This window comes from Schistocerca piceifrons, chromosome 6 (assembly GCF_021461385.2).
Source record: "Schistocerca piceifrons isolate TAMUIC-IGC-003096 chromosome 6, iqSchPice1.1, whole genome shotgun sequence".
In the NCBI taxonomy this organism is placed as follows: domain Eukaryota; kingdom Metazoa; phylum Arthropoda; class Insecta; order Orthoptera; family Acrididae; genus Schistocerca; species Schistocerca piceifrons.
The window spans coordinates 322604836-322893193 of NC_060143.1; the positions used below are offsets into that span (position 1 = coordinate 322604836).

The window sequence follows — 288358 nt, forward strand, 5'->3', positions numbered from 1 at the left end:
AGGATGGGGTATGTCGCCCTTCTTCCCATTTATCCACTCTCAGACCTGCTACTTGCAGTAATATATACATTTTTATTAGTTATTCTTTACTTTGATCCTTGTGACTTCTCGATAGCGTTGACTCCATCAGATTTCATCTTGTTTCCCCCTTTTGCATCCATTTCATCCTTTTCATGAATTTTCACACATATTTGTGTGTGTTTTTGCGAAATTTTTTGGGCGTAATTCTACATTATCTATATAATTTTTCACTTTTTTCCACCACCATCGATCCTTGCTCCTTCCATCTACGTCAATACAGGAAAGTTTCCTTAGCCCTGGCCAGATCCCAGACCCATATAGTGCTCCTGCATTGTTGCTTGGCTCATTAAATCCCCCCTAATGGCCTTACCATCAAATTACCCATCTCTAGCTACCACCCCTCCTTCCAAAATGACCTCCACCTGTTCATATTCTGCCAGTCCTTAACCCTCACCAACACAGTCCTGCAAAACCATATCACCAAACCCAAACCTCCTTGCAGTACCTTCTCTCCATCCGCAAAATTCTCCTGCTATGCAATCCCAAATTCCCAGAACTCATGACACATTGGAACTCTTGCCCTGCAGGAACTTGAGCAACACGCACAATGCCACCTCAAAAAGCTCTCCATTCTGCTCACTTACTACTCCCGCCTTGGAGTATCACTGTCCACCACCTCTACAACAACCTCCAAACCTCCCCCACATCCCCCCATAGCTGACAAACCCTGTCCTGCAGACCTACCACACTTACTCCACCCTCCAAAACTTCCTCGCATCACCACACAGAATCCAGACCCTAAACAGACCCGCAACACAGTCATAAACCTTTCCTCCAGAAGTTAGCCCCACAGAAATATCAGTCCTTTCCAAAGGCCTCACCTTTTGCCCAAATTCCAAATTCAATCATGCAGAACTTGTTAAAGATCTTCTCTCCTCCTCCCGGTCCCTACAGTGGAAACACTTTTTTGCCGCCAACCCTACCAATCAGACTCAACCAAGGCCAATATTGAACCTTGCCTACCTCAGCTCACACCTTCATCCAACCATGATTCACCTCCACTGCTCCCAAATGAGCCCCTGTTTAATTTTCCAGAATTTCTTAACCTCAATCCCTTCCTCACCATCATTCCCCATGCAAACTAACCTTACATCCGCAGTAAGAGCCATAGTCCATCATCTAAAAACGGATCCTGACCTTACAATCCTATCTGCACACAAAGGCTCCACCACTTGTTTTGAACACCAAGGATTACCTGGTGGAAGGACTCCACCAGCTGTCAAATACTTCCAGCTACAAACCTTGCCACAGTGATCTCATTCCAGTAATCCAGCAGTGTCTCCAGTCACTATTTAAATCCTTACGCCCATCACAGAACCTCTCCCTGGAGTCCATGTCTCTACTCACACCTACCAGTTCCTGCACTCCTACCTTCTACGTGCTTCCTTAAGTCCACAAACCTAACCACCCAGGACGCCCCACTGTGGGCAGTTATGGGGCCCCCACTGAGAGAATCTCTGCTCATGTAGACCAACACCTTCAACCTATTACCCAGAACCTACCCTCCTATATAAAAGATACCAACCATTTCCTCCTCCGACTGTCCACAGTTCCTATCCCTTTACCACACAGTGCCCTGCTTGTCACTACTGATGTGACCTCCCTGTACACTAACATTCCTAACACCCCTGGCCTTACAGCTGTTGAACACTACCTTTTTGAATGCCCGATGGGCTCCAAAGCAACAACCTCCTTCCTAGTGGTCCACAGCTCGTGGTCCAGTGGCTAGCGTTGCTGCCTCTGGATCATGGGGTCCCGGATTCAATTCCCGGCCAGATTGGGGATTTTCTCTGCCCAGGGACTGGGTGTTTGTGTTGTCCTCATCATTTCATCATAATCATCATCATCATCATCATCATCATTTGTGAGTGGTCAGATTGGACTGTGTAAAAACTGGACTGCGTAAAAATTGGGACTTTGTATGGGCACTGATGACCACGCAGTTGAGCGCCCCACAAACCAAACATCATCATCCTTCCTAGTTGCCATGACCAACTATATCTTCACCCACAATTACTTGTCCTTTGTAGGGATTACCTACAAACAAATCTGGGGTACAGCTATGGGCACCCGCATTGCACCATTCTATGCCAACCTATTCATGGGCCATCTAGAGGAACCCTTCCCAAAAAACCAGAGTCCTAAACCCCTCACCTGATTCAGATTCATCTTTGCTATCTGCATCGAAGGTGAGGACACCCTATCCACATTCCTACAGAACCTCAACAACTTCTCCCCCTTTTGCTTCACCTGGTCCTACTCAACCCAACAAGTCACCTTCCTAGATGTTGACCTCCACCTCAAAGATGGCTACATCAGTACCTCCGTCCATATCAAACCTACTAACCACCAGCAATACCTCCACTTCGACAACTGGCACCCGTTCCATACCATGAAGTCCCTTCTGTACAGCCTAGCCACCCATGGTCGTCGCATCTGCAGTGAAAAGCAGTCCCTCTTTAACATACCGAGGGTCTCGCTAAGCAGTCCCTCTTGTAATATACCGAAGGTCTCACTAAGGCCTTCACTGGCCATAATTATCCTCCCAACTTTGTACAGAAACATATCTCTCATGCCATATCTTTCCAGTCTCCCACACCTCCCAAAGTCCCACCATCTGACCACAAAGGAGCACTCTCCTCGTAACTCATTACCACCCAGGAATGGAGCAACTGAATTAAATTCTCTGCTAGGGTTTCGATTATCTCTCATCATGCCCTGGAATGAGAAATGTCCTGCCCACTATCCTTCTCAACCTTCCCACAGTGGTATTCCACCATCCATAAAAACTACACAATATACTCGTCCATCCTTACACAATCCCCACTCCCAATCCCTTACCTAATGGCTCATACCCCCGTAATAGACCTAGATGCAAGACCTGTCCCATACATCCTCTAACCACCACCTACTATACAGTCTGGTAACTATCATCACCTATTCCATCAAAGGCAGGGCTACCTGTGAAACAAGTCATGTGGTCTACAAGCTAAGCTGCAGCCACTGTGCCACATTCTATGTAGGCATGACAACCAACAAACTGTCTGCATGAATGGCCAATGACAAACAGTAGCCAAGAAACAAGTGGACCATCCTGTTGCTGAACATGCTGCCGAACATGACATCCTTCATTTCAATGACTGCTTCACAGCCTGCACCATATGGATCCTCCTCACCAACACTGGCTTTTCTGACTTGCACAGGTGAGAACTTTCTCTGCAATACATCCTATGTTCCCATAACCCAGCTGGCCTCAACCTTCGTTAGTCACTGTCCTCACTCCTCACCCATCCCGCCCTTCCCTGTTCCCATTCCAACACTACAAAGCCACCATTCCACCACCACACCCAGTCATTTTATTTCTCTCCTTTTCCGCTACTTCCCCTTCCTCCTCCCCACCTCTCGTCTGCTCTCCATCTGACCTGCAGCATTTCACTGTCCACCACCCCCACGATACTATCCCACCCCCTCCCTGCTCCATCCTCCTCCTTACCCCCACCCAGTCGCCACTCCCATTACACACTGGCACTGCTGCTCGCACTGTGGTTTTAAGTTGCCTGAGACTGCAGTCATGTGTCTGAGTTGTGTTTGTGTGTGTGTGTGTGTGTGTGTGTGTGTGTGTGTGTGTGTGTGTGTGTGTGTGTGTGTTGTGTCAAGTGTTGATGAAGGCCTTACTGTCTGCCAGCCCCATGATACTGTCACTCCCCCACTCTGCCCCATCCTTCTCCTTATCCCCACCCAGTCGACACTCCCATCATGCACTGGTGCTGCTGCTCGCACTGTGGTTTAAGTTGCCTGAGACTGCAGTTGTGTGTGTGAGTTGCGTTTCTGAGTGTGTGTGTGTCTGAGTGTGTGTGTGTGTGTGTGTGTGTGTGTATCTAGTGTTGACAAAGGTCTTAATGGCCAATAGCTTTAATTGTTAGAGACTTTTTGTTGTGCCTATCTGCGACTCAGCATCTCCGCTATATAGTGAGTAGCAACTTTCCTTCTCATAATTGTTACATTTCATCCTGGATTTTCCATTGTTTGATTCATTACTTAAGTTTAGGTCATAAGCTGTTTCAGTGTGATCTGAGATTTGTGACACAATTTCAGCACTGCAAGTTAGAAAAGAATGACCATGAGCATCACATAACTGACTTATACAGGTCTCCTTAAAACTGCAGTAGTACCTGTAATGATGTTTCCACTGTTCGGATGGCGCTCCCTAGCTTCACGCAAGCATTCTGCTTTTTCTTCAGTCTGCTCAAGAAAATGATGTGCTTTAGCCTTCAACAGCCAGGCTCGTAAATTATCTCTGTTTACTCTTAGTGCCCATTCGCAATCATCAACTGCACGTGAATACAGACCGAGCTTAAGTAAAGTTGTTGCACGATTTGTATAGAGGATCCCACTATCTTTTACCTGATCAATTGCCTGCAAAACATACAAATTATGGTCAATTTAATCAATATCAAAATTTTGCAGGCGTACAGGATGTAGTCAAATGGTTTTTCCTGCTTATAGTAAACCCAATGCTTCATCCCCGTCTGTGAAAAACATCTTTGAAGGGAATTGTGGCATATACTGAGTACAATGAATCACAGCTATGACAATGAACGACAGCAATGGTGTTTTTACGTATTGTTAAGAGTAGCTGAAAGATGGCCCTAATGGAAATATTTTAAATCAATAAACATATGACACAGAATACCGGCTTAGTCTTAAACCAGTAACCCCTCCACTCCTGGTTCTTTGAAGAATCAAACTTCCATGGATAAAGCACCTCTACTTTAAGAAAAACTAGTTTTTCACACATCTCAGTGTTTCTGACATAGTATCTCCTGAACTGTACCGTAAAATGATATAACACATGTGGATACTGCGTGTTGTGAATAGAATTAGTAGTAAAGAAATAATAAATTAAAATGTCATACCTGGCACTGAAGTTTTACAGCATGAATAGTGAAAATGTAGTATGTGATAAACTTTTTTCCTTTCATTATTTTGTGCGGGTTGTCAGCATGACAAAGTTTCAGCCTAATTATATCCTTTTATGTGTGTGTTCCGCCACTGCTTGGCGAGCAGATTTTTTTATCTATTAATTAAATAATAAAGTTCAGTAAGGTTTGAAAAGATGTGTAAAATTTTGTTGAAGCTAAATAAGTGCTCATATTCTCAAATATTGGTTGAATATAGCCTGGGTAATTTGCACACTATGAGTTACACTGCTTGTATTAGGCAACAATCTGGAACATGAGCTTGAAAAAGAACTTTTGGATTGTCAAAATTTTAATGAAATGGACATAAACCATTTTGCAGTGCAGAATTGGTGACTATCTGATTTCATCCATAAGCACATGAATTAAGATAAGCAAAACACGCATTAATAGGTGACAAGTATGTAAATGTTTTGTTATCACTCTAAATAGCAATCTTACATTAACTGAATTGATAACAACCAATAATTAAGTATTACAGAGAAAACATAAATCACATTCATCTTAATTTACAATATTCTGGAAGCAAAGGCATACAAGAGCATACAGACTTTTACAAATAGTGATATAAAGTTTATCATTTATATCAACCTGTTATTCCAACATACAAATGGGCTGAAAATTGAGGTTATTTTGAATGGTTTGATATGTTATATGCCAAAGATAATAGCTGATGATTTGTAAGGGTTTATTGTTAGTTGAATTTGATGGAGGTTTGTATCTGAGGCAGTACCCAGAATTGCAATCCATAAAGTCAGGTAAAACTATTGTTTTCTTGAGCATCAACTTGATATGTATTGATAATGCACATCCTTTAAACATTGACTTGTGCTGAAGTATGTGATCTGTTGCTATTGGAAATTGTGGTATTTGTCAATGGAAGTGGGTTGTTATCCAATTTGATTTGCCTTACTGTTGATGTCACTGGCACATGACTCGATGTCCCATGTTTTCGTGGGATTAATTTTTATTTTCCAGAGGTTGTATCAATGTGTGATCTTTTCTAGGTGACGAATCAGGTTTGATTGATATAGTTGAAGTTTTTATGTGAGTTGAATACTGTGGTACCATCTGCAAATAATACTATTTTGTTGTTTGGTTTGGTTGAAATATTGTTAATGTAAGTAGAGTACAGGATAGGGTCTAGCACAAAGCCTTGTGGGACCCCAGCTTCTATTGTCTTTAGGGTAGTCTGAGATTTGTTTACTTGAACATAGAATAGAATTTACAGTTTGATAGATATGATGAAGGATGTGGATTACGTGCAGTGGACATCCATGGACGTAAAGTTTATACGGCAGTACTACTGAAGGGTTCTTCTATGTCTGATACTACTAGACAAGCACTTTGTCTATTTGTCTACTTGCTTTTGATCTAAGTATCTCATCGACTATTCAGACCACTTGCTGCATTGTTCTATGTGATTTTTGGAAACCAGTTGTTCAGGACTCATTATGTAACTGCCATAGAAGAACATGTGGTGAGAGGATAGAATAATTTTTTCAAATATTTTGCTGAGGAAACTTTAAAGGCATATTGGTCTATGGTCCTGAGGAAATACGGGATTTTTGTTAGGTATGGATAACCTTTGCCATTTTCCATTGGAAGGGAACATAGTTTAGTTTAAGAAAACAATTGTGAATGGTGGCAAGATAAGTTATTGCTATGGGCAGAAGTTTCTTTAACTGGCGTGATCGAATGCCATCCTGGCCTGAAGATTTTGTGCTGCCAATTGTTTTAACAATGGAGACGACAGCTTCTTTGTTTGTAAGTGATAATTATGCAACAGGTCTTCTTCTTAATAAGTGATGTAGTGTTCCAACCTTCTGCTTCATCATCTTCTGTATTGTTGTTTCAAAATTGTAGTTCTAAGGAGTTGGCTATGGTTTCAGCTATGTGTTGTGGTAAGTAGACTAATGCACTGGGTCCATGAATCAGTCTGTGCTGTTTTTTAATTAGTTTCCATAGTTTGTCTGAGTTATTTTGCAGCTTCTGCGATTTCCCTTTCCAGTTGTCATTCCTGGTCAGTTGGAGACTGTTTTGGAGTTCTTTAGATAGGTCTTCCACAATTCTTTTCATCTAACTTTGGCTCAGAAGGGGGTAAACTATACTGCCAGAAAAGTCTTTGGTTACTTACCTAATAGCATCAAAAGTCTGACAGATAGCCATATAGCATTTAAAAGGAAATTAAAAGAATTTCTAAATGGCAACTCCTTCTACTCATTAGATGAATTTTTAGATATAGTAAGTGGGTAATTTCCCAACCCCACACACAAACGAAATAAGTTTCATGTAATATTTTGTGTAATGTAATATCTTGTATAGACACTTTTTATTAACCTGATACATTCCACATCATTACGAAGTGTCATATTCATGATCTATGGAACAAGTACAAATCTAAACTAATCAATGGAATCATGGTACAGTCACCATCTTTTACAAAATCTGTGTTTTGATTGTATGAGAAATTGTACCTCTGGAGGGAGATCTCATCATCTATTTGTTAATATGGTTTTGCATCTTGAGGTACTGTAGCATACATTGACAGTTTTCATGAACTTGTCTATGACAGTGTTGATTTCTGTATTCCTTGTTAAGTTTTGGATTTCTTGTTTGTGGTGCTAGACTAATTATTGCTTGTGTTTTGGCCAATCAGTGGTGCAGATGAATGGAGATCTTTGTGCATCAGCATAAGCCATGTTGGTTGGATCCAGACAACAGTTGTCTCATACCCCAGCTAAGTAATTTGATACGGTTACAGTATATTGCCCATCGATGTTTTTGAGTAGCAATATATTCAAAATATCTGGACAACAAATTCCTCTAAAGTGGTAGCGTGTTCGTTCATTTGGAGCAACAAATGTAATATTGTCATTATTTTCTATGTATTCCAGTAGAATCCTTCTGTTTCTGTGCGAAGTTTGGCAGCCCCAGGTTTTATGTTTGCTGTTTGGGTCACCACCAATGATAAATTGATTTGATGTCATAAACAAAGTTTCCAGGTCTGGTGAGAGGAGAGGATTGGTTGGCTGGTGGTAAGCTGCTGAGAGGATAGTGAGAATATGGCCTAAGTGTGTTTCTATTGCAGCAGCTTCATTATTGTTTGGAACGGGAGTGAAAATTCAATGGTAGGAGATGTTGTTTTTGATGAGGACTAGAATTCCTCTACAGGGGCGAGTAGTTTCTAATAGTAAAATCTATTGCAGGCTTGAGGTGAGTTTCTGATATCAGTGCAATTATTTTTGTGTGATTATTTTGTATCATTCACTGAAGTAATTTATACCTGTTGATACTATTATAATAATGCATCTGCAACACTATTGAGTTGTACTGCCATACAAACTATTTCAAATAGTGATGGTATATTGAATTGGTGCAAAACACTTGCTAAGTCTAATAGGTGCTTGGAGAGTTCCAGATTGGTTGGTAAGAATGACAGTGTACGATTGGGTTGAGCTGGCAGGATTTGTTGTGATAGTTTCTGATGAGGGTAAGGATATCACTGTGTTGTGGCTGGAATGGGTTGCTGTTGGGCAGCAGCAAGTGTTTCCTGCTGGGCAGTGTGGAATACATGTTCGTGGGATGTTGGAGTCTGTTGGGTAGTGACAGATTCTCCCTACCAAGCAGAAGAGGACAGAAAAAGATCTGTTGAACAATTATTTTCTGCAACAGGTTGATGTAGGGGGGTTTTCAGGAGCTGCTTTTTGTTTAATATCAGAAAGTTTGCTAAATTGGCTCATGGGAGTGGCTGAGGACCATTTGCTGTTTGTTTCTTCTTCTTATTGTTGAGGCTTCCTGCAGTTTTAGTCTTGCAGGGCATCGTTTGTAGTTTGCATCATTGTCTCCAATGCAATTACAGCATATAGCTACAGTTTTTGCTGGTTTGGAGCAGAGTTTTGTTAAGTAGTTTCCAGCACACTTGACACCTTTTAGTTTCCTACACATCACTTCTGGGGCCATGACAGAATTTTTGACACTGGTAACACTGGGTTATCTCTGATACTTTGCAGTAGGATTCTATTATACAAGACATGTGGAGAACATATCTCTTTTCGTAGATTTCCTTTGCGTTTGGGGTATTCAAAATTTATGCTATGTATAATTGTCATTTGGAATGAATTACTTTGCTGCTTTGACATCATTATTGGACATTCGGATGACTGACTGCACTTGAAAACTTTTTATAGTAGTGCCTTCATGCAAGTCATCTAATGGAACATCATAAAGAAGTTCCCTGAGTGTGACTATGAAGAACTGTTTTGATTGTAAATCATAAGTGTGGTATGGTATTTGCTTGGTCCAAAAATATTTCAGGATGTTATTGGTAAACTGTTGGGTTGTCAAATTGATATCTTATGTTTCCCTCTTTGTGGAAGCATGTGAAACTGTCTTTTAAAAGAGATTTGAACTCTTTTATTATGTCAATGTAGCCTGCAGTTTGGTAAGTTATAAAAGGAGGCACTTGGTTCTCCATTTATTGTTCTGTATGTGGCATAGTGGATTCATGGTCCTCAACATATACTAGGTTGTTATGGAATCCATTCTGAGTATGAATGAATAAAACATAGCACTGGTCCATTTCACTTTCTTCTTCAGTTTCTAGCAGTTGCCTCAGAGGGAGAACAGTCTGCAAAGCTTCTTTCAATGCTGTGTTTAATAACTGTTTCTTTTTAGAAGAGCAGCAGGATTAGTGATTTTGGAGTCTGTATGTGGTATTTAGTGAATGTGCTTTGTTGCATGACCCTTTTTATGTGGGGCCCTGTGAGGAGATTGATTTGATGCTCTGGCTTTAGTTGATTTGCCTTGATGCTGGAATGGTGTGGGAGGAGGCATTACCATCAAGCTGGACTGAAGGGGTGCTGGGCCCATGTCATTGGCACCCTTAGGTTAACCACAGTTCACCAGCCATGAACTACACAGCTGCACGTCACTGAGAAGTGCCAAGGGTCCCGGATTGAATAAGTCCCTGTTCTCGGACGAGTGGGGTTGGGAGTACTCTGCTCAGCTACACCTTGTTGGCAGTGAACAGTTCAGATGTCCAAAGAAATTTGTTGGTTTTATGAAGGAGAACGTGATGATTTGTGGTATGATGTGACAGAAGGGGAAGAATGAGATGGATATGGGAAGTCCACACTTGACAAACTTGCTGGTGTGAAGCCTCAACATGACTAGCACCTTGATGGATTTCTTCTGATTCCATAATCTCTAGTCTCACAACACATGCATCTGTGCCAAACAGGTGCATTTCTTCTTTGCTCAACTCCATATATGAAGAAAACGAGTAACCTGGCTGAAGTATTAAGAAGCTAGACAAGTTTCAACAGAGAAAAGGGATGATGCTGAGTTCCCTTCCTGCTGAGATGTCAAGATGGAAATGTTGTACCAGTTTTTGCTGGGATTAAGCACATTAACTTTAAAGTGGTGAGCAAGATAAAATGTCAGGCACGCATGGCACTTTTGATAGAGAGGATTCAAGATATGCATCACAGGCTAGATGGGATAACCAGGAAGCTCTTACTCCTCCGCTTGTGTGTGGCAGGCTCCTTAGCAGGTGAGATTTGGGCTGGATAAACAGTGCCTCTTGGTCACTAGTGGGGTACACCATGAAGAATGTCTCACAATGCCAGTTTATGATGTTTGACCACATGAGTAAGAAAGCACAGCAGATGGAGGACACTCATACTGTAATTAACCTAAGTGGTAAGAAATTTTATGACACAGCTCTGAAGGCACTCAGCAGGGTGCCCCCTAGAAATGTGCCCATTTCAGATTCCATTAGTGCAGTGGCACAAGTATCCAACACACGTCCACCAAATTTGGCAGTCCTTGCACTCAAGAAGCTCTGGGAAGAATGTGGAACCATGGTGTGGCCGGCAGACAAAGGAAACTCCACAGTCATTTTGCAGCAGGCTGATCATGATAAGAAAGTGAGAGAATTTCTGGAGGACCCCACACACAGACTTTTGGAATGTGACCCTACAGATAAAGTGGACGAGAAGACCAGGGCTCTCTTGAAGGAAATGGGTATGTCTGACAAGATTATCAAACAGTTACAATCGAGAGCACCAGTTCCACCTACAGTATATGGGCCACCAAAGATACACAAAGATGGCGTGCCACTCCACCCAATTATCATCAAAACTGGTGCATCAACATACCCAACAGCCAAGAACTTGAATAAACTGCTGTTCCCATATGTGGAAAGGTACTCACCATGTCCACAAACTGGAGGAGTTCTTTCAACATCTCAAGCAACTACATGTCACAAGATCTAATATAATGGACAGTTCTGATGTGGTATCCCTGTTCAGTAAGGTACCACTGAGAGACTAATTGGAACTGATTGCAGAGAAATTTAATGATGTTTCCTTGGACCTCTTCCAGCACACACTGACCTCAACTTGTTTTCTTCATGGGAGAAATATTGTGAGCAGACAGAAGGTGTAGCCAAGGGCACAGTGGTTGCCAGTTTGGTCATGGAGAATTTGAAGAGGAGGCATTAGAGATGGCTAGATACAAACCCATGTACTGCTGCAGGTATGTTGTCAATACCTTTCTTATCTGGCATCTTAGCAGGGACAGGCTCAATGAGTTTCTGGAACATCTTAGCTCATGCCACCCAAAAAATATTAAGTTCACCACTGAACTGGAAAATGATGGCCAGTTACCAGTTCTGGATGTACTTGTAAAAATGATAGCAGATGGATTGTTTGGTCACAGTGTATATTGCAAACCTCCAAACAATGATTTATATCTGCAAGCCAGCAGCTGTCAGTCCCTAGGCCAGAAGATGTTGGTTTGCAGGACACACACTTTGTCAGACTCAGGTAAGTGGCAGCAGAAATAGAGTATCTACAATCAGTGTCCAGAAAAAATGGATATGCAGCCAAACAGATGCAGAAGGTCCTTCAACCAGCCCCTTTGCCACACAATCCAGAAGAAGAGCGAGATGAAGCAAAGACTGTGGTGTGCCTCCCCCATGTGGGATCTGTTTCTGACAAAATCAGCAGAATTATCAGGAAGAATACGATCAAGTGTATGGTCTTCTACCTACCAAGACAAGAGGAGTACAGGAAAATGTGAAAGATGGCCTGACTACAAAAAACCAGCAATTTATAATATGCCTTGCCAATTTGGCATGTCATAAATTGGCCAACCAATTAGTTATGTGGACAGCATACACAAAGAACATCAAAGGTAAAGTCAGCTAAGACAGGCAACTAAATCAGTCATCGACGCAATCATTCCATGAACGATGATGAAATACATGTTGTGGCACAGACCTCCATATACCACTGCAAGAGACTGTATAGACATATAGGTAATGGAAAACCTCATGAATCTTGATGTTGGGTACCGACTCAATAGAGCCTGGGATCCTGCGCTGGAACCACTGAAAATGCAGTTGGGGGCAGCAGCAGAATTCTACAAAAAGAACAACTGAGAATGTGAACAATGGGAATGAACCCCAGAACGAGCACCAGCTGCATCAGTCAGCAGGGGAATCACCTACAACCATACCAGACCCAAATGGAACACGAACACATGGATGTGTGCACCGGACCAAAGACGAAACACCAGTGCTCGGCCTAGCACACCGACTGATAGAGAGAATCCCTAAGAACGTTTCTAGTGGGAGAAAACCACAGAGGAAAACACCTAGTACTGCGCCACACCAAAAATGGAATGCCAGCACCTGGGCAGGTGTACAAGACTGAAGACAGAACACCAGAGCTTGGTCAGGTGCACGGAAGTGAATAGGAAACACCTAGGAACAACTCTAATGAAAGTGGACTGCAGAAGGAACACCTGTAACCACATGGGACTAAAAATACAATGCTACCACACATTTGGGTGTTCAGTGGACCAAAGATAAAACACCAGCACTCAGCCTGGCACACTGGCCCAATGAGGGAATGCTTAGACTGCTTCTAGTGGGAGCAGACCACAGATGGAACACCTAGCACCGCACCAGACTGAAAAGGGAATGCCACCACATGGACAGGTGCACCAGATTGAAGATGGAATGCCAGTGCTTCATCTGGTGAATCAGACTGAGGAGGGAATGCTTGAGCATGCTTCTAGTGGGAGCATACCACAGGCAGAACACCATACCGAAAACAGAATGTCTGTGCGTGGGCAGCTGCACCAGACTGAAGAGAGAATGCCAGCACTCAGTCTGATGCAACAGACTGAAGAGGGAATGCCTGAGAATGCTTCTAGTGGGAGCAGACCACAGACAGAACATCTAGTACTGCACCGGACCAAAAATAGGATGCCAGTGCATGGAACTGAAGACAGATTGCCGGCACTTGGCCTGGTGCACTGGAATGAAGAGGGAATGCCTAAAGACACTTCTAGCAAGAACAGACTGCAGAGGGAATACCTGCAACTATATCAGACCAAAAATGGAATGCCTGACAGGGACAGGTGCACTGGATCAAAGACAGAATGCCAAAACTTGGCCTGGTGCAACAGACCACAGAGTGAGCACCTAAGGACACTTCTAGCAGGAGTGAACTGCAGGCAGAATGCCTGGAACTGACCATGGAGGCCTTAAGTATAAATATCCATTCCACTCAACAAGCAATCTCAAGTAGCACCAGGTGAAGATAACGAGTAATGTTGTCAAAATATTGTGCACAAACAACACTGATATCTGGCAGATACCTAACACCTCAATATGCTAAAACTGTAATACTTTCCTTTACAAACACCCTGTATCTCATCATTTTTTCTATCTTCTGTATTAGTGACACCTGTGTACGTCACATGTCATTTCATCTGTGGTTGTGTCATCCAGTTGTGACCTGATGATGCCCTAAGAAGCCAAAAGCAAGTTCGTGATTAAATAGATAACATTTTGCAGAACATCAGAAAAGTGTTTCCTATGTAATATTATTGGTGAAGCAGTGACAGAAAATTCAGTTAATTAACAGAATACTGTTTCTTACTATTCACTGTAACACAGCGGTGATTCATCATGCACTAGCATCACTAATCACTATTCAGAAAAAGCAGAAAAAGTTTGTTCTATTCAGTTAGCTTTATTGAGATATTTATTTTGCTAGCAAGTGGAATTGAGATGACAACCAAAATGACACTATGATCAGTAATAAGATAAAAATACAATAAACAGTGGATACAACCCCTAACATAACACCAGTGTTACTGAGTTTGGCAGGTTAAAGTGTTCAAAGATGTACATTAACTAGAATATTATGGCACTTCATTGCTATTTGAATAAAAATGTACCTTGTTGTATAAATCTAAAGCCTTTGCATAATCCTTTTCACCAAATGCAGCATTAGCTTGTTTCTTAAAGTTGTCGGCTATTTCCCTGCGCTGTCTTCTATCTTCAGCACGTTTTTTGGCATCTTTTTCTGTAATTGCCATGAATGCTTCTGTCAAAACAAAGCCAACGTGTTAGTTTCATTTATTTTGTGGTAACTCATTTACTTTTTTTAGACTCCCTCCCTCCCTCCCTCTCTCCCTCCCTCCCTCCCTCCCTCCCTCCCTCTCTCTCTCTCTCTCTCTCTCTCTCTCTCTCTCTCTCTCTCTCACACACACACACACACACACACACACACACACACACGCACACACACACACAAATAATCAACTGCTTTTTTATTTTTCTTTAGTTTGTTTAGTTGCCTTACGGCAGCACAAGACTTCTCTACTCAATTTGCTTTTAATGCTGAGCAAAATTTGACAAAGCAGGCAGAGAAATCATTGTTAGGTAGAGTCACAGAGTAATATTATAGCACATGAGGTCTCCATATGGAATGGGAAAATGCAGTACATTTTCAGGACAGTTACTGGCACAGACACTGGTCATAATTAACTGGAAAATCACTGTTTGTGGAGAGTTTAAAACTGATTTTTGGTTAGATAGTTCTGAGCACCTCGACTTGTTGGTGTCCAGTTCTGGATTATTTCCCACATCAAAATTCCCTATGGTGATTGGAGGACACAATGTAGACCCAAGATACCGCACTGATTTATCTATGAAATTAATGGCCAATGGTTTATCTTAACATGATGGACAAATGTTAACAATAAAATTTATTGACCAGTTAGATACATATCATAGGAGAAAAGTATTGTGTCACAGAATCATAAGCAATGACTCAATAACAGCATTTAGAGAGAAATTATGGAAAGAGTGCTGGGGAGAAATTTATAAAGCAAGCACTGGGTGGAAAATTTTTATCTTTTTTTCAACAAATTCCAACATCAGTTCAAGTCTATTTTCCTGTAAAACAAATAGGGACAAAACTGAGCAGAAGCAATGATAAGGGGCTGATTAAAGTATCTTGTGCTAGGAAGAGAGAACTCTATGTAATTCAGCGAAAAAGCAGTAATCAAATTTTCAAACTCTATTACACCAGCATTGTAAATCTTAACACTGTGTCCCCAGTAACTAAGTTAAAAAATAAAACTTCAAGAATAAGACAATAACAATTGCAGCACACACAGGAGTATTCAAACTGTAGAAAATGAATAATATATGAAACCCATCTAAGTAACTCGAATATTGCTTTATTCATAAAACTCTGAACAATAACAGAAATAAAACTCCCATGACTCCACATGTAACAAGACAAAAGAATCACACAGAACATGCAACATAAGTGACACGCAGAACAACTGGCGTGAGCAGTAAAAACTAAAAGAATATAGTGAGAGTGAGTCAGTGCTGCCCCACGTGTATGTGGCCATGAGTTGCCGATAGTTGGCACAGCAGAGATCATGTGGTTTGCATAATTCCTACAGGTGGCCTCTAACGGCTAGCCCATGCTGATACAGTTGGCAGTTAATTTAAGTACACATACATAGTGACACTACTCTTGGCACACACACACACTCACACGCATTAGTAGCAGGATACAGCACACCTCTCCCTTGTGCAAAGAGGGTGCCTGGGTCATAGAGGAGACACTGGCAGCCTGACGAGAGACGTATCCATTGGATATGGAGTGGTGGCAGCAGTTGCCAACGGCGGGGGCAGGATGATGTGCCGGCAGGCGTCGGAGTGTAGGACCAAAATGTGCAGAGATGCGCGCATGCCTGAGGACAATGGGCCCACGTGGCACCCGATGACTGCACCAGGAAGGAGGGTTCCGTCACCCTCTCTGCATCATCATCAGTGGGCAGGTCCCAGTGTAGAGGAGATAGCACTGAATCTACTGGCAATGATGGCGAGGGCACTGGTGGAGGTGGTCTGACTGGAAAAGTGGGCTGCGGCAATGGACACAAGGCTGGAGACGGACCAGCGGCCAGCACTGGGATGCTGGAACCCCAGGGTGACAACACACAGTGCACACCACAGAAGGTGTAGGAGCCTGCGTGGCTAGCATCTCAGCTGGGCTCTTCTCCCCCATGGGCGTGAAGCAATGGGTGCTCATAAAACAGAGAAGGGTGTCATCCGGCAAAGAATACTCAACGAACTTTTTCGTTCCGAATTTGCACGTATGCACTAGTTGTCCCGCCTCACCATCTGATTGAGGATGGAATGATGAAGCTGACATGATAAATGCCATAACAGGAACAAAACATTGAAAGGTGGAAGCAAACTGGGGCCCATTATTAGAAACTAAGGTACAAGGCAACCCCTCAATAGAAAAAACTTCGAAAGTGTAAGAATTGTGACCTCAGTCAACATCAATGCACACCGGAGAATGTAAGAAAATCAGGAAAACAACCAAGAGCCAATAGGAATTCAAGAAGGGACTGCCAAGTCTACGCGAATGTGTTCCCATGGCTGGTGTGGAGTAGGCCAAGGAGACAGAGATGCTCTGGGAACTTAAGACATGACAAAATGGACAATTTTGACATTAATCCCTGGCAAAAAACGTGTCTTCTAGCTAACACTTTAGTGCACAATGGCGATAGTGGACCAGGCATTAGAACCTCATGCCATAACACTGTGGGATTGTCTACTCTGGGAGAAAGGTCTTCCATGGACAACAGCAAAACGTGTCAAAAACAGAGGGGCAATACCATCGGGAAAAATAGTTGTACAGGGGGCCCAAAACCTGACCCAGAAGTTTATCTGGCCAGCCCTGTTGAACAAACCAAACTACCTGGTGGAGAACCAGGTCAGCGGCAATGGTAGCTGTTATGCACGAGCTCGTAATTGGAAAACCCTCAACCATGGCCTGTGTTTCACTATCAAGATGGAAGCAAAGCAAATTCTTCATGATCAAAGTTGGGATCAGGACCCAAAGGAAGGTGGGAAAAGCTGTTCACATTGGCATGGTTTTTGTAATTGTAGCGCGACAAGAACAGCACCCAGCATTATAGTCAGTGCGCTGCCTTGTCAGGCAAGGAAGTCTGAGGGTTAAACAAGGAACCAGGGGTTTATGAACAGTAGTGAAGTGAAACTTAGAGCCATACAAAAAAACATGAAATTTCTGGAGAGCATATACTATAGCAAAAGCCTCTTTTTCCACCTGAGAGTAATGCTGCTGGGCCGGAGTGAGAGATTTAGAGGCAAAAGCAACGTGTCGTTCAGAGCCATCAGCATATCAATGCAATAGGACGACGCTGAGCATACTCTGAAGCTTCAGTCACCAGAACTATATGCTGGTCCAGAGAGAATGAAGGTATACAAGGAGCTGAGAGTAGTTTGGATTTCAACATTTGAAAAGCACATTTGCAAATCAGGCTCCAGTAAAAAGGCATATTCTTGTGTAGCGAGACATGCAACATGTGGGTCAGCATGGCTGTCCCGGTGGGAATTTACAGTAGTTGGCTATCTTCCCTAGGAAGGCCTGAAGCTCCTTCACGGACGAGTGGTGAGGCATAGACATAACAGTGGAGGTGTGGTCTGCTAGAGGACAATCATCATGCCGCTAGACCTCAAACCCAAAATAAACAACAGAAGGTTGAAAAAAACTGAGATTTTGTGAGGTGACACCATAAGCCTGCGGACTGTAAGATAGAAAACAAAGTAGGCAAATTTTCAAGTTATCAGTGGGGAAGGAGCCCACGACAATGATATCATCCAGTTAATTAATGCAATCCGGCACAGGCATAGTCAATTGCTCTACAAATCATTGGAAAATATCAGGGGTACTAGCCACACTAAAAGGAAGATGCAAATATTGACAGAGACCAAAAGGAGTATTCAAAATGAGAACTTGCTGAGACTGTTCGTCCACAGGAACCTGCAGATAAGCCTCAGACAAGTCAATTTTAGATAAGTACTGGCCACCTGATATTTTGCCAACAGCTCCTCCTGGTGTGGGAGAGGATATCTATCCATGATCAATTGCACATTGTCAGTAGTACTGAAGTTGCCACAGAGGTGAAGTTTCCCTGATGGTTTCCATAGTACAATTCGTGGAGATGACCATTCACTAGCCATAACAGATTGTGTGGTGTCACAAGGCTTAGGCCTGTCCCACCCCTCATTAAATTGACCAAGACTTATACGAATAATTGTAAGAACAGTTATTATTATTATGTTCTTTAAGTTTGTTTTTGGGTTTTCAGAAATACTGTGGGAAGAAAGTTTATTTATGTTGCAGATAACATGGAAGACATTGCCCAACGATCACCACGAAAGTACGATGTAGCGGCAAGTGGGCAAGGAATAAAACGAATGCTGCAAACTACTGTGAGCCATGGAAGAGCCTGGGCCATGAGGGCATCGAGCTTCCTAGGTCGTTGTTGGGCAACATCAAAGGAAGAGATATTCTGTTTTCTATTTGTAAACTGATCGATCGAGTCTTGAAAGGTTCATGTAAAACGTATAGGTGGGTGAAACATTAGGTGGGACCTGATGCCTGTAATACTTCCACAGTTATTAAAAAGTTGTTAAACGGCAAAACCAATAGTTCATCATTTATATAGATAAAAAGTAGTAAAGATATAGGAAAGGAAGAATTGCAGCGTCAGAACGAAAAGTGATACATCGCTCAGCAACGAAGAAGGATGTAAACAGTGGACGTTACGTGGTGAAAACAAATCAACTGATAAAATAGTAAGTCTGTAATTAAGCATAAGCTGTGTAACACTGCAATTGTACCAACCCTAGAGATTGCAGTCTGCCTAATTCTGCTTTCACTTGATCTTTCAGGGTGACATAAATAGGATGTGAACAATAAACATGGGGGCAAGCCATAGATTTCAAAGAAACATGAGCAGAAAAATTCAGCACACACCCGCAGCACCTGTGACAACCTGTAGTCAGAGCACTTTGTGAAAAACACTCAACTTGATAAAAAATTTGGGAGACGTCACACGCACTGGAGACACAGTTTACATCCTTGTCTGTATCCTGAGCAACCTTCAGTGAATGACACACTGAAGTGATGTGGCTTTTCTTCTGGCAATCATTACAAGTATCCCAGCATTTAGGCCATGCTGGATGTTGGACAAAACAGGATAAGATAGAAACAGAGAACACTGATGCTGGTACTTCAGCCTAGATCTGCTCAGTGCTGAGCCTGCATGTTTATCACTGCCTCCACATGTTAACAAGACAAAAGAATCATACAGGAGATGTGACATAAGTGACACACAGAGCAACTGATGTGAGCAGTACAAACTAAAAGAACATAGTGAGAGTGAGTCAGTGCTGCTCTGCATGTTTAAAGATGTGAGTCGTCAGTAGGTGGTGCAGAGGAGACTATGTCAAGTGCACGCTTCCTACACGTGGACTCTAGTGTCTAGCCCACGCTGATACAGTTGGCAGTTGATTTAAATACATACACTTGGTGATACTACACTCAGTGCACTCAAATTCACACACACTAGCAGCAGAATACAGCACAAACAATCATTCTTCCCATGCTCCACATACGAATGGAACAGGAAGAAGCCCTAATAACTGATACAATGGGACGTACCCTCTGCCATGCACTTCATGGTGGTTTGCAGAGTATAGACATAGATGTAGATGTTGATTTAGATTCAGAATCTATCTGTAACATTATTAAACAAGAAACAAATAAAAATAGTGACCTAAACAGAACTGAACCCCAGAAAATAGTTCTGGGAGAAATGGTGACACTTTCAAACCAATATCTACAAAATTCATTGATTAACCCCCCACCCCCAGTGGCTACAAACACTAAACCCAGCAATAAACAACCAAATACAGATGCATTACATTTGCTTGGACAGACACTGCATGCATCACCAACAGCCATTAATTTCAAAAAATATCACCCATGCACATTACAAAATTCATCAGGTCACTAAAAACTACTAAACTTGTAATCAGTCAGTGACTCAGAGGATAATTCTTTGCAAACTTAAATGTTGCGTCATATCTACCATCTTCAGAACTGGGAAAAAGTAAACCACCTCTGAATACCGACCTATGTAACTTCTTCCAATATTTTTCAAAAATGTTTGAGAAAGTAGCCTACAATAGAGTACTGACTCATTTAACTGAGTAAAGCTTGTTAACTGCCTCATAGTTCAGCATTTTTGAAGGATTATCCACAAATAGAGCCATACAGGACTTCACAAATGAAGCCCTTGAAGAGCTATTCAAAAATTATTATCCTGTTGGTGCAGTTTGTTGCCTAGATGAAGCCTCACTGACAGCCCATCACAGGCATGAAACTAACATCTGAAGGGGGACTGTAACAAGTGAGCTCTCACGAGGATTAGTATTTGGTCCAGCCTTGTTCTTAAACCACATAAATGAACTTACAATTACTTTAAAGGATGGTTCTAAAGCTTCACTGTTTGATGATGATACAAGTATACTAATCAAGGGTCCAAACTCAACCTTATGAGACACAGCTCAGGTGGAAGCTGAACATGCCTACAAGCAGTTCACAACAAACAGCTGAAGTCTTAAGCCGAACTAAGATTTAAATAGTTACAGCAAAAAACACAAAAATAATTTCCCTGCAAACTTTGCCTCCTTGTCTAGTTCTGAGAATCTAGATATGTACTCTGGTGGGAAGACAGTCAACAAGCTCCTCTCTCCCATAAAGCAATAAATTGGAAACCCAATTTATAAAACCTCATTAGCTATTTGCCTTACGAATTATCTGAATACCTAGAGTCAAGGACTGCAAAGTTCTGTTAGCAGCAGTTTGTTATAAAGCTGTATGAGAAGCAGTAAGAACTCAGTCAGTACTTACAATGTAAATAGTACCATTATAATCACATAAATATTATGTTAGCAATAGCAGATAAACAGCAGCTCTATAGTACAATTGAGCAGGCAGCAGCTTTTTTCGGCATAGGAAATTTCTTTCTAATTTAATAGAATAAATTTAGATGGAGTATGCATTACTAGTGTCAAGCAGTATAATAAAGTTCCTTGTTAATACAGTATACAGATAAAGTTTCTATGACTTCCTAGCTGTTTGGTACGTTATGCTTTGGCTATTTTCACATTCCTGAAGGTTCTCCTTCTTTATGGAATCTGCAGAAGACAATGAAGCAATAAATTAACAAATGAACAAATTTCAGAGTACAATGCTGGCATACACTAACGCTGAAGTGGGCTATGGTGAGTGGTTTATGTGGTATGCTGTTAGAAACCTTACGACAGTTAGTTCACAGCTCAAGATCAAAATGTTCCATTTGACCAAAAAGATATGTAATGATAATCAAATTCATTATTGTAATAAAACATGTATTAACAATCAACCCAGGGGAAAAGGTACACATACTTTCTGTTTCATAGAAAAATGGGATAGTAGGAATACCATTTATTGTGCACCAAGAGAAGGCAACTTTCATGTTGTGTTAAGATGATTTGTGGAGATTGTCAGCCTTAAAGAGTTGGTTAAAAATATTGAAGTTATATTTTTAAAGAGCAAAAAGACTGTTACATACTGAGCTCTCAGCCAGAGCCTTCTGAAGGAAAACCCCCACATGTTTACTCAAGCCGGCACATATCATGCACACATTACCACTATCTCTGGCCACTCTTACCAAACTAGCAATCAGCAATCTGGAGTGGGGTAGGGAAGGGGGAGGGATGGTAGGGCATGGGTGGTGAAGTGAACAGCACTGTCTGACAAGAGCGTGCTGGGACTACAATGCAGCAGGACAAGGCTGCCAGATGCTGCTTGAGACTGTGGGAGACGGGAGCTGGGATTGGGGGAGGGGCAGGAGCAAGAAGAAAAGGAGAAGAGCAGAGAGAGAAAAAGACTGGAGGGTGCACTGGCAGAGAGCAGCAAACAGTGAGGGTGAGGGGACGTATTGGGAGTAGGTCATAGGACAGAGAGGGCGAAACTGTTGGGTGGAAGGTGTGCGTACAGTAGGTTATTGCAGGTTGAGGCTGGGATAATTTCAGAGTGGAGAATGTATTTTAAGGATAACTCCCATCTGCACAGTTCAGAAAATATGGTGGTGGAGAAGAGGATTCAGATGGCCCGGGTTGTGAAGCAGCCACTGAAATCAAGCATGTTAGATTCAGCTGCATATTGTGTAACAAGGTGGTCCACTTTGCCCTTGGCCACAGTTTGGGGTTGCCAATTAATTCCAGTGGACAGTTAGTTGCTAGTCATACCAACATAAAAACCTGTGCAATGACTGCAGGAGAACTGGTATATGACATGCACAGCTTTTTGTATTGGTACAACTACCAACCAGCTGACCACCAGGATGAATGGCCACCATTAAATTGTGGCCAAGAGCAAAGTGAACAATCCTGTGGCATAACATGCAGCTGAACATAAAATATTTGACTTAAACAACTGCTTCACAACTTGGGCCATCTGAATCCTCTCCTCCACCACCAGCTTTTCTGAACTCAACAGATGGGAGTTATCCTCATAACAGAGCCTCCTCTCCAGAAATTACTCCAGCCTCAACCTGCAATAACCTACTGTCCCCACACACTCCACCCAACAGTTTCCACCCCCACTGTCCTATCATCTTCTCCCAATTAATGCCTCCCCACCCTCATTGTTTGCCGCGGTCCATCAACCCATCCTCTCCATTTCCATTCCCCGTTCCCCCCTCTTCCCCCACAGCTTCGCGATGCTGCATCTGGCAGCCTTATCCACCTGCTGCCTTCTAATCCCTGCGTGCTCTGTCACACAGTACTCTTCTCCTCCTCCCCCCCTCCACCCCCTCCCATATCCTGATATCCATCCCCCTTCCCTGCCGCACTTCAGATTGCTGCCCGTACTGAGCTGCAGACAGGCATATTGGCATTAGCAAGATAGCAGTCCTGAGATTCCAAAACTTTTGAGAATGTTTATATTTTAAGCATTATGTCTAAATATTTTTGTAATTTCACATTTGCTATTGTGATTTTTCATTTATTTTATGTATCTGGAATTATATTAATATGCTATGCTAATTAGCAACACCAATATTTAAACTTTTTTAAAATCATTATCGAATAATGTTTGAGTTAGTTGAATCAAAGTTTAATAATAATGCGCATAATTTTTTGCGATCCTATGCACTCAGGCATCATTTACGTTTTTGAATTATGATAATCAGAGTAATGTAACTATGATAGAAACTGATTCATAGATTCTAAAACTGCTACTTCCCATCAAATCACAGGGAATTTTGAAATTTATTCCAGGGGGCTTAAATTTCCCATCAAAACTAGAAGTAGATATTTCACTAATAAATATCCTCCCCCCGCCCCCCCCCCCCCCACACACACACACACACACAAAGAAAAAATCCCTGTAACATTAACTACAGCATTGGTATCTATAAGGCAAGGATGATTAGATATTTAAAAGACTGAAGTGTCTTTCGTGTTATCTTCACTCGTAACCAGCAGAGAGTATTTATACTCTATGGACCAACTGCACCAAAATCGGTTACAAAGTAAGATAACCAAGAGTACCGTGGTCAAGCTTAAAGCTTAACTGTGATTAAGTTGTCACTACACTGCAGCAACATTAAATGCCTTTTCAGACTGTTTTCATAATATGGAGACTGCACTATGGAGAGCAAGAAAAGGACACACAATTTCTCTAAAATTGAACCTGAAATCCTTTAAGAACTGGTTGGCAGTAATGAAACAATATGAGAGTGCAAAAAAATATGGTAGTACTGTTGTTTTTTGTGGATTACACCTTATTCCCACAGATAAAATGGGGAATCTCCTTTCCCAAAAACCACACTCTCTCTCTCTACACTGTTCATTGTTCGAATGTGAGACCTGTTGTATTAGTGTTATGCTTCCCTCTGTGGATTTGAAAGTGGTGTCAATATGTATAGTCCACATGCGAAGCCATTATTCCCTTGTAAGTGGCTTACTGGTATTTTCCCATTTTCAAACTGGGCTCTGCAAGTGTAGTTATGAAATACTGTACTGTCGTGCACAGAGCCAAGCCACTGAGCCACATTATTAAATAGTGATCACTGACAGTTTGGCAGTAAATATTATTTTCTATTGTGGAAAAGTTCCGTATTATGTTTGCCAGGAGGCAGAATCTTCATGTGAGGGCAATCTAGTGTAGCACTGACTCCAAGAAATCCAGCCAGTATGCTGAAATCATCCATCGTGGGTTGTAATACTGCTTATTTAATGCACCAGTTGCATATTCCCTTAATGTCAATAGAATCTGTTCATGGGTGAGACATCTTTATTTCATCATCATCATCATCATCATCATCATCATCATCATTTAAGACTGATTATGCCTTTCAGCGTTCAGTCTGGAGCATAGCCCCCTTATAAAATTCCTCCATGATCCCCTATTCAGTGCTAACATTGGTGCCTCTTCTGATGTTAAACCTATTACTTCAAAATCATTCTTAACCGAATCCAGGTACCTTCTCCTTGGTCTGCCCCGACTCCTCCTACCCTCTACTGCTGAACCCATGGGTCTCTTGGGTAACCTTGCTTCTCCCATGTGTGTAACATGACCCCACCATCTAAGCCTGTTCGCCCTGACTGCTACATCTATAGAGTTCATTCCCAGTTTTTCTTTGATTTCCTCAATGTGGACACCCTCCTGCCATTGTTCCAATCTACCAGTACCTGCAATCATCCTAGCTACTTTCATATCCGTAACCTCAACCTTGTTGATAAGGTAATCTGAATCCACCCAGCTTTTGCTCCCATACAACAAAGTTGGTCGAAAGATTGAACAGTGCACAGATAACTTAGTCTTGGTACTGACTTCCTTCTTGCAGAAGAGAGTAGATGGTAGCTGAGTGCTCACTGCATTAGCTTTGCTACACCTCGCTTCCAGTTCTTTCACTATGTTGCCATCCTGTGAGAATATGCATCCTAAGTACTTGAAACTGTCCACCTGTTCTAACTTTGTTCCTTCTATTTGGCACTCAACCGGTTTATATTTCTTTCCCACTGACATTACTTTCGTTTTGGAGATGCTAATCTTCATACCATAGTCCTTACATTTCTGATCTAGCTCTGAAATATTACTTTGCAAACTTTCAATCGAATTTATTTTGATAAATAAAAAAGTCCAACCTATCATAGATTTGACCTGATACCCACCACGCTATTTCTTTTGAAAAATGGTTTCTTCATAATCTTTGAAAGGATTTCTGCTTTCCACAAGTGCACCAACACAGTTGTGATGATTATCTACATGGTCAACATGTAACGTTTCTTCATCCTCTATGCCATCTAAAACATCAAAATGCACCCCCATGTTATGTGTTTACTTTATTTTAATTGCAATCAATTCAAGATAGTCGACCCTCCAACCCCACTAAACTTTGACCATGACAACACCCCCAATTAACTTTAATTGAGGTTGGTGCCACTGAATTTTGCGTTGACCAGGGTTTAGTGCCAACTTGACTGCAGTTAATTTTTAATCAATGTTGGTGCAGTTGGCCCTATGAGAATAAGGTGAGATTGAGGTCAAATGAGAGTTTACTAGTTGTAGATTCTGAGGGTTATCTGCCGCAACAGGTTTTTAATTGTGATGAGATGGGTCTATTCTGGAAAAAGATGTCGAAGCGTACCTCTTATAACAGCAGTGGAGAATGAATTGCCTGGTCACAAGCCAATGAAAGACCATCTCAAACAGCTATTTTGTGCCAATGCAAGTGGTGATTTGAAAACTAAACAGCTGTTCATTTATCATTCAGGAACTCCATGAGCCTTAAAGAAGTCCAGATGAGCAGTTAAATGTGATGTGGAGCTCCAACAACAAGGCTTGGGTGACACATTATCATTTTTGTGATAGGATCAATGAAATGTTTGGTCCTTCAGTGAAAAAATATTTGCTGAGATGAATCTGCCACTCCATGTTTTGCACGTTATGCACAACATTCGTGCCGATTCTGCAGGCCTACAAGACCACCTCCTCGAAGAATTTCAGTTCATCAAAATCCAATTTCTGCCTCCCAACACCACTCTGTTATTCCAGTCTATGGACCAAAAGATTATTTCTAACTTTAAGAAGCTATACACTAAGGTACTCTTTGACCATTGCTTTGAGTTGACATGAACTACCAATCTCACTCTCAGAGAGTTTTGGAAATACCACTTGTACATTGTTGCCTCCATCAAGATGACCAGAAAGGCATTGGAAGGCATTACCAAGAGAACTCTCACTTCTGCCTGGAAGAAGCTTTGGTCTGAGTGTGTTATGGAATGTGACTCTGAAGCATTTGAGTCAGTGCCAGTGGAGCCTATAGTCAACGGGATTGTATATTTGAACAAGAGCATGGGACCAGAAGTGGACAACAATGATATCAATGAGCCTGTAAAAGATCAAAGCCAAGAAATGACCACCGAAGAGCTTATGGAGTTGCAGTTTGCTTCATAGCAGGAAGTTGTGGGGAGGAGTTCTCCAGAGGTGGAGGTGGAGGAGGTAACTGCAAAGTAGCAACCTTCTGGCACAATAAGAGAAATGCTGAAAGTATGGGAGTCAGTTGCACCATACACTGAAAATCATCACCCTAATACAGCAGTGGCTATGCACACTACAAATTTATTTGTTGACTATCCTGTGTTGCATTTTCATCAAGTGTTGAAGCATCAGCTGAAACAAATGCCTATAGATAGCTTCCTAGTAAAAAAGAATTAGTTACGTATTGTGAATAATACAGTACATAATATTGTATGTATACCTTTCTTTGAATGAATGGCATGAATAAGATAAAACTTTTAGTACTTTTTCTGCATCGAATGCATTATCGTATTTTACATATTTTATATGGGATAAATTGTTGCGCTTAACAAGAGTTTCGCATTATGAGTAAGATTCTGGAACGAATTATGCTCATTACGCGAGGTTCCGCTATATATAGATAGACCATCTCTAGGTTTTAATGAGTGAGTTTGTGAGCATCAAAATATGTAAGACAAATGACCATTACTTTTCACTGCATTGACTTAGAAACTTAATTTTTTTGCCCCACCAAGGGACTGCAGACTGTAGTATTTGATAAAATTTAAACTTTATGCCTCAAGCTGTTCCTGAGAACAAGTAGTCTTAACAGACAGACAGGCAGAGAGATGGACAGCAATAGATACTATATGGATTCCGTTTTTACCGATTCAGGTATGGAACCCTAAAAACAGCTTTTTTACACAACTGATTCCTATAAAATTAATTAAATTATGAAATATGAGGAAATATTGTTGGTTCTGCTGCTTTTATATCAATTGCAAGTTTTTGATGTGTTGTTGTAGTCTTCAGTCCTGAGACTGGTATGATGCAGCTCTCCATGCTACTCTATCCTGTGCAAGCTTCTTCATCTCCCAGTACCTACTGCAGCCTACATCCTTCTGAATCTGCTTAGTGTATTCATCTCTTGGTCTCCCTCTATGATTTTTACCCTCCACGCTGCCCTCCAGTACCAAATTGGTAATCCCTTGATGCCTCAGAACATGTCCTACCAACCGATCCATTCTTCTAGTCAAGTTGTGCCACAAACTCCTCTTCTCCCCAATTCTATTCAATACCTCCTCATTAGTTATGTGATCTACCCATCTAATCTTCAGCATTCTTCTGTAGCACCACATTTCGAAAGCTTCTATTCTCTTCTTGTCCAAACTATTTATTGTCCATGTTTCGCTTCCATATATGGCTACACTCCTTACAAATACTTTCAGAAACGACTTCCTGACACTTCAATCAATATTCGATGTTAACAAATTTCTCTTCTTCAGTAACGCTTACCTTGCCATTGCCAGACTACATTTTATATCCTCTCTACTTCGACTATCATCAGTTATTTTGCTCCCCAAATAGCAAAACTCCTTTATTATTTTAAGTGTCTCATTTCCTAATCTAATTCCCTCAGCATCACCCGATTTCATTCGACTACATTCCATTCTCCTCGTTTTGCTTTTGTTGATGTTCATCTTATACCTTCCTTTCAAGACACTGTCCATTCCATTCAACTGCTCTTCCAAGTCCTTTGCTGTCTCTGACAGAATTACAATGTCATCAGCAAACCTCAAAGTTTTTATTTCTTCTCCATGGATTTTAATACCTTCTCTGAACTTTTCTTTTGTTTCCTTTACTGCTTGCTCAATACACAGATTGAATAGAATCAGGGAGAGGCTACAACCCTGTCTCACTCCCTTCCCAACCACTGCTTCCCTTTCATGCCCTTGACTCTTATAACTGCCATCTGGTTCCTGTGCAAATTGTAAAGAGTCTTTCACTCCCTGTATTTTACCCCTGCCACCTTCAGAATTTGAAAGAGAGTATTCCAGTCAACATTGTCAAAAGCTTTCTCTAGAAACGTTGGTTTGCCTTTCCTTAATCTTTCTTCTAAGATAAGTCGTAGGGTCAGTATTGCCTCACGTGTTCCAACATTTCTACGGAATCCAAACTGATCTTCCCCGAGGTCGGCTTCTACCAGTTTTTTCATTTGTCTGTAAAGAATTAGCGTTAGTATTTTGCAGCTGTGACTTATTAAACTGATAGTTCGGTAATTTTCACATCTGTCAACACCTGCTTTCTTTGGGATTGGAATTACTATATTCTTCTTGAAGTCTGAGGGAATTTCACCAGTCTCATACATCTTGCTCACCAAGTTTTGTCAGGACTGGCTCTCCCAAGGCTGTCCGTGGTTCTAATGGAATGTTGTCTACTCCCGGGGCCTTGTTTAGACTTAGGTCTTTCAGTGCTCTGTCAAACTCTTCACGCAGTATCATGTCTCCCATTTCCTCTTCATCTATCTCCTCTTCCAATCCCATAATATTGTCCTCAAGAACATCGCCCCTGTATAGACCCTCTATATATTCCTTCCACCTTTCTGCTTTCCCTTCTTCGCTTAGAACTGGGTTTCCATCTGAACTCTTGATATTCATGCAAGTGGTTCTCTTTTCTCCAAAGGTCTCTTTAAGTTTCCTGTAGGCAGTATCTATCTTACCGCTCGCGAGATAAGCCTCTACATCCTTTACATTTGTCCTCTAGCCATCCCTGCTTAGCCATTTTGCACTTCCTGTCGAGATATAATTTTCAAAATAAATTATTAATTATTTTCATATATTTAAGTAAAAATTTGTAAGTTGCACCATCTGTAAGTTAAGCACCCAAAAGGGGAGGAGAAAATGAAATGGGTTGAGAGGGTATATGATGTTATTTCAGTGATTACAAAATTAAGCCAAATTTACAAAGAACTTATCAGTATGATCCCATTTACCAGTATGACACTGCAACCCCTCTGGCCCAGGTGAATGCACTGTTTCAGTTGGGAAGGGTGTTTTACAGCAGTTGCATCCCATCCTATTCGTATCCCAAGGTAAGCTGGCCCACCACTGTTAACAGGTCCTTGATGTTCTGGACACTATCAATTGGACAGAAGTTAAATCCGACATGGTCCCCCACATCTTTTATTAGGGACAAATCTGGGAATCTCACCAGTCACAGGAATACCTCAACATCATGCAGACAATTCATAGAAACATGATGCCATGTATCAACAAGCATTGTCCTGTTGAAAAATGGCACCACAATGCTGTCATGTGAGAGGTAACGCATGATGATGCAGCATGTCCATGATGTACCATTGTGCAATTAGAGCTTCTTCAGTCACTACCAGCTGTGACCTCAAGTGAAACCTAAAGGGCTCCGGACATCATGATGCAATGAGTAACACTGCTGTGCATTTCCAAAACATATCACACTAGCCAACAATGATCATCTGGGATAGTGCGGAATCACAATTCAATGCTGAACACAATGTCATTCATTAGCAGTCCATGCTTCCTAATCACACCACTCCAAAGAGAATTGTTTGTGTTGTGATGTTAATAGCGGCCTACGCATGGGACAGTAATTCCCTGGTCCTGCTGCTGCTAGTCTATGACCAATGGTACAGGATGACACAAAGAGATTCAGGTAGTCACTTTTTATGCCATGTAATGTATTTGTAAACATTCATCCATATGCAACATACATTCAATGTCAAAACTGTAGCAGAATGAAAAATCATTTGTTATCATATAAATGTAATATTATGTACAATTTCAAAAATACGAGTAATTATTTATAAATATCTCAGTTGGTGCTGTCAGTACAAAAAATTACTAAGCCAGTAACCTTGTCAAGGTACATATGAGTATGAGTCAGTAAACAGCACAATCAGTCAGTAAAATGTGTGTATGCACAGTCATCAATACCATTCATTAAAATCAATAAATAAAGATATTAATATAATAGAGGGAAACATTCCCCGTGGGAAAAATATATCTAAAAACAAAGATGATGTGACTTACCAAACGAAAGCGCTGGCAGGTCGATAGACACACAAACAAACACAAACATACACACAAAATTCAAGCTTTCACAACAAACTGTTGCCTCATCAGGAAAGAGGGAAGGAGAGGGAAAGACGAAAGGATGTGGGTTTTAAGGGAGAGGGTAAGGAGTCATTCCAATTCCGGGAGCAGAAAGACTTACCTAAGGTAAGTGAAACATGGGCATGTCCAAACCTAAGGAGCTCACTTGCAATGGCATCTGAGAGCAACTTTTATCCTGTAGTGTGCCACCCAAAAAACTGAGTTTTATGGAGACATGTTTGTCATCCTCAACAAGAAAAGTATTAGCTGTGGCAACAGTACTTGGCAGGAAAAGGGTCCGAAAATCTTGTCTGTAAACCTATTAACAGTCAAAGAACCATTTCATACAACATGGAGGTATGTATGTCTGCTGTGCTGATTTCTGACCATACCATCAGATTATCATCATGATTTTGGAATGTTTTGCACAAACATTTGGGGTCATTTTATGTTCAATACTATGTCAAATATCAACAAGGCAGTTATTATTATTATTATTATTATTATTACTATTACTATTACTATTACAGTCATGAACGGCCTGAGACTTAATGTCCTATTACTAACATAATCAAGATTTGCCTCAGAAGAAAACGGTCTGTAAACAAAATTTGGTTGACCAATATTTTATTTGCCTTCCTTACCATATTCACATAAAACACAGATGATAATACCTACAGCAATCTCTAAAACTAATTTCCCTAGAAACATAATGAAGTGTCACTTCTATAAAATACATGCCATTGAATAATTCCATTACAATATAGTTTGTAATTACAGTTTATGGAGCAACCAGATTATATTGTGAACACATTTACTCCCTCTATTACAAATAAAACCTGTGAAAGCCATTATATTATGCCACTAGAAAATAAGTTTCTGTGGAAACTAGTTCTTGAGAATATGATGTAAAGACAGAGTATTCCACCTGAAATGTCACAAATGCCTTGGATATTGACATGTCACCTTCATCTCCCTATAGTGCAAATTCTTGTCCCCAATCCATATTATTTTCCAAACTGTTGTTGAAGGCTAAAATGTACAGTAAATATCAATTTATATTATCCTCCAAAGCTGCTTATTATATAAATCTTATCTGTATGTCTTGTGGAATCATGAAAAATATACTGTGCCTGACAGGTTGACATTTCAGTATTGAGTGGGGATTTCTCTGAACAGTAACTGTTTATTCTGAAGGTAATGGCAATGCTTCAAAAGTTCAAACCAACTAACCTACATATTTCTTTACATTTATACTCCATTTTCAATTGTAGGTACTGTATTATTATCACTATTATCCCTTCTATTCCCTAGCAGATAGAGTGGCAGAAAAACAATTCTGTGGCCACTTCTGTATGAGCCTAAATTACACTTATTTTACCCTCACAGTCACAATTAAGGCATCAGAGTACCAATACTTCAGGATTTCGTATGGCATTACAACATGCCTTTTCTCCATATGTACTGGTGCTAACAGTTTCCCAAAACCTTATCATTTGGCTAAGGAGATGGCTCTTTATGAATAATCCATCATCTCAATGAAGTAGTGGTCCTGTCTGAAAACCTCAACTACCACTGTCAATAATGTGCACTAAATCTTAACCTATGCTACTATTTTGAAAACCTTATTGTGGGCATAACTCTAACGTATGAAATGCAGCTAATTAAGTAAGAAGTAAGTGTAAGAATGTAGGTTTCTGGCACATTAAAATTGAGTACTGGACTGGAACTTGAACTCAGAACTTAGCAGCTAAGATGTTTTCACTCTGCTCCAGAGTAAGAGATGCATCCTGGAAGCTTAACAATGTTTTCTTCTGTTGTGTAAACAATTCACACATAAAAATCTTCAAAGCTAGTAATGACCTATATATTGGTTATGTAGTCATGAGTTTTCTTACCTGCACTCATGGTTTCACCATCACTGCCATTTATATGACTCTTGTTCACAACTGTCTTATCCAGTTTTGTGAAAATGCCATCTTCGTCAAATTCTTTTTCATCAGACCGGAGATAAAGATCTGCTTTCCGTATAGCTCTTTCATGATCTTGAGAATTTTTTGAGGCTAATCCTTTCACAATGTCCCCTAAAACAATAAAGAATGGTGACAGGTACAATGGAACACTAGTAATCTGGATGGTAAACCACAAATATCTTAGGGACACACTAATAATCCAAAGCCATAGCAGAAAATAACCATGAAAAAACAGCACACAACTTATAGCAGTATGAGACCTAGGTTTTACCCTGGAACATATAAAATAGAATGGTATCTCAAAAACTTTATGATAACACAACTGCTTAGAAGTAGAAAGTAAAACAGAATGAGAACATAGCCGTGAGAAAGAAATGAAGGGATGCTGCTGACAGAATTTTGTAAAGAGTGCAATTTAATCACTGTAACCACTTCATTTAAGAAACATGAAGGAAGACTGTATAAAATCTTCTGGGGATTCAAGCTTCTTCAACTCATTATAGGTCAACAAGCTTTTAACTGAGTGCACCTAGGCCATTGTCAAGTGGTAACTGACTGCTGCATGGTTGCTGACCTTGTATAGTTGTGACTCTGGCTGTGACTCTACTAAGAGTTCAGTCCACTGCCATATCTACATCTGCATCCATATTCTGTAAACCACTGTGAAGAGATAGCTGAGGGTACCTTCCATTGTAGCAGTTATTAGGGTTTCTTCCTATTCCAGTTACATTTTCAACACAGGAAGAATAACTACTTAAATGCCTCTGTATATGCTGTAAATAGTCTAATTTGGTCTTTGCAATCCCTGAAGGAGCAATACATAGGGGGTGTAGTACATTGCTAGATTCATCATTTAAAGCTGTTTCTTGGAATTTGAAATGGCTGCCAGTACAGTTTATCAGCATCTTTGTGACAGTCTCCCATGAGTCAAACACACCTGTGACCATTCACACTATTTTTTTCTGTATATGCTCATTATCCCCTACTAGTGCTATTTGGTATTGGTCCCACACATTTGAGCAACATGAAAGACAGGACACTTAGTGATTTGTAAACTGTCTCCTTTGTAGACTAACTGCATTTTCCCAATATTCTGCCAATGAAGTGAAGTCTGCCACCTGCCTCTCCTATGACTGAGCCTATGTGAACAGTCCATTTCATATCCCTACAAAGTGTTAAACCCAGGTATTTGTATGAATTAACCACTTCCAACTGTGATTCGCTGATATTATAATCATAGGGTACTACATTTTTTTGTTTCGTGAAGTGCACAATTTTACGTGTCTGAACATTTAAAGCAAGTTGCACACCTTCATACCACTTTGAAATCTTAACAAGGTCTGACTGAATACTTATGCAGATTCTTGAAACAGTGCTTCATTTCAGATAACAGCTTCATCTGTAAAGTCTGAGGATTCTACTAATATAGTCTATGAGGTCATTAATGAACAGCAAAGGTCCCAACACTTTCCGTAGGACACACCTGAAGTTAATTCTACAGCTGTCATGACTCTCCATTCAAGATAACATGTTGCACCCCTTTACCACGAAATCTTCAATTCAGCCACAGATTTCACTTGATATCCTACATGATTGTACTTTAGATAATAAGCATACATGAGGTGTTGAGTCAAATGCTTGTCAGAAATCAAGAAATCCTGCATCCACCTGAGTGCCTTGCTCTTTAGTTTCCAGGATGTCATATGAGAAAAACACAAGCTGGATATCACAACTAATATTTTCAGAATCCGTGCTAGTTAGCATGGAGGATGTCATTCTGTTTGAGATATTTAATTATGTTTGAGCTCAGAATGTTCTAAGATTCTACAGCACATAGATGTCAAGTATATTACATGGTAGTTTTGTGGATCGTTCTTGTTACCCTTATCACAGATGAGCGTGGTCTGTATTTTCTTCCAAATACTTGGCACTATTGTAATGTTTCACAAACACAACATCAGAATTCCCACCAACCAACTTTATTCCACTTCCATATGAAGGAAAGACTAAGACACTGAATGACATAGTAATCAGTACAAACACATGCAACCAAGAGTACATTAAAGCACAGTCTAACAGTGAAGTATACATGCGCTCATTGTATAGGGTTACAACACTCCTTCCTCCTTAGGAAAAATTGTTCACCACGTATATGTCATGTCCATATCTGGGCAGGCACTCAGTGACAGAGGCAGCAGAGAACGCATTGGTGGCGGTGGTGGTGGTGGCTGTAGCGGTGACAGCTGCTGCAGAGACGGAGGCAGCCCGGTGCTAACCACTCTGCCCAGTGGTGCCAGCAACCAGAACAAAGCAAGTGCAGGAGCCATAAGGTGTGTAGGTGTGTGGACTGTGCCGTGGGGCATGGGGGGGGGGGGGGGGGGGGTGGCAGCACAGACGGTGTAGGCAGGCATTGGGGTGGCGGAGTTACCGGCATACGGTAGGTCATGTGTGGACAGAAGAGATCATACTGTCGTGACACAAAGCCATCAAAGGTGTGCACAATGCATAGGTGGTGGTCCCAGCAGTGATGTATAACTGCTGGTATCCACTTAGGGCGCTTGCCAAATCAACAGTACCAGATGGCGAAGTCCGGAGAGAACTGCTGCTAGGCAGACACCAGCAGGTGGCTGGGTGTTGGCCAGAGTAGATGAAGCAGTGAATGGGGACAGCAGCCTTGAAGCAGCTCTGTCTGGCTATTGTTGCCAGCTGGAGTGAATTTATATGAGCTCAAGAACCTATTGACGGCTTTCTTGGGAGAAGATTGAGACATATTTTTTCATCTAAATTTTGAACGGACAGACCAGCCACACCGCCTTACCGATGGACTGAGGATGAAATGGAGGGGCCGTAACATTCTGGATGCCACTCTTTATATAAAAATTTTGAAAATCCTGAGACAAAATTGTGGGCCATTGTCTGTCACAAATGTATGCAGCAATCCTTCAATTGAAAAAGTCTTTGCAAGGGCTGTGACAATAGCTGTCATGGATGTGGACAGACAGTGAAACACATAAGGAAATTTTGAGAAAGTGTCAACTATTATAGGCCAAAAGGAGTTAAGAAAGCAGCCCATAAAATCAGCATGAATATACCCTCAGTGGCATTGGGAGCGAGGGGGGGGGGGGGGGGGGGGGGCGACAGACCAGTAGTGCTGCTCGATGGGAGGCACACTGTGGGCAGGCTGGCACAATACACATGGTCATTGTCAATACCCAGCTAAAATATGTGGTGGCAGGCCAGCAATTTTATACAAGAAACACCCCAATCGTCCTGGAGGAGATAGCACATGACATCCCGCCACAGTGCGGATGGACTCACAACCCTGGTCACCGATTCTTCGGTAGCCAACAGTAACTCACTATCAAGAACAGGTAAGCAGAGGTGGAGAGCATAATAATTAGAATAATTATGGGAGGGAACTGACACTCGGCCTGGTGGTTTATTCAACTAGCCCTAGTGGACATAATGAACAATCTGATGTAAGACAGGATCGGCCGTGACAGCCATCAAAATCCAAAACTGGTAATGGGAAAATGATCCAAGGTTCAACATCTAAATGGAAACACGACATTTTATGCTGATCAGATGCTGGATCAGGGCTAATCAGCAACCAAGAAAGAGCTCCACATTAGCTTGCTGTCCTGTGGAGTGGAAATGAATCTCATAGAATGACAAAACAGAGCCCAGCCTTGCAGGCAATGGGCCACTTTGTCTGGCAAAAATGCCAAAGGATGGAAAACAGAAACCGGAGGTTTATGATCAGTAATCAAATGAAATTTAGAACTGTATAGGTAAACATGAAATTGCTTTATACACTATGAGAGCACAAAACTATCTCAATAATAAAATAATTTTTCTGACAGTGTGGCCTTCTGCACATATGTAAAAATCCATACTAGGTCACCTAGGTTGTATGCTACAGGTTAGTGATGTTATGTTCACAGTCCTTGTCCTGGGAGTTTGAGATGTCCATAGATGGTTTCCTCACTATGTTTTTCTGATTTTGATTTTGACAGCTGAGCGAGCAGCTACAACCACTGTACAGTAGTGGAGAATGAGTGCAGCACATTGAAGAGTGACCACGACCAGGATACAGCAATGCGCTTTGTCCTGCAGGTTAGATGTAGTCATTTGCAGTTGACTGGTGCACACAGAACTGCCCTCTTACTTCACATCTTTCCGTATGTAGTTGTTGAACATTTCTCTTCTTTCTTTGCATTATCACACAATATATGCAGTGTGTCCACAGTGTAAACATCCCTATTGCCTTGTTCTACATTCTCCAAATGTTTTTCTGTGTGACAATCAAATAAGTGAGGGATCTGGTCGAGTCAGTGTTGTTGAAAACCTAGGATGCCATCTGACAGTTTGGAAGTGCTGAGGTCTTCCTTCCCTCTGGGTTAATCTCTTCTCATTCATTTATTCATCATGTTTATCCCACCAAGAAAGAAACTTGCATGGACATTTAGTAAGTCAAGGTACACATTAACAAACTACAAGCAACTCACTGGAATGTAATGTGTACACTGTCTTAATAATAAACTATCACTATAACAATAATGGAAATTCCTGGATGGAACAATACATAAAATACAGGAAAGGCAACCACTCAACTATAGCAAATCCATGTGTGCCATGTGTGAAGCACAGACTCACATAACACAAAACAACGTTCACACTAGTTTTCGAGCACTAACTCTTTTTTCAGCAACAAAACACACGGCCACACACACAACCACACAGACACCCAAATGTCCACTCCTGTGGCCATTGCAAGACTCTAATGCTAATTTTAATGGTAAGCCCATTAGGTGGGATACCATGAGCCACACGCGATTTTAGAAAGAGGGACTTTTGCAAGGGCAAAGGAGAATTTTCAGAATTGGTGAAGATAGAATGAGCAGGGATTCATGGTCTGATGGTTGCGGAACAAGACGAGTTATTGAAAATTTGTTAAAAAAAAGGTGGAATGTACAAACGTGAAATTTTTTTATGTTTGAAGTGTTATAACGGAAATGAATGTTATGTCCTATTGGGATAGTTCAGAAGGAAGTTCAGGAAATGGTTTAAACAAGCAGGAAGTAGTGGGGGCACATAAATAAATAAGTCTGATTGCAAATTGATACACACCACAGTAAGAAACTTGTACAGTGAGAGCATAAATAAAGTAAACATGTGCAATCTGCTAACAGTCAAGTTGGGCAGCATCAGTCAATAGAGAAGAATATGTTAAAAACTGTTCGAAAAAAGGGTGTTGTCATGAAAGCAGGTAGTTGTAGCAAGGTACTATTTAATGTGGTGGGTCGTTGCAACATGGATCATTCAGATTTTGCAACAGAGGGTGGCCAGTATGTTTTTTGTAACCATTTACTGTAGAGAAGATTGAAGTATAGAAATATTAAGGAATAAAGAATGAGCAATGAGTTGTACATAAGTAAAGAGAGACAGTAACAAAGGTAAAAGGGTATGGAAAGGAAGTGAGTCCAATCAGCAGTTTAACAATAATGAAAATTCCTGGATGAAGCAATACATAAAACACAGGAAAGGCAACCACTAGCCTATAGCCGATCAGTACCTGGAGCACAGAAAAAACATAACATGAAATAGTATTCAAACTAGCTTTTGAGCACTACTCTTTTTCCAGCAATAGTGCACGCATTCATGTACACACAAGTATACAGATATCCAAATGCACACTCCTTTGGCCATGGAAAGACTCTTACTTACGTATTATTGGGCTCCATGCATTGATCAATTACAGGTAAATGATCACTATAATGCTTAATGATATGCTTGTCCAAGTTACATTTCATGTAGTAAACTGGAAGGAAGTAACCACCTTGAAAAAGGAAAAAAAAGAAGCTGCTACTTTGAAAAAATGCAGCCCTCTCAGTTATGTCCAAGAGCTGAGTTTATCTCTTATTGATGTCCGCCCCTGGTAGCTGAGTGGTCAGCGTGACAGACTGTCAATCCTAAGGGCCCAGATTCAATTCCTGGCTGGGTCAGAGATTTTCTCCGCTCAGGGACTGGGTGCTGTGTTGTCTTAATCATCATCATTTCACCCCATCAACTCGCAAGTCGCCGAAGTGGCGTCAAATCGAAAGACTTGCACCAGGCAAGCGGTCTACCCGACGGGAGGCCCTTGTCACATGCCATCATCATCATCTCTTATTGGTAACTTAATATTTACTTGATTACATCAATGTTGTTTAAATAAAATAGTTTTACTTCTGTATCCATACTTTGCAAACCAGTGTGGAGTATACCCCATACCATTGTAACAGTTATTATGGTTCCTTCCCATTCCATTCACATATGGAGCATGGGAAGAATGACTGTCTGAATGCTTCTGTGTGTGTGTGATAATTATTCTAATCTTGTCCTCACAATCTCTATGTGAGGGATGCATAGGGGGTTGTAGTATATTTGTAGAATCATCATTTAAAGCCAGTTCTTGAAACACTGTTAGTAGACTTTCTCTGGACGATTTACATTTATCTTCAAGAGCCTGCCAATTCAGTTTCTTCAGCATCTCTGTAACGCTTTTACAAGGGTCGAACAAACCTGCGACCATTTGTGCTGCCCTTCTCTGTATACAGTCAATATTCCCCATTAGTCCTATTTGTTACAGGTCCCACACAATTGAACAATATTCTAGACTGGCTCAGGGTTACACAGGTGATTTGTAAGCAATCTCCTTTGTAAACTGACTGCACTTCCCCAGTATTCTACCAATAAAGCAAAGTCTACCACCTGCTTTACACACAACTGAGCCTATGTGATCATGCCATTTCATATTCCTAAAAAGTGTTACACTGGTATTTGTACAAGTTGGTCGATTTCAAATGTGACTCATTGACATGATAGTCATAGGATACTACATTTTTTTCATTTTGTGAAATGCACAGTTTTATATTTCTGAACATTTAAAGTAAGTTGCCAATCTTTGAATTATTTTGAAATCTTATTAGAAAGCTATACAATAAACAATGCTGCTTATCATGTGGCTACAATAACTTTTCAATACTTGAGTCTAGATATTCAGGAAATGTGTAAAAAAAATGTTACTAACAAGGTATATAAATAACAAAGCTGTTTCTTTTTTAACTGGTTGGGTTTTCCAATCTCTTGGTTTGTGTTAGATGGGAGCTTCATGAATACCTTTGCACCAGATAGAGCTATTGTTAAGTTGGATATTTTTATTTCAAACACCTACAAATATTTTGCTCATTGCTGTAGCTCAGCAGGAAAAGTATTCTTACAAAAGAACTGTCTGTCTTTTGAATTTACTTTCTATGCACATATTCCACAGATAAAGCTAATACTGGAGGCTACTATGACACATACTTTTTTTAAAATCAGCATAAAATATTCCTTTCAATTTTCCCCCAACACCAATTTTCTTTTATTCTCCACCCTCCTGATAACAGAGAAAATTATTTAGAGTAAACAGTGCAATTCACAAAAGTTTGTGGGAATGAGCATGATCTGTTCTGTTCTGCTCTTGTACAACTATGCAAAAATTAAATTTTTCTGTAATATGGTGTCAATGGATATGTTTCTGGAGTTCAAAAATGCTTTTTGAATTTGGGGTAAAGGATCACAACAACTGGAGGGTGAAAATGGCTCCCTTTAATTCAATGAATATGAGCTACTTAAAATTTAATATAATTAAAGCTAATCTGGTCAGTCTGCCACTCTTGTTTTAGTTTATTGTAATACATAAGACAACAAAATTTCAGAGAAGGCATCAACTTGACAAAGCCTAGCAAACTGCAGAATTGGCTCCGAAATCTGTAGATGAGATAAACAAACTTAGCCCATCATTCAGTAAGGAACTTGTTTTCAGCTCAAACCAATCAGGATTTGAACTGAAAATGCATATGAAAGCAACCCTGTAAATGAAAGGTACCAAGAGAGCTGTATCAATATCAACTAACATCAATGCCTTAATGCAGTTGTACACATCTATTAATGTGGATGGTAAATTTGCTGGAAAGTTATTAATCGAGCTGTGAGAAGTGGAGGTGTTCTGCCTCCTACAAGTCTTTCTTGTGTGTGTGATCTTGCAAGAGCAGCAGTGAATATTTACATCACAGCAAGCAAGAGTGTGAAAAAGGGCATAAGAGAACTACAACTATGGTATGAGTACTGCTTTTGGCCAATGGCTGGTCAAAATAACATGCTTTTACTTGATTTCCAGTCTGTGTGTAAAAATCATACTCCTTTAGGGCAAACTATCCATCCTGAAAAATGTGTGACGTAATTTGTACTGCCTGGAACCACTGGACACATTCAGCTTCTAGATGTTTGTCTTTTCCATGCCTATAAAACATATTATCACATGATCTGCAGCTTTGCCTTAAAGGATAACCAGTTTCATGATAAGTTCCATGACAGGATATTTTGCATTTGGTTGCAACCCATCACATTCCATCAGTTCTCATCACACCATTATACCAATATGATTCTATATGCATTCTTTAAGAGAGGATACCTAGCTGAATGTCCCACATGGTTTGTAACTCACAAAGAGTTTGCCTCAGATCTTTATGGTGCAAACCTTTGTGATAACTGTAGTATGTAGTTTTTCATTCGGTGTTCACGGCGCAAGTTAATGGTTTGTTTTAAATATTTCTTGAATGTTGACGATGCCTATTTTGTAAAGTGTAATAGAGACATCCCATAGAAAATTTATTTCTGCACCTCCCAGACACTCCCTTTTTGTCACCCTCCTTATGCACATGGTGAGTCATTAGTAGCTAATATTTTTCCTGTCATAATTGTTAACACAACGCTTTCAAATGAGCGTCACTAAAGATTGAACTTGTGACCTTGCACTTACAGGGGTTCATTGCCAAATGTTCAGAAACCATTTGAGCTTTTTTACAGCAGTTGAAAGAGACATTCTCAGGTGCTTCCTATTGTTTTATTATGACAAAAGCATTCTGATATAATGGTTAAATCCTTTAAATCTCAGTTCAGAAGAGCTTTTCTCCCATAACGTCGATTACAGATATTGTGACCAAACTCTTTAATTGCTTTGAGCTGCAATTTTACCATACATCTACATCTGTACTCTACAAGTCACTGCATGAAGTGAAGTGAAAAGTAAACAGTGCCCCCGCCCTTCCCATTTTCCTGTTCTCCATGCAGATAGTACTCAGGGAGAATGATTGGTGATATCCTCCACCAATCTGATTTAAAATCCTAGGAAGTTTTGGTCTTCCATAAAGTCAACAATTAGATCAAAATCATCGTCAGTCATTCAGTGACCAGAAAGGCACCAAAGGAAAGGATGACAGAGAAAAGGTGAAATACTGAATTTGGTTTTCTAAAATTCTTCCACTGGATAAGATCATAATTTGACTCCTTCTTTCAATCATTGTACAAACACTAAAATAGCAAGTATTGACTTAAATGATCACAGAATAGAAAATTAACTTAAACTGCTCAATAGTGGAAAGGTATCTGGACCATATAAGATACTTGTGAGAGTTTACAGAGATCATGTGAAAGAACTTGCTTGCCTTCTAGAAACTGCTTATCAACAGTCACTGAAGTAATAAAGGATACCAGCAATTGGAAAATGTGCTACAGTCACTCATTACAGCATTTAACAAAGATCATGCGAAACACAGCTCACTCTGTTTACCCATGAAATTCAGAGTGCTGTAGACAAGAGCACTCAAGTTGATGCTGTATTACTTATACAGTTTCACACTGAATAAAATATGAGCTTACAGAAATCAGACCAGATTTGTGACTGGACTGACTACTTTCTAGCACAAAGGATTCAACATGTTGTTCACAACAGGACATAATTGACACAGATAACTTCGCCTGTACCCAAAGGAGTGTGGCAGGTCTGTTACTGTTTACAATGTACATAAATGATTTTGTGTATGATGTCAGGAACTTCATGAGGCTGTTCACAAATAATGCTGTTGCCTTTAGGAGATTTGCAACAGCAGAAGAATATAGTGAAATGGGGGAAAGCCTACAGAGGATTTATGGTTTGTGTAACAACGGGCAGTTGACCCTGAGTGTAAATAAATGTTACGTATTGTGCACAAATATGTATAGTTTGATCACATTATTAGTGAAAAATCACTGGAAACAATAAAATACCTGGGAGTAACCATCCAGAGTGACCTAACATAGAATGACCATGTAAAAGCAATTGTAAGGAAAGTTGCTAGTACACTAAGATTCAGTAAAAGAAACTTAAGGAAATGTAAGCCATCCACAAAATAAGTGGTTTACAAAACACTTTTAAGAGAGAGTTTTGACTATTGCTAATTATTCTAACATGGTAAAGAGGATCCAATAAAGGGTGGATGGGATCATGATATTTTCCATACAATTTTATTTCTCACTATAAATGTACAGCCATAGTATTTGAAATTATTATTCCATTTATTCCATGCTTAGCTTTGCTTTTTGATCAGTGTAATGCCTATGTAAATGCCACATGGTCAAACAGAGAAAAAAAAGAATGCAAACCAGCACAAACAGAAGAGACAAATTTAAAGATACTGCCATTTTATTACATACAGCACAGTTTTCTATTTTAGGTAAATGTATTTCCAATTAGTTTACATTCACATTATTACATTTCTATTTGCAAAGGCAATGTAATATATTCTACTTTGTACATAATCACAAAATCATTTGGGAATTGTGTACGAGGCTGAAAGTAGTTGTGAACTAATAAAGTTGTTACAGCAAAAGTGGAAAATGCCACTTTCCTTAAATAAACTCCAGTGGTAGACATTACATGATAGGTATTGTGTATCACAGAGAGGGTTACTGTTGCGAGATCGAATGTATGTTCAAAGATGAGTCAAGCATGTTCAAAGAAGAGTCAGGCAACATATTACCCCCTCTCACATACATCTTGCAAAATGCCCATTTTTACAAATTCAGAGAAATTAGTGTTCAAACAGAAGTTTATAGACAGATGTTCTTTGTAAATTGAAGACGGAAGTGGCAAACGATAGTGTTTCCAGATGAACTTTCCGCAACACGTCGTAATGGGGCTTGCACAGGATAGATGTAAATGCTGATGTAAATGTAGGTGTTCTTGTATAAGCTAGGCATATTTTAAAAGAAATAATATTATTTATTACTCACATTGGAATATGGGCTCTAATAATTTTGAGACAAAGACACTTTGAAACGCACAATGGCTTTCTTGTAGCATCTCTCATAGAAGCTTTGTTTTACCATTTCTTTGATACTCTCACATTGACTGTACAGACCAGTGATGAACCATACAGTTCTTCCTTCAATATTTTTCTCCCCTCTATTAAAATAACTTGGCAAAAGCCCCAAACTGGTGAGGAGTTCCCAGTAACTGGGTGAATGATTGATAGTTGTGATCGACTCCAGTACTGAACACCAACTGTGTGGTCAAATGATACGGAGTTTTTACATCTGTTGAAGCATGTTCCATTACATTTGTTTATTTATTTTGAGGCTCAGCTGTCTGTCTTTGCACCAGGTGCTGATCATTCACAAGTCTCATAACAATTTTTTAATGAAGTAACCTTCCAGTTCAAAACTGTACCATCTGAGAACAGTTTCAGAGGTCTACAAGCGTCACCTGCTAGGTCATTTCTACAAAATATGAACATAACAACCCTACCACACTTTCTTGACCTGATTTTGGATGCTAGTTTCACTTCTGACACTGTGTCCTCATTCAGACTGGTACAATGAGTTATTTTTGCTAGTAAATATGTAATCCAGTTGTACAACTAATCCACATTCTGTAAGTATGTATTGTAGTCATCAGGAAACAGTATGGAATTGTTCTCAAGGCTCTGCATAAGTCAACAAACATGCTTTGGGGAAGGGGATTTATGTATGCCTCGACCCTGGCATTCAGTAAGTCTCCTCAGCCTCCTGGATTGTGAAAAATGTAAATGGTGAGGGCCTTTGGCAACCTCGTCTTCATTGGCTGAATATGACTTGATAAATGCAACAAATATCCTGAGCTGGGGATTGGTGAGTGCAGTCATCGTTTTATAACCTTAGGATCTTTGCATGTTCCAATGAGTACTGTGCAGCACAATGTTGGGAGTTTATGTACCACAGGGACCAGGGATCTTGGCTTACCTGTCAGGATCACAAGGATTGTACAACCTCCACATTAAAAAAAAAAAAAAAAAAAAAAAAAAAAAAAAAAAAAAAAAAAAAAAAAAAAAAAAAAAATTAACCTCTTGGTGACCCATGTACTGATGGCCGTTGAGGCAAAATAGTCATCAGCAACCAAACTCTGTGACATCTGCTGCATCCCAATTGCACATGCCTTACCCAAGCATGTGGGCTCTGTTTGTGTGAATTTGTTTTTCCTCAGCATCTCATAGAACCAGAATGCCTCATTATTCTCCCAACTGAACAATATCCAATAAATCATGTGAACCACTGCTTAATATTAACATCCAACCAACTAAGAGTAATTGGTAGGGTAGTTATCCAGAGTAATCAATATCACAAAATAAACATTTTCAAAGTAACAAAGCAAACTTTACCAAAAGGCATTTCTTGTCATAAAAAATTAGGAAGGAACATTCAAAAAGTTGTATCACCCTTCTACACACAAAAAGTATTACAAGCAATTACCACAAACTATAAGTCTGTGGATCACCTCCAGAACAGAACGCTTTTTATAGAAATATCTGCTGCTAAACAATCAGAAAAACTGCTGAAGTGGCTTAAGTTAAGAAAGTACCCAACTGTAATTGAATAACATTATCACTTAACATTTGTGAGGAAGCTGTTACAGGGAACTTTCTGACAGATTAAAACTGTGTGCCTGACTGAGACTTGGACATGCCTTTTCGCAGGCAGATACTCTACCAACTGAGCTGTCCAAGTACAACTCCCAACTGACCCTCACAGATTTACTCACACCAGTATCTCTTTTCTTACCTCCCAGATTTCACAGAAGTTTTCATGTACCACTTGCAGGACTTGCAGAGTAATGACTCGGCCACATCCTAGTTTCCAGAATGGATTTTCACTCTGCTGCAGAGTGTGCATTAATTTGAAAGTTCCTGGAAGATTAAACCTATGTGCCAGACTTGGACTCAGGCCTACAATCTTCATTTTTCACAGACGAGTGCTCTACCATCTGGTCTGTGTTATATACATGGCTCCTCCAGTCTGCATGATTTGATGCAGATGTCACACTGCCTGGAATGTGTTAGTTCTCTATTCCTCAAAGAAAAGACAGATCAAAATCAACAGGAGGGTACTTCATAGTGAAGCGAAGAAACTTATAAATTTATTAATGCTGTATACTTTCACTTCATTATTCTCATAATAAAAGTTGATACAGCAACACAAACACAGACTAGTAGCACCAGTGCAAATACATGTTCTTGCCAGTGCACTCATAAGGCCATTGCTTCCTCTCCAGTAGCCACCAGGTCAGCTGTATCGAGCTCTGGCAGCACCAAAAACCTGACCTCAATAGCCTAACAAAAAAACTGTGAAACTTTTGACATTCGGTGTATCAAGACGTTCAGTGTCATCACAGAAAAAATTTAAAAATGGGGTCTCAAGCCCTGTGACCATGCTTCACTTGTGCTGTTGGAGAAATATGAGGGGGGCTCAACTGCAGAAACAATGAAATATACAGTCTGCCAGAGGGAACCAACAAGTCTCTCCTCAAATTCCCAATGAGGTTGTACACTTAAAGCCTCAGCAGCAAGATAAGAGTACAGCAGTAGAAATATCTCACCAATGAATGCCTTGCATGCTCCGATAGAACATCAATAGATTCAAAATTCATTTGGAGGATTTATAACTCTTGGCACATGTTAGACACATGATTTTATGTCTCCAGGAGACTCATCTTAAAGATATCAATGTCCCTGCACTCACGGGTTAAAGCCTTCTAGGGGAAAGAGCCAAAGGTTGTGGAGTGATATTCACTATTGATTACTACCAGTCTTCACAAGTAGTAGTCACAATGGTGCACATATCATATAGGATGTTCCCTATACTTACCTCTTAATGAAGCTCTAGAGGCTGATCCTCTCAATAACCTCATCAAACAACATCCTTGTCAATTTCTACTATCTGGAGACTGCAACACACACAATATGCTATAGAGCTCCGCCATCACACACACCTTGTGTGAAGCTGTTGGAAGCCTCTTGCTTTCAGAAGATTTATGCTTTCTGAACATGGGACAAGACACACATTTCAGTAATGCCACAGAGCTATTGCCTGTCATCAATCTATCCTTCTGCTCTCCAGCCCACACTCAGTGGTCAGTGGGAAGAGGACAACAACTTGCACTCCACTGATCAATTTCCAATCTGGATGCATCTGCCTTAGAGAGCAGTACCCAAAAGAACACAGACTAGGTCAGTGGTTCCCAACCTTTCTTAGACCATTACCTCTGATTACAATCCGACATTAGCTAGTACCCCCACCCTGCCATGCCACCCCCCACCCCCACCCTTGCAGTCTGTTGCCCCTCCCCCCCCCCCCCCCTTCCCCACATTATCATCAACTTTAGCTCCCAACTGTAAAATGAGAGAGTTTTCTTGGAATACTTTCATTATTTTTAAAATGATGAATGATATGAAAGATGAATGACAATTAGAGTGTGTGTGTGTGTGTGTGTGTGTGTGTGTGTGTGTGTGTGTGTGTGTGTGTGTTTTAAGAAAGGTAACTATCCACAGGGAGGGTAGACAGTTGCTACAAAACATACTTCACCTGCATTACTCCTCTCCATTGTGGCACTTGCTTGACCTGCACACTGCAACCTCATTTAAAATCCTAACACATGCAGATGTGTGCAGTATACTTACTGCTTGTGAATCACTTGCTTGCTGGGCTCCTTGCCTCTGAACTAGTCAAACTGCATGACTTCAGGCTGTTAATGCTTTGTGCCTAACCAGTCTAATAATAATAATAATAATACTGTGAAAGCCTTATGTAATTAATGCTGTGTTGTGCTGTCAATCAATTCATTTACTGTTTTGCCATTTGATGAGAACATTGCACCTGTTTGGGTATTACTGAAATGTGGCATTACTGAAATGTGTCTCTTGTCCCATGTTCAGAAAGCATATATCGTCTGAAAGCAAGAGACTCCCAACAGCTTGACACAAGGTGTGTGTGATGGTGGAGCTCTATAGCATATTTTGTGTGTTGCATATAGTTATGGAAAGCAAAATGAGATCATGACAATAGTTCTTGAATTCCATAAACTGTTCCCTATAACTAACTTAACTATGGGAAACCATTACGATATCTTCTGTGAGCTCACAGTACAAATGCTTAATTTGTAAACAAAGCCAAGTTTTTCAAGAGCAGTACAGTGAATGAAAGCCAATAATGAGAACAAGAAAGTTGAAGTACAGAGCAAGGTCAAAATCCAATAAGCAAAATAGTGCGGATGATAGTACCAGACTAAATGAAGATGTAGAATCACAGATGCCTGTCTGACCCCATTGCTTCAAGATGCTTGGCCCACTTTACACGCAGTATACACTCCTGGAGGTGATTGAAAACAAAGATCTGTAGTGCCTCTAAGTCACAATCAATGTCAGCCATTGGCAGAGATATTAAAATGATGATATGAAGGAGAGGTGAGAGGTGCCCCATTAATGATGTGATGAAGAATGGGAGTCTCCTGAATTGCAAAAGAGAAGTTGCACAAACTGTGGTGGAATACTTCGCTCAAAGCAAAACTACTACCAGACGAGATCCAGTTTTCTGTTACTACCGTGTCCTTGCTGAGGGAGACTAGGCAGTTGAGACTTCAGTTCCACTATTAATGAAGTTTATAACTGTCTCTTCTCTATATTGTAGTTGGATTCAAGAAGGGAATATTGAAGAATGGGATACAACCCATCAGCTCTGAAAAATGACGTTACCACAGATGATACATAGCAAAGACATAGACAAATGTTGAGAAACAAAGGGGTGGAGTACAGAGAAAACAGATTGTAGACATTTACCGTGTGTATCCATACTGTGGAAGTAATTTTACACATATCATTTTTTTACAGTAGAAAGTCCTAGTACTCCATTCTTCAGGTTAGCTATACAGGTCAGCAGGAGGACAGGATACTAGTGCTAGTAAAAGAGAAAAAAAGACATAAGTAACACTGATATGAAATACATCAGTTGACAAACATAGCTTATATCCCGTACTTCAGTTGATCAACTACCAACTACCAACAATTTTTACGTGTATTGGTTTTTTCACCTTCTCAAGTACTAGTATCAACTCAAGAATAGGATAGTACTATCAGCAAAAGTCAAAAAAATGACAATGTAAAATCAGATGTAAAATTTGTATCCTGTACTTCAGCTGACCTACATAAGTCAATGGAAGAACAGGATACAAGCTTCATAGTTCAACTGGGATAAAAGATGCCAGCGTGACACATGTCACATTTTTTAATTTCACTGCTACTAGTATCTTGTTCTTCAGTTGACCTACATAGTACAGGATATGAATCAACTGCAGAGGAAACAGCAACTGGAACAACTCGTTATCAGATGAAGGTATATTTCAAAATGTGTACACAAATGATTTAAAATTACCACAAGCGAGAAAAACCAAAGACAATATGTATCTCTCAATAACACATTCATTTATTTATTATTATGACCCTTTGCCATAGAGGACAACCAATTTATTATCTACGGCTTGAAAATAAACAACTAATATCTATGACTAAAATGTGACATCATTGCTCAAAGCCGATGAGTTGTATCCCATTCTTCACTTGACCTCTCAACAATGTGACCTGGTACTGCGTTGCATGCTGCAGTCAAAGTCCACTACAGAGAGGTTTTCACTAACAGGATGTTCTTGCCTAATGCTAGGAAGTTATTTTAACTTCCTTTCTTATTTATTTATTTGGTTTTAGGTGATATCCACCTATTAACCAGATATATTTATTTACATCAGATTTACTGTTTACATATTCTGATATAGTTATCGATAACAAAACTAAAATATATATACATATACAGGGTTATTACAAATGATTGAAGCGATTTCACAGCTCTACAATAACTTTATTATTTGAGATATTTTCACAATGCTTTGCACACACATACAAAAACTCAGAAAGTTTTTTTAGGCATTCACAAATGTTCGATATGTGCCCCTTTGGTGATTTGGCAGACATCAAGCCGATAATCGAGTTCCTCCCACACTCGGCGTAGCATGTCCCCATCAATGAGTTCGAAAGCATCGTTGATGCGAGCTCACAGTTCTGGCATGTTTCTTGGTAGAGGAGGTTTAAACACTTCACCATTAAGAAAAAATGTTGCTTCATCACTGAAAACAAGTTTCGCACTGAACGCATCCTCTTCCACGAGCTGTTGCAACCGCACCGAAAATTCAAAGCGTTTGACTTTGTCATCGGGTGTCAGGGCTTGTAGCAATTGTAAATGGTAAGGCTTCTGCTTTAGCCTTTTCCGTAAGATTTTCCAAACCGTCGGCTGTGGTACGTTTAGCTCCCTGCTTGCTTTATTCGTTGACTTCCGCGGGCTATGCGTGAAACTTGCCCGCACACGTTCAACCGTTTCTTCGCTCACTGCAGGCCGACCCGTTGATTTCCCCTTACAGAGGCATCCAGAAGCTTTAAACTGCGCATACCATTGCCGAATGGAGTTAGCAGTTGGTGGATCTTTGTTGAACTTTGTCCTGAAGTGTCGTTGCACTGTTATGACTGACTGATGTGAGTGCATTTCAAGCACGGCATACACTTTCTCGGCTCCTGTCGCCATTTTGTCTCACTGCGCTCTCGAGCGCTCTGGCGGCAGAAACCTGAAGTGCGGCTTCAGCCGAACAAAACTTTCTGAGTTTTTCTACGTATCTGTAGTGTGTCGTGACCACATGTCAATGAATGGAGTTACAGTGTATAACTAAATACTGGAGTCTGCATCTTTGAGACATGCTCCAATAAAGTAATAAACCCTTATATCATTCATACATAAAAGCACATTAATGGGTGTTAGCAAAGGAATCTTCAGCCAGTTCAACTTTTGATATAACTTTCATTGCTGTAGCCAGCATTTGGTCCATGCTAAAATTACATAATTTAAGTCAACATCTTCTACACTGAATTGGCTTCATATTAGTGAATCAACAACTTTAATGTTATAAGTGTGACCGGTCTAACAGCCATGCCCTAATCATGTTCTTATTACACAGCTCTGGTTCTATTTGCTCATTGTCTCCATTAAACCACGATTCCACAGATTTCGCAGCAGTTCAGGTTGAAAACAAGGAAGGAATCTTACTATATTCCTTTGAGTAATTGTCTACACCCTGTTCCATTGTTCCTGTGATTGTTGGTGTATTTTCCTTATAAAATCTCTAGAATGTAATTTAATTCCTTGGAATATTCTTGAGATGTACTTTCTTTAGGATAGCTATCAGTTATTTCATTTCCTAAAATGCTGGTATGTCCTTTGATCCATAAGCTGTTTACGATCAAGAAGTACTATGTGCCTCAGTAGCTACCATAGCATTAAACAAAACTGTTGAGGCTTTCATGACCACTGGTTGACATACTGTCTATTGGTTTTCATCTCAAAATCTTCAGCTGACCTCTATTTAATGATTTTTCTGACGTTTCACCAGCATGAGTGGCTGGTATTGTCAAAGATCATCTTCTGGTTGGTGGCAGACTGGAGTAAAGCCCATGCCTTGAGATTATTTGTACCTATCATTCCAATGTTTCAGGGCCTTTATCTAATTATAAGCACTGTCTCTCCTCGTTACCTGCAAAGTTTATTCACTGCAGCATGGGAATCTAGTATCCATTTAACTTAAGGCTTTCTTCTTTCTTGCAAAGATTTTCATGTTTGTGAATTTCAATGGCTTCCCTGAACAAATGGGCAAGACTGCTCTTCTCCACTGTGAGAACTTGCATGTCAGAGAATTTTATTATATGGTCAGTTCACATAACACATGCTCTGCCATGATGGCCTGCTCCACATGCAATACCATTATGTTCAATGATCCTGGTATTGATGAATCATCTGATCACTCCAACATAGACTTTTCAACATGTGCACAGTATACAATATACTACTGACATTGCAAGTGGGTCCCTTTTGTCCTTTTCCAATCTGAGATACTCTCTGATCTTCATGGTCAATTTGTAAAGTCTGTACACCATGTTTGTGTAATATACACACCACTCTGCCCATCATCATAGCGATGTCTGGCAGAAAGGCCATACCCAACATTTCCTCTTCCAATTTGTCACTTTTCCAGGTGTCGAATTACGTGACGCTTCTTAAGCAACAAGTGGAGTACCTGTTGTTCCTAAAAATGGATTCCACATGCTGCAACTCACATATATGTCATGTATACATTACAAGAGTATTGATCATACACTTTTGTGGTCTAGGTGATGCTTTGAATGGCTGCAAAGGTACCAGACAGTGTCTGTCTGTTTTCAGTAAATATTGTGGTCCCACATTCTCATCGTTCCTCTAACCACTTCAAGAAACAGTAGCTATGTATCCTTTTCCATCTACACAGTATGTTTAATGTTAGCATGGAAACTGTTCTGACATCTTAGAAAGTCACTAAGCTGCTCCTCCGAATGGTTCTATATGGTGAAGGTTTTGTCAATGTATCTGTACGACATACTAGGTTTACAAGGTGCCATGTCCAACATCTGTCTTTTGAAATGCTCCATGAACAAATTGGTAGCTATTGGACTAAGTGTACTACCTATGGTGAAGCCTTCCTGCCGTTCATAGAAATTGCCATTCCATATAAAGTTATTTTTTTATTATTGTTTTGAGCTTTTCCTCATTACAGAGGCTTATCTCCAACATAATAATTTACTCGGAAATTACAATACAAAGAATAAACGTTCTTAAACTATATTTTCAAAATATTCCTCCAGGTGTTTCGATCTTGTGTGTCCTCTTCCTCTGCGCCCATTCTCCTCATTGCGTGCTGTATATTTTGGAGCCAGGTGGTCATAGGTCATCCTCTTCTTCTTCTCCCCTCCGGTTCCCACTCCAGTATCAATTTTGCTCTTCTGGTTTCCTCCATTCATCCTACATGTCCGTACCACTGTAATTTCTCCATATCCATTACATCATATATTCTTTCTTTTATTTCCATTCTCCTTATTATTTCAGTGTTCCTTATCATTTCTTTCCTGGAGATTCTTGCCGATCTTCTCCAGAAGTCCATCTCTAGAGCTTGTAATTTTTTAATGTGCTTCGGGTTAATTGTCCAGGTCTCCATTCCATACAGAACCACATTCTCTAATATGGATTTGTAAATTAATTTTTTAGTTCTACTCATTACATTCCTGCTCCATAAGACTGAGTTAAGCGTCCCAGTGACCTTCCATCCGCTACTAATTCTTTTATTGATTTCTGACTCTGATTTTCCCTCGATTTCTAAAATGGATCACAAACAACAGGAAGTGTTTATCTTTTCGATTTTCTTTCCTTCAATGTATAGCTCATCTGAATCATTAGTCAAGTATTCTGTTTTTTGGTAATTAGTCTTCAAATCCCAAGTTTTGCATGCTACTGGTAGTTGATGCACATATAGTTAGTATCCTCCCCATCTTGTGCTACGACTACTTGATCATCAGAAAACAATAAATGATGTAGGTAAACTCCATCTCTTATTTCTAATCCCATACTATTACATACAAGACCATGTTCTAAGGCTAATATCTATATAGGTTTTAAATAATGATGGTGACATGGGACAACCCTGTAAAAGGCCTTTGCTTGATCTAAATTTCTGAGAAAGTTTATTACCAACTTTCACTTGGCAAATGTTATCTTTATATATCTCTGTAATATTTTAATCAAGGAAGAGTTTATGTTTGCCATATCTAGTGCTCTCCAAAGTAATTTTCTTGAAACGGTATCATACGCTTTTTTTAGATCTATGAAAATTAATCCTATATTTTCTGATTTTTCCCTATGTTTCTCTAAAATCTGTCATAATGTGAAAATATGATCTACACATGATCTCCCAGCCGTGAGTCCACATTGTTCTTCTTGGGTTCTAAATTTTTTTCCAGTTTGTTTTTAATTACTTTCACAAAAATTCTCATTAATGTGTTTGTAACACAAATTCCTCGATAGTTGGAACAAATTTTGCAATTCCCTTTCTTAAATATGGTATTAATGTAACCTAGCGTCATCTCGTTGGGTATTGAATCTCCATGTATCATTTTGTTGAAGAGCTGTGTTATCAGTTTCACAATTTTGTCACCACCATATTTCAGGCACTCCAGATTGATATAGCCTGGTCCCGGTGATTTACCATTCTTTACTGTTCTCAACGCCTGAAGTACTTCACTTTCTAAAATCTGAATCTCATCATCTTCATGTCATTTTTCTTCCACTGTTCCTTCTTCTACATATTCTTCTCTGTCCTCATTTAATAATTTTTGGAAATACTCTTCCTATTTCTTTTGCGTTGTGAGTTGGAGATTTAGCTTTTTGTATCCTGTCAAAGCCCTTTTAATACCGACCATGCCTCTTTTGCTCTCGCAAATCCTAATTTTCTATTCACCTTGGCACATGTTCTTTCCCATGCTTCATTTTTTGCCATCTTTATTTTTTTCATCACTTCATTCTCCTTTCCTTGTATATTGATCTTGTTTCTTCTGATTTATCATTCAACCACTGAAGGAAAGCATTTCGTTTTTCTCTAACGAGGACCTCTATTTCCTCTAACCACCACTCTGCTGCACGGTTGTGGTTGCTATCTTTTTTACCCAACACCTCTGTTGCTATGATTTCCACATTAGTTTTTATATAGTCATATATTTCCTCTGTACTTCCATCAAATGATTCAACCAGTTTCCTTTCCGTCCTGGCTGCAGAGAGTGTTCTGATACTTTCGTCTTGTAGGCTGTCGATATTAAAAGGTAAATTTTCATCTTTCTCAGTCTGGTTCATTATACTTATGTTATATGTATCATTCCTTGCATTCTTCCATGGGCAGAAAGACTTCATTTTTACTGGATAGTGGTCTGATCCAGACTGGGCTCCTCTATAAGATCTTACATCTACTGCCTTGAAACTACTTGTTTGCCTAATGATAATATAATCTATTATAGAATGAAGTTCTTTAGTTTTATGTTGCCAAGTATATTTATGAATGTCCTTATGTTTGAAAAATGTGTTGGTAGTTTTTAGATAAAATTGTTCACAAATTGCAATCAATCATTCCCCATTGTCATTATATTCGTCCTCTCCATGTTTTCCTTATTCTACAGGATTCTGTAGTTCCTACCTTTCCATTCATATCTCCCATGATAATCAGTTCCTTTCTTCTTGGGATTTTTTCAATAGTCTCCTCGAGGGTGGCCCAGAATGTATCTTTCTCCTTACCTTTTGTGTCATTCGTGGGTGCATATATGCCAATAATCACAACTTCCCTAGCAAATAGTGGCATTTCAACAGTTATAGTACGTTGATTGATGAATGTCCAATTTGTGATTCTTTTTTTCCATAATTTCTTTATCATAATGGCTCTTACTGCTTCTGATACCCCACTCCAGATATGTACATAATTATCCAGTTCTTCTCCTTGGCCTTTCTTCTTTGTTTCAGAGAGTACAACAACATCCATGTTGAACATGTCACGTTCTGCAGGTAGTAAATTTATTTTAGTGGAAATATCTTGCACATTCCAGCATCCAAACATCATTTTTCGTTTCTCATCGCCAGTTCGTCATCCAAAGTTCCAATTTTTCCGGGGCATATTATTAGATTTTTTTGCATTTTTATGTTTTTATGTGAATGAGGAGCTGGCCCACTGCACAACCCCCAACCTGGAGGACCAGTTAATTTTTAATCAAGGTTTTCTTTCTTTGATAAGCCAATATCATACTAAATGTGGTAATACATGACTGAAAAAGCTTGGTGATATCCTATCATAAAATGGAACCCATATGCTCTAGTGAGTCACCAAACTTCTCAATGAAACATTCCTTGTCCTTTAGCTGTGTGTCAGTCTTTCTCAAGTGTAGTTGAAGCAGAGAGGTCATGTGAGTCATCAGTTTGCACGTTGGTGAGCCAGGAACGCATCTTCGTTGTAGATACAGTCACTTCAGACATGCTCCACAAAAGTAAGTTGGTACCTTTGCTGTTCATGTCGTACATAAATTACTTGGCAGGCAATAGGCCAATTAATGGTAACCTCAGACTTTTTGTAAACGATGCAGCCATCTATAATGAAGTCCTATCATAAAAAAGCTGCACATACATTCAAAGTTGCTATGATATCAAAGTGGTTAAAAGACTGGTAATTTGCTTTTAATGTTCAGAAATGTAAGATTGTAAAGTTCCCAAAGCAGAGATACATAGTAACTTATGACTACAATATCAATGTATCACGACTGAAAACAATCAATCCATACCAATACTTGGGAGTAACAATTTGTGAGGATATGAAATGGAACAATGAAATCGGCTCAGTCTTTGGTGAAGCAGCTAGCCCACTTTGATTCGTCGGTTATATACCGCGGAAATGTAATCAGTCTACAAAGGAGATTGCTCACAGAATACTCGTGTGACCAATCCTACAATAGCACTCAAGCGTATGGGACTAACCGGAGACACTGAATGAATACAAAGTAACTCAGCACGGAGTGTCACACATTTGTTTCAACCATACAAGAGCTACCCAGAAACACTGAAAAATCTGAACTAGCAGATTCTTGAAGATAAATGTCATCTATCCCACGAAGGCCTACTTACAAAGTTCCAGTAACCAGTATTAAGTGAGGAACCTAGGAACATACTTCAGCCTCCTACATATGGCTACCACAGGACAATGAGGACAAGATCAGAGTAATTACAGCACAGATAGAGACATTTAAACAGTCATTCTTCCTGCTCTCAATTTTTGTATGGAACTGGAAGAAATCTTAATTGTACAATGCAAAACACCCTTTATCATGTTCTTCACAGTCGTTTGTAGAGTATGGATGTATGTGTAGATGCACAGGTTGACTATATTTGAAGATGAAAACCACCCAAGCCTCTTATACCTCCCCAAGAACCTCAAGTACACAGTAACAGAACAGTGCTTGGTAAGAGCTTATAAGGTGTTTTAAGATGAATGATCCAGTTCTAAAGTCTTTTAATCCAATAATGATTTGCTAAAATAGATTGAGCACTATACTGTAATGATGATGATGATGCAAGACTTGCTTCACATACAATTGTCAAAAACCTGTCCATCAAGTTCATTTTTAAATGTGTGAATTTCATACAAGTGTAGTGAATTATGTGGACAGTATAGTTTTGAGCCCCCTATTGGTCAGGATAAATAGCTCAAAGAGAAATCAATGGCCCTTCCTCATGTTTCATGCAAAGACGTCTTAACAGGTTGATTCAAATGACACCTTTTCCAACAGGCTGAAGCTCAAGCAAATTGAGAACAGAATGTTCCAAGACACCTGAAAAACACAATTTGTTAGTGACTGATACATCATAAGAGGCCAAATGATGTGAAAATGTACATGGTCTAGCTGACCTCATTAAGTGGGATGTTTCTTAAATATAATATTTGTGGGTCTCCACTTCCAACTAGCTGCTAAATCAGATCATAGCAGTAAAGGTATCAGAGTCCAGACATGCTCATTTCTGTATGGGACAAACTGTCCAACTATATTGATGTATGCCAAGCAATTAAATGGATCCACACTTAGCACCAATTTGTATTTTAAATGATGTTATATAAATCTTATGTTCAGTGGAGTGTTTGAGAACTGAGCCTGAGTTCCCAGCTATATAATTCAATGTCTACGGCCTTTCAAAACTTCCCATACTATGCTATTTCTACAGTAAAATCAGCTAAGAGCTGCTGTTGCTATGAGATCTGTCACCATGCTATAGGAGTGCACTGTTACTTCAGAAGGGATCAAAGAATCAGTGGAAATCATCGGATCAAGAAGAAGGGGAGAAAAGCAAGAAGTGCATTGCAGGAGCACACTTATTACTTCCAAAGGAATCAAAGAAAATCATCAGATCAATTAGAGATGATGCAAGTAAGAAAGAACTCTGCAACTCTATATTTGTTTGTATGTTAATAACAGTCACATTCATTGAATCTGAACTTCCAGTGAGAATCATGAAATCCAATGGTTGTCTCAAAAGTACTCAGTACACTGACTAAGGTCATTCAGAAGCTATTGGTAAACTCAATGGAGATTGTTGTTCTACAATACACAATAATATAACGACTTCATAATTAAGAAATGAAGATGACTTAAACATAGAAAACAATATAATAACAAAAACGTTTGCTGACCCGTACCAAACTATCATGCAATGCTTGTCCCATAACATTAAGCTACATTATTGTTACCGCTGTATTCTTCAACAGCGAACTAATGTGAATGTTAATAACTGACAGTTTCTACTGATTGATCACAACACTGTCACACCACACCACACCAACGACGGTGGGGGGTGGTGGGGTGCGGCGTCCTCACAATAAAATCATAATCGCAAAGGGGCCAACGAAACTCACTGATTAGTAAGTTGTTGAGTGGCCTCGTAGCTTTGGATAACAGCTTAATACTGTCGCAACAAATTACTGTAGCCTGTCTCACGATTTATCATATGGTAGATGTGAAACATTTTTCTTTCACAACATACCGACTTCGTTCACTTTCTGCAGGAAGTTTTGAAATTCCTCCTCCATTTCTGCCTCAAAGTTAAGCAATTAAAAACATCAGAGAACTTCGCAATGAATCGTCTGGTTGTTGCTATGGCAACAGAAAACTTAAGCGGCCCCTCGATGGTCAATCAAATTGAGCAATATTTCCTGATGCGCAAAAATATTCAAGGTGTATGTGTCAGATTGTGCAATAATATGAAGAACACAGATATTTTTGAAATATTTTGCGCTGTCCGCAAATATTGTGCCGTCTGTTGTCAGTGGTCAGTGGTCAGTGTTGCGCAATATCGTTGCCAGCCTTCCGCATGCTATCCTTTGCATTCTCAGTTTAATGTTATTGTCAATGTCACTGAGCGTGGGAAATTTGAAACGAACGCGAAGCAACACGAGCGAGCATTTTTATTAGATTGCATAACGCGATATCCGCACTGAGAAACGTAAAATCCAGAGTGTTATAAGAACAGATAATGAATAAATAGTATTCCTAAGGGATGAAATACAACTCCTCAGCTTTGATCAATGACGCCAAATTTTAATCATAGATATTAGTTGTTTATTTACGAGCCGTAGATAACAAATCTACTGTGGCAAAGCGTCATAATCGTAAATAAAAATAAATGAATGTGTTATTAAGAGAGAGATATTCACCTCGTTTACATGGGGCTCCCGAAACCGAATTTCGTAAACCCATTTCCCAATTCCACTTCTGGCTGGTCATTCAAACCCTTCAAAATCGATTCTGGAAATCAGCTTTTATAGTTGCCGGTTTTCCAATTCCGCTATCGAGTTTCGATCCCTAGTAAACGCAACCGGTTTTGAAACGTGTTTGGGCTGTCAGATTAAGTCTTGTTTTTAAAAATTTTTCGGCTAATATGGACAGAGTAGCTTTTTCTACAGTGAAGGATAAGTACAAATATTAAACTGAATCTGTTTACAGTCCGTCTAATTGAAGAGAAATAGTGATTGTGCTGGCTAACTCAGAAGCTGTAACAGTTGTTTCCCAAGCCCCATATTTAACTGGGCTAGGAAATCCGCTCCAGACCTTAACATGTAAACACAACAGCGAAAAACGGTTTTCGTAATACGGCTTTCGTCTTTCGGAAGATGTGTCGCATGTAAACGTAGTGATTGCGCATGCTCTCTGTCCCTTGTGATAATTTTAAATCATTTGTTGCATATTTTGAATTACATATTTGTCTCAAAGTGAGACGTTTCAATTACTGTTTCCTCTGCAGTTGCTTCGTATCTTGTACTATGTAGGCCAACTGAAGAATAGGAATCTACTTCTACCGAAAGCAAAAAAGGCGGTATACATAACACGGCCTTCTTATATCCCGGTTGAACTACGAAGGTTGTATCCTACTCTTCAGTTTGCATATATAGACCAAGTGAGGTACACGATACAAATTTTACGTTTGTCGCTTTTTTTCCCCTTCGCTAGTACTAGCATCCTATTCTTCAGCTGACCTATATAGATTAACTGAAGAACAGGACATAAATTTTACGTTTGTCGCTTTTTTCGCCTTCGCTAGTACTAGTACCCTATCCTTCAGCTGACGTATATCGATCAATTGAAGAATGGTAAACTAGGACTTTCCACTGAGAAAAAAATTACGTTCGAAATATGGATATGCAGGATATTCGTCTACGATCTGTTTTCCATTCCTTTGTTTTTTTCAACATGTCTATGTGTTTTGCAGTACATCATCTGCGGTAACTTGTGGCGTCATTTTTCAAGGCCGACGGGTTTTAACCCATTCTGTATGATTCACGTGTGAAAAGAAGTTTCTGCTTGATCAAAAAGTAGTCAGCACTATGAGGTCCAAGAATCTGTCAATTTGATAAGTATTATTTTCAATTGATTTAATATATTCATTGGAAGGGGGGTTTGGGTTGTTGGGGAGAAAAGACCAAACTGCGAGATCATCGGTCTCATCGGATTAGAGAAGGACGGGGAAGGAAGTCGGCCGTGCCCTTTCAAAGGAACCATCCCGGCATTTGCCTGGAGCGATTTAGGGAAATCACGGAAAACCTAAATCAGGATGACCGGACGCGGGTTTGAACCGTCGTCCTCCTGAATGGTTGTCACTATTTGTGTCAGGTTATTAAATACATGTGTCAGGTTTCGAAAGCCATACAAATAAGGTTTTCACTACCAATATACGTTACACTTTTTAGTAAAGTAACATACATATGTTGTTGTTGTGGTCTTCAGTCCTGAGACTGGTTTTATGCAGCTCTCCATCCTACTCTATCCTGTGCAAGCTTCTTCATCTCCCAGTATCTACTGCAACCTACATCCTTCTGAATCTGCTTAGTGTATTCATCTCTTGGTCTCCCTCTTCGATTTTTACCCTCCACGCTGCCCTCCAACGCTAAATTTGTGATCCCTTGATGCCTCAAAACATGTCCTACCAACCGATCCCTTCTTCTGGTCAAGTTGTGCCACAAACTTCTCTTCTCCCCAATCCTATTCAATACTTCCTCATTAGTTATGTGATCTACCCATCTAATCTTCAGCATTCTTCTGTAGCACCACATTTCGAAAGCTTCTATTCTCTTCTTGTCCACACTAGTTATCGTCCATGTTTCACTTCCATACATGGCTACACTCCATACAAATACTTTTAGAAACGACTTCCTGTCACTTAAATCTATACTCGACGTTAACAAATTTCTCTTCTTCAGAAAAGATTTCCTACCCATTACCAGTCTACATTTTATATCCTCTCTACTTCGACCATCATCAGTTATTTTACTCCCTAAATAGCAAAACTCCTTTACTACTTTAAGTGTCTCATTTCCTAATCTAATTCCCTCAGCATCACCCGATTTAATTTGACTGCATTCCATTATCCTCGTTTTGCTTTTGTTGATGTTCATCTTATATCCTCCTTTCAAGACACTGTCCATTCCATTCAACTGCTCTTCCAAGTCCTTTGCTGTCTGACAGAATTACAATGTCATCGGCAAACCTCAAAGTTTTTACTTCTTCTCCATGAATTTTAATGCCTACTCCGAATTTTTCTTTTGTTTCCTTTACTGCTTGCTCAATATACAGATTGAATAACATCGGGGAGAGGCTACAATCCTGTCTCACTCCTTTCCCAACCACTGCTTTCATTACATGCCCCTCGACTCTTATAACTGCCATCTGGTTTCTGTACAAATTGTAAATAGCCTTTCGCTCCCTCTATTTTACCCCTGCCACCTTCAGAATTTGAGAGAGAGTATTCCAGTTAACATTGTCAAAAGCTTTCTCTAAGTCTGCAAATGCTAGAAACGTAGGTTTGCCTTTTCTTAATCTTTCTTCTAAGATAAGTCGTAAGGTTAGTATTGCCTCACGTGTTCCAACATTTCTACGGAATCCAAACTGATCTTCCCCGAGGTCCGCTTCTACCAGTTTTTCCATTCGTCTGTAAAGAATTCGCGTTAGTATTTTGCAGCTGTGACTTATTAAACTCATAGTTCGGTAATTTTCACATCTGTCAACACCTGCTTTCTTTGGGATTGGAATTATTATATTCTTTTTGAAGTCTGAGGGTATTTCGCCTGTCTCATACATCTTGCTCACCAGATGGTAAGAGAGATAATGTTTAGGACTTCCATTTGACGTTATTCGGACTAATGATAAATTTTGTTGGATCAACTGAAGAATGGGATGCAACCCGTCGGCTTTAACCAGTGACGTCATAGCTAACTCAAAGATACTGTCTTTATTTTCGAGCGATCATTGTCAATTGAAATAAGTGAATGTGTTTTTAAAAGACAGGCTAGACATTGTGTATGATTTTTGTCGCTTGTATAAATTTAAATGATTTGTTCGTTTCAATTCATTCGGTACATATTTTCATTCTTTGTGTGTTTCAGATATTTTGGAAGAATTGTTTTTCATACTGGACAAATTTTACCTTTTGATTTTCGTTTGTAGCTATGGATTTATCTATTCCTATGAATGTTGAAGAATTGAAACAGGGTTCGCCAACTGCAGTACAGAATAAAAATTTTACAGTAGTCTCTCTTTGATTGACATACGAAAAAATGACATATAGGTCAGTTGAAGAATAGGACACTAGGGATATCGTAGGCGAAAAGATTGACATACGGAAAATGACTTATATATGTCAGATGAAGAAGGCGAAAAATCGACATACGTTAAATTTGTGGCCTGTACTGCAATTAACGTATATGGATCAACTGAAGTTCTAGATACAACTCATATATGTCACAACTGAGGTATTGCGTGCTAACGTTACTTCTGTCCCCTTTTTTTTCTTCTTCTTTGCACTAGTATCCCATTCTTCAGTTCAGCTATACAGGTCAACTGAAGAATAGGATACAAGGACTGAAAGAAGTGATATACGTAACATTATGTTCTAAATATAAATGTTCATGATGTGTGTCTACCATCTGTTTTCTCTGTCCTCCATTCCTTTCTTTCTCAAGATTCAACTTTGCTGTTAGATCTGTGCAATACATCATCTCTGGTAATTTCTGACGTCATAGGTCAAAGCCAAGGGGTTGTATCCCATTCTTCAGTAGTCCCATTTTGTTGTAGGTCAATGAAACAGAGACTGCAGCTCCTGCATTGCCTACAGAGCAAAAGAAGAAAAAGGTGATGAGATATGACGAGCTCTGTAACTTGAGCCCATCAGGGGCTGCTGAGGACAGAAAAAAAACCAATGGAAGCTTTGCCTGTGGAGCTGGAGAAAATGACACCTGAATATCAAATACATGCAAAGAAGGCTATCAACGATATTTTGTGTGAAGGTCAACTTCGCTGTTTGTATAGGAACTGTGTGGAGATACAGCCACAGAGCACCTGCTACAGCAGTATCGAGGCCACAAGACAGAAATTATCTACAAATGGCTCTGAGCACTATGGGACTTAACTTCTAAGGTCATCAGTCCCCTAGAACTACTTAAACCTAACTAACCTAAGGACATAACACACATCCATGCCCGAGGCAGGATTCGAACCTGCGACCGTAGGGGTCACACAGTTCCAGACTGTAGCGCCTTTAACCGCTTGGCCACACCGGCCGGCAAATTACCTACACAGCGCAGTATTTCTTTTGCTTTACATAGTTCATCATGTTATTTTAGTCGAAATTTCTAATACTGCATCGAAACCTGCACCACTTTTTCTGGAAACTTTCATTCTTTCCACGTATTTCTGAAAATTTTGCCCCAAAAAATTAATTTTTTTACCTCTTCCTTTGTGGCTGAATGATACCACAGTCTACAGGTAATACAGTTCTCTGTTCTTTGTTCAGTACTTGCAGTTCCTGACTTGGCTCGATACTGTTATTCTGTGTTGATCATGGTGCTGATCAGGATCAAACAGTACATTACAGTCACAGTAGCAAGTAGTTGGACACAAAAAAATTATTTACATATCTAACTGTTATCGACTGTTTTTCTTCACATTTACTGAAAATTGAGATTACAACAGCCATCGAGGATGACCTCAGGAAGTTCCATGATGACTGTCGTTAAACTTCTAGTGAATCTAACTAAATCTTAGTTGTACATCGCATGATTAGATATAGGAGTGTCCAGGCAGTGCCTCTTTCCTCATGCGCACCCAGAGACTTAGTAGCACAACTGAGGAGCCTGACATATTATCAAAAGAAATGATGGGGTACATGTAGCTCTTCAACAAACTACTAGAAATAAAAATGAGGGTCATTTATGATGCAAAAAATACAAAACTGGAAAGCACCACCTGTGTTATAGTGGATTCTAGCATCGATGAAATTCCCAAATTTGTCGAGATTCTATACCGAATTTGTAGCCGACTTAACGTCTGTTTCAACTGTAATCTGTTGTAAATTCTATAACTAAAAACCCTGCCTATTAGCCAGAAGAAAGCACAGGTGGCACCCATTTATAAAAGGGTAGTAGAAATCATCCACAAAACTACTATTCAATATCCATACATTAATTTGTTGTAAAGTCTTAGAACATATTCTGGGCTCAAATATGATGAGTTATCTCGAACAAAATGCCCTCTTCTATGTCAACCAGCACAGGACAATAGTTGACCACACAGTGGACAGATATGTACCCTGCAGAACAGAGGAAACCTCTACAGCGCACAGTCACTGCAGAGAAAGTTCTAAGAAAACAGAGACTACTACATAATAGGTGTAAACAAAGCACAGGGCTATAGATAGAGGATGAATGGAATGTGGGAAGAACTATTTGTTGCCAATAGATCTAATATACTACAATAACAAGCCGAACTTTCTGTTCTAAGTAGTTTTCAGAGAAGGCATTTAGGAATATTTCTCGATTGATTGTTGGATGATTAGTGTCCACAACAGATTACATTATCATGGGGAACTTAGGTTTTCTTTTAAATTTTCTGTTGGATCAAGAGGCAAGTCTGGGACTGAGTCTTGTCCAATCAGTCTTGCATGCAGCTTCACTTTCCATCTCAGTGGATCAGTTTTCTTGTCTACTGTGACAAACACACCACCTGCATTTTCCATTAGCCTGTACTTTTGATATACACTTCAATTTCACTAAAAATCTCACTTCTGCCAACTTCAGCTTTTTGTGCCTGGTATTATGTGAGCTTCACTACTTTTCAGGAGTGCTTCAAACTCTGACACTTTGTTGTGAATGGTTTGACAGTTAACTACTGGGATTTTAATACTTTCGCCTGTGGGGTGTATTCCTTCGGATCTTTCACAAATACTTCTGGGTCTCCTGCAACTGTCATTATCTGGATGAAGAGTTGCCTAATCCAAGAAAGCCTTGTGGGCACTGCACACTTATCTGGGTTGAGATGGTTCCATGATTAAGTATGATGGTGTCATCAGCAGTATTACAGTTTTCGAAAAGTGTTTTACATTCGCAGAAAGTTCATTTATGTAAGTTAGGAATGACAAGAGACCCATCACCAAACTACCTGGAAACACAAGAACTTCGGTGGTGAGACTCTGTAAAGAGTCTTTTACAAAAAATGATGAGGGGGAGTTAGAAGCCATGCTGTGAAAATGATTCATCAGTCTATGGTGCATTACTTTGTCAAAGCATTTTTAAGAAGACTGATACATAATTAAGAGTTGATTTTACTTATCTCCACATTCAAAGATGGCTGCTGCCTGTGAAAAAATTCTAGGTTTTTGGGACATTCAACATCATTACATGAAGCACTAGCTCAGTTGGAGGATGAGTAAGATGACAACTGGGACCTATTCCACGACAATGTTCACAAGGAACTATGGAAAACTTACGTGAAGATGAGTGAACAGACACTTTCGAACCAGTAGTGCAAATACACAATGGCTTAACCTTCAGACAGTCTTGTCTGGTTATCAGAATGGAATATCTGGAGAAGACATTAAGTCACATTTCTTTGTAAGAAATGAAAATATTAACTATCAAGACACCAAAAATTAAATCTAAAACTAGAGTAGTTTAAAATGACTTATTACACAACACATTGCACAAAATCAGCAAAAAGAAAAAATGACAACCATATTATTTATTATTTAATATTATTATTATTATGGTAGCCTTTACTCCAATGATAGCTCAACACATTAATCTAGATCATCCCCACCTCAACGTAACTATTGCAACATACATCCACTTGAGCACACTAACTACAGTCATACTTTGGTGTTCCTCTACAATTTATGCCCCTATACTTCCCTCAATGTATCCATCTAATCTTCAGCATTCTTCTTTAACATGTTTCAAAAGCTGTTTTCTTCTTGCATGTTTTACTTTCATATAAGGCTACAGTGCAAATACATTTAAATTTTTCTTTCTCAGAAACATTTTTGTTACTATTGCATGTCTATGTTTTACATCCTCTTTACTCGTGCGTTTGACATTAATTTTGCTACAAAAACAGTAAAAATTATTGACTACTTTTAATAACTCCTTTCTTAATTAAATTCCTCAACATTGCCTGCTTTAATGTGATTACACAACTACTTTACAACCCTGTCTCTCTCCCTTCCCAACTTCTAACTCATTTCATATCCTTCGATTTTCATAAAGTTATGACCACACAAGCATGATTTCCCAGAACTGGCTGTCCCTGTTTCAAGCAATATGTGTGGCTTTGTCAATGCTGGCACACAAGTGCTTTTCTCATGAAGCCCAAGGAAACCAGATCTCAAGAGTGTCGGTCAAGCTGCGGCAACATGTACTCTACACAGCATCAACTACGAGCAAAAGTTCATTAAATAAGAATGCGGTCCTTGTATTACAAGCTGTGATAGTTGTCCACAAGTACTGGCAGCGACGGCATGAGAAAGAAATCTACAACTACATCTAGATACATACTCCGCAATCCACCATACGGTGCTTGGCGGAGGGTACCTCGTACCACAACTAGCATCTTCTCTCCCTGTTCCACTCCCAAACAGAACGAGAGAAAAATGACTGCCTTTCTGCCTCTGTACGAGCCCTAATCTCTCTTATCTTTTTTGTAGTCTTTCCGCGAAATGTAAGCTGGTGGCAGTAAAACTGTACTGCAGTCAGTCTCAAATGCTGGTTCTCTAAATTTCCTCAGTAGTGATTCACGAAAAGAATGCCTCCTTTCCTCCAGAGACTCCCACCCGAGTTCCTGAAGCATTTCCGTAACACTCGTGTGATGATCAAACCTACCAGTAACAAATCTAACAGCCTGCCTCTGAATTGTTTCTATGTCCTCCCTCAATCCGACCTGATAGGGATCCCAAACGCTCGAGCAGTACTCAAGAATAGGTCGTATTAGTGTTTTATAAGCAGTCTCCTTTACAGATGAACTGCATCTTCCCAAAATTCTACCAATGAACCGAAGATGACAATGTGCCTTCCCCACAACTGCCATTACATGCTTGTCCCACTTCATATCGCTCTGCAATGTTACGTCCAAATATTTAATCAACGTGACTGTGCCAAGCGCTACACTACTAATGGAGTATTCAAACATTACAGGATTCTTTTTCCTAATCATCTGCATTAATTTACATTTATCTACATTTAGAGTTAGCTGCCATTCTTTACACCAATCACAAATCCTGTCCAAGTCATCTTGTATCCTCCTACAGTCACTCAACGACGACACCTTCCCGTACACCACAGTATCATCAGCAAACAGCTGCACATTGCTATCCACCCTATCCAAAAGATCATTTATGTAGATAGAAAACAACAGCGGGCCTACCACACTTCCCTGGGGCACTCCAGATGATACCCTCACCTCCGATGAACACTCACCATGGAGGACAATGTACTGGGTTCTATTACTTAAGAAGTCTTCGAGCCACTCACATACTTGGTAACAAATCCCATATGCTCGTACCTTAGTTAGGAGTCTCCAATGGGGCACCGAGTCAAACGCTTTCCAGAAGCCAAGGAATATGGCATCCGTCTGATACCCTTCATCCATGGTTCGCAAGATATCATGTGAAAAAAAAAGGGCGAGTTGTGTTTCACAGGCGCGAAGCTTTCTAAAGCTGTGCTGATGCATGGACAGCAACTTCTCTGCCTCAAGGAAATTCATTATATTCGAACTGAGAATATGTTCGAGAATCCTGCAACAAACCGATGTTAAGGATATTGGTCTGTAATTTTGAGGATCCGTCCTTCTACCTTTCTTATATACAGGCGTCACCTGCGCTTTTTTCCAATCGCTCGGGACTTTACCTTGGGCAAGGGATTCGCGATAAATGCAAGCTAAGTAAGAAACCTTCACAACCCCAGGGATGTCTATCACTATGTCCTCCATACGGGAATCTGTACGAGACTCAAACAGCGGTATGTTTGTACAATCCTCCTGCGTGAAAGATTTCTCAAATGCTAAATTTAAAATTCCAGCTTTCGTTTTGCTGTCTTCTGTTGCCAGGCCAGACTGATCAGTGAGTGACTGGGTGGAAGCTTTCGACCCGCTTACCGATTTTACGTAAGACCAGAATTTCCTTGGGTTGTCAGCAAGATCTTTTGCTAAGGAATGGCGGTGGTAGTGGTTAAATGCTTCATGCAACGCTCTTTTTACAGCAGCACGAATCTCTACTAACTTTTGCCTGTCCTCATTCTCCCGATCTTTGTTGTACTGCAAGTGCAACTGCCTTTGCTTCTTGAGCATTCTCCGAATTGCGCTGTTAAACCACGGTGGGTCTTTTCCGTCTGTAACCCACTTTTTCAGCACATACTTGTCCAATGAGTGATTTACAATGTGTTTAAAATTTGCCCGTAATTCTTCCACGTCCATCGTACCGGAAGTAAATGAAGTCGATTCATTTACTAAGTGGGACGCTAACAACTGCTTATCTGCTCTTTCTAGTAAGAGTACTCTCCTAGCCTTCTTGACCGACTTTTTAACTTTTGTAACCATAGTCGTAATGACAACATCATGATCACTAATCCCTGTCTCAACACTGACGCCATCGATGAGGTCTGGTCTGTTCGTGGCTACCAGATCTAAAATATTTCCATTACGCGTTGGCTGTCGATTTAGCTGCTCAAGACAGTTTTCGGATAGCGTGTTCAAAAGTAATTCGCACCCCAGTCTATACTAGGTAGGTTGAAGTCCTCTTTCAGAACTGAGTATATCTTTCTCCCCTCATAAATGCTAAAACATTAAACTGCAACTCCCTCTTATTATAAAAGGCAGAAAGAAATGCTGGAGTCATCCGATATTAAGTGAGAGATCAACAAAGGGTAAGTTTTTGCTTCTACTTGACAAACTGAAGGCAAATCCATACAAGTTTTTCAAATACTACAGTATATCTGTTAACTCATTTGAAAAGCTTTTGAGCATGGTCAGAGACAGACTTTCTAAAAGAAGCACAATTATAAGTGAATTTATCATTGCAGCAGGAGTCAAGCGCACTGTAAGTTTAAACAGGACATGAAAATGTATTATATTGTTTAAAAATTACCTCCTACAAGATGTGAGGCATAACATATTTCTATGGGTCTAGCGATAAGACTGTCACAGTTTGATTTATATCACACACATGATCCTCCACACAACAGCACTGTAAATTAAATGTGCATTCAAACTTCATCTTTTAGACAAAATCGCAGTGATAAATTATTAGAGATAAATAAAAATATTTTCTAACACTGCTTTACCTAATGTTATGCAATGTTGACATGCAAGTGATCCCTGGTGTTATCGGTCCGGAGTAAATATTCTCACAGTAACTATGCTGCTAGACAGGAAGCAGATTCCAGCTTCCTGGAAAAACCACTTTCCCCAGTACTGCACGCTCAATCTCATTTCTGTGTAAGTAGTAGGTGATCTTCCGCTCCTTAAATTTTATCTACAATTTCACATAGTGTTATCAGTGATATGAACCAGATTAAACAATTATTTCTAGGAATTTCAGAACTGAGTATATCTTCCTCCCCTCATAAATGCTAAAACATTAAACCACAACTCCCCTCTTATTTTAAAAGGCATCCAATTAATAAACAGACCTCTGACACTTATCTCAAACACTGTTTTCAGCTTACTAACTACTCTAGAGCAAATAGCAATTTAGTTCTGAATATTTACTGCTGCCCTGCACCAAACATTTAAAATAGTACCATGTTACCATACTGCAAGAACAGTTTATAATGCAAAGCATCATTGTAGGTGGAAACTATTGGGTTTGCAACTACAAGGAGACAAAACTAACTGTTACAATGGATTATAGTCGGACTAAAACTACTTGATAGTTCGACACTTCAAGTATTGTAGCTGGTTTCCTCTCATCAGAGCACTGAACATCCTACTCGTTGACAAACTGCTATAACAATTAGTTCACTTCTGACTTCTTGCCCTGGTTTCTTTCTTGGTGTGTTTGGATTCCAAATCTTGGGTCTGGCCATCTTATCTCACTCACTCACTCACTCTCACTCACACTCGCGCGCGCCCACACACACACACACACACACACACACACACACACACACACACACACACACACACACACACACACACACACAGCACTAACTAACCATTACTAGATTCTTCGGTATCATTTACAAAGCTATTATAATCACAGAGATTGGCTTAGATTACATAAGCTTTGCATGACACTGCATGAAGCTGAATTTTTTAAGGCTGTCAAGTAACGGTTGCGACTGGTGCACAAGTCATAGATACCACAGTCTTTTACAGTGAATGGTGTTGTGTAGTGGTTAGCATGTAAATCTGATGTGAAGAAGACCGAAAGCACAAATGTCACCAAATGCAGTGAAATATTTTTTGTTCTAAATCTAATGAAAAGACTTTGATCATCATTTTTATTCATTTAATCAGTTTGCATATACTTTTTTATTTCCAATAAATTTGCAGCATCATTTTCATAATACTGACTTTTTTATTTGCTCTTATTTTTCTTTCCACCACTTTTTCATATGGAATCTGCTTCTGTCACCAGTAATCTGCAACCACCTGCCAACCAGGACAGCTCATTGGTTGTTATAATGTGGCATCGCATGTACCAAGTGTGAGGATAGTCTCTGGTAGCCAATAACAACGAGAAATTATGTTTGCTTTTACCACTAGAACTGTTTATTTTTATGCGAACGATGGCTACGCAAACATATTGAGTTTGCTCATAGACATTAGCCTTAAATGTCACAAACATAGCAATCGTGATTTTAGTTATGCCGCATATTGTTGATCGCTATTTTCTCAGCTACACTGCACATCATGAGGTTGTTGTTTGGTTAGGACACGAGTTTAAATTCAGGGCTACAAAATCCATCGTCTTCTGCATTACACTCATCGGTCACATAAAATCAGCGATCAACAGAGCATCTCCCATTTCCATCCTATCTTGGGGCAGCTGCTTCCATTATTGCTCAGTGTTAAACATTAACAGCATTTGGGAAGTGACCTGCTGTGTGTGTGCCACCTAAAACTGAGTAGTAGCTGCCAGAGAATGTGTCAACACTGTAGCCGCAATCGACAGATATCAACTATCAAGTGATTTTAATCCGAGTATAGTGAAGGATCTCCATACCCCAAAAATGCACAATAGCCTTCATCAAAAGGCAAAGTTAGGCTCATAGTATTTTTTCTTCTTCAAAATTTCTCAACATTTTCAGTCTTGTTATGCCCCTTTCAATTACATGACACAAGTGATCTGTCACCTTTACTACTTACTTGCCCACACTCTTACACAAGTTCAGGAGATGGAACTCATGACTATCCTCCCCCTGTCACCTCCCACATGTGAATTTCCCGTTGTCAAAATTTAAATCAGTGCTGAAAGAGTACACCAAAGGTAATTTGCTTGGACACAAAAGAGCATTCCAAATTATGATTTACGGGACTGCATGGTGAACTGAAATACTGATAAAGAGTGTGAATAGAGTAGTGCAGTGTTTTAAAAAAGACAGGAACTTAGCATCTGTAAGGGAGACCTCACATTCAATTAAATAATGGAATGTGTTAATACACACACACCCCATTTGGTGGTTCATGTGGTGATAGCTTGGTTCTTCTTCTGTCACACACACACCACACACACACACACACACACACACACACACACACACCACACACACACTTTCTCTGTCATTTAGATTAGGTAAAAATTATTCCAAACAAAAAAAAAAAATTTTTTGGAAGTTAACTGCAATACATTGTGAAAACACTGTGAATTTTCTCCCTTTGAATGTATGCACTGCACATGTTGACCGAAAAAGTTGCTGAGAAGGCAATGCCAAGCATCACAACACAAAGAAGAGTGAGATTAAAAGGTATTGCACCATACCTGATGGCTGGGAAGGAATCTGTCAGGGCTTTATCAATGGAACAACATTAGAATTAGTCTTGTGTGACTTAGGAAAGCTAAGAAAATTTGGTCCTACACCTGCCCGAGGTCTAAGGGTTAAGCACTGCACAGCATCGCTATGTAATTTTAAGAAAGTATGACCGCATAATCAAGTTGTGAATTGGAAAGTGAACTATTATTTACAGAGAATGTTCTTAACAGATCAGATTTCAATTCTCTGAGCACAAAGTTTTGTGTCCATGTGTACTAAACTAACTCAATATTGATTAAAAAAAGAGTGAATAAAACCATTATCTCTACTGTGTTAGTGTTAATTCATGTGGGTAACAGCTTGCTGCAACACTTTCTGGTCGATTCAGTTTTAGTTGACTATTTCTCTTATGATTAAGTGTAACTACTTAGATTTTCCTACTCCTGAAAGTAGCTTTTCAGAAGTACTTTGCAAGTTGCCTCCAGAAGCTAAGGACTGGCCAGCCATTAGGCCTCTGTAATTTAACTGTTTCATTTGTTAAGTTCGTCTGTAACTGTAGGAGAAACAGAATAGTTCTACACTACTTCTGTTGTACATAGCTTTCAAGTCACATGATACAAGTTTTGAAGGGTGACATCAAACACCACCCAATACAAGCCAGCTGATCCATATACTCACATCATCCTTTACAGACAAGTGAAGGGGCATAATTTCACGGATTTGACTCGAGACAATTTTCCACGTTAGTTATAATCTCTCAGTTTCATTTGTGGGAGGAGGACAGGGTGATATAGATATATCACTCAGCTTTCAAACAATTCCGAGTTTCACTAGAAGCACTGTGAACACAACAACTTTTTTCATTCATTACCAACGAAGGGACATTGGACATACTTTCCGTTAATATTATACACTACTGCTTCCTAGGTACCAATTATTGTGTGGATCTATTTTTGTATGCTTTTATTTCAAACAGTTGCCACCTGCAATGAAAATCAAATGGCGAACATTTCTTTATCTTCTATAAGAATAGGGTGGTTGACTGTTTTCTGGAAATCTTTTAAGTTAAGCGTGTGACATGCTTTTTCCTTCTTGAATTTCAGTATTGTTTGCTAAAAATGGAAATGAAAGTAAAATAATTTGAAAAACCACTAAAATGCTCCATTCGAGTTGTGATGCCTGTGACTTAAGTGGTTAGCTCATTGCTCCTCTGCCATAAAGCTAATGTACAGTGATGTCCTGTTTATGTTTCGGAAAACAGATTACAAATGGTGTGAAGTACCACACTGTAACAAAGACACCCATAAAAATCTTGAGAAATTGTGAGTGTTTTTCAGAGAATGAGTAGGTGCATTAAAATTGATTGCACCATAGCGGCAAAATGTCACCACGTTGCTGGGAGCAGGGAAACAAATCTCCGTCTTTGCACATATCACCGCTCTCAATGAATGGAGCATAAACACAACAGTTTTCTTTAAGGTTTCCACTATCAGCATTCACAAAATATGTTTCTATTGTTACTTAAAAGTTGCAAATGTGTTTCCCCATCACTAAATATCTATTTGGAGAAAAAGTATGGGAAAACCTAGCAACTTCGGCAAACACTTCCTAACACATTCAAGTTAAGTTACAGACAGGCCCAATTAAGTGTCTTAATTGTACCTCCTGGAACTTCATGTCTCCTTTACGGTAAGTAGCAATCTGTCTTTTCCTGTGTGAATTATGAAACTAGGAAGATAATTCAAACGAAAACAAGTCATTAAGAATAAAATATCCATCATTCAGAAAGAAGTAGAATTATACACTTTGGGACAGTAATGCAGTACTACCATACCTATTTACATGATCAGATGCAAAGTCTAACCCAATGTCCATGTTGTTTGGTACAGTAAACACATGGCATGCCATTATTTGCCCATTTGTAATAACCCCCAGTCAGTAGAGGAATGCAGTAGGTACCGTGCAGAAAAATGGTAAGTGTATGTGAATGATACTGTACTGCAGTGGTAGTTTTGGTAGCAGACAGTAAGTGGATTATTAGAGACTGCTAAATGGAACTGAAAGGAAGGGAATTTCTCAAGAAGATATGAATTATTTAATTACAGTAAGATTTACTATGAATTTCTAACTACAAAAATCAGAAAAGAATTTTTTAACAAGTGAGAGTGACAGCTATGAGTTGTTACTTATCTGATTCAACAATGTAAGTTGCTTTTGGTGACAAAGCCTGGTAACACTACAGCCTGGCTTTTTTAAGGATGTAAATACTCTACCAATCAGGGTGTCATTTTGGGTGAGAATAAGCATCATATGAGTTCATGTACAATTGGTGACTTTATTACAAAAACGAACAGAATGGTCAGAAATTGTTTTATGCTCTCTGAAAATAGACAACGGCATTTACTGTCACAGGTGTGAGAGTAGTTGGGATGACTGAATTAGTGGTGTGTTAGAGCATATAAATGTTCAGTTTGGAAAAGAGAAAGTTCAAATGGCTCTGAGCACTATGGGATTCAAATGCTGAGGTCATTAGTCCCATAGAACTTAGAACTAGTTAAACCTAACTAACCTAAGGACATCACAAACATCCATGCCCGAGGCAGGATTCGAACCTGCGACCGTAGCGGTCCTGCGGTTCCAGATTGCAGCGCCTTTAACCGCACGGCCACTTCGGCCAGCAAAAGAGAAAGTTAAAGATGAAACAATGAAATGAAGTTACTTTCACAATGACAACACTTTAACTTTGCAATAGGCTATTTTCCTATGTTAAAAATATGGTTGGATTTTGTTATTCAGAAGGATAACATTCAGATCAGTTTTACAGTCAATATTCTCTCAAAATCTCTCTTATTTCTATGTAATTAAAGCTTAAAAATCATAAAATATAAAGATCTGGTCACCTGTTTGTGTGTATGTGCTGTGTGTGTCTCAACTGTGCCCGTTTGCAACTTGATATGTCTTCTTTATGGTAAGTTGCAATCTGTCTTTTCCTAAATTGTTGATTTTTATCCAGGTTCATAATTAGACATAAATAATTACTTTAATCATGGAGCATATCCAAAACTAAACATTACTGCTTCAGAATTATTTCGCATTCTTTAAAATCACTTTTGTACGTTAATATCATAAAAGTATACGAACATAATACCCCAAACCCCTATGCATTGCTTACATAGGGATATTGACGAGTTTTAGATTAATTACAGCATACACAGAGGCATTTAAGCACTCATTCCTCTCATGCTCCATACATTACTGTTAACAGGAAGAAACCCTAATAACTGGTACAATGGGATGTGGCCTCCACCATGCACTTCACAGAGATTTGCTGAGTATAGATGTAGATATAGAAACCTCTAAAGATACTAAAACAGGTATAGCAAATACTACTGAACAAATAAAAATAAGAAACAAAAATTTGAACAAAAGCCTTTATACAACACACTGCATGGACTCAAGAACCTACAGTAACAACTTCCCCTTAGCGAATTACACCAGTTTTGTCATACGGATAAAGAGTTAAATATTAATTACAGAAGAGGATTAGATGAAATAATGTTTCTATGATGAGTTTTTACGTAAAAAGTTTATTCGAGACAGCAAAGTTCACATTAAAACTAATACGTAAACAAGTGTCATTTTACTAAAATGATTTCACGATACTGTTAGATATTGCAAAAAAATTAAATATTGCATTTAGCTTATCTGACTAGTTTATATTACCACATCAGTAACTATATCGCGCATTCGATGGGAAACAGATCAACCCAAAAAATATTCTGACACTTATGGTGAAGTGAGAATGAATGATTTTCACTTGCAGAAAGTCCAGGCAGCTGATGGAAGGTACTCATTACATCAATCACAGTCACAGTTACATCAGCTGCATAAAAGGATTGCAGTTCCACCTTCTGTACCCCCAAAAGATGGCTGCTTTATGGACTCACAAACAACAAATGGTGCCATGGAAAAAATGCATCAGACCAGACAGGAACAACATGTAACATGACAATCCAGTATTACAAAGATGCCTTGCCAACCAAGCCAGTCAGCTTACAATTAAAAAATTATACAGAAGAACCCACAATGGGCCACATTGGTGAGATCAGATAATGCATCCAGTCAAAGACTTTCAAGTATCACCACCAACTTCACACGCTGTTGACATCTCCTCCACTCTCTCATCTCCATCCTCCACTTCATCCTCCGTTTCCACTTTTAATTCACTCTTAGAGTCAATCTTAGGAATTACAGGACTTGCAGACACATCACCACGGTTGCCTGATGTCCGATTTGGAGAAACTGGTTCTCGCTTAATACGCTTGTTCACAGTTTCAGATTCCATCTTTTCACGAGCATGCACCAATACTGACACAGAGTCTTTCACAGCATGATAAATAATGTTCTTTATCTGTAATTTATCCTCATGGTTGGAGTGTGTATCAGAAAGATCGCGAAACTCTTCAGTCAGATGAAAGCAATGTGTCACATTCTCCGGTGAAACAAAGTCCTCTGCAACCTTAATGCAGTTGTGCAAGTTACGCACCTGAAAAAATAAAGTAAACAAATCTTTATTTACACAGTAACTCCATTCACAAACTACAAATTAATAAGGTATTCTAAGCTGGATCTAAAATCTGATATGTAACTTTACTAAATACTCAATGGTACCACTTATTTACGTATAGTTGATTATTCACCCTTTCCGAATGCAGGAAATTACTCCAATAATCCGTTTGCAGAGGGAAAGTTACGTAAAATTATCTGAATGTCAAAAGTGGTCTTTTAAATAATAGACCTTGGTATGGTAATTTATCTTGGTATGTGCTCATCTTTTATATACCAAAGTAAACTTGTTTTTGTTAAATATAACATGCTGCCACTATTATTTATTGATCTTTTTACAAGATGATGATTTTGCACCTGGCATTTCATCGGGAATGAATATCTTTCTTAATTTATGGCCAATTTTGAGCTTTAAGTCCTGCAATATATGTTAATGACAAAGTCAATCACTTGGAAATGGCATTAAAGGCCAAAACCTGGGTTGTAATTAAATAGACAACAACACAGTCTAATGGTGGCATGTTCATTGGAAAATTACTATACAAGTGTTGCTGAGCAACACCAAAAACTGAGAAGAAACCTATCTGCTAAAACTGTCAAAATTATTGCATAAAGTGCCTGGGTCCCAAAGAAACAGCTCGATTTCTCCCCTTTTCAGATAAAATTAGTATAGTGAACTGTATCTTACATTGAAGAAGAAAACTTAATATTAATCCACAGCCGATACTGCCTCTCTCTTCAAACACTGAAGAGATCAAAAAGGAATTGAAAATCACCAAATGAAATAATTACAAGAGAACCATTGAAATTTTTCACATTTTAATTTTTGAGTAATGGTAGCTTTCCTCATTAGTTGCATATCAAAGATACTCTAAGGCAATGATGAATTTATTGCCGTTCAATTCCCTGAGCAGAAGAAGATTAAGAACATCCCTACTTCATTGCATTTCTCCATTCCTGTATTGTATGATGGTCTCATTTTTATGAAGCCATACTCATGTAGGCTGTAATTCTGTAACTTTCATTGCTTTAGTGTTACCTTCTGCCTCATGCCTGTTTCCATTCACTAACAAGTTATTGCAACACTCATAACTTAACCTCTTGCTTAAACTATCCCACACACAAAGCTGCAATGCAAATGCACGTAATCTGGTGGTGTTCACTGTACTGTATAAAATACACAGCTATACAACATGTCAGATGTGCACAAGGAACAATTTTTTACTACACATCTTACACAGAAGAATAATATTCCTGCAATGTAAGGCAATAAAATTTTCTAAAATTTGTAGCTGTTACAGAGCACATTTTGATACCGATACACTGTCATAGCAATACAATCTGTCAAGGATGTTACATTGCTTATAGAACACATGCTCACATCAGACGGTTAAAAAGCTCAAAGTATCACAGAAATCATTTGTTAGTTGTCATCATATGCAAGCATTGTAATTAAATCACCTAAAACGTGCTGTCATGGGGAAAAAAAAAAAAAAAAAAAAAAAAAAATATCACACACATCATCCTACTGAATTCAAACAAGATGCTGCAAATTACACAACAAACAGGTTTAGAAACTGGAGCAAGAGCTGGATGCCATGCAGTTGAAAACTGATTAATTCACACAACACAATTCCAAATTGTATTAGTCAGTAATTGTTTAACAGGTCTTACCTGGTGTGGTGCACCAGCAGGAATGAAAACACAGTCCCCTAAACACTGAACAATGGCAAATCCCTCAACACCATATTCACGGTAAAGTCTGTTACGCAGCTCAGTATCTAAGTACCAGCTCTGATCATGAATAGGGTCATGATGGGGTTCAAGTCGCACTCCCTTTTCCACTGCAACTTTATTGAGCAAGTCTCTTATTTTGGCAGCATCACAGGCACTATAAATGTGCCACAATGCACCTGGTAGCTCTCCTTTCTCACGAACTCTGCGCCGCATAATAATGTCACATCCAGCCTCATCAATAGCTCTGAACGCTTCTGCAAGAGAAAGTATCATTCTTACCACTATTGATAATACACAGACAGGAGGGTGAACAAAGAAATAGGTAATCTTATGCATAGCTTCTCACATCTGAATGAACAAAGTAAACCATTTCTTGCTAGCAATGAGGATTCTAAGATGTACCTTTAATATGCTCTTCACTATCTCCATCTTTTGGAATTCCAACATATACCATAACATTCACAGCGTCCGATATATCAAGATGTAAATTAGTAGTCCCATGCTTTGGATGGAGGGCTGACCCATAGGCATTGTACATCTTGGGACCAAGATCAGGGCGCACAAAACATTCAGGAAGACGTGATGCCAGATTAAGACGGCCAGTGCGCTGGGTGTATTCAGAGAGAGGTAGCACTCTCATCAAGTCGGCAAAGCGTGATGGTAACATCTCTGCAAAATCATCTCCTGGTGGCCAATCCTGGATGGAGAAGAAAAAAACCTTAGTATCCGGTACAAATTTCATTACTAACAATGCAATACACAACTTCACAACCAATTTTTCTTCAAAACTAGGCTCTCCAGCATAAAATGTTAACACTGCTTACGAACTGAGCGGAGTGGAGTTCTATTTTAATTTAGTGAGTCCGACATTAACTCCTTTCCAGTATTAGTAATCTACGAGATTGAAGTAATTGACGTAAAGTCTTCAAAGAATCTCAGATGATTTGTTCCAATACTGGTTGCACAAAACTGTGCTTGAGGTGTTAAACTACAAGAACCATATTTGACAAAACAAGTGCAAATTCTGCAGCAGCATTTAAGACTGGCAATAATTATTTGTTACCTATGAAATATCATATCAAAGTATCAGCTACTTATTTCATGCCAGATACAAAACATTTTTGTGACTGTTTCTGAAATGAAGTACGTTCTTAATGGTGGTGATGTTTAGGTGTATTTTATTATATTTAATATGTAAAGAAAGATTTCAAGACATTATCTGATCTACAAAATAATATGTCACATTTTGCTCTTACCCGCTGAAAATTATCTGAAACAGTAAAAATTTTTGCATTTGAGGTCAACTGGATCCACATCAGTAAAAATTTTATTCACTGTCACACATTTCCATATCATATCAAAGATTTTATACAGAACTCGAATTAAAAAAGAATTTCCAGTTTATTCACTTAGTAGGTTACACACACTTTCAGTATTATCTTATAATCTATACTTACACAGTAACTGTATGAGTTCTCTGAAGTCTAATTTACTTTTGCCCATTATTATGAAAAAGAAAGTTGCCACTCCTACATAGCAGATATGCTGAGTCGCAGATAGGTACACAAAAAGACTGTCACAAATAAGATGATTTCAGCCAGTAAGGCCTTCATCAAAAATAGACCCCCCCCCAAACACACACACACACACACACACACACACACACACACACACACACACACACAAGCGCACGCGCACGCACCTGCAGGCTCTGGCAACTGAAGCCACACTGCCAGCTTCTTCTTTGTGAAAGTCTTTTTGTTGTGCCTATCTGCAACTCAGCATCTCTGCTATATGGTGAGTGGCAACTTTCCTTTTCAAATATTGTTACTTTCCATTCTGGATTGTCCAATATTTTGATTTACTTTTTCCCCAGTAATACTCAACAAAACACCAATAATTACATACACACTTTATGACTAGGCCAATCACACTTGGCTGACATTGTCCAATAATGCACAGAATTTGCACCACACACAGGGAATCATGCACCTAACATACATTAGAAAGACACACCTTTGAATAGAATAAACATTGTGTCGACACCTTAAAATCGATTCAGCTATCTCAGAACAAGTCTACAACATAAAATGGCAACCAACTGTGCATAAGGATGCATTACACCTGGTTACCTCAACAGAGCCCACCTTATAAATGCGTGGTTTACTTTTAATCGAGCTGGGATTGCCAACAGCCTTGTATGACAAAATAGTTTGCCCATACTTTCATCCAGATCATGCTATCACAGCCTTGAGATATCTTGCTCTCAGGCCACTCACAGGTGGCACCAGTATAAATTTTCATCTTTCAACTTAAAAACCAGGGAGCCTCAATATATTGTTAAAATGCAAGAACATTGCACTTCTTTGAGCAGATAGGAATATTAAAGTAATGAAAGTAACGGCTAGGGAACAGAAAAACTTTCATTTTGTAATTAAAGTAAAGTAAGATGTGAATTCTGTCTTAAAATGCGAGATTACTTAGTAGACTGTTTCAAAGCTAATTGTATCCAGATAAGCTACGTATCCACAGTTTGAAATAGCTATATTTTGAGCACAGATGGCAGAGTCAGAGAAGCAACAATCTCTGCATTAAATTTTGCATGAAACTCAAGAAAACCTTTAGAGACACACACCAAGCAATGCAGGAAGCCTACAGTGATGAGTGCTAAAGCCGTACTCGGTGTTACAAATGATTCACACAGTTTAAAAGTGGCCAGACAACAGTTAAAGATGAGCCTCATTCAGGACGCCCTTCAACGTCTGCCAATTACACTCGTGTCAGGAATGTCAAATAAACTGTGCATGACAATCTAAGATGGACTATCTGCAGAATAATGTAACATTTCAGTTGTGTCATGTAAACAAGATCAAGAAGGTGGGTGTTTGTATTCTTTAGCCACACAATACAGTATCCTTTAGCCACACAATACAAAATGGTTATGAAATACAAAGCTGCAACACAAAAAGATGGTCTCTCATGGCATTGCCATTTTCATGATTAGTACCAATTAATAGGTCAAAGGAAAGATTTCCATTATTCATACAGTGTGAGCTAAACTTTAATTCCTTTTATAAACATTTATATACATTGAAAACAACTATTGTACTTCCACATGTGGCTGCAAAGAGATCTCAAGCCTTTAACAACAGTGATGGCAGTTTGTAATCAAAATCAAATAATTATACCGAAAATTACCTTCAGTTTTAGAAGCATTGGTTTTCCTTCTTCATCAACCAATCTACGTGAGAAGTGCTCAAAGCCCTCCCAAAATCGCCTCATCGGCTGATTTGGCACAATATTTCCCGTCATGCAGTTGACCAGATCATTCTTCTCATCTCCAAAATCACGTGCAAATGAATCTGGATGCCAAAGAGTCATGTCCAAATGCTTTGATACATCTGATACCAGCACAGGTAATCCTTTTTTCCATTGTTCCTGTAACGAAAATGGAAATCATTTCTGAATTTAGTTATACTGTCACTAATCAGTATTAGTACACTATAGGAAGAAAAAATCAATTATTAAAGTCAAATATATTTCCCTTCAAAAAATAATGAATCATTTAACCCTGAAATATACACAAATAGTCTTTCTTACACATCAATCTGAGTAATGGAGTTAGTTTATGTTATTTAACTTTTTTTCCTTCATAGTACATACTTCTGACAACCCCTTCACCTAATTCCCGGCAATTTTTTTGTCACAGCCATTTTTATTTCCTGTCTAGACATTTCCTCAAACTTCCAGTTTCGGAATCACCACGTCCAAGTACTATATTATTTTCTTAAACCTTTTATTTAACTAATGCATCTATCAAAATCCTATAAACTGACAGGTCTGAAGTTTGCCAATCTTAAGGACATTAGCTTGAATGACTATTTATAAGAATCAATTACTAACCTCACTAAGTCCATCATGTATCAACAATGTTAGCAAGTTAGTAACAGGGCAATAAACACATTAACTTTAATGAAGAGCAAGGCATCATATGCACATACATTATATAGTAGGCCTATTCTTGATGACTAATATGAGGAACACAGGCAAGTTAGCTGAATTATCTTACAACATACTAACCCAAAGAAGAGATGGGAACAGAGAACAACAGTTGGTCAGAGTCAGTATTACTATGTACAAGGAGTATTCCTTCATAATTCAAAGTGAAAGGCAAACACACAGTCATTTCTTATTCAGATAAAATAATTTAAATACCTGAAACATTTTTTGGTTTCCTTTATGCGAAGGATCGTTCAGCCTCAGCAGACGACCATCACACAACCACGTGTGTGGTGGAGAAGAATCTGGAGAACCAGTCTCCAATTTGCAGTTTGACGAGCGTCCCTTATGCTGACGTGGCATATATTTTGAGCGTGCTGGTGCAGCGGGACGATTTTCTTCAGTAGGTGGTACTGGTCCAGGAGATGACGGGGCAGGAGATGGTGCACGACTCCCATTACCTCCACCTGTAGGGCGTATGAGCAGCTCTCTTAGTGTCGAATGTCCTCGACCACTGGATGAAGTCCCATCTTCAACACCTTGTTCTCTCTTTCCCACATCTCCACTGACTTCTTGCTTACTGCTATTAGCATCTGTTGAACCTGGCTCCCTCTTCATTTCAGTAGAAGGTTCTTGCTGTGGAGAAAAAGAATTGGGAAAGTCAAATGCAGTACACTATATTGGTAAATGTTACATTACTAATGCTACCTCAGTGAGGCTTACATAAGCATCTAGCTCTTCCTTCATGTAAGCTAACTCAGCTAGCCAAGCTAGAGTACACCTCTCGTTGATCCGCTGTTCAATCAAATTCTTTGTTGAGTGACGTGTATCGGTCTCACTGTGATGGAGGTCACCATTGGGGGCTTCCGTTTTTACTGAAGTGTTCGGTTCCATTTTTACTGCTACCTTTGGTTCCGTTTCTACTCGTAACTGCGCATCCTAAAAGAATACACAATTGAAATGGGTGTTTGCTGTTCGTTGCTAATGGATTCGAGGTTGATTGAGCGATTTAAGAGGAGAAAGGGATGAGACTTTGCAACTAGTTAATACCATGAACAATACGTATGACACCCAAATCGTACTTCAATGCAAATTAGAAACACCCATTTACTTTGGAAATACTATTTTTTGCATAAAAATGTTGCTGTCAAAGAAGAAAATTACACCCTACAATATGTAAATATAGTGCAGCAAGTAATGAGTATGCACCGCGTGCCCTCAAAAGAAAGGGAACAAGACAGACAAAATTTATATTTTCAAGTGTAACTTCTGAACTATGCTCGGTGCAACACGTGCAGACAACTAATTTTAAGTTGCCCTAGCCCCTGGTTTTACTTATTTTGGCACTTCTGCTAACACTACAGGAGGAAAAAACCATTCCAGAGCGACTACAATTTCTTGACCAAGTGAAGGAAACAACTGTTAGTATATTTAAGTTAAGGTAGTTAAAGGAAGTGCCACTAACATATAAAAATAAGTAAGAAAAGGAGGAGGAGGAAGAAGAAGAAGAAGAAGAAGAAGAAGAAGAAGACTTACAGACTATCATATACAAGCAGTAATAACCAAATAAAAACTTTTGTGCCCTATAGATTGCCACACATGCATATCCAGTAATGAAGTAACTGCATAATTATCAACATATGTCTATCTCACTACCCTGTATTTCTGACTGTCCACACACTGAATGTACTTTTTAAATAAGTATTCTTCCAATTGCAGTTACATTTACTTCTTTAAAAATGAATTTACCAATCAAAAAAGAATGTGCACACAGGACGTAAAATGAACACTAGCACAACACTGCTGGCTTTCATTGTACACTTTTCAAGCTCAATAAAGTCTGTTTCTAATGAAATAATTGAGTTTTGTTCCATCAATTCACCTACAAAGATTCCAAAGGATCACCACCACATTCCTATTAAAGTTTTAATTAAAACTCATTTCCGCAATGCTATATGTACAGAATGTAAAATGAGGATATGTCAATGAGTTCAGACAAATGATGAACTAGAAGAGCTCTGGATAAGTGACAATTCCTTGGTTCATATACAAGTAAACTCACTTGGTACAGGTAGACCACAAGTTTAGCTTTTTTTCACTAAAATACTAAATGTTGTTTTCATTGCAGTATTTACAATCTGAAATTCCTTTAACCGATCCAAGACTAGCATAAAACTTCATCAATTGTCCTGTAATAGGAAGTAAACTACAGATAATACTATTTGTGGTGCTTTATCACACCCTTCAATAATTTACAAACTTATGTTCCTGGACAGCTTGTTCATAGCACATTTTTTGCACAAGGTAAAGGAGCCTATTGCAGTTTTATTTTTAGAACATTAACCGCAATTATTTATCCTCTTGAAAAAGTTTTCAAACAGTGATGAACAACTATAACTATAATTTTGACCCATATTTCTGTATGTACTGATGATCTGTCTTTTTAAGCCCAATTTTTCTATTTTAGTTGTATAATGGAAGCAGCAGCTATTTGTATTACGAAGAGGAAAATACCACAAAATGTTTGATTCTTTTCTACATAATTTGTCTCCTGGATGTGATAAACAAACTAGACAGACCTGCAGATTAAGCAAAATGTCTGGAACTACATGAAACCTTCCCCACACAGCTCAACAGAAAACTTTGAGCACTGTCAAATGTGGAGCATGTTATGCTTAAAACCTAGTAGTCTCCTCAGAAAACCATCCATGACTTCGTATCAATCTCTTCTTCATAAAATGGCCACCAAATGTAGACAGCTACAAGACATTCAAAAGTATTTTCCACTATTTTTTCTCCTGTGAATTACTTCACAATTATTTCCTCGATTAACAAAATACTCAGTAGTTAAGCCTTCAAACTTACACTTCCCCTATTGCACTGATAAAATAGATCAAAGTGATGTTGCCCACAACTTTTAGTGTATCTTGAGCATTAGGCATATTTCTAATGAAGTATATACTCTTCACACGCCACATAAGACTTTCATTGTACTCTGTCATATCACTTTCATAAAGAGATTACTACCCACACTACTAACAACATAATACTGAATCTGCTATTTGGTGAGTATTAATACCTGAATACATACTGATGGTTCTAGTACATCTATGCTCATGCTCACCTTGGGTAGTCCATTGGCAATTTCTGCCGAGGCAGAACCATTAGCTGGAGAATTTCTACCACGGGGCTGGCTACCAGAACAGGAACAACGTGTCAGGCCCCAGCGTTCCCTCTCACGATGCATATCTTGCCCAAGACGTGTGAGGCAGTCACTTGCAATGATCTGTGTTAGCATTAATTTATCCTGCTCATGGCCCTGGCGATTTGTGCACAACAGCCAAGAGAAATCATCTCTGTCCTTTCCCAGTTCTGCCCACAGACGGATCTTGCCCGCCTTGCGTCCCTGTAACATAAGAGGAAAAGTTAAGAATCTACCACCAGAAGAAGTTAAGAATCTACCAAAAATGCTTTCGCGATCATGATTCACAAAGAAATAATAACAATAACAATAATAATAATAATAAGAAGAAGAAGAAGAAGAAGAAGAAGAAGAACAACAACAACAACAACAACAACAACAACAACATTTGGAGGAACCACAGCTGTATGTTCAGCATTAATAAGTAATACGAAATGAATGGTACCAATCTTTAATAAAATATTGCATGTCAACAACTTTATTTTCAACCACAGCAATGAAGATATAGATGTTATACAAACATCCTGATAAATTTTCAGTGTTTCTTACGTTACTGCAGACTAAAGAATTTACTCTAAGGTTATGTGAAAATCAATGACGACATAGGTATGGGATGTTATTTTGATATTTGTTTTCACTTTCGATTTGTTAGAATCTTTCCAACAATGACAACACAGACAACATTTATCACAATACATACGTAGAATATTTTCAAGAAGTACTTTTAACATTACTTTCGAACCAACAAAAATGTCCGTAGTGAAGGGCTTCCTTGTTAACTGAGCACAACTGCAACAACCAGTTTCCATAATTTAGGAGTAGCAATTTTTCATAAAAGCATCTTTTGAGGACATTTCTTGTGGATAAAAACAGTTGTCTGTGTAAAATACTTTAAAAATGGATGAAACAAAGTCTGGCCTGAAATAAAATAGTAATTTGTAATTGTTACACTTTTTGGTCAAAATGTGATCATCTTCAGACCATTTCTACAATGACGGTGGTGGTGGTGGTGGTAGTGGTGTGGCTCCATAAACATCAACCCACCACCACCACCACCACCACCACCACCACCACCTACCATCATGGTATAAATGGTCTGAAGACGGTCCTATTCTGATAGACACCAGTAACCATTACAAATAAATATTTCATTTCAGTCAAGAACGTTTATGATAGATTTCTAAAGCTTCATAAAAACTTTATTTAAGTAAGAAAATATGGTCTCCTACCTTATAACAATCTATGCAGACAGCAAAGCCACACTTTGCACAAGCCCAATGGTAGTTGAACAGTGTTGTCTCACAAACGTCACACATTTCACGTACACCTCTCACTACTCTCTTCCATGCAACAGGTGTGGGTCCTGAAGAATGAGCAGCTGCAGAATCAGATTCTTGTCTCAGTAATTTGCAGAACTCATCTCCAACTTCTTCCAGCAAAATCTTTGCCATATCCAAATCTAAATCTGTCGGAGGATCGGACGGGTCTGGCAGCCACAAACGCAGATCGTCTGGTGCAGGGTCAACTCGTGGATCTGAGAATCCAGCTGCAGCTAACTGTCCGTTTTTGGTATATCGCAATCGTCGGAAAGCATAAAAGCGACAGAAAATGTTCGGAACATCTCGAGACCGTTGGCTGGGAGTCCAACGACATTCGCGGCACTTCGCAAGCTTTGGCGCAACCTCATGGCAAGGTCCATCTTGTAGGAAACTTTCACCTGTCCTCTTGAGTTGTGCTACGGGCGGTTTCTTTAGCGGATCCCTCCTAGGAGCAGGGGGACCATCACGTGGTTTTCTACCACCTCCCTGTGCCCTCGATCCTCTACCCTGACCTGATCCACCAGTTCCTGACCCAGAGTTACCTGAGTTCTCATCCTTCTTACCACCACTCGCACCTCCTGAGGGGGACTCCGAAGCTGCAGGACGGGGTCGTCTACCTCTCTTTCTCGGTTCGTCACTATTTACAACTGTCGGGATAGCTGAACCACCACTTCCGTTCCCCCTCACTCTCTCCCTCTCCTTCTCTGATGTGTCTGCACTTTCCCCTTCACCAGCACTGCCAACATCCCCATCGGCCAATTGAGAATCTACTTTCTTCCCTGCACCTGGCTTCTTCCTTTTGGAATCTTGTGGTCTACGCTGCCTACTAGCAGGAGGGGTGGGAGGTGATGTGCGACCACGGCTGTCCACATCTGAGCCACTGGACGAATCAGCTCCAGGCCCACAAGTCACCGAACTGACACTCCCAGGTCCACTATTACCTTCGGAGCTGGCATGTCCATTAACAAGTGGTGTTACAGATGATGTGGCTTCTCCTTTTTCCCCAGAATGTCTTTGTAACCATGCTTTTTTGAGTTTATGTACAGGGTAAGTCCTTGTAGGGGGTCCTGGACTACTGGATTTTTCAGAGTCTGCTGCACTCGGTGGCCGCTGCCGTGAAGGAGTACCAGGGGCAGGACTGACTGCAGGACTTGGTGCAGCTGGAGATGGCACTGTTGTAACACCTTGGTTTTCCTGTACCGTAGTAGCTGCTGATGCTATGGGAGGACTGGGTTCCTGGACTCCTCCTGGAATCTGTAAAAAATCAGAACACTAATCAAACTTCACCACCCTCCATCCTCCCCCACTCCCTTCTCATACACACATCTGAAAACTCAGCTATAATGTTCAAAAATAAGCTATCATTATTTCAAACTAAACTCTTAATGTTAGTCATTAAATGTTGAAAAGTAACACCACTTTTTCTGTCACATTTAGCCTGCCAGACAGATTGTGTATGGTACAAAAGATTCTACTTACAAACCACTGAAATAGGAACAGAAAATATAGTTTAATGCCCACCTCTAAGAATCATAACTATTCCTCAAAGCGAATACAGGGGAGAAAGAAAGATTTAATATACACAGGAAGTGGAAGGAAAAGACACTACAAACCCTTCGTCAACTGACCATTTAAGTAGGTGAAGGAATTCAGAAGCTTCAGTTTTCAGTCTCCTGTACACTAAAAATTTTCTATTAACTATAATATATTTATAATATAATTTCATGGTTTTGAATGTGTATTGTATTTCTCAGCCCTCTAGCAAAAAAATTTACTCTCACATTAGCACAAAAGTATATTCTTTTATCAAAGGTAGACTGAATGCCATATTTTATACCAGCTGAAGATCAATAAACCTTTTAAATGGACCAAGAAGAGTTACTCGTTTTGAGAGGTTGAGGGAATTTGTTGGCTATTTACCATAGAGAAGAGTGACAGGTCATGAGTACCTTACCCATTTTATCTCACAAGGGAACCTCCTCATCACACCCCACTCAGATTTAGTGGTAAGATGGCCCAGTACCAAGCCCGTCAAAAACTGAACACTGATCATGAAAACAGGAAGGTGTACTGGACTGTGAAAAAAGAAGCAAAACATAAATAGTGAATGGTCCAAGCCCAAGATGTGCAGCATTGAATATGACTGTGTATCAATGGCATAGGGGTTGCATTGTCACAGTGTTGGACTGTGAAGTGGGTGAGCCAGATTCTAAATGCCCTCACGCCATTTTGTATCTTTTTCACAACTTTATGAACTTTCTGTCTGGTCATTGAAATGTTTGTTCTCTTTCTGTAATCTTGGCAGTTGTCATACCATACACTGGTTATAGACTGTAAAGGTTCGTATGAGCAGTTACCAGCAGGCTCGTGCGCATGCGCAGAGCTGAATTCGCGTATGAGCAGTGCCTTCCTCCCGCTCCTGGCTACTTGAAGCGTGGCTGTTTGCTGTATGAGCAGTAGCAGCAAGTAGCCAGATGCTACGTGGGAAAAATTTTCTGGTGCGCCCAAGCTGCCAGATTCGCACATGCGCAGAGCCAGCTGAGTTATACTGGGGGGGGAGTCCTTCCCCACGTGACCCATGCATGTATTTCATGTCTTCGTAATATTGCTGGTCTCTTCGTTCACAGCTCCCACATCAAATGAAATCAAAATAGATTTCTGTGGCTGGGAGCCATCAAGTGAATTAATATATATTCTCATAACCATGAAAGATCAAAATAAGTTAGTAGTTTCAATTTTCTGATTATATATTATTTCCACGTTATTAGCAATCAACCATTAATGTCTTAATGAAGACATTTCTGTCTGTTTTGTAGAGAAATTTGCTTCTATTAATTTTTTTTTTTTTTTTCTGCTGGGGCAGTTAGTTTATTTGAAACGAAGTGTTTCATTTTGTTTTATTGGCTACTTTCAACTTCGTTCAATTTCAAGTGCAAATTTTCATTTTCTGGGACAAATGACATTATACCATAATAAAGAAGCAAACATGAGAATACGGTACTGGACCTGCGAGAAAATTGGTATCACGAAAACCACATGGAAAGCTAAATATCAGGTACTTCAGAGTGCATCTGTACATAGAAATGTGCAATTAGAGCAGAATGAAGCATTTTACTGTTTATGAAATTCCGATGCTAGATGGAATAGTCTCTGATGTCCTGTTCCTTTTATGACACTGTAAGATGTCTTTATGCTATATACGTACGAACATACGTAAACATTTACTTGAAGCTGACTAAGTACACAAATTTGGTCAGTAGTTTTGAACTAAAAATTTGTTTCAAATATAATGACAGCTGTAGCAGAATTTTACAAATCTGCCTTCTGTGAAAGTGTTTTTCGATCACAAGGCACTTGTCTAGTACTTCTATTAGGCCTGAAGTTATTTCTTAATTTGTGTTTACGTCTTAAATTTATAGAATGCCATTCTATGGTAAATTGTAGACTGGCAGCATACCCTGTTTTATCGTTCTAACTCTGCACATGGCTTCATATTTAATCCTAGAGTAGAACATAAACTGTCAGTTGTACAGTTTCTTTGCCTCACAGACAACCTTGTTAATTTTTTTGCACATTTTGAAATAGTCATGAAATTTATTGTCTCTCTCCCCCCCCCCTCCCCCAGAAATTTGTATTCCATCCTACTAGCTTTTTGCAGTGCTGTGTAGATGTAAACCTGTTGGAAATGCTACATAACAATACTGCAGAGTATGAATTAAAAAAAAAAAATTAAATTAAATCTGTCAAATTCACCCCATAGCAAAATGTTATGGTACTTCGAGCTGTGGAGTCTAAGTTTGAAACGATATTTTGCCAATAACTACTTCCTTATTTGCATCCTTTATCTGGGTACGATAGCTGCTAACATAGTAACAGTTCAGTATCAAGTTTCATTGTAGATCCCTTCCTTACACCTCACCGCTGCAAACAGATGTTACACCATGCCACACGTACAAATGTGAGTACAGTGAACAGCGAAAATAAATACATTTAAATAAATCACAAGGGAACTTTGAACATGGCTCACACACTTTTCTTCGATCGGTGTTTCACTTGTTAAGCTTGGACCATTCACTGTTTCTAACCCCGCCCCCTCCCAAACACAAACACACAGGTCCTCTTACCACTAAATCTGGGGGGGAGGGGGAGAGTTTGCCCGGTCACATAATTTAAGATCTTAAAATTGCTTCAAGATGACTATGAAACAACTTAATAACTGGGATAGATCCACCTACATACTGATGAAGTTTACAGTCACTACAAGTTAAAACTTTCGTTGTCAACAATAAGAACTGCATATTAACCCTGGATTTTCTTTGCTGTCAATATTTTCTGTAGTACCTAAGTTCTAAAACAGTTTAGTGTAGAAACTTTTCTTACATCTCCTCGCAGGGCATACTGGTTTTCTGCTGTTTTTCATAGTGACCAACGATACGGCACACATCTACTGGCACTAAATACATTATGCTGGAGTTCAAAGAGCACAAAAACTGTATCAGGAAGCATAGCTAAGAATATTATCTTATCAATTTGTAAGAAAGGGATTTTTGCCTTTTATCAATATAAATACTGGCAAGATACTGTTCCTGGGAACTTCAAGACTGTATCAAAATCTCAACAGTAGTTCCTGATACTAGTCCAGACAAACAAAAAAGAAGTCAACCAGGGACTTCAGTTTACATATAGAGAGAGATTTAACAAAACATTTTTTTATTTACTTACTAAAACATAACTAAGTTTGCACGCAGTAATGTTTGTCTATTGTTCTTTTGACAGATTATGAATGCAATGTACGTTCACAAATGGCAGAAGGTATTTTGTTTGTGATACAACTACAATTAAATACGTTTCAGATTTTTTACTTTACTTGTACAGTGAAACCTTGCTTCTCGCCAAATATCATTATTCTCCATGAATGAGAAGCACCGTACATGTTTTGGGAAGCAAGTTTGCCAGTATCAAAATACGTGGCATAAATGGCTACATTTTCTGGTTGCAGTGACTTAGAAGATGACAATTTTTACACTGCCAAGAGACCAGAGACCTTAGTACGTGACAATTTTGAGATCGATATGCCAAACTGGTTTTAAGAGGCTGACAAACAGACAACAAAGCGATCCTGGAATGGCTCTATTTCTACACAATGAGGCACAGAACCACAAAAATGAGGACACATGAGCAAATAGCCCAAAGACGGAGAGAAACATTAAACCAATAAACTGCAACTATGTTTATAGAACAACTGATAGGGCCCCACAATAGTGACAAGGAATTTAATTTTTCATTTGTCCCAAGATACCTGTTTTCAAAACTTCAAACTTCTCAAACACGCAGAAGAATTCAAATTATCACTTCGACACGTACTGCCCCCCCCCCCCGCCGCACATTCTTACACACAAAACCGCAAAAGTACCTCGAGGACACGCCTCGCGCAACTGTCTTAACGCGTGAAAGGACGAGTTGACGACAAAATAAACAAACGCCAAAAAATCTACGAGACGAAAACAAGCGAGATCCAAATTGTGGCCGAGTGTCGGTCGATGTCGGCTAGACTGCCGAAACGTCCCAGTGCACTATTCTGAACAGTAGAACCTTATTCGGCACAAGAGCACTGCCATTAACAAATGAAGTCTTTGAAAAAAGAAGAAGCTTTTACATAAAAACTATGGAAAAATTATCACAAAACAGTAAGTTCTGTTACACTAGTGAGTAATACGGACCAGTCAAAGCTAGCAGCACAATAGCTGCCCTACCAATTGCAGCAGACGAACAGAATTTCCTCCGCACCCCCACTTCCGTCCGGGGAAACCTCTACGGAGCAAATCCAACTGTACAGAGAAAGGCAATCGCGCAGACGTACCTCGGCTCTGCGCCTCTTGCCGTCCGGTGGAGGAGGACTGGGGGCGGGCCTGCGCCGGCCGCCCGGTGGCGACGCCGACGGGGAGGGCGGCAGCGACGACGACGAAGACGACGACGCGGCAGGCGGCGGGGCCGGGCTGGCCCTCTGGGGGCGCTCCACCCCGAGGTCGAGCGGCGCCGTCTGCAGAGGCGGCGAGGGCGCCGTGGCGGGCGCCGCGGCCAGCGGGCGCGCCAGCCCCGGCTTGAAGTAGAGCGCCTGCGGGGGCGGCGCCGCGGTCACGGCGGCGGGCGCCACGAGAGCGGGCGGCGGCGCCAGCAGCGGCACGGCCCCCGGGCCCGGCCCCGGCGCGCGCAGGTCCGGCCGCGCCGCGTGCGCCGGCGGCGGCTGGGGCGCCGGGCCTCCGGCCGGCGCGCCCACGCCCGCCCCCGCACCCACCGCCGGCTGGTACGGCGACGGCGCGCGAGGCAGCGTCAGCACCGGGCACGCGTCCCGCGTCGGCTTGCCGTACACGTGTGACGGCGCGGGACTCGACACCTGACAGACAAAATCGCCCATCTTAAAAACAACAAATTGCTGTGCATCCTTTAGCACGTAACGGCGCCCCACTGTTACCGTGTCTAATCGTTAACTACAATAGCAAAATTGCTACCTCGCATTGGGAGGGAGGGCCTCACGGTGCGCATCAGTCTCTTTTTGGCAGACGGTGTATATACGTAATAATTTTTCACTTTGAAGGCCCACGCACCCGATCAAAGTTGTCAACTGCCTTCTCTTCAATCCGCGTTGCAAGCACGTAGGAGTACCGACAAAGTTTGTCAATTTCACCTCACCTTAGAAGGAGACGCTGTTTCCATCCAAGTATTTTGACAACAACGCGAATGCCTATCAATGCAGACAATGCACCTCTTGCATTGGTTTTAGCACTGTGCATAAAGTAGAAAAAGAAAAAAGCGCTGGTTCAGAGAATGGTTAAAACAGAGAGAGAGAAATACACCTATTAAGATTTACACCCACATTTTTACGATTATATTAACGTTCTCAGAGTGGTCAAGCTTTTAGTAGCTGAGTTACATAGCCTTCACATTAGAAAAGGCAAGAACGCGAAAATTTATTCTCTATAGTTGGTCTTCTAATGACCATTAGAAGATCACAACATGGAAACACACACATCGTGAAGGAACCCGAGAGTATCGCTAATTTTTTTCACTCCCGCTTGAATGTTGCGCATAGAATATTTTTTTAACTTGTTCCTGTGTAATATATGACAGAGACGCAACATCTCTTATCATTTTCATAATTGCCACTGCTATTTGGTTTTCATTCTTGATCGTGGTTTCCACAGTTGTGGAAACTCGCGATGCAGTGATAAATTGTAATAAAACACTTTTCGCTAAACATGCGCGGCGAAACATTAGAACAAACAGCGTTCGCCATCTTGTCAAATCTATCGTCAATCAAAATGTCTCTGAAACGAGTCAACCACGTCCTATGTTCGAAAAAGCACGTCAACATCGGCACCCACGCATTAGGGGTAAACATTTGACAAACCTAATAATGTCTGACATGGTTTGATCGTGCACAGCGACCTTATGACGACTCGCGGCACTCTGACTGACGAGATTAAATGTTTCGACAGAAATCACAAGACATTTTACGGCCTCCGGTCTAAATCACTTATTTCCGGTCGTTACAAACCTTCACCTCTAATACTAGGTGCAACAGTTTAAAACAATCGTCATCTTTAAATTCGCTTGTTACACCTGCTCTCGTTTCAAGCATGTAGATGCGAGCCCTATACAATCAGAATTACTATAAAATAATATTGTGCAATATTATCAACGTTCTTCTTTAACTGCTCAATAAAAATGGCCACCATATATAATCAGGTTCGAATTTCTGGACGATCAAGACGCTAGTGCTGTGATAACTGTTCCACTTATGAGCAGAATAAAATTTTGTATCATAACTATCAAAAATTCACTCTGAAAATTTTCTGAGAAAACTGATGTTCAACGACATGAATGACGTTCATAATTTCTTACGGGTTGATGGACCGACATTTAATACAGTACTGGAAATTGTTGCCTACATTGGTTCTAGCGCTCTGTACTTTGTGAGCAACACCTGACAAGAATAATTCTTAACTTGCGATTTGTAATTCATCTGTCCTAACATCCTATAACGTCAGTAATAATTTATAAAGTTCGCTGCGCAAATTTATTTTTATCGAAGTACATCACAGGTTTGTTCCAGCTCCAATACCGTTGTCATTCGGGTGCGAGGAAGTTTATTTTGAAAACAACTTAGCAGAAACTGGTATTTGACTTCTCGGTTGGAAATTAAAAATTACGCGTTTCAGTGTTAAGTATTTCGTTACATTCGATGAAAACTGGTATTTTACTTCTGAAGTATGTTTTAGGGGACGAAAGTTTTTATGGAAATCACAACAAGAACTCAGAAGCCTACCAGATCGCTTTTTGGTCAGAAGCACATTTGGAAAAGACGTGCTTTTATGGCGTTAACTTGCGTGGAAAGTTTAGATGGCGGCAAAACTTTTGAATAACATAAAAATTCGTTTAAAGAAAAAATAAGAATCTGGGCAGACCACACAGTTTACGTACGCGAAGCAGCGGGAGCTAAGCTAGTTAAGAATATCCTGCTCAGAATATGTGTTACAATGAATACAGCGAAATAATAAACTTCAGTAGTAAACACTCAACCAACATCTTTTTTGTTTTAGTTTATCTGATAACTTAAATGAATTTCTAACACACAACTGCTGCAGTAAGCTACGAGTGCACCCACAAATATATCTAAAGCCTAAAATGGCGACGCAGTACTGCCTAAGGCCGGTATTACACTATCAAATTTCTTTGTCAAAGATTTGATCAAAGATGAGATCCAATATTCCGTCCAATATATTTGACAAAGATCTTCGACGTAGCGCTACAAGGGGTATTACACTGTCATCAAATTTTTCGTCAAAGTTCAAGATGGCTGACAACAACTTGTTATTAACCGCAGCAGTTCTATGTACTCCAATTGCATTGTGTGCACATGCGGAAAAGTGGGGGAAAAAATGGAACCATACATACATACGAGGTTGACAGTCTTAAAAGTCCTGGGATTACAACTTGATGATAAATTCAGTTGGGAGGAGCACACCACAGAACTGCAGAAAGGCCTTAACAAATCTGTATTTGCAATTCGAGTGTTAGCAGACATAGTCAACATAAAAATGAAAAAGCTTGCATACTTTCATTCCATAATGTCATATGGGATAATATTTTGGGGTAAATCTTGAAGTCAAACAAAAGTTTTCAAGGTCCAAAAGCGTGTAATACGTATTATTTGTGGAGTAAATTCACGGACCTCTTCAAAGAACTGGGTATACTAACTACTGCCTCTCAGTATATTTACTTCTTAATGAAATTTGTCGTAAATAATATATCTCTTTTCCAACAAACAACTCAGTTCATACATACAATACCAGGAACAAAAATGATCTGCACAAGGACTTAAAAGCACTTACTTTAGTTCAAAAAGGGGTCCACTACTCAGGAACACTCATCTTCAATAATTTGCCAGGAAACATAAAAAATTTAGTTAGAAAGACTTACTACTGGCCAACTCCTTCTACTCCATTGGCGAAATTTTTAATAGAAACAAATGATGTATTTATTCATACTATTAGTATTGTTATTTCAGCTTTAAAAAAATCGACATGTTCCACATCCACGAGGATCTCAGCACGGATCTATGGAACGAAAAACTAATCTAATCTGGGTGAAGCCGTGGGTTTTACGACGACACGATAAAAGCATTCAACAAAACTTGTTACGTGAGCTTACAGTGGAAGACGTCAAGTCGTACATCAATTACTTAAGAATGGATGAGCATACATTTCTGTATGTGCTCAATGAAGTGTAACTTCATATCACAAAGCACAATATTCACTTAAGAACTGCTACATCTTCAGAAGACAGGCTCACTATAACACTCCGTTTCCTTGCTACAGGAGACGGTTAGGTCAGGTTAGATCTCCAATCTTCTTAATCTATCTTTGTATTCAGGGTGCCTCACGTTGTAAAGCGCCTCATCAGCTTCATACATCTCTATTAATTTTGTAGTTGTCGGCACACACCAATTGTATTTACCGGCAATGGTTATAAAAACACTACAGACGACAGAACGCTGCAGCGATGCTAGCGCTCCATGTGGTAACATGTCACATTGCAGTGAACAGAAGACAAGCGGTTTCTTTGATCAAATATACAGCGAGGCCCTAGATTTGATCAAATATTGGACGACATTTGACAAAGTCCCTATTACACTATCAAATATCTTTGACAAAGATATTGGACAAAGAAATTTGATAGTGTAATACCGGCCTAAGCTGCATCCTGTGAATTTTCACAACTGCAGCGCACATTATGGTTAGTGCATGCAGACGTGCGCAAAACAATTTGAAACTGGACTACAATTTTGCTGTAGCAATAGGCACCACTCACCTCTGGCTCGGATTCGGGCTTCTTCCACAAGCGTGGCTTGGGCCGGCACATGGCGCCCTTTACGGTCCAGTTACACGTGGGAAGCTGGCATTCCAAGCTACAACGTCGCACTGCACGATAGCAGCGTTCGCGCAACATCCCCTTCTGGCTCAAGGTCATCTTCGAGAGTGGGCAGCAAAGGGTGCTCCTACTGTGTACCTGACTACCCCCACTACACCTACGCTCTTTCGCCACAATCGCTCATTGGCTAGCGCATTATGTACCGTATTTCACGAGAAACAAAGCCATTACGCGAGACCGGACCACGTGCTATAATTTATCTGCGCAGACAAATGTCCACCGGAAATCCCGTTTTTTCGATCGTGTGCGACTTTGGGAGTTGGAATCTTTGGAGTTTCAGGAAAACATGGTGGTGGAAACCACTTAAAAATGCTTACGGCAAGAATTTTAATAAAGTAACGAATCAAGTACTTTCCCTGCCTTCAAGAAACCCTTCTTAAAAACAATGTATTTATCAGCCGAAATTCCAAACCGCTAGTTGCCAGGAATCTTTATGATCACTGACTGCCTCGTGAGATTAAACTATTTTCCTCACGAGTACTCTGTGTTATACGCCATAAGTTGTTCGAATTTATGTCCTACACAGAATAAAACATTCGTTTAGCAAGAGGGTAGCCGCTTGGTATAGAATTTTTTTTTTCTCTAGACCAAATGATGGCAGGCCGCTTGATTGACACTGTAGGTTAGTTGGAGCACAAGTGGAGAGAATGCAGTCACACGTCAGCAGGAAAATGGCTTTTTCAGCGCTGTGAGCTTGTCTCGCACAGCTCGCACGTATGTATTGCCTGTTTCGTTGCTTGGTCATCTGTAGCGCTAGTTTTGAACATTAAATTTCACAGAATGACCCTACATCCGCCATGTTTCAAGCATATTTATCCCTGGCTGCCATGTTTTCTGTAGTCAAGGAGCAATGTCTGCTTTGTCATGCACCTTTGAAATTACCTTTAACTAATTCCAAATAGCTCATGCTAGCTTTACTTTTTCTTGAAAAACAGAAAACATCAATTAATTGTGTGTACATTGAAGTTTTAAATGAAATATGCATAAACTTTTCGATGCAGATAAAACTGCAAGACTCAATAAATGTTCGTCTACTCACAATAACTTCACGTCCTTTGCAAACTGAATACAATTCAGTACAAGTTCAGGTACGGCATGAAGATTATGTAGTACACTTCGAAATGCGTTATGGTTAGCTAACAGATTTGTGGTTCAGGAACTCTGTATTTTCGTTTATATTTTAAGCTTGAAATTCGCATCCTCACAGACCAGTATATGACAGACAAGAATATTTTTCAAAACTCGCGTGTTAGAAGTAACACAAGTAGTTCAATGATGATTATGATGGTAATGACTTACGCAATAAAATAATTTATTCCCATTTCATTTTTAAACTATGTTATGGGCATTACATTTCTACAATGTTCTGATTGGCATTTCATTTTTATGGTGTTTTCACAGACATTCTACTTTTTTAATGTTTTCAGTGACCTTTAAATAAAATAAGATTGGTATGAAATTGCCTTACAACTTCATCTATCTGCGCAAAGGATTTAGATCTCCATAAATGATTTATCCTGCAGATAAAATGATGCTTGAGGTGCAGATCTGTGTTTGATATAATACACTTCGTCCCAAGATTCAGTTACAGTAAAAAGATGGTTACAATGAATATAAATAAGGAGCTTCTCAGTACTGTTAATTGCTGTGAGGTGTTCTTTAATAAGTAGGGATATGCCTTAGCAGAATAAAAGTGTATGGTCATATAGTATTTTCTTATTTGCTGAGAATACTGTGATACTTTACCACTAGGCTGAAGCTCTAAAAACTCTTTCAACAGATGAAACTCAAGTTTCTAACTACATTGCTGTTCTTTTGTGTTGCACACTAGGTTGTTTTATATGTTGCTTCAGTAGCACATTCTCTGCTTGTACTGTAATATTGTGATTCCAGGTTTTTTTTTTCTTTTTTTGGACAGTGAAGACTGTACTGTGATCAGCATGAACAGATGTACTAGGCACCGAAAGAATAAAATTCCACCGTGTACTATTAATTTTAATGCATAAAAACTTATATAAGGACTTGTCTGCGAGCCTGATTTTAACTCAATGGGTCCCTCTTAACTTCTGACCACAGTCGAAAGTGGCAGCCAAGTTAATGCTGGCTGACATTTCTTTTATTATTCTTACCTTAAACAATGGAAAATCCAGGGGGGAATAATGACAATACTATGAAAAGGATGAAGTTTTAAATCATTGACCCCAAATTTATTTTTACGCCATGTTGGAATCCATCACATTTGGCAGTTTTAGTTTTACAATTGGCATACTAAGAAAATGGATTCTTAAATACACTGACTCCTCAAATGTCTATGAAAAGGAATTTTTTGTGTAAATCTTAGTTAAAATCAGGAAATAAGACTGTGTATAAACATGTTACTATCTATGTTTATAGTTCAGAATCTAACTACATTTTAATTCTTGTACAACACAAATCCTACATTTGCGTTTCATCATGAAATACTCCCAGAAAGCACTTAGCATAAATGTACTGTATTAATAGAGCTGAACAGTGTTCCTTGCATTGGCAATCTCTCTTTATAGTTCACAATCTTTTTAGGAGAAGTTGTGCACAACTTCTTGTACACAACACGAGTAACAAAAACTGTCAAATTACATGCCTTGATATCAGACATGTATTTTATTATTCTTACATTAAACAATGGAAAAATCCAGGGTGGAATAATGACAGTACTATGAAAAGGATAGATCGCTATTCACCATATAGTAGAGATGCCGAGTCACAGATAGGCATAATGTGTCCAATAAGTAAGCCTTCACCCAAAAAAGCCTTCTTCTGAATTACACACACACACACACACACACACACACACACACACACACACACACACAGAGAGAGAGAGAGAGAGAGAGAGAGACACACACCTCACGAACACAACCATTGTCTCCAGCTGTCAAAATGAGAGACTGTGGTCATGTTGTCCAATATTGATGAAGGCCTTTTTGGCTGAAGGATTACTTGTTGGAGAGTCTTTTTGTTGCGCCTATGTGTAACTCAACATCTCTGCTATATGGAGAGTATCAATCTGTCCTTTTCATATTATTCTTAGATTTTTTGTCATCATGCTTATTTGAACAAATATGTAAAAAAAATACATTGTACAAAGAATTCTCAAGCAATTTGGATCTTAAGGTCCTCCCTAAATGGGAAAATGGCTTTGTATTTTATTTAGCAAGTTTTATATTAGCTTTCCTTGATGAAAAAGCTATTTTTATAAAGGCAAGGACTCTGTTGCATGAACCTAGTGGTTCATTTTATGTCTTGTACTCCATGTGTGGGAATTCAATTTTTTGCTTTCCCTTCCAACAGACTTAAGTGAACTCAGTAAGTACAGACTGTATAGGTGGGAAATGGATGCATACTTGAAAAAAGAGGTCTGCTACATTTAACTGTTGGGTTCATACTGTTCACTCTCCTTTTCTGAGTGAAAATGTCTGAGCTAGATGAGGGGAGACCACAACATGTATCATGCCACTAAACCAGACAAAACGTCAACTGTTTCCAGTCTCATGTTATGCACTGAATCCATATTAATTCTAGTTCTTAGATATTAAAGTTCAGGTTAGTGCTTCTACATAGCTTCAAGTTGAAATTAATCTGCTGTCTCATTAAATTGTCATCATTTCTATATAATGTCAGTCCATTACGCATAGAGGCAACTTGGAATGTGTGGTCCAATTTTACTTTATATTTTTCTTTTCTTTTATTAGAACTTATTAATGAAAACATTCTGTAAATTTAAAGCTTGAACAACACAAATTAAAAGAATGATTTGGCTTAAAGTGCATGTTCATATGTCCATATTCACAATGAAGTACATGGTATTAACATACTTTCAAGACACTATTACTTCTTTTGAATGTTGGGCTCCATAAGGTTCCCTTTCTGTGCAGCGGCCGTGGAATATAAAATTATAAAGAATGTAGCAACCAGTCGCAGAAACATTTGTGTGGTGAACTGACAAAAATAACTTCAATTTTCCCCCAGACAATTAGCGCTTAATCTTCTAGTAACACTGAAATAAAATAAGATCATATAGCAAACTAATAATATACGAGGGTTGGGACTTAAATAGTGGCAAAACTAATTATTCACAACCGATACAAAAGAGTTACATGTTTGCACCTATTACTGTCCTTTCAAAGTAGAGACCAGCACTGTGTAGAACCCGTTGCCACCGATGTGGAAGGCATAGTATACCGTTAGCAGAGCCTGTTCTGTTGATGGTGCAAATGGAGCGGTCTGCTGCCTGTTAAATCTCTGGAACAGTTCTGAAGTGAATGCCATGAAGTGGTTCCTTCATCTTCAGAATCAAATCAAAGTCACAAGGACTTAAGTCCGGGGAGTATGGTGGATGGTACAGTACTTCCCAGTCCCATCGACCGAACGAGTGGGTTGCGCAGAAAGTGTTGCCGCTTCTTTCACAAAGCTGGTTGCAGGTGATGCTCCAAAAACAAACAGTAGTACTGTGCATTGACGGTCTGCCGTGGAGGAACATAACATGTTACGATCTCAATCATATATGAGAATCACCATAACTTTCACCATACTGGGGATCTGACGCACTTTCAACCTTCGCGGCGACCCATAATGACACCATTTGTTGGATTGACGTTTCAGTTTTTGCTCGTACGATGTGGCCCGTGTGTCATCCAGTGTTACGATACAGCTTAAGAAAGCCTCTCCTTCGCACTCATAGCGCTCCAAGTGCGTCTTAGCAGCGTCGTAATGCATCCATTTCTGCATTTCCATCAATTCATACAGAACCCATCGTGATGCAATTTTTCGCATGCCCAGGCATTCCTTCAGGATGCAAAGCACAGTCGTATGCGCTAATCTGGTTTCGTGGGCGAGCTCACAAATTGATCACTGCCCACTACGCGGCAACAGCATGCACTTCTTCAGAGATGCTAGGATGACCTGCCCAATGCATGTCTGCCACAGTTTGGTGACCTTTGTTAAAGGCTTTTACCCAATGTGCCACTGTTCTGTATGGCAATGCCAATTCCCCACATGCCTTTTAAGACCTTGATGGCACTGTCGTGCTGTATGAGCTCTTGATCCAATTCTGTTGTTTCTGTTTAGAAAACATAGCGACACCATTACGTTACACCGCTCACTTACAAGTGACTGTGTTTCCCTCGATTCTGCGCATGTCGGTGAAGTGGGGCAGACGAGTCTATTTGCTCAAAGGTAAGGTAGGTATGTCAACTATTTGTGCCATCAGCGACAGTAGTAGATTCCATTACATAGTGTTTCCACAGCAGTGTTTCCACTATTTAAGTTCCAACCTACGTATTATTTTGGTCTTCTGCAATTTTAAGGAAATGTGAAAATCACTTTATAGCTCTCAGTATTGGAAATTTGATTTGATTGTATCTGACATGAGAGCTGCACACAAAATAAGAACAAGAAGCAGCAAATCACCAAATTGAACACATCATGTAGAGGCTGCCCCCACTACACCCCCTTACACACATGCGAATCCTATAGTTTTTTCTCAGTACTGCTTACGTGCTGCAAGAATAACTTACAGCCACATTCCAAGTAGCAAGAATCATGAGAAGCTGCAACACGAATGGACTTCCACTCTGTGCATGCACATGAGACTAACATGAACAAACCTGTCATATGGACACATGAGATTTATGGTATGCACAGGCATTTGTGTAGACAAATTGTATAATGCAGTTGGCATTAAATTCTTCAGAATATGCAACTGGTTCATTAAGTGCATTCAGATTTTTGTTATTATTTGATTTTACACCTTAACAGTCACGCAACTACAACGATTTTATTGAATCTGATTGCAGCCATGGAAGTTCCCGTTCCTAAATCTTCAAAGTCCAGCATTCATCCAACCTGTGACTCTTCAAGCAAGAAAAATAAATGTTTCACAAGAAGCCCCTCCCACCCCCAATTCTTTGGCAGGACACACATTACTTACTAAAATTACTTACATAATCAAAGCAGTTTTTAATGCCCCTATTCCATTTCCATACTGGAAAAAAATTCTAGTTTACACTACGCAAATTTTAAGTGGAAGTATAAAAACCAAGTAACTGCATTTTGTTCTTTTTTCAATTATGCAGCAATAAACATTAGTCACACTTTTCCTTGAGATCAACATTAACCCGCAGTAAGAGAAGTCCCTTTCACCACCCTAAGTCCTGTTTTTATTTCCATATACTTTGTCTGTAATGGACTATCAGTCAAGTGTCACAATACTACTAGATCATCAGTTGTCTATATCAATTACTTATTTTAAATACCACCATACATTTCAATGGTCACATTATAAATGCACGATTTGAATTCCAGACAATGACTGGTGTGCCTTGTTAGAAGATGATCCTGGACCGACTCTAGTCAAAAATATACAGCTTTGCAACTTGTTCAATTGCCTTGTATGGTGCAGAACGTTGGTTTGCAATGAAACAAGCAAAGCAATGACTTGGCTGTAATGGAAACCAAAATGCTTCAATGGACATTTGGCATGACACTTCACAATTTGTGACCAATGGAAAAATACGCATGCAGTATGGAATGGCAACAATCACTGAGACAATGAGGGATAGCCATGTGTACTTGTATGGACACATACAATGGACTAAGAGACAATAGCAAATGGTGTATTTTCGTTGAGAATCATTGGCTAACAGGTCTATTTGGAGACTGAGGCAAAGTGTGGGGCCCTATGATTTATTGTGAACCTTGGTCTCAAACAATTTTCCACCAATCATCACAATCAGACAGTCAACCTTTGCATTACCTGCAGTCCATTTTCTGCAGGTCCTCCATGATTCCACCAGTCCATATGGTCCTTGGTCGACTCAGTCCTCTCTGACTACTGCAACTCCTTTTAGTTACTTCCGTATCACTCATTCATGTCACATGCCCCACCCAACAAAGTCTAGTTGATTTCACTATTCTTTTAAAAGTAGACATTTATATATACACTACAGCTCATGACTGTACCTCTCTCCATCTTCCTCTTTCACACGCTGTGGCAACGGTTCTTCATAGTATCCTTCTCTCAAAGACACCTGATATTCCAGTGCCTTCCATATAACCTTCACGATAGCAGGACCCCGACCAAGCATATGATCTAATCAAGTGGAGATAGCGCTAAAAGAGCGGAACCCGCTACATTGCAGGACAAACACAGAGGAAGAAGATTTTGATAGTCATGTAATCATTGGCAGGTGGACGTAAAAATCTTAATTCATCTGATGATGATGGCATGATAATTTCAACATATAGCATTGTTTAAAATGGAAGTGGCTGAAGAAATAAACTGATTATCTCCAAGGTTATTTTGTTATGTTTTAAATTAAAAAAGCTTCCCGATAACTCTCTCCAGTATCAATGTAAAATGTTAAACATTTCTAACAACAAAGATTCTCTAGATATTTGCTGTTTTAATTGTTTCAGTATGAACACAGTTTACCACTACCCAATACGGCCATTACAAGCATCTGCCACAACCATAAACTTTCAGCAAAGTATTTTGCTATAATACTGGGTTTATTTGAGTAGTGAAACTCTGATAGTCCCTGACATTTTGCAAACCCTTTTTTCTGTGCAGATTATTTTAAACAGTTTGGGATTTTTGTACTGCTTCAATATTGTCTCATACTACGAGGGTCACTCCAAAAGAAATGCACACTATTTTTTTATCCAGCTTTTATTCTACATGTTTGAAAGTTGTAAGTGTGTAGATACATCCTTTAGGAACAATATTTTCATTTCTCCACATAATTTCCATCCCTCTCAACTGCCTTACGCCATCCTGGAACCAGTGCCTGTATACCAACACGGTAAAATTCTGAACCGACCTGTTTGAGCGACTGTTTGACAGCGTGGACAAGGGAGTCATCATCTTCAAACCTTGTTCCACGAAGAGTGTCATTCAGTTTCCCCGAAGAGATGATAGTCACATGGAGTCAGGCCAGGACTGTAAGGCAGGTGTTTCGGTGTTATCCATGCGAGTTTTGTGATCGAAGCAATCACAAAATGGTTTTTTGACTGACATGTGGCCATGCATTGTCGTGCAACAGCAGAACGTCCTGCTTTTGCCGATGTGGTCGAACACGATTCAGTCGAGCTTTATGTTTCTTCAGTGTCGTCACATATGCATCAGAATTTATGGTGGTTCCACTTGGCATGATGTCCACAAGCAAGAGTCCTTCGGAATCGAAAAACACCGTAGCCATAACTTTTCCAGCAGAAGGTGTGGTTTTGATTTTTTTTTCCTTGGGTGAATTTGCATGATGCCACTCCATTGATTGCTACTTTGACAGCTGCAGGGACAGCCTGTATCATATAATAGTGAATTTCATAGGGAATTGTGTTTTGCATTGGTTGCACACAACATACCATGAAACAAACTTCTGGTACCTGAATCTAAACATTTCTTACAGAAACACTGCAACAGCAACATTCCCGATAAGCCAGTCTCAGGAACAATTTCCTGAATCTTTGCTATGTTGATATAACACACACACAACACACACACACACACACACACACACACACACACACACACACCTACCTCCTATATGGATTCCTGCTGATGAGATGACAGTTGCTGTGTGCCACTAATCCAACTGTGGTGAAATTTGACTACCAAGCTGCATCTAAGCCATATTTAATTTATGTCAACCACTGGAGGCAACAAATAGTTCAACATATGCTACCTTCATTAAAGTTGTACTTTAGGTACTATGGCCAGATGGCGACAAAGGAGAGAGGGCGTTACTGATGTAACTAGATGCAGCTCCACAGATGTTGAAGGTGAGGAAATCACTTGAAAGTATTTGATTTAAACTTAGTGCATATTACATGTATGGCTCATGCATTGCAATGAGAGGCAGAGACAGACATCAACTATCAGATGTAAATACACTGATATCAGCAATGAAGAAGCTATTTTTGAAATGTCATTATCGTGTACAATGCTATAAGCAGCAACTACATGATGTACCTCTGTCTCCAGAGCCAGTGACAACAAGCTGAGCAACATGGATTGAAGCTGTGATTTCCTACAGTAAGCACATTATAGCTGTGAAGTCAGCCATGGAGAACTTTCCTTCTGATCCTGCATTGCCTGCGAATGAATCCCTGTCAAAATTCAACAATCCAAAAGCTCAATTCTCTTCCATATATTGCAAACTGCTTCAACTGGCTTCTCGAAATTATCAACAAACTGGAGACTTCAAGTATGTCTCTTCAACAGCCTGTGACAGTAGTGGAAGGTCAGTGTTGTACCAGATGAAGTGGGTGGTGCACTTTTCAGTACGAACCCTGGATACTAAAATCTAGTTGTTTTGTCTCGCTTATTTAATACTGTTATTTCAATTATTCTCAGCAGAATACCTCTGTATAAACATGTACCACTGAGCTCTGGCAAAGCCGAGAGGTCTTTCTCTATTTATAAATTAACATATTTTCAGACAAAAGATTGTGCATGACACCAGAACATTTGGGAAAGTCAGTTCTGCATTCCGTTCCGGTGTGATTTAAATGCTCGAACAGAACACAACTTATTCAGTATTCTGTAGCAGAAGTGAACTGAGTAAGAATCATCGTAAGATACTTGATAACCTAACTGTGAACTTTTATTTCCTAACAAAAACTAGAATTCACAATTTCTCGTATAATTGCTTCACTACATAGTTATTTACGTATTTCAACAATTTGGATTACATGTTTATGTACATATTTCTTAATTTGAGATTACATAAACTCCAGGCTCTAGTTATTACAAAAAAATCTCAGATGACAAGTTCCATCCAATCTTGTATATGAATGAAAACAAAAAAATATCACAAGAGAAAAAATATCTTGAAGTTTTAGCTATTGTTAAAACCACGGATCACTAAAGGGATTAAAATATTCTGTGAAAAGAAAATTTGTTGCCAAGAACAAAGAGATCCTGCAGTAGCTGCACACTACAGGGACTTCTCAAAATTATTAAGGAAGGTTATTCAGAAATATCAAGTAACATGCACATAATTTCAGAAATCAGTAATTCTGATAACATACTTAAGGTCATCTGGAATGTAGTGAAATGAGAGACAAGACAACCAGTCACAGAACAGCATTATAATCATTATTTAACTGAATGAAAGGACTATAAATAACGAGTCACAGGTAGCAAATATATTTAATAATCATTTCTTAAATATACTGAAAGTGTAGGGACAAACAGCTCAAGAGAAAAATCACTGCAGCATGTTGAAAAAGTAGCTCTCATACAATTCAATCATATGAATGTGTTTCCTACATCTCCTTCTGAAATTATAAAATTATACATGCTCTATAAAATAAAATCTCATCTGGTTTTGATGGTGTTCTCAATAGAGTACTAAAGGTTTCTTCCCATATAACAAGACCGGTCTTATTTGAATATGTAATACATCACTAGTTTGAGGCATTTTTCCAGAGAGAGTGAAATAAGCAGTTGTCAAACCAATATTTAACAAAGATGATAGATGAGATGTCAGCAACTACCGACCTGTTTCAATACTGACACCATTTTCCAATGTGTTTTGAGAAAGTGATGTATTCTATAATAGTATCTCACCTTAGCAACTTTAACATCATCAGCAAATCACAGTTGTACTTGAGACAGGTTGCTCTACAGAGAATGCTATTTATATATTCATTCACCATATTTTAAAGCATTAAACTGTAAATAAGATGGTTAGTATTTTCTGCAGTCATCTAAGGTATTTCACTGTCTGAATCACAGTATTCTGCATCTATTCTCCTAGACATATTGAAGTTTCATGGGATTGATGATACAGCCAATCAATGGATAATGTCACAGCTAACTAAAAGGATGTGGTGCTCCCCAAGGCCCAATCGTGAGTCCACTATTTTTCCTCATATATGTAAATGATCTCACATCTAATATACAACGATCAGATTTAGTTGGTTTTTTTTTTTCACTAGTACTGTAATCAATCCTAGCTTACATACAAAAAACAGAAGAAATGGTAATTGAAGTTCTTAAAAATATCATTGACTGGTTTCCTGTGAAGGGTATCCCTCTCAATTCTTTTTTAAAAAAATTCAGTTCTGCACATCTAGGAGTACAAGAACAATAATAATAATTGTAGCATTAGTTGAGGAAATAATAAATAGGGTGAAAGCTTCAAAATTTAAAGGTGTTCATATTGGCGAGGATTTAAACTGAAAACATACATTCTGGAGCCCCTAAAACAACTTAATTGATACACATATGTACTTGGATTAATTGCGACTCTTGGGGAGAGAGAAATCAGTAAGTTGATATATCTTGCACATTTTCATTCAATAATGCCATATGGAATAATTTCTGGAGTAATTCATATTTCTTTCTTAAGTTTTACAGGCCACTACATTTAATTTAGTGCAAATCACTGCAAAGTTACTTTAACAGGTTTGGCCAGTGTTAACGTTTTACCAATGTTTGGTAACCAAATGCATGTATTGCTCGCACAAAGTATTTTCTACAGCATCTTATTTTGTGTTAAAACCTGTCTTTATGTTCTCAGTGTTCCTTATGTCGCTGTCTCATTTTTAATCATATTACGTCAAGGTTTATCACATGCAGAACAACAGCGGCATTCTGGACAATGTACAGAGCGCTTCAGATGATTCTGCATGCGTGCAGTGCACATTTCTGCTGAATGTGTTTTTTCTGTAAGCAATGTATGTAGTTTCAAATAAACCACAGAAAATCCTGGATGGAATGATGACAATATTATGAAAAGGATAGTTGCTACGGACCATATAGAGAATATGATGAGTCGCAGATAAGCACAATAAAACGAACAAACAAAGCTTTCAGCCAAACAGACCCTCATCAAAATAGATAACACAAACATGCATTCTTTTCATCATATTGTCATAGTTTCATATAACATGATTATTTCTTTAGTAAATGAGACTGTGACAGCTTGTCTTCAGATGCAGATGAGGACGAAGATTTTGGGTCAAATCCAATGGCTGTGCCATATCCAAAAGACGATAACTGTGCTGAATTTGATACTTGCTGACCTCTGCCTGTGAATGCAACTCCTAGGCAGATACTAGTCAATACTGACAACTTTGCTAAATTCTTAAAAACACGTAAGCGATTTTTGTAACTGTAGCTCAAAGCTGTGCATTTGAATTAAGTTTCTTCCACATCAAATTAAACCTTCAATTGTTGTTGATTAGCATGATGCTGCCTGTCGCAACCTGGGTGCTAATGAAGAGTTTAGTTGCTGCTGCTGTTTTCTCCTAAATGCTGTTGACAAGCTAAATCACACCTGTCTGCTGACCCCCGGGTGCTGATGATGAGTCTAGATGTGCTGCTATTTGAGTGCTGATGACGAGGTAAGTTGCACAGCGGGCTTCTCGCCCCCATGTCTCAGTATTCTTTCGCATTTCTGGCCGCTAGCTTGCGGTCCCATTCTTTGTCTGCGGCGAGTCCAGGCTTCGCACTACAATTCATTGTTCTTCGGAATTTACAACAGTGATCTTTGCATCCTGTATTTTACAAAGAAAATGGCAAGACGACATGGGTGCACTGACGAGATCATAGAGATTCTTGATGATGATGATGATGAGCACAACACAAACACCCAGTCCCTGGGCAGAGAAAATCCCTTGGAGATTCTTACAAGGAGCAACAGTGAGGATTAATTGTTCTGAATCTTAAGAATCAGAAAGTGATAGTGAAATGCCTACAAAGAAATCGAGTCTTAGTGATAAATTTGACTGGAAAGAAAACGATTTTCAGCCAGTTGATCCTGCATTTGATGGTAAACTATAAGCACGTGTGTCAAATAGGGAATGAGCCAAGTATTCTAACAGTTATCATTTCATTCTTTACAGAAGAACTGAAGAAATATATAGCTGATGCAAAGAATCTGTTTTATTTATTCATCAAGGGGATTAATCCAGAATTAGTGCATTCTCGAATATCGAAGTGGAAAGATACTGTATATGAAGAAATGTGTTGTTCCATAGCTGTTTGTGTTCTGATGTCTCGCATGGAAAAAAAAAAAAAAAACTGAAGATCAGCAAATACTGAACCACAGATATTCTTCTAAACACTCCAATTTTTAGTTAAATAATGTCAAGATTTCGCTTTTTGTTGCTTATGAGAATGTTACATTTCAGTCACAACTCCACCAATACAGGAGGAGACAAATTATTCAAAATTAGGAATACTGTAGATGAATTTCTTACAGCTTTCCGTTGTGCATTTAACCCACATCAGAACTCTGTATTGATGAAAATTTTTTGTTATTCAAAGGACGCTTATCTTTCAGACAGTTCATTCCATCAAAATAGAGTAGATTCAGAATAAAAACGTGTGTTATGTGATTGTACAACTGGCTATGCATTAGATTACATTGTTTATATAGGGACATCAACAGAAACTGAGTTCCACAAAAAAAGTGGTGACATAGTGGCTACACTTATATACCCGTATTTAGAACGTGGACATAACCTCTATGTCGATAATTTGTACTCAAGCCAAGACTCAATTTCTCGGCTTCACAGTCAAGGTACTGTCTGTAAGAACAGATGCAACATGCCAAAACTTCAGAAGAAAATGAAATGAGGAGATATTCAATTTGTGTGTAGTAATACAATGCTTGCTATAAATTTGTGTGACAAAAGGGAAGTGTGAATGCTGACAAGTAACACCACACAAAAATGGTTTACATGGGAAAAGACTGACAGGAATATTTGAGAGAAAATTAAAAAACCACACAGCACTGTAGATTATAAAATGAAAAAAATTATAAAAAGTAAAAAACATAATAAAAATATTTTTTAACATCACCAGTTCCAGTCCAAAGCCCAGATCAAAAAGAAGGACGGAAAGCAAAAAGTGTAAAAGTAATTCCTGAATTTACAGTTCATGACTTTGGATCTTCACTGTAAGTGAATTTCATGTGCTAACAAAAAGGCATACCTCATAGCTTTCAAATTTTGGAAAGTCTGTGAGTACTTATGTGCAACAGTTAAAAGTGTGGCACAAGAAAAAAGATCTATGGTAGACAATCACTTCCGACGATTCCAAATTATAACAGCATTGATTACCATCTGCAAAGGATGCCTACATCTGTGCCTGTATGGAACACTTTACACAGTGTACCTATCACAAGTACAGAATCCGACTGTGGATGACTAAGCACTCAGTTTGCTGTATTCTAACAAACAACTAGTAGGCCATGTGAAATTTCCAAAGACGCCACAAAACAAATTTAATGAAGTGAAGTAAAACTGTTCTTACCGTTCCTCACAGTAAATTCCAATGTTGCAGTGCGATATGAAAGATGATCTCTGTGTCACTTTCTCCTATAAATGATGTAACAAGACATTTTGAACTACAAAAACAACATACAATAATCTGTAATCTATGTCTAATTTTATTTGTTAGAACAGTGAGGAACCCATAGAGTATTGCGTAAGTCATAAACAGGTATGCAAGAAAGAACAGTAAACTGTTGAGGTAAATCTAACCACATAGCTTTCAACATAAGCTACAAAAATCACGTAAAAACAACTACAAGCAGGACATAATTCTTGATGACAGGAAATAGTTTTAACAATTCAGTTTGATTATGCAGTAATTAATCTGCAGGGAAACAGAAATATTCAGCACAGGACGGGCGGAGCAGTGTAGGCCACTCTGGCCCTGGTGGTGGCTCGAGTAACAGGCATTTAGCACAGCTAGCCGAATTATGCCACAGACCGCAGAGTCGGCGCGAGAAGCAGATGGTGTGCCTTCAGCAGTTAACGGGTTAAGGCAGAAAAGTGCAGCTTTAAAATGGTACTAAATTTGTCACAATCCACTAAGATGATATGATCAAGTAATTTTTAAATATTGGTAAACTTGTCTAGTTTCTTTTGGACGGGTACATAAAATACGCCTATTATTAAGAAAGTGTTTAAGTGTCAGGCATTCTGACTACTGCTTTACTGTATATTTATCGCTTCATGAAGTTTGTTATAAATAATCCACCACAGTTCAAAAGGAACAATCATGTACATACGTAAACCAGAAGGAAAAATGACATTCATTACACCACATTAAGGTTTTTTATAGCAAAGAAAGAGGTGCACAACACTGGAACTACAAATTTTGGACACTTGTCTAGTGATATAAAATGTCTAAATAGAAAGAAACATTCCACATGGGAAAAATATATTAAAAAACAAAGATTCTGTAACTTACCAAACGAGAAAGCGCTGGTAGTTAGACACAATAAAAAACACACACAAACACGCACACAAATTTCAAGCTTTCGCAACCCATGGTTGCTTCATCAGGAAAGAGGGAAGGAGAGGGAAAGATGAAAGGATGTGGGTTTTGAGGGAGAGGGTAAGGAGTCATTCCAATCCCGGGAGCGGAAAGACTTACCTCAAATATCATATGTCTGCCTGTGTCTGTATATGTGCGGATGGATGTGTGTGTGTATGCACACGCGAGTGTATACCTGTCCCTTTTTCCCCCCTAAGGTAAGTCTCTCCGCTCCCATGATTGGAATGACTCCTTACCCTCTCCCATAAAACCCACATCCTTTCATCTTTCCCTCTCCTTCCCTCTTTCCTGATGAAACAACCGTGGGATTCGAAAGCTTGAAATTTTGTGTGTGTGTGTGTCTGTGTGTTTTTTATTGCGCCTATCTACCAGCGCTTTCTCATTTGGTCAGTCACAGATATAAAATGTCCAACAGACAACAAAGCAAAATCTGGAGAAAAACTAAGAAAGTTTCTCCTTCAAAACTCCTCCTATTCCATATAAGAATTTCTGTTTTTGTGATGTGCTAATGGGTAGAAATAACTTACACTTTTATGAATGTTTTCATCTCTCAAAATGATCCATGGAACATGAAAGTAACTAATACATTAAAGAAAGTCAAAGCGTATTTACTAGGAATACATTATAAAATTTTAACCAACTGTGTTGCATTCCAAAAGACTATAAGGAGGACTTGTCATCAAGAATAGTAAGATGGGTTTTAGACTTTGAAGAGTACTCCTACACCATCAAACATCAATTTGGTTCTAGGATGGAAGATGTAGATGCCTTAAGGTGTCATATAAATGCTTTAAGCTGTCATATAAATGTCATGTTTGATTTCAAAGATCGTTTAATAGCTAGTTTCAAGAAATCTCAAGAGAAGGACGATGGATTGGCAGCGATCTACAGTATTCTCAAAGAATAGCCTTATGAAAACTTTATAATGAGAAATGAAATTCTTTCAAATTTCTATGAAGATAGAGAATTTATTGGTACCACACACTACACAACGTGCAATAATCAAGCTTGTGCATGATAAAGAGTATTAAGCTCTTCAGTAAACTGAGGAGGGCATAAAACAATATTATATACCAGGTCTGACTGAGAAGGTAAAATGAGTGATCTCCAATTGTGTAAAATATTTATTTGTGAATAATAAATCAGGAGAGGAGGGAAGTTTTCTTCATACCTTATTAGAAGAAAATGAGGGCTCATAAACTTATCACACTGATCATATTGGACTGTTTCTATCACTCACAAAGGATACAACCATGTTGCAAGTATCATTGACATGATTACCAAGTTTACCTAGCTATATCCTGTAAAGACTACAAAATAACAGACACAATTAGTAAGACGGAATTGCAGGAAAACAATTTTGGGAATCCAGGTCAAGTGATTACCGACAGAGGGACTTGCTTTACTTCTCAAGAATTCAGACAGACTGCATTATAAAAGAAATTGACCCATTTTAATGACAGGACTCCTCAGAGCCAATGGACAGATTCAGAGGATCAATTCAACTCTAGCTATGACCACTGCTAAGTTTAGAATTGATAAAGCTACAGAACGATATAAGGTGACACCATCACGTCGGTGTGCCAAGGATGCAGCACACTACAGAAGTATTGGGAACATACCATTTTACCTTTTAATATGAGGTAAGATGGAGACACTTACTGATCTTCGTATCACACAATTATTACAAGAAGAAATTATTAATTCATTTGAAGAAAGCTGCAGAAATCTGAAAGAATATGCTAAGCTCCAACAGATATCAGACGAAAGCTTTATAAGTACAAAGCTGGTGACATGGTGACAGTAAAATAAACACAGATTAGACAAAAACTAAAGCTGATGGCCAAGAATCTCGTTCCCTATCCTGTTACAGAAGATAAAACAAATTAAACCTATGATGTATGCAGGGTCCCATGACTACAACATGTGCTGAAATTGTGCAACTCTGGCCAAGTTATTAATCATCTGAATTGGACAATTGGCGGGATGACCAAATGTAGTATTCAGATGGGGGAATGGTGCTGCATTGGGAAGGCTGAGTGTTTGAGAATAGTTTTCTGTATTCTCGGAGAAACTAAGTTCACCAGGGGGAAGGGGGGAAGCATCTGATGGTTCTGTTTCTTCCCAATCACTATCAGAGTTTGCAACTGTGAGAATATTAAATAGTTCTACATGGAAGTCAAATATATTTTTCCTACAAGCATCACTTACTTTGATTTAGTCAAGAGCTGACAATTATGAAATAAATTGAGAATGAAAATCATAAGTGAACAGGCAACTTTAATTTCAGGACAAATTAAGGGCTGTTACACAAAGTGAAATTATTAATGCACACAGGTGCTCAGATAATATGGTCAATAATGCAATTTTGTCATATGATGACATGGCTGGAGACCATGGTTGTTATTTGAGACAAATGTTGGTGTTGAGACAGCAACCAGCCACAAATTCACTTTCAGTTCCTTTATTCGAAGGGTAGCATTACCGGTTTCAAATCGTTATGATTCATCTTCAGATGGTTTACATGCTTTCCTTACGACATGTGGTGCGTTTTTTTTTACAGGTTAATTGTCTTGAAATGTCTGTTTGGAGTGTTTGTTTTCATAACACTCGTCCAACAGATGTGAATACATTCCCACTGCATTCTTATCATTGCACACGTAAATTTTTATCACTGAACACTTTAGATTTGTCACAGAAAAGATTTCTACCACACACTACATGTTTTGATACATACAAAGTGCTTTCAAACATATAGGTGTCAAAGATGCTATAATATATCGTAACATTTGAAGATGTCCTATGTATGGAAAAAGATCATATATTTACTTATGCAACTGAAACGCCTTTTACACTAGTACAGAGATACATTGATTTTGTGAGGTTTTGTGTGGATACTGTTACATTAATTATGAAGTTGTTCAAATTTTTTTTAGTACTGTATAGGTAAAACAGTACATTATTTATTTACATTTAGCATCATGAGAATTATAGTAACTTATAAATTTGCTACTTGACCTGCTGATAGGCGTAGAAATATTATTTTCTTCGGAGGGTGGAAAATAATTTTTGGAATTTTTCAGGAAAGGGGTGTTAGCTCACTCTGTTTGTTCATTAAGGTTCATTGGGGTGCGGTTGTGTGTGTGTGTGTGTGTGTGTGTGTGTGTGTGTGTGTGTGTGTGTGTGTATTTCTATTTCTTCTAATATATTCATAGTGGCTTCTTTTCCTGCTAGATGTAAAATTTTTAAGTTGTTCTCAATGTTTCTCACTGAATGGTTCTCTTCAGCAATATTGGCTGGAAATGAAGATTTGTTCAAGTTGCCAAGCCTTAAAGAATCAATCTGTTCTTTTGTATCTAATTTCAAAACTTCTACCAGTCTGTCCAATGTAGAATTTTGGGCATGTATTGCACTTGAATTTGTATATTCCTGATTTACGGTAGTGAGTATTGGAGGTATTTACATAATGGATTAGTTTTTGTTGCAATTTATTATTTGTGGAAAAGCTGATTGTGATATTTTTCTATTAAAATAAGTTTGCTATTTGGTATGATAGTGGGCCTATGTATGGGAGAATAGCATATTTAGGTTTAGCTTCTGTGGCACACTGATTTGGCTTGAAGTGCATGTTGTGTGGATTGCTGTGAAGTGGATCTGTGGTTCTTGTCTGCATTTTGTTGTAGAGTTTTTCCTATTATTATGGGTTTCTATCCATTATTATGAGCAACTGGTTTAATTATATTGATTTCATTTTGTTGGTCTGTGTCACTCATTGGTACTCTTTTAATTCGGTGTACCATTGCTCTGAAATACGCCATTTTTTGTTGGTGGGGATAGCAAGATGAGTTGTCAATACTGATATCTGTGGTGGTAGGTTTTCTGTAAATATCAAATTGATGCTTATTGTTACTATTGGAAATCTTCAGGTCAAGAAAGTTAATGCTTTTGTTAGTTTAATGTTCAACTGTGAATTTAATATTTTTGTGGATCTTGCTTAGATCTGCTGCTAATGTATCTATTTCATTGTCTGCACCATCAAAAGGCAAGATTGTATCATCAACATATCTTCTGTAGTAGATTATTTTGTTTGAGATGTGCTGGTTGGTTGAGAAGAATTTTTGTTCTATTGGTTGATGTAAATTATCAGCCAATATCCCAGCTAAGTTACTTCCCATTGCCAAACTATCATGTTGTTGGTACAGTTTGTTGTTGAAGCTAATTATGCTCTAGAAAAAAATGAAAGTATTTATATGAGGTCACAGATTTCTGCAATACTAATTTTCTTATATTTAAGCAGATTGTTTCTTATAACATTAATAGTCTCTTTGACTGGGATGTTCACGTATCGGTTGACTATGTCTAGTCAAGAAAATCACTCAGTGAGAAACATTGAGAACAACTTTAAAAATTTTTACGTCTAGCAGAAAAAGGGCCCACTATGAATATATTAGAAGAAAAAGAAATAAACATATACAAAAACAGCACCCGAGACTACATCCTTAATGAACAGATTTAGCTAACACCCCTTTCCTGAAAAATTTCTAAATATTATTTTCCACCCTACAAAGAAAATAATATTCCTACGCCTATCTGCAGATCATTTGCCTATACAGTACTAAAAAAATTTGAACAACTTCATAATTAATGTAACAGTATCCACACAAAAACTCACAAAATCAATGTTTCTCTGTACTAGTGTAAAAGGCGTTTCAGTTGCATAAGTAAATATATTATCTTTTTCCATACATAGGACATCTTCAAATGTTACGATATATTATAGCATCTTTGACACCCATATGTTTGAAAGCACTTTGTATGTATCAAAATATGTGGTGCATGGTAGAAATCTTTTCTGTGACAAATCTAAAGTGTTCAGTGATAAAAATTTACGTGTGCAACGATAAGAATGCAGTGGGAATGTATTCACATCTGCTGGACGAATGTTATGAAAAAAAAAAACACTCCAAACCGACATTTCACAAAAATTAACCTGTAAAAAAAAAACGCACCACATGTTGTAAGGAAAGCATGTAAACTGTCTGAAGATGAATCATAACAATTCAAAACCAGTAACAGTACCCTTCGAATAAAGGAACTGAAAGTGAATTTGTGGCTGGTTGCTGTCCCAACACCATCAACATGGTCAATAATCTTTGTCAAGTAATATCAAGGTTGGCTATAGTTTGACCAGGACTATTCTTAATGAACTTTTTGATAACCTCTATTATGAAATCATGACATACTACCACTAATAAGATTCACATATCTGGGAGTTGTTACTGCACTGAATGTTATCTCTTATATTCATTACTCTCAGCCATTGTGAACATTCTGCCTGTAATATTGGGGGCACTTCATTAAACTCCATGCATTAACACTGATCATCAGTAACACCATTAGGAAGCAAATTAATTTCAGTATGAGTTCTTTCATCCAATTTTCAGCTTTATTACAGCTCCTAATCTAATTAACACAACTTTCGTACTTATGAAGTACATTTTAATCTCACTATCAGAGAATAATACATTATAAATTAATATTTTTATCTCACAAACTCTAATCTTGTTGTAGATGCAAAGGTCTCTTGAGCAATGAATAAGTGAAGTGAAATGGTCAATAACACATATCCTCATAGAAACAAGCTGGACACAGTCAAAAGATAGAACTGATTTTCCACTACAAACTTATTAAAACATTGATGTATGAGAAGAGGGGGTGGTGACAAGACTAGAGAGGACTGTGAAGTTAGTTTTACACTGACAAGCCAAAATCCAAAAACTGACTTGAATGCTCAATCAGCTTATCACACAAGTACATGTCATTCATAAATAACTGCTATATCAATTACTGTTCTACAGGGATGTGGGTCGTCTACTTAATGCTAAGATCACATGAGTAATACTACCTTACAATCATTTGAACTATTTTTCCAACCAACCTTAGGGCGGTAGTGTGGTGGCTGTTGTTGAGATGCACTCTGTGCTTGCACTGGTGGAGGAGCAGGTTTGAAGGCAAGTGGGCTGCGAGGTTGTGGACGACCCAGATTCTGTGGTTCATGTGTCAATGCTCCAGGACTTGGACTGTGACGCACGAGGAGTGGTGAAGGTGATTGTGAAGGGCTCCTGTAGGCGAATTTCGGGCTGTGCTTCCCATCATTCTTCACTATCACGGAACTTTTGTTGTCTGCTGTCGCTGCTGCCACCGGTGATCCCTTCGCCTTTTCCAGCTGTGCAACTTGGACCTGCATAATAATATTACAGTACTTTATATACATATCCTTTAACATTAAAAAGACTTTTGTTACATTACTGTATACGCATGATAGAAATGGGGGGAAAAAAAAAAAATCGAACAGAATGGTAACTGTTATCATCATGTCTTACTTGCCAATGGAATTATGTAATAGCACCTAGCTATAGTGGTGTCCATATAGGGCGGCAGGTGCTGGGGTGATGCAAGATAGTAAGCAGTAGTGTAGCATGATACTCAAGCCAATAGCATACTTCTACCTTGTCTGACAATGTGTGCTTCAGGATGCAAGTAAAACATTTATCATGTATTATTTAAAAGTGTGGCAAGAGTACTTTGCCAATGTAAAGTTCATACAGGTGGCACAAAGCAAACGAGGCATATAATACATTGAGAATCGATAGTGAAAATTTTCTCAGCATGTAAATTTATCTTCTGGCATGAACTGTAAACCTTGCCAGGCTGGGGTAGCTAGAGGCGTCAACAATGCAGGTAGCCATACCACAGGTGCAACTACAACAGAGGGTATCTGCGGAGAGACCAGACAAACCTGTGATTAATGGCCAAGTAGCCTTTTCAATAGATGCAGGGCAACAGTCTGAATGATTGACTGATATGGCCTCGTAACAAAGAATATGGCTTTCCCATGCTGGTACTGTGAACAGCTGAAATCGAGGGGGGCAAACAGTTGTTATTTTTCCATGAGCAAGCAGCTCTTTTGTGTGGTTAAATGATGGCATCCTCTTGTGTAAAATATACTGGAGATGTAATGCTCCCACATTCAGACCTTCAAGTGTGAACTACTGAGGATGATACTGCCATCAAGATAAACAATGCAGGTATTCTACAAACAACACAGATATTCTACAAGTCAGAGAGTGGAACGTTAGACCCGTTAAACAGGTAAAGAGGTTACTAAATTTAAAGAGGTAATGGATAGGATGATGTTAGATATAGTGGGGATTAGTGAAGTGCAGTAGCAGGAGCAACAGTACTTCTGATCAAGCCTGTATACAAAATAAAACAAATGTAATTCAGAAGTAGGTCTAATAATGAATAAGATGATCATCACAGTAAACACATCACCTTAGCCAAGACAGACACTAAGACAGCATCCACAACATTAATATAAGTTTATATGCCAACTACCTCTACAAATGACAGATTCTAGGGATGCATGATGAGATAAAATATTCACATAGTTAACACAGAGGAAAATTTAATTGTGATTGGGGGTGGAATTGAATTCAATGGAAGGAAAAAATGAGGACAGAAGGTGCATACTGCAGAGAGCAAGATTTAATCATGTGCTAACTCTGTCATGTAAGAAGGCTCTATACATGGAAGAGTCCTGTAGACACCTGAAGGAATCGGACTGGTTATATAATGGTAAGGCAAAGATTTCAAAACCAATTTTAAACTGTAAGATGTCTCTAGGAACAGATGTTAATACTGGCCATGCTTCCTTGGTAATGAACTAAGTTAAACTTTACCAGATTGCAAAAAGGTATGTAATTAAAAGGGCAGAATTCGTGAGGTGGGAGTTTTAGAGGGATCATCAGGCAACATTTGACTGAAAAGGGGAAGGCAATGCAGTAGAAGATTATTATTATTATTATTATTATTATTATTATTATTATTATTATTTGTGGGTTGCTCAACTGCGTGGTTATCAGCGCCCATACATATTTCCAAATCTTTCTCAGTCCAATAGTAGAAGATGAGAGGATAGCTTTGAGAGATGAAATATAGAAGGCAGGAGAGTATGAATTATGCAAAAACACCAGGCCTTGTAGAAAGCCTTGGATAATAAAGAAAACACTGAATGTAACTAACAAAAGGAAAAATATAAAAATAAAGCAAATGGAATAGGTGAAAAGCAGTGCAGACCTCTATTAAAAAAATAGATAAAAAAACAGATTGACGGAAACTGCAAAATGGTTGAAGAGCAGTGGTAAGAGGACAAATCCAAGGCCATAGAAGTGTTTGTATCTTGGTGAAAGATAGACACCACCTGCAAGGAAAGTAGAAAGACCTTTGATGAAAACAGAAGCAACTGCATGAATAACAAGAGCTCAGATGGAAAAACCAGTACCAAACAAAAAAGAGAAAGCTGAAAGGTGGAAGGAACTATAGATGAACTCTACGTGGAACATAAACATTACGACAATGTTACAAAAAGGCAAGATCAAGAAAATAAAGATGAGATGGGAGATACGGTAAATGAGACGAATTTACAGAGTACTGTAGGACCTATTTCGAACCAAGGCTGTTAGAGTAGGTGACATGCCCTCAGAGTTATTGAGATTCTTAGGAGGGCAAGCCACGACTAAACTATTGCAACTAGTGTGCAGAATATATGGTAGAGGTAAACCACTTTCGGAGTTAAAGAGGAATGTAATAAATCAAATTACAGGAAAAAATTCAGTTCTGATGGGTGGGTAATATCACTGAACTATCAATTAAACAAGTAATGGAAACACTGGAATCGATTATTTACAGAGGAATGGAAAATGTGGTAAAGGCTGACCTAGGGGAAGATCAGTGTGGAATTCGGAGTAATTTAACTATGTACAAGGTCATATAGACTCTACAACTTACATGATAAGTTGAAGTAAGGCAAACCTAATTTACATCATTTCTAGATTCATAGAAAGTTTGACAATACTGACTGGAATACTCTCTTTGAAATAAGTAGTGATAAAATATAGGGAGCGAAAGGTCACAGTAGTTTCTATAGAAACTAGTGCTGCAGTTATGAAAGGGAAGCAGCAGTTGCAAAGGGTTGAGAGACAGGGTTTTAGCCAACCCCATCTTTTTATATATATATATATATATATATATATATATATATATATATATATCTAAAAAGAAAGATGATGAAACTTACCAAACAAAAGCGCTGGCAGGTCGATAGACACACAAACATACACACAAAATTCTAGCTTTCGCAACCAATGGTTGCCTCGTCAGGAAAGAGGGAAGGAGAAGGAAAGACAAAAGGATATGGGTTTTAAGGGAGAGGGTAAGGAGTCATTCCAATCCCGGGAGCGGAAAGACTTACCTTAGGGGGAAAAAAGGACAGGTATACACTCGCACACACACACATATCCATCCACACATTCATATATATATATATATATATATATATATATATATATAAATTTAAGTTCAGGAAGTGACATAGTAATTCTAACAGAAACAGCGAAGGACTTGGAAGAGCAGCTGAACAGAATGAAGTGTCTTGAAATGAGGATATAAGATGAAAATCAACACAAGACAAGTAATGTTAAGACAAATTACAATGGAATGAACACCCTTAGCTGCTTACAGGCGTTGACATATGTCAACGGAACGGATGAAAATGTGTGCCCCGACCGGGACTCGAACCCGGGATCTCCTGCTTACATGGCAGACGCTCTATCCATCTGAGCCACCAAGAACACAGAGGACAGCGCGACTGCAGGGATTTATCTCTTGCACGCCTCCCGCGAAACCCACATTCTCAACGTATTTTCCTGCACTACATTCGTAGTGCCCCCGTCCATTACTCATTACTCGCGGCATGTTGCCAATTCCCGTAAGAGTTCGGGCACTGTTTGTGCATTCGCACAGAAGAAGAAGATGGTCAAGTGGCCGGTGAGCCTTAACTGTATATATACACTAAGATGGTATCTGTTCTTTCGGACATGTCCGAAAGAACAGATACCATATTAGTATATATATATATGTTAAGAGAATGTAGCTGAATTGATCAGGCAATTCTATTGCAATTAGATTAGGAAATTAAACACTAAATGTTTGAGAAGAGTTTTGCTATTGGGCAGCAAAATGACCATAGTAGAGAGACTATAAACTGCTGACTGCCTACAGTAAGAAAAGCATTTACAATAAAGACGAATTTGTAAACAATGATATAAATTGTGTTAGGAAGCCTTTTCTGAAGGTATATGTCTGGAGTGTACCCTTGTATGGTAGTGGATAATAAGCAGTTGAGATAAGAAGTCAACAGAAGCTTTTGAAATGCAGTGCTATAGAAGAATGGCTGAATGTTAAATGAGTGAATAGCACAATTAATGAGGAGATACTCGAGAATTGCACACAAAAATTTATGGTGCAATTTGACTACAGAATGAGGCTGGTTGATATGACACATCCTGAGACATTGAGGAACCATCACTTGGGCAATGGAGGATGAAGTGGGAGAGGAAGGGGGGATGCAAAAATTATTGAGTGAGACCAAGCGATGAATACAATTAGAAAGTTCAAGTAAAAGTAGGGTACAGTAGTTAAAGACAGAGGCTTGCATGCGATAAAACTGATGTGGACAACTGAATAAGACAAGTCTTTGAACTGAACAACAACAACATAAATTCATCTAGCAAGAGTTAGAAGCAGAATCAGTGGACCAATGTGGTGCTTACCACACCATTTCCAATTACCACAGTAGGCAACAGCTGGAGAGTTTACTGCAGGACAAAGACCAGACAAAACACTGGTAAAGTGAAAAGTATGCTGATCTCTCTGAACACAGAGCACACCACACACCTGCCTTCTTACATGCACACCACTAAAGTTGGCTAATGTTTTATACTCTGTAAGTTGTTATTCTATATATGCAACAATTTATGTAGAAATGATCTATGTCAGATTATCAATGCTTATGTAATTCATTTGATTTTGAAAGAATTTTCCCATAGTTCAATTACGCATTACTGAGATGAGTTGTTATTTGTTATACTGCCACAGTAACAGGTATATGTATGTCCTCCCAATATTTAATTCCAGCTAGTAGCAGTTCCTCCATGTAAAGTTACAGATAGCATTTGCATTTGTTACCATAACCATCATTTATGCAATGAGGTTCACTATTGCATATAAAACATTCTCACCTGCTGGTGCTGCTGAAGGAATGATTGCTGTGGCACAGGCACAGGTACAGAGACTGCCTGGTAGCCAGGGTATCCAAACAGTCCAAAGTTAGGTTCTGCTTTAGGCAGGACAGTCTGTGTAGGATGGGCAGGCGGCTGTGCTGGGACTGCCGCAGTAGGTGGAGGTGACGGCTTGTCCTTGGCAGATCGCGAATGAGCTGGGGGAGGATGGGGTGCTGCGTGGTGTAGATGGGGTGCATGTGGCGGTGGTGGGTACTCCAATTTTGTCACGACTGCCTGTGCTGGCACAGAGACATATTCCACCTTCGGTATACCAGAACTCGTAGTGCGTGACTGCAATCAAAGTAGAGACTTTTTTTTGGTGTTTTGTCTCTTAGTAATAACATTTTAAAAACATAAATAAGGCACATTTTTTTATGTTAAGTAGCATTTCTAAATAAAAACAAAACAAGCCCATTTTTCTCAGCAATTTTATTTTTATGTGAAAGTCTGCACTTTCATCAACTATTCTACATAATTCCCACCAGTATATCATATCATACAACCAGGTTTTGAACACTATCCTTATAAGAAATCTGTCACCTGATTAGGCAACAATTGCATAAATTACGTTTCTTGACATGTGAAGAAACTCATGTCAATGTTGAAATGATCAAGCATCTGTTCTCTCTCTCTCTCTCTCTCTCTCTCTCTCTCTCTCTCTCTCTCACTCACTTTTTCATCAAGCTACTGCATCAAATTGTCAGTAATGACTGAAGGTCCCCAGCTTTGTTCCTCGTCGTGCACATGTGTACAGTCCTCTTTTAAAAGCCTTACTATAATCACGAACTTATGAAGACAGAATTTCCCTACACAGCTTGCAAAATTCCATTTTGTGGAGATACACTGCAATTGTTCTTTGTGATGGTTGTATTTTCTTCCAATGTCCCTTTTTTCCTGGTAAGAACAGCAGTATACCAACTGGGGGGGGGGGGGGGGGGGGGGGGAGAGATGACTTACACGAGAGTGTATCAAAATGCAACAGTTCTTGCTACCCAAGATGTGTTCAAAAGAAGTAACAGGGGCACTTGTAATTTTGCTCGTTTAATTAATCCAAATCATACTACTTTTTTTGTCATCCATTGGTAAACATTCCTATACTACTTTAGGCATACTGGATATGTAGCCTATTCTCAGCTATAAAAAAGGCTACAGGTATTAAATGTCGATGATAATTAATTACATATAAGATTGGATCAGAACATTTGCATTAATTTTTGACGTAAGAAAGGAATGAAATGCATCAAGTTTTAGAGATGTTAAACATTGCTTTTGCTGAGTCTACTACAACTAAAACAAGGTTTTACAAATGGTACGAGGCATGTTCAGAAAGTAAGTACCACTTTCAAGAAAAACTAAAAAACAAGTTTTTTTCAAACGAGAATACATTTTCATACATTTTCCCAAGAAGAGCAGTTCTTTAACTATTTTTGTACATGGTTGCAACCATCGTTTAGGTATTTGTCACATCGAAAACCAAAGTTTCTATGTTCTCTTCATAGAAGACACTACTTAATACATTTTCCAGGGTCATCACTGTCAAAGTGCCTTCCTCAAGAATCACACTTCAAGTTCAAGGACAAGTGGTAGTCAGATGGTGCGGCAGGGCTTTGTGGCTTGGAATACTCATTCAACGCATTGTGTTGTTTCGTGATAATGCACAACCCCATTCTGCTTGTGTTCCTGAAAATCTTATCCAACAATTCAGTTGGGAACCATTCCAACACCCATTGTACAACCCCCCCCCCAATCTTGCACCCTCAGACAACAACTTGTTCTTTAACTTAAGGCGTGATATCAGAGGAAAGCATTTTGAAGCCGAGACTCGCCTGTTATGGGTGTTCGTTTTTGTTTGTGTGTCTGTGATAAAATTGTCTGTGGTCTGAGTGCTGCCTGCTGTGCTGTGTGGCACCTGAATGGTGAAATGATAGCTTTCAGATATTTGGTTTATTATGAGGGAGAACATTTGTACAAAACATGTCAAATCCTCATATTACTTTCATAATGTGGCATGAAAACAATGTAGTTAAGATTAAGAAGAAAGAAAGTCTATAACTATCTCTCTCGTGTGTGTGTGTGTGTGTGTGTGTGTGTGTGTGTGTGTGTGTGTGTGTGTGTGTGTGTGTCGGGGGGGGGGGGGGGAGGGAGAGAGAGAGAGAGAGAGAGAGAGAGAGAGAGAGAGAGAGAGAGAGAGAATATGCCCTACCTAATACGTTCCAAAATGCCACAAATAAAACTGGGATATTTCCAGGGCTCATGCATCAGGTTCTTCTGCTGGTGATATAAAGAAGGATCACGTGTTTTGGGTAACCCTTGGGCTATGGTACATTTGTAGAACCAACAAAAGTATTGTCTTCCTCTAACTATGCTACAGTATAGGGTCAAAGTTTGGATATTACACACTTTCTCCAGCTTAGGCAGATCAAACAATCTGTTAGTCCTTTTTGTATTATATGCTGTCTACAGTCTGCTTCAAGCAGCTTATGGAGGTATCACTTAGTTGATTGACAGTTCCTTAAAAATAAAATAAATAAATAAAAAATCGAAGGCAGCTATGCAGAGCAAATGGCTGCCATTTTTACAACATATTTCTAAAACCCAAATCACTAACAACCTTGAAAATTTTTCTTTACATCTTTGTTTCTGCAATAAAGAGGTTCAAAGTTACACCACTGGTATATGCATAAAATACATGTAATATCCAGTGTGAGGTGAAAATGTAGGTCATAAAGTGAGGTATCACAGAGATACATGCAGTAAAAAAGTCTCCATTGCCATCAGAAGCATTCTGGAAACCTCAAATTATTGTACTAAAGTACATGCAAAATACCTGTGACATAAAATCTGGACTGAAGTATAAAATTAATTCTGCATTTTTTTCAATTTCACCTAAGTAAACTATGAAATTTTCATATGAACGTGTGGTGTCTGTTCTTTCAGGCATGTCTGGACTCCTAAAGGAATCTGAGTAGGGGCATTGAGGAAATGGACAGGGCCTGCAGATAGGTGGCGCATGGTGGGAATGTGGATCGGCCGTGAGGTGTGCCGAGATAATCCGCACAGATGCGACAACAGTGTGTCCCGAATGGTAGGGTGGTTAATGCACCTGCCTAGTAACCAGGAGATCCCGAGTTTGAACAACTGTCGGGTACACATTTTCGCTTGTCGCCACTGATTCTGTGTAATGTCCCAGTGCTGCTGACATAAGTTATCCCTTCCCTTCCATTCCCTTCCCTTCCATTCCATTCCCTTCCCTTCCATTCCATTCCCTTCCCTTCCATTCCATTCCCTTCCATTCCATTCCCTTCCATTCCATTCCCTTCCATTCCATTCCCTTCCATTCCATTCCCTTCCCTTCCATTCCCTTCCATTCCATTCCCTTCCATTCCACCCTCAATTTACATGTAATTTTACTGACCAATGAAGTTCTTGTCATATGAGTGGCATGCATCACTGTACCAGGGGGAAGAGAGGAACCTGTGGAAAAATGCTACTACCAGAGCACAATAAAGGCAAATATGATTGTTTAAAATACTGGCTGAAAAGTGGGGTACCAGCTGCTGCATCCTACCTTCCTCAGCATCTTTACAAATTTTCAAAAAAAATTTGGCAAGCAAACATATTCACATTAGTAAGCTGAGAGAGGAGGACACAATGGCAGCGGGAAAGAGATCGAAAAGTAATAAAAACTAGTAGACAGTCATTGTGGTATAGAAAGAGCGAAGGAGATGGCAGTGTGAGAGAATGAGGCGGACACACTGGCAGTGTAATGCAGTTGACAGAGACACAATAGTGCAAGGGAAAGAGTGACTGAGACAGTGCCAGTGGGAGAGGAATAAACAGAAATGATGAGAGACACGTACTATGACACTGACAACAAGGAAAGAGAGAGAATGACAGTGACAAGAGACAACAGCTGTGGGAAAGAATGAAATAGCAGCAGTGAGACGCAGCAAGAGGGAGACAGTGACAGTGAGTGGAGACACTAGTAGCAGCAGCAGCAGCAGCAGCAGCAGGAAAAGGAGGAGGAGGAGGAGGAAAGGATAAAGAAGACTAACAGATGGGAGACAGTAAAAGTCAGAGAGACACCAAGAAGTAATGACAATGAGTGAGTGAGTATGCGAGTGAGTGAGAATGGGCAAGCTGCCGAATGGATGGGTACGAGTGACTTACGCAAAGGACTAGTGGATGTGAAAGAGTTACAGTTAAGGAACTTGTGGGAGTTGTAACAGGACATCTTCCTCTAGCAATACTTTTCCTCAACAGTATTTGAGGATGCCAGTATTATTTTTCGTATTTCGGACAGGTCAGTGATATCTTGGCTGTGACTCTGAAAACTTTCACACAATTTTATAAACACTAGGTCATATTTTAAACTAAAATTTATGAAAAGGTATTACCTTATTTTTGATGTTACAATTGATAAGTACTACTTTTAGAAACATTTGAAATTATGAATTATTTAGCACACAAAATTTCTATTATTAATTTTATAACATAGTACTGTTTACTATGTTTATTTCTGGATTAATTTATTAAATAATAATCAACATTAATAGAAATTCATTTGTCAAGAAAAATTGTAAACCCTTTGGAATACTGTTATTTCCTCTGAGTGAGACAGCAGTAAGCATGCCTCTGATGCGATCAGATGTATTTTTGTATTTTAAGTGAACAATGTCATTTCAGCTTCATTAATGTGAAAATTCAAAAGACTGTTTGACATACTACAATGTGACAAAATATATCATCATAACAACAAGAATTCCGCAACAACAATCTTCAAATTTATTTAGATCAATTTCGCCACGAGGACCTAAATTGCGAGAATTTCAGCTTCAAGATTCAGACCCCTAGTCAAGAAGAACTGGACCCAACTCTACATGAAAAGCTAAACAAATTAGAACGTTTATTGTAATCTTCGCTCCTCTCAAACTTTTCATAAAAGACTTTGCTTATTGTGGACAATAAGTGGAATTAGGAAGGATGGGGGAGATTACAGGGTGAGATGCGAGTTACATGTTATAAAGAGTGCAAATATGATCCTATGACAATATTTTTGGGAAAATTTTCCAAGGTGCTGAGAAAGGTAGAATTTTGCACTGATAACTAGTATGCATTACTAGTATCATTACTAAAATTATCTTATTATCTGAGTACCTGAACCTCACTTTTCACGTAACTGTTTACATGTGAACTAGACTATAAGGCTCATAAACCTTTATACATCATTACTAATGTAGTGTAATGAAGTGTTGAAGTATCAGGCTATTGATCCAAAGGTCTTGGTTCGGTCCCTAGTTAGTCCTTTGATATTGATTTGTTACTTACCACTTCTTCCACCCCTGGCAATCTTTGTTAATGCAAAAAATGATGAGTTGCACCATGATAAGTTTGTTGTAAGATTGGAGAAATCCAAAAGCATACCCCCTCTAACAGCACTGTGCCTAGTAATGCACCGATGTTCAAACCAATCTTTGGACTGATGACAGACTCATCTTTTCATTATGTAATTATCCGATACATTTTACATCTTCACGATAAGTGTGGATTAAGAATCCCTGGGACTTTAAAACAAATTAAATGAAATTTTAGTCTTCAGCACATACACAATTTTACAGCTCTGCACTTGGCACATAGATATAACACATCCACTCGTGGCACGATTGGTGACTATTTGCATGATGGCACGTGATGCACACTTGCCATAAGTGCTCTATTTCTGCAGGGAAACTCCTTTGTGCAAAACTGGCTGGACTATTACTATCCACGAGTAAGTGTATGAACATTTTCTAAACATTTGTGATTCATGTAACTGTAGCAAGATGTGGGTACCTGCCTAGTATTCACCCAGTCTGGTATGGGAAACCACTCAAAATCCCACATTCAGGTTGGCCAGCTTATCTGCCTCGGTCGTTTATATCCTGAGAGGATTCAACCCGGGGCCAGCATTCCTTCCCATACCCCGGAAGCCATGTGGTAGCATGTGGTGCTATGCAGTAGCTCATTATTTAATCAATTTTGATAAAAACAATTTTGTTATATCCATAAATAAACTGAAAATTGTACAGTCATGGTGGTAAAACTTCAGCAGATGTCCTGAACCCATTAAATTGTGTGGGAATGAGTTTCATACATACATACATACGACAATCTAATGTAGACCACGAACAATGTACCTACTTCCACAAATCTCAAAAATTGCCATGCTGTACACTGAAAATAATATATTCATAAAAATATGGGAAAATGATAAATTGGTGACATAAAATGGTCAAACCAACATAAAAAGTTGCATTCAATAAACATTGTCACAATGGAGTCTGCAGAAAATTACATGGCGTCAAAATGAAATATAAATATACAGGACAGGATAAGAGCAAAATGTGGAAATATATGTAATTTGTATTCCAAAGTCCCTACAAAACCACCACATCAGAGATCGTAACATATTCCGAGGGGAAGGGAGTCAAAAGGTGCCAAATACGTGGGTCAATGACGACGGTAACGTTCTTCGCTGCTCGAGTGTGTTCTTAGGCCGCCTCCTGACATCCGTCCCTGAAATTGCTACAGATTCTGAAAAGAACATTTGTATCACACACAACAACAATGACAGCTCAACAAACTTCATAGTTATGCATTTTTATTAAATAAGTCCATCAAATTTCATTTAGTTTCTACAGTGTCTGCAAGAGGTGACATTTATAGATTATCTGAAGGATATCTGGTACCAGTCACGATGGAAAATGGTATCGGGAAGCTCCTGAAAAATTAATGGTGAACGGAGGGGTGGGGGCATACCACAATGACTTTTCCTTCCTCTCAGCTGATACATAAAAGGCATAAACAATAGTTTAATGAAAGTTTTAAAAATAGAAAACTTATATAGAACAATATTCATATAATTAACACACTTTGAAACATTAAGTATTTTAAAATCTGATTAGCTCAAAATTTCAATGCTAGGAAAAAAAGAAAACAGGAAGTTTGTTTTGCCAACACTTCCCACAAAATAAGGAAAGGGAAAAATTATCATTTCAAAATGTCGACATTTATTTTCAAGCGAACTTCAGCGTCGGACATGACTTTAAAATTATCACTTCTTCACTACTGACTATAAGCAACACACAAAGTAGACAGCATATAAATATAGCATTGAATGTGCCTCCAAAATTATTTCACTGTACAACTCTCAGTTCCATAAATATGACATCAGAGACGATGAGATGCGTGAAAAACCTGCTCCCTCTTAAAATGGAAGTACAAATAATTACCCAGTACTTCACAAAATGAACACCTAGTGACTTCGACCATAGTCTGTAACATCAAACCTTTTTCTCACTTACGTGCTTAATGTCAAATATTTGGCACTTTAACTGATTTGTGAAGGAGTCAGCTGTTTTATGACGAGTATGCAAACAGCGCGTAGCGTGCGCCCTGTACTCACGGTGGGAGCGGCGTAGTAGGCCGCGGCCGCGACATGCGCCCTCTCCCTCTCGCGGTCGCGCTCCCTCTCCCTCTCTCGCTCGCGCTCCCTCTCGCGGTCGCGGTGAGCGGCGGCGATGGCGGCGTCGTGCTGCTGGCGCGAGAGGCGCGCCTGCGCCTGCGCCACGGCCTCGGCGGAGGCGGCGTGCGAGTGCGGCGGCAGCGGCGCCGCCTTGTCCTCGCAGCCGCGCGACGCGGGGCCCGGCGGCGGAGGGCCCGCGGCGGGGGCGGGCGCCGGCAGGCTGCTGATCAGGTTCAGGTTCCAGCACATGTTGTGCTGCAACATCCGGAACACCCACATGTCACGCCATTTCTATCGATAAAACCCGATTAACGCTAGACGAAACGTCATTTGTATAACGCTAACAGTGAGGTTACGAGATGCTATCGGCGAAAGAAAATGTCGGAATATACTATCAGAAGTACGGAACTAGGGGATGATAAGGTTTATTAATGACCAAAGCAATATTCTTGATGAATTTTTTTGGTACACTGCAAGTGAACCATTTCAAAAATCGCCATTTATTTTCAAGCGAAAATGTACACACACACAAACAATTATATATATATAATTGAACAATATTTAGAAGGGAATACAGAGATCTTTTTTACCTTATCCATTATCACCCCCGCGCACGTAGCAAATAACGTCAGGTACAACTCTACTTATATGATACTGTTCCTCAATCTGTAAAACGAGAACCCATACAGGACCTATTTGGTGTCGTTTTGTCTGCCCGACTGTTTAAAACCCTGTTTCCCACGAATGGTTTGACGTATCAAGTTGAAATTTACGTCACATATTAAAATCTACGGTTCTTTGGCGACGTACAAAAGTGAAACTTCTAAGTGAATTCAATAAACAGATACGGCCAATTATGTCATACTTTGACACTCGCAGACTCCCTCATTAATCCTTTCAGGGGAAGTGGTTCCGTTTGAAACCACCTACAATTTTCTCGTTTTGTGGCAAAAGGGCAGTGGCTACATTTGGGGACACCATTCAGCAGCCTAGATGGTGCTGCCCTCTAGCGGCTGTCACTGGAACCGCTTCAAAATCTGTAAATATTAGCAAGTAGTGAGGCGAGTTGGATAGCCATTTTTGTACGCTGTGCGCGAACGTCTTTGTTCTCAGGTTGTGACTGTATTCTTCTGTATTAGGTAACTTTTATGCATGTATTAAATGCACAATACTGTTCTGTTTACATTAATACTATATGTACTGCAATAATAACCAAAATAATGCATTTATTTCCGTGAATGTTGTGGTGGTTCCATTTGAAACCACTGCTCCTGTAACGGCAGCATTAGTAGGTGTGACGAATTTTTTTTTTCCAGTTTCACGAGATGTATTCTCACAGACTAAAGGATGTGGAAATTCTGGTGTGCCTTTTCGCAGATATTCCTTCAGATTTCGACTCACAGACTGACACTAGCAGTGACAGTGAAAGTGATGTGCTAGTTGAAGGCAGTGATCTGGATTTGCGAATGAAAACACCCTTTTTATCTCAAATTATTTCGGAAATTGAGAGTGAGGACCATTTTGACAATGACAGTGATGATAGTTTCGGCACTAATGACGATTTGCCACTGTCTCCATTGCGAATTTTTTTTTTTTTTTTTTTTTTTTTATGGAGCAAGGACATCAGTGCAATGAACTTTGCCGCCAATTTTTCAGAGGAAGCTGGTGTACGAGGAAAACTTAAAAATGACAGTGAAGGTATGCAACCAGGAGACTTTTTTGTGTCTGTTTTGTGACACTATGTTAGAACACATCGTTTTCCAGTCTAACCTATACGCAACACAGAAAGGTAGCAATTTCAGGCCTCTTTCTAAAGCAGAACTAAAAGTATTTTTGGCTATAAACAGTCTAATGGGAATCAAGAAACCTTGTTATTATTGTGATTGCTGGTCATCCCATAAGAAACTTCGAGATGAGTGCATTTCATCACTAAAGGCAGTAAAAAAGTTCAGCTGGATTTCGACACATATTCACATCAATGACAATGCCGTTATGCTTCAAGGAAGAGCAGAAATTATGACAAATTATATAAAATCCGTTCACTAATCCATCAGATGCTGAGAAACTTCGAAGAATTCTATGCACCTACTAAGGAGCAAGCTATAGATGAGTGCATGGTGAAGTTCAAAGGACAACTCGCATTCAAACAATATATGCCCCAAAAGCCAAGATACAAAATCTGGGTCAGAGCTGATAAGCTTGGATATATTTGTGATTTTCAGATATATACTGGAAAAGTTGAAGGCATAATGGAAAAATCCTTAGGAGAGAGAATTGTGAGAGATGTGTAAAGGCTTGGAAGGAAAGGGATACCACATATGCTTTGACAATTTTTTTACCAGTGTCTCACTTTTACAGAAGCTAAAAGATGACCGACTTTTTGCGTGTAGAACAATTAGATCACACAAAGTTGAAGGCATAATGGAAAAATCCTTAGGAGAGAGAATTGAGAGAGATGTGTAAAGGCTTGGAAGGAAAGGGATACCACATATGCTTTGACAATTTTTTTACCAGTGTCTCACTTTTACAGAAGCTAAAAGATGACTGACTTTTTGCGTGTGGAACAATTAGATCACACAGGAAAGGACTTCCTACGCTAAAAACAGACAAAGAGTTGCAAAGAGGAGAGTTTGACTGGTCAGTTCGTTCTGATGGCATTGCCTGCATCAAATGGAAAGACAAATGTGTAGTCATGTTGCTGTCTACAATTGATTTGCCTGTATATGTTGAAGTCAGCCATAAAGAAAAGGATGGAAAAATCACAAAGGTACCTTGCCCAAAAACAGTGAAATCATATAATGCAAATATGGGATGTGTCGGTAAGTCAGATATGATGATCAGTTTTTATGCAATAGACTGGAAATCACGAAGGTGGTGGCTAAGATTATTTTGGTATATGGTTGATATTTCTATTGGAAATGCATTTATTCTGTTTTGATTATGTAATCCAACAGCAAGCAAGTGCTAAAGGATTTTCGAAGATGTGTTGCCACAGGCCTGGTAGGCAGTAATGACTGTTCCCATGAGAAATGTATATCTGAAGCAAAACATCTGCCAAAAAATGGAACCTCAAGGCGTTGTGTGCACTGCAGCACAAAGAAAGAACCCCGCAGAAGCAGATGGACATGTAGTCACTGGCAGGTAGCCTTATGCTTATCTGCAGAAAGGAATTGATTTTTACTGTATCATCAAAAGAGATGCATTTAGCGGGCTGTGGCTCCATTTGAAACCACCCTGTATGTGTTCAGTTTATGTATATTTCATTTAATTTTTACATTTTTCTGTCTCACTGTATGAAAATTAATACAATAAAAACAAGGAAAAATTAATTATTTTTTATTTTGCTCCTGAAAGGGGTAAAACCCTATCGAGTACTTCCCCTTAATGTAGAATCATTAAATTTGACGAGAATAGCTGTTTCTCAGCACAAGTAAAGAAAAAATTCAGATAATTGTTAATCTGTTATATCACACAAAAAATATTTCTTTTGTCATTTGTTATCCAACCTCAGCCTTGACATCAATAGATCCTCTGAAGTCCGAGTCCCTGGAACAATATCTTGCCTGTATCTATGTCGATAGCAAGCAAAGATCGTTGAGATCTTCACTTCTCAAAATGGATAATCTATCTATGCACTGTGTAACAAAAATTAATGACACAAATTTTAGGACAGATTCCTCATACGGACACGAAGAAAGTATGTTATTTGAACATGAATCTTGAAAGGCTTGTTTCCCTGTTTCAACTCATTTTCCCCAATTCAATCATGGGAAACATACAAGAACAGAACGCACCACCATATGACATGCAACTCTTTCTCACAGGAGATACTCAATATGCCCTCCGAGGGCATTGATACATCCATCAACCTGCCCTCGCTGTGAATGTCTGACGTCCTGATGTATCATATGGGCACGGAGACTGAACTGGCGTTACACAAACAAGAGCTTTCAAATAGCCCCACAAACCGAAGTTCAGTGGGTTTAGGTCCAGTAAGCATGAAGGCCAGGCAATTGATCAATCTGTACCTATTCACCTGTTATTTAGAAGCCGACAGACATTAACACTAAAATGAGTACATCTTTCTGTCGCACAGCTAGAGATGTTTTGTCGCACAGCTAAAGGCACATCTGCTAACAGATAAGGAAGATCGTTCTCTACAAAATTATGTCAACTCTGTCCGTTAAAGCTGGGTGGAAGAAAGTGAAGAGCAACCAGTCACCAAGAATGCCGGCCAAAACTGACAGAAAACCTTTGTTGGTGCGTGGGGACTGACGTCTGCCCATACATGCCGATTGTGAGAATTTACAATTTTGCACGATTAATGAGCTGGAGAGAAAATAGGTTTAACATGGAAATAAAGAGTTTCCAGACCCTTGTTCGTGTAACATTATTTCCTCGTGTATGTTTGAGGAATGTGCCCTGCAATTTTTTGCTGTACGTTTTTGTTACACTTTATATACATAATTATGTATGTACTGAAACCTCAATGTGCAAGTTCTACTCGCACCTGGCTAACTTTTTCTTCCTTCAATATACCTGACCACTTAATAAAAGGTTATTTAATGAAAATTGGTTCCTCTATGTTTTTATTTATACACAACCTGGCTTCTGCTCTGTTCAGTTATTGCAAAACAATTTTTCTTCTCTTTCACATATTTGACTTGTGGAAAAACAACTGTAAAAAACGTAAAGCAAAATGATAAAGAACAAGAAAACGTAAACGAATGAAATGCACTACAACATGAAAGCTCGCCGAAAATGGGTTGACTTCTCATTTCCCCGTCCAACGTCAGCTCGATGGAGGGCAAAATGCGATGTGCAGGTAATTATTTATTTATTTATTTGTGACAAATTCTTACAACAAAGTAAAGACAGTCCCCCATAATGAGGTTATATTACGGGCAATACTACAACCTTTATGTACGTAGACAATCCGGGCGCACACAACAAATCTTCGGTACTATACACCAAATGCACCGACAATGCATGCATTCAGTAAGGGTATTTTTAGACAATGCGTTTCATTGCTTTTGTCTTATTACGGAATTGTACGCAAGACGACGTAAATGAGCCGTAGACAACACAGCACCACACGATTACTTCCCAACTGGTAAAAACTGGCTTATTTCTTCAGATTTACGTTTCTTATCGTTAATGATAAGCCTATCCGCTAAATAAACCGGACACTTCACAGAGCTCCACCACACAGTCAATCTCTCATCAATTTTAGGCCTACAAAACGACATTCGATTTGGTATTGCAGATTTGATCTCGAAAATAAGCGGATTTGTCTTTCCTCTAGCGTATGACTCAGTACGTTTACAAGCAACACATCTTCCGAAAGACGAAAACCGAATTTCGCAAACGTTTTTCGCTGTCATGTTAATACGTTAAGCTCTGGGGCGGATTTGCTGGCCCAGTTTATTAAGTCGCTGGAAAATAGCTAATAAAGTTTCCTATTTAGTCGCCACAATCGCTGCTTCTCTTCAGTTAAACGAGGCGTACACAGCTTCAGTCTAATGGTTCTAATTGCTCTGAGCACTATGGGACTTAACATCAGAGGTCGTCAGTCCCCTAGAACTTAGAAATACTTAAACCTAACCAACCTAGGGATATCACACACATCCATGCCCGAGGCAGGGTTCGAACCTGCGACCGTAGCGGTCACGCGGTTCCAGACAAGCGCCTAGAAGCGCTCGGCCACACGACCGGCTTCAGTCTAATATTTCAACTTACTCTTCACTGTGCAAAACGCCATTCCGTCTATATTAGCCGAATTATTTTTAAAAAAGAAGACAAAACCTAGCAGCCCAAGCACGTTCCAAAACCGATTGCGTTTGCATGGGAACGAAAATCGATTGCGGAATTGGAAAATCGACGGCTAGAGGCGGTTTTCCACAAATGATTTTAAATTGTTTACATAACCACCCAAAGCGGTATTGGGAAATCGGTTTACGAAATCCGGTTTTGGGTGCCTCATGTGGACGGGTGACTACTTCGTTCCGAAACCGACCTTTTCCCCAATGCTATTAAACTTAATTCACACCGGATAAATCGTGTTCGCACGCGGAAAAATTCAGGATACTTCTCTTGCGGAAACATTCACTCCACTACTGCGTGAATGTTGAAGAGGCATTCATTCCACCAAGGCTTGAATGTCGAAGGCCGAAAGTGATTATTAGAAGCTAAAAAAATCAGTCTACGGATTCGTTAGTGTCTACACTCCTACTATGGCGTGGGAGCTGGTAATGTTCATTATTTGTATAAATAAGCAGGAATGACAAATTTTACGAAACAAAGGAAATATTGGCTATGCATTTAAATGACTGATATGGCAGTGAAAGAAAATCTGTATGAAGAGCTATGGAGGGGGCCGAAGGCAGAAACAAATTCTAACCAAACCACCAAGCTACGGAACATTCCTGCTAAATACGAGTAGCCACGTAACTAAGGGTAGCTGCTACTCTTAAAACCCCACGAACGAAATATAATTTTTGTGTGTTTATAACGCAGATTGCCCACCTTGCGCATTTAATAATTCGTCTGGGTAGTTCAGAAATTAAAATGTGGAATTCTACAGGACGCTTAGGAATTCGTGAGCAGTATGGAAAACAAACGTCTAAATTTTTAGTTTTAGGTTAACGAGATCGTCGTACATAGTGCGTTAGTTGAAGCAACTGCTCATTGCCTGATTATCTGGATGATACATCACACACAGTCTACCGAGGATTGGTCTTTCAGGCATGGGTACGATTTCATGTTACCGCGATCATAATAAGACTTCATTTCAGTAAGTTATTTGAAAACTTACTAAGTTGAACAAGCGCGCTCACTTTTGCCACAAACTTGGCACACGCATTTAAACAGTATTGGATAATTTAAAGTCTTGAAGCCCAAGTAGCCTGAACGATTAAAACAACTGCAAAAAATCTTTTCCCCCACGGACACAAGAGTATGCTCACACTCAAAATGCTCGCACATACAAACTCGCAGTAATGTGTGAGACCAATTTACGCAAACACACAACGAAATATTACAAAATTTAGTGTAATTCTTACCACTTTGACGATGGCGTCACGGAGGCAAGCAGCCGCTATGTACCGTATTTCAAGGTACATAATTATGCAACGTACTGCACCGCACATGTAGTTGATAACGGTTATTCATGGGCCTTGTATAATTGTGTGCTCTGTAACAATACCACAGCAATGAGGTCGCCAGGCCCGCTTTACCCCCGAGACAGGGTTAAACTTCTCGCAACTCTAAAATAGCCGTAGCTATCAAATGGCTTCCAGGAAAGATCCGAGCGCTATACTGGAAATGTTCACCGCTACAGCCCAATACAACCACCGTCCTCAACGGTTTACTAGCGGTTCAACAACACAAGAAAACACTTAAACGTTAATAGGGGTCTCTCACGAAACGCCACTCGCAAATTTCCACGTGCGTAAACAAAATTGATTGGCTTCTACTAGACTTGTTCAAGTCCGTCTCGTTCACGAAAACACCACAGTCTAGGTGGCTAGTGCTTGGTGTAAACGCTGTGCCTAGCGAGCACGTGCTCGCCCATTTCCGGCCGACTCCACTCCCTCGAAAGCTGCAAAACTGCTCCACGAAATTAATGAAACGTGTGTGTCTTCCATCGAATCCGCTTCAAGAACAGAATGTAAGCACCTGCATTGGTCATAGCCTGCTCCCGTTATAACGCTTCTGCAAGGTGGTGCTTCCTGGCAGTACTTTTTCAAGTGTGGTATCTCTGCCACGTCACGGCGGAAATTACTCGCCCTTAAAATCACACTAGTCAGTTACGACCACCACCCATTTAGGAGCGTTAGTAAATACCAGCCCATCGTCTTCAAGCCTAACAAAAAGCGTTTCTCTCTGCGGCCGGGATGTGATCGAAATGACTACAATTAGCGAATACCAATGGGCCTCCAGGAAATGATACGTTACGTCTGTGGTGGAATATGTATTCCCAAATCTACCAATTTTGTTATACGAATGATTCACATCGATTAACCGCAGCCATAATGAAATTGTGCAGCTACTGACCTTCTGCTGTGCGCGGCGCAGCGACTCCTCGAAATGCTTCTGCACTGCCTGGACGGCGTGCTCGCTGGCGCGCTGCTGCTCCAGCCGCTCCCTCTCCCTCTCCCTCTCGCGCTCCCTCTCCCTCTCTCGCTCCCTCTCCTGTTGTTGCTGCTGCTGGTGCTGCTTTTCTCGTTCCATCTGCTTCTCGCGCTCCCTGTAACACACACGCCGGCAGCCATTTGTTAGCGCCCACTTCGCCGCAAAGCACTCGCGCAGCCTACCGCGAAGTTGCAGCAGCGGGGGGATGATGATGATGATGATGATGATGATGATGATGTGCCAACACGGCTCCAACGTGAATAGGTGTTTGAAGCCACAGTAATACCGACTCAGGCCTGTTACCCCTGAGTTTAACACCGCAGCGGTGGTTTCGAACTTACGCAGCACTAACGCGAGCATTATGTGCTCTGCGGACAAAGTTTATTAGCGCCGAACTTCGTTCTGCAAGCAATAACTCAACTTCCGTAACGATAATGATGTTTCTTACTACACCATACGTGATATAAAAATAAACCATCACCTATACAATGTTATCACCAACCATGACGTCTTTTATGGGATAGCAACTTCGGCTCTGGTGGATACAGAAGGTTGTATTATACACCGAAGAACCAAAGAAACTGCTACACCTGCATAATATCGTGTACGGCCACCGCGAGCACGCAGAAGTGCCGCAACACGACGTGGCATAGACTCGATGTGTGTCTGAAGTAATGTTGGAGGGAAAACATGACACTATGAATCCTGCAGGGCTGTCTATAAATCCGTAAGAGTACGACGGGGTGGAGATCTCTCCTGAACAGCACATTGTAAGGCATCCGAGATATACTAATTAACGTTCATGTCTGGGGATTTTGGTAGCCAGCGGAAGTGTTTAAACTCGGAAGTGTGTTCCTGGAGCCACTCTGGACGTGTCTGGTGTCCCATTGTCCTGCTGGAATTGCCCAAGTCCATCGGAATGCACAATGGACATGAATGGATGCAGGTGCTCAGACAGGAAGCTTAAGTACGTGTCCCCTGCCAAGAGTCTTAATTAGACGTATCAGGGTCCCAAATCACTCCAAATGCACTCGCCACACACCATTCAGTGCCTCCACCACCCTGAACAGTCCCCTGCTAACATGCAAGCTCCGTGGATTCATGAGGTTGTCTCCATAAGCGTACACGTCCTTCCGCTCGACACGATTTGAAACGAAACTAGTCCGACCAGGCAACATGTTTCGGCTCCGAAAACCCATATGGATGATGCTTCGTTGAAAGGTTCGCACGCTGACACTTGTTGATGGCGTAAATGGCTCTAAGCACTATGGGACTTAACATCTGAGATCATCAGTCCCCTAGACTTGGAACTACTTAAACCTAAGTACATCACACACACCCATGCCCGAGGCAGAAATCGAACCTGCGACCGTAGCAGCAGCGCGGTTCCGGACTGAAGCGCCTAGAACCGCTCTGCCACAGCGGCCGGTACTTGTTGATGGACCAGCAGCACTGAAATCTGCAGCAATTTGTGGAAGGGTTGCACTTCTGTTACGTTGAACGATTCTCTTCAGTCGTTGTTGGTCCCGTTCTCGCACGATCTATTCCCGGCCGCAACGACGCCGGAGATTTGACGTCTTATCGGATTCCTGATATTGATGTTCACTCGTGAAAACGTCTACGGGAAAATCCCCACTTCATCAGTACCTCGGAGATGCTGTGTCCCATCGCTCCTGCGCCGCCGACTATAACACCATGTTCAAATTCACTTAAATATTGATAACCTCCCATTGCAGCTAACAACTGCGCCCCACACTTTTTGTCTTATGTAGGCGCTGCCGATTGCAGCGCAGTATTTTGCTTGTATATGCTGTATATTTAAATATCCTTACCTACACAAGTTTCTTGGCGCTATAAAATGTTACATAACCATACTGTTAACACCAAACCGTACATTTGCAGGAAGTCGCACGCTGTAGGCAGTTCCCACACTAACTCCTTTATAATCTTTAATAGCATTAATTTTAATGCATCCACCTTCGTACTACAATCTGAGCAATACACAACGTTTGCCATCATGTCTATGCAAATGTGAATAGTGACACAGACAAGCCGTTAGGTCTAAATAAAAGCCAATGTACATGTACTCTGCCACACACAAAAACTATACCGAATCTACCTGAACATGGAAAGTAAGTAAAAGTCCTAAAAATACGCTGTGTATCAACATTAAAAATGCGATATTAGGTCAGAATCTTTCCCTGATTTTATTTCATTTTCTATCAAGTCCTGCATTGGGAGACAACGGAACAGAATAGCGAGTGCGACAGAGACAATTATACTAAATTCCTTTAAATACCCTCAGAACGCATCTAAACTTTCTTGCCATGAAATCGGTATCACAAGAATCTTTCTTTTGTAACCTTGATACATTTTTTCAATGTGTTTTCAATGTTAGGCATATTATCAGAAATTTAGACTCAAACCTTTACGACTGCCATATTATTTGTTTGGCACAAATTTGTCTTCAATGAGCAAAATACTCCTGCGTTTTGAAATAATTATAGAGTTTCATCTTGACTTAAAATATATGCAAGAAAATCACAATTCTCCATTAAGAGAAACAAAGGAAATGTTCGGTCGTAGTACTGCCGCAGCAGGTTACGCAGAGTAACAGGCATAAACAGTTAATCTCTTAACATACATTCTACCGTAAAATGTGAAAAATTAAAGCTTTAAGCGTTCTCACTGGCACCACAAAGAATGCGGCAGAAGAGCTTGTTCTCTATAGAAACAAAAGTCAGCTACCGGATTTCTCGCTAATCTGCACACCGCATTCTTTCCGGTAAGCACTGATAAAAGAAGACGAGGCGTTTCTACCGTTTGTGCGCATCGGATGTCAGTGCATTTCTCAGCAGCGAACATGAACCCGTTGACAATGCCACCGAAGCACAAACCAAGCGTACTTTTAGCTGTTTCTTCATTTCCCACCGACGGTAAAAATACTGACACTGCTTCGTATCAACGAGTACCGACGTGTGCACTTTCCCAACTAAGGACAACAGCTAGTTATAACCTACATGGCTAGACGTTAGCCCTTTTGTTTTATCTGACAGACAAATGATTGTGTCACGAAATGAGTAATCACACCAGCTCCAAATACCATTACTTCTTACGTAAATGCATGAGAAATATGTGTATCATACAGTTGGGCGTAAGTTCACAGAAGAAATTAGAAGTGGCGCTTCGTCGACGGCCTATGTGACACAATTGAGCTTCAGGTGGAATTCGTGGAATTCAATCTATAGGAATTCTTTAACGTGCGTTGCATGATGAATGAACAAGTACTTGATAGACTAGATCTCATGTGGGCGTTACAGTAGCATCTGAAGTGGGCAATAGGTGTCAATCTCTTAGGGAATGACTGCATCTATTTGGCAGTGTTTACAATCCAGATCTCATGCCAAGTTGTCGATCTTACATTCGCTTGATCGTTGTGTAATAGGACTTTATTTGATGATGTTTTCCAGATTGATTTTTGTTTCAAGGTGGTTAACAGATTGATGCTAAGTTATGGCAAAATAATGCTACCACGTAACTAAGTACCTACAAAAGGACCGATTGAAAGAATGATGGACGGCGCGCGCGCGCGCGCGCGTGTGTGTGTGTGTGTGTGTGTGTGTGTGTGTGTGTGTGTGTGTGTGTGTGTGTGTGTGTGTGTGTGTGTGTGAGAGAGAGAGAGAGAGAGAGAGAGAGAGAGAGAGAGAGAGAGAGAGAGAGAGAGAAGGAAATGAGGGAGGAGGTAGATGAGGGGAATAGGGCACGTGGACGACTGGCCTTGGTCAGTGGGAGGGAGCATCTGCCGGAAGCTGAAGCGGTGCCAGGTGCGCCACATAAGCAGTCTGCACATGTCAAAACGACGCAATCTTCTCGAATTCGTTATGCCCGTCAAAAAGTCTACCCCCATAGAGACTGCCTATTCATCTACACCTGCACTCCCAAGTCTTCTTTCTGTGTCTCGCAGAAGGTACAACGATAGCACTACAGTAGCATTCACACCTCTTCCCCAGAATTCGCAAAAAAAAAGAATATAAGACGACAAGGGTTTAACGTCACATCGACGGCCTGATCATCAGAGACGGAGTACAATCTCTGGTAGGTGAAATAAATTAGCCGTGATCTTATCAAAGGAGTCATCGCGGATATGCCTTAAACGATGTACAGAAATCACAGAAAACCTAAATCTGGTTGTCCGGATGGGGATTTGAACTGGGGTCCTACTGAATGCAAGTCCAGTAACTTACTATCGCGCCATCTTGCTCGACAATTCCCTTTCCGTGTATAAAATGCCAGCAAAACGGCTCATATGACACCAATGTGTCTGCTGAATTCACTGTGATAATTATAACGAGTTATGTATCGAGAGGTAACATGTTCCCTGAACACTTTTGAAGCTGTAATGCATACATAAATAGTTATTCCCCATTTAACAAATGCTGTATTAGTTTTGAGTCTCTCACTGATGCTTTGAAATTTAATTACAGAGCATGTCCGTTGTGTTCTGCCAACGACTAAAAAAAGTAACGAATCGTATATTTTCCGCGAGTCACATTCCGAACATTTATTTTTGTATACCTCAACCTGGCATTAGTTTTTCTCGACGATTTGTCTAGTCGTTTCAGCTTAGGTCATTTCACAAGTGTCGCTTTTTCAAATTAACTAAATAGAACGATAAACAATATGGGTGTTGGCCTACTGCAAATTAACCGATTTCCCCACAAACCACGATAAGAAAGAAAGAAAGAAGTCAACTGTAGAAGAAGAAAAATATCACGACACATACAGGGGGACACACGCAGATGCGCACAGTGTGACGAAGAATACAAACTACAAGCTGCAGTCTTTTAGTCAGCTGATTGATGCAGACAAAGTATTATGTCACTGTACCGCTAATTAAAGGATTATTTATTACTGCATAAGATAGTCGCCGTTTAGGTGGCTTCCAAATTAGCTAAAACGGCAACTAAACCACCACACTCAAAACACTGTAATACAAAATCAAATTCGGCCTGAGACTTATTAATATCTATATAGGTAAGGTATTCTGAAAACAACACTACTTCCACACATACACACAAAAATAAAAATACGGTGTCACTCCCGGCCCTTCGCACGATTTTTGACACTGGAAACTAAGTCAGTTCCAAGGATTCGTTCTTTACGCCCCCCGCCTCTCTCTCTCTCTCTCTCTCTCTCTCTCCCCCCCCTTTCTGCCACACACGCAGATCGTGAATACGACGAAGGCATCGCGGTAACATAAGGGCAATGTTGTGTTCCGAACAATGTTCGGGTTTATGGCTTCTCTATTATCAAATTATGGTAGTTATGGCACCAAGCAGACTTCTGCATAATCCTCCATTCGCTCACAGCATCATAAACGGAGAACGTGGAACAATATTATTCAAGCTCTGACAATTTTACTTTTAACCGTTGTTACCACTGATGATGCAAACTATCATCAAGTTACTGCAGAAAACTTGAAGATACCGCAGTGAAACAACTCTTCTCACACTCGATAATCAAGAAACACGTTCCACGCAAAAAAAGTCAGCACTCTCAAAAAATGTTCAAAAACATTTAGTACATTTAATTATGACGCTGAACAAGCGACTGCCTTTATTAACCGGAAGAGTAATTTAAGATAAAGTTTAACAAAAAGCTTAATTATTTGAAATTGGTTCATCTTACCGTACTGGTGGTTACCCATCGCTCACTTGAAAGCTGTGACTTGAAATCCTTAAGGGCGGTGGATTGACAATTATTGAAGCGATTGAGTCCCAACAGCGCGTACAAACTATTATAGCGCAACCCAGGAAATACGCGATACTGTAAAGCTGGTAATGTCAAGATATGAAACTCCCAAAGAACATTAGGAAGCAAATAATCGATATCATGAAATTCCAATGCGCGGAATCTATGGGAGACTGTGGCATTTTCACAATATATTAAATGATAATTTTATATATTGACAAGTAATATGTGTTTATTAAACTACATCGTTATGAGTAACAACAGAATGGTGGATTTCTAGCAACTGCACATAAATATCTCCAATGTTAGCAAATTGTATGGATACGAAATAAGATGAAACGTAAAATGTTTCCCTATTTACCGACTGCCTGTAGTACGGATTACTATACGCAATAAATTGTTACTTTAACCAATGTTAATTAAAAACCCGTGAGTATTGAAGGGGATAGGGCACCAGTTAAGGCTGTTACACTGGCAAACTAATGATTCAATCTGAAAATAGAAATTACTGGCGATATCTAAGCTTCCCAGAATGTAACAATGAAATTGACTGATATTCTTACTTTTCGGCAAACCGAAGTACAAATTCGCGGTGGAAGAGATGCAAACGTGGAATCTTGGGAATAATCCGCTAGCGGCAATTTCTTTCACATCCCAGAAATACCATCCAGGATCAATAAAATCATATACGACGCAAAATGAGGTGATACATAACCCAATGAATCCATTAGGAAACTGTTCCTCACCAAAAGGCCAAAACCTACGTTTGTGTTGTAGTCGAGCTTACGGGGATGTCATGGATCTTATGGCTTAACCCTACACCATTAAAGGAGGGAAAACGTTGCACTGCTCCTAAAAAATCGTACATCGTACTACTTTAAATTTATTCAAAGAAAGTCATAATTTATAGATTATGCATTAGTTAGTAACAATTATTAGATCTCCGACGGTATGTTACATACGAAATTAAGTACAAAATGTCCTAAGTTATACACTACTGCAATCGGAGATTTTAAGACGGTTAACCTCACAGATCATATGCTGACTACTTGCTCTTAGCGCATTCAAGAACAATACAACATTCGCAAAATTTATGCACTAAAACAGGTGAACACACTGCAACGATGCCAAGTTTCAGCGGTGCTTGCTTCCCGGAGATTACAGACAGGCTAGATAAAGCGACCTCATAAGAATAATAGTTACGAACTGCAGATCCTCTTACTCTGCAATCTGCTGCTGATCACAAATTGGTATATTTAGATCAAAATTCCTCGCTAGGACCAGTACCGTACACATCGTCACGAGGTATGCCGTGTGATCAGCAGCAGAGGAAAGGGAGGCCCTGGCTCACAGCCCACTAGGGGTGGGGGAGTGAGTCACACAGCAGCATTCCGTTATGAGGCCGTGGCCGCAGCAATTGCTACTACAGTACTCTCATGCCGCACCGTTCACACTGTGAGCGCTTTCGCGACAAAATCCCGCTCTACTGCTTTCTCCTTATCAGTACGTACCGAGCTGTCCGCGAAGGCCACCAGAAAGCGTAGCGTCATCACGAGCACACAAATGACAAACTCCAAGCACAAGCCTCTCTCTGCGAGTCTACTATTATGTCATATCACGTCAATATCATTTACATGACTTAGTTCCAAATGACATACAAACCACTAAAACTAATTTTAAATACACCTGCTCAATACAATGGGCTACAACAGCATCTCTTAACATTGGCTATAACATTAAGCAATTATCTTAGACATATGCCGCACACGGACCTATTTCTCAACGTCTTACTATACCCTTAAAATCATTATGGTCGAAGCACTTTCAGTTTCTGCGACCTGAGAAAAACTTTCGGCTGTAACGCAATTAAAACTATTGAAAAATGTTCTTCGTGTAAACTCGGAAATCATCTGATCTTCAAAGTCTTTTTTAGAATTTCATCACGGTGCGTTAGGAAACATATGTAGGCACAGACTCAAATTCGACAAGTATGAAGAAAATAGAATAGGGCTAGTCCGTAAGGTCCCCTTGTGTGACGAAGCGAAGCCAAGCAACGAAATTAACGGTTCGACTAGATGATTAAAAGTTCATATTCAACAACATTTCACGCATACATTAAAGGTCTGATAGCGGGTTGACGCGAATATAAGTTAAAATAACAGAGGTAGTACGGCTTCCCCACCAGGTACAAGCTAACAGAAACCTATTCTCGTCGGTAATTTCAACGAGACCATTACGCCCACAATAATCAATCAAGGTAGTCGACAAAGTTGCTGTATGACCCCAGTCTCTTTTGTTTTGCACTCAGATGATATAGTAGAACAATTTAAGGCAAGCAGATATGAAAACATTATCCCTGGCCAGCGACGCGTCCGTTATCGCATCCGTTTTAAGATAACCTACCATATAACACAGCCAAATCACAGAATTGTGAAATCATAAACACCAAATTTAAAATACTTTAAGGGACAGAAATTACGAGATGAAAATATACACTTCGATAGCACCTGTCTCAAATAAGTAACTAACTTTAATTCACTTCGTGGCAATATCCATATGAATATGCCCGACTCAAAAATAGCCAGTATGTCACATTTGTGGCACAATCAAAATACTGGCGAAAACCTGCCGCAACGCAAACCAAATGATATTCCACAACACTGAGGCTAAAAATTATTCTGTGTGGTAGCGAACTAAGGATCCAGAACCGTAGAGACCCAGCATGTACCTGAAGATGAAACGCGAAGCAACGGATAAATATTTTCGGGATGTTCGATCGTGGACTGAGACCAGCATTGTCGCCTGGCGGTAAAATATAAGCCACATGCCCAGTTGTATATTTCAAATCAGCATATTCGTCCTATTCCAGGCCCTGGTTTTTTAACAAAGCGCGTAAAATACAGCAACCGTAATCCGCACCATGATAAACGGCCGGAGGGAGGGAGGGAGGGGGAGAGCGAGCGCTAGCTTAACCACGTTCTATACAGCTATTGCCATGTATACCGATCACAAGGCAAAACTTGTTTGTACTGACCGAGAGGATAAGACCCGCTTACTAAATCCGCGGAACAGATGATGAAGGTAATTAAGTCGTATGACGTGCTGATCCACACAGTGCGAGACTTATAGGGCTGTATTAAATACATAAGATTTCGATTAACGGAAAATTTAGGTGTTGATTTATTTTAATCCGTGTCTGGAGTTAAAATGCACGAATTTCCTACGATGTGGCCGCTGGCAAGTAGTGCTCATTTTGTCGCTTACATTTAAAAATGTCGGTTACAGCTAAACGGAGCGGATTTAACAGGCCAATTGCTGGCAAAGGTGGGGTACAACATTTACATATTCAATCAACTGAAGCGTAAGTTCCGTCAAATCTCCCCTGCCCCCACCGGATACTTAATCGGTAGTAATTTTGGGAGCAAGTATGCTGACTAGCGGTGGAATGGCATGCCTAGTGCACGTTGGCTTGCGGCCGAGCGTGTCTTGGCCGAGAGCCAACAGGCAGTGGCGCGCACTTAAAAAACAAAAGAAAAAAATTGGCGCTACGGCTTCGCTGCAGCAGGCAAGAAGCAGCAGGTGGGACTGGTGACGTAACGGGCCGCTAGGTGGCGGTACATACGGGCCGCACCTGCCTGCACTCACCATTGCGCCGCTCGCGCTAGCTGTTACTTCACGCCATCTCGACGGAGGCCTTGCCGTTACTGGCTTTATACTTCCAACAATGTTTAATTTCTTGTCATTCTAAATGGCCAGTACCTAAATGTGGCATCTATGACAATCTAGTTGCATACTGTCACTTCTCTTGAACACTATCATATCGACTCACAATAACTGCCCGATCTCGGCCAACGGAAGTACCCTGTAGGGAGGGTTTCAGACGTTTGAAATGTTTTACAGAGGCTATTAACTGGTCACTGAGATGAAAGTGTAATGTACAATCTATCATTAATCTATGAACTCTTCTAGTGTAGAATTAAGGCCAACTATAATACCTTATGAAAGTCGTGTGGTCTGGGTGAATCTACTGGTTACTGTGGACATGTGACTCTCGACTGCTGCGTGTATGTGCCAAACAACTGCATGGCTAGGCCTAAATTTTAGATTCACTAACAGTCGGGAACGATGCAAGTATGTACTCTGTGTCTCCCTCGCAAAATACGAGGGTTGAACTTTAATGGTGGCAACTATTTATTTACAGCTCGTGCAAAACAGATAAGTGTTTCAAAGTTTTAATAACCTTCAAAGTAGTTACCAGCATTGTGAAAGTCGTAGGATACTCTTAGCAGTGCCACTTATGTTGACAGTTCCGAGCGGCGCAGTCTATTGCCTGACGAATTTGTAGCTGTTCTGAAGCGAATGCCGTTAAGTGTTTTCTTCACTTTAGAAATCGAGTTGAACTTACGAGGGCTGTTACTGATTTGTTTGACTGATGGGACTGCTAAGTGCTATACCTCCTACTGCACTCCCCTGACTTAAACCCTCGTTAAAGTTCAACTCGCTTCCTAAACTTAACGAAACCCTTAACGGCATTCGCTTCAGAACTGCTACAAATTCGTCGGGCAATAAACCGCGCCGCTCGAACTGTCAACACAATTGGCACTGCTAATAGTATCCTATGACTTCCACATCGCTGGCAACGGGTTATACACAATGCTGGTGACTACTATGAAGTTCAGTAAAACTTTGAAACAAGTATCTATTTTGTACGAGCCACTATTCAAGCTCCAACCCTCGTAACAATATCACTTCTGTTGCTTCAGAGGTCTTGGCTGGCAACAGGAACGAATTACGATTAAATGTGTGATGTGACCCTTAAAATATAAATGACAGATGTAAACCTGTTAGTAGTATACACTAATCCTGGGCTCTGAAGTCCTACGTTCCCCGTCTTCTTCATGGAATGAATGGACACAATGGATATTCCAAGAGGGCAGAAATGAAGATTCCGTGTACCAAGAAAACTGGGTATCTGGATATACATTAATTTTTCACCTTGACTATACGCCCTACATCACGTAAGATGAACCGACTGTTGGTTACTGGCCTATTTCACAGGTGAGACAGTCGTATGGTTGTACCTCACCGGCGCACAGATCATCGTAATCATGTCCAGCGTTCATATATCGGAAGTGTGCCTAGTCCCCATCCAAACAGAAACAAAAGAATCCGATGGGATGTCTGTCAGCTTACTTTAGCTACCTGCGAAAAATTCTCTAGTTTTCTATTCCAGTTTATGAATCCGTTGTTATGGAACAGGAAATAAACTGTATGATCAACTTCTGTACGTAGGCCATAACTTAGAATATTGACCTGTTCTACAGCATTATTCAAACTGGTTAAATATGCAAAGTTTATATAATGGGATGCTATATTCTTTTGTGACCTTCGGGAGAGATGCATCGCTAAATATCCGAAAGACCGCATCGGGTCACATGGGAGCATATTTTAAACAAATTATTATACAATTTGTCAACTGCCGTTTAAGACCCACACTGCGAGTTTTTCTGACGCTAATATCTGCAAGCAATCACCACAGCGCTGTTCCCCGAGCCAATGGGAAATAGTTTCGAAGTCCATCTCCTCCAACAAACATGTAAAAAAAAAAAATCGACAATTCACGTATGCTGTAGTTCTCTGTGGTCATACCACGTCAAAAAATCCGTTCATAACTGGGGCCAGAGTTAAGGTTCAGTCCTGAAATGGGCAATATCAAGTCTTCAAAACTTTCCTAACTGAGGATTGGCAAGCATAATGCTTTACGCTGCGGAAGTGGCAACACAGTAGGAGCCGACAATGGCAGGCTCCCACTGTTGTATTGCCAACTAATTTGAACAGGAAACCGTACTGGTGAGCTTTGTAACTGTGGGAGAATTTCTATGATTATTTTGAAATTCTTAATCGCAGCGACGGAGTTTAATCGCTGGCGTTGTGTGGCGTTGCACTCAGATTTGGTGATACTTGAATATGAAAGAAGCACCCACGCCTGACTGCGTGGTATCGCGAGGCAGAAACCGGGCTTCTGGCGAACAGGTCAGCGCACACGTGGGAGGCAGGCCGACCGACGGAAGAGACACGCTTTGGAGGGCAAAGCGGGCAACGAACCGGTTCGCAGAAGCACCACAGCTGTCCCCGCCACAGGACGCTATCTGGTCGCTGGCCCAGATACTATGGCTAACAAAATCTCATACGAACAGGTGAAAACACGGCAGTTAAATACGAATAAGCACAGAACAATGCTTATGCGTATGCGTATCTCATACTGTGCACGACATATTAATCCCTTTAACGACCATCTACATCTGCAGTGCATCTGATTTGCTGCAGGATACACCATGACCAATAGCGTTTAATTCGAGAATGGTGCCTGTGAATTATTTGTACAGTTTAATGATACAAATGACTCACACACAGCATAGAACGAACGAATTCTGTCACAGTAATTTAAACAATGTACACCCACAAGTCGTAGATTCTTTTTATCCTCTCCTGTAAGAATGCCATACAGGAAATAGGGAAATAGCACAAATAGCAGTATGGGAATTACCCAAATCTACCATTGACCTCAAACGGGTATTCGACAGTGTATAAGACGTTATTCTGACGGTTCCTTGATACAGGAACATTGTCCCGTACAGGAGGCTGGCGTAAGGTTATACTGTGGGAATGATGCAGCTTACAGCTACCTAAGACATGCAAAACAAGTTTGCTGGTGTAATAAGTTTCTTCAGTGACCACAGCTCTTAAAAACACTTGTCCTAATAATGAAGTCGTCTGGTCACTTGGGCGCATCATGCCACTAACGTTTCACTACATGACATCAGAAGCGGCAAACTACCGTTCAAGAACTGGTTACACCGTTCATTTCTCGCGCCGTTTCACTGCGACTGCAAGCGTTAGCCATGTTTTCCACGCAATAGGTATATCGATTATAAAGGTAGCCGAAATCAATAACCGTCTCCCTTAAGTGGCAGGGCGCGACGTAACAAAGCTAAGCCATATACCATAATAATAGTCTTCTTCTCTTAAGTTTTCATGTCGGCCAGTTGCTCCTGGTATTTCAAAGATGAGCTGCAACTGACTGGAGGCCGAAGCTCATTGTCAAAAGTCAGACAGATTTTAATTTAATGAAGACCCTGCGAATAAACTAATTCCGGTAAAGAACAAAATATTTCAGATATATGATCTGACTTGGCGTTTGCGCACAAAAAACACTGTTCTCCATATCTCAGTTTTCTCGGCGTGACTGATTAAAGCTGTGTGGATATGGAGCCAGTTACCGTTTCCACTTTTGCACAATAGTTCGGGAATCCATCTAAACAAAGATGGCAAAGCTAATAAACAAAGACGGTGGCTTCAATTTGAACGTGGCTTGGTGTCCAGTACTTTATTAAAATCTTATGATTTCTTCCTGTTCCTTTCACGTATGGAGTGCGGGAAGAATGCTTGTGTGAATGCTTCAGTGTGTATAGTAACTATTCTAATCTTATCCTCACGATCCCTATGTGAGCGCTAAGTAAGTGGTTTTCGTGTATCCCTAGAGTAATCATTTAAAGCCGGTTCTTGAAACTTTTGTTCACGGAGTTTCTCGGGATAGCATACATCTGTCTTCAAGCGTCTGTCAGCTCAGTTCCTTAAGTATCTCTGTGACACTCTCCCACGGATTAAACAAACCCGTGGCCATTCGTGCTGCTATTCTCTGTATCGTTCAATACTTCCTGTTAGGTCATCTGGTACGGGTTCCACACACTTAAGCAATATTTTGGGATGGGTGGCACGAGTGACTTGTACGCTCTCTCTTTTGTAGACTAATGGCACTCCCGCAGTAATCTACCAATAAACCGAAGCCGACCGTCATATTCACCAGAACTGAGAAACGCTAAGATAATGGGTGTTTCAGAGCATACCCACACGGGCTCTGAAAAGAACTGTAAGAACATTGCAAATCCTTTACGCTCGAGGCTTTTAAAAACCTGAACGTTTACGACTTTACTAGATAATATTCCACAGACCGTTATTACGCGTCGTATCGATATCATAAATTTCACTTTTACAGTATGCTGACAGACTTTCTAGTGCTGTTCCGAAGGACTGCACGTTCAAGAGCGGTTCGTGCGCGTAATGTACGTTGTTTATCGTTGCCCATCGGGAAGAATTTACTTTGTATCACCCCTGCCCCACATTTAATCACCGAAAAGGAAAGTTACAGCCTGCACGAGACTGTTCGAAGAAAAGAGAGACTTTGTTCTCTAAGTATTTTCTTTCAGTACATATACTCTTGTTTAACTGGCGCAAACTAATACTCGAAAGGGAGTGATGTGGCCCGGGATGAGACCATAGCTGCAATGGAGTGGTATGCGTCATCGGGAACAACCGCAGTTTCGACCGACTGACTGCCTGCCTAGTGAAGTTCTTAGCCTCTGGATATCTGCCAGTCGCCTTGCGAGCGGTCGGTAAGTCTCAAGTATTACATGGGCTATGTGACAGCAATGCTGTTCATCTTAATATGAGGGTAGGCGGTCACTAAATTACTTCAGGAATACGCTAAATTACTCCCCAAAGAAACGCGACAGTGTAGCCACCGTGATGCACTGTCCCGTAAATCGTGAACATCTTATGCCAGATAGTCCCTGAAGCAGAAGACCTGCGGTATGCAAATAGCGTGCAGCATCATGCAAGTAGGATCAATTTCGATCGAAATCCGTGTAACAATGTCGTTTGAAATTTATCACTCCTTCTTAATGGTCCAGAGTTCGCGTTATGGTATTCCGTAACCGGTTGGGTAAATCAGTTCTTAGATCAGAGTAACATGCCACACAGCTTCCAACACGAACGGGTAAAGCAACGTGCTGTTGAAATCAACCTTCAGCTTTATCCAAAGATTTACTTCCTTTTCCACAGTGAAAGTAATGACAACAGAAAAATGTCACTTCCACGAGGATTTGACCAACGTCACCGTTCTGATGCAACTACGACAGAAAGTATCAGCCTGTAACGGATACCAGCCTCTTTTTTTTTCATCTACTTTCTTTAATCGGTAGGTCATTCATCCAAACGACCATCATCCAACGCAGTCCGATTCCTTATGATTATTATAAATTACTGAACTCCAAAAATGTGCTAAACGATCCTAAAAATGTTCAAACTTGTTAACAATCGTTGTGGTCCAGCTTTTACTCTTCTGATCGTAAGGATTAAGATGTATGCCCACGTAAACTGAACATGCTATGTACTTACGAAAATGAACTCCTCGAGAAAGAAAAGTCAATACAGAAATGCCTTCGAGATTTATCAAAATATAAATTGCAGAGATAAGAACAGAACGGGAGAAAAACACGTGATTCTTAATTCATTGTAAACAACAAACGCAATTTCTGAACCTCTTCTAGCATGTATTTCATAGGTAAGTTTGGCCTGCAGTATCCACTTCACCCCCTGCCCGCCCCCACCCTCCGTGTACCTTTAAATACCACAGTCTGAATTTAAATATTGCTTAACGGGTGCTTCCCTGCCAAACGAAATTCTTGGCCAGATACTCTGTACAAATATCAGAAAAACGCAGTTTCAATAAAAAATTAAAAAAAGGAAAATAGAGTATCAGGCAGTAACACGACGTGCTTATTGATTCTGCTACATCAACCAAAAAAGTGTATCTGCCATTGTAGTTTCAGGCAGAACAACGGTACAAGACGAATTCTGGCCACCGAACTGTTTAAGTTAACCGTCGCCGGGCGGCCATCGGAATGCCGCTAGTGAGTGCCCTGCTGCGCTGCGCTCCCCTACGGTCTCGCTGCCGCCTACTCACCGAATTCCGCATCCACGCAGCGGTGCCATCATGCACCGGGCATGACCGGCACCAGACTGACTCACCGCGCCAGCCGATCGTTAGTCAAGATGGCCGCCCTGCGAGCGGAGCGCGCCAGCGCAGTGTTGCCACGCCTGTGGCCCTGACCCTCCCCGCCAACTGTGGAGGCGCAGCAGATATTCTCTCTCTCTCTCTCTCTCTCTCTCTCTCTCTCTCTAATCGTTGCCCCACCACCAAGACACTACTACTCACTCTCATTTAGTCTTGAGCTGCTACGCTGCTTGAGAAACAGCTTGCAGTTCTCGCCTCATCCACTACTCAATCCCTCCCTCCCACACTCATTTAGACTTCGTTCTTTTCAGGAAGGTATTGAACACCGCTGTGCACCGGTAAAGCTCCCAGTTGTTATTCAATTCCGCTGGTATGCAAATGTAACAACTCGCCGAATCCAACGACGCAGTATCTGCGGTTCAATTAATTATGTACTGCAAAAGTGCTACAGAGTAAAGAAAAGCGATCGAGCGAACAGGCTGACAGGCTCACCAGCTCTTTTTGTTAAGCCGCGAAGCGAATTCGTTTCGATTCCGGCTCGCCTTCCGGAATCCTGGGAGCGGCACGTCAGCACGCGTGACAATCTGGCGTGAAACTGCACTTTGTTATTCACTCCCAGGGAAATAAACGGAGCATACATAATCACGTGGTAAATTGTGCGTGTGGGACATAATACGGATTAAATCCACAAGAGGGGATTCCGCGACGAAACTTCCTCCCAGGCTCGACCTCACATTTCGACGCCACACACTTTTCTTTCACTTGCTCTCTTCTAGTTCAGAATGAAATGCATATCTCACAACTGAGTTACTCAAGCGCGTTGTCTGCTTACTACAGAACCATCGCAAAACTGTTGCGAGGGCGAAACAAGCGTGCCCCTCCCCCATCCCCTTAATCCTTGCATTGGCAGCAGGAATATTAGCATTGATGTCGAGCGCTCTGAATTGCAGTTCTATGATCACCGTTTGACGTGGCAGAGGTTACTTGTGGCTATATATTTCCAAAAATCAAATACAAAATCTGATCAAAATTCACGCCACAAACACAGACAGCAACAATTGGGTACTGTTGGGAGTTAGCGTTACATCCATGTGCAATTCACTTCCAAAAGATTCCTTCCGAAGCATTTCTTCTTTCAACAGGTAAACACGCAAGCTAACAAAAATAATTATACGATTAACTTGAAACGAGGAAGCAAACAAAACAGAAATGTTCTGATTTAATACATTTCTTTTTAAGTTTCACACGTGATTGGCGGAATATTTCTGTAAATGAAGGTAACTGCCTAATCTCCACTCATCACTTTTGCATACCTAGGAATAAACACTACATGTAATACATGTTATTTGTCACAAAACTCCAGAAACGTTTAGAACTGCTTCCAAGCGTTCTAAACATGAGCAAACACTCACTTCGGCGGACATTTGTAGCTCAGTAAAACATGTCTTCTCTCAGTTATCATTGTCGGTGATACCAAAGTAAGGTAATTTTCTGTTTTGCTTTGTTTCCGTTGTTCGAAGATGACAATATCCATACAGTCAATACGTAAGTTAGTTACTGAACTGTTCCATATTCTCTATTAAGATTAGATGAAGAGGACGAGGAAATTCATTTCGATGACGCTAACGTTAAAATATTGCCGGACGATCCTGGAGAAGTACAAAGAAATAAATTACAATACACACCATCTATATGCCATGACTCCATCAGCACACACACTGCCAACAATTGCCAACGAGCTATTGACAACGACAAATTATAGGTTGTCATAACCCTCAAATCGTTAATGATCCTCTCTTTATTGACTTAGATTCTTCGGGCTTCGTTTTCTAACCTCCGTTCTCGACGTCCGCTTAGTGTTGCGTCATCTTTCTTTTCCTGCGCAATACTGTCAATTAACGTATCCGCGTGTTCTTTTCCAATTTTATACAACTCGTAGGCACCGCAATCATTCCACCTTGAGCCACCTTGTAGACTTACTGCCATACTGTAATGTTGCGGACACGATAACAAGTTCGGAGAGCCTTAATAAGAGACAGTGATAGCACGTTTTCTTTCAGAACGTCTTACTGGCGGTAAGGTAAGCAGTAAGAATTATGTAATTCTCCTGTTTCTGCTCCAATTTATTGCTTGCCCTACTACTCAGTTATCTAAGCGACAAATTATGCATACATATACAGAAACAACACTATAGGCTACAGAATAGGTTTTTTTTACAGTGGTGTGAATTTAACTTGTACGCAACTTTGGCTGGAGATAATATTTTTCATTTTGGCGTCCAAATCACCCCTCTTCGCAACGTCGCAAGACTCCAAACTGCAGCGATGATATTTTCCAGAGTTTGTGGAAGTTTGTTAGAGCTAACTGTATTTAGTCAGGACACTTCTATTACTGAGCACCCTAGGTAACACTGAGTGTTGTGAAAAATTAGAAAATTAAATAAATAGAACCAATTTCTTCAAGTTTACAATTACTTGCGTGCCGTCTGACTATTTCAATAAACCCCAAAAATGCCCTATTGGGTCCAAGTCAATCGACAGGGCCGGCCAGTCCAGAAGCTCGATGTTATTTTCCTGAAGAAAAGTCATTGTGCAGACAAATTTATGGATGATTGCGTTATCGTGCTGGAGTTTATAGCAGTCCAAGTTTGTATCACCAAAAATGATTGTAAAAGAGGACAGTAAAGCAGATTCTAGGGCATCTATATACTTTGTGAAATCCATGCAGCCTTCACATACGACCATTTTTCCCGCTCATGCAGCTCCAGATCATGAGGCTCCCTCCGCCATGTTTTACGGTAGGTACCACAAACTCGGGGTAATACCCCTCGCCCACCCGGCGACAAACATAGTTCACACCCGGTGTACCAAAAGTCTGAAATGTGAATAAATATTGCAGAGCATTCTTTCACGCGTTTTAAAATTATTTCATTTTGTTTTCTACCCAAATTGGTATATGCTGTTAGAGCATCACGTTGACAAACTCACCTGAATTTTTCTTCATCAGACCACATAATATTTGAACAATCTTGTTCGGTGAAGGTTTAGTACCCACTCATACAGGGCCTTTCTATTCTTCTCAGAGAACCATGGCTTCTTGCTGGCTTTACAGCCTTTTAGACCATCTTCTTGAAGTCCTGTACGAGTGGTACGAGCAGATACTCTCAAAACTTTCAAGCAACTCAGCAGCGAGGTCTAAAGAGGGTTTCTTCCTATTTTTTAACGACTCTCTTACTACTGATCCGCTTGCGCCCGGTTCTGGGCCTATTAAAACGACCCGTCATAGCTAATTGTTCAGTAGCATATTGTACATATCAGTGTGAACATTCAGATTACGGAATCTGCTCCTATGAATTCACTTGCTCATGCAAAAGCTTTATCTGCACCCGTTTTTCTAAACTAAGTTAAGATTCTTTTAGGCATAACGCAGCAGTATCACCTATGTCACAGATCTAAACAGGTAAAGAGCACTAGGTTAGTGATGTGTGTCCATAACGAGCGAATGTAGCGAATTGGTTACCAGACAGAAAAACATTCAAATGACAAATTTTATTACACCTGGCGTTTTACTGGTGACTCCGAGGTGACTCATTGTTTATGGCCTTTTCAGATGCCGACAAACTGCTTTTCCAACAACTGGTATTTACATATATCACATTCAAAATTTCTAGGGTGCCCAATACTTTTGGCCAAGAGCGTATAAGGTCGAGATACAAGAGCAAAATAATTTTTGGGTTATAAGGAACTAAAGAAACCATATTCCGCAAGAAAGCAAGCGCACACTGCAGCACAAACACTACACGCCTAAGATAGCTATTCGCCAGTAGCTACTTTCTACTGTAAGCACTTGTTACGAAGTTTCGACACATGCAGCTCAGAAAGGAGCACTACAAAGACTCAAAGACTAGCTGGGCAACAAACACGATAAATAACTACATGTATATGCTTGGCGAGTATTACGTATAGTCGCTCAAACAGGTTTGACTGATGAGGGGAGTCGACAGTGTAAAGGCAGGTCACAAGAACCGGTCCTCACATTATTGCAATGAAAATAAATTCAACTGTTGTGCTAATAATACCAATAACACTCACAGGCTCTACCATGATGTCCACTACTTTAGCTGCAGGTAAAAAAAAAAAAAAAAAATCCCACTGCAGAATTAGCGGAAGACTGAAAGACATCAACGCAACGTCGAAATGACGAAACGAAAAAGTGCTCAGTTGTTCGAGAACACATTTTTATCACATACGATAGTTGCTTATTATTATTATTATTATTATTATTATTATTATTATTATTATTCTTTGTAGCATACACAAGTGTGTGTACAAATATCAGTTTACAAGACAGTTGTATATTTACGATTCTTTAGGACAGCCAACGCACTCTCCGATCTAGAAATTTTCGCTCAAGCACAGAGAAAAAAAGAAAAAAATGATAAACTTCTTCGCTTATCTTCGTTGACCAGGTTACAACCCTTAGGCCTTCCCTTCCATCAGACCAGATGTATTACAGTTTACAGCGCAGGCGTAGTTCTGCGCGACAAAGTCAAAGCGTGACATTACACGAACGTATTAAATTATAATATTTAGAATGCAGTCAAAACTTTGGGAAAAGAAAAATGGCGAAAAAGTAGTATAAAAACAGAAAATGGCAGAAAGAAGTTTATTACAATACTGAGGCTGCAGATTATGGTGTGCAGAAGTAAAGGAGGGCAACAACCATCTTATGGCGGTAGTGGTTGTTGTGGTCTTCAGTTCAGAGACTGGTTTGATGCAGCTCTCCATGCTACTCTATCCTGTGCTAGGTAATTCATCTCCCAGTACATACTGCAACCGACATCCTTCTGAATCTGTTTAGTATCACTAATTCCCACTATGTCCAACTTTAACCTGTCCATTTCCCTTTTTAAGTTTTCTAACCTACTTGCCCGATTAAGGGATCTGACATTCCACGCTCCGATCCGTAGAACGCCAGTTTTCTTTCTCCTGATAACGACGTCCTCTTGAGTAGTCCCCGCCCGGAGATCCGAATGGGGGACTATTTTACCTCCGGAATATTTTACCGAAGAGGACGCCATCATCATTTAACCATACAGTAAAGCTGCATGCCCTCGGGAAAAATTACGGCTGTAGTTTTCCCTTGCTTTCAGCCGTTCGCAGTACCAGCACAGCAAGGCCGTTTTGGTTAGTGTTACAAGGCTAGATCAGTCAATCATGCAGACTGTTGCCCCTGCAACTACTGAAAAGGCTGCTGCCCCTCTTCAGGAACCACACGTTTGTCTGGCCTCTCAACAGATACCCCTCCGTTATGGTTGCACCTAAGGTACGGCCATCTGTATCGCTGAGGCACGCAAGCCTCCCCACCAACGGCAAGGTCCATCGTTAAATCACTATTTTTGAAACTGGGGAAATTTGTAAATTCTCTGATGAAGTTTCAGGACAAGTAATTAACAGAAGAGCTTGCAACACAGGACTAAGTATAAACACTAACGGTATGAGGCAAGTGAGATTTAAGGCACTCGTGACTAGCGGCCGTTCATCATGTAGGAATGCTATATTAACTCAAGAAAGATATTTGGTGTTGTGGTTGCGAAGACGTCGGTAAAGCATACAAATCATTCGGACTGTACGTAACCAGTACAGTTATCTCTAGGGAAGGCTAATATGATCACATAACAGTGTGTCAGCAATGTATGTGAGATATCAGTTGGCAGATTTCCTTCTAAAATTAAAATTATTAATGCTGAATTTGTTGTTTGTGTACTAACAACACAGTGAAATGGCTCTAAGCACTATGGGACTAAACATCTGAGGTCATCAGTCCCCTAGAATTAGAACTACTTGAACCTAACTAACCTATGGACATCACACACATCCATGCCCGAGGCAGGATTTGAACCTGCGACCGTAGCAGCCATGTGGTTCCGGACTGAAGCGCCTAGAACCGCTCGACCACAGCGGCCGGCTAACACCACAGTGAACTTAAGGAAAGTGCAAACGGATAGGTCAATTGTTGACCGCCAGAACACAGACGTCCAGTTGGTATTCATATCACCCCCCCCTCCCCAGGTCTATTGCCTGTTACTCATGTATTGGTATTAGGAAAATACGTAAACATACGTGAAGCACGGCAATCACAAAATTACTTGAGACAGAAAAGAATAAAACAAATTCAAGTGTTTAGTTAATCTTAGAGTCCTCATCATGGGAATGAACATTTCCGTTTAAAGCAAACAGAATTTCAATCGGTCAAATAAAATTAAGCTATGCTGGATCCAACTTCACTGTTGCGCCTTTACTGCAATGTAAACTGATTACGGACCGAGACCGGTTGTTAGCAATAGCAAAGTTATACACTAAGAGGAGGATCAAGGGCAAGAATTCTACAACGAATTATTGGTGTACTTCCGGGTGTTTACCAACAATTTGTTTCCATTTTATGAAAAATACTTCGGCGAGCAATCCCATCGACGTTTTCAGGTGTTGCGAGCTCTGCTGCTATGTGCAAGTGGTTGGAGTCAAGACAGCGAGTACACAACAGCCCAACTTACAGCACCTGAAGAAAATGACTGCATAAGTCGTCCAATTATTCTACGTCAAATGGAAAAAGCAACTCTGCCAAATACCCGGAAGTACACCAGTAACTAACACTAAACAAAATGGACACTAGTATTCTATTACACTAATGAGAAACTAATTGTTATTTTTTATTAGTTGATTATGTTACCATGTAACATAACATTCATTCAGCCCTTTAAAGGTTACACATACAGTCGCGAAATGACCGCAGAATCATTTTGTTTGAATCAATTATTAATGGTTTTCCCGTCTTATGCTTATTGCAGTTAATGGAAGTGTATTTTACAGCATACGTTCTTATTCATAAAGCATCTTCTGTGGTCATTTTGAAAATATGGATACATAATATGTTTGTTAAAAGATCTTCACAGCGGGTCTTACAAATCTGAATTTGCTGACTGAATGAGATAATTTTCCACTTAGCCTGTAGCACGTGTTAAAATTTCTTAGTTAAACAAATAATTTCGGAATATATATATATATATGTGTGGACTGTTTTCCCCATAGCAAAATGCCATGTAAATCAACTGACAGCGAACCCACACGACGTGCTACAAGGTTCGGATTCTTTATCAACAGATGGCACACACAAGGCTTGGTGCACATAGGGAGTAAAATAAGCCTAAGTGTGTGCCTTTATTTGTGTCAAAAAGACTTACTTATTCGGGTTACAGAAATCTTGACATGCTGTAAGTGCTACGTTCGCACGGCAATTGACTTCTATTACAACAACGTAAGACCCCGTTGCCGTCAGCATTTATCAAGTGTGGCACTATAACGTGGTCGTTTTAAGCGACCTACATCATCTGTGTTACGCGCCACAAAGACATCAGCATGGCAGGGCTACATGCTGCAGAAGATAAGACGGTCTATTAAACAAGAAATAAACTCACATTTCACAGAATCTTATCTTTATTTATGCTCGCACAACCATCCACCACGTACGACACACACACAGGGGGGGGGGGGAGCGAGAGGCGGGGGGGGGGGGGGGAGAGGGAGAGGGAGAGGGAGAGGGAGAGGGAGAGGGAGAGGGAGAGGGAGAGGGAGAGGGAGAGGGAGAGGGAGAGGGAGAGGGAGAGGGAGAGGGAGAGGGAGAGGGAGAGGGAGAGGGAGAGGGAGAGGGAGAGGGAGAGGGAGAGGGAGAGGGAGAGGGGGGGGGGAGGAGCGAGCGGAGAGGGGGATGGGGGAGGAACACCCAAATTCTACAAACATTAAGGAATTGTAGCTCCAAAAGTTTGATATTTTCTTAGTCGTTGAAGATCATTTAACACAATATTGAATGTAATACTTTACTATTATAGCTGTAATCGTTCTGACGGAAACTAAAAGCATGTGCCTTATTTTCACCGAATACATTTCCTCGTTTCACCTGGAACTTCTATCGAAATTTAAACGATATGTTGAGTTTTTATGATCAGAATTAGGAACTGAGAACGCAGCCCAGCCCCTGGATGTAAGTCGTGTAGTTACATCATGAAAACGCGTGTGACGAAGCTGTAGAGGTTTCTAGAGGCCAGCCGAAGGGCGACCGCTGTTTTGTGCTCACCAATGACCGTCCTTGAACAGCCCAAACCGGCCGGACGTATCATAACTAAGCAAAATTACGACACGCCATTCGACAAAATCAATTATTACAGTAACTGGTACAATAATAGGTATTTCTTACCAATGACATTGTTTTTTACTGATTAACGATATGAAGTCATCACGTCATAATGGCTCTAGTTTGGCTGAGGAAGGATAGCAGGAAAAATTAGGCGCGTTCCGGCAAATGGAGCAGTCGTGGTGCCTTGTTTTCGAGATCGGGTTGGCCGATAAAGGATTCTTGGCGGCACTCACCACCTCATCCAGTTCTTCCCGAGGAGTTACACAAAAGCTTCTGCAGAGTTAGAATAAGACAGTGCCGTTAATGAAAAGGGGTTTTCCGAGAAAAATACATAATCTGTCACGTGGGTACCCGCCATAATTTATCCTAGACGGGGTAAGATCATAAATTGCGATTTTTTGTATAACTGATGTGAGTTTTAAAATAAGTCCTACTCCAAGAACTAGTATTGACAAGCTATCCACAAAAATTACTTTACCCAGGAGGTAGATTTCTTTGATAACCAAACGGTAGGCATATAACATTTGTAATTACATATTTTTATATTGTGAGGATTAATATGGATCCCACCTCCTTATTCAATGATCTGAAAGCTGTGTATCTTCATATGATTAAATACAAGGTAAATGAATAGCTATGAAATGTAGCGAAAAAATATTCACAAAAAATTGTTGACATTCAGATTATGTTAGATAGACACTACAATTTACTATTCTGGTATTCAAAAAGTCAGAACGACCAAGAAAATTTTGTTTAATATCAATAAAAACAGTCAAGAAAATGTCACGTCAATGCGCCTCGAAATGGAGAAACAGTGAATAAAGGTTAAAAACGCATATTCAGCTCTGGTAACATCTTGTTTGCATACAAAACTTCACAGCTGATCTCTTTAATGGACTATTATCATCATTTCTATTTCTTGACGTAGACTTGGAAGTTAAACAAAATGTATTTTTTAAGATTTTAGAACTGACTGGGTAACATGCAACTCCACACTAATAATACACACCGGGAATCTTCCAAAGCCTCTCTCAGTTTGCCTTAATCTGTTATCTTCGGATTGTACAACCATACCGTCTCAGATGCGGGATTCGTAGCTCTATGACTGAGTTGCACTCTATCGAGTAAGAGAAGGTCCCCCCAATTCCTGGCGGAAATCTTTTCAATTTAGAAATTTTACACTTTCTTTTCTTCTAGTCCATAAAAAGGTACAGTCAACTTTCGATAGTCTGACACTAAATGGACATCTACATCGATACTCTGCAAATCACATTTAAGTGCCTGGCAGAGGGTTCATCGAACCACCTTCACAATTCTCTATTATTCCAATCTCGTATAGCGCGCGGAAAGCATAAACATCTATATCTTTCCGTATTTTATCGTGGTGATAGCTTCTCCCTATATAGATCGGTGTCAACAAAATATTTTCGCATTCGGAGGAGACAGCTGGTGATTGGAATTTCGTGAGAAGATTCCGTCTCAACGAAAAACGCCTTTCTTTTAATGATGTCCAGCCCAAATCCTGCATCATTTCAGTGACATTCTCTCCCATGTTTCGCGTTAACACAAAACGTGCTGCCCTTCTTTGAACTTTTTCGATGTACTCAGTCTTATCTGGTAAGGATCCCAAACCGCGCAGGAGTTTTCTAAAAGAGGACGGACAAGCGTAGTGTAGGCAGCCTCCTTAGTAGATCTGTTAAATTTTGTAAGTGTCCTGCCAATAAAACGCAGTTTTTGGTTAGCCTTTCCCCACAACATTTTCTGTGCGTTTCTTCCAACTTAAGTTGTTCGTAATTGTAATTCCTAGGTATTTAGTTGAATTCACGGCCTTTAGATTTGACTGATATGTATCGTGTACCCAAAGTTTAACGAATTCTTTTGCACTCATGTGGATGACTTCACACTTTTCGTTATTTAGGGTCAACTGCCAATTTTCGCACTATTCAGATATATTTTCTAAATCGTTTTTCAATTTGTTTTGATCTTCTGATGACTTTATTGGCCGATAAACGACAGCGTCATCTGCAAACAACCTAAGACAGCTGCTCAGATTGTCTCCCAAATCGTTTATATAGCAAAGGGCCTGTAACACTACCAAGAAAAAAGTTTACATTACCGAGAGTTCAAAATAACAGGGGCTCAAATAATCGAGAGGGACGGAGGAAAAAATCCGTTCTGAGGGCGTATGATCTTTCCTCGATCGGTGAGGCTGAAGTTGGCGGTGGTGGTTCGTTATTTTTCTCGTTCTCATCCTGACAGGCCAACAGTTCAGCATAGTTTAGAACACCGCAAACATCGGTATCATCGTCAACATGAATGAAATCCTCGTTTAACTCACCACAGCTGGGTAGCAGTTCCCACACTGAGTTTGGTGGGGTTGAATTCGTTAATTCTCGTGACTCTGATGGCTGTTCCGCGTTTCCTCTATGCATTACAACCCGTACTTTCCGAAGCAAAAAGTCCGGTTTCCTCTGTGTTGAATAAGTTGCATGGGTCGCATCCATTCAAAATTTTTTAGTTCATCAACTTATTCAATAAGAAGGGAACTGTTCACGCTTGTACTCTTTCCGCAGATTTTTATCATGAAGGCGTGACGTTTTTCAAAATTTGATAGCCATCCCTCACCTCACTTGCCGCCTTCAATTCCGAGACTGTGTAAAAGACGGGTTTTTCCTTCAAAATGCAACCAACCCCCATGACCGTTTTCTCCTCTACACTGATTTATCCAGTACAGCAAGCACTCCTCAACGACGCGAAAATTCGCCCTAACGTGACCTTTTTCTTCTTATGCCTGACCCACTTGCGGTGACATAATATTTTTTTTTTTAAATCGTCGACAATGTACATGGGAAAATAGTGAACTGTTTTGCAACATCTCCTTTCGAAATTCCACTCTCTAAATCTTCAATAACGAGATATTTTTCAGTAATTTAAAGACACTTGTTTCTTCTAGCACTCAGGGCGTTTCATAGTTTCAAGAAATATGAAAGAGAAGAGATTTCAAATTACTGTGTGTGTGTGTGTGTGTGTGTGTGTGTGTGTGTGTGTGTGTGTGTGTGTGTGTGTGCGCGCCCGCGCAGGAGAGCTGACTTCAAATTATGAAGTTTTGGTGAGATACCCTCACCTTTACAACTCCAAATTTCCGAGGGGACCAAAACACACTGAAAATAAAATTATCGAGTATTTTTGAAGGGACGGGAAAAACGTTTGAAATTATCAAGTTTCACATTATCGAGAGAAAACTATACTTTCTTTCGTCGACAGATATTCTTAGCTCCACAAATTAAGTACAGGTATACACACCTACAGTAGAGCAGGACCGAGTTCTTCGGAGAGCACTAAAAGAGCTCTGTCGTGTTAATGTTAAATCAGCAAGCCAACACGAATCTACTGCGTCCACAAACGGTAAGCTGCTGTGCGGCTCCTTTGTACATCAATGGGTGGGCGCCATCTCCTGGCAATGTCGGACACGTATGCTACTCCCAAATTTACATTGTGCTGGGAACTGGACCCGGAATCCATGAGCCAGGTGGCTGGACCGGTCTCTTTCTGCAGCTCGATAACGGCTACGCGAGAAAGCGACAGACAAAAGATTGAATCATTTCGGCTACGTTCTGTAAACGTTCTCCTCCACCTGACTGCAGAACCAGGTTGGGACCGCCGCCACATCAAGACCGGCGGAAAGCGAGTGTCAACCCAAAAACCGAAGATACATGCTGACTGCTTAAGTCACAATATTTCTCTGCACGCTCGAAACTTAAGTCTACTGTTTACTAGCGGCGCAAACAATTTCCACACGTTCGTGAAAATTCTGTTCTGAATAAAATCAATGTTTCGATGACAAGTAGTGGAAAGTTCCCTTCTTGCCCCACCCCCCCCCCCCCCCCCCCCCCCCCCCGCCCTTACGTGCGCCTATAATAGGTCAGACGACCGGGACCTTGAAAATCCTGTGTACAGAAAACGAGCGTCCCAAGCGCCGTGCGAATATATAGTTTCAAATCACGGCCTCGGTACCTTTTAACCATTGCAATAAAATACAATAGATATTGGCGTGAAATTCCAGTTACTGATATTGTGTTGTAGAGGCCAAGAAAATTAAACTAGCAAGTGTGCCTCGAAAATGAGGCTTATTTTTGCTGAGATTCACTTCCTGGTCAATCAGAGGGACAGAGTGTACCTTACGGCGTATGTTGTCTTATGCCGTGATAACAACAGGGCGGTCATATATGTCGAAATAACAACTGTTGTTGAGGTCGTAACCTGGTTCCATTACCTTCAGGTACTTGAACATTCGATACACCGGATCGCAGCTCAAGTTTCACATCTATCACTGCTTAAGCCAGTTCTACTGGGTTTTATAAAACTACCAACATCTGCAAACTCGATCTATTAGTTATTTAAAAAAGGACTGTAGACACAGAAGAAACAGAGAGAGAATGTGAAGGTAAGTGTTAATCTCAATGCCTTAACATGAAGCATCCTATTTTGAAAGGTATGTAAACTGGTCTCTTCGAACTCATAAACTGACTGTGTAATATCACAGGGGCAGATGGTTACGGACCATGTCACTTTGTATTCTCCATACATCAAAAATGTAACGAAGAGATAAATAGTAGATTTATTATCCGATAATAACTATAACCCGTCCTACGATCGACGAACATATCGTTCCAAACTAACTGAAATAATATCCATGGACTGAACATTCCTACAATCGGCGAGCGTATCACTCAGGTCTAGATGAAACACCTACAGACTGTACAGTCAATGTTGGCCTTTCATTTCAAAACTTAAAAGTACAAACATTGCAGCGTTCTCCAGTACCCCTCAGCGTCTCAGTAGTCCAAGCTTAAGAGAAGATTTGAATACCAAAGTCGAACTCTCTTTACACTTCTAAAAATATGCGTGAGACTGGCAGTACATCAGGTTTTCTGTAACTGCCATTACGCCACGGATGTATAAAGACAGAGAACAATAAATTTGTTTATAGACTACTGATCTTAAAAACTCTACAAAAATTTGTCATGAAAGGTGCAAATTAAAAATTAGTGACGTTATGTATGAAGGCATCCTCGGCGCTTTACGGAAAGTATATGGTCTGGAACTTGCACCACCACCACAACACCTCACTCGTTCACCACATTCATCCACACGCTATAGTTATACATTTGGCACAGAACCCGCAATTTGGAGGAAGTTAATAGTAAATGAAGTCGACACGTTACCGAGAAATCCAGGAGAGATGTGTGTTCAACAAAATGAGAGCGTATGGATGAGCGTTAAATCCATGCCTTTAATGGCTGGGCTCTTTGGAGGTGTTCTGCAATTGGCTATCACTAACACTGAACGCACACGCTTAACACACAACTCTCACAATTCGCGAAGGAAGGAAAACCTTTCGAATTAGGCAGCTGAAACTAATCCTCGGGATCTCTAAGCCAACCATGCCATATAACTTCCTTTACTTTATTTCTGATTTTCTTTCTAACTAAATGTCCGCTATTCTACTGGTTGTTCTAGGTAACCGCCCGCCATTTAGACATGTTACCGAGTGTGTAGCTATTATACTGAGGCTGCGTTGAACTAGTTGTGCAAATGTCTGAACACTAACAGTTCACACAATGGAGATGGAAATACGCTCTGCACGCAAGGTCAGTTGTAGGTTTGTGCGCCGTGCCATCTACGTAAACAAGACGCTACACGACGCATTCCCGTTCCACTGAGCTGGCACGTTCTCTATTGCGTGTGACGACTGGCGACGGAGCCAACTGCTGTCACAATAAGAAGGCGACATTTCTCTTCCTGTGGTCACGTGAACAGCCCGCTGTATCTCGCAGCTGGCATCTATATTGACACAGATTAGATAAAACACTCCTTTGTGTGATAACTGGGAATCGCGCGGTAAGTTTGCCCCGTGGGAACCAGTAACTGAATGCTGTTAAACAATAACTCTAATTCCCGAAAGATCAAAAATATCTGCACATACCACTATCCTACGTATATGAGTTACGGTAAAAGAACCAATCAATTATTTTACGATAGAAATCCTGTTCTACATTGCCATCAAAGGTAAACAATGAGGATCATACAACGTCGGACAATCGGATAATCCCGCAATACGTCTACTACTTCACGCGATTTGTGGTTGTCACCACGAACCTGTTTTCAAACAACCGAGGTCAGCAATTTATACTCTTCATGTAACTGGTACTTCTCATACCCATATTTCCATGCGTCAGTGTCAGATGGTATACTTTCCTCATCACTCACAAAGTACTGAGAGTACAAAATCGATCAGTGAGAATGATATGTGTTTTTTCACCCACAGTTATCATGCAGATGTCTCTTTAAAGCCGGTCGCGGTGACCTAGCGATTCTAGGCGCTTCAGTCCGGAATGACGCGGCTGCTATGATTGCAGGTTCGAATCCTGCCTCGGGCATGGATGTGTGTGATGTCCTTAGGTTAGTTAGGTTTAAGTAGTTTCAAGTCTAGGGGACTGATGACCTCAGATGTTAAGTCCCATAGTGCTTAGAGCCATTTGTCTCTTTTAGAGTTGGGCATTTTAACCGCTCCTTTGCAGTATGTATACTCGCTAATAAAGTCGTCATAAATAAACCAAATTTCGTATGAATGGTGATATTAACAGCCATCATACTAGAAAAAAAGTACCTTTATTGCTCAATACTAAAGCTGTCAGTGGCCAGAAAGTAAAATTTGGAGCTACAGAAATCTATCATCATTTACCTAGTAACAAATTTACTGCCAGGTAGTAAGCAAATTTTAAATCTAGTCTACAAATTATTCTTCTGGGGAAATCCTATTAATAAGTGTAGCTAAACACTCAATTTAAAGTCATCAATATTTACATGACTAAAGACTTATTTTTATTCTTATCACATTTCATTAAAAGTGTCACGTGGCACGTTGTACACAGCCAGCTTGCAGCCATACTAGCAAACGGTAGACTGCAAAGTTACTCGTTTTACATCATTTCAATAAAATTCGTGTAACTGGGAACATCTAATTAATCATTCAGAGAACAACACACGGCAAAGTACCGATCTCGATGTTGCAGTCAAATTCGGAGGCAGCATCCCAAAAATTTCTTAACATACATTTTCTAGATTTCTACAACACTTTAAGGTTTATGCATTGGCAATCAAGTATTCCTCATGAGGATACTTTCAAATCTACTCAACTGCGTTATGATGATGAAATTTATTGACAAACGTGTTACAGTACAGACAATGAGAGAGATTTTCAGAATTGTTGACTGCGCTATTATAATTAAACGAGAAGTGGGAAAAAACTCGTGAATATAAAAAATGGCTCTGAGCACTATGGGACTAAACTTCTAAGGTCATCAGTCCTCTAGAACTTAGACCTACTTAAACCTAACTAACCTAAGGACATCACACACATCCATGCCCGAGGTAAGATTCGAACCTGCGGCCGTAGCGGTCGCGCGGTTCTAGACTGTAGCGCCTTTAACCGCTTGGCCACTCCGGCCGGCCGTGAATATAAAAGTGATATTGGTTTATTTATTGCATAAAGCCACCGTGATTTGGATTTCCCCTGATAGTTGCACGTGTACGCTGGGATAGTTGGTAAAAATGTGTCACACTAGCAATATTTCGATTTCTTTACAAATTGTGAAAATTTTTAAATAAAACTTGTTTTGTATCACTACTATTTTCATTCTAAAATATCTAAACTCTATATTTTCTTATCTGGATGTTTTGTGTTATCACATAAGTAAAAATGAAGGAAGGTCGATTAAATAAATATTCGAACAGGCACGAAGACAGTCAAAGAAACAACATCAAACGCTGCCTCGCAGTTCTCTTATTGAATCTCGCCCAAATACTTTGGTGTGTTGTACTACTGCACTAATATTAATTTCGTTGATAGTAATTATCTTCGCGCAATATGCTGTCACAAGTGATACTGCTTAAACGTGCGAGCTGTGAGCTGAATATGTTTATCAATGACCCCGAGCAGGATCAAAGAAGATAAGGATTTAGTTCTTGGAAGGAGGAGAAGCACAGTTAAAAGATAGACATAGGATACGCATCTCGTCACGTGCTCGCACTTTTACATCTACATCAATACTCCTCAAGCCAGTTGATGGCGTATATGGCGGAGGGTACTTCTGCTATCACTAACTTATCCCCCACACCCTGTTCCACTGGCGAATGGCGCATGAGAAGAATGGTTGTCGGTAAGCCTCCCTATGGATTAGCTCTAATTTCTAGAATTCTCTCATGGTGCCACCATTAGTCGCATTTTAGTGGGTTGTTTCCGTACAGCCTTGCTTACGCGTATCTAAAATATACCGTTTTTCTTCAGCGCTTTAGAATATTCTATATCGGATATACCCTTTTCACAAATTGTAGTACATTAGCAAAACTGTGAGTAAAATAATAGTACTGAATAGCTAGTAACACCTTGCGCTACTTCGGATGCAATGCAGGACATGGGCGTTAACAAGCAAAACAGATCACCTTACCACTGTAATTTTTTCTGAAGTTCAAGTTCGTAGCAGAAACCTCTAATATGTCTCGTATAGAGAGAGAAGAGGGTTGTCAATGGCTTTGAGAGTGGGGCGGGGGTGGGGGGGGGGTGGGGGGGGGGAGCACTAGGAAGAGCTACTGTGTTGGTAAAATCCAATTTAATCAAAATGAGCAACACGATTTATATCCGTGGATGACAACATCCTATAGTCACTTGTGTTCTCTCTCTATAAGATCAATGCAGAAATGAATGGTGCGAGAACTTTACAGTAGCCGATTTCGTAATGCAGTTTTATTGCACATAGTAATGTCACCCCTGAACTAATTTCTAACTATGTTCACCACCATGAATGTACACATTTACATTTCAGAAAGATGAAACAAAACTATTACATAGCAAAATCGTTGCAAACAGAAGCAAGTGAAACTGCTTTCGTAACAATGCTACCGAAACGAGATACAGTAACGGCTGGCTACACCAGAGCACAGATCGACATGTAACGCCGCTTTCAGACAACGCAATGCTGTTAACAAGATAACGGATGACGAGCTGTGGCAGTCTCAGCGCAATGAGTCACTCAAAGCAAAGACATAAAACCGATACTCAGACCACCGTTCCAAAACAAGAGACAGACGCAGTAGGACACTCACTTTCAAAATCTTGTCGCCTTCCTAGAAGTGGCTATTTGCAGAAACACACAATAGTATAACAGATGCAGATATTTTTCCAGTCATTTACAATCCAGCACAAGCACAAAAAAATGTGTATCACCTGTTTCTGACATAACCAGCCGTTATTAGACCATAAGCTGGAGTAGCATTTCACTAATAAGCACATTAGAAAACCACAATGTGTTTTTATGTCACAATTTCTTGTTTCTTTCTCGGTTAATATTTCCACTCATGTGATAATTAAAAGCTTGTTTGTAAAGGCATTGAGAATTTATAATGTGAAGTTTACGCTTTCGTCTTGATTCATCTTTGTGTAACAAATTCAAATATTTTTTTTTATTTCCCTAGTACCAAATTCTATTGTCATCGATTTTATGTATTAACTACATCATTTTATGTTTTTAACTATGTCCTTTTATGTTGTTACAAATTTTCGCTCACACTATCATAATTTCTCTCTACGAGCGAATACATTTTTTTGATGAGTTGTTCCTCTATTTTTACTACGATACACAACTCACCAGTTAAGGTGAATCCGCACCAAGTTGTATTGTAGAACATTGGAGCATATACGTTAGACGACCTGTACATCCGCTAAACATTTGGACTTCTTGTCTCATTCTCAGGTTACACTGATCAGCCAAAACAGTACGACCACTGTCCACTGCTTTGTTGGATGCCGTCTGGTAGTATGCGGGACCATGACGCGGTATTAAGTGTGTAAGCGGCGCATACACTGAACAGGGTTGACCCTAGCGACGATTGGGCTGCAAATCTGGACATCCATGAAGATAAGTGACTTCCAAAAATGGTGATTATTACTAAGCAGAGCCTCTGAACGAGTATCTCGAAAGCTGCGAAACTAGTCAAATCTTCACGTGCTACTGTCCTTAGCACCTACCGCCAGTGAAACTACCACCACACACTCAATGGTCAGACGTCCACGGCTCTTCACAGAACATGGGGGTTCGAAGGGTTGTCTTCTCTGTAAAGTAGGATGGATGGTGATCTCTGCATAATCTGCCGGAACAGCACATTGGCGGAACACACCGTTCATCGTACACTATTGAACATGGAGCTTCGCAGCAGATCACCCCTACGTGTTCACATGTTGACCCAACGACATCGTCACTTACAACTGCAGCGGGCACGGGGCTTTCGGAATTCGGCCGTCGATCAATGGAAACGTGTCTGCTCTTCGGCTGAATTACATCTTTGCTGCACTAGGTCGATGGTCGTCTCTACAAACGCCGCCACCGAGGTGAACGGCGGCTCGTAACGTGCAGCGCGGGACCTGTGTCAGTAATCGAAGACACGCTGACAGCTGCGAACCACCTGCATTCCTTCATGCTTGATGTCTTCCCCGACGGCGGTGTCATCTTTCGGCAGTACAATTGTTCGTGTCTGAGACCAAATGCGCATGATGTAAATCCGATGGTAGCTATATCGCGCGCCATCACCGCGTACGCAAATAAGCGGCCCCTTATTTGCGCGAATTACATTACCTGTCCTATCAACATACTGTCGAATCCCTGATACGCAGAATCAGTGTTGTATTTCGTTCCAAAGGCGGACAAAAAAGCCATAACGCAGGTGATCATTATGTCTTAGCTCATCAGTGCATGTTTCGAAGCAAGCAATTGTTCTCCTTTTACTTGACATACGATTTGCCATATCTCACTAATTTACAGAAGTTCAGTTTTATTACACAAGTTTAAATAAATCATACTATAATGTTACCGACCTCCGATATCTACATTACGACTGGATGTCTTACTTTCCAAAAAAGATACAGGTATGTTACCTCGCTTTTAAAATCTGACAGTTTCTCAACTTTACCGCTCTTGTCCCTTTCCTAGTTTTATATTCACACTACACAAATGCCTAAATGTAGCAATAAGACTATAATTGTAGTGGTAAGATTAAATATGTTCATGTCCAAAGGAATCAGTGATGGAATGTTATTTTTCGAAATTTTTCATTTATTGGCAGATCTGGGATAGTATTATCTTCTACGTTTGAGAAGAAGCTTGCACTATCTTGTCCTCCGGAATGCGAGGATCAGTCTCTCAAAAACTGAAGAAACTTTCAAGTAATAGAGAAAGAAATAGCGCCACTACCTTTCCTCGTGAGTCTATCCGAACTCCCGTTATTTGTTTAATGCCGGGTAAATGACTCTGTGGTGGATATTACGCAGTAACAAACACTGACGTAGTTGTAATGCCAGATAACGATGCTACTGAGCCCTGATGCATTAGAAGCCTTCCAACGTGGCTTTCTTTGCAAGACTGAGTCAAAAACGTTCTCGGTGCTTTCGCAGTTTCATCTTCGTAGCTGATCTATCATTAACTGGTACGCCCACAAACGTTGCATAGTTATTTCGGAAGCATCAGTGATGATGATGATGATGATGATGTGGTCGTCCGTTATTGGTACCGTACCCCCGTCACCTTTTCATTTAATTTTAGTTGTTTTCGAAAGGGCGAGAATTCGCTGAGTAGAAGCCGGATTAAATGCTCGTCAATCTAATCTTGGTGTATCATTGATGGCTGCACATCCACAAATTACACCTCTACTCATCTTTTATCGAGAAATGTTGCCAATATATATGACGTAAATATGTAAAATGTGTTCATATTCTTAGGCATTTAGCGTTTTCTACAGCGCAATAAGAAGAGCACACAGTAATGACGAGAAGCACCCCCATGCCGTATCATACGTTGTCTGTATCTTCACAATACAGCGTACTTCCGATATCCACGCATCTCTGGAGGAACAGATACTGTCACTGCGATTACAGCTGTAGTAAACGTTACCAAATAGATTCGCATTCTGCGACTGTGTGTTGGCGTCAACTGTTTGTGACACATGAAGATTTGTGACGGACCGGGACTCGAACCCGGATTTCCCGCTTATTGCGGTCGGTCGCCTTAACCACTTCGACCATCCGAGCACGCCTGGGAAGGAAACTGTCCTGTGAAGATACAGACACCGTATGAACAGTGACATTATGTATCCATGCCTCGGGGGGATAAAATGACTATGATATTTGTGTCTGTGCGGGAAACATGAATTTTGCGAGCTTCATGTTTGTGATTACGTGACATGTGGAAATCTGGATTGGTCCTGGAGACGTGCTCGGGTAGCCAAAGTGGTTAAAGCAACCGCTCGTGATTAGCGGGAAATCAGGTTTTGGGTCCCGGTTCGGCATAAATGTTCATGTGCCGCGAACAGATGACGCCAATGCTTAGTCACAGAACGCGATTGTATTTCGTAATATTCTTGGTGTAATAGCTCCCCAATATCAAGTATGCCTTCATCTTATCCTAGCAGGCATAATACGAGTGAAAGCACGTCATTTCTATGGCAATTTAGTTACGGTGAGTTAATAAACACAGCTTAACGACGACACATGTAAATCCCAAAGAAAATCTTTTTAAGGTATAAACACTTGCAATAATGAGTATATAACCAGTTGTTTCAAAGCAACGACCCACTTTATAATGTTAAATGTATGTTTTTGAACATTATGGCTCAAACTGATTGCTACGGTTGTTTTCTGTTATTACCATTCTCCACACACAGTTCCTCCAGACTGAACTAGTTTCAGGTATATGACGTTGCAAGCACGTCCCCTTTCGCGCGACTGCTACAAATGTGTGTCGCTGACAGATGATGATTCTACGTGCAAATGCACAACATTCGGAAACGTCAGTTACTCGACTTTGTTAAAGATGAAAACAATTGAAGCTTAAATAACCCATGTTCGAATCCTTCACAGTGTTTGGTGATAGATTTATATGACTCACATTCAGCACAATTTTTCTGATAGTTCCATTGAAAATGAGTTACTGCCAAGGCGCCTTTTGCTCTTAAATCACATCCACAAATTACACCTCTACTCATCTTTTATCGAGAAATGTTGCCAATATATATGACGTAAATATGTAAAATGTGTTCATATTCTTAGGCATTTAGCTTTTTCTACAGCGCAATAAGAAGAGCACACAGTAATGACGAGATGCACCCTCATGCCGTATCATCACGTCCCGCGTACTTCACTGTTGGCATTACACAAAAAGTAATGTTCTCCAGGCATTCGCCAAACACAAATCCCTCCACAGGAAACAGCTTGATGACTCCAAATCACTCGTTCCAGTTTTCCACTGTCCGGCGGTATCGCTCTTTATACGACATCAAGTGTCGCTTCGGATTGACTACATAGATGTGTGGCTTATAAGGACCTTCTCAATCGCTGCCCCCTACCCCACAATCCGCTGTAATTCCTTAAGCACAGTCACTGTGCTAGCTGGATTGTTGGTACCACTTGCCAACTTACAGACGATTCTTTGCGCTGATTTCACGTGATGCTCGACAGTCAGTCCCTGTCTGTCAGTACACGTGGTCCGCCTAGTCTTGGGTTTCCAGTGGTTGTTCTTCGCGTTTCCACTTCATAATCACATCGCCAGCAGCCAACGTGGGCAGCTTTAGAAGGGTTGCAATATCCCCAATGGATGTGCTGCTCTGTTGCTCAGAATGACTAGCCCATGTTCAAAGCCACGGAGCTCTCCCAACCGACTCATTCTGCTGTTACTGCTTCCCTACTGACAGCAATACTCTCCGCCACCTTCTATTGGTTCAAATGGCTCTGAGCACTATGGGACTTAACATCCGAGTTCATCAGTCCCTTAGACTTAGAACTACTTAAACCTTAAGGACATCACACACATCCATGCCCGAGGTAGGATTCGAACCTGCGACCGTATCGGTCGCGCGGTTCCAGACTGAAGCGCCTAGAATCGCTCTTCCACAGCGGCCGGCCACCTTTTATTCCGACGAATCCGCTTCCCGTGACATCTAGTGGCCAATTCCGCATTACATAAGGCAATACCGGTGCTTCTGACCCAATAGTGTACAACACGCTTAGTTACAATGAAAAAGAAATTCGGTCTTGCACAGAACGTTATTCCTGCGTGACACCTGCAAATGGCATAACAAGGAGAGAGATGAAACTTCCAGGCAGATTACCAGGTAGATTAAAACTGTGTGCCGGACCGAGGCTCGAACTCGGGACCTTTGCCTTTCGCGACCACGTGCTCCCGAGTTTGTACGGCACGCAGTTTTAATCTGCCAGGAAGTTTCATATCAGCGCACACTCCGCGGCAGAGTGAATATTTCGTTCTGGAGTGATAGACATGACTATCATACATAATGCAGCAACCGTAAGGTGGACAGTGGAGTACAAATATTGATGTACATGCAGGAACGTAATAATAGTTGTGCCACCTCTCACTCACCCCCCCCCCCCCCCACACACACACACACACACACACACACACACACACACACACACACACACACACACGCGCGCGCGCGCGCGCGCGCGAACTGATTCTCTGCACTTGACACATTGCCAGGTGCGTGCCGCCTGCAAGCTGTACCCTGGCTGACGATAAATGAAACCGACTCTCTCCGGATCGCCTGCTACGCTTCGCTTCATTTCACTTCGCTTCACTTGTTTCACCTCGCCTGGACGTGGCCTCTATTCCGACGAAGGAAGGTGAAACCAGAAGCGTCTGCTCGAACCGCAGTCCGCGGCTGCAAAAATGCTGGGCAATTAGGCGCCTTTAGAACTTTTGTTTATTTCGTTATATTTGTGAACCATTTGTAAACCTCACACATGTGTGTATTTTAAAATGTTTAATCTACTACTCGTCGTGGGAACACACTGTGAGGTATGGAAGAAGTCCGCGGCAAACGTTTACAATCGTCAATAGACAAGTAACTGAGTCTTCGCCACACCGGAGATGCTTGTGCAGTGCCACTTCAGAAGATACTAAGTTGACAACGCGGAAACAAAACATCCGAGTTAATAAAATTACTCTCTTCGCATTACATATAAACCGTAATTGTTAGTGTGAAACGTTTCCAAAATTGAGGCGCGTACATCAATATGACCGTATCCCCCGAAATCGGACAACAAATTGACGAATTTACGCAGCAATGAATTTTTTTATATCTCTAATTATCTACGTTAGTAGCAGGACATATTTTCATAGAAGATGAGTAATCTTCTTTATTGGAACTGATACAAATTTCCGTAACGTCTGGAAAATATAAATGATTCATAAGCCTTCATTTCTTGATGGAATGACACACTAACTGTTTCGAGATGAATTAGCAAGAGTTCAGACGAATAACCTACAATACCATTTTCATCTAACAGGCACGTTAACATCAAGGACCGAAACTGCTCTGTTGTGACTTCCTTGCCTTTAGCTTTTGCCATATTTTCCGTCTATTTTTGCAATATATTTTACTGTGAACATTTGCAATGTGTATATGAGTCAACAAGCATTTTCTTGAATTCCATATTCTCTTAACGTTGTTTCGAAGTTACTCTTATTACCTTGGATGTTGGAAGTACACTGGTACTACAAAATACCGTCTCTAGCCGGCGATCAACGTTAACAGCAGCAGCGACAGAGACGTGCGCAGTTTACCACTGTCCCGTCTGCAGACTTACAAATCATTTGCACAGCAGGCCCGTTGGCAATACAGAAGCCACACACAAGCTGGCATGATGTCACTGTGATACGCCACGTGTAGCTGCAGCTGTTCGGGCTATAGAGAGACGACCGTGGGTACCTTGTGCGCGTTGCGGAAGCAGGTGAAAAATCTCTGCCTCATGCTGTCTGCTTTTGTCTGGACAGCTTGCCCCCCTTCCTCCGAGCTCACCAGTCACGCGACTGCGACTGCAGGAATACAGGGTGAGTCAGGAGGAAAGGTACATGCTTTGAGAGGTGATACTATTAGTGATTCTGAACAAAAAACTTCATATGGACGTATGCCCTATTCCGAAGGGTTTCCGAAATGGAACATATTTGTACGTTTTTCTTGAATAACTCTAAAACCGCACCCTCCAATGAAGACGTGTAGCAGTACAAAATTAAACTATATTAAATTTCCTACAAAGAAGGTCCTATTCATTTTTTTTCTAGAACTATAGGTTTGTGCGAAGAGAGGGCGAGAATGTTGAAAACTCGCTCGAGGCGAAAGCGCTGTAGCTTACGTAGTTTTTGTAGACCAATGTGAGGTAGCAAGTTGAGACGAACAGTTACGGGATACTTGTGTTCTATCAACTCGGGAAACAACCTCAAATTGGCCGACAAAGACTACGTAAGCTACAGCGCATGCGCGTCGATTGGGTTTTTCCAACATTCTCGCGCTCTCTTCGCACAAACCATTAGTTCTAGAGAAAAAATGAAATTGACCATTTTCGTCGGAAATGTAATATAGTTTAATTTTGTACTGTGACACATTTTCCCTGGATGGTGTGGTTTTCGAGTTATTAAAAAAATGTGATATTAAATGTGTTTATCTCTGAATCCATTCGGAACGTCCGTCCATATGAAGTTTTTTGTTCAGAATCACTAATACTATCGCCCCTCAAAGCATGTACCTTTCCTCCTATCACTGTATATGACGCCCTGGGAGCAGTAAGACACGTTTAATTACAGGCTTCAATGTTTTGACTATGTTTCTCGACTTTCGCTGCATGTCAGGATCCAGACAGTAATTTCGTTTCCACTGTTTTAGATAAATAGATTCCTACTGCCATGCACTGTAGGAAAACCGTATAATTGAAAAAAAACTTGTTCGAGTCCATCATAGAAACTAAAACAAAGGGTTTTTTCAGGTAGCATGATAACTAATTCATTCTATCAACAACAAATTTCCAAAATTTGTAAGTAATAAAAAGCTTGAAAAAAATAGACCTTAAACAAACGTACCATACCTACCTCGCCGAGTTCTGTGATAGGTAGTCAAAAATTTGTGTGTTTTCTTTAGACAGCCAGTGCGTCTTTTACCTTTAATTCATTAGTTTAACTCCTCAGTTATGGGTTACAGTAGAACAGTGGAGTTAGGTGAATCACGAGCGGCTACTGATATGAAATTTCATGATAATTGAGATAAGTAAAACAGGAAAACAGATGAAAGGAAATTAATTACTAATACCTCTAAATGGATGCGGATAGGAAGTTATAAAAGTAATATTGTGATAAGAGGGAGTCAAACATTTTGATCAGCGCAAATAGTACGAATCGATAATTTGTCATATAATAATGACTACACTAAATCCAGCTGGTAAAGCGCTACGTATTTAAATTCAAGTCAAGACGAATAGCAGGAGTCTCTTACACATCATCTGAGAAACATCCAAATTGATACAATTTATAGTGAAATTTTCGATGTAGTAATGGTGGAAACTGAGTGCGAACTTGATGCGGCCATCAACCATATTAATATGTGAGAAAGTGTGTGTGGTGTATCAAATCTTGTCTACTGAAAGTCAGTACCAACCTTCGCATAATTTCAGTTTATTTAGAGGATTTTTGCGCGCAAATACTAAATGCAGGTCTATAAATTACATCTTTTACATACAGCTAGAACTGCCGATGCTTTTTGAATATATGGCACAAAAAGTTACTTTTCGCAATCTACCATGCATGTTCCCAGCATCTGAAAAATCATCATTGTAAAGGTATGGTTGAAGACTACGGGATACTAAGAATTTTGCTGATTAATAATTTATGCTTTGACAAATTATTGGATGACTGACTGAGAATGCCAGAAGACAACTGATTGCGAATGCAACATCCGACATTCAGGCGACCCCAGCTGTAGTGTACACCACATATTGCTTTCCACGATTCCCGCTGCATCAAAGCCGTGAAGCGATCTACATAAAATACGGTAAACAACTGTGAGCAGGGGCTGTAAAGCTTATCTACTGTTTACCTGTACCTCTCAGATCAAGCTAGGGAGACGAAAGAGCCTAGTGGGACTACGGTTAACGTATCGTTGCTCTTCGGTTCTCTTTCAGAACGTCCGTACTGTGGTAAGACGGCTCCACTCGGCAAAATTGCTGAATTACTTTAAGTAAGAAAAAATTCGGGGCTAAGTTGGTATTCACCGCTGCAACTTAAGAAATTACTCAACGGCTCATGTAATTTGCTGCTTTCAGTACAAAAAGCTATGAATATGAGGAAGAAAAAAAAAAAGGCGAGATCCCGCCGCCGCCCCCCCCCCCCCCCCCCAAGAAGATTGACGAGGCTGCCTGTAATAGCTTGAAGTATTTAAGAAATTTCTCTGCACCGAAATATCGGATGGAAAACTAAGATGATCTCGTGACGAGCTAGTGTAAACACTGCAGAAATTAAAAGTTCAATGTTTCCCGCAAATAATTAACTCCAAGCGATAATTTCATCGAACGCAGGTGACAGTATGCTGGCAGCATCTTTTGTCTCACTTAGGGTCCATGATAAGCTAGTAGAGATTACGGCGTAGAGAGAGAGAGAGAGAGAGAGAGAGAGAATCATTTTTAAGTAGCTAAATAAAATACGCAAAAATATTTGTACAAACGAAACGCCCACCAAACACACTACAGTGGTTTAAAGGCAAAGCAGCCGCCGCGCAGGGTAGCCGTGTGGTCTGGGCGCCTAGTCACGGTTCATGCGGCTCCCCCCGTCAGAGATTCGAGTCCTCCCTCGGGCACGAGTGTGTTAAAGTAGTGTGTAAGGTTAGGGACCGATGACCTCAGCAGTTTTGTTCCATATGCTTTTACCACAAATAAAATGTAAAGCTGTCATCAAACAGAGCTTCGGTTTGAATAGCGCAGTGGTTCTATTGGAGGTGATGATTGTGTGTCTCCTTCCTCCTCCATACCAAACAAGAGGGATACCTACAGTTTAATATCGACTGCGAATCAGGGTGCAGCTCCATAACTTTTACATTAACAAACAGTGGCAGAGGTGAAGCAATAAGTGATAAATAAAAATCCTAGGGCTGAGCAGGAATCGAACCTAACACATGTGGTTCAGTATTCAGGGACTTTACCAGTGAGCCACATAGATATATGTACTAATTTAATTCGTTTCCAATATGTCATCAAGGTCGTCCGCTGAAATGTATCCGGGAGAGTTGGGCGGGGGGAGAGGGGTAAGTCTCCGATATATTTCATAATACAAGAACACACAAAAATAGTACTATCCGAGATAACTTATGGTAATGAAGTGATAATCTTAAAGTATGTTCATATATGTTTGAATGTTTGTTAAGTAGCGTGCCGGTGGAAAGGAGACGGGGGTTCTTGGAACTGGTGAAGGCTTACCAATGTGTTGGGTCGGTCCTTCTGTGTACCCCTAACAAGAGTTGGCGTGAGGAATCGACACAGAGAAAATGAGGACTATTTCAGCACTGACATGCGAAGGACTGCTTCGAAAGAACTGCCAGTTTTCCATCAACACTGCGACAATCAAACAAGTTTTACAACAATTGCTAAAGCCATACTACTGTCTCTATAGTTCGCCAAACGAGGTTTACACTGAAATTACTTCAAGATGTATCTATGAGGTCTGTAATGAATGCTCCAAGATACTAGGAGCGCCAAGTGTTTCCTCTTGCCAGTCCTTACGGACGCCTAAGCACAAGCACGTAATTAGTGAGTGCAATCAAGAAAGCAGCGCAAAAGTGCGCTCGCTGGCAATGACAGCAGCGCGCGGCGGAGAGAGTGCAGGAGCGGCCGGCAGGCGGGGTTGGCGACCTGCGCTCACCGCAGCCGCCGAGTAGCGAGGCCGGGCTGGCGCCTTTTCCGCTCTCGGCGCTGCTGCAGAGGCCAACTGGGTGAGAGCGGCCTGCGGCTGCCGCTGCGCCGGGGTTTCGTAACGCAGCCGACTGGGCCGCGGTCGCGCCTCGGGTTCCTTCCTCTTAAACGTGCCAACCGCTAAATCTCGACTCTCCACTCAATTCTAATTCGTTTCAAGTATTCCGTGCATGTCCTCGTCTCAATCCGCAGGATGTAAAGGTCGGCTACTGGACAATGTTGATACCAATATCTCATCGAGATGGGCTCCCAAACTGGGTTACCGGTTAACAGACTTCCCGATACAGATTCTGCTTGGTCACGTAAGCACTTCTATATCGGCTCTGAAAATGGAGATTTGGCAGACGGATTTCAGCTCCAACGGTCGGTTTCCTCCTCTTAATCGAAGAAAACCTCTGACGAAAACATGTTTTTTAACAATACTTCGATGCAGAGTACATGGAAACTCATTGTGATTCACATATTGCAGGCTCGGAGTCGTAATAATGTATTTTAATAACAATGCAACGCAATGAACTCAACTGAATAATGCTAAGAGCGAAAAAGGCAAATAATAAATGAAACATGGAAATGGAAGCGTGTCAAAAAATAATAAATGAAACATGGAAATGGAAGCCTGTCAAACACTGAAATATAAAATAACACTCACTGTTCTCTGTTCTGTAACCGGGCAGACCGCATGAAAGCACTGACGGAAAGAAAATCTTTAAACCCAGTCACCACTATCTCGCGAAGGCCTACTCAAAGTTTCTAGATCCTACATTAAGGGAGGAATCTTGGAATACCTTACAACGCCGTACGTACCGCTCTCGTTGGGACCGTGGAAACAAGGTTAGACTAATTGCAGAGCACACAGAAGCATTTAACCAATTATTCTTACTGTGCCCTAAACGCGAATGGGAAAAAGCCTGAATATGTAGTACAATGTGTTTCTCAATGATCTGAGTACACAGGGAAATATGCAGTTGTGTTTGGTTTGTCAATTTTTACTTCCTTTTTTAAAAAGTTGGTTAATCTTGACGATGTGACTGTGCGTGGAGTGAAGTAAAAAATTATACAGGAACGACCAAGAAGTTATTCATTTCCTTAACGTAAATGATAAGAAGTAAATTATATCGGCAATACATACACAAATACTTCGTATATTTACCGAAAATGTAAGAACAATGTTGTGTACATTACTAAAATGATTCTACAGAAATCAAATCCTGAGTGCCTCCTGACATCAAATCCACCCACCGCAGTAACTTTACCTTAACTACTTGCTACTCGACAGTCACATATACCAGTCTTTACATTCCAACTTCGTATTCAGACGCAAAGTTATGGGAAAATTTTCGTAACTACTTCCAGGGCTATAACAGATACAACTGAATAGTTAATGAGTCATTATTTTACATCACGCATTTCGGAATTAATATTCAGCAGACATGCAGGCACAGTCAATATTTTTCGATTGTCGAATCACTAACTGACAGCCTTAATGAAAAAAGTGTTGATCATAATTACAATGATCGTCCAATTTTGGAAGACGACAAAGTTTGCTGGCGTGAAAGACAAAATTTTAACTGTTTTATTTGGTTCATGCTTGCCCCTCAGCTGCAATTTTCATGGATCAGTTTTATAGAAAAAGAGGCTAACTAAATTTATATGTTGCTTCAGCCGCAGTTACTTATCATATGGCCCAAAATTAAATTTAGCTTTACGTTAAATAGCCCATATCTTTGTTATCTGACTGACTTTTCAAGCTGACCTATTCGTTAATGTGAACACTGAACCGCGATGCAACCCGATATTTTCCATATTAACAAACACTGCCATAAGTGAAAGAAGTGATAAGCAACAGAAAAAATTCTGGACTTGACAATCAAATGACAACCTTTTTTTGTATACCATGATCTGCATCTAAGAAAAATACACAGTTGTCAGACACTTGCCAGACCCGTATTCGGGCATAAAGTTCATCAAACAGTGGCATATATTGCGTAAGTCTATATCAAATGACGTATGTGTGAAGTGTGACATCTCTGTTGTGTTAAAATGGATGTGGATATACACAACGTCGTCGCGTATACATGTTATAGCTTTCAAACGCTGAAGGAGCACCAAGAAAACAAGATAACATGTTTACTATTTCTTCGAGAACGTTTGGAATCCAGTGCACAAAGTTTTTAAAGTATTAATGGTTTTTTAAGAACTTCCGCAGAAATTACAACACAAGGACGCAATTACAATCACATACCGGTTTATCGTTCCTTACCTTTCCGTTACGATACATTATCTATAAACATCCATCAATGTCCGTGTCACAAAAACGCAAATCTGAGTTAACTCCCACGTAGAAATACGTTTGATATCCCTACAAAGTAACAGAATTCCGACAGTCACTACCTACACCGTTCATTTAATACGCTCATCCAGAGCAATAGACCCATTAACAGTAGCAATCTTCAATAGATCGATGTTCGCAATATCGCAGGCAGTGACCTCAGCGCCCTCGGAGAAAGCAATTAGTTGCGACAACGACCGCTCGGTGGCAGGCCAGGTCCGTGCAACGGGACCGGTGCGCCGCGTTGCCAAGTCTCAGTCGAGCTTTGTTCACTCGTGCTGGCAGTCAGCGGAACTGAAGGGAGCGAAAACGGAAGGGATAATTGCCAGAGTTGGCGGAAGTTGAACTGGAGTCGAGTAGCCGTCGCAGGCAAACATCCCCCCCCCCTCTACCGCCGCCACCCGCAAACTCGAAAACAAAGTATTGCTGCCGTTCAATGACAAAAGAAGAGCCGAAGTTAACGAATTGTTACGTTGCCTTTCCTATCTATAGCAACATAACCTGCATGTAATTAAAACTTTAGAAACATCTTAAATACGTGCATACTGAACCGAAGAGTTTTCTTTTAAAGATATTCATTTTGTATTTATACAACTGGCAAGAATAAATATCAGAAAATACAAATAGTTTACCGAAAACTAAAAATAATACAAAAGATCTCGCTGATCGTTTCCCAATATTCCCATGACATATTGTCGCCTAGCCATCGATACACTGCTGACGATGTACTCAGTAAATTAACAGATTATTCTCACTACAACAGTTTAATTAGTTCGATATATAAACTAACACTAGTGTTGAGACATGTAGCGATGTTAGTAAGTGGTTTCTCTATTAGCCAGGTGTTTCCCGAGAACAGCCAAAGACAAAAAGGAGATTGAAATTTTAATAATTTTTTTCACGAAACTATTTGCAACTTGTTCATTCTTTATTCCTTAATACTTCAATACTTCCTTCTCGTGAGTAGTTGTCTTTCCCTAATTTCACGTGTTGTTCCATCCAGGAATTTCCATTATTGTTTTCAAATCGGGCACGGGACGTTGAACCCTAATCTCCATTCCTCCTCTCAATCGAAGAAAACGTCTGACGAAAACATCAAGTTTTTAACAATACTTCAATGCAGAGTACATGGAAACTCATTGTGATTCACATAGTGCAGGCTCGGAGACGTAATAATGTATTTTAATAACAATGCAACGCAATGAACTCAACTGAATAATGCTAAGAGCGAAAAAGGCAAATAATAAATGAAACATGGAAATGGAAACGTGTCAAACACTGAAATATAAAATAACACTCACTGTTCTCTGTTCTGTAATCGGGCAGACCCCATGAAAGCACTGACAGAAAGAAAATCTTTAAACCCAGTCACCACTGTCACTTGTCAGGTATGAAAGTAGGCCATATCTCTGAACTCATTCTTCTGCTGTGCTCTCCCCTAGTAGTACTGAAAAACTAAGTTTCATTCTAAAATGTAAATTCTTTACGGATCGTTTTAGTTTATTTGCAAACAAGATCTCGGAGGCAAACTTAATAAAAATAATTAAAGGATAAAATCACTCATAAATGTAACAAAATACATACGGCCGACCGGAAACAATCTTGTCTTCCTTCCCAGCTGCACCTAATACTTGATGCTTTATGACATTTATAAAACCATATTCGACTGAAGTAACTGTTATAAACTCCTTTACGACCTAGTAACACTCAAATTTTCGCTAAGAGCATTCCTGCACTATATTCCTGATGTTCTTTAGGTCACAGTCAAAAATTTTGTTCACGAATTCCAACAACAATATTACCTCACGTATCTAACAGCTAATCTTCAAATCAACATTTGACGCAAACTTTTTTTTTGAGTTTCCGTTAATTTTATGTTGGTGTTACATCCACGGTTGCCTGTGCTGTAATTACGTCAACCGTAGACTTTCAGCAATAACGGAACATCGTTTGCATGCCACACGCGGCTGCATGCACGCACTGCCGCTCATGTGAATGAAATATATTACAAGAAAAACGGTGGAAACGAACCAAAGCAAAGCTAACAAAGGAAACTGGCTGTCTTCCCCACACGCAGACTATTTAGACGTCTAAACTAAAGCTTAGATGACAACATTTGGCGTTTAGAACCATCACGACGCGACAGGAACATGACACTGCAAATAAATCTACCGGCCGAAAACACACTCACTTTCACCTTTATGATCATGATGCACATTTACAGGAAAAATTTACTGTGTATTGGCTGAACGTAACAGAAAGCTGTGCAGCGTCTGTGAATTAAAAAATATTAAGCGTCGCTGGTGGTCAGGTACAACAGTTGCCGTGGTAGAAGTTCTAAGAAGGTATATTGAGCGCAAGCACTATTTCGCTTCTAATAATTTATGCGGTACGTCATTACAAAAACTATCTGACGCTGCGGTGACATTACTAAAAGTGGAGAGCAAGTAACTTATCTTTTTTAAATTTCCGTTAGTTTTATGTTACGTTTGTATTACATCCACTGTTGACTGTGTACTAATTACCATGTCAACCGTAGACTGTCAGCAATAACGAAATATTTTTTGCATACCATAAGGTGAAGCGACACACTGTCCCTCGTGTGAATGAAATGCAACTGACTCGTAAAACAAGAAAAACGCTTTGGAGATATTATAGGAAAAATGTTCGCCTCTTTTGTTGGCGGTGGTTCAAAAAATTTATTATAAATTGTTAACACTAGAACAGCACAACTAATTTTGGTTCATTAGGCTGTCTGAGTTCCTTAATCACTTGGACAATAAAGTGCGGTTGTTTGCACATTACAGTTATCTACCTCACACGCTGAATCAACAACTTTAAATGCCATTTGCCTTCAGCGTTATCAAGAGCAACAATTCTCAGTTGCTATTAACTAATCATTGGTTTCATTGTTGAAGATACGCTATCTATATTCTTCGTATGCCTTAACGTGAATTTTGGCTCCAGGAGTATAATTCGCATTTTGCAGTAATTGCATCCAATCTCTGTATTTTCACCTGCCTCCACGGCTGATACCACGATACCGTGCAGCTCCTGTCCCTATTTATTTGACGGAGGCTAACGAATAAAAGGGCTTCTCAGTTGCCGTAATGCGACTGAGTGGGACCCGTTCTACACTTACCTGGCTTTGAATAATACGAGGTGGTTACTCTAAATCGAACTCGGCACCTTCCTACAGCAGCCTACATCGCTTATCATTATACCATGCAGGCAATCTGATCTAAGTAATAACGTAGTTTTATGTTGCTGCTCGACATGTTGTCAATTTACACAATGAGTTGTTTTTGTCAATGCAGTTTTACGACATAATTGGGGAATATTGACGCTAGTGTACGGAAGTTGACGATTCCTGCATGCTGTAAATTTAGGCCACAAAGAGACGGCAGGGGCAAATTATTCTCAGGGCCGGATCGGGAATAATTTTTCACGCAAGCGACTCATCTGGCGCCCCTCCCCTTTTTCCTCTCGTGCACTTTCACCCTTGTCAATTTTCGTTACTAACAGTGATAAGTGTCGTATACAAATCTTGCATTTGGTGTCCCTGGTATCCAATTCCACTTTGCACCCCAAGCGTCCGCTAGTAGAGACCGACTAGTTACTTTATAGTTGACGTCAGACACTTGCCGCTGATGTGTTATCACGTCGACTGCCGGCTACATCTCCGCTGTAGGTCTCTCTCACACACACACACACACACACACACACACACACACACACACACGCACGGCGGGTCACTTCAGAAATGCTGTTAAAATTTAACGCGGACCAATGTCGGGAACGGCCAAGGTATGTCGGAAACGCGAGGGGCTCTGGGCGGATGATGCCTTTCTTAGCCATATCCTGAGCTAACCACAACTTCGTGATCTGCAATGTATCCGAAAGAACAGCGATCAACAATCTGAGGCATGACTTATATATCGATCGTTTGTTCACTGTGATTTAAGCTAACCTTTACGAGCAAATTCACCACAGAACAAACTGTAATTTCCCGCTACCGCTGGTTACCTGAAACAATCACACTGGATACACGAGATGCCGCTTTACCAACCGATGAGCGTTGCAACTTGGCTGCATATTATAGGCGACACAGGCATATTCAAACGAAAAATGAATGATAGGAAGAAAAATAAGTGGCAATATGAAAATCAATGCGATGGTAAAAAATAATTCGGAACAGCAATAGAAATAAATACATTTAAACCAATTAATTAAGTAAAAATAATACACTAACTACTGCGCTATGCCACAACCGTGAATCACGTAATTAATTTGTTAACTATGCTGACCTAGTCGCAACGATGAATTGCAGCCTTCAAGATCTGGCTTCAAGCAATGTTGTGCAAAGCTAATCTACTGCAGTCCAGTCTCTGTGATAATGATAACTGTGTATTATGTGACGCTGAATTGCTTCTTGTGCGGAAGTACCCAGTAATGTTTGGTTACGCCTGCGTACGAAACGTGAATGTTTGTCATCGAGCGCGCGTGTGCTTGTGCAGTTTTTGGAGTGGTTATCATATATGATAAAATACGAAATAAAAGCGTCAGACCCATGATTCGGGATCCGAAAATTGTAGAAACAAAGCCGTACAAGGAATTGGAAGTGAACCACTTCTTGTGCAGTTTGGCAACGGCGAACGGTTCGGGCGTACGTTGAGCGCTCTGTTTGGAGGAATGTACGAGGGCAGTTCAATAAGTAATGCAACACATTTTTTTCTGAAACAGGGGTTGTTTTATTCAGCATTGAAATACATCAGGTTATTCCCCAATCTTTTAGCTACACAACACTATTTTTCAACATAATCTCCATTCAATGCTACGGCCTTACGCCACCTTGAAATGAGGGCCTGTATGCCTGCACGGTACCATTCCACTGGTCGATGTCGGAGCCAACGTCGTACTGCATCAATAACTTCTTCATCATCCGCGTAGTGCCTCCCACGGATTGCGTCCTTCATTGGGCCAAACATATGGAAATCCGACGGTGCGAGATCGGGGCTGTAGGGTGCATGAGGAAGAACACTCCACTGAAGTTTTGTGAGCTCCTCTCGGGTGCGAAGACTTGTGTGAGGTCTTGCGTTGTCATGAAGAAGGAGAAGTTCGTTCAGATTTTTGTGCCTACGAACACGCTGAAGTCGTTTCTTCAATTTCTGAAGAGTAGCACAATACACTTCAGAGTTGATCGTTTGACCATGGGGAAGGACATCGAACAGAATAACCCCTTCAGCGTCCCAGAAGACTGTAACCATCACATTACCGGCTGAGGGTATGGCTTTAAACTTTTTCTTGGTAGGGGAGTGGGTGTGGCGCCACTCCATTGATTGCCGTTTTGTTTCAGGTTCGAAGTGATGAACCCATGTTTCATCGCCTGTAACAATCTTTGACAAGAAATTGTCACCCTCAGCCACATGACGAGCAAGCAATTCTGCACAGATGGTTCTCCTTTGCTCTTTATGGTGTTCGGTTAGACAACGAGGGACCCAGCGGGAACAAACCTTTGAATATCCCAACTGGTGAACAATTGTGACAGCACTACCAACAGAGATGTCAAGTTGAGCACTGAGTTGTTTGATGGTGATCCGTCGATCATCTCGAAGGAGTGTGTTCGCATGCTCCGCCATTGCAGGAGTCACTGCTGTGCACGGCCGGCCCGCGCGCGGGAGATCAGACAGTCTTGCTTGACCTTGCGGCGATGATGACACACGCTTTGTCCAACGAGTCACCGTGCTTTTGTCCACTGCCAGATCACCGTAGACATTCTGCAGGCGCCTATGAATATCTGAGATGCCCTGGTTTTCCGCCAAAAGAAACTCGATCACTGCCCGTTGTTTGCAACGCACATCCGTTACAGACGCCATTTTAACAGCTCCGTACAGCGCTGCCACCAGTCGGAAGTCAATGAAACTATACGAGACGAAGCGGGAATGTTTGAAAATATTCCGCAATAAATTTCCGGTTTTTTCAACCAAAATTGGCAGAGAAAAAAAATGTGTTGCATTACTTATTGAACTGCCCTCGTAGCTCCAACGGCTGAAGTGACAACTATCAAGTAATTTTAATTGAGCTGTATTTCTATTGCCTTGTACAGAAATTTTACAGTACTGGCGCCTCTGGCGACTTCGCTCTTGGTTGGCGCTTGAAACTTAAACAGGCTCCGATTATTCTTCCATCATTTCAGCTGCATCTCTTGAAAGGAACAGTTACAAATATATCATTGCGGTGTAAAAGTGAAAATGTAAATTGTAAGCATTTATTCTATTTCACGTCTTGTATCTATAAAAGTATAGTTTCGGGTTCTACCAACCGCATAGTCAGTAATTATTACATACATGACGGGCCTTCCTTTCTTCCTTGCTGGTCGAGCGCGCGGAAACTCCAGCTGTTCGAAATAGGTAACAGTAACAGCTTTTATTGATGAGACTTCTTATATGCGACGGCTTTCGAAGCTTATTTGCATCGTCAGCCACCTTGCTTCGTGATAAATCAACAGCTGTTCTCCCACAACAGTTCAACCTGTACACGGAAACAGCACTGGCGGGAATAAAGGCAAGGTTCTTTAGTGGGATTAAAATTTAAGAGCAGATGACAGTATTCGCTGGTGATATTACCATCATCGGTGAAAGTGAGGAACTGCAGGACCTGTCGAACGGATGCCTTATGGGCACTAAAAATCGACTGAAAGTAAAAAGGAAACATACCAAAATTGTAGAATTTTCCTACATCAGAAGCAATCAAACGAATCCTTGATTAAATCTGCTACTGTCAAAACATAGCCTTTAATTTGAGGAATAATTTTTTTTAACTCATGGAGCGCAGCATCATATCGAAATTGTGTCGCTCCCGTATTTTGGACATTTTATTTGCTAATTTTAGCCGTGTATTGGGACGCTACAGATAGTTAACGGAAGACCAACTCCCTTTCGTGTACGGCAATGCAAAATCTCAAGATGGCCTCACGTGCGTTTTGTACGGCGGGGGATCTAAGCTGGAAAACGCTGCAGACGTAAACCGCAGATTCGAACTGAGAATGGCAACACAACGCTGGAATTCCTGCGGCTGCTGCGCAGCAGAGGAGAGTTTCCAAGATCGCACGCAGCAAAATGTATTGTGGCCGATTTTCTGCTAAAATTCCAGCTGCCTACGTGTCCACACGAGCAGTTTTTCACGCAGATTCAGTCTGTCGCGCATCCCGACCAGAACACTGATATGTGCAACATCGAGTATTCAGATACTGAGCTCTTAATACTGGAAGTGCAAAAATATCACAACAGAAGTATGAATATCGAGCTGCAGGCAGTTACCATGGTACAAGTATCAGTAATCCTCAGTCGAAAGTAAAGTGTGATCTGAGTGCGACACCGACGAACCGTCACACCTTTTGTCAATTTATTACAGTAATATGATACATGCCGTTGTAATAACTATTGTTATTGTACGCATTTGTTTCTATGTCTTAACAAAACTTATCTTAGTCTCTCTTCTGCATTCACATAATCCCTCATGACTGCGTTTGTTTTAGACGTGTCGATTTCCACCATAGACAACAGTTTTTCTAATTAATTACCTGACATACTCAAAAATTTCTTTGGATATTCCTTTAGTTCCTTACGAAAGAAAACGAAATTTCCTTTTCTTGACCTGTCACTTAGTATAGGTTGAATCCCGTGTTTCCTCTGTAGTCTTTCACGACAAAGACGATTGGCTCAAATGGCTCTGAGCACTATGGTACTTAACTTCTGAGGTCATCAGTCCCCTAGAACTTAGAACTACTTAAACCTAACTAACCTAAGGACATCACACACATCCATGCCCGAGGCAGGATTCGAACCTGCGACCGTAGCAGTCCCGCGGTTCCGGACTGCAGCGCCTAGAACCGCACGGCCACCGCGGCCGACACGAAGACGACTAAAGAGTAATACACACAGTGCGAAAACTGAACTGTTATCTAACGGAACACTATCCATTATTGTTCTCGCGACGTTGCTTCTGCAGCACATGTACTTGGCCGTCTGACTGCCACTATCCGGCAGTTCTTCCTGCTCTCGGTCTACCTGGTGATTTTACTTTTAAAACACTACCGGTTTCCTTGAAAGACTTTAGCCAATGACGGATAGTTTTTGCGGTAGGTGGTTCTTCACCATACGGACGTCTAAAATTACGTTGCATTGTTATAACTGACTCAGTTTTCACAAGCCAAATAACACACTGCGCTTTCTGTTGCGGAGTACGCATTGTTGTTGAGTTGCCCTGCACTGCACGCACGACCGTGTCAAGGTCAAACAGACCTGCCAACTGCAGGGGAGCCAAACTTAAGGGAGTTGAACCAAACACCACAAATTAGAATAGTGTATGTCACTTTGTACAGATTCTAGGACACATTAAAACTAGGGAGTTCTTTTCCAAACACACTGTATTTTCATCGTGAGTGGGGTTCCTGTTCTATGTAGTTTTCAACGAAGGCATGTAGAAATGTTTCAGAGGATGTCCTATTACGCCTACCATTAACAAGAACCGTAATTTTCCCAATTAACTATTGGAGGATAAAGTCTCCCCAATGATTACAGTATGATTGGAGAACTTATGTACAAGGTTTTTTTCTGAAGTTTACGGTTGCACCAGGAGATGAGTCTGGTGGACGATACACGGATCCAATTATTTTATGCCAATTCCTGATACTGAGTCTTGAGCGAACAATATTACATGCAGCTCCAGTTTCTGCCTTAGTGGATTTGAGTTTCTCTACTGTGGAAAATAAATCACCTTCATTTCCAATTTACCTATCCTTTCGATATACACTTAAAATTTACCCAAAAACCTCACTGCTATCAATTACAGATTTCAGCCAACTTCCTGTACGTAGCTCCATTGCTTTTCTTGAGCGCTTTTAACTTTGGCACTTCGTTGCCAATGCTTCAGCAGTTTACCATTAGGATTTTATTACTCTTACCTGTGGTAGACATTCCTTTCGAACTTATACTTCCGGGTTTCCTACAGTTATCTGGAAGGGGTAGAGTGTCGCCTAATCTAAAAAGAGACGTGTGTGTACCCCAAACAGGGTCAGTTACCTGAGTAGCAGCCTCTGATGTGTGCTGCATATCTAACCCATTTCGGGGACCCTACAGTTCCCGACCCTTTGACGCAAGTCCAGTAAGTCGCAGCCTAGCTTGTCAGAGAACCTCCGAAGTCTTTGGTTCAGTCCTTCCGCCAACCCAGAACCAAAGAGCCACAATCAGTTCTGTGGACAATACTTCACATTGTGAGCTACTCCAAATCTCCATGCGCAAGGCTGGTCTCTCAACTTTCTATGCCAGTCGCTGGCATGACCCCAAATATGACCTCTGAGCCCACATGACAGACATCGTTTGTTCCAACGTGTGCCACAATCTACAATTGATTGCATCCTGTTCCCTCAATGGCTGCTGGAATGGCCTCTTCAAAATGCTGAATGAGGCCCCCAGGCATACACAGCGAGTGCACATGTCTGTCCGTTACTGCCATTTCCCTGAAGGGGGCCCGGGTTCCCGGGTTCGATTCCCGGCGGGGTCAGGGATTTTCTCTGCCTCGTGATGGCTGGGTGTTGTGTGCTGTCCTTAGGTTAGTTAGGTTTAAGTAGTTCTAAGTTCTAGGGGACTGATGACCTAAGATGTTAAGTCCCATAGTGCTCAGAGCCATTTCATTTCCCTGAAGGGTACAACCATTCGCCATACATCTGAACTGCCGACGGTTAACAGAACCCTACCCTTTTGTGTTTGCCTCCTCTTACAACCAGACAAAATTGGTTTACCCAAAACAGGTGAAATGAGTCCTACTGGCTCAGTTTCAGTGAGAGAGAGCACCTCAAGCTTATTGGTTAGGTGGATAGGTACAACACCCTGGTCCCCATCCACCCTGTACAGGACACCTAAATCTACCATAAACACGACGCTCGCAGCCAAGTTGACGAGGAATGACAGATTCTGAACTTTCTGCATAAAAGACAGGATCCATAGGAGAGGATAGTATTTGAGGAGCCTCTGGTGCCCGTAACACGACTCTCGGGAGCTCTTCAAACACTCTGATTCGCAGCACCTGCCAGTCGTTTGGCAGTAGTCAGGGCTATTTCCAGCTGCTTACGAACATCAACAAATTCATCCCGTGTTCGAGGACAGCATTCACAATGGGGCTGCATTTTGGCTGGTGCAATGCATTACAAGCCAATGAACAATAAGTCCGCTGATTATCTTTTAATCTGTTGAGCTAAAAAGTTACCAAATCCGTATAAGAATTTCCTAACACGTTTTGGGGTTAACTATAGTTGTTAACAAACTCGAACAGAGTTAATTCACGATAAATGCATATAATACACAGAGATACTCCTCTTTAAGGGTAAACTAGATGCAACACTATGTTAGCTAGAATGTCTGCTACAGTAACTAAATCACACACGTCTATTTACTACAAATTGCTCGTGGATTATGCAAAGGACAAAGGTAGCTTCCGAACAATTTCAAAAACGCACATTTATATGCGTTGATGTACAATGAAATTCTGGGGTTCTCTATTCTTTGGAAGAACTGTGAACCACAAAGTACGATTTGCTACGAAATAAATTACGTATCCGAAACACTCATACCGTTAACTTACAAAAATATAGCTCTGTAAGCGACCGAAAATTCTCAAAAACAACATTTCTCACGGAACTGTACAGTGAAACTAGAGAACGAGGATAGGCCTACTGTTCTTAAAAATTCTAAAAAGACAAAATTAAGTTTAGGCCTATAACTGACGATAACTGTTAAGAGTTTATTGCGGTACTCGCGAATGTCCGAAATTTCACACTATATCACAATACAAAGGGTTATTGACACAATAAATGAAATATAATGCAGAAGCACCGCGAACAGTGACATATGCGAATCTAAAACTTTAGATAGGCACACACGAATCTCTTACACGCGGTCTCACGCCAAGGGCAATTCCGAAGTCAGCTTTTATATATAAACGTGCGTATTGCACAGATTATTCACTTAGCTGATATTTTGCACACTTCTACCTAAGCGTGCCGAAGAACAACGCAGCGTGAGTTCATCTCAGTCAAAATCGCTAAAATGTGCATCGCGAATGAAGTACGCCTTCTGCCTGTTCCAGCTAACAACTTGCGGTGGTCCACAAACGATTCCTATTCTTTTGTCAGAACCAAACAGCAACTCCTTGGTAATCTACCTCCAAGGGTTTGCCTAGTTTCATAGAACACAAAAGTAGAGAAAATCCCGTAGGATCCGACGACAGAATCACTGTTGGACTTTCGGGAACTCTTCACGGTGAATACACGTTCAACGTATCGTTAAGAAGTGATTTGAACTTCAATACACAGGTAAAACCAAGGTTTAGTGCGTATCAATGGATGATTGCTTTCTTCAAGGCCACGTGTAACACATCTGCTACATATACCTACACAATACCGTAGGGTTGCCTGTTCTCTGGCAACGTTCCGTGTTTGGGCTAATGTAACATTCAGGAACGTCCCACTACCGTCACGACCGGTCGATCGGGTCCTTACGAAAGTGTTACGGGGACGCATATGTAACCTTAACGGAGAATGCTGAAACAAAGGCGACATTGCTCGAGTAACAAGCTGTTCTGTTAGCTCAGAAAACCAGTTTTTCGTACTATAGTTTCCATTACGACCAGAAGGGAGAGATTTGAGAGGGTACGGAGGATGAAAGATCGTCAGACGAACCCTAACTGATTCGGTAATTGACGGGGAAGGCGGCAAGTGACAGCTGTGCGACGTATACGTCTTTGAAAAGGTTCGTCGAACAAACGCACATAACTGTAGACCCATATTGTACATATCAAACCATCGTAGAATTTTGTAACAAGTTTTATTGTTCCGGACAAGGAAAACCTCCCTTCAGGAAGCAACATTGATTTTGAAAACTACGATCGTGTTGAACCCAACTCCCTTTGTTTTTTTGTGTTTTTTTATTTTTTTTATTTTTTTTTTATTTTTTTGAAAAATTAATAAATGGGCCTCCTTCCTCCCCTATAGCCCTACCTTTTCCTCTCCAAAAATGCCGCCATCCCCCTTTGTTCGTCCATGAGACTCAAAGCAGTATATATCGGTACCGATGATCATAATCACCGTCATCGTCGTCGTCCAATTCCGTGTTGCTGCGTAATGAACGAAACAGGATCGAACCGAATATCAGACGAGTTCTGTGACAAGACTGATTAGTTTCTAGTAAATAGAACACAGCATACTATTTTTAACGACGAGAAATCTCCGGAAGTAAAAGTAACTTTGGGGATACCCTAAACTAAGAATCGTAGAAAATTCTGAGAGTGTACTTCCCTTGAACAGTCAACTAATGTATTACTTCCACCGATGTATATCTAGCGAAAGGACCACACGTTATAATGTGGCTGGAGGAGTATAGATTTCGATGATGGTTAAAATTAGAGAGATCCGAGCTCACAAGGAGGATTACAATCAATTATTCCTTCCGTGGACCATTCGCGACTGGAACAAGAGAGTGGGGAAGTGTCAGCAGTACTCAAAGTACCCTTTGGCACAAACCATAAATGGGAAAAAGGGTTGCATATATAAATGTAGATTTCTATTACGAACCGATGCGAGACATTAGGGCGCGCACTGAAGTTCACTAACCGTAAAACTGACTCTGCCCTATACGGCAATCAACAGTGTAGGCGGTAAGTGACACGCTATGCTCCGACATGAGCACAGACGAAAGTTATTTTGCTACCACTGGGAGTGAAGTGAGGCACTGGTGCAGTGCTGCTGACTGCACCAGCGATAGGCGGCCAGGAAGGAGACGGTCGCATTTCAGACTCTGGCGGGCGCTTGTTTACTTCCTCCAGATACTAAAGAATCACGTTCGCGTCACTGACGTGCCCCACAGACTGGGCCGCTGGACTTGCGCTACGTAGTACAGTTAGCGCGGAAATCCCTAAAATAGCACAAGAGTTGTAGGCAGACGACATGTGTTAGCAAGAACCTTATAATAGAAATGGGTAATGGGTATATTGCCTCTGGCATACATCGCTAGGTCTCTGATGTGGCTGCCTAAGGTTTACTTGATGGTTGTATTGGACGTACATGGATGTATACATCCATGTAACGTTCTTGTTGGTTATCTGCATGATAACTCAGTGTTAATTGCGTAACTGTGTTACTTTAATTACAAGTTTTATTCAAAATTACTGTTGCACCTTACAGTCATGCTTATTGTTATTATTGTAGAACTGTATCGGTAGGCATTTCTACCCATTACCCATTTCTATTATAAGTTTCTTGCAAGTACAGTTCGCCTGCCTGCAAGTCTTGTGCTATTTTAGGAATTTCCGTGCTAACTGTGCTACGTAGCTCAAGTACAGCGGCCCAGTCCGTGGAGCACGTCAGCGACGCGAACGTGATTCCTTAGTATATGGAGGAAGTAAACAAGCGCCCGCCAGAGTCTGAAATGCGACCGTCCCCTTCCTGGGCAATATATATAGAGGGTGGTCCACTGAAAGTGACCGGGCCAAATATCTCACGAAATAAGCATCAAACGAAAAAACTACATAGAACGAAACTCGTCTAGCTTGAAGGGGGAACCAGATGGCGCTAGGGTTGGTCCGCTAGATGGCGCTGCCATAGGTCAAACGGATATCAACTGCGTTTTTTTTTAAATAGGAACCTCCATTTTTATTACATATTCGTGTAGTACGTAAAGAAATATGAATGTTTTAGTTGGACCACTTCTATCGCTTTGTGATAAGATGGCGCTGTAATAGTTACGAACGTATAAGTACGTGGTATCACGTAACATTCCGCCAGTGCTGACGGTATTTGCTTCGTGATACATTACCCGTGTTAAAATGGACCGTTTCCCGCGGAAATGGTCGATATCGTGTTGATGTATGGCTATTTTGATCAAAATGCCCAACGGGCGTGTGCTATGTATGCTGCTCGGTATCCTGGACGACATTATCCAAGTGTACGGACCGTTCGCCGGATAGGTACGTTATTTAAGGAAACTGGAAGTGTTCAACCACATGTGAAACGCCAACCACGACCTGCAACAAATGATGATGCCCAAGTAGGTGTTTTCGCTGCTGTCGCGGCTAATCCGCACATCAGTGGCAGACAAATTGCGCGAGAATCGGGAATCTGTGTTGAGAATCTACGTCAACATCGATTGCACCCATACCATATTTCTATGCACCTGGAATTGCACGGCGACGACTCTGAACGTCGTGTACAGTTCTGCCACTGGGCACAAGAGAAATTACAGGACGATGACAGATTTTTTGCACGCTTTCTATTTAGCGACGAAGCGTTATTCATCAACAGCGGTAACGTAAACCGGCATAATAAGCACTATTGGGCAACGGAAAATCCACGATGGCTGCGACAAGTGGAACATCAGCGACCTTAGCGGGTTAATGTATGGTGCGGCAATATGGGAGGAAGGATAATTGGCCCCCATTTTATCGATGGCAATCTAAATGGTGCAATGTATGCTGATTTCCTACGTAATGTTCTACCGATGTTGCTACAAGATGTTTCACTGCATGAGCTAATTGTGATGTACTTCCAACATGATGGATGTTCGGCACATAGCTCACGTGCAGTTGAAGCGCTATTGAATAGCGTATTTCACTGTGCTGTTGACTACTATGTTGGCTGACAATACTCTATATTAATTCTTATTTAACATACATAACAGATTACGAAATGCAAGACGACATCTGGCTTCAGTACCTAAAGGTTAAACCTATCTAGGTTTTATCTACCACCCAAGTACCCGCTCAGTTGAAAAGTTTTAAAAGTTAGGGTATTTATTGGGAAAGAAATGAAGTCTCAATGAAGACACGCAAAAAAGACAAAAACTAATTTAAGTTCCAAGCGAAGTAATGGCCAATAATGTCCCGTTTCTTTCGATTACACTTCCACTGTTGCTATTGAAACCGGCACATTCTTTGTGATATAAAACACATTTATTCTTTTGGAGAATACCTTCATGATATAACCATTCATTTTTTTCATTTTATCGGGAGACGAAAAACTGTTTTACTAAAGCAGTTGTTACTTACAGGAAGTCACAGTTCCATTGCTGCAGCACGTGAAACTTCTTAATAGTATGATGTGTTTCAGAGTTTGGTGCAACAATTAATCTGAAGATAACCGTGGATATTTAAACCCAGAAATCACATTAGTTTACATAGAAAGAAGTGGAATTCTCACATCATTGTTTGCGAAGAAATCAGAACAACGAGATTTATATACTCGAGCTTAGTAGAAACTTGAGATATATTTGTTCGCCATGATGCCTGTAGGGTCTATAACCAAAGTAACAAAAATGTCGCACAATCCTTTGGATGACTTAACATGATCAGATGACGACGTGTAACCAAGACCTGAATGCAATTGTAAACACTATTTCGGAGGTTTTTGGGACTACACGGAGTAAATATTAATAGATGACTATCGTGCTGGCCACAGTGCACTTTGCAGATCCTATCTGACGCCACTTCAGTCACATACCAGATGCGTTCGATCGGATTCAGATCTGCGGGGGGAAGGGAGGGCGAGGGTGGGGGGGGGGGGGGAGGGGGCAGCACATCAACTGGATCTCGCCACACTGTTCCTCGAACCTCTACACACGCCTCGCCTTTTGATTTGCTGGAATACCCACTACCGTCGGGAACCATGATCTTTATGAAGGGGTGCGCGTGGTCTGCAACATATTCTCCTGGAAGACTACGGATTCGCGCCCTTCCATCGGCATGATGAACAAGATATCGGGATTCATCAGACCAAGCAACGCTCTGCCACTGCGATAAACTCCTGTGCCGAGGTCACGTGCCCACCTCTGACGTAGTTGCCGAAATCCTAGTGTTAACATTAGCACACGAATGGGTCGTCGGATGCCGAGGCCCATCGGTAGGAGTGTTCAGACACACTTGTTCTCTGTCTAGCATTATGCCGAGGCCCATCGGTAGGAGTGTTCAGACACACTTGTTCTCTGTCTAGCATTAAAGTATGATACTAGCTCAGATACAGCTCGTTGCTTGTAATGCTTTACTAGTCTGCCCAGTCTGCAACGTCCGGCATCTGTAATGAAGGGTGGCCGCCCAACCCCACGACGTCTGGACATTGTTTCACCTTACTTTCGCCACCAGCACTCCTCGAACGCACCTGACAAACCGTGCAGTTTCCGAAATGCTCGTGCCGAGCCATCACAATCTGCCCTCGGTCAAACTCAAGATACATTGCGTGTGTCTACCCCATTCTACACACGGGCAGCACGTTCACTGATGCTATATGCACCTTGTCTGTATCTGACTAGCAGTCACTCCTCGTAAGGTGTATGTCGGCAATAGGTCGGTGGTCGTAATGTTCTGGCTTGTTATTGTATTAGCCTAGTTCAATGATTCCCGAATTTTTCCTCTGGCCAAACCGTTTGAGAATGCTGGTATTTTGATGGAACACTCGTTAATTTGAAGGTTAATAGAAATTTTTTTTTAAAAATGAGCAAAACCTGCTCACTCAGTAATTACCTGAGTTTTACATAATAACTAATAACACAGAGCACAATGATTTTTTAAAAAAATAGCATCGCCTAAACTTCTGAAAAACCCCTTGCTATTAATAGTGTACCTGTGAATTCCTAAGGGACCAAACTGCAGTGGTCATCGGTCCCTGGACTTACACACTACTTAAATTAACTTAATCTAACGTATGCTAAGAACAACATAAGCACCCATGCCCGGGGGAGGACGCGAACCTCCGGCAGGAGGGGCCGCGCAAACCGTGAATGGCACCTTGCGCGGCCACTACACGCGGCTTATTAATAGTTTTTTACTTCCCGCGGAACACATTTTGGGAAACTCTGGTCTAGTTATATTACTTTTTTTTTATTGAGACGCTACTAACCTCTTTTTAAAATCGTGGAAGACGCCGGTATCTGGATCCTTATGCACTGTTCAATTTTCAATGGCTGCTATCCCCAGATGAAACTTTACACTTTTAAGGCAGCAGGAATCCATCTTTCACTGCTTCCCCATTTGCTAAAGTCACCGAGTTTGGATTGCCTATGGACTATGCAACTTTTACCTTCACGGACGTGGCTATTAAATATCATACATCGAATGAAATTGACTCTTTAACGAAAGCGGGCAAATTTAAACTATACATGTACAAACATATAAAACATCGAAAAAGTTATCAATCAAATTCTACAGTTAACAGGAAACGAGGTGCAAAAAGTCGGAGATAATACAAAAGACGACGACGAAGATGGTAACGGAGTTGAAGTAGGGAAAAGAAATAGTGCTAATGGTAGGGATTTGTTTATCGGATTTACTTGTTATCTATTTGCAGGCACTAGCAAATGGAGAACGCTTAAAATAATAGCTCTGTCACTCATGCACGCACACAGCCCCTAGCGGAGCTCCGCCAGCTTCCCGTGTACCTTGTATTATCACAGCGGCGGGTGTTCGCACAAAGAAAAGAGAAGCGACGGATGAGTGTTCTAGCCCTGGCCGGGTTATCGAGCGACGGCGTAATGCGCGCAGAACAGAGTGCCACAACTTCCAGGCGCACCCCTCAAAAGACTCTGCCCCGCAACTTTCCTGTTTTAAATCTCCCCAACTTTGTTTTTTAAGTTTTCCAATTTCCCCTCCATGCGGCGAACAAAGTTTGTGTCGTCGGATGACATTACTCGGCTTTAATTAGTTTCACTAACGTAATACGCCACGGATATGGTTAATTGAGATAGAGGTTGGGCCTCACTTGGAACAAAGTCAGTGGCCCGGCCTTTTACCACAGGAGAGCCCTCTCGACAGTTTACGCTCTAACGTAATACGCCACGGATACGGTTAATTGAGATAGAGGTTGGGCCTCACTTGGAACAAAGTCGGTGGCCCGGCCTTTTACCACAGAAGGAGAGCCTTCTCGACCGTTTACGTTCCCAAGTTGTCTACTATTCTCTGACGCTGTGGGTGTCCAGTAAGCAATAATGGAGTAAAATTTTGCTCCTGCCTGAAAAATGAATCATCAGCATCATTTGCTAATCTGCCTTCTTACAGATTATCTAGAATTCCCCACTGACAAATGACGGGACCTCGGAATAGTTTCCAATTGCACGTATGGGAGAAGAGGGCTTCAGATCGTTATTCGGTGACGTCGATTTTCTACAAACAATAGAGGAAAATGTTACGACAAACGCGATGGGGGGGTGGGGGGGGGGGGGCGCTGTCATTCTCGTCCTCAAAACAAATTCACAACCACTGTCCTTCTCCATCATCCAAGGCTGTGTCCCGACTATCTCCAAATGGACGGTAGTAACTACTTTTGTTACTGCTGTCGTAGAAAATAGATTCAATCAGACAAAAGGATCCATCAGACAACTAGCTGCGCATACACAAGAAGCGAGAAGATTTCTTTAAAAGAAACTACATGGAAAACAAAGTCGTGGCAAAAGTTATCATAAAATATCATCTAGAGTCAGCATGTCTGGTTTCTGATTGTCAGTTGTACTGTGGATATTACAACTACCAACTAAATCCTGTGTTGAATTTAAGTGTTGTGAAATTTCTGAACACAGTATTTGTAATGAAAACTTGCAAATGGTTATCACATCATTCACTGGACTTTAAACATATTTGTTCGGTTTCCCCATGAAAGTCTCTCGAACAGGATAACATGGTGTTTGCTCAAAAGCTTTGCGTATACTTAACTGTTGTTACCGCATCTGCTGCTATGAATCAAAGACTAATGATTTTGTGTCAGTAAGGACGATCCCTGAAAAAGACGCGTGGCGTTATTAATTGCTGCAACTCTCCATTCAATGGCCGAATACTCGGTTGCCTTTCCCGAAATGAACCATAGTTTTTGTTCCTATCTGTACTGGTTCTCGCTCTTTGTGAGTTTACCAATAGCAATTCCTTGTCTGTAACATTCACATATCCAAAAATACGCAGCCCGCAAAACAATGATCACGCAGCAGCATAAATGTGGTGTTTCTATCGGTGATCCGCTGATGCCCACTGAGCTAACCTCAAGGTTTAAGGCACACAATCTAGGTAAGACTTCCACAGCAGTGTTATGTAAATGATACTGAGAATCCTCTGTCGCGTTTCATCGTAAGTGAGTTAATACAAAAGAAGCGATGGAATACATGCTTATGTTAATGGCTGTTTAAATAATTAAGAATAACACTATACCTTCTTCAAACTTTTTCCCCTGATATAAGCTAATTATGTAGCTTCCTCTACATAACATAACAGTATGTCAACAATGCGTCTCGTTGTTCAGAGGAAGAGATGAAGGAAGAATCTACGGTTGAACATCCTACGGGAATCTAAATCGTTTTAGAATGAGGGCGAGAAGTGGTCGGACAAGAATGAGGAAATGAATGTACCGTGGTCTATGCAGCAATCCAGAAATCATCCTGAAGAAAAACACACAAGCCACAATGGTTCCACACAAACCGAAAATAAACGACGGAGGAAGTGAGATGTGCTCCTCTTAAAAGAATAGTGTCACACATCAGAGGAGAACAACTTTCTCCAAGTAAAGATCACTGGGAAAAATGTGTGCGACGGATCTACAGTGCATTCACGGGGTGGTTCATGTTGGTAATCTGGTGACATGTTCGATTTGCAATGCCGATGGGATTCATGTCGGGCAACCGAGGTGGCCAAATCATTCGCCTAAATTGTCCACAACGTTCTTCAAACCCATCGCGATCGTGGCCCGGTGAAATGACACATTGTCATCCACAAAAAATCCATCGTTGTTTGGGAACGTAAACTACATGAATGGCTGCAAATGCTTTCCACGTAACCGAAATAACCATTTCCAGTCAATGAGCTGTCCAGTTTGACCAGAGGATCCAGTCCGTTCCATGTTAACATTGCCCACACCACAATGGAGCCACAAGCGGACGTATGCTGCCATAGCCCATTATCTCCAAATTTCGCCACACTGCCCTAACTGATATGATAGTCGTATGTCCCACACTGATTGATATCAGGCAACGTTTCTTGTCTGTCAGCACTTACAACTCTACACAAACAAAGCTGCTCTCGGTCGTCAAGTGTAGGCTGCCGGCCACTGTGTTATCCGTGCCGGGAGGTAATGCCTGAAATATGGTATTTCGGCACATTCCTAACTTTGCCTAACGATTTCCGAAATGGGATGTCCCATGCGTCTAGGCCCAATTATCATTCCGCATTTAAAGTCTTAATTCCGTCGTGCGGCCAAAATTTTTTCACGTGAATCACGTGAGTGAATATGACAACTCCGCCAATGCACTACCCTTCTATGCTTTTATACCTTGTGTACGCGATAGTAACGCATCTGCATATGTTCAGCTCGCTTTCCCAGAGTTTTGTCACCTCCGTCTAATTACGGTCGCTTGAATTTGCAGTGACAATTTCACACTTTGTAGCCTGACATCGCACCGAAAAGGGACGTAGACTTGCCTATGTTGAATCCAATACAACGTATCATCTAGTCACTCAACCAAATAACGGCGATGACGCGAGAATATATTACAGGTAACCACATGGAATTCGTAAGCCTATGACAGTATACAACAAAGAACAATTCTAGAGGTCGTTAAGAGAATTTGGTGTATTATCAAAATTAATCACCTTAAAATTTCAAATGTGTATAGAAGAAACTTTCTTATAAATAAAGATAACAGTAGGAGAACCAGAAAATTAAAAGATGTAAATTAAACTGAGACAAGAGTACACCGTCCCACCTATAATGGCGAATGAAGAATAAGCAAATACTGACCCCAAACGCATTCTACTGCAAAGGATGTAAGCGGTGGCCGAGCGGTTCTAGGCGCTTCAGTCCGGAACCGCGCGACCCCTACGGTCGCAGGTTCGAATCCTGCCTCGGGCATGGATGTGTGTGATGTCCTTAGGTTAGTTAGGTTTAATTTGTTCTAAGTTCTAGGCGACTGATGACCTCAGAAGTTAAGTCCCATAGTGGTCAGAGCCATTTGAACCATTTTTGAACTTGCCACGCGGATGATGTAGCAATAATTATCAATTACGTAACAGAAGTAATCACAATAATTACATATAATTGGAGAATTGCTGAGAAAAATGAGTGCGTGGTAATGAGGCAAAACAGAATACCTGGTGACAATTAAGGGAAAAAATAACTAATTGATGCATCCTCTCCTGTGAGTCTCGGCAATAAAACAGACGTAAAATACACTCCTGGAAATGGAAAAAACACATTGACACCGGTGTATCAGACCCACCATACTTGCTCCGGACACTGCGAGAGGGCTGTACAAGCAATGATCACACGCACGGCACAGCGGACACACAAGGAACCGCGGTGTTGGCCGTCGAATGGCGCTAGCTGCGCAGCATTTGCGCACCGCCGCCGTCAGTGTCAGCCAGTTTGCCGTGGCATACGGAGCTCCATCGCAGTCTTTAACACTGGTAGCATGCCGCGACAGCGTGGACGTGAACCGTATGTGCAGTTGACGGACTTTGAGCGAGGGCGTATAGTGGGCATGCGGGAGGCCGGGTGGACGTACCGCCGAATTGCTCAACACGTGGGGCGTGAGGTCTCCACAGTACATCGATGTTGTCGCCAGTGGTCGGCGGAAGGTGCACGTGCCCGTCGACCTGGGACCGGACCGCAGCGACGCACAGATGCACGCCAAGACCGTAGGATCCTACGCAGTGCCGTAGGGGACCGCACCGCCACTTCCCAGCAAATTAGGGACACTGTTGCTCCTGGGGTATCGGCGAGGACCATTCGCAACCGTCTCCATGAAGCTGGGCTACGGTCCCGCACACCGTTAGGCCGTCTTCCGCTCACGCCCCAACATCGTGCAGCCCGCCTCCAGTGGTGTCGCGACAGGCGTGAATGGAGGGACGAATGGAGACGTGTCGTCTTCAGCGATGAGAGTCGCTTCTGCCTTGGTGCCAATGATGGTCGTATGCGTGTTTGGCGCCGTGCAGGTGAGCGCCACAATCAGGACTGCATACGACCGAGGCACACAGGGCCAACACCCGGCATCATGGTGTGGGGAGCGATCTCCTACACTGACCGTACACCACTGGTGTTCGTCGAGGGGACACTGAATAGTGCACGGTACATCCAAACCGTCATCGAACCCATCGTTCTACCATTCCTAGACCGGCAAGGGAACTTGCTGTTCCAACAGGACAATGCACGTCCGCATGTATCCCGTGCCACCCAACGTGCTCTAGAAGGTGTAAGTCAACTACCCTGACCAGCAAGATCTCCGGATCTGTCCCCCATTGAGCATGTTTGGGACTGGATGAAGCGTCGTCTCACGCGGTCTGCACGTCCAGCACGAACGCTGGTCCAACTGAGGCGCCAGGTGGAAATGGCATGGCAAGCCGTTCCACAGGACTACATCCAGCATCTCTACGGTCGTCTCCATGGGAGAATAGCAGCCTGCATTGCTGCGAAAGGTGGATATACACTGTACTAGTGCCGACATTGTGCATGCTCTGTTGCCTGTGTCTATGTGCCTGTGGTTCTGTCAGTGTGATCATGTGATGTATCTGACCCCAGGAATGTGTCAATAAAGTTTCCCCTTCCTGGGACAATGAATTCACGGTGTTCTTATTTCAATTTCCAGGAGTGTAGATGTACATCCGGCAAGCTACTATACGACACATTACAGGTATATTAAATCCTGAGAGAGAACGCTCTGCAGCACGTCCAAAATACCCGTATGTCAATCTAACAAGGCAGTATAATTTTACGGGCGTGAAGCTTTAACATTTAGTGAAAAGGATGTTAACTACTACTTTATATTCGAAAGGAAAACTGTCGACGTGAAATCTATGAAGATACCAGAGAAAAGAGGACTAGAAAAATGACTGAGTGTAGAACACGATCACGTAGTCACAGTGTTAAAGAAGGAATGGTTGAGTTGGGTTAGTCATATAGTAGAAATACGTGAGGTTAAGGCAACTACTAACGCACCACTTAGTGCCAAGGATCCTCCCGAGCGGTTCGTTAAACCTCGAACTAGTTGCCATCAGGGCATTGAACGAGCGAAATTAAACAAATACAGTAATATAATAGGCGAGCTGTGGTTGTTTATGCGTACATTAATTCTCTAGAAAAATTGTTAATAATCGAGGAAGGTCCAGGAGGCATGACGTAGCTAGGACGACTATCAACACGAAATGGACAACCGACGCACTGGAATGAAAGAAATATACGACTATGGGGTTTTTAGCAGAAGCGTGTGGTCAAGAACGCCTTTACAATAAAAAGAAAGACGATAAAAGAGTGTCGTCTTAAATGCAACCTCAGTGCACCACACTTTTACACGGCATGCTCCGTAACGGCAAAGTCCGCTTTCAGACCTCGGCTGCCTTTAATTGCGCAGGTGGGGCCGTCTAGCAGGTAGCAGATCTGGGCGAGCGCCGCCGTGCTCGGCTAGATCAATAGCTGCTGCTGCTCTGCTGGCCCGTCCCGGGAGCCAGCAGCCGCCAACCTGTTGATGCGGGCTGTACCAACCCCAACACCCCCCCCCCTCCCCTCCAATTCACGGAGCTCTTCCAAAAACTCCTCCCCCTCTCATTATGCCGCGCAACGGGCTGTACGGTGTTTCTTTCATCCACTGTCACCTTTTCCACAGCACGTCGATGTATTTTGAATAAATCCGGTCACCAGGTGCTCCTAAAGCCTTTACTTTTTACATTCTGCAAAGGAACAGTGGCCGACAAAATGAAACAAGGATTAAATCGGGTGCAAGTAACACGCACATCAATAAAAACACGAAAGTAATCCTTTACTTTGATAAGACGCAAAGGGTTGGGTGTTGCTTTCCAAGAAACGGAATAGATTAGATTAAGACGCAACGTCAAAAATACTCAGTAGCAACGATTAAACACAACAGAGCTTCCATAAAAATCAGAAATTGGTAACATTAAAGAAAAAAAAACTTCGAGGCCAGGAAATGATATACGAAAATCAGTATTTGTATTTGTATGGGTGCGGAACGCGAGCAGTCAGTAGGATGGAAATTAAAAGACTGATAGCATTGAAAATGTGGTGTTTCAAGAGTCTGCTGATCCGATGGGTTGATCGCTTAAGAAATGAAAGACATCCTGCAACGAGTCAGCGAGGGAAAAAATCCTAATAAAAAACTTATCAGGAAGGAGAGCGGTTGCTGAAAATTGTAGTTTACGGTATAATAGAAGTACAGAATCGCAGGATCAGGCCTGGGTGTGAATATATAGGGTGACTATAAATTTTCTGTACAACTTAATACTTTAAATCTTTAAAACTGTACTAAATATTAACAAAGTTTTCAGCATGTGATATGATGATGTTGTTGTGGTCTTCAGTCTTGAGACTAGTTTGATGCAGCTCTCAATGTTACTCTATCCTGTGCAAGCCTCTTCATCTCCCAATACTTACTGCAACCTACATCCTTCTGAATCTGCTTAGTGTATTCATCTCTTGGTCTCCCTCTACGATTTTTACCCTCCACGCTGCATTCCAATGCTAAATTTGTGATCCCTTGATGCCTCAGAACATGTCCTACCAACCGGTCCCTTCTTCTTGTCAAGTTGTGCCACAAACTCCTCTTCAAGTCTATTCAATACCTCATTAGTTATGTGATCTACCCATCTAATCTTCAGCATTCTTCTGTAGCACCACATTTCGAAAGCTTCTATTCTCTTCTTGTCCAAACTATTTATCGTCCATGTTTCGCTTCCATACATGGCTACACTCCATACAAATACTTTCAGAAACGACTTCCTCACACTTAAATCTATACTCGATGTTAACAAATTTCTCTTCTTCAGAAACGCTTTCCTTGCCATTGCCTGTCTACATTTTATATCCTCTCTACTTCGACCATCATCAGTTATTTTGCTCCCCACATAGCAAAACTCCTTTACTACTTTAAGTGTCTCATTTCCTAATCTTAATTCCCTCAGCATCACCCGACTTAATTAGACTACAATCCATTATCCTCGTTTTGCTTTTGTTGATGTTCACCTTATATCCTCCTTTCAAGACACTGTCCATTCCGTTCAATTGGTCTTCCAAGACCTTTGCTAACTCAAAGTTTTCTTTCCTCAATCAATGATACGCATCATAGTGTGCATCCTTATTTGAACGGATAATGTCTAGTTGGAATTCCATTTCTCTCCACGCGCGGTTGCAGATCCCCATGGTGTTCAAAAGCACTGTGAATGCGCGCCTTCAAGTCCGTAGTCTCTAACCTTGGTTCGGTATACCAGGTCCTTCACAAAACCCCCAAAGGAAGAGGTCTAGTGGCGTGGGGTTGACGGATCGTGGCGGCCACCGAATTGGACCATTTCGTCAAATCCACCTATCCGGAAAAATATATAGAAATCTTGCGTCAAAAATTGTGTAACTTTAAAGGTAAAAGAAACCTTATGAGTTATAGCATGTCGAAAACCGTTTGTTAATATCTAGTCTTAAGGTTTTTAAAGGTAAGTTGATATGTTAATTTATGGACATCCTGTATAAGCAGACCGGTTATGTTGTTGTATACACGAGGAAAGACGAAATCCGGCTATAAACATACACGAGAACTGCACCAAATCAACAGTGGTATTGACCAAACTACTGCTGATAATCAACGGCACTGCAGAGATCCGTAATTACTGAAGGAGTCCAAAAGGTAGCACTATAAATATAGTTTGAGGAAATTAAATCAATCTGGATTTCTTCCTGCCAGTATGACCTAATGTTCACTGTATGGGTACAAGACACTGTGTAGCAGATTCGGGTGGGTCAGCACACTGTGTTACAGGCATCGGTGTTTTACAGATGTCAACCTGCATGTGAGTTTTATGTGTGTTTTTTCTTCAACGAAATTAATTTTGACAAATGCCGGGCTAGTTTTTCTGGAATAATTGAATTTGTGGTAAGGTCTTACGGGACCAAACTGCTGAGGTCATCGGTCCCTAAGCCTACACACTACGTAATCTAACTTAAACTAACTTACGCTATGGAAAACACACACACACACACACACACACACACACACACACACACACACACACACACACACACGCACGCACGCACGCACGCACGCGGACTCTAAACTCCGACGTGGTGAGCCGCACGGACCGTGACAAGGCGCCCTAGACCACGCGGATATTCAGGTATAAACAAAAACAAAAGGTATCGTCCCTAGCACACAGAGAAAGTTAAAACACGAATGAACTTACAGTTAACACGATTCACAGACAGATAGCACAATCTGCTTTGCCCCTTAGCATAATTGACAGAGTGCGTCGGCACTAAGGCATCTGATCATAGAACTAAATAAAAACCGCTGCAAATTCGTGAATGGGCGTGCGGCCACGTAGATGGTTAACAAGGAACACATACAATTATAAACTTCTGTCAGGCTTACATTGAAAACAAAATACACAAATTCTATGCTATCTCTGGTATCATTAACAGAACATAGGGCCATAAAGAACAAAAAAAGACCACCATGAAATTCTATGAAGTGATGGCCGCTTCTGTCTTGTCCTGAGGAAACAAGAGTGGGTTACCACGAGCAAAACAAAACTCAAATATCAGATGTAGTTCCTGTAATTAGAAATGAAGATATTAAAACAAAATTAAATATTTTAACATGAATCGAAGACCACACCTTACTGTATTCAATCATATACACTGTACACAAAACGTACTAACGTTTTTGAGATCTACTTTCTTTAAATTGTATGATATTTCCTCTAGGCTTAGCTGGTAAAGTGAACTAATCCTTTTCACATTTTATAATTCCATGAAATAAAACATCCCACATGGTCTTACAGTTCAAGAAGTTTTAGCAGAGCTGGAGGGCTATGTAGTGAATGAACATGAGGCTGATGACTTAATATTCGTTATTATTTCACCCAATGCAGATGAAATAACAAAACCAGCAGGAATGAGGATTCTGTGATTACATGTTTGACAAACAGATTGAAGTTCTCGTAGTGAAATGAAGGGACGACAAAATAGCGTGTGCAGTTACAAATTACACTATTCGTCGAAGAATATAAGGCCCAAATGTGTAACGTTGTTCTACTGGACAAGGAGACATCGTTTCTCAGGACGAGGATAAGATAAAGGGAGTGGTGATGCTGGCCATTATTCACCCAGATGATGTCTGCATGGTAAATACATGGCGTGCGTACCAAATTGCTAACCCAAAGCTCTCACTTTTCGATGTCCAACAGAGTAAAGTGATGTACTTTTCGAAGAAACCAGGATCGAGACCGAAACGCAGAGAACCAGAAGGAAGCAGACTGACGTACGAGGGAGCACAGATCTACGACTGGATCCAGGAAACCACATTCACGTAAAACACGACAGAGATGTGAATACTGTGAGGATAAAAACCACAAAAAAATTGTGATAAGTCCAATGCTGGTTTCCTAGAGTGCAATGTTGATATACATTATAAGTATTTTGTTTCATTTACTACTCAAAGGACACACAGTAATATTACAAACTATGGTTTTATTTTGTTCGCGATGTGTCTTATAGTTTTCGGCACTGTCCATAATATTGCACATTTTGATAGCTAATTTTGCCAAAATTCGAAAAATGGGACAGTTTTTGTACTAATGTACTTAAATTTTTTAGAACACCTTTTCCTTTCATTTGTCACTCAGGGTACCGCATTACTGTGACAGATTGAAAAAATATGTCGCTACGTTTTGGTTATCCACGTAGGACAAGCGCATATGGCACTTTCTCTTACTGTGGACCTCGAGCGACTGTGACAGTGGACACCTCGTGACGCGACCATTGTCTACGTGCAATAGGGGGAGGGGGCACTACCAGATGGTCTAATATGTGCGCTGGCGGGGCAAAATTCCCGATGGTATTGGCTTTTATTTGGAATTTGGAAACTAAAATATCAGCTCGTAACCCTTACGTCAAAACTCAGATCTGAGTTGGGAATTAATCACTGTAGTAATTCACCGTATTGACAACTGATTTGTTTCAAGGTTCGAGGGGCACTAGGGTTGAGATGGTGGGTGCTGCGGGGTTTTCCGAGAAGCGGCGGCCGCAGTTCGTGAAGATGCCAGGCATGCGGTGGCCGAATTCCGGGAGGCGCTGGTGCAGGCGAGCGGCCCTGTTCGCAGAAAAGCACCTGGCACGCTGCCGGCATACTTGGCAGCGGCGCGCCGGCCTGTCGCGAGGTGTCACTGGGCGGCGTTAAAGGGCGGCACAACACGCCTCTGCCGCCCGCTATTTCGGGGCCCCTCCCCAGGCCATTCTATCGGATTAGATCACACACGCACAAACACTGAGAATGGCGACGAGAGTGGCAACTACAGCAAGCGCTTCACTCAAAGAGGAGATGTCCTCCAAAAACTGTGTGTTGACAATATGCTCTCAACAGAATGCATTGTTCGATGTAACCGAAGAATTCACAGTAAAAGCTGTGTCTTTGCAAGCACTAAGTTTTTCTCGCTCTGAACAGCAATTTCTCTAACCCCGTAGTCCGCCTCCGTGGCGTAGCGGTCGCGTTACCGCCTACCACGCAGGGGGCCCGGGTTCGATTCCCGGCAGGGGACTGGGTGTTGTGTGTCCGTCATCATTTTCATCATCATTGACTCGCAAGTCGCCGACGTGGCGTCACCTAAAAAGGACTTGCAATACGGCGGCCGAACTTCTCCGAATGGGGCCTCCCGGCCAACAATGCCATACGATCATTTCCATTTTTTTCTAACTCCGTAGCGATGTTGAAATCAAATCAGCCAGTCTGATGAACCGGTAAATTAATTTTCCTTCCATCTTCAACTGTCCACTGAACTCTCCTGCTTTCTGTAATAAAGTCAGACATGACACGGGTACCACTCCTGCTATCTTCCACTGAAACTGCAAGTGCCGTTTTTATCTACTTCAGACACGATGTAACGGTTCAGCTTGGCTGTCAGCGTTGGTTGCAAAATTCGTAACCTTTTTATATCTTTTTTTATATTTCTTATTCATATACCCATCCCATAATCTTGACACAAGTTTCACTACATAGAAGGAATAACACATTCTTGGCACTTTGAGCTTAAGGACTGTTAAAGGACGCAAGGAAAAGAGCCCCGCGTCATTCGCAATACTGCAGACATAGTAAAAGGACTTCGTCTCGTGATGCGGTATCCACAGCGATAAGTATTTAAATGTCGGCAGCTGTAGCATAATGCATTCGTAGCTCAGCAGCATAATCGACAATCTAGTAGGCGAGGCGAAAGTTTTGGTTCATAACTGTCTGGGTGCATTTTCTGTGCGTTATTCCTTAATCTGTTTAATCCGGTGGTAAGGTCTTGTAGGACCAAACTGCTGAGATCATCGGTCCCTAAGCCTACACACTACTTAATCTAACTTTAACTTTCGCTGTGGACAACACACACACCCATGCCCGAGGGAGGACTCGAACCTCCGACGGGGGGAGCCGCACGGACCGTGACAAGGCACCTCAGACCGCGCGGCTACATCATGCGGCTGGGAATTAGAGACGATGTTAATACAGAAATGGAAACTAGACGACACAGAACTCGACAAGTCGATATGACATAACATTTCTTCCGTCAACTTCTTGGACGCATATGATTTTGTGGGTGGAAGCGTCTTTCCGCGGGTGCGGGGCAGAGATGTAAACGGCAGCGGACAATAGCGCCGCCAAGGCCGCGCCGGTTGCTTGCACCTCTGGAGCGGCTCTCGTGGCACGACCTTCAGTCGTGCTACAATAGAGGACAGCCATCACTTAACATAACAGGCTGCCCTTGCTCAATTGGGAATTATTCTCCGCCGCTCAATCGGGAATTGCGCAGTTGCTCGCCGGCTTTCAAAGCCAAATCCAAATGATGCAGGCGGCACGAGGCGCACATTGCTGAGCGTCGCCGAATGCGTTCACTCTTACTTACCAACAGCACATATACGTAGCAAGCAACACTAAATACAACAACCATTCTTAATTTTAGGCTGTATCACACTGATCTAGGGACAACAGTTCTTCTAGGTAGCTAAGTTATTACCATGTATCCGGTTGATACTGACTATATTATATTACAGTTGGTGGTTTGAGACTGAGCGTAGTTTATTGTAAAGCAGCTGATAATTAAGACTATTGTATGGCAAACGTGTCCTAACAATTTCAGCTGACGTAAAATAGTAAAGACTTCCACACTATGTGCGGTGTTTCCGTGACTCATGTTGGTCATGTTAATCACTCGAAGTTTCTGTTGACCGAAACGCTGAAGTTCCTTACAGTATTGGCTGTACAGTGTCCAAGTTTCACAGCTTCGTAATAGCGCTTAAATCACCTTATACAGCATGAGTTTTAGGTGCACGATCAGATCTTTATAACTGAAGACTCAATGTATCGTTTTTCCAAAGAGTGCCGGTTGTACACATTTCCTGTCTAAGATTCGTTCAGAGGCACAGTGTTTAGATAGGCTGCAACCCACATATGGGAAGTAAACAAAGATGTAAATTTAAAGGATTACCCTTGGTACAAGGACTTGGTTTTAAAAGAAAATCAATGTAGAGTTACAATCTGTTTTACGAGTATGTATTCTTGTATTGGTTTACTGCCTCTTGCAGCTATTCTGGTGTGAGGACGGATGTTGCAGCGTAATCTACACACAGCAGTTCAAGTCATTTTTGGGATCGTAGAAGTTTTTTTTTTAACTAAGCCTATGAAAATTAAGGAGGCCTCCGCCGAAAAGATATCCAAACTCAACACCCGGTCTGGATCTCGTTACGTATGGAATAGCTGACAAGTAAAGGGCGAAGAGAAAGGGCGCAAATACTATGTGCGAAATACAACTTGAGACTTTCACGCGGTGGAGTGGGTGAAACCCTTCTCTGCCCCTCTCATATACTACTCAAGGCGGCGTTTGGAAGAAACATGCAACTGTAGTACTACCAAATCAAAGGTGACACGCGTAGATTACGATCGCTGAAGTGTTTTTGCCACAAATTGTAGAAAACTACGTAAAATGTTACTGTGTACGACATTATTTGCTGACTGAAGCTGGCACCGACTGGAACCAAATCAATACTGACCAATTCCAACAGATTCCTTCATTCCCGGGATCCACAGCGTTAAGTGCGAAGTTATTGTGAGCATATAGTATGCAGCCCAGCAGTAATCGTTACAGATTTAAATAAATTATGTGAATGACCGAGTGCCCAACCATGCGATCGTCAACGGCCTGGCCAGGATTACAGAAATGACGAGGACAACAAAATCGTCTAAGTACATACAGATAATGTAGCTTTATCCAGGTCATACAAAGCTACGAAGGGAGATTGTTGCTGTTCTCTACATTTTATTTGGAGTTCTCTCGCACAGAAAATCAAATCATGCATATGGACATTTGGAAACGACCCTGCGACCCAAGGCGATTAGGGAAGATTCTAATGATTACAGCGCCATTTTTAAGTCGGCAGGTATATCCTGGAGAGTCTCACGTCTGAAGTCGAATTTTGGGAATAAGACCCAGTTTGACCACGGTATCAGTGAGTTCATTCCCTGGGATCTCTATGTTGCCCAGTGTCCAGACGAAAGTCGCTGAGCGTCCACACTGTTCAAGAATATACAGGGAATCCTGGATAGCAATGACCAACAGATGGCGAGGGCAGCACGAGAGCTTGCGAACTGCTCAAGGACTAGCTGCAGGTGAGAAAGCACCCCACTAGTGCAGGAACGGATGTGATCAATAGTTCAAGAAATGGCTACCAACTCCACAGTGGTAACACTACAGCCAGCCAACAAGGAGAGCAGTTCAGCATGTTCCACATGAGTATAAGAAAAGCCTACACGACCAGTCACCATCAAGCCATCAATTGTAGACTACTTCTGAACCCTGGGATGCGTCAAGGATGGTGAAAAAATGGCAGTGGAGACCTCGGGAGGAAATTGAGTCTTTCAGATCTTGTCATAGGTCAAGAAGTTGTGGTTGAGTGCTGCACCACAGAGGTGTATAGGAGCGGATCCAGAGGAGAGGTGGAAGAGAACATAGACAGGATGCATATTGTTATCGTAATCCTTGATCGGGGGTGCTACTGCGGAAGATGGATTACCATGTTTGGAAACAGGAGGCGGTAGTTTGGATTCTTAAGCGTGATGTGAAGTTGGGTAGCCAAGACAGTAAAGAACTTCAGCGTTTCGGCCAACAGAAACTTCGAGTGATTAACATGCGCAACATGAGAGTCACAGAAACAGCGCACATAGTGTGAAAGTGTTTACTATTTTACGTCACAAATTGTTAGGGCACGTTTGCCACACAATAGACTTAATTATCAGCTGCTTTACTATAAACTACGCTCCGGCTCAAAACACCCACTTAAGTATAATATAGTCAGTATCAACCGGATACATGGTAATAACAAGCTGTTGTCAGCGCCAGATCCATAATCGATCGACCCCAACCTCCACGTGTAAGCTGTTCAAAAGATTCGTCTCTCAAGTGAAACCCCCGGCAGTGCTGTGTCGGATCCAGTATCTACAATGCTGGGGGCGATGCCTAACTGTACGCCAAACCCCTCATAATCAAGGCAGGATTCTATCAGGGCTTTGTAAAGCTGCAGAAGGGTAGTGCGATCTGCACCCCAGCTGGTGTTACTCAGGCAACGAAAGTGCATTAAGGTGCAGTCAGCACTTTCGCTTAAGCTAGCTAAGATGGGAGTCAATGTCAACTGAGAATCAAAGACCAGACCTAAAAAAAGATAGATCTCCACCACATTGAGTAGCTGGTCATCGAGGTCAACGTTAAAAGAAGTTATTGACGCGAGTCTTGGAGACGGAAAATCGAAAATCATGGGTGAGGCCCATGCCGGCCCCTTTGGTATGGCACCTTCCAGGCTAGACGAAGAACAGTAGAGGCAAAAGTTATGAGCATACAACAAGGGTCATAATGAGGACCCCACAGCTGTTGCTAGACCATTGATGGCTACTAGGAAAAAGGGACACTCAGGACAGGGCCCTGTAGCACCCATTCTCTTGGATAAGGGGGTGGGGGTACTGTGGGAAGCAACAACTCGTACCTGGAACATATGGTGCGACAGGAACCCCTGGACAAAATCTGAGAGCGGACTCCGGAGACCCCATGCATGTTTTTTGTTTTGTTTTGGTTTGGTTTGGTTTTAGGGCGCAAAACTGCTATGGTCATTAGCGCCCGGTCCGTGACTTAGGAAACAGTAAAAAACCGAAAATGGAAACCAGCGGCAATGGGAACGAAAGTCATAAAATTGGAGAAACGAAAAGCAGAAGGAAGGCTTAAAAATCCACTACAGAAAAGGGGTTGGTTGTCCCCCAAAAAAGCTTCAAATGACTGACGTCATTTCACTGGCACTAATAAAACTTGAGAACGCGGTCGGCTGAGCGCGTGTCATCTGCTAAAATCGACGATACATCAGGCGATAGCTGTAGACGGGAGCGTAACCGATTAAAATAGGGGCACTCAACTGAAAGGTGTCTCATCGTCCACAGCTGGGAGCAGTGAGGACAGTGGGGGAGGATCGTCGCTTAAAAGATGTCGATGGCTAAAAAGACAGTGCCCTATCCGGAGTCTAGTTAAAATTACCTCCTCCCGACGACGTGTTCGGAAGGAAGGGGTCCAAGCACAAGGAAAAGCTTTCACGTACCGCAATTTATTATGGGGAAGTGTCGACCAATGCGCGTGCCATAAATGAACAACACGACGACATAAAACGCTCCGTAGATCGGCGAAGGGAATCGATTGAATAGCTGGCCGAAGAAGAGAGACTGCAGCCTTGGCCGCAATATCGGCCGCCTCATTTCCACAGATACCAACGTGTCCCGGTAGCCAGAGGAACGCCACCGAGACGCCCCCCAGGTGGAGCAAGCGCAGACAGTCCTGAATCCGGTGGACCAGAGGGTGCACAGGGTAAAGAGCTTGGAGAATGAGGAGAGAGCTGAGAGAATCTGAGCAGATAACATACTGTATCCGCTGATGGCGGCGGATGTAGTGGACAGCCTGGAGAACAGCGTAAAGCTCCGCAGTATAAACCGAACACTGGTCGGGAAGCCGAAAGTGATTTGGGGTGTCGCCAACAATATAGGCACTCCCTACACCTAACGATGTTTTCGAGCCATCAGTGTAAATAAATGTGGCTTCCTTCATTTGTGCACATAGAGCAGCAAATGCCCAACGATAAACAAGTGAAGGGGTACCATCCTTGGGAAATTGACAAAGGTCACGGAGCAGGCAGATCCGGGGACGGAGCCAAGGCGGTGCTGTACCCCAAGTTGTCACCCCCTGCATGTGAGGTAGCAAGGATGTGGTGTCGCCGTGTGGTGTCATAAGCCTTTTGCAAGGTGTAAAACACAGCTATAAAGTGTTGAAGACGGGCAAAAGCTGTAAGGCTGGTAGACTCCAGGGAAACCAGACTATCAGTAGTAGGCAGGATGGAGGCAGACGACCCCATGACTCATGGAGCCAACACAGCCGCCGGATGCTGATTGCGTATAAGCAACTTACAGAGAACTTTGTTCAGAGTTATTGGGCAATAGCTGTCCATCTGTAGAGGGTGCTTACCCAGTTTCGATACTGGGACAATGATGCTTACTCGCCTCTGCGATAGGAACTCGTCCTCTCTTTGGATGTGGTTAAAGATGTGAAGGATGCCAAGGATGTGACACTGATGATCCACCGGTAGCTGTTTGATCATTTGGTTGTGGATGTGGTCTGGCCCTGGGTCTGTATCATGGCAGTGAGCAAGGTAGCATTCAGTGCAATACCAAATACGCGCGCAGGTATCTGGTATCCATAGTGACATCTGATCTTAGCCCAAACATGCTAACAAGAGGTATGTGGCCCAATGGTTGAAATGTACTGTTCCCAGCATTCTTGTTTCCGTCGCTTTATTAGGTGGTGGACCTGGGCACGCAGTCACTTAAAGGCAGTGAGGTGCTCCATCGAAGGGAGAGCCCACCTACGATCTCGAATGGCCTCTGCGACTTCCGAGGACCACAAAGGTATTGTCTTCCATTGGGGCAGGCCCAAGGAACAGGGTATCGCTAATTCAGCTGCTAAAAGAATAACTGTAGTTGTACTCTGGACTGCCTCTCAAGCGGCAGGGAGCCAAGTCGACAACAGACGATAAAGCAACCCATTCAGCACAGTTGAGAGCCCATCTAGGCAGACGTCCAGGGGAGTGACACTGAGGAAGAGACACGAAGATTGGTAAGTGGTCATTACCACATAGGTCATCATGGACCCTCCAGTGGATCAGTGGCTGGATGGAGGAAGACGTAGGCTGCAAATACAAAAGTCGACGGCCGAGAATGTTCCATGTGCCACTCTAAAGTATTGGCGGGGAGGGGGGGGGGGGGGTACCAGTATTTAAGAGGGAAAGGTCGAGTTGTGCCAGTAAATTGTCGATGTCTATGCCACGGCCAGAGACCATTGTTACACCCCACACAGGATTATAGGTGTTGAAATCACCCAAGATTAGGTAATGTGGGGGACCTGAGAAACCAATGCTAACGGTATGTTCTCAGGAACTTCAGCATCGGCAGGGAGATATAAACACTGCAGATGGTAATATCCTGTCGTTACCCGAACATTCACAGCCTCCAAGGGTGTATTAAAAAGCACACGTCTGTTATATAGGGTGTCTAGAAAATATGTTCAAATTCCGCCCGACATCTCGTCATAGGCAGCACGATTCTTCCCCGGTATCCACGAATGGCTGGGACCTGCGTTGCTGGATAATAAATCTCCTGAAGGGGAATGCAGAAGGCAGGTGATATGCTGAAGACCCTGACGTCGCACACTTCTGTTAAGTTTGGAAAAGATGGCACGTCAAAAACCAATAATGGGGACCATGTAATCGTTAATGGAAGATTAAGATAGCGTCTGGAATGAAACTAGAAATCAAGATCAGAATTGTGAAGCATGTGCAAGCAGGGTCTGCACCAAGAGGACGACCTGACAAAGTCTGAGAAGGTAAGAGACTGTCCAAGTGTAGGTTTGCAGCACACAAAGGGGAAGCAATGCTGCAAAGGCTGGGGCCTCGTGGTAGCCAAGTACATACTCACTAAAGAGTGGTGAGCCCCCTGGGGTGGGGGAGAGAGGGAGGGGGAGAAGTGGGCCAAATCACATTCAGTGGCTGCATGTAATGAACAAATACAACAGATCCTGCATGAAATGTGACAAAAAAGCCGAGTGTCTTTTTTAACGCAGTGGAAGAATGAACCTACAGCTGGTTACAGGCAGCGTTGTAAAGAGTCATGTATTTCGAGTGATTTCATCCAATTCTTGCATTTGTTAATATTTAGTATTCCTTTACAGTAGATTTACTATAACTGTCCAGTCACATTAATGCGACCACCAGTCAAAACTCCGAATAACCACCTCTTTCAGTGCGAGATGTGCAGGAAGAGAGAGAATGAGGTTCTGGAAGCTATGGACAGGGTAGCGGAGCCATGCTGACTGCAGTGCCGTGGTCAGCTGCGCTAGTTTCGTCAGTGGAGGATCCACAGCGCGAACAGCCGGATCGAGGAGGTTCCAAGGATTCTCGATTGCTTATAAATCCAGGTAGTTTGCTGGCCAGGTGAGTACGGCAAACCCAACCTGGTGCTCTTCGAACCACACACCTATACTGCGAGAATTTTGTGATGCACGGTATACTTTAACCACTGCGGCACGCCAACATTTTACAAACTTAGCTGTTCCGGAAATGCTTCCACCCTTGGGACAAAAGCCAGTGAGCTAGCCCTTTTGGATGTTAGGTAAATCGCTACATCATTCCCACATTACGTCGAAAAGTGCAGTATCTTCTGCACCACCCCCACCCCCCCCACCCACCCACACCCGACATGCCTTACGTATTCGCACTAGTACGGTTGCCACCTCAGGTCTGTGAGTGGTTATCGCAAGTTGACGTCGGACATGGGCGTCGGTCACATTAACGTGACTGGACCGTGTAAGATAATATGCGCTGCTTTCCGTTTGGTTTTACCTGATGATGCGGTCCCGCTCGAGCACCTCGAGGTCGTAGCGGTGGTGCGGCTGCGGCTGTGGCTGCGGCGGCTGGTAGAGCGGGTGCGGTGGCGGGTGGAAATGCGAGTGCGAGTGGGGCGCGGCGGGCATCAGCAGCTGGTGCTGCACGCTGTGCACGTGGCGCACCTCGACCAGGCCGGCGGGGTCGCGCCACACGGGCCCGCCGTGGCCGGGGGCGGCGGCGGCGGCGCCGGGGGCAGGCGCGGGGGCCACGGCCGCGCCCGCCGCCCCGGACACGCCGGAGCCGGGCGCCGCCACCGGCGCCGGGGACGACCGCGGCGGCTCCAGCGCCGACACATGCTCGCGCCTGTACTGGCCGGCGGCGCCTGCAACATCGGAATACCGGCCTGTCACACGTCGAAGCACACAGCAAATTGAGACAGTGTTACAGCAGACGATTCGCTTCGAGGAAAGTACACTCATTTCAAAATGGAGATAAAAGAATCTTTGACAGTATAGGTTTAATGATTGAAAGCACACATGAGAACACAGCACACACTTGTGTTTTAGCTCCATCCTCAACATAGCAGTGGGCTGGAGCTCCATCATGGAGTAGCTACATTACCCTCTGTATCAGCAAAACAACGCATTCCGGCTGCGGAGCTAGGATCACATGCAGGGCTAGTATGTGTCCTGTCTGTGAGGCGCTGTGGAAGGATGACTAATCCCACAAAAGGAATCGCCAATAATACCAACCTACACATTGAGGCTCAGCCAGTGGGAATTCTCCCCCGCCCACAAGTGGGTGAAGGTTGACGACATCGCACCTCGTAAAGACAGGCTCGTCTGTGAATAAGGTGAATGACAGAAATCTCAGTATCCCGACGGCCGGTGCGACGAACCAACGAGAAAACCATAGCGCGAATGAAGACTGCATGTGTTGTGATACGAACAGTGGTAGTTGTGGAGAATATTCCACCCTGTCGTCTGGATTACCCCGTGCTGGCTGACCGCCAACCTCGTGCTGATACCAGAGTCTCTGTCGAAGATAAGTTTATCTCTAACTTCAAGTTGATGTACCTCCAGAACGTATTTCAGGCCGCATGACCATAAACCTGTTCTGCACCTTTAAGTCTCTCTGGTGTCGTTTCCTCCAGTTTGTCGTCGTTGAGCAAAATCATCGTGTATAACGGTGGGATGAGTCCAGTGCGTACGAGTGCGAGGATAATCATAGTAGAAGAAATATAACACGGGCGGCGAAGATAAATGCTACAGTAACCCCTCTGTGAACGATGGTGTGTCACTAATTGGGTCGACATGAGGATATCACCGCGATTAATTGAATCATATGTCAAACGTATTTCAGTATCTTCCCCGACAAATGAATTCTATAAGAATGAAACACGTTAAAATCTGGACATTGCACTCAATAGCGTGACTTGCTGTATACACTGTTTTCAGTAACAGCAGATTTATCAGACTGTAGCAGCCATGTGCAGTGTATGTCCAGTGCAACGTCTCCCCCCCCCCGGTTACATATTTTGAAGCAGAATACCGAACACATCTCTAATTTTCACAACCACACACGAAAGTTCCTCCCCCCCATGAACCATGGACCTTGCCGTTGGTGGGGAGGCTTGCGTGCCTCAGCGATACAATGGCCGTACCGTAGGTGCAACCACAACGGAGGGGTATCTGTTGAGAGGCCAGACAAACATGTGGTTCCTGAAGAGGGGCAGCAGCCTTTTCAGTAGTTGCAGGGGCAACAGTCTGGATGATTGACTGATCTGGCCTTGTAACATTAACCAAAACGGCCTTGCTGTGCTGGTACTGCGAACGGCTGCAAGCAAGGGGAAACTACAGCCGTAATTTTTCCCGAGGGCATGCAGCTTTACTGTATGATTAAATGATGGCGTCCTCTTGGGTAAAATATTCCGGAGGTAAAATAGTCCCCCCATTCGGATCTCCGGGCGGGGACTACTCAAGAGGACGTCGTTATCAGGAGAAAGAAAACTGGCATTCTACGGATCGGAGCGTGGAATGTCAGATCCCTTAATCGCGCAGGTAGGTTAGAAAATTTAAAAAGGGAAATGGATAGGTTAAAGTTAGATATAGTGGGAATTAGTGAAGTTCGGTGGCAGGAGGAACAAGACTTCTGGTCAGGTGATTACAGGGTTATAAATACAAAATCAAATAGGGGTAATGCAGGAGTAGGTTTAATAATGAATAAAAAAATAGGAGTGCGGGTTAGCTACTACAAACAGCATAGTGAACGCATTATTGTGGCCAAGATAGACACAAAGCCCATGCCTACTACAGTAGTACAAGTTTATATGCCAACTAGCTCTGCAGATGAAGAAATTGATGAAATGTATGACGAGATAAAAGAAATTATTCAGGTAGTGAAGGGAGACGAAAATTTAATAGTCATGGGTGACTGGAATTCGTCAGTAGGAAAAGGGAGAGAAGGAAACATAGTAGGTGAATATGGATTTGGGGGGAACAAATGAAAGAGGAAGCCGCCTTGTAGAATTTTGCACAGAGCATAACTTAATCATAGCTAACACTTGGTTCAAGAATCATAAAAGAAGGTTGTATACCTGGAAGAATCCTGGAGATACTAAAAGGTATCAGATAGATTATATAATGGTAACCAGTAAATGAAGCAGGCAAAAAGGAATACAAACGTCTCAAAAATGAGATCGACAGGAAGTTGCAAAATGGCTAAGCAGGGATGGCTAGAAGACAAATGTAAGGATGTAGAGGCTTGTCTCACTAGGGGTAAGATAGATACTGCCTACAGGAAAATTAAAGAGACCTTTGGAGAGAAGAGAACCACTTGTATGAATATCAAGAGCTCAGATGGCAACCCAGTTCTAAGCAAAGAAGGGAAGGCAGAAAGGTGGAAGGAGTATATAGAGGGTTTATACAAGGGCGATGTACTTGAGGACAATATTATGGAAATGGAAGAGGATGTAGATGAAGATGAAATGGGAGTATGATACTGCGTGAAGAGTTTGACAGAGCACTGAAAGACCTGAGTCGAAACAAGGCCCCGGGAGTAGACAACATTCCATTAGAACTACTGATGGCCTTTGGAGAGCCAGTCATGACAAAACTCTACCATCTGGTGAGCAAGATGTATGAGACAGGCGAAATACCCACAGACTTCAAGAAGAATATAATAATTCCAATCCCAAAGAAAGCAGGTGTTGACAGATGTGAAAATTACGGAACTATCAGTTTAATAAGTCACAGCTGTAAAATACTAACGCGAATTCTTTACAGACGAATGGAAAAACTGGTAGAAGCGGACCTCGGGGAAGATCAGTTTGGATTCCGTAGAAATGTTGGAACACGTGAGGCAATACTAACCTTACGACTTATCTTAGAAGAAAGATTAAGAAAAGGCAAACCTACGTTTCTAGCATTCGTAGACTTAGAGAAAGCTTTTGACAACGTTAAATGGAATACTCTCTTTCAAATTCTGAAGGTGGCAGGGGTGAAATACAGGGAGCGAAAGGCTATTTACAATTTGTATAGAAACCAGATGGCAGTTATAAAGAGTCGAGGGACATGAAAGGGAAGCAGTGGTTGGGAAAGGAGTGAGACAGGGTTGTAGCCTCTCCCCGATGTTATTCAATCTGTATATTGAGCAAGCAGTAAAGGAAACAAAAGAAAAATTTGGAGTAGGTATTAAAATTCATGGAGAAGAAGTAAAAACTTTGAGGTTCGCCGATGACATTGTATTCTGTCAGAGACAGCAAAGGACTTGGAAGAGCAGTTGAATGGAATGGACAGTGTCTTGAAAGGAGGATATAAGATGAACATCAACAAAAGCAAAACGAGGATAATGGAATGTAGTCAAATTAAATCGGGTGATGCTGAGGGAATTAGGTTAGGAAGTGAGACACTTAAAGTAGTAAAGGAGTTTTGCTATTTAGGGAGTAAAATAACTGATGATGGTCGAAGTAGAGAGGATATAAAATGTAGACTGGCAATGGCAAGGAAATCGTTTCTGAAGAAGAGAAATTTGTTAACATCGAGTATAGATTTAAGTGTCAGGAAGTCGTTTCTGAAAGTATTTGTATGGAAGTGAAACATGGACGATAACCAGTTTGGACAAGAAGAGAATAGAAGCTTTCGAAATGTGGTGCTACAGAAGAATGCTGAAGATTAGATGGGTAGATCACATAACTAATGAGGAAGTATTGAATAGGATTGGGGAGAAGAGAAGTTTGTGGCACAACTTGACCAGAAGAAGGGATCGGTTGGTAGGACATGTTTTGAGGCATCAAGGGATCACAAATTTAGCATTGGAGGGCAGCGTGGAGGGTAAAAATCGTAGAGGGAGACCAAGAGATGAATACACTAAGCAGATTCAGAAGGATGTAGGTTGCAGTAGGTACTGGGAGATGAAGCTTGCACAGGATAGAGTAGCATGGAGAGCTGCATCAAACCAGTCTCAGGACTGAAGACCACAACAACAACAACACGAAAGTTTACTTAAAAACTCTGCATTGCTTACACAGTACTCAACACACGAAAACACTAATGAGCATGTAAATACACAATGCTTAACGCAAAAGAAACAATAACATGTATAGGAATACTCTTGTTTACATGAATACAAAAAACGCAAATGCACCAAAAGAAAGCGACAAATCGTGAAGGGTGAAGGTAAACTAAGTTTTATTTTACTACAACCTACTACAACAAGGAAAAAAATCCTTCTGACTTCAATAATGTAACAAGAGGCAATAAACAACTTAAGTAAATCCTACATCATATCAAAACCTACATTTTTTTTTTAAATCTGTCAGTACCAAAATGTAGACGTATTAAGTATGCTATATTTACGAATGCACCACTGTTGATGTTCTGTTACACCGAACATGTTACGCTTTTATTTGGACTCTTATTTGGACTCCGAATTTTATTTTATTCGAATTCTGCCTCGGGCATGGATGTGTGTGATGTCCTTAGGTTAGTTAGATTTAATTAGTTCTAAGTTTTAGGCGACTGCTGGCCTCAGAAGTTAAGTCGCATAGTGCTCAGAACCAGTTGAACCCTGTTCTCACAGCTGACATCGTTCAGGACTGGTTTTGTCAACAATTGTCGCATCTTCTCTGGCCACCTCAGCCAGCAGATGTCATTTTTATTGACCCTTTATGGTCTGTTTTGGAGAGAACGTTGGGTGGTCGCTATCCACCATCATCGTTACCTCAACTTACCAGTACTATGCAGGAAGAATGTGTAAGAATCCCTTGACAACCATACAAAACTTGTATTTAACAATTCCCATACGAATGGAAGCCGTTTTGAAAGCCAACGATTGTCGTACACCGTATTTGGCATGCTAGTGTGTTGTGTATCTGGTGTTTCCACATTCTTCTCCATCCTCTGAAGGTTAGTACATTATGAAGCAGCTACATCACCAATTCCAATCGCCGACAGCACTTCTTCCTGTAGGGGATGTAGCGTAAGTGCATATAGGCATCGAGCTTGAGGCGTCGGAAAGGGTAACCAGTTCCCGTTGATACCGCCTCACAAAGCATACCACCTAATGATTCTCGTAAGAGCTCGGCGTGGGTGCTGGAGTCATTGACAAGAGTTCCGCCGTCTGGCAAGAAACGACGAAGTCTGGTCCACTGAAAAGCTCTATATACGGCATTACATGGACAATTAAAATGGTATTTTGCACTGAAACCATGCACTCCTAGAACGACAATTAATAGAAAGCATGTGTCCCCTATCTTCACCGAAAATACCCAGAATTTGCCTTTATTGTTTAGTTTCGCTTTGCAGATCGGGACGACTTGTTTCCTCGTCGTTTTTGGCTAATGTACTAGAAATTTTAGTCATTTCTTAATTCTTGTAAATACTATATACGACTCAATTCTATATTCAACAACGCCCGACAGCCAATATTCCTAACTCTGAAACAAGAAAATTAAAGATCATCAATGACACAGTCTGTTTTTAAGTAGATGAGAAATCCTTTATGGTCTCCACACTGAGTCTCTCTTTGGCGACCTCGGATAAATGAGAAATTCCGTTCACAAGATAATTACATTTATAATAATAAATAATGTAACTGTCCGTAAATTACATTTCAAAGCACATGTCAATGAAATTGGCATAACGCTACCGTGACACAAAATAGAAGCCCTGAGTATGGATCTTCCGCAATACATGGGCAATATTGCCGTTATTGTAAAGGTAAGTTGCAATACACATATCAGCTGCTCCACAATGTACGCATTATCTCCCTAACGGATAACACATCATCTGAGCCTTAGCAGAGAGTAACAGATTCTGACAGAGTAGTGCAGAATTTCAAGTCAACCATACTGGCAGTGTGCGCGAAACGGGGCGCCAGCGACTTACGGAAGAGAGCCTTGAGCACAACCGACGGACCTTTTCAAGAAATATGTTGATTCATCAGCGGAGTGACTTCAGAGGACACATTTATGACTCAATAACTACACTGGGATGTTGGAGACAAAGTTGTTCTTTAGCGAGTCAACTGATTAAAATTGTCATAGCATGGACAACAAGACCTCAAGCAGAAATCTCTGATGCATCGCGCTATCTGAAAACTATGTATGTATTACGAAGAAAATAATTGTGAAGACAGGAAGTAATTTGAACATACTTTTGGGCACTGAGTTAATTTTATGGCGTTATAAACGCGTATCAACAGAACGTCCGACAAAGGATGCTGCAAGACAGTACTCCGTAAAGCATATATTCTTTGCAAATGGGTAATTTCGTCGTCCAATGTACGGAAGGACACGACGAAAGGAAAATCTGTTACCTTCCCGTTGGCAATGAGTTCGAATAGACAAGAATGAAGACGGAAATCAGCAGTGGCGTTATCAAAGAAACAGTCGCACATTCGCCTTAATCGGTTTACGGAAACGACGTAAAACTTATTTGGTTGGATGGCCGAACGGTTGTCTGAATACCCCTCCTCCCGAAAATCTCTAGCCCCACCTCGCTTGGTGCGCTGAATCGCATATGCCCACAGCTGAAACTGCATTACGAACCAGCAGAACCCGTTTAAATGTGATATCCGAGACAATCCGTGAGGCAGTTCAATAACGCGCTCGATTTTTTAAGGTTTAAAATCTTAAGCAATATTACTAGAATTCACTGTCGGTTCTTTAAGCATATCATTCATACTCATCCAAATGTGGGCTATCTTCCGTGATGTTATCCCCGACACACCGGCTGACTAACATACTCTGTACGTTTTTTTCTGATTTTTCATTATATATTTAGGCCTCAGTTCACACAAATGGCATCGTTATCGACTTATTACCAAGCCATTTTCAAATGACCTGAATACGTTATATAGCTCCTGCTGAACAAGCTCGGAAATCGCTCACAATGTAAACACAAGTGCCCTCAGTTGAGCTGCCGTTTCTGTAGTCAAGTCCTCTCCTCCTACAATGCTCACACCCCACGCGCCCCTCCATTACCAAATAGAATCCTCGAGGCCCGCGCATGCGTCTAATCAACCCATCCCCCTTTTAGTTAAATTACTTATCTCCCAATCTGATGCAGTATCTCTTCAAGAGGCATTCAATCGACACATCTCAATCTTCAGTATTCTTCCGGAGCACCACACTTCATAAGCTGCAATTCCCTTCTTGTGTTCATAGCCCATGTTTCACTTCCAACTTACTAAATCAACTGATGACTTGCTAATAGGTCGAAACCGGTAATGATGCCGTTTGTTTAACCTGACTTGGAAACAAGTAATTATAAAAAGTAATTACATGACAGACACTGTGTTTCCTAGGCCGTGCGACTGTTCTGGGTTTCAGCTCACTCTCGCGAAATGTGATGAAGACTTGGCCATATCTGTCACTCAGCTGAAAATTAGTCAGTAAAATACTACGATAAACAAGCTAAGTGTGCATATGGTTTTTCACGTCACTCTAAAACATCTTCCCCCAATGAAACCGTTGCAGGCAGGCTTCTATTCCTAAAACAATAGCAGGTACGCAGAACAAACACGAAGTCAAGAAGCAACAGAGTACGGATATTGACCAACGCGGGAAAGCCCTGTTCCGCACTGCGCTGTACCACAGATTCGTGGAGCTGCCACCCACGCACGCTGCGATCGATGGGCGGAATACCCGTTAAGTTGGTGGCCACTTCTGGTTTCATCATTAAGTGCAGAACACGCGCCACGGCACACACTAGTGTTCCAGACACACCAACAAAGTGGAAATCGCAAACGAATCTTCTCCGCGATAATGGATAGCAGTGCCTGAAATTTACAACAGCGTTGTCACATATCAAACTCATCACTGATGTCTTAAGTAAATATTAACGTTAGTTTCACTGAAATGAACAACTATAAAGGAAATAACTAATCACATTTTTCTCGTAACATTCGTCTGCAGTGTGAAAGCAATGCAATGTAAAATGTTAATTACGAAATTCCAAATCAGGAAGCCACTAGCACACTCAGCCATTGTGCTACAAGAAAGGTTTCACGGCTCTGACGTCGTTAAGCTGTCACGAATGCCACAAAAATTCGAGTGGTTATTTTTGTGTTCGAATAAGTAAACAAATGTTCATTAGTGATTATATACTCTGTACTGATCACCTGCACCAAGAGTAACGTACAATAGATCATTAGTAAAGTTTTTTTTCCGTATCTTTCAGAAACACAGACGGTGCATTTCATTTTAAATATCTACTTGCGGTAACTACACACAGCACACACTATATATTTTTCGCTTCGACTGGAAGCAGTTTTACTTCCTAGATAATCTATTTACATTCTAATTTTCAGACACGAATCCAACTTGGTGTTAGGATTAAATGTTTCGCCCATGACGACGTCACTAGAAACATAACTTTCTATGGGGTGAGTGGAGCAGCCGCGTACGGCGTACAAGGAATACACTTTAGCGCTACAGAAACCCGCTCTGCCTTAACGGCCTTTATCGAGCCCGAGCATCATTTTACTGCTACTTAAATCCTCTGCAACAGATAGTTCACCCAGATACATATCTAACGATAGATGAATAAGTATCACGGAAGAACTCAAAATTTGACTGCCCAGTACGCAATGCTGTATTTAGTAATTCTCGTTTCTCGGAGTGTGAGGCGAACGAACACTACAGCTACTTGTTATACAGTTTGAAGTTCATAAGCATTAATTGTCACAAAGTCTACACAATCGATACGGTAAAAAAGAAGGTGCCTTAAGGTTTCCAGGAAAGAATTAAATAAAATAATGAAACTACGTAAGAGACATCTTTTAACTTCATGCTGGTGAGATTTATGCATATATCTAGTGCATTATTCTGGGTCGCGATTCCTACTCATTTCCCTCAAGGATTCTACGTAAGGGACTGTCCTGTAGAATACTGTCTTTAAATTTAAATTTTCTCACACCTATGCCAATAAGATCTGACCTGTCGCTTTTTTTCCATTTCGCCTGTTACAGAGAAAAGTTCGAAAACAGAAAAGCCCGTTGCGACAGTAATCACTGTTTTAATACTGGATTATCTATTTAAGAATGCACCTTGGGAACTAAAAATATTAAGTAAATCCAAAAATTTTATTTCACTGATTCACGACGCATTCTCTCAGACCTTTTCCTTTATCTTCAGATGGACTGTTTTTATACCATTGAGACGCACTTGGCGATTCTTAACATTTTTTTTATAGCCTATACGTGGTACGATGAGTCAATGTAATACACGAATATAGATTAAAAGTAATGCCTCCTATGTCACAAAAAATTAATAATCAACGTATAACAACAGTCAACATGCATTTGTATATATTTGCGCCATCGTTGAACCTAGGCATCAAAACCTGTTTAGGGAAAATCAGTTTTCCTTCTTGGCCCACAATTCTAAAGCTGTATTAACCTCAGCCAAGTCACTGAAACTGTAACCACGTACGTCGTTTCATAGATTCAAACAAACTGAAGTCAGACAGGTCCACATCAGGGCTGTAGGGTCCATGTGGCACCACTGAGAATCGCATTTTTGCAATAGCTTGGATTATGAAAAATGACGTATGGAGACGTGGTACATTATTGCTTCCTTAAGTTTGGTTACAAAGGTTTCTCTGTTTATTATGAACGCGCCTGTCTCTGCGAACCACTTCATAAACACATCCTGATTGGCATCTGTGACAGATGTGGGCTGGCCACTGCGCGATTGATATGCAACGTCAGTTTTCCCGTTACCAAGCTGCTTATCTAAAGGTGTACATTGCTGACGTCCATTACGGCGTCCCTACACTTTCTTCGTGGGTAAGATCAAAACAGCTTTAATACCAGGGGTCAAGAAACTGATCTAAACTAGTTTACATCCCGGGTTCAACGATGGCGCAGTTACGTAGAGATGCATAGTAAAATGTTTTGACAGTAGTGTTGTGCAGAATACACTTTACGCTATGGTCTTCACTAATTCCGCTGTTCCTTATTAAATGTATGACGTTGGAGGGATTACTTTTTGATACATTTGCATACAATCATTTAATCACTGTAACGCAATGAAATGGCTACCAGAAAGTCGTGTGGTACTATCTTCAAGCAGCAAACAACTGGCCACGTCTCCAACGGAACGTAGTACTCCTAAAAAACCCATCTGATAATTAAGTTACTCGGTTCCCACTTCCCCTAATGCATGACGGAAGCAGTAGTTCCCACTTCCACACTCCGATCAGCCACATGCAACACCGCAACAGCCTTCCTGCTAAGTCAAATCTTACGGGTTCCGCCTGCGTAGCAGATGAGGCATTCCTGCGGTTCTCTTTCTTTGTGCACGTTATTTCAAATTATTTGCTTTCGCTTTGTGTGTCCAACTTAATGATTCAAGTATTTTATTAACTAACTTTGTGGTAAATGGAAATAACGAACTTTCTTGTAAGTTTCTGCTGGCGATACGTTCCTATGTACGAACTAAACTACCGCATAAAAATGTATGTCATACGTTGAATTACCGGTGGGCAACACTGAAATTCTTATTTCTCAATGTGATCATCCCGGGACGTTTAGTGAGACCGTACCGAGTGATCAGTAGCCTAACCTACTTTCATGCCCCCCCCCCCCTCCCACTCACTCCTCTCCTATTAATTCAATGGTTTTTATGACTGTGGACCTATTTTGCGAGATACGGTTCCATTCTCCGCGGTTCGCATTTCGCGTTAAACTGCGTCTATAAGAGGCAAGGTTAGACGTTCTGCCACGGTGTACTAGGGCAAGAACGAACACTGCTTTGCTGCATGGAGGTGGCATGACCTTGTTTTCTTCCGGCCTCTGAACTCGCTTTCCTGACCGGTTACAGGGGGATCTGCACTTCAGCGCGCACTAAGAAACACGACCCGAATTGGCAGTTTTCGCATTATTCTTAAACTGCCAGATGTGAAAGAAGCTCCGACAGAAAAAAATCCGTGGCCGATGGGGGTTCGAATTCCGGCCCTTTGAATACGTAGTCCGGCACTTAACTACTGAGCTAACAACATTCCTGGAATTGAACTCCTAACCTTTGACACGCGAACTTAAAAATTCAACCAAAATGCTACATTCGCGCTAACTAGCTATTAAGAACAGGCTTTTAACAGATCTCGGACAAACGATGACAGCATGTCTATCATCATTTTCCTTTTGCTTCTAATATATCTGACTCATTTGAACTTACAACATGGAGATTTCGTCAATAAATCGGGAAGTAAAACTTCCCGCTCTTAACAAACATTTCGCTGTGTCTACTGCCAAATAAAATGGCTGCCACAAAATTGCAATCTGAGTTGCATCTTTGGGGAATATAATTAAATTCGCTGCATTATTGTGTATCAACGAGCCATGAAATCATGTTTGCAAGTGGTGCTGTCATTCGCCGCTTAAATTCATTGTCTGGGTGATTGAATACCCTATAACTTTCGTTCAAGTAGTGGTTGGTAATTTCTCTGAGAGCATTATGCCACTACATGCCTCGTTGTATGAGAAACCGATTGCATTATCAGGAAGGTACCGCTTAACATTATTTCGCGTAAATACATAAGCCACAGTTAATACCATACACACAAGAATATATTTTGGAGAACAAAGTTTTATGTACCTTCGTAGGTTTTAACGGTGCGCTCTTCACAGAATTTCGAAGTTACTGAACACTGTTCCGTTCATGATTAGCGATAGGAGAATGTAAATTCAACCAGAACACTAAACTAACAAATATTTGGTGATAAATTCTGACAGTTTCAAGAGGCCCGAGAATGAAAACTTTTTAATGTAAGTAAATTGCCATTTCTAATAAAAATATCGACTTTCGCTCATCGCTTTGCCCATGAAATGTATCTATTACTTGGCAACAGAAACCAAAGTGCACGCAATTGGGTAGTGTATAAGTTTATTAGTCCATCTGAGAAAACATAACGTCAACTGAGAAACATGTTCACCGATATAGAAAATAGTAGACTTACCAGGGGCTTTGTGGGACTGACGGAAGTTTGTAGCGTAGTGGTCTCTATGTAATATCAACATAGTGAATGAACAAACACTATGCGCACGTTGTGGTGGAGGGCCGAGTAATGCTTCCGTTCGCACAGCACTTTCTCCCTTCTCTGACAAGTGTCTGCCACAAGCCAACTCAGACTGCCGGCGCGGAGCGCTATCACGACTGGCAAGGACACGGAGTTATTGACCACTGAATGAGTTTATCAATGTTTACTGTCCCGTGTAGCCCCGATATTCGCCTGGCGTTGCGGAATTCTCGTAGTGGTTAGCGTGTGCAACCGCCGTATCGGCGTTGGGGAAGAAACCTGTACGTTACAAAGCTCGCTGCTCTCACGCGATTGGTAAACGATTTGCGTCGTGTCCACTATAAAACCAAGTTATGTTTTTTCCCCTCGATGACAGACTGTATTTTTATATGCCTACTGACGAGCCCATTGTAGTCTATGTTTCTTAATTTGTGAACAGAATCAGAATCGTTGCTTTACAGAGTGAAATGAGGCCCTGTTAAATTCACACGATTGTAATATCAAGAAGACTCTTCAAGGTTTTATGAAGATAGTACTACGCAATTATTCGAAATATTCTACACGAAATACCAGCAATTCATGTTCTAGCGACTCTACGCGCAAAAGCCAAAGTCACACTAACACTGGTGTTGACGCCAGGTTCACTGTGAGCTACCTTCTGTAATATCGATATTGTTTTCCTCTATCATACAGAACACTATCTGAGGCAATCATTTTAATACCATATTTTATGGACTATAATACGCTACGGATTACAACACGCACCTTAATTTTTAACCAATTATAAAAAATAACTTTTTTGGCTTTTTATTATTACATTGCAAAGCCAGACTAAACTTTCTTCGTTTTTAAAACTGAACTGACTTTCAAAATCCATGAAAATCATTATCTAAACATTCTTCTTCTTCTATTCTCCTTCCTCATTGTTATAATCGTTATCACCTTCATATATAAGATGGTCTTCACTATCATCGAGAACGTTACTTATGCCTCACTTCTTGACAGATTTAACAATAAAGTCTTCTCTCTACACCACGACTGTTTCATCCACTGACAATTGGTTGATTGTAGGTCGTTTCAAAGCTCCTTTCCGTGTGAGTTCATGTTGGGTTTCATCCATTATCCATTTGTTCCATTCCTCTCTCATACATACTTTAAATGGTTTATTTATCGAGACATTAAGAGGTTTCAATTGAGAAGTTAGTCCTCGAGGAATAGGAGCAAACTGTCTCAATTTCTGTTCATCATCATCATCATCATCATCATCATTTAAGACTGATTATGCCTTTCAGCGTTCAGTCTGGAGCATAGTCCCCCTTATAAAATTCCTCCATGATCCCCTATTCAGTGCTAACATTGGTGCCTCTTCTGATGTTAAACCTATTACTTCAAAATCATTCTTAACCGAATCCACGTACCTTCTCCTTCGTCTACCCCGACTCCTCCTACTGCTGAACCCATGTGTCTCTTGGGTAACCTTGCTTCTCCCATGCGTGTAACATGACCTGACCATCTAAGCCTGTTCGCCCTGACTGCTACATCTATACAGTTCATTCCCAGTTTTTCTTTGATTTCCTCGTTGTGGACACCCTCCTGCCATTCTTCCCATCTAATAGTACCTGCAATCATCCTAAATACTTTCATATCCGTAATCTCAACCTTATTGATAAGGTAACCTGAATCCACCCAGCTTTCGCTCCCATACAACAAAGTTGGTCGAAAGATTGAACGGTGCACAGATAACTTAGTCTTGGTACTGACTTCTGTTTCAAAGAATTTTTCACATGGCTACTAAACTGATCTAGCACTTCTATAGAGCTCTGATTTCATGTAGCAGCGCTGGCATGAATCTGTGAAAGAACGGAACATCCCATAGTTTGTTAAACAATAATTTCGTACCAGCCTCGTCCATTCAACCCTTGTCACGTACGTGAAAACCACCAACCTGGCGGTATTTCAGGTTTTGGCATTGTTTTGCGCTTGAAAATGATCATTGGTTTGAGTTTAGTAGCGTCAACACAGCATGAAAGGACAACAGTGTAGTACATTTTTTCATGTCCACTTGTTTTTATAGTTACAGTTTTAGCACCTTTCATGACAACAATTCTGTTACTCGGTATATCAAATGTCGGAGGAGTGTCGTCCACAGTCGATATTTGTTTTAGTTTCACACTGATTTTCTTTTGATGTTGAATAATAACTCGATGAAAAGATAATATTTTCTGTTCATACTCTTGTGGCATTTTCTGAGATGTTTTGACTCTCATGCTAAGTCCATGGTTCAAAGCTGTAGCACAAACCAACTCCACCCTTAAAATGTAAGTGCCACTTCAGCGTTAGCTTACTAGCGTGTTTTTGAATTATTTTTATATTAATTCCAATGCCATTTTGACGATGTCCTTGGATCCATTTCAATACGTCATCTTTTAGTTTTTGCCATTTCGCAATCAGTCCTCTATCTGCACATTTAGTCTTCTTTTTCCAGTTCTTTACTAGGCCGCCAATCGCGAATGATTATTTCTATTGGTGGAGGGCCGAAATGCCACTCAGCTGCTCTGTTTCCGTGTGCTTCTGCATATGCTATTATTATCAATTTACAACCCTTATCATATGAACACCTTTCATTTTTTTTCCATTACGAATCTAGCTACTGGTGGTAAGAAAAATATTGTTCTTTCACAGATAACACAGATCACTTTCAATTCAAGTTCACTGGCACGGTAGACTGCAATGACGCATCACAGGGTAGACAGTGTTCTGGATTTGTGATGGCGGGGCGAGAAGGAGACAGTATTAGCAAGCTTGTGAATCCCCGCAACTCCTGTTTTTCGCATCGGTGCATTGCTGTTGCCAGTTGAATCCAATGTTGCCACGTTTCTCGTGGTATCATATATATGGCCATTTTTAAGACTTGCGGGAATTTTAAATCTAACACTGCACATTTTTATATTAATTTCGAATATAAGACGCACCTGAATTTTACGGCAATTTTTTCGAAGAACAAAGTGTGTTTATATGACGCAAAAGACGGTAATAACAGTGATAATACTAGACTCATCCCGAGAGTAAATTTTGTTAGGGTAAAAAATAAAAATAAAATAAAGAATAAATTGTGGACATGATTAAGTAGCTAAACCTTGCTGCTTTTCTGTATCATGTATAAAATTGAGACACTTGTCTTCGCGTGACACCGCCATCCGATGACAGTCTTTCATTTCGCCACAGCTATGGAAACGTCATCAATGGACGACTGATTTGAAATCCAGAAAGATGTGAAAAACTACCAGCAACTATGAGAGGCGTCTCAGTGGGCAGATCAAATCGTTCCTAGCCTTAAGCTCTGATTTCATGTAGCAGCGCTATCATGAATCTGTGAAAGAACGGAACATCTTACATAAGCATCTCGCCTTAAAGCAGCATGGCATGATACTCATTTGTTGATACTAGTGCCTTGGCTCACATTAGGCGCTGTTTTGTCTCCACTTTCTGTTCTTCTAATTACCTCCACTAGGACCTTGCCTAGTACGGTGGTGCGCGTCTCCCACATTGTTCCTCTACGCTCTGTCACGGAGCATGGGGCTTCATTTCCATTCTGTTCTTCTGCTATCTTGATCAACATATGGCACATGCTTTCCCATACTTTATTATGGCTTTTACGGAAGTATTTCGAGGTTATGCGTCCGTAACAGTACTCGAACCCGGAATGAAACTGGCATCTTCGCAAGACTTGTGTTCTCCCCAACTGTCACACTGTTTACCACTTACCAAGCATACCTTTCACAACAACATATTTACCATCTCCGCATTCCGGCATTGTGATATTCTGGCGCGTTATGTTCCAGTGTCTGTGCCATGATTAATGTGCCGATACGTTACTCTTACGAATTTCTCTGGGTCATCTCTTAGATTTTTATTGCTCTGTACAACTCGCTAATTCAGCTCTTAAGCACTATCAGTGGAGGAGCAGTACATTTCTTAAGTGAATCCAGGCAAACACTGTGAATACTGAGAAAACGGATGCTGAGTTCTGTTACTTTTACCATTTCTAGTTGCATCAAATACAGCAGTTTGGAACAGGAAAGACCCCCAGACCATTATAGCGTACTTTTGAAACTGTGTTAGGTGATTCTTCCTGGGGCATCCGGACCTTTGTTCAGGGTGTACAGGTAGCTCGGAGACTCCGCAGCGAGTGAGGGTGTTTTCTGTATCAAATACATTGTGTGGTGGTGTATCCTTTGAGTGGAAATAGGGGAGGACAGTCAGCACTCTCGTACTACACACACCGTACGTGGACCAACAGAGGAACCAGAGGTACGCAAGCGAATCGATGCGTACAAACCCTGGTTAGACGCTGACTAACATCACCAGGAAAATGTGCCAATGCCCCGTCATGCAAGTACCATGTTGTCCAATCATGGTCATGGCTGCAATACGAATTCACTTAAATGGAGACTTAATCTAAAACTTCACATATGTGATACACGTGCAGAAGCTAGGGAAATACTCCACTGTGGAGTCAGTGGCAGTTCGTAAGCAGACAGCAGTAAACTACTAGGTTGCGGCCTATGTTTACTGCAACACTTTTGTGTCTATTACGGTAAACTTTCATCCGCGCCTGATGTACCTGTTAATTGTGATACAGCCTGTACTGCTGCGTCCCAACGTATAAGGCTATCTCCGTGTCCTGGCTGTCGTTCCTGAGGCGACATTGTTTTAATACAAGAAGCCAGGCGGCTGCGGCGGGAAAGCGGAGCGCGGCCAGATAAGCGGCGTCAGAGTCGGTGTCGGTGACCCGTTGCGAAACGGGAAGCGCCGCGGAGCGAGTCGCCTATACGAGTATAGTCGCGCCGCGCCGTGTCGCTAGTCCTGCCTCGTTATCGAGCGGCCCACTCCGTGCCTGTCCTATGGCCGCGTCCACGCCCGCACTGCCAGCCGGTTATGCAAATGGCGCGCGATGAATTATTAATACTGGACACAAAGCCCGTGGGCGCAGCTGCTCCGAGAACCGGCGGGCCTAATCGGCTGCGTTATCGTAGCTGGACGAGATTAACCTCGTCTCACCTTCCTTTGGCCTGTGGTTCTGCGATCAGCTCTCACACTCCTGTCACGCCTCCGGATTATACTATTGGCTCCGAATTTACTTATCGTCTTGGGCGCGTCCTCTCTTCGATACAAGAGGGCCTCGGTGTTCCTCTGTTAAGTAAATATACACTCGTGGCGTCCCACGTGGCGTCGTCGCTCTTAATACGCACCGTTCAAGGTACAGAAGCGATTTTCGCAACAGTTCATAGTCTCAGAGACATTTTCCTCGCACCGACTGACTTAATATTTATAAGTCCACCTAGAATGTTACTTCAACTTTTGCCACGAAAATAAAATAACCTTATTTGCCCCGAGATTGGCAGATAGTTTCGGTGAGGCCCATTACTTTCAACTACAAAATGTATTTCAGTTAGACCCCAATAATTTACCGGCCATGCCGATTTCCAGTGATAAGTCACTATCAAAAGTCCATAAATAATTATCGCCCGATGCTTACGTCAGGACAAGCTGTCCTCTTGTACCAGCCGAATAGAAATGCTGACTGCTATCCTAGCCCAGCAATCTTTCGCGAGTTATTTATAGCCTACTGAAAGTGACATAGCCAATAAACCGTCTATGTCAGCATTTACTGAAATAAATCATAGCTAAAGCAGATAAAACATACAGTGTGAGCATTAATAAAATCAGTGAACTGCAGGGGCAGATTCTTTACAGGAAATGAAGGGAAGAAAGGTACTATAAACATTAGGCCTTGCATCGCTGCCACGGTGGGTATCGCTGACGAATTAAAGTTCCTCTTACCAAGTGTCGCGTGCTCGTTACGTGTTGCGGGCCATGTGATTGACGCAGCACACTGTAAGCAGCAGAATGGTCCGGTACTCATGTCTGGAACAAGCCGAGATGGTGTTTGTGTACGGCAAAGCAAATAGAAACGGTCGAAACGGTCAAGGTGCAGAATCTGGTCCTCCAAAATCTCCAGTCCGTCACCTCCCTGCACGTTCGTATGTCTGAAATGACCCCTGATCACGCAAACGCCCCAAAGGGGCTTGAAATGATGTGATTGGCGTCCGTGAGATTACTTGTTTTGGTATAGCCGTGATGCCTCTCGACCGTTTCTATCTGCCTGCCCGTATACCAACACCATCTCGGTTTGTTTCAGATTTGAATAGCAGACTATTCTGCTGCTTACAGTACACTGCGTCACACAGCCTGGAACACACAAGGAACACACGGCACGTGGTCAAAGGAACTGTCATTCGTCAGCGGCAGCTGCCGTGGCAACGATGGATTTCCGGATACCTCTCATAGGACCTTTTTCCCTCGATTTCCAGTCAGGAATCCGTCCCTGCAGTTGTTGGTTTTATTCATGTTCACCCTGTATAATAGAAAAGTCCAGATAAAGACTATCCCAAATGAAATACGAAGACGATTCCAAGGATATGCCGACGCAACTGATTATATTCTAATCAAAACCTTCATCAGCTCAATTATGGAATATGCTTGTGAAACACTGGCTTGACCGACAGTTAACAAATTGTTCCCGACCGGACTACGATTACTCAGAGGCATACACCTACTAATACAACCATACTCTGGCCAATAAGACTGTATTCCGAATAGACTTTCCAACGTCCTCGAACACAGCTTATAAAGCAGCAGAGATCATCCAAACTCACACCCGCCTAGTACGACTACCTCCTCAGAATGTGGACGTCGCACCATCACCAACAAATATGACAGACATAACAACCACCCTCCCGGGACAAAAAGCAAAATTTAGATCCAAATTCTTCTGCTCTCTCTGAACAACAGCCGAAAACACGACTTACCAGTATCACTAGCTACTGGACCTAATAGAACTGAAAGACACTGACAATTACGATGACAACCATAAAAGTTTAAACGCAACATAATAAGTACCTTCCACAAATACCACAACACAGTCTGCTAAATTAGTTGAAAGAAGGCAGGGCACACTACCTCCAATCGAAGAATGCGTAGTAAAACACTTTGTATTCAAAGTGGCCAAAACCTGCCAACACAAGAGGGCTTTTGTGGTTCATGCCGTGAGCTTGGATGGGATTCCTTGCAGGGAAGAAAGGGAACCTTTAGTAAAACGCTAATGTGAAAGTTTAGCGAACAAGTAATTCCGACACATTACAAAGCGATCCTACTTATTCCAAGGTTCATCTCGCGTAAGACAGGCGGCTCGTACGGAGAGATATGGATAATCATGAGACAAAATAATCACTAACAATGGTATACAGTAACCTCCGCCACGCACTATACAGTAGCTTGTATGTAGATCTATAATCTTATAACTATGTCATTAAGGTGCTGAAGCGGTCAGCAAAGAGTATTACACATTATGAACACAGAGATGCCAAAAGCTAGGTAAGATCAAATTTGCTCTCACTCGCGCTTTCTAACTGTATCGCACGCAATTACTCTTAACAGCACAAATCTGCAGGCTGTAAACGAAATCTGTATCTGAGAGGTATTATAAAAACATATTCTGATGAGAAAATCGAGATCTGCTAATGAATCGGTACAGGCACGATTGTACATTTTTGATGCGTCGAATTTTCTCGAAGTTACCACAGGCTAGATACGTCGAATTTCAGTGGGATGGATTGTTTATTTTAGTCATAAATACGACTGCATATCTGCTCCGATATCCCTAGCCTCCTACTGTAATGTACTTGACAGCAACTGGACGAGGAAAGAGGACTGGACTAGGGAATGGGTATCAGCGACCCAGGATTTCGAAACGCGGCGGGCGCTATGGCAGAGGCGTTCTGCATAATGCATGTTGTCACGTTCCGAGCAACGTGGCCCAGTTTACCTGCGCACCGGCTCGGCTGCCTTCCAAACAAACAGCTAGAAAGCACCGCTGTCAGCCCGGGCCGATCCCGAGTGGAGCCTGCGGCGACAGGAAGCTGTTAAGCTCGTTACCACCTTATTAGTTTCATTATGCCGGGCAAACACAGGCGACTCTGAAGGCTTGCCGGGCTCCGTCGCTAGCCTCTACGCCTACAGTCATATTTTCACACGATCACCTGTCATCGAGTTTCACAATGGCTCGCTGGAATGATGCAATAGTGAGATGCAAACAAGACACTGAGTGTCTTGTTGTAACTTATTAATTTCTAGCAAGTTGAAACACCGGTAAGGCAACATAAAGCTTACGTGATTTGAGTGAATAGGCAGTGAATACGTAATGTACCTGTGCTAAACAGGAGAAGAAATCCTCTACTATTCGCTTACGTTATCGACGGCGAATTACTGGCAATAGTAACCATCGAAAAATATTGAGGAACAATCGTCCGGAGCGACCTACAATGGAATGACAAATAAAACAAATTGTAGAAAAATCAGAAGCCACACACAGATTCATTCAGAGAATTTTAATGAAATGTAACTCATCCTCGAGAGAGGTACTTCAATAAACGTTGAGTCGTGCTGAATAGTCTGAGACCCTTAACGACGTTTGATTAATAAGATGGTCAGGGAGAAAGAAAGAGGGGGAGAGAGAGGGGGGGGGGGCAGGATTCAACAAAGTGCACGTGCGTTACGGAGGTGCTCAACGTACTCCAACCGCAGACGCTAAAAGAGGCGATGTGTATCGCGGAGAGGTTTCCTGTTGAAATTCCAAGAGCGTACGTTCCACATCTGCACCGATACTCTCGCAATACACCTTACCGCTCGTGGTGGAGGGTACGCCGTACCATCACTACTCATTTCCTTTCCTTTTCCACTCCCCACAGAACGAGGGAGAAACGACTGTCTATAAGCCAAATATGAGTCCTAATTTCTCGCATCTTTGTGGTCCTTACGCGCAATGTACGTTGGCAACAAAATCGTTCTGCTGTCAGCTTCAAATGCCGGCTCTCTATTATTTATCAATTGTGTTTCTTGAAAAAGAAAGCTGCCTTCTCTTCAGGTATCCAATTTGACTTCTTGAAGCATCTTTGTAGCACTTGCGTTCTCAAAGAATCGCTCATCATATTATTTCCTGGCCGCGCGGTTAGAGGCGCCATGTCACTGATTGCGTGGCCCCTCCCTAGGGGAGTGAGTGAGTGAGTGAGTGTGTGTGTGTGTGTGTGTGTGTGTGTGTGTGTGTGTGTGTGTTTTTTGTTCTTAGCATAAGTTAGTTTTAGTAGTGTGTACGTCTAGGGTCCGATGACCTTAGCAGTTTAGTCCCTTAGGAATACACACAGATATTTCCATCTACAAACGCCTCGCGAGAAGACAACCAGGAAATCTGAGAAATCAGTGTTCATATGGATGTCTTACCTATTACCATTCTTCTCATGCCAATGGAACAGGGAAGCGAGTCCTGTGGAGTGTAGTTGTAGTATGTTGCTAAGAAGGGAATACGCCAGTGAGAAGCTTGTTTCTTATGGCAGCTCCTCCACAAACAGCAATGCTTCTTATTTATCACGTGCTACAATAAAATGCTATGTGAACTACCATAAATACTCTTGCATTCGCATACAACAAAATTCCTCGGATTCTGTCGTCTGCAGCAGCCTTCTGCTGCAGATAACTGATTATCCCGAGCGAGCCGCAGTTCTCAACCAAGTTCTATAGAATGTAGAGTAACGAGGCTGCACATCTGTCGTACAGCCTGAGGCACTGAGACATCAGTATGTATCTTACAGTGAAATAGAGAAAGGAGACTCAAAATTCGATGTGAGGCACTGCGAATAGAGCGTATGGAACTTGACAGGAGGATCTAATGGCTACAGACTTACAGTTATCACTAGTAAATTTCAAGAACGTGACACACAACCATTCAATATCAGCTACAATTTTTTTGTGTTTCATATTAAAAATCACGGCATTTTCCCATCGTTGTAACTCTAAGGATGAACAGTAACAAAGCAGTTACACGACCAAATCCTTTCTGTGCTTTTGTTACATAACAAAGAAGCAATTCCCCAGAATGGCAATCTTATTATTTGAGTTACTGTGTACAGATTTGTTTGTTGTTATTATTATTGTCGTTGTTGTTGCATCTGGAGGGCACTCAAAATCGTGGTCATCAGCGCCCGTACGCCGACTCTGTGAGGCGAATGATGCTATAGCACACAAAAGGAGAATAGCCTAAAATACGACGTAAGACCACATACGCTCCCTTGCACTCTTTTTTACATGAGCACACACCACTCGTCTGAACTATACAATGGAGATGATGAGTCACGGTAGACAATTAACTAAAAGCTTCGACCTAAGAACTTTAGGAGAAGGGACGACAAATACAAAGTTCCTTGGTATACTCAGTCTTTCTGAACACAACTGTGCTACGACTGCTAGTTTCGCATATCTAACTGAGAAACAAATTACCTCCATCGGATATAAAACTTTTCACAGTAAGTGGCATAAAATCCTATTAAAAACTCAAAAGTTCGTCTGAATTAATACAGCTAAACGTTTTAAGGTCTACCAAACATCAAAGATCACTAAACTGCCCCTTAGCTTTATTATTAAGAGATGTTATCAGTATTCTTGACGCTCTCCGTAACTATCTGTGACGTCACAAACTCAAATTCGGATACGTTGGTTAACAGCTAGTGCACAACACGACGACGACAAAAAAGACGATTTCGGAGCCAATCATTAGTCCGTGGATTCCTGCACGACCTCTTTCTTGACTTCCAAAAGGCATTTTACACGATACCAGCCCAACGATTATAACTACAGTACGATCATACGGGGTATCAAACGAAACGTGTGGCGTGACACAGAACCTCTTAGCATGGAAGACGCAGTTATCGACAGACGCAAAATTAACATTAGGCATACGTCTGGAAAGTGTATTAGGACCCTTGCTGTTCACGTTCTTTATTAATGACCTGGCAGACCACATTGACAGCAAACTCAGATTTTGCCAAGAGGCAGTTATATGCAATAATGTTATCTCTGAAAAAAAGATGTACAGATGTTCAGTCAGCCCATGATAAGATATCATTGAGATGTAGAGATTGGCAACATGCTTTAAATCTACAGAACGTAAAAATGTAAACTTTAAAATGATAAAAGGTTGTATATGACAAAAGCATGAACGAATCGCAATTGGAATCAATCGGGATATGAAATGGAATGTTTATATACGGTCAACTGCCGGTAAAGCAGGTAGCAGACTTGCGTTCATTGGCAACACACAGTAAAAATGAAGTTGGTATATTAAGGAGGCTACTTACAAATCACTAGAGGGTCCTATTTTAGTATTGCTCTAATGTATAGGAACCGTACAAAACAGGACTATCAAGGGATATCGACCATATACAGAGACGGCATACACTTTCGTTTGAACCACGAGAGAACGAAAATGCTGAAAAACCACGATCCGCCAAAAGCTTGTAGATAAACACGAAAGCCTACTCAAAAAGTTTGAAGATCCAACATTAAGTGAGCAATCAACGAATATACTAGACCACTGTGCGTACTGCTCCATTAACTACCACGAAACAAGATTACATTAGTTACAGAAGCGTTTAAAGAACCACGCTCGGTACGTGAATGGAGCGGGAGAAAGCACTAGTGAGTGCTACAATGTGATGTACTGACATGCACATCACAATGGCTTTCAGAATATAGATGTGGATCACATAATATAATGTGCAAGGACGCATTACTGAACCAGAGGTGCGTGTTAATATTAGTTGTGCGCTTGCGTGTCTGCGAAATGCCCAATGTCGGTTACGCACTGTGAGAGACAAGACTGGTTACTGGGTTAACAAGTCGACATGATATGCGAGAGTCCAAAAATGAAATAGCACTGGGCGGGGTCGGCGACCCCAGCATCAGCTCTGCAATGGCGGGATGCCTTTCCCCGGAAGAAGAACACGCTCCGGCTGGCTCGCCAACTTGAAAAATCGCCGGCCGTCACGTGACTGCAGGCTGCTTTCTGGAACGGTCGTCTCGCACGCGAGCTCAGAGAACCGTCAGATAACAGGCTTCAAGGACGCCACTAACTCTGATTCACAGTTCCAAAGCGTTTCCCACTAATTCTTTCGACGCGCCCACGTCCAGCAACTAAGAATACCTGGAAATGGCTACTGGAACGGCATAGGAGAAAAAAGAGAAGTAAAACGGAATGACGAGGAGGGGGGCGGCGGGAGGTTTCTCGCCACACAAACGTGCCGTAAAAAACACAAACTATCTACAGACGAACGAGACGTGCCGTGGCAAAATCGAAAGAACCACAGCTGAGCGAGTTTTCTATGTGAATCACAACTGCATTCTTACTTCTGTGATAAACTTGAAAACACAAATGTCTGAGGCAGCTGAAAGCGACGCTTATCAAGTACGGATATAAGCGACAACACGAGTCCTGGGCACGAGCTTGTGGCGGGGATGAACAATTTATTTTTGTGTTCTACAGCTGTAACTTGCGTCTTTCATTAATGATATCCTGAAAACCTTGGATCAGGGCATTAAAGTGGATTCGGCATTTCTTGACTTCCGATAAACATTTGACTTGGTACCACGCCAACGATTATTAATAAATGTACCCTGATGCTGTTATTTACAATGAAAAAGCTGCACAATTATTCAGGCAGATGTTGATAATATTTCGGAATGGTGCACAGATTAGTGACTTCATAATGTACATAAAAGTAAAATCGACATTTCACAAAACAAAATAGTAGTATCCTAAGACTACAGCTGGAACTCAAAGAAATGCCTGGATGTAACAAAGGTATGGATATCAAATGGAATGATCCAAATTACTATCTGATCAAAAGGATCCGGACAGTCATATGTAATGCGGAACTGAGAAACAGATGCGACGAGAGGCGGACCCGCCAGAATAACAGGAGGCATAATGTATTGTGTTATCAATAGAGGAGCACTAATGGCAACGGAATGGGACGGTCACGAGAGGGCAAAGTGACTTCTAATGTCCACTAGTCATTTGGTGTCACCTGTGTAACAAATCCGTCAAGGACTTCCAACGTTTCTAAATCAGCCTAAGTCGACTGTCGGTGACGTGATTGTGAGGTGGAAAAGCGAAGGCATGACCACAGCTAAACTAAGACCCGGTACACCCCTACAGGAGATCACTGCCCGCCGTTCACTGGGAAAAAGAATGGAGTAAGAAAGTGTTGCCAGCAGTCCATATCGAATAATTTTGTGCGTAGAGAGTTAAAAAGGAAGGAAGGAGAATTAAGGTTTAACATCCCATCGACATTACAGGCGGAACACACGCTCGGAATGTTTCAAGTATGAGAAAGGAAATCGGTAGTGCCCAACTATCCCGGCGTTTGCCCCTAGGGTGATTTTAGAGACATCATGGAAAACCTAATTCTGGATGGTCGGACCATGATTTTTTAATCGTTGTCCTACCGGATGCTAGACCATTGTGCTAAACATCGCAGCATCACACTCGATGTGAGTTACAAAGACTGGGTTCTAATGGTCGAACACCTTTCATAAACCTCTCATTACGATAATCAATGCTAAGCGACGCTTGAGGTGGTTTAAAGAGCAACGTGTAGTTCAGTGAATGACTGGAAGCATGTGATCTGGATTGATCACTTACGCTATACCCTGTAACAATCAGAAGAAAGAGTTTGGATTGGAAAATGTCCGGAGAACGTTACCATGCTGTTGGGTCAACAATGATCAGCCGGCCAGTCTGGCCGCGCGGTTCTAGGCGCTTCAGTCCGGAACCGCGCGACTGCTACGGTCACAGGTTCTAATCCTGCCTCGGGCATGGATGTGTATAATGTCCTTGGGTTAGTTAGGTATAGGTAATTCTAACTCTAGGGGACTGATGGCCCCAGATGTTAAGTCCCATAGTGCTCAGAGCCATGTTTTCAACAGTGATCAACGGAGGAGGTAGTATGACGGTGTTTTCCGAGGTTAGAATTTCTCCTTATTGCTCTAAAGAAATCTAAATGCGGAAGGATATCAACACATTTATACCACTGTGTACCGCGTACAGCATGGTAACAGTTCGGGAAGGACGATAGGTTGTGTCAACATGAAAATGCATCCGAAAACAGAATTAAGTGACGTAATGGTTTGTGAAACTAACATTCTGGAAATAAAGTGACCTTGCCAGACCAGACCTGAATCCAGAGGAACACTTTCGGGGATGAGTCAGAACGTCGATTTCGCTCTACACCCATTTTCTCTAGCCTTGGCTCATGAGGAGGAATGGGTCGTCATTCCTCCACATACATTCCAGGCCTGTCATTGAAAATGCCTCCAACAAAGTTCAAGACGTCATTAAGGCGTAGGGTGGACACATCACTGTGTGTTAACGTGCCTCAGCAATGCCTCTGCGACGTCTAGGTTACCGTCGTCGCTGGCGGCGCAGTGTACCTGTGTATCGGAGCTTAAAAGCAATTGATATTGACTTGGCTGGACAATTTAATAAACAGCAATTAATTGGAGGTCCCAATGTGTTTCGTGGACTGCGTCTGAACTTCACTTGTGATGTGCAAGCAACTTTCTGGAGGCAGTACATGGCTGACACTGGCTGGTGTTTGGGGCAATCATGCAGATTATGGTGGCCTTGAAGCATTTCCAGATGCCAATATTATTACATGGAAGACTGAGTATTGCTGAGACTACAGGACTGTTGGCTAAACAGCCTTATGGTACTCTGGTCAGATAATGTAGTCGTAAGTAAGCAGGAGGCAGACGTCAGTTCATTGGTAAGATACTGAAAAAAAAAATGTCAGCCCAGTGAACTTATACAAAAATGAATAGTCCACAGATTTGGGTTTGTTTGACTCACATGAGTACGTCGTCACTTGAAATGTAGAAACCCCTGAAGTGGCAGGTACTTTAAGACAGACGCCAATTATTATCGCGCGAAATGCTAATAACAAAGTTTCAAGAACCAATTTTAACAAGAGAATCTAGATATATTCTTCTGGCCCCCAGCGAATCTCTCCTGTAGGCATCGTGAAAACAAGATTACACTAATTACAACCTATGCAGATTAAGGAATTTCTCCAGCGCTCCATACGGGATGAAAGCCTATCATATAGCACAATGCTGCACTCTCTGCCACTGCCATGTACTTCATACGGGTTTGCAGAATATACATATAAAAAATGCAGATGAAGGTGAACCACAAATTGATGAATATGAACGATAATGGACATAATGTCATGGCATAATTTTGATACAAGGTCTGTTACTTTTTAGTTATAGTGTAATGCAATTTCAGATTACCGCTGTAGCTTAAGCTTCTTATGTGCTACTCGGCCTGCAATTTTTTTCTTGTTTGATGACAATACGAGTGAGATAACTTCAGTTTTAGTTGAAGCTAAGTGTTGATGTGTCTTTAAAATTATGATGTGTGTGCTGAAAGTCATTACTACGCATCAGCATTCACACTAAACACGAAAAAAGCGTTCGTTTCAGAATGTAACCACTGGCAAATAAGGATCGAGCCGTCTCCTCAGCAATGGAATCAAGGAATCTGTGTGCTGTTGAACTGGTCACACGAATAATGATTGCTTCATGTGGCTCTACGGGCTGATTGGTGTTTGAATTAGATGGCACTTTGATGACTCCCGTGACCCTAACGTATCTTCAGCTACTACATGTATTACGATGTGATCAGAAAGTTTTAGAGTCATTGTCACTGCAGGGCATATGGGGGCTTGAACAGGTCTAAAGGAAATGAAACACTGTACATTAGCCGTTGTAAACAATAACACCCGACAAGCCAAACAGGTAAATGCTGCACACGTAAATTTATTATACCAAATGAATGAGACGGACAAAAAATTGAACAATCCCAGTGGGTTTGCTATAAAACTATATCAGTGCCAATGGAGTAACATGTTTTCTTAAAAAAAAAAAAAAAAACCTTGTGCTTATGTTAATCGTAGGGCCTAATGTCTTTCATTGCATGTACATAAAGAAAATAATAACTTTCAGAAAGATTTAATTGCTGTTAATGGGTTAAGGGGAGCCGGAGGTGCCTATGCTGCCCATGTTAAAATCACTAAGTATGAGGAACATTTACGAATAAACTACCAAATAGAAAAATTTGAATTATTTTTTACATATAGAGTGGTTTAGTATTGCAGTTATGACAGAGGGATTTTGGAGTATCTTTTCTAGTTTCCTTCCAATTATTGTTTTTATTAATGACCCAATCTTTTTACAAATAATTGCTTTATAATTAAACTGAAATGAAACAAATGGCTGTGTTACAATGTAAGTTTGACCACTAGGAGTGCTCTATAAAAATTTCATCTCTCTAGCTTGAGTGGATTTTGAGAAAATGTTCCTTATATTCGAAAAATTCTAATTTACGGGAAATGGCTATCAAAGTTTTTCAATACATTCCTGCACTATAGGATGGATTATCAGTGTCTTCTTCTTCATCCTCCAAAAGCTTCCTCTTCTGTCTTCTTTTCTGGCCTGTTGTTCCATCATACTTCATATGCCTTTCTCTTCTTCTGATCCTCTTATCCTTTCTCTGTCAATATTTCTTAGTGCTCATACAGTGTTCACCCCAGCTGCAAATCCTAATGCCTTCAGAACTTCACACTTCACACCGCTCCCTTGATTGTAGGTTATTATTGCATCATAAATGCCAAAGTGCAGTGTTTTTATGCTTACAAACACCCTTTTAGGAATCACTTTCCAAATCAAATTGTTTACGCTCTCGTTAGGATTCTGCGTCTTTCCGTGTAGACATTTGTGTAACAATTCTGGCTGTGCTAAGTGATGAAAAATATCATCACTGTCACTAACATATTCACGAAATCTGTCACTTCCACCAGTCAGCTTCTTGCTAGAAAATGTCACAGGGCTATGGCCGGCCATGTGTTGCTTAGCAGAAGAACGCACTGTTTCAGTAATTGTAGTATCGCAACTTGGTATTAGTGTTAATTTTCTTTTCCCTACGTTCTTCCTCTTCTTATATACACGGTTACTAAAACGTGGCATCGTAACCAGAACAACGCTTTACACAAGAAGTATAATACTGCCAAGAACAGGCGCAACACTGAACTAATTCGAAACGGTAAACAGCAAAGAGACGATGTTCCGCGCTCTTAGCGCTTCATTTGTCACAGAAAACAATGTAGCCAACCCTTGCAAACTCGCTGTATGCGTAACATAAGGCGCTGTATGCGTAACAGGCCGTGAAAATCCCAAGCAGTTCGCCAGAATTCAAAGTTTACATTAAAGAGGAATGTTCCAATTAATTTTCGGTAGCAAAAAAAAAAACGTAATTTTTTGATGGCTCCTCTAAGGGACAGTTATCATAACGGTTGATAGAGACGAGGGTCTTTTGGGCAGTTAATAACCGTTTAACCGTTGATGTTAAAGCGGCGTGTACGACGACGATATTAAAAACTGAGCACGAGCACCACTTTTACAAGCTTGTTGAATCAAAATGGCGTTTAGGGAAATCATGGAAAACCATTATGATCTCAAACGAATTTGAACTTCGCTCCCGCTACTCCATATCGGCAACTGGCAACTGTTTTCTTAAAACGGCCCAACAATTATAGTGATCAAATTTCAGCTGCCTTTACGCATAATGGAACTGCCAAAGACATCACCACCTTAAAAGAAAAATAAATAAATAAACAAACTGCAGAAAGACAAACTTCTCAGCTAGGATCCCTTTTGAAAAACCTTCATTTATGAAGATATGTTTCAGTTAAACAGAACTGCCATAATCTGATGGTAAATAAATAAACTCTCACACTGAAGCACGCATACGAACTGCCGCAGTTATTCTTAACAGGATAATGCGATGTGTCTGGACGGTGGCTTTTAAGTCGCCCTCCTAAAATCGTAGGGGATCGGCGGCAGAATTGGAAGAGAGGCTAGACCTGAGAGAACCGTATAATGAGCCGTTATAATGTCCGTAACGAGTCGCACGACAGGAGCCCGCTGACAAAAAGCCGGCAGCCCGTGTCAGTAAAAAGAAAACGCGTCGCGGCGGGCGCACATACAAAGCGAAGCACGCCGGCGCCCAAGGACGACCGGGCAGCGCGCCCTGGTGCGCGCGACGAATTAAACTGTTTCTACGACTCTGCACGCTTTCTGCCTGCAGATCGCCATCCATACTGTTCTAATACACCTAAACCGTGTCCTCCACAGCTACCATATGTGTTGGATGAAGAAAGGGGCTGATGGATATCAGAAAAAATAAGAAACGGGGGAAAGCATTCTTGAAGAAATGGGGTACGGTCTAGGCAATTTCGGAATATTATGACGACGACATCATGCCACCTTCGAATTGATGCTGATGTTCACTATTCCGCCAAGTTATAATAAACGTCATACTTACAGTCAAGCCGGCCGGAGTGGCCGTGCAGTTATAGGCGCTACAGACTGGAGCCGAGCGACCGCTGCGGTCGCAGGTTCGAATCCTGCCTCGGGCATGGATGTGTGTGATGTCCATAGGTTCGTTAAGTTTAATTATTTCTAAGTTCTAGGCGACTAAGGACTTCAGAAGTTAAGTCGCATAGTGCTCGGAGCCATTTGAACCATTTGAACTTACAGTCAGGAGCAAACAGTTTACCCGTATTTTGTTATCTTCCCGCGTACTTACAACACTATACAAGGAATGTTCGGGAAACTCACATGTTATTTCTGCAATCCACCGTATCGACTGCCACGTAGATTTGTTTCCCCAAAAAGCTTCTCGGAAATAAACTATTTCTCGCACTTCTTAAATGTTGTCCGCGGCTATATTTCATTGGAGGCCGTGAAGCAACATCACAAATATTCACAGCGCTTAGGAACGACAATATCACATGTGAAAAGAGAGAAAGCCAGTGCCCAATGGGATCTCAATCAACAAGTACACGTGTTGAGTCTTAATTATTACTTAAAAAAAACGTAATTAACTTTGTCAATTTCTAAGTACATCTCTGTACTTTTGGTACAAACTGAAATATTCGCGTCATGTTATTGCAGCCGCGACAAAATCGTGTAACCCACTGATAAAATGGAGCATGGTCGGAAATACGCTTTCGACAGCAGCGGAAATGATGCAGCTGGGTCAGGCCAATCCAGTTTAGCCGTCTGGTATTGAATATTTTTTTCGATGTGATAAACTTCATACCTACGTCCTGCACCAAATAGACATACGTAGGTAGGAACGTGCCTATTGGGGTTAACAACACCCGGTGAATGTGCACTGCGACACAAGACAAACGCTGGGCGTACGTTTGTTTACACAAGGCTTGAACTTACGATGAACTCATCACCGGATAAGCTCTGGTGCACGGCGTGACTAGGGGTGACGTTAAGGTTGGCAATCTTCCATTTTCTGCATACTTATAGGATATGAAGGTTGGAGACTGGTAATAAATTTCTTAAAACCGCACGAGGTACTTAGCGAAATACTTGAAAAATACCGAAAGCGATCGTGTATGAAGTATAAAATATTTTGCAACTGAACTGGCCACATCTGAGTGTTTATCGTTCATAGTGCTTAGAATTTGAGGTTGTATGCCAGAATTATGAGTCGTGCGTCGTAAGGTTTAGGATACTGATATCCGGGCACTGGCCTTCAAATCCTGCGTCAATGAGTTCTTGCAAGAACTGCTATTGTTGTACTTTGTATAATTCTGATCTTGGCGGCCGTGATCTCATCTGGTTCGGCAGCCATGTTTGGAGCAGGAGTAGCCATGTTAACAAAAGATATATCAATTACGAGCAACTTAAATTGGAAGGAACACACAGAAAATGTTGTGGGGAAGGCTAACCAAAGACTGCGTTTTATTGCAGGACACTTAGAAAATGTAACAGATCTATTAAGGAGACAGCCTACACTACGTTTGTCCGTCCTCTTTTAGAATACTGCTACGCGGTTTGGGATCCTTACCAGATAGGACTGACGGAGTACGTCGAAAAAGTTCAAAGTACGTCAGTACGTTTTGTATCATCGCGAAATATGGGAGAGAATGTCACAGAAATGATACAGGATTCGGCCTGGACATCATTAAAAGAAAGGCATTTTTCGTTGCGACGAAATCTTCTCACGAAATTCCAATTACCAACTTTCTCCTCCGAATGCGAAAATATTTTGTTGACACCGACCTACATAGGGAAGAACGATCACCACGATAAAATAAGGGAAATCAGAGCTCGTACGGAAAGATACACGTGTTCATTCTTTCCGCGGGCTTTACGAGATTGGAATAATAGAGAATTGTGAAGTTGGTTCGATGGACCATCTGCCAGGCACTTAAATGTGATTTACATAGCTGTAGATGTAGAATCTAAATGATTGCGAAGAGGGCCGTGACAGGGATTCTTAAATCCTCACCAACATCATGGCTGACAGGACTCGCCAGTATTGTCCCTCCAAGTCTCCACCGACGACAAGCAGTAACACAAGCTGAGACCCACAGACTTAACCGATTTATGAAACGGTGAACAACTTACCACGCACCCGATTAAAATTTTAAGAACTAATTCTGGGTCAACACTAGCCAACTCGCCCCTGAAAACTATAACCTAAGGCTAGGCGCAAATTGGGACGAGTATAGCACGTGTGACGTGACACGATTTTGCCGCGCGGCGCGCGCGTTCGACACGTGTCGCGTGGTCCTGCGCATATTGAGACGCGTATGTGACGAGTGTGCCCTAGTCGGTGTGACACGCGCGTGCCAGACTCAGAATACCGGCCTACTGCTTGTCAGACTGACGATGTGTGTTTCGCGAGTAAGAGAGATGTTATTGTTAGACTTGAGTTCCGAATCAGATTCGGATACTAACGCTGAAGAGGAAGTGTTGCTTTATTCATTAATAAATTAAAAATTCAAATCCACAAATAAATATATTTTGTATGAAAGAAAAACATGTGCACAATTTCAAACTACGACCAAGATGCGGGACACTGATTTCACGAATTACTTCAGAATGACCAGAAAGCAGTTTTCTGAAGTACATGGAATAGTAAAGCACGCTATTTATTCAAATGGGTGTAATGCACAGGAGCCGATTGCTACTGAACAAAAACTGGCAGCATTTTTGAGGTAAGTGATGAATGCTGCCATTAATTTTTTATCTAAGGAATTATAAAATGTTGCACCCTTGTGTCTAGGCATTTTATTTTCAGCTCCCTTGCACAGAATCGATGGGTGTTATATAAGTTTGACTCCTACGCGCGCGCGCGCGTGTGTGTGTGTGTGTGTGTGTGTGTGTGTGTGTGTGTGTGTGTGTGTGTGTGAGCGGGGAGGAGGGAGGACATCGTAGCGCCGAAACTAACGGATTGATTTTAATGGTGTTTTTTGTTTGAAATCTGGTTTAATCGGGAGTTATCGTAGCTATGCTTACGCTCAGCCGCCTTTTAAGCGGCCACATAAACTAAAAATGTATGCTATCATTAGGCTCTCTAGTTATACTATGCCTAAAGCATATGATCTACATCAAGGTACATAGTACCAGAACTCAAACAGTCTAAATAAAAGTCGTCGAGAGCATACGTTTATCTTTCACGGTTGAAATGCAATGGCCATTTTTGTATTAGGAAGGTGCCTCGCACAATATTATATAACACAAAAATGTCGAGTGTGACTGTTGTAAAAGGTAAACATATGCTTTTGTATACTATTTAGAAGTCTTTTTGAGGTCTACAAATCAGTACTGAATCAAGTTCTGTTGCTCTTAGGGTTTAGTCGGCGTACTGCAAAAGAGCGCATTGATGGGAGAATTTTTTCGGACTTGCACTTTCCTCGCAACTGCTTACTCACTGTGATATCTAAATTAACAAACTATGTACTAGAACTCAGCCACAGAATATATCTACGGATCAGAATAAGAAAAATGTAAACCTAATAAGTGGTTCTTAAATACTGAAGCATTAAAAATCCTTTTGTTTTTCTTTGCAATTCTGCCAAAGCAGATTCGTCGAGGGCACCAGGAAATAACTTAATTTTGTCAACGAATTGCAACACCCTGTACACTTTTCACGCAACTTAGTGCAATACAAGCTAAGTCTTATGCGAATTTCACCTTGACAAAAAAATCGTTCTGCTAGCTGGAGTGGGTTTTTAAAATATTTTTACCAAATTTCTCTTGTTAGTGTTTTATTGCAATAATACATGTTCATAAACAAAGAATTTTAATTTATAATTAATGAAAATCTGGATCGGTGCAGCGAAAACTAATCAGAAAAGAAAACGAAAAATACACAAAATGCTGATACAAAAAAGAATTAAAGTCTTAAGCAAACATAATTGTGATGGTCCCTTCAGATTTCTTGAAAACGGTGAACAAAATCGGTGATATTAGACAAACCGGATTCAGTTGTGTCGACCTTCAAATCTTCCATCTGCAGCTGTTCTGAATAGTGAGACGCTGTCTGTTGGTCTGAATCAGTCTATATATATGGCGATGAAGAGTGAGAAACAGGTGCTGTACTGTATGGCGCTGAATTATTTGAAGAAGATGTCTGGCTCCTTAGGTTCATTATTTCTTCTTCTGCAAGTGACACAGCCTGGAAAAGTTGACCTCTGATTCTGTGTTGGTAACTTTGAGGCATGTTTTTAGTCAGCTGATACATAGAAATAAAAAAATTGTAAAGAGGGTCATCTTTGATACAGTGTGACTCCAACGCTCTTCTTCTTCTGCTCTTTGTCTTGCTCTGTCCTCACGCTGTTGCATTGATTGTTTTAGCAGAATTACAACGTCTTCCTGTTTTCTTTTCCTTGATTGATTTCTTTGAATAACTGGAGTTGAAGTAGCGGTGTGACGTGCTATGCACTCCGTTCCTATGCTCCTACTAGATACTTCGTTGCTGTCGTAGTTATTAATATCTTGACTTTGCTCATTCGCCTCATTGTCGAGTGAGTTGTTATCTTCTAATTCCTCGGTTTCCAGTGTATCACTTCTTGCTGATGTTTTAGTTGTAGCTTGTGAGCTGTGATCACTGTCATCACCTAGATTACTATCACGTGGACCAGCTGTCATAAAAGGTTCAAGAAATGACATCTGGTTTTGATATCTCCACGGCTTGATATTCTCAGCAGCAGTTCCGCTTTTCATATATTTCACCTGTCGTCGTCGTGCATCTCGATAGCTGCCTCTCAGCTTCAGCCACGAATTTTTTGTCTCTTCCCCTGCAATAATTAACAACGTATAACTAATAAGGCATTAATGTTGTCCCATATAGATAGATTCACGTCGTTCGTAAAACATTGTCATGATTGTTGCCTGTCATTGTCTGATACATCAAATACATCAAATCGCCGCACATTTTCAAAGATACTCATACTTTCGGAATAATACCGACCACTAATTCATTTGTGTATCCTGTTACATAATTAGCTTATTAATGCTGATACTGTGTATGCTACCACTGAGATGTTTTTCTCGTCATGACGAGCCAAGTAAAACATTGTCATTCGTGAAGGTTTCTCGACTGTTTCTAGCTTGCAGTGGAAATGTGATGTTCACATGCAAGTAATACAGTGTGTCGTTATTACATTATTACATCCATACCGAAGTAATGACTGTGGGCCTTCTATACTTCAGATCTTGGACGCTTTTTACCAGGAGCACAAAGGGGTCACACCTGTGGAGATTATCCCTTTCCGAATTTTTGTAACAGATCGTACGGATATGTCAGCATACTACGAAGCGAGAGGATAACGTTGATTTACTTTCCTGCCTTGCTTCTATGTCACATGATTTTATAATATTCCTTGCTTCCTTATTCACTAACCTATGTCCGTCCTTGTGATCTGAAAACATCCTGGAGGCGTATGATACAATTCTAGCGGCCAATGGCTCACCAGTTACTGAACTATGCATTTTTCTTGAGAGAAGAAAATCAAAACAGAACAAAACTATACAGATATACATAACAGGAAAATATAATGCACTAACGACGAAAGCTGGAGCGTTTAAATGGCGAAAAACGAAACACTATCCAATGGCATTAAAATTCAGTACAGAGTATAAGGCAATATTTATCGTATGGGCAGTGTTTTCACTGCTCATATGCGCCGTGTCGAAGTGAGCATATGGTCGGGCCACTTTCTCGCTCCCCGCCTCAAATTTCCCACGGTGCTAGCGAGGCACGTGCGACGTGCGGCGCGAGAAACTATGCCTCAACCACAACGCCGCGCGACCTGGCGCAGGCGCGTGTCACGTCCCAGTCGCGTCGCGTCGCAATTTGTGCGGCCTCATTTGAAACTGTGATGTTACAAAAACGCGCGCTGCGCTGCGTCGCGCCACACGCGCTATACTCGTCTCAATTTGCGCCTATCCTAAGAGATGGATGGAGAAATCAGCGGACGTCCTTCCACGGTCATAAGAAGTAACATATATTCGACAACCCAACTCCCAGTTGCTAACCAAGGAAGAAAAATATATGGAGCTCCCTCAACCATATCAGAAATGACGACGCCGTCCCGAAGCAACCCTTACACGTGTGGGAAATTACGGATGATGACCGATGCGACTACGAAACATTCTCTGTGGGTCATTTCGTACGACTGGCCAGAAAGAAAATTCATGGGTACCTGGAAACACTTCGTAGACGTAACACGTGCCACAGTTAACTGGTTGGAGTGTTGAGAGGTCCAATTATGATGCAACGCATATCTCAACATTTTAGATACAGCTGGCTAATACATTCATATATGTATTTGCCTGTACTGATTCATAATATTTTATCTCATATCAGTTTGTTTTGTTCGTAAAGCAAAATTCTGTACGCCAAACGCTAAATAACCAACACCTTCAAGTCCTATCCAGAATACCTGGGCCCCGAGAGCACAGTAGCACTTTTGAGCGACAGCGCCCGGCAGCAGAGAAGAATCGCAGAAACGCGTGCAGATGCAGAGCCCATTAAGCGGATTACGGCGGCCATCGATCGCGCAGGGCCTGTGCCGGGTGGCGCTGTTGACAGCCGACTCCTAATGGCCCGTCAATAACGGCTCTTGGAGGTCATGGCGGCCGGACGCCTGTTGACAGGCGGACAGGGACTGCCTATTGGGAACGCTTCTGCCGCCGCCTCGGGCCATTACAGGGAGCACCAGCCTATCACCGCGTCGTTACGCGAGCGCACAGGCGAAGCCGGCAAACGTGAACATTCCACACGTGCATTCTGTCTACCTCATAACACGAGATACTGGGTTGGCAACCACCTCACATTCAGACAGGTTATTGTAGTTTATTTGCCCTGAAAAACCAACGAGAAGAACTTGGGGTTTAACGTCCCGTCGACGAAAAGATCATTAGCAATACAAAGTATTCTCTCGAGATCCATCGCCGCATTTGTTTTAAGCGATTGAGGGATGTCATGGAAACTCAAATCTGGATGGCTCTGAAACGCTATCCTCTCAATTGAATTCAATTGTCATACCACGGCACCACCTCGCTCAGTTAAAGTGCAGTGTTGTGGTTAGGAAGAGTACAGAAGGAGCCATTCTATTACTCACGGTAAATGAGAATAAATTTGCCGAATAGAAACGGAATATACAATATATGCGTAAAAACTTAAAACTATAATTACGGTAAGTGGCAACTGCTATTCATATTTGACTGTGCCGCTTTTCCGATGCGGTCATTCAAATGCAATGAGAGTGGAGACTTTTGCGGCACTGAATAACGCCTATGCATCAAATTCGGTATAAAGCCTACGAAACATTTTTTTCTCCTGCTGACAGTAGTCAGTGGGATGTTAATAGCAGAACATAAGATATCTGCTTCAAAAATTTATGGACGGGAAACATGGACACTCAACCACGGTGCAACTAAATTTTTTCACTTAAATTATTGCGATACGTAAAACGAGTATTAACTGATAGGCAACATACTAACACTGTCTTGCTGGATAAGTCCTGGCGCAACAAAGCCAAGTCGGTGTACAGTAAGTAATCGTCGTCAAAATGGTTCAAATGGCTCTGAGCACTATGGGACTTAACATCGATGGTCATCAGTCCCCTAGAACTTAGAACTACTTAAACCTAACTAACCTAAGGACAGCACACAACACCCAGCCATCACGAGGCAGAGAAAATCCCTGACCCCGCCGGGAATCGAACCCGGGAACCCGGGCGTGGGAAGCGAGAACGCTACCGCACGACCACGAGATGCGGGCAATCGTCGTCACCTCAATGCTCAACTGCTTGCACCACCATTTCGGCGAACATCCAAAGACGTGTTAACATCGCTGATCGATGGATTTCGGCTGATAACCTCGTAGTTGAGCACCCAACACAACACCCTCCTCACCCCCCCCCCCCTACACACACACACACACACACAGACACACACACACACACACACAACTGATTTCAAACAAAATATTTTAAATACTGCCAGTCGTATATTCTGAGACGATGAAGATTATTTGAAGGTAGAATAAACGAATGTTTTTCCATCTTCTATGCACGTTGAAAAGTAGTTATTGCCAGGGATAAACATAAAGCAGGAATTTTGGCACGGATGCAGTATATCGGCGTCGCTACTTAACACAGAAATGATTTAGTAAGAACCTATGCTATGCTGAAGATAAAGCAATTATTCAAAAAACTGAAGACAGCGGTAGGGGACAGCGCATAGGCTGCCATTCTTCAGTTCTGCACATGTAATTTGATTACTACGACGAAAGTATTACGCAGTAAGGTATGAAGATGGGAAAGATATAAAAATAAATTAAAACATCCATAGGAATATAAGGAGTTATTCGAAGAGCTCTCAGTGTGAGAAGAGTTAAGCAAACGAAATATTATGAAGTTGTAAGATGACGATGCCCTTGGAAACCTCCGTCGTTACCTTCGATGTCATTCAGTGACGCACACATACTTTATATATTTACGGTAACGTGATCCCTAAACTCACACTTCACGGTATGTAGCAGTTTTCTCGGCGTATTCCACTGATGAATTCTTCTCGGGTTATCAGCCGAGTGGTGACGTCGTCTTGTCGTAACGTTTCAATGAGTTTCGTACCCATCATCTTCTGGCCACCACTTGGGTGATAACCCGAGAAGAATTCATCAACGTAGCAGTCTGATTAGAAGAAAGCATCGTTCTGACAACGAAATCATGTGAAGGCATATATTGTAAGAAGTGGAAATCATAAGGTATGTCGTAAGGACGATAATGACTGGCGTTAGCCGAGGAAATATACCCCTGGAGAGTGACGCCAAGTAGGGCTGTTGGGGCCGCACCTAAGCAGTGGACAGACAAGTGACAGAGGTCTTGAGTGAACAGTGCCTAATGATGTCAAATAATGTGAAGAAACAGAGGAACAACTGTTCTGGGCCAGAAAACTGAGTGGCGAAGATAGTTGTGAATACTGAATACAGAAGTACTCGAATAAGTTAATGTTTTACCAAATGTAACATAGTGAAAACATGTGGTGCAATTCTAACAACAGTATATATTAACACTTGCTGTTGTCGCAATACAACACTTGCTGTTGTCGCAATACGATAAATAAATAACAAAATGGCGAAAAATATAATTAATAATACAAAAGGAATAAGGGAAATTCTCTCTTATTTCAATAAATCAGAGGACTAACATTTACCTCAAGATAGTATCTATCCAATCACAGAAGCTTTTTCATCTTAAGGGAACAAAGAACTGATCTGTATTGCAAGATTGCCGCATAGTAGTTCTGACGAAGAAAAGTATTTGGAAACGCAAGTTTGTATATCGCAGAATCTCTACACCGCTTTCCCTGCAATGAGATTCCATTCATAAAAGCAAGAAACAGGAGCCATCAGGAAAAAAATTTGATCCGTAACAAGTTGCAGCAGAGGAGATAAAATCGGAAATATCTAAGCAAGGGCATAATTAGGTGTGGAAATAACAGAAAAATCTGTGCAGAAGAAAAAAGAACGAAAGAAATACGTTGCGCGTATGTTGGTCACTGTGATCCTACTGCAAGCCTTTCATTATAAACCCAAGCGAGTAGACAAAGTGGACAGACCATGGGCAAGGTGGAGAAACCTGACAAGCTTGAACAACAATAGAAGAAACCTGGCCTTTTGCTCCAGAACACGCCACAAAATAAAATATAAGCAAATTGTTTACAGGTACTGAAAATTAGTAATCCTCATTTAGTGTAACGTCGAGGGGACGCACCAACAAACAAGGCACACGTCAGGTCAGTCAGTTACGTTCTATCTCCTTTGGTCGTCTTGGGGAAAAAAATGGACCATCAGAACATTCCTTATTACATTCACGCAGCCCGTCAACGGAGAGGCGCGGAACGTTAAGTCGCCGTCAAGCTTTGGTAGGAAGAAACGTTTGACATTTCCTCGCGGACGTAATAGTAGCCAATATTGCGTTCCTGTGTCTCTTAGCCTTTATTTCATTGTTGGGTCTGGTATCGAGACACTGTCCAAAGGTTGCCCGTGGATCTGACATTTTTGCTATGAGTGGTTTCCCACAAAAGACATTCACTGTCTGGAAGCGAAAAATGATTTTCGTCTTACAATACCTGGAGCTGGATATTGTACATGAATAAGAACATAAACGAATATTTCTTGAACAAAACTGTTTTAATAGTGAAAATTATAGTCCTGAGAGAGAAAAGAACAGTTTTTGTCATTACTTTCAAGTTAAAATGATAACAAAACACAAAGACTGTAGCAATTGTGGCAGGCAGTCTCGCAGATGGACGTTTGGATTCATACGCAGGCAGAGATATTATAGCATGGAATACATCAACGGTATCAAAGGCACTAGAATTATTTCAGACGAATCCACATCGAAGAAGCTACTAACCATACACACAAGGAGGAAAAGGAAGATTAATGTTGATGAGTATATCTTTATTTGGTGTAAAATAGTAAATGATAAAAGTAAAATAATAGTAATAATCATTAATAAAGGCTTGTATCGCTGCTAGTCCTTTAATTCTGACACTATTTCTACTTCCGTACCACGCATGATATATCAGAAGCCCGTTCTCACCGTTCAGCACTGATGTGAGCTACGTGATGTTATGTTGACGCACTGGTGTGAGCTACGTGATGTTATGTTGACAGTACTGTCCCGTTCGGCTCCGGTTCGTTAGCGACTAGCGTGAATTGTCCGCAGAAGCACTTATCTGGCGAGCCAGCGCTGGCGGAAGCACGCACGGCAGCCAGCCAAACGTTGCAGGCACGTCCCGAAGCGATAACGACACTCCTGCCCTTCTATGTCTGACCTGCTCACTGCTATCTTCCATGTATGTGGAGATTTCACAGCCACTCCCACCAAATCACGCGATATAGCCACTCGTCGATACATCACACCCCACTCGATTGGATCACTAGATACGCGTGTCTACAGAAACTGGTAGTGGGAGAATTGTTCTTCAAATGTGACAGGTATCTAAAGTAGAATACAGACAGCGAAGGTTTACCTACAACTTGTAGAAAACTTGGACAACAATTCTAAGAGTATAAAGACATGAAATGGAGAAAGAAGTTATGACAGGCCGGCAGCAAATCTCCTACAATATTCAATGTGTACACTAAGCAAGCAATAATGTAAACTACAGAGAACCCTGTCGAGGTTTCCGATCCAAAAATTTCGCGTTGGATCCGTGTCACACCTATGAACTTTACCTTGTCTTTCGCCATCTGCAATCATTTGTTACTGTAAAAAATGTCGAGCTGTACCAAATTCGGAGTCTATATTAAACAACTGCAACTGGCTCGGTAAATCAGTTCAAATGTCTTACAGAGTGAATACCATATCATCTCCAACGAGACTATACCTATTAAAGCACTGTGGTGTTCAAATCAACTTTCGATTTCTCTTTAAGGAGAAATTGGCAGAGGGAATTTAAGTTTAGAGGAAAAAACAAACTTAGAGATCTGTCCATGGCGTAATTTTATCAGAGCCGGCAAGGCACTTGGCAGACAACTGAGCAGAGTGAATAGTGCCTTAAAAAGGGGTTATAATATGAACAACCGCCCCCCCCCCCCCATGAACAATGGACCTTGCCATTGGTGGGGAGGCTTGCGTGCCTCAGCGATACAGATAGCCGTACCGTAGGTACAACCACAACGAAGGGGTATCTGTTGAGAGGCCAGACAAACGTGTGGTTCCTGAAGAGAGGCAGCAGCCTTTTCAGTAGTTGCAAGGGCAACAGTCTGGATGATTGACTGATATGGCCTTGTAACACTAACCAAAACAGCCTTGCTGTGCTGGTACTGTGAACGGCTGAAAGCAAGGGGAAACTATGGCCCTAATTTTTCCCGACGGCATGCAGCTTTACTGTATGATTAAATGATGATGGCGTCCTCTTGGGTAAAATATTCCGGAGGTAAAATAGTTCCCCCCATTCGGATCTCCGGGCGGCGACTACCCAAGAGGACGTCGTTATCAGGATAAAGAAAACTGGCGTTCTACGGATCGGAGCGTGGAATGTCAGATCCCCTAATCCGGCAGGTAGGTTAGAAAATTTAAAAAGGGAAATGGATAGGTTAAAGTTAGATATAGTGGGAATTAGTGAAGTTCGGTGGCAGGAGGAACAAGACTTCTGGTCGGGTGATTACAGGGTTATAAATACAAAATCAAATAGGGGTAATGCAGGAGTAGGTTTAATAATGAATAGGAAAATAGGAATGCGGGTAAGCTACTACACACAGCATAGTGAACGCATTATTGTGGCCAAGATAGATACGAAGCCCACACCTACTATAGTAGTACAAGTTTATATGCCAACTAGCTCTGCAGATGACGAAGAAATTGAAGAAATGTTTGATGAAATATGGATTGGGGCTAAGAAATGAAAGAGGAAGCCACCTGGTAGAATTTTGCACAGAGCACAACTTAATCATAGCTAACACTTGGTTCAAGAATCATAAAAGAAGGTTGTATACATGGAAGAAGCCTGGAGATACTGACAGGTTTCAGATAGGTTATATAATGGTAAGACAGAGATTTAGGAACAAGGTTTTAAATTATAAGACATTTCCAGGGGCATATGTGGACTCTGACCACAATCTATTGGTTATGAACTGTAGATTAAAACTGAAGAAACTGCAAAAAGGTGGGAATTTAAGGAAATGGGACCTGGATAAACTGAAAGAACCAGAGGTTGTACAGAGTTTCCAGGAGAGCATAAGGGAACAATTGACAGGAATGGGGGAAAGAAATACAGTAGAAGAAGAATGGGTAACTTTGAAGGATGAAGTAGTGAAGGCAGCAGAGGACCAAGTAGGTAAAAAGACGAGGGCTAATAGAAATCCTTGGGTAACAGAAGAAATATTGAATTTAATTGATGAAAGGAGAAAATATAAAAATGCAGTAAATGAAGCAGGCAAAAAGGAATACAAACGTCTCATAAATTAGATCGACAGGATGTGCAAAATGGCTAAGCAGGGATGGCTAGAGGACAAATGTAAGGATGTAGAGGCTTGTCTCACTAGGGGTAAGATAGATACTGCCTACAGGAAAATTAAAGAGACCTTTGGAGAGAAGAGAACCACTTGTACGAACATCAAGAGCTCAGATGGAAACCCAGTTCTAAGCAAAGAAGGGAAAGCAGAAAGGTGGAAGGAGTATATAGAGGGTCTATACAAGGGCGATGTACTTGAGGACAATACTATGGAAATGGAAGAGGATGTAGATGAAGATGAAATGGGAGATACGATACTGCGTGACGAGTTTGACAGAGCACTGAAAGACCTGAGTCGAAACAAGGCCCCCGGAGTAAACAACATTCCATTGGAACTACTGACGGCCTTGGGAGAGCCAGTCCTGACAAAACTCTACCATCTGATAAGAGTCGAGGGGACATGAAAAGGAAGCAGTGGTTGGGAAGGGAGTTAGACAGGGTTGTAGCCTCTCCCCGATGTTATTCTATCTGTATATTGAGCAAGCAGTAAAGGAAACAAAAGACAAATTCGTAGTAGGTATTAAAATCCATGGAGAAGAAATAAAAACTTTGAGGTTCGCCGATGACATTGTAATTCTGTCAGAGACAGCAAAGGACTTGGAAGAGCAGTTGAATGGAATGGACAGTGTCTTGAAAGGAGGATATAAGATCAACATCAACAAAAGCAAAACGAGGATAATGGAATGCAGTCGAATTAAGTCGGATGATGCTGAGGGAATTAGATTAGGAAATGAGACACTTAAAGTAGTAAAGGAGTTTTGCTATTTGGGGAGCAAAATAACTGGTGATGGTCGAAGTAGAGAAGATATAAAATGTAGACTGGCAATGGCAAGGAAAGCGTTTCTGAAGAAGAGAAATTTGTTAACATCGAGTACAGATTTAAGTGTCAGGAAGTCATTTCTGAAAGTATTTGTATGGAGTGTAGCCATGTAGGGAAGTGAAACACGGACGATAAATAGTTTGGACAAGAAGAGAATAGAAGCTTTCGAAATGTGGTGCTACAGAAGACTGCTGAAGATTAGATGGGTAGATCACATAACTAATAAGGAAGTATTGAATAGGATTGGGGAGAAGTGAAGTTTGTGGCACAACTTGACCAGAAGAAGGGATCGGTTGGTAGGACATGTTGTGAGGCATCAAGGGATCATCAATTTAGTATTGGAGGGCAGCGTGGAGGGTAAAAATCGTACAGGGAGACCAAGAGATGAATACACTAACCAGATTCAGAAGGATGTAGGTTGCAGTAGGTACTGGGAGATGAAGAAGCTTGCACAGGATAGAGTAGCATGGAGAGCTGCATCAAACCAGTCTCAGGACTGAAGACCACAACAACAACAACAACAACAACATGAACAACAAAGTAAAATAGGGTTAATGGGTTGGTTGGTTGCTTTGGGAGAGAGAACCAAACAGCGAGGTCATCGGTCCCATCGGATTAGGGGAAAGAAGTCGGCCGTGCCCTTTCGAAGGAACGATCCCAGCATTTGCCTCAAGCGATTTAGGGAAATCACGGAAAACCTAAATCAGGATGGCCGGACGCAGAGTTGAATCATCGTCCTCCCTAACGCGAGTCCAGTGTGCTACCCATTGCGTCACCTCGATCGGTGGGGTAATGGGATGTAGATGAATTAAAGCAGGTGGTGCTGAGGAGATTAGGTACAATAGAAAGTAGTGAGCGAGTTTTGCTATTTGGGAAGGGAAATAATTGATAAAGGCAAAAGTATAAAAAATGCAGCCTGGAAAAGAGAAAATGATAATATCCAATACACATTTAAGTGTCAGAAGGTCTTTTCTGACGATTTTAGTGCGGAATGTAGCCTTGTACAGAAGTGAAACGTAGACAAGAGATCAGGAGCTTTTGAAATGTGGTGCTACAGAAAAATGCTGCGGATTAAATTAGTTGATTGAATGTTAATGATGAGGTACTCAATTGAATGGTGGAGAAAATAAATTTATGGCACGAACTGAGTAAAAGTAGAAATGGGGTGAAGGATCAAAGAATAGTTAATTTGGTAATGCACGGAACTATGAAGTAAAAACTCTGGACGGTTAGCAAGATTTGCCTACAGAAAGCAGATTCAGATGGATGTAGGCTCCGAGGCTCCTGGAGTTATGACGAGATGAAAGGTGTGTGTGTGTGTGTGTGTGTGTGTGTGTGTGTGTGTGTGTGTGTAAGGTGCCTCTGGTAGCACCATCATTCTCCCCCCTCCCCTACCGCTCCTTATTCCATTGGCCAATGGCGGGCGTGTGGGGAGAATGAATGTCGTAAACATCCATATTAACTCCAATTTCCCGAAATTTCTCATTGAGGTCATTCGAGGAATGGATATGTGAAAGTAATACGTTGCCCGACCCTTCCTGGAACGTGCGCTATCCGAATTTCAGCAGTAAACCTGTGACGGATCATGCCTGCCTTGTAGCGTCTGCCACTGGAGTTTTGCTGAGTATTTCCACAACACTCTCGTGCCTACTACGAGACCTCGTGAAGAAGCGTGTCGTTCTTCCTTGGATCTTCTCTACCTCGTTAATTCAACTTGATAATCGTTCCTCGGACTTAAGACTGCTTGAGATACCGACTGCAAAAGAAGGCAGATCTGGCTGAGTGGACAGAAGCACAGAGCATGGTCAGCATGGACCCCGATGAGGCCGCGCCGACAGGACGTAGCGGCCGCGGCTGATAACCAGTTTCCGCTGGGGAGCCGGTCTCTGGACTGCTCCAGTCAACGCCCAGGAGCTGCCGCTACACGTAGTTCCAGCTCCTCACACGAGTCCTCCGCTGGAGCCACTGCTCATCATCTGCAGGGCGGGTCTCAACTCATACTACATCATTAACACACAATCCGTCATGGAATCTCCGACGGTGTACTTTCTAGGTTACGGATATGATTACTAGTAACAGGCCGTCCTTCGTGACAGTATTTTATTTGTTTGTTAAATTCCAAGATGTTTCACAGCGGGGCGCGACTGGCCCGCCCGCCAAACAGGGGCCATAGCAAATAATAAGTATTTCCTTATTTTACAACCACCCGCACAATACTGGCTGGTGGCTCCGCTTCGTATAGCAAACAGCTACTACGCGCGAACTAAGCTGGCGCTGCCTGTTTTGTGTTGGATCAACAGAGTGGTCACAACATGCCAGGCGCTTCACATTGTTCCACTGTGAATATAGGGCAGGTTTCGAATTATTACATATCCTTGTAGAGAGCAAAGCATCAGCTCCTCCTCTAGATGTAGTGGGCGAAAAAGGCTATCCTATATGAGTTTCGCTACTGTGATACTTTCAGGAAGCCGGTACATGACGTCTCCAAACGTATGATCGGATGCCTGAAGGCAAGAGGAAGAAGTAACGACCGCAGGCTACGCAGGGAAGAACAACCGACGAGGAAAGTTCGAGTAGTGACACGACTAGGACAAAGGTCAAGCAAGAGTCACAAAACTGTACTCGATGAAAAAATAAGTAAATAATGTTGTACCCCTCTGATCCACTAAGGGCTGAAATGATGTGACGCTGCTGAAGAATAAAACGTGAACAACGCAAGGAAGTCTTGCTTAATAACTGAAATTCAAACTTACACCCATCTACATCGACGTGATTACTCTGCTATTCACAATTAAATGCCTGGCAGAGGGTCCAACGAACCACCTTCAAGCTGTCTCTACCGTTCAACTCTCGAACGGCGCGCGGGAAAAACGAGCACTTAAATGTTTCTGTGCGAGCCCTGATTTCTCTTATTTTATCGTGATGATCATTTTTCTCTATGTAGGTGGGTGCCAACAGAATGCTTTCGCAATCCGTGGAGAAAACTGGTGATTGGAATTTCATGAGAAGATCCCGTCGCAACGAAAAACACCTTTGTTTTAATGATTGCCACACCAATTCACATATCATGTCTGTAGCACTATCTCCTCTATTTCGCGATAATACAAAACGAGCCGCCCTTCTCTGAACTGTTTAAATATCATCCATCAGTCCCACCTGATACGGATCCCACACCGCACAGCAATACTCTAGAATGGGGTAGACAAGCGTGGTGTAAGTCTCTTTAGTAGACCTGTTGCACCTTCTAAGTGTTCTGTCAATGAATCGCAGTCTTTGGTTTGCTCCGCCCACAGCATTATCTATGTGATCGTTCCACTTTTAATTTAGCGGATTTCTTTTGTACTCATGTGAATAACTTCACCTTTTCTTTATTCAGAGTCAGTTGCCAATTTTCGCACCACACAGATATCTTAATCATTTTGCAATTCGTTTTGGGCATCTGATGACTTTACAGGACGGTAAATGATAGCATCATCTGCAAATAATCTAAAAGGGCTACTCAGATAGTTCAGGAACAACAGAGGGCCTATAACACTTCCTTGGGGAACGCCGGATATTACTTCTGTTTTACTCGATGGCTTTCCGTCTATTACTACAAACTGCGACCTTTCCGACAGGAAATCACGAATCCAGTCGCACAACTGAGGCGATATTCTATAGGCACGCAATTTGGTTAGAAGACGCTTGTGAGATACGGTGTCGAAGGCCTTCTGGAAATCTAAAAATATGGAGTCAATTTGACATGCCCTGTCGATAGCACTCATTACTTCACGAGTATAAATAGCTAGCTGTGATCCGCAAGAACGATATTTTCTGAATCCGTGCTGACTATGTGTCAGTAAATCTTTTTCTTCGAGGCACTTCATAAGGTTCGAATACAGTATATGTTCCAAAACCGTACTGCAAATCGACGTTAGTGATATGGGCCTGTGATTCAGCGAATTACTCCTATTTCCCTTGACTTGAACAATTTTCCAGTTTTTAGGTACGGAACTTTCTATGAGCGAGCGGTTGTATATAATTGCTAAATACGGAGCTATTGCATCTGCATACTCTGAAAAGAAACTGACTGGTATACCATCTGGACCGGAAGCCTTGCCTTTATTAAGCGATTTAAGCTGCTTAGCTATACCGAGGATATCTACTTCTATGTTTCTTGATTGGAATTCGGGAATGCTTACTTCGTCATCTTTGGTGAAGAAGTTTCGGAAAACCGTGTCTAATAACTGTGCTTTGGTGGCACTGTCATCAGTGACATCACCGTTGTTATCGCGCAATGAAAGTATTGATTGCGGCTTGCCACTGGTGTGCATTATATAAGACCAGAATCTCTTAGGGTTTTCTGCCAGATTCCGAGACAGAATTTCGTTATGGACATTATTAAAAGCATCTCGCGTTGAAGCACGCGTTATATTTCGAACTTCTGTAAAACTTTGCCAATCTTGGGGATTTTGAATTTGGCATTCTTTTTTCACTGCTTCTGCAACAGCGATCTGGCCCGTTTTGTGTACCATAGGGGATCAGTACCATCACTTATTAATTTATGTGGTATATATCTCTCAATTACCGTCAATACAATCTCTTCGAAATCATTCCACATCTTTCCTACGCTTACGTGGTCAGATCGGACGGAGTGGAGACTGTCTTTTAAAAAGGCGTTAAGAGCATTTTATGAGATTTTTTTTAAAATAGATGTACTTTGCGTTTCTTTTTGATAGTCGTGTGTTACGGTATTTAGCCTAGCAGCAACTGCCTTGTGGTCGCTAATCCCTGTGTACGTCATACTTCATATTTGTCCAGGATTATTTGTTGCTAAGAGGTCAAGTATGCTTTCGCAATTATTTACGCTTCGAGTAGGCGCATGAAGTAATTGTTCAAAATAATTTTCTGAGAAAGCATACACCTTAACAAGTGCCATAACATCAGATATTTAAGGCCTTGGATTTTGAATATGTTCACACACTACTACTACTACTACTACTACTACTACTGCTGCTGCTACTAGAGTCAGCTGCAGTGCATGCAGTCGAGTGAGATGCTGCTACCACCGTGGTGGCGTAGTGCAGCACTGCGCGATAAGGTGCATGGCCGTGTACGGCTGCGGCCTCAGGTAACGGGACAGCGCTAACAGCGGAGCGGAGCGCCACAACCGGTTATTGTCGCCGCCGCCGCCGGCTGCTGCAGCTACGAGACTTCGTCCACCTACGCGACTTCGTCCGGGTCACTGCCGCCAGCCCACTTGATATACTTGTTCATAACTATGGAACGACACGATACAGAAAATTTTCTCGCAATGGGATAACAAGTCTTCTCTGCACAATCCCAAGGTTCAACTGCATAACAGTTACACTCTCTACATGTCAATCACTACTATTTTCATGACATACCTGCGTTTCCACAGAACTGTGTGGAGTACACGCCTTAAGACCAACGTGTTGGTGTAAAATGGGAGGGTAGAAGACTGTACACAAGATAAAAAGGTGTATTCATCGCATCAGAAGTGCACCTATGCCGATAAATAATTCAACAATTCTGTACAAAAACTGCAATGAATTTAAGGAATGACAAGTAAAGCATACAATTTGTGCCAAGTGAGACATACTGACATGATGTACTTTACGTTAGAGACTGACATCACTATTTTGAGGACAGGTGGTGGCAGCGGCACCTAGAGGAGTTGGAACGCTTCACGTGCATAAAGTACAGCTCTCCAGGTTGTTCTCATGAAAGTCCTGACTTCTGAAAATCAATAACAGGGCGAATATCAACTAATTTCTTTCCTAACATTTCTATTTGGTATCATTCCACAAAGACAACCAAGTCAAGGAAAAAATATTATTACATCATTAAATTTTCCTTCAGACTTTTGAGTTTCATCTTTGTCTATGACAATGATAGAAGCCCAAGCAATGAATTTAAACTTGCGCCACGATCGGGACATGAACCAAAGTCTCATTGCTAACTAGGCAGCTGTGTTAGCCATTACACCACCACAGCAGCACGGACTACCCTAGCCCAAAGTCCCTAACACAAACTTCAATTCACGTGTTGAGCTTTTTTCCCTCCTTGGGCGCCGGCCGAAGTGGCCGTGCCGTTCTAGGCGCTGCAGACTGGAACCGCGAGACCGCTACGGTCGCAGGTTCGAATCCTGCCTCGGGCATGGATGTGTTGACGTCCTTAGGTTAGTTAGGTTTAACTAGTTCTAAGTTCTAGGGGACTAATGAACCCAGAAGTTGAATCCCATAGTGCTCAGAGCCATTTGAACCCTCCTTGGGCTTCTATCAATAATATTGATTTGTTGTCCTGTGATATGGAGAAACCTTCCACGAAACCAGCAAAATTTTCAATGGATGCTGCTTTCAGTCCTGCAATTGAACCGGAAGTGTTTGAAGAAGACTGCATTTCTGGTCCTAAGCAAATAGCGTAAGGTATACTGGGAAACTGCCTTCTTGGAATACATGTCTGTAGATTTCTGTAGAAGACTTGCCACTGACTTAGGTACCGTTATTTTCGATCGTATTGCTTGTGTATTGCAGAGACTAAACAGAGACATAAAAGCATATTAATTTTAAACAGTTAGAGCATAATTCTTTCAATGAGATATCTTTCAAAGTCGGCAGAAAACAATGTGGTTAAAGGAATAACATTAGGCGACGGGCAGCAGAGTAGGTTCCACGTCGGCAGGTGACAACATGTCAATCGTTAGCGGAAAGCGGGCGCCCGCACCAGCACTCTGTATGTGGCAATGTAGATTAGCACTGCTGCTGGACGAGGGAACTTTACTATTTTCCCGCTCTAAGAATTTTCAGAACCTTCTCTTTATCAGCAGATTATCAGGTTTATCCGCGGCTCTCATGACCCGAGGCAGAATTCGAACCTGCGACCACACCAGAACAATCAAGGACATCTTAAGAACGAATAGAAATGCTTGAGTGATGGGCACTCCACTTCACCAGAAGGCGGAAGAGGTACCGAAAGATTAAATTAACACTGCTTTTCGGAAAGTCCCTACTTATGTTGTATTCTGTTTATTTGTGTTGTTTTTCTTTAAGTATCATATTCAATTCAGTAAATTTCTCTGACCTGGGCATATAATTTTATAATGTTTCCAGGGAAAATGGGGAACCCATCAAGGAGACTTTCATTAGAAGCACTTCAGACGGTTGTTAAAATGAAGCTAGAAGACTTTACAGATCTGACACCTTTGCAGATAAATATTCCAAAGAAGGGCAAACTTTATGATGGACGTCGGTTCCGATTTTCGTTCTGATGAAGGAACGCCGTCACATTTAAAAGTGAGGTATCAATGTACTGATTTCGAAGAATTCAAAACTGCAAATATCACTAGGAAAGGATGAGAACGTCAGGAGCTTAAACCATTCCAGCTACCAACGATATACTTAAAATTCCCTCAAATTTGCGAGAAAAAACTGTAAAGATGTTATGTCATTAATGCCACATATACCAGATATTTCGGGGGAAGGTATACTTCAAGAGTCTGAGTGAAACAAAGGAAAAAAATGAAGAAAATGACAGAGGTGATAGATACTGGCTATATTTTGTGAGATATTGTAGTCACTATTATATGTTGGTGTTCACAATTTTGTAAACCTTTTCTTTTAGTGTGACAACGGCCAAATCCCAATGTAGTGTCATCCAGCAATAAAATATTTTTTATTAATAATGTATAGCTTTTTCTCACAAAATAACTAAGCACACACGTATATTAAGACAAGGGAGAAACAAACCACTTGTGTTGGCTACCCCCCCCCCCCAAAAAAAATAATGTGTGTGTTTTATTGATTTGTTACAACTTTTAAAATACTTTCCTGACAAATTTCAATTTTGTGGATTTGGATTAGCCTACATCATTCTCACCCCACCCCTTCAATTGCTATCCGTTTTACGCTGTTCCCTGTTGGTCATACTGAATTAAGAATATTTATATTCACGTCGTCATCTGTTGAGAATGTACGACACGAGAGCTGTCTCATTGGAATCATTTGTTACCGTCCCTACTTCAACCAGGAGCTGAGCGAATGTGCCTACTTTGGCGAGTTGCTATTTGTTCAGAAGAAACAGAAACCGGCTGATTTGCCCCGGTATAGAAAACGATATTTGTTCAGAAAAAACAGAAATCGCCTGACACGCCCTGGTATAGAAATGATGCCCTTCGCTAAATATTATATAATATGTTGGGTGTCGTCAATATGAGACTATGAGATTTTGTAAAGTTTATTTCGGATAGAAAAATCTAAGAATAGCATTCGCATTTAAGCTAGCCGTGCAATTTAAATAGGAATAAGCGACATAAGCCACAGTGTGCATTCAAAACAGCATGCCATTCTGGTTACAGTAGAGGAACTGACTGAAAACGAATGGGGAAAGGCACAACAAAAATAATAGCCTGCAGAACGTGCTTGCAGGCGGCTGTGGGAAAGGCCCGCGCCGCTGCTAGTGACGTCACTGAGCGCTGCTACGGCTGCCTGCAATTACGAGAGCGCCGCAGCCGTGACGGCGAGCTTCTCGGAACTGTGGCTCTGCTGGTTAGCGCTCCGCAAACACGTGACGCGCCGTGACAACTAGCTCTAACAGCTCTCCACTACCAGCTTCTACGCATCTCCTAGCAACTGCACGCCCGCTTCATCAGTCCTTTGGTATCTGGGAGAGTCTCCAAAATGTCACGTTCAATGAACCGCAGTGTTGTGCACTGTCTGCCAAGGGTAACTAACAGAATCCACAAAAAGGATCCAACCTGCTACGGTTGCCGAACAACAGGTATACCTGACCACGTCCTATTGGAATGTCCACTTTATGAGTTCTTGATGGCAAACGGAGATTGAGCAGTCCGATCTACAAGGCAGTATGCTGAGAGCTGAAACTCCGTTTCTTCAATGATAAAGCTACAGTTTTCCAAACAGCTGGTGAAATAGGAATACCCGGTACGCCTTCACCCCCTTCGAAGTGTGAGAATGAAGCGTGACGTGCGCTAGAAACACTAATTACTTAAGATTATTCAAAAACAGCCGTAGTACTTGCCGCCTTTTCCGTGTATTTTTCTAATAACGACGAATTTCTTTCTTTCTCCTTTCCACTCTCCTTTTCATTCCTCTCTCTCACTGAACGAACTCTCGCATAAACTGCCAACAGCAGGTGAACGCCAATGTTCGTAGTGCCACACAACGAGTACTCAAAATGGCAGAACCTTGTACTTCCCGATATTCAGTAAGAGGCTGTTTTCATTTATACTCCAGATCCTTGACGGCAAGGAATTAAACTCGTAGTTTGATTGAGCTGATGATGGGTCGACCGAGTAATGTTTCTGGATGCTCAACAACTACGACTTAGAAATCTTACATAAAGTTATCTGGACATCTTACACTTTTTCGTAGATAAATCGCTTCCCACTGCTTGATGTATACAGGCGACCTACACTATATACTACCTGTATTTTATTCTGATGCAAAATCTGGTTTATTACGTTTCCCAACGGTGCTTACATCTGAAGGGTGGTAATTTGTCAGAACCCCTTTAACATTTGTTTTTTTTATTTTGTATTTTATGAAATTTCGATAATGATTTATGCAATATAGTTTTTCTTCCGACCGTTTAACGGTGTCAATAAAATGAGCGTTCCTTTGTAAAATCCTGTTTACGCTGCAACTACTTTTCAAGGGCACTATTAATTCAATATTTTTGAACAGTACAGCAGAGAGAGGGAGAGAGAAGAAACACAAATGAAAAACTGCAGCACAATGGGAATTCTAGAGTATCGCTTGAGCTCTACGTAAAGTACACTGAAAAGCCAAGGAAACTGGTACACCCGCCTAATATCTAGTAGGGCCCCGCGAGCACATGGAAGTGCCGCAACACGACACGGCATAGACTCGAATAATGTTTAAATTAGTGCTGGGGGGGAACTGCTACCATGAATCCTGCAGGGCTGTCCATAAATCCGTAAGAGTGCAAAGGGGTGGAGATCTTTTCTGAACAGCACGTTTCAAGGCATCCCAGATATGCCCAATAATGTTCATGTGACCAGCAGAAGAGTTTAAACCCAGAAGTGTGTTCCTGGAACCACTATGTAGTAATTCTGGACTTGTGGGGTATCGCATGGTCCTGCTGGAATTGCCCAAGCCCGTCGGAATGCACAATAGACATGAATGGATGCAGGTGATGAAAAAGGATGCTTACGTACGTGTCACCTGACAGTTGTATCTAGACGTATCAGGGGTCCCGTATCACTCCCAACTGCTCACGCCACACACCATTACAGAGCCTCCGCCAGCTGATCCGTCCCGTTCTGACATGCAGGGTCCATGGTTCATGAGGTTATCTCCATACCCGTACACATCCATCCGCTCAATAAAATTTGAAACGAGACTCGTCGGACCAGGCAACATGTTTCCAGTCATCAACAGTCCAATGCCGGTGCTGACAGGCCGGGCGAGGCACAAAGCCTTGTGTCGTGAAGTCATCATGAGTACACGAGTGGGCCTTCGGATCTGAAAGCCAATATTAATGATACTTTGTTGAATGGTTCGCACGCTGATACTTGTTGATGGCTCAGCATTGAAATCTGCAGCTATTTGCGGGAGGTTTGCACATCTGTCACGTTGAACGACTCTCTTCGGTCGTCGTTGGTCCGTTCTTGCAGGATTTTTTTTCCAGCCGCAGTGATGTCGGAGGTTTGATGTTTTACCCATTCCTGATATTCACGGTACACTCGTGAAATGGTCGTACGGGAAAATCCCCACTTTATCGCTACCTCGGAGATGCTGTGTCCCACCGCTCGTGCACCGGCTGTAACACCACGTTCAAACTCACTCAAATCTTGATAACCTGCCTTTGTAGCAGCATTAACCAATCTAACAACAACGCCAGGCACTTATCGTCTTATAAAGGCCTTGCCGATCTCATCGCCGCATTCTGCCTGTTTACGTATCTCTGTATTTGAATACGCATGCCTATACCAGTTTCTTTGGCGCTTCAGTGTAATATGGCATCATGCCAAAGTGTCTCCAGCACAGCGGACGTTGTACTGAATAACGACACATTCATTTCATAAGGCGTAACGTTTTATTTCTCCTTACAGCAACATCGCGACAGACAGAATAGCGGAACAAAGTGCTGTATAATAGTGGTGAGCGTGTCTCACTGCTGTACCCCCATACCCTTGCCAAGACACGCTCGCGAAAAATCTTGTCATATACATTTTGTACTTGACTGATGCCATCATTTCGTAAGCTCCTTGCTCAATGATTAGTGAGACGTCGTTAAACTGTTAGCAAGAAAGCTAATAAGCAGAGGACGCTAGAACGTGCCAAAGGAATGGGATGTGTAGGCTCATCAGGCAACATAAAATGTCATATATATAATTTCTTAAACCGCACAACTGAGGTATAAACAGAAACGTTTTCGTTTGTATAAAGGGTAACGAAGGCCACAAAAATCGTAGCATACTTCTTATTTGGAGTGAAGTAGTGTTGTAAAGATCATCCGCTTTCACAGCCCATGTCTTTCTGCACATCAGTCACAACTATCCCAGTGACGTTTTTTTCATTTGACCTCTGCTAGATGTAACAAATTTATGTTTTACTACGACTCTTACAACATAATAAATGTCATTTACTTCACGTATACGGTCACAAATTTATCGTCATCAGACATCAGCCGTGCTCCACATGAGGACATGTTTTTATAAAAACAGACCTGAAGATGGTCATTATAGACCGAAACCGGTAGTCTGATGGCAAAAAATTTGTGACCATAGACGTGAAGTAAAGGAAATTTTTTCTGTATTCGAGTCACTGTTCAATTCGCGACCATGTCGCAGGTTGTGAAATCTTACTACACAGACGATTACTTCTGATTCATTTCATAGAGTTTACACAACTTAAATTCATCTTTTAATGTTTTGCCTTTCAAGACAGTAAGATGAAATACTGCACCAACAACTTTGTACTACGTTGCTGTCCTTTCCTTTAAGAAAGGCCCTTAGACACTAAACTTACGTAAGAACTTTGAGGAACCATGCCTGGCAACACTTGTTAAAGAGTTGCAGGAGTAAACACAAGACTTATAACCTGGCATCGGAGCACAGCCTATGAAGCTGTAACTCACAAAAGAGTAACGTGCCATCTCCTCAATTGGGATTCTCCGGTATTGATGTACAAGACAAAACGTAATAGCTCCTATTTTAGTGAAATTCCCAGCTTACTGAGGCAAAAGATTAGTTGTTTTCTAACGGGTAGGTTGCGGTGGTCTGATATTTAGTATGTTTGTTGCCATAAAATTTGAGGAATGGAGTGATACAGTACTACTGGATCTCATAAAATGTAATACACATATAATGTAGTAAACAATTTAAAAAAGTCAATGATGAACAAAATTCACATATACGGACTAAAAATTGTCCTTCATGCAAGCTAAAACTGCAGCACTTAAAGTACCCCTATCAATGACTGACGTTAATGAGTTTCATGTTCTAATGGCTAAATGATACGCCTTCATAATTATAATGCTGAATTATTATTTAATTGACGACCAGCTTTTCCTACGGACTGAAGTACCAAATCTGTATCACGTTTGAAATGTTGTCCACGTTAAAAGGAGAAAACGACGTGTTTACAGAACCTACGCAGGTACAACTAGTATTTTCACCCAATATATTTCAGGCAGAGTTTTATCTAAATTTATTTTCTTTTAATGATCTCGACAATAGCCAACTGAAGTACTTGATAATGGTTTAAAGTCAATGAAGTACAAAGAGTTCCTGTTTTAGTAGGACAGAATCTAAAATGCTTTTGTGGATATCTATAACGACACTAGCAGTTTTGTAATTTTTTTATATTTATGATACTTGACGTTAAAACACAAATACATCACTCCCAAGACAGTTCGATACAACACCGAAAAATTCTCGGAAAATCAGTCTTCTAAATTTTTCAAAAATGTTTAATACATTAAATAGATTCGCTTTGACAAGTAGTGTGGCCTTGTGGTAACGTGCTTGCTCACTGTGTTGAGTGGGAGGGGCGCTTGGGTTCGATTCCACGTCGATTCAAATTTTTAAACAAAGGTGCATATTCTATGAACATTTACTTGAAGCGCATAATACAAAATGATAGAAAAAATGGCTCTGAGCACTACGGGACTTAACTGCTGAGGTCATCGGTCCCCTAGAACTTAACTACTTAAACCTAACTAACCTAAGAACATCACACACATCCATCGCCGAGGCAGGATTCGAACCTGCGATCGTAGCGGTCGCGCGGTTTAGACTGTAAAAAATGATAGAAAAATAGTTTGTAGTTCTTTTAATTATACAATCGTGATTAAAACCGTTTGTAAAAGAAACGGTAATTAAAACTTTTTGTTTGCAATGTAAACTGGATTTTTGTGTACAGAACGTATTTAGAAACACGATGCGCAGTTTTCACAGAACTGACTGCTAGAAGTGTAAATTAGCATATATTTAATTAATTTTGTATTTAAATGACGTAGATATTCCAACTTGACGGGAAAAAACGAAAAAATAATAACCGAAACTAGACACTGTACGTTGCAGTACATTTAAAGTGCAGCCGACAGTTCTTTTATTTTTAAGAGTTGATGCATTCGCACTCACCAATTCGATTGTGGTATTCGTGCCGTACTTCGGAAATTTTGGTGTTGTTTTCCATACCGCCATACATAAACGAACGGACTATAACAGTAGTGAGTTACAAATACACCTTCTGCTTGATGACGAAAATACTACAGGCGGCCGTTAACTAACCGCGCTCACATGCACTGTTGGCTGAAGACAGTTTGCTGTTTTAAACTCTATTTACTTTTAACCGCGATGCGGGACCTTGGTTATCTTGCTTTCTGACTGAAGTTGGTGTATTCGGCGAAAAATTTTGTTAGGTAGGTGAACCTTCGTATTAACCGAGATGGCACGTTTTTTAAAGTGAAAGTACATTTTAACGGCATTCGAAAGTATATGTAAACACTAGTGCAGTGATAGAACGCGTTTTGATCTCTTCGCAAAAGTGCCACAGAAATATGCTAAAATTGAGAGACAATGGGCTGGCATTAGCTACTGCACTGTAAACGCAGGCTGCTAGGGCTCTCATGCCAAGGACACTTAATAAATTCGCAATTATTTTGTGAGTGGAGTCGTTGATACCGTCATCATTTCACCCGTATCAACCACAAAGACAGTACATTAGTTTGCGCAGCAACATGTCGCTCTCGAGGGATGATTTCCGTGATTAATCATGGAAATGCTGACTGTTAACTCGCACTCGCAGCTTCAAACGTTTCCTTTCCGCCAGGAAAGCTATTAGACCTCCTGTATGCGATGAGTACCCTAACTGTTTCACCTTAAATAACTTGCATTGTCAAAGATATTTCTAATTTTTTTTTCACTTACAATAGTGTGCAGGAGGTCATGAATAAGATACCAACTCGCTTTCGTAACTTCGTTCATCACAATCATGTTTTCTGTGCCAGAACAGCAGACCTGCACGAGAGATCAGCCAAGAACATGGTACGTCGTGGAGGGTCTACAGGTTTGCGCTGGTCACTGCAACTGGCTTTCTGCCAAGCCGTCAGGGTAGGGTAATTGCAGGGCAGCGTGCAACTCGTCGACGTGCGCCTAAAGCTGTTTTCACGGCGCCCGCAGCCATCTCAGCCGGCCCAAGTTGCTACAAAACCAATGCCACAGTTCCGTAGCAGCCCAGCAGGCAGCGCAGTGGAGCGTACAGTCCCTGCACCTGAAATCCTGTCATGATACCGTTCTTGGTAGTTGGTGCTACCCAAGAAAAACTGAGACGTCACAACTTAAGTCTGACCATTCCGCATAGTATGGAGATTCAACGTAGTTAACTTCACGTGCGTAATTGAAAAGACGCGAAACTCTGGAAGTTGCGACGCCGATAGAAGCACCTCAGCACCCGAAAGGTGTATAAGCTCTCACACTTGACACGCACACATAAATTTAAAACATTTTAATAAACTACAGTGAGACTGAAATCTCGTTCATTGGTGGGTGTATTCGGGGATTTTTAAAAACCGGGTCTTTGCGTGAGAGCTGGAAATTTTCTTTGAAGCCAAACGCAACTGAATATGAAATTAATTCTTTCCGCGTTATCAGTCGAAAATTATACTAGTGAGAATATGTAGTTCAAAGATTTTCATCCTGCGAACTTACATGCAGGAATCTACTAAGTTTTGTTTCTCATTCCTTTCTGACTGGTACTGAATGATTTATCAACTGTGAACCGAGTACTTGATTAAATGGACACACAGAGGAGGAGGATTAAATGGACACACAGAAGAGGAGGGCAAGGAAGGGGGGAAAGTGATAGGAATTGAGATTGGGAGAGAGAGAGAGAGAGAGAGAGAGAGAGAGAAGCACAATGGTGTGACGAAAACACAATACGAACTGCAGTATCAACAAGTATGCTTGCTAGAAGTCATTTTGCATACGCACGGAAATCTGAAACTAAATGACTATATGCTGATTATAAATCTATTATTTACAAATCTGAGCCCAGTGCTTAAACTACTGTTCTTATTTGGTTAATTATACCTTGTTTTTGGCCTTTGAAACATAGGCAAATAAGTTTGTGCAGAAGTTACTCATCTCATGCGTGGCAATTATGAAAAGATCTTTACGACCCTTTCAATTTCTGTCAAGCGCTGGTAACGCCTCGTGTAAGCACTTTTAATTTCTCATTGTCATTCACGATACTCGCTAAATATTATGAGGTTTTTTTTTTTTTAATTTAACAGACGTTTATGGCCTCATATGATGGCGGGCTGGCAGCGGCCAGACAGACACTCCGCAGTAACTTAATTAAAAGATAATAACAGAAAATAGTTAAAGATATTCAGAGCAAGATGCTGGTGTTGGACTTACAGTCTCTTTATATGTCTGGGTTCCTGATAACTGGAAATAGGGGATGGGATATGGGTACTGATGTGGAAACGATGGAAATTATGTGAAGCGTCTGTGGGAGCGCCGGCCGCTGGTGGCCGAGCGGTTCTAAGCGCTTCAGTCTAGAACCGCGGGACCGCTACGGTCGCAGGTTCGAATCCTGCCTCGGGCATGGATGTGTGTGATGTCCTTAGGTTAGTTAGGTTTAAGTAGTTCTAAGTCCTAGGCGACTGATGACCTGAGATGTTAAGTCCCATAGTGCTCAGAGCCATTTGAACCAATCTGTGGGAGCGAACTGATGGGTGCAATATGAGCGTTAGGAGATGAATGGGATGACAACTGGGTAAGGAAATGGCCGGTTGGAGCCTTCATCTTGGGCAATGCTGGGTACGCACGCTAGGTTATGGTTGGAATTTAGGATCGATTTCAGGGATGCGTTGACGGTTTGGGAAGGAAAAGGAGATTTGAATTACGTTGGGAATGTACATGAAGTGTTTCGAAATCAGTGGGGGGGGGGGGGGGGGGTGTGTTGACAGGGTCGCGGCTGCGCGTCAGCTCTCAAGTATTGGGTGATGGAGGGACCCTGTAGGATATTCATACGCAAGTTTACAGGGTCTGTAGCAGGGGTGAAGGTATTCCCTATGTCTGAGGAGATGTGGGAATATTTTGAGCTGGAACAGGATACGAATGGGAGAAAGTAGTCGATACAGGAATTCAAGTGGAGTGCATGTCCTTCAAGCGTTTGGAGGGAGCAATAAACCTTGGAAGGATATTCGAGTCGTTGCATGACAATATCGACACATTGTGATAACACCGATGTCTTCTGTCAGCCTTTTTAGGCGTCACGATAATCGCAACTACAGTATCTGCATACCCGTTGGGCGACTGACCCTACCGTTACGTCAACGTCAAGTGACGTACATATTGCGGAAGTGCAGCGATGGACGGCTTCTGGTGGTGTTTTTTCATCAGACGAAGAGAGCAGCTTGAGCTTCCCAGCGTCGCGTGCGGTGGACGCCAGGTGCCGAAGCGTATGTTCGGCAGTACGGTACGAGGCGCGCTTCTAAAAGTAGCAGCGCGCGGCGGACGACGTCATTCTTTTTTTTAAAGCCGGACAGAGAAGCTGCCGCCGGCGGTGCGCGCTCACGCGGAAGCGACCGCCTCGCGACGCTGGCGAGAGCAGGCGCACAACTCACACCTATCCTGCCTTCCAGAGGGCAGCAGGTTTCGTAACACGTGTAGACTATACACTGCAGGCTTTCACTGCCGTTATTTCCATCCTTCATGATTTTACCTACAAGAGCATTAGGCCATGGTCCAAGAGCACGAAATCGACAGGAATCCCACTCAAACGGACAGATACCTTTGCAAAAATTCGAGTCACCACGTCAAGGAGAAAAACCGAGTAACTTAAAACCGGGCCGGACTAGAATAACCTATGAAGCTCTGTTTTTGGTGTTCAGAAAAAGGCTAAGGTGGCGAAGAGGTAAGTAGCGCATTGCATCCTACAATGTCTATAGCTTTCGGCAAAAAAGAGACGACTAATGGAAAACGTTTCCTCCTCACGTAAGAACTTGATCGCATCGGCAGATTGCTGAGAACAACTCTGCAAACCGACAAGAAAGATATGAGAATATTTGAATATCGCGAAGGACCTACGCTCACAGCTTGCCACAGCAATACACAAAACTCACTGCCCATGGGGCCAAGTGTTCGCAGGAATTACTAACAGAGAATCAACACCCGTGATAATGAATACATTAGAAATTGTCATCTCGGCAAAATGGGTAAATCGGCAGGATCAGATAATGCACTGGGACCCAGGAACAATAAAATTCGCGTTTCTGGAATTGTGGTTTTAGCAAGATCCGATCATTACGATGCCAGAACGTACAAGAAGCACTTAGTCTCATCCCTGAATAAACCGAACAACAATTACTCTTCTGCCGCGCGTAGTGGCCGCGCGGTTTGAGGCGCCATGTCACGAACTGCGCGGCCCCTCCCGCCGGAGATTTGAGTCATCCCTCGGGCAAGGGTGTATGTGTAGTACTTAGCATTAAGTTAGTTTTAGCAGTGTGTAAGTCTAGGAACCGATAACCTCAGCAGTTTGGACCCTTAGGAATTCACACTCATCTGAACAACTCTTCTTCAGCAAAGGTCGAAATAGGTCACCGACACGCTCGCTGCGCGGTGATATTTCTTTGAGTTCGAAAATTGACTAATGAAGGCTTTATAGCCTCTCAGGCCGTCTCCCGCATTACGCGGTGAAACGTTAGGCAAAGAGACTTCTAATGGAACATTTTGATCTTACAACCAGAAATACGCTGGAACTGATATAGCATATATCAAATGCAAAATGGTTGTTGACTACTGTAACCAAGCGGAACGTAAAGAGAAATTTACAGCAATTACGATGTGGGCGCCTTTATTTCGATGGACCCCAGCAGGTCGTTTAGGAAGGAGCGGCGGCGCGGCGATGACATTGTTAGTTAGCTCCGAGTGCGGCGGCTGCCAGCGTAGGGTGCTGGCTGGCAACGTGAAGGCGTGTGCTTGGCCCGGCGCCCGCAGCCTGCACTGCACTGGAAGCGCCGTCTCTGCCTGCCATAGCGCGCATGGCAGCGTGCCACCTCCACTTCCCACAGCCTCCAACAACTGCCCACGTCATCCCGCGCCATTAACGCCGATACCACAGCTAAGAAAACTGATTGGGTCCAACACGACCACTATCCAACTTTAACTTCATATTGTATGCATGTGAGAGTGCTTGCATTGTTACCCATATCTACATCTCCACTCCGCAAGCCACCGTACGATTCGTGCGGTGCATACATAGTGTGTAAGTACCATCCCTCACCCCTCCCACTTCCCCTTCTTCCTGTTCCATTCACAGATAGTGCGGGGGGAAGGAGGACTGTCGGTTCCTATCTGATTTTAGCTTCGTGATCACTGCACCATTTAATAGCTTCGTGATCACTGCACCATTTAAAAGATACAGCAAGCCGCATGTACCTGGCCTCAGTTTTGGAACGTGGGCACTATAAATTTTTCAAGGCCCTCCGCAACTGCCCTGTAATATCTCTGACAGAAGTATGCCGATATTTTCGTCACATTCTCACAATGACTAACCGGAACAGGGTAATCCAAGTTGCTTTGGGTCCACGACTGACGAACAGTATTAAAGAGTAGATCGAATGAATGTTTTGTAAGTGACCTCTGGCATGTCTTCTCCACAGCAAGATCTAATGGACGTTCCATCTTAAGTCCCTCTGGACACAAACTCCTAGGTACTTTAAGGTTATGATTGATTCCAGTAAATGATTGCCGATCGCGTGGTCAGACACACGCGGATATTTTGTCTATTTACGCGCTTCAAATTTATTTAGGTTAGATTCAGCTGCCTATCCTTCCACCACGTGGCGTATCATTATTTGCAACAGAAATTTGGTTTCAGAAAATAAGACCATGTGTATAGGCCAATTAGAAAGATTGAAAATAAGCGGTATATGGGGCTAACGACTTAGAGTCGTACGATATGTGCGACGTCAGTTTTGCAACTGTCAACAATCTTTTGGCAGTGGGAGAACCAGTCATCACAAGCATCCTTTCTTGGTCAATAACCACAATCACCCTCAATGGTCAGAGATAAAACGTTATACAGTTAGTAATATTGGGCTGAATTTGAAACGAATCACCTTTACATAGTCACGACAGCATTTTACCCTTTATCTTTTAGTGCTAGTCCAGTAACGAGGGCAAAGCAGGCAAAGGCAAAATTATACACGCCATTCGATTATGTCTTCGCAAGTTAACTGTATGTGCATTGAACAACTAATTACGAAATTTTACTATCGCCCTGTAAAACACGCAGAATGCATGGAGTACTTAAAAATCATTTAGCTTCATGAAATATCTCTCCCACAGCTAGAATCCGTTCTCTCGACAGGGAATGCCGGAGAGTGATGTTCTGCACGAAGTGGCTCTGAAGCATGTCAAACACGCGCAAGAGGCATTGAAACCGTTTTGAGTACCGTGCCATCGAAGAGAATCGTAAGGTTCGCTTCCTTAATGCTCTTTTATCACCATATAGTTGTCCGTACTGCACTTGTTAGGTAGCTTAGGTGTTACTACTGACTACAGGCACGATATAAACAGAACATTACGCTAATCAGCTCAAAGCCGTATTCTACTGCGGCTAATACTCACCAAGTGGGTAGCGAGATTTCTACTATATTAGAACTTTACAATTAAACGCGTTGCCACTTGTTCCTCCAATGTTTTTGTTCGTAGCATAACAATGAAGAGTTCGAGGCTGAACTGTAGTCATCGGGAAAGCTATACAAAGGTCGAGGTGTTTGAACCTGATAATGTCAAGACTGATACATTGCGACGCACTCTATGATCAAATGCACGGAGACTTCGTTTCTTGCTTTTCTAGTGCAGGACTATCAAGCGGACAGCCAGTCAAGACCTGGTTAACTGCGGAGGAGAAGATGTGAAACAGATCCACAGTTTCCTATGAGAAAATTACTAACTCAATCATCGCAAGAAACATAATTACCAATGCATTATTAAAGCAAGAAGAACAAACGTATTGACACAAACTGGTCGCACACTTTTACTTTGCCCCTCTGTGTTCGGCGGAAGTCTGCTGTGTTCCTGCCGCTCCGGAATATTTACGAGCTACATGAGCTACGTAACAGTATTGTGCGCCGAAATAGTAAGCGACCGCTCAGCATGTAGTGTTGATCCGCGTGCTTTGTTGTGTGTAGAGACTGTTAATATTATTTACAAAAATGAGCGAAGGGGCTGTAACTGATCCTAGCTCCTCGCCATTAACTCCTCTGTCACTTCTGCGACACATTAATCCATTACATATTCGTTTCTTGTATAAGCTGCAAGTTGGCTGCCACGGGGAAAGGGGGCGGTGCTTCTTCAGCAACTGCTGAACTACGAACCGATGGCAAGCTTTCGCGCCCACTTGTTATTTATTGATTGTGTGATATTGATTATTTATTGATTGTGTACAAGCAACTGTTGCCCTAAAAACATAGCACAATGTAAGGTGGTAGTTTCACAGCTTGTTAAGGAATGGTCCAGTAGCTGCTGATCAAAAGTATAAAGTTGGACAGGAAAGGAATTTACAGGT

General features: G+C 41.3%; 2 protein-coding genes across 3 annotated transcripts in view; both read right to left on the reverse strand.

Annotated features, from left to right (window-relative positions):
* LOC124802549 (tetratricopeptide repeat protein 12-like) overlaps positions 1 to 58508 on the reverse strand; it is a 119032-nt gene extending 60524 nt beyond the window's left edge. Inside the window, exons 1-5 of one of the 2 annotated variants that reach the window (XM_047263414.1) lie at positions 58392 to 58476; positions 48713 to 48830; positions 32649 to 32834; positions 14319 to 14467; positions 4254 to 4497 (exon numbers count right to left, since the gene is read on the reverse strand). In XM_047263414.1, the coding sequence (XP_047119370.1) occupies positions 4254 to 4497; positions 14319 to 14467; positions 32649 to 32834; positions 48713 to 48725 (592 nt within the window). In that variant the 5' untranslated portion in view covers positions 48726 to 48830; positions 58392 to 58476. Of the gene's footprint in view, positions 1 to 4253; positions 4498 to 14318; positions 14468 to 32648; positions 32835 to 48712; positions 48831 to 58391 lie in introns of both variants that reach the window. The other variant, XM_047263413.1, reaches the window with a different exon arrangement.
* Positions 58509 to 75551: 17043 nt separating this feature from the next.
* On the reverse strand, positions 75552 to 222774 carry LOC124803296 (lysine-specific demethylase 3B). Its single transcript, XM_047264478.1, has 15 exons — positions 222600 to 222774; positions 139529 to 139721; positions 131633 to 131728; positions 131414 to 131554; positions 123928 to 124260; positions 118725 to 119027; positions 92819 to 93352; positions 86869 to 88212; positions 85562 to 85843; positions 83161 to 83376; positions 82654 to 83073; positions 81637 to 81876; positions 78841 to 79135; positions 78376 to 78692; positions 75552 to 76681 (listed from the first exon to the last, which is right to left on the reverse strand). The coding sequence occupies exons 1-15, from the start codon at positions 222728 to 222730 to the stop codon at positions 76268 to 76270; spliced, it is 5259 nt and encodes a 1752-aa protein (XP_047120434.1). The 5' UTR covers positions 222731 to 222774; the 3' UTR covers positions 75552 to 76267.
* Between the last annotated feature and the right edge of the window lie 65584 nt (positions 222775 to 288358).

What these genes read in the sequence shown, in the direction of transcription:
- LOC124803296 (XM_047264478.1), bottom strand. Translation starts at nt 222,730, where the DNA reads ATGCCCGCCGCGCCCCACTCGCACTCGCATTTCCACCCGCCACCGCAC. An exon ending in GCAAGAGGCGCAGAGCCGAG is followed by an intron (nt 88,213 to 92,818) that starts GTACGTCTGCGC and finishes GATTTTTTACAG; the next exon opens with ATTCCAGGAGGAGTCCAGGA. An exon ending in CAATGCTTCTAAAACTGAAG is followed by an intron (nt 79,136 to 81,636) that starts GTAATTTTCGGT and finishes TTCTCCATCCAG; the next exon opens with GATTGGCCACCAGGAGATGA.